Here is a 222,500-nt window from a genome sequence, read left to right on the forward strand (position 1 = left end):
AACACTGAACCTGTGGTCTTGGATGAGATCCCATTCGGGCTGGTAGAAAAATTTGCCTACACTCATGGCAGTGTCCTCCCATCAGCCCCAGCATACTCCTGCTGTGCACTGGGAATTATAATCCTTACGCTGGTGCTGGTTTTTTGGCTTATCCCCCCGCCCCACAATTACAGCCCCTCTCCCCGATATGCCATACTGACTACATTTTAAGTTGGACTTGACTATGTCTCCCGGCTGGCCTGGGAACGCCTTGGGATTCTCCCGGAAGAGCTGGAAGAAGTGGCCGGGAGAGGGAAGTCTGGGCCTCTCTGCTTAAGCTGCTGCCCCCGATCTCGACCTCGGATAAGCGGAAGAGGATGGATGGATGGATGGATGATGTCAACGCATGTGCAAAATCACGTGAAAATCAGTTCAGGCCGTTTTTGTGTGATTGGCAAACAAAAAGACCAACAAACAGCTTGCTGTTTTATTTATAAAAGTGTATAAAATAAATAAGAGTCAGAAAATAAAGGGTTGGGGGCATATGGCACCCTGTTTAATACAAATGGAATATTAGAACGAGGGAAATATCCAGTGTTGATCGCCATTCCAGATCTCCTCTCAGGCTAATCGATACGTCTTGTCGTGGCAGAGCGCCGTATTCTTCAATCTCAGGGTCGATGTGAGTGGCAGCTTCTGGAATCCCTGATCTTTCAATATCATGTGGGGTGGAAAAGGTGGGAGCGCTGGGGTCGAAGGAGACATGACGTTGGTACGTTGTATCGTCCAGGCTGCAGGTGAAAAAAGAAAGTCCGCCAACAATGGCGTATCCTGTGACACCGGTATCGGTGTCCTTCCCTCAAACTCAACTAAATAGAGAAACCTTTAACCTCAGGGTGGCACGGTGGCGCAGTGGGTAGCGTTGCTGCGGATCCGGGTTCACTTCCCGGGTCCTCCCTGCGTGAAGTTTGCATGTTCTCCCTGTGTCTGCGTGGTGAGGTTGGGTGCATTGGCGATTCTAAATTGTCCCTAGTGTGTGGGTGTGTGTGTGCGCCCCGTGGTGGGCTGGTGCGCTGCCCGGGGTTTGTTTCCTGCCTTGTGCCCTGTGTTGGCAGGGATTGGCTCCAGCAGACCCCTGTGACCCTGTGTTAGGATATAGCGGGTTGGATAATGGATGGATGGATGAATGGATGAACTCAGGAATGCTGTGGAGACACACTTGATTTGCTCATGTGTGACAACTGAGGTTATATACAGTATATGTATCTCAGACTCTTATGTAATCCATATAACATGAACAGGTTTATTGTCCGATTATTGCCAGTGAAATTCATACCTCTAATCCACATCACCCTCTCTGGCTCCATCATTAGCGAGTAGAACTGCCTTACCTCCATATGTCTGCCTTCCTTGCCTTACCATCAGTTCAAGACTGTGAACATTTGTATGTGTAATAGGGGTCCTTCTGTCCTTAGCCATTCCCACTGGACATGACACCTTTTATTGCTTCAATGCGATCTACATTTCACAGGGGATCCCGCTCACATCCGTCTACTTCGACACATTTGGAATTTCAGGAGGGACACCTCATACTGTTGCTTGGATGCAGTAGGGACTTCATGGGGAACTGCTTATTGCTTTGATAAAATCAGGACTTCACGGGGGACTCCCACCTCAGTAGAGGACATCTCTCCTGCTCACTGCTCCTGCATAGTGGGGACTTCAAACAGGCTTGATGGACTGAATGGTCTCCTTTCGTTTCTCCAATTTCTTATGTTCTGTGTACTGCTGTCAGTTCCTAAAAGTGGACTCTCACTCGCTCGCTTATTGCTTTGACAAAATCGGGACTTCATGGGGACTCACCCCCACCACCATTGCTTCGACATTATAGGGACTCCCCCCGATTGCTCCTGTGTCGTAGGGACATAGTCAATAGTGACCCATCCCCCAGTCACTTTGACATGTTTGGAACTTCACTTCACGAGGGTGGGACACTTTCCCCAACTGCTTCGAAGAGATAAGGACTTCACAGGGGACTCCCCCTTATTTGCTTCAGTGTGATAGGGGGACTTCATGGGGGACCCGCTTATTACTTTGAAAAGATCAAGACTTCACGGGGGGACCCCCACTATTACTTTGAAACAATAAGGAAGTCATAGGGGACATCTCCCCCAATTGCTCCTGTGTAGTAGGGACTTCATGGGGGACCCGCTTATTTTTTTTGACACAATAGTGATTTGACATGGGTCCCCCCTCCCAATTACTTTGATGTGCTCAGATCTTCACGGGGGGTACCATCCCCAATTCCTTTGATGCAACAGGGACTTCATGGGGCCCCTTTCCGCCATTACTTCTTTGAAGTGGTGCGATGGCACGGTGCACCAAGGAGGCTGGAATAAGCCGTGGTGGGGGTCTTAGAGTCCTCCATAATTTGCTCCAGAATTACTTAGGCATCGGTACTGAGGTCCAAAAGCTTGTTTGATTTTTTCAGGGTTAAACAAGCAGCAACCATTGCAGTTTACCAAAAGAGTCGTGGGAATCGAGAACAAACTGCCGAGCTATGTAGTGAAGCAGAGGCACTTATAACCTTTAAGAAGAACCTGGATGAGATGTTGGGAACACTTAGGGTGATTAGCTAATCAAACGGGCTTGATGGACTGGTTGGTCTCCTCTCGTTTGTCAAATGTCTTCTGGTCTGTGTACTGCTGTCAGTTCCTAAAAGTGTCTGCTCGCTCGTTTGCTCGTCTGACTTGCTGATCTCAAGAAGGTTGCCAGTGTTTCGACTCGTGTTAAAGGGTATCTTCTGCGCTCCACCTGTTCAGTCGATATTAACCCTCCTTGTTTGTGTCTGTTTTTTGCAGGCAAGTCCTGGAAGGCCCTGACTCCCACCCAAAAGCGTCCCTACGTGGAGGAAGCCGAGAGGCTCAGGGTCCAGCACATGCAGGATTACCCTAACTACAAGTACCGACCTCGCCGTAAGAAGCAGCTCAAGCGAATCTGCAAGCGCGTGGACCCCGGCTTCCTCCTCAGCAGTCTGTCTCCCGACCAGAACGTCATGCCAGATAACCGCAGCTGCAGCCGACCGGGACTAGAGAAGGACGATGACACTGGCTACTCTTCCAGCCCGGGGCTCCCGACGATAAGAAGTTTTCGGGAGACTCCGGCCTCCACGGGAAGCTTTGACATTTACCCCTATGGGCTACCCACCCCACCAGAGATGTCTCCCTTGGATGCCATTGATCACGACCAGTCCTATTACTCCACTTCTTGCCCAGAAGAAGCCCAGCCACTTGTCATTGGACGCCCCTACCATCCGGAGTATTCTCAAAGTCCTCTTCACTGTGGCAGCCATCTTGGCCCAATCTCAATGTCTCAGCCAGGTTCTACCATGATACCAACTTCCACCGGCTGTCCAATGCCACTTTCTTACTATGGCCCACCATTCCACTCCATGCCGCCCAACCTCCATGCCCACTTGGGCCAGTTGTCTCCTCCGCCAGAACACCAGAACCTGGAGACCTTGGATCACCTCAGCCAAGCCGAACTGTTAGGTGAGGTGGACCGCAATGAGTTTGATCAATACCTAAACTCCACAGGCCACCCTGATCAGAATGGACTGACCATCTCCGGACACATCCAGGTGACACCAGCAGCATGCAGCTCCTCGGAAAACAGCCTGATCTCGGTGCTGGCCGACGCGACAGCAGCTTATTATAACAACTATGGCATCTCTTAGACCAAACAAGGGGTACAAAACATTCTACATAATTGGCGCGGCTGTCTAAACAGTGGGCACAGTATTACTGCGGAAGGTGGTGCACGAGTTCAAGACGGTGCCAATAAAAACAGGAGCACAGACTTGGCCGACGGACAACTCAGGGCTTGTACAGACGAAAACACGGCAACGTTCGTAATTTATATGGCGTCCCAGTCGGTCACCAGACCATTCAAGGCCTCTGCTTTCCAGACGTGGCTGTTCAGTCTTGCTTGTACAGATGCTATAAAGCTTATTTAAATATGTCAGTGTTTTATTATCTTTGTCTCCATGGCGCACTTCCTCCCTGACTGTTTCCTCTTGGAGATTGGGCTTGTGTACCCGCACCCACCCCATCCCACCCCATCATGTGGATCGACGTCTCGAGATGTTCCACAGCTCCGTTGTACCGGTTTGCAGAACTTAGCATAACGGCACTCTATTGAATGTACACTAATGCTCATGAAGAAATCACTTTGTACAGTTTTGATAGCGTCCCCATTGTCATAGCATCCAAATAATGTATCTCTAAAAACAAAAGAAACAGGTTGTTGATTTAGGTTGTGAAATAAATGTAATTTAAATAAAATATCGACTTTTATACTCCTATGGTTCCGGAGTTCATTTTGTGAGTGAGTGAGTTAATGAGTGCCCCCTACTGTCCAAAGAAAGGCTTTTATGGGAAAGTGTGTGTGAGTGTAAGAGTGTCCAGTCCAGTCCAGGGTTGGCACCTGCCTTAATGCAACGCTGCCAGGATAGGCAATGGCGTCCTGTGACCCTGTAGGAAACGAGTGAGTGAAGAGACTGAAAGAGGGAATGAATGTGTGTGAGTGTGGAGGTGCCAACGATGAGAATATAAACTGCTGAAAAAAATGAAAGGACCACATTTGAATTTGAGTATGGCATCAAGTCAATGAAACCTGTGGGCTATTGATCTGCTCAGTTAAGTAGCAGAGGGGCTTGTTCATCCGTTTCAGCTGCTTTGGGCAACACTGAGATGACCCCCAAAACAAGAATGAATGGTTTCACAGGTGGAGGGAGGCCACTGACATTTTTCCCTCCTCATCTGTTTTATCCCTCATTTTGCATTTGGCCACAGTCAGTGTCACTACTGCCAGCATGAGGCCATACCTGGACCCTACAGAGCTGGTACAGGTAGTCCAACTTCTCCAGGATGGCACATCAATACGTGGCATTGCCAGAAGGTTTGCTGTGTCTCCCAGCACAGTCTCAAGGTCATGGAGGAGATTCCAGGAGACAGGCAGTTTACTCTAGGAGGGCTGGACAGGGCCCCTCATAGAAGGTCCTTAACCCATCAGCAGGACCCACCGGTATCTGCTCCTTTGGGCAAAGAGGAACAGGATGAGCACTGGCAGAGCCTACAAAATGACCTCCAGCAGGCAGGCAGGCCACTGGTGCGAATGACTCTGAGCAAACAATCAGAAACAGACTTCATGACGGTGGCCTGTGGGTCCGACCAGCTCAATTGGCGTTTGCCAAAGAATACCAGAATTGGCAGGTCCACCACTGGCAGGTGTCCTGTGCTTTTCACAGATGAGAGCAGGTTCACCCTGAGCACATGTGACAGACGTGAAAGGGTCTGGAGAAGCCGTAGAGAACGTTATGCTGCCTGTAACATCGTTCAGCATGACCGCTTTGGTGGTGGGTCAGTGATGGTCAGTCTGGGGAAGCATATCCATGGTGGGACGCACAGACCTCTACAGGCTAGACAACGGCACCTGGACTGCCATAGGTATCGGGATGAAATCCTTGGCTCCATTGTCAGACCCTGTGCTGGTGCAGTGGCTCCTGGGTTCCTCCTGGTGCACGACAATGTCCGGCCTCATGTGGCGAGAGGATGAAGGAATTGATACCATTGACCAGCCCCGCACCACGCTCACTCGCCTGACCTCAATCCAACAGAACACCTCTGGGTGGGACATTATGCTTCGGTCCATCCAACACCTCTGCTTGTCCAGGAAAGACAAAGTTGCTTAGCAGCTAACACACAAGTGAGGTGAGCATATCGGCAAAATGAAACCTCCAAGGAGAGAGAAACTCACTTAGCCGCTGATTGACAATGGGAGCGAGCACGTCCGCAAAACAAAACTGCCGACTTTGCATTTCAATTTCTTTTTCTGAGGATTTCAATAGTTTCTAGGACCCCAGACTTTTTACGGCGCGGGCTTACACAGCTAGTATATATATATATATATGTGTGTGTGTGTGTGTGTGTGTGTGTGTATGAAACAAAACCAAAAAGAAAAGGCAATTTGAAAATTATGTGATAACCACAACAAATCGATGCTGACTCAATACAACACCCTCATGATAGCTGATGGGTACTCTGAACACACACACAGTGCCACGCTCTGCTGTTTGTCTAGGTTAATTGAACATGGACGCTCCGCTGTGGGATTTCACCATTGTTGAACAAATGTACTGTAGTGACATTTCTTGAAGCAGAGGAAGTGAAACCTGCTGCGATGCCCTGTTTGTTCTGACACCATTTTCTAATGGCTCTGTTTCTCAGCAATTTGTGCTACAGTAGCTCTTCTGTGGGATTGGACCAGATGGGCTCACCTTTGCTCCCCATGCACATCTATGAGTCTCACTCAGATCCTTACACTGGCCCATTTGTCCTCCTTCCAGCACATCACCTTCAAGAACTGACTGCGAAGTTGCTGCCAAATATATGCCACCCCCTTAAAAGGTGCCACTGGAATAAGATAACCAATGGTATTCACTTGTGGCTGATCGGTGAATGACAACCACTAAAGTATGAGCCAAGTAAATGCAAATTGAAAGCAGTGACCTTCAGTGTGAGCAGACATCTTAATGACTGTGTCTTAGTTTACTGGGGTAGGGTGCCATTCCTGAAAAACTCTATGTAGTAAAATTTCATAACATAATTACAATTCATTTAAATGGAAAATATTTTAAGCATTCCATTGCACCCAGTTTTGCTGAAGTATAACCAAACTGCACAAAAGTTGACAGAACTAGTTAAATAATAACATTAGCAATCACTTCAAACCCTAGGAAGACATTATCTTCAGTAAATAGTCTTTAACAAATCGCTGTACCTAGACATCACAACTTACAATTTATTCAGTTAGCAGACACTTTTATCCAAAGCAGTTACATAACAGGTCAACATAATCAAGTAAACTTCTGTCTGGGGGACTGTTTGGGAACAAGTGTGACAAGACAAGGGGACAACATTGGTCATCACAAGTGAAGAGCTGAGAACAAAATACAAGCGAGTTACACTTCCTGTCTTACAAAACTAAATTACTAATATCAACTGGACAGAAATTCAACAAACAAGAGGGTTTTCAAACAATTCTTACACTCTGAGTGACTTAGAAGTTTGAAAGGAGGTTGGCAGCTTGTTCTACCAGCTAGGAGCGACACATGACAAGAGTCTGGACTGAGATTTGATGCCATGCAGAGGTGGCATCATCAGATGTTGTTCAATAGTAAGATCTGAGTGTGTGAGAAGTACATAAGTGCCTCCTGTGCGTGTAAGACTGACTATCTATCTATCTGTAATTATTTAGTGCTTTTCATATCTATCTATCAATTATATAGCACCTTTCACATCTATCTATCTGTCTATCTACTGTATCTATCTATCATATAGTGCCTTTCATATCTATCTATCTATTATATAGCACCTTCCACATCTATCTATCTATTATATAACGCCTTTCATATCTATCTATCCATCTACCTGTCTATCAAGCTATCTATCTATTATATAGCACCTTTCATATCTATCTATCTATTATATAGTGCCTTTCATATCTATCTATCTATCTATTATACAGCACCTATTTCATCTATCTATCTATCTATCTATATACTGTAGTGCTATCTATCTTCATCTATCTATCTATATAGTGCCTTTCATATCTATCTATCTAGCAATCTATCTATTATATAGCAACTTTCACATCTATCTATCCATCCATCCATCTATTATATAATGCCTTTCATATCTATCTATCTATTTATACAGCACATTTCATATCTATCTATCTATCTATCTATCTATCTATCTATCTATCTATTATATAGTGCCTTTCATATCTATCTTTTCCAACTGTTTCACTATTGGTAATGGACCTGTGATGCCCAGGTTAATGCACAAAGAAAGGAGCAACACACGCGCCAAGGTGAGTGAACCACAGCAAGTGCCCGCCCAAGCCCACCTCACTGCAGCCTGTGGAGTAGACCTACCCCATCTGGCAGACTGTTACGAAGTCATCATCTGGACATCACAGCATCAGTGAGGTGGATTGCGTCACCACCCTTCGGCCTTGCCCAGTTTATCAGGCTGTGGTGAAGTGCAGGTGAACAGGCATTGGCACAAACCCACTGGATTCTTCAACTGTCGTGAAGTGAGGGAAACCTGAATTTGAAATGGCTGACTGAGTAAAGCATTATGTGTATTTGTGTAGGCCTTTTGTTTTCTGGGTTAGAGATGGTGCACTGCAGACGTTAATGCCGAGGTCTACGTTGATTACTTAAATTTCAACCCGTCTTAGTCAGGTAGTGCAGCTAGTGTTGTATAATCCTAAAGTGCCCCAAAGAGATGGGGTACATTTTGGAAAGGTGCTATGAAGAATTAATTTTGTCTTTTTTAATACACGCATGACTCTGAATGATTCACATAACTTACCAGGAGTAGAAAATAAAGAAACTATTACAGTGGGCATGTTAAGCCCCCTTGGCATGGTGTCCATTATGCTAAGGCACTAGATAAACTCAAAGGTGGCACGTTACACACTGCGATTCGAGTAACAGCCATGTTTCTTATTTTCAGTTCTCTTAGGACAGCCCGATCCTCGATTCCCGCTGACTCAGACACGCAGTTGTATTCTTTATCCTCAGCTCTCCATTACTGCAGGAACCTGTTTTACCAAGGAGTAAAAAAAATAAATACATACAAGAACAGTTTATTTCTTAACAGCATTTGGCACTAGAGACTGATGTCATTTTAGGAGAGTTAAAACACATAAATCCCTGCTGTTAACTTCTTACTTACTTTATTTATTTATTTATTTTTTATAATCCTGGTGCCTGGCTGGTTTTCCTGCCCTTTTTTTTTTAATTTTTTTGGAATGGTTGAGTCGTGATTCTTGTAAGAGGATGTACCAGCAGGGCTGTTTCCTGCCTGATAAGACACACGTCTCAACCAGGATGTTTGGGTCTCCCTGTCCCATTTAGAAAAGTCGGCAACTGAGAAAAAGGAATTCTAGGCTAGCATTGCAGGAGGAAAAAGAGTGAAGCTGATTAACGCTGGATAAACCTCAGCATGGACGGCCTCATCTGGAAACCAGGGAGCCGATGACAGACGCCTTGATTTCTTTCCGTGTTTTCGTCAATTCGACCCCAGAAAGGTCCAGCGTTCTCATTAGGGTTCATTGTACAGCATGTGTGCCACACAAAATCTACGACACTGTCCCTGAACCGAGGAGCACAGTGACGTGGTGCCACCACCTCACAGACCCAGTGTCCAGGGTTCAAATTCTGTGCCCGGTCACTGTTTGTGTGAAGCTGGCATGTTCTCCATGAAGTGAGAGTTATTCTCAAGTTTTCCTCCTGTGTCCCTAATTCTAATTATAATAACACATTTTATTTATATAGCGCCGCCTCTTAACGTAATGTAATTGGTGACTCTAAAATGGCCACATGTGAGAGGTGTGCGTTGAAATTCTCCGTGATAGACTCTGGGTTTTGAGAATGGTAGGTTACCGAGAATGATGACTGATTCTGTTTAATATAGGAATATAATAATTATAATAATACATTTAATTTATAAGGCGTCTCCTTTTCATATAATGTAATTGGTGACTCTAAAATGGCCACATGTGAGAGGAGTGTGTTCATGTCCTCTGCTTTGTGACCATGGGGCTTGAGAACGGTACGTTACTGAGAATGAGGACTGATTTTATTTTATATAATAATTATAATAATACATTTTATTTATAAAGCATCTCCTTTTAATATAATGTATATGGTGACTCTAAAATGGCCACATATGAGAGGCGTGTGTTCAAATTCTCTGCAATAGACTCTGCTTTGCGGCCATGGGGTTTGAGAATGGTAGGTTACCGAGAATGAGGACTGATTTTGTTTTATATAGTAATATAATAATTATAATAATACATTTAATTTATAAGGCGTCTCCTTTTCATATAATGTAAATAGTGACTCTAAAATGGCCACTTGTGAGTGGTGTGTGCTCATGTCCTCTACGATACAAATCTGCTTTGTGATCATGGAGTTTGAGAACAGTACGTTACTGAGAATGATGACTGATTTTATTTTATATAGGAATATAATAATTATAATAATACATTTTATTTATAAAGTGTCTCCTTTTCATATAATGTAAATAGTGACTCTAAAATGGCCATTTGTGAGAGGTGTCTGTTCAAATTCTCTGTAGTAGGCTCTGCTTTGTGACAATGGGGTTTGAGAACGGTAGGTTACTGAGAATGATGACTGATTCTATTTTATATAATAATTTTAATAATATATTTTATTTATAAAGCATCTCCTTTTAATATAATGTACTTGGCGACTCTAAAATGGCCACATATGAGAGGCGTGTGTTCAAATTCTCTGCAATAGACTCTACTTTGTGGCCATGGGGTTTGAGAACGGTAGGTTACCGAGAATGATGACTGATTTTATTTTATATAATAATTTTAATAATACATTTCATTTAAGAAAGCGTCTCATTTTAATATAAAGTAATTGCTGACTCCAAAATGGCCACATGCGAGAGGTGTGTGTTGAAATTCTCTGTGATAGACTCTGGGTTTTGAGAACAGTACGTTACTGAGAATGATGACTGATTTTATTTTATATAGGAATATAAAAATTATAATAATACATTTTATTTATAAAGCATCTCCTTTTCATATAATATAATTGGTGACTCTAAAATGGCCACTTGTGAGTGGTGTGTGCTCATGTCCTCTGCAATACGAATCTGCTTTGTGACCATGGGGTTTGAGAATGGTAGGTTACCGAGAATGATGACTGATTTTATTTTATATAGTAATAATAATAATACATTTTATTTATAAAGTGTCTCCTTTTAATATAATGTACTTGGTGACTCTAACATGGCCACTTGTGAGAGGTGTCTGTTCAAATTCTCTCTGACCATTGAGTTTGAGAATAGTAGGTTACTGAGAATGAGGACTGATTCCATTTTATATCGTGTCTTTCATAACCAACATATCCAAGTGAGAAGGCGGTCTTGACAGAAAGCCAAATGTGTTATATTACGTACACCCTCGATGCCGTCTCATGACTCCTCCATCACGTGTCAGCTGTGTGTGGTATCAAACAGGCATTTCTAACATCGGTTTGTGCTCAATTATGTGTTGGAATGAGCAAAATGAAAAACCTTAGTGACTTTGAACAAAGGATGGTAGTTGACGTCAGGCGTGTCAGTTCAATCCATTTGTCCATCCATTTCACCATCCATCCTTCCATTCATCTGTCCATCCATTTTGCTGCTTATCCGGGTTCAGGTCATGTGGGCAGCAGTCTAAGCAAAGATGCCCATTAAAAGTTACAAGTGTTAGTTTCCTAACCCACTTCTCCAAGTCAGGTTCACAGGGAAGCTGAAGCTTATAGCGCCAAACACCGGGTGCAAGGCAAGAAGAACCCCTGGGTTAGACACTAGCCAGTCACATGGGGTACACACACACACACACAGTATAAACACACTAGGGCCAATCGAACATCACCAACCCACCTAACCCGTATGTCTTTCTGAAAGCGTCCACACTTAAGGTTGTTTCAGAATCAATGACAGTCTTCTATTTTCTCAGTTTACAAAATACTGTAATATCAAATGGCCAGAAAGTGATGTAAAATGAGTGCAGGGATCAAACGGAATGGCACTTCACCCAATGGGAAACGCACGGAGTTCAGGAATTGAGGGAGAGAGAAAGAAAATGCGGAGGAGACGGTTGTGGCAGGCTGGTCAAACCTGTTTAATGACCATGCAAATCCATCGGTCCATTTACTGCGTCTTATCCGGGTCAAAGATGCCCAGACATCCCTGTTCTCCACCATCTCCTTCAGCCGAGGTTACTGAGGTGTTCAAAGGTGAGCAGAGAAAGATAATCGCTCCAGCCTGTCCTGGGTTTTCCTGTGGTCTCCTCCAGGCTGGACCTGCTAGAAACATCTCCCTAGGGAATCCTAATCACACACCCAAACCAGCTCAAATGCTGCGGAGCATCTCTGAGCTCATCCCAAATGCCTGCCCTCCTTACCCTCCCTCTATGGTTTTCTCCAGAAGAAGTGGAGCTCACATGAGCATTAGGACAATCTGGACGAGAACAGGCCATTCATCCCAAAAAAGCTCGCCAGTCTCATCCACTTAAAGCTTCCAAAATAACAGCAAGTTGAGTTCTGAAGGTCCCTAGAGTCCTGCTGTCTATCACACTACTTGGTCACTTATTCCAAGTGTCTGTGGTTGTCTGTATAAAGAAAAACCTCTTAATGTTTGTGTGAAATTTACCCTTAACAAGTTTATAACTGTATCCACGTGTGCTTGATGAACTCATTTTGAAGTCAATGTCTCGATCCACTGGACTAATTCTCTTCACCATTTTAAACACTTCACTCAGGTCTCCTCTTAATCTTCTTTTACTTAAACTGTGAAGGCTCAACTCTTTTAATCTTTCCTCATAATTCAACCCCTGTAGCCCTGGAATCAGCCGAGTCACTCTTCTCTGGACACAGAATCGCATACGAACAATATGGAGCAACGCCACTGGGCACCAAGTAGTGAAATTCGCAACTAAGTTGAGATAGTGGGCTAGGTACAGATTCCAGTTAGTTTTGGGTACCCCCTCGTACACACATACTATGGGTTGAACACACAACAGAATGACTTAAAAGGAATAAAATTAAAAATAAAAGAAAACTTCTGACTTGATAGTCCCAGAGAGGAGCTTTACAGACGTATCGCTGTTTGTGTAAAGGAGCCCCAGTTGCGTTTCCGGACACTCTTTGTTGGCTGAAAGTCCTCAGTGTTGGTGTGTCATAGAAAGGATGTGCTGCATTGTTCATAATGACCCTCAGAGTTGCCTTCATTCTTTTTTAATATTTATATGCTACCTCGGGGTCACATCATCCGCAGGCATGGAGTTTCATTCCATTGTTATGCGGATGATACGCAGCTCTATGTGAGTCTGGATTCGACTACTTTTACACCTCCATCAACTCTTTCCTCCTGCTTGAATGAGATTAGAGCTTGGATGTCCAAGAACTTTCTTAAGCACCAAAACTGAAGCTCTTTCAATTGGTACCCCCCATCAACTTTGTTCCTCTGTAAGTTGTATTTCCTTTTCTGGCCATACCATTATATTCTCCCCTTCTGTTACTAATTTGGATGTCAAATTAGACTCCCATTTGTCATTTGATACACATGTCCATCACCCCTGCAAAATTACATTCCTTCATCTTTGCAACATAGCCAAACTCTGTCCCTGCCTTTCCCTTTGTGATGCTGAAAAGCTGGTTCATGCCTTTGTCTCCTCCAGGCTGGACTATTGTAATGCACTCCTTATCAGGATTCCCAGCAAGAGCCTTCAAAAGCTTCAACAAATCCAAAATAGTGCTGCAAGAATCCTAAATAGGGTGCAGAAATATGAACATATGTCACCAATCCTTCGGTCACTTCATTGGCTCACTATTCACCTCCGTATTGAATACAAACTTTCTTTGCTCACTCATCAGTGTATTCATGGAAATGCTCCACAACACCTTAAGGAACTTCTTATATTACAATCTACTACAAGAAACCTTCTCCCCCCTGTGACCAAACTTCGTACAATGTTGCTGCTTCATGGCTCTGGAATGCCCTACCAGAGAACCTGAGAGCACAGCAGATCGTGGGCTGTTTTACAAAACAGTTAAAAACTTTTCTATTTAGGAAAGCATATTAACAAAATTGCCTCTAATTATTGTTTTATCTTTGTTTTTATCTTGTGGTGTTTTTGTTTAAAATTGTTTACAGTCACATGAAAAAGTTTGGGAACCCCTTTTAATTCTTTGGATTTTTGTTTCGCATTGGCTGAGCTTTCCTTTTAATATCCGACATGCCTTATGGACACAGTAGTATTTCAGCTGTGACATTAAGTTTATTGGATTAACATAAAATATGCAATATGCATCATAACAAAATTAGACAGGTGCATAAATGTGGGCACCCAACAGAGATATGACATCAATACTTAGTTGAGCCTCCTTTTGCTCCTTTGAGCCTCTCGACCCTGTCCTCCTATAGCCTGTGATGAGTGTCTGGATTCTGGATGGAGGTATTTCTGACCATTCTTCATACAAAGTCTCTCCAGTTCAGTTCAATTTGATGGCTGCCAAGCATGGACAGCCTGCTTCAAATCAGAGGACTGTGATGGCCATTCCAGAATATTGTACTTCACCCTCTATATGAATGACTTTGTAGATTTCTAACTGTGTTTTGGGTCATTTCTTGTTGGAATATCCAGCCCCTATGTGACTTCAACTTTGTGACTGATGCTTGAACATTATCCTGAAGAATTTGTTGATATTGAGTTGAATTTATCCGACCCTCGACTTTTAACAAGGGCCCCAGTCCCTGAACTAGCCACACAGCCTCACAGCATGATGGGACCTCCACCACATTTGACAGTAGGTAGCAGGTGTTCTTCTTCTGCCATGCAAAGCACTTTTTGTTCTGACCAGATAACTCCATTTTTGTCTCATCAATCCAAAGCACTTTGTTCCAAAATGAATCTGGCTTGTCTAAATGAGCATTGGCATACAACAAGCAACTCTGTTTGTGACGCGAGTACAGAAAGGGCTTCTTTCTCATCACCCTGCCATACAGATGTTCTTTGTGCAAATTGAGCTGAATTGTAGAACGATGTACAGATGCACCATCTGCAGCGAGATGTTCTTGCAGGTCTTTGGAGGTGATCTGTGGTTGTCTGTCACCATTCTCACAATCCTGTCATATGCCACTTCTGTATTTTTCTTGGCCTGCCAGACCTGAGTTGGTTTAACAGCAACTGTGCCTGTGGCCTTCCATTTCCTGATTCCATTCCTTACAGTTGAAACTGACATTTAAACCTCTGAGATGGATTTTTGTAGCCTTCCCTTAAACCAGAAGACTCAACAATCTTTCTTCTCAGATCTTTTGAGAGTTGCTTTGAGGATCCCATGCTGTCTGTCACTCTTCAGAGGAGAGTCAAAGGGAAGGAAGCACAACTTGTAATTGACCACCTTAAATACCTTCTACCACTCGTGACTGGACACTCCTGTCTATGAAGTTCAAGGCTTGACGAGCTCATCCAACCAAGTAATCAGCATTGAGCAGTGACAGGCATTCAAATCAGCACAATGACAAGGGGACCCACATTTGTGCACAGCCAGTTTTTCACATTTGATTTTATTTCATAAAACTAAATACTGCGTCACTAAAAATCTTTGTTCGGAAAACACCGCAGTACTCAGATGTTCCTAGGAAATGAAAGACATACCACTGTTATCTTTTTGGTTGAAAGGAGAGTCAATTGTTATGCAGGCTGAGAGGGGTTCCCAAACTTTTTCATATGATTGTACGTAGGACTTTGAGGTTTACTACCAAAGTAAAGTGTCTTAGAAAGAAAATGAATTATTATTATTATTATTACCTCCAGGGGTCCAGAGTTCATTCCATAATTGAGCCTCCTCCAAATGTCCGACTGCCTTGTCTTTTACACTGCGTGATGCTGGTTGGTTTTGATTGTCCTTTGCACATTCATCTCTAAAATCTTCTCAAAATGCTTGAAATAACAATCAATATAGTGACATTGCGGTCACATTTCTAATACGATGGCAAGACTTTTTATAATGCAGTGGCGTTTGTTCATATTCAACCCAGTAACATTTTTAGTATAGAGGGATAGGGGAGCAGTGCCTGCTCCTAACCAACAGCGCCCTCCATAATGTTTGGGACAAAAGACACATTTGTCCTTGATTTACCCCTCAGCTCCATAGTTTAAAATTACAAATCAAACAATTCAGATATCGTGATTGAAGTGCACATGGCAGGCTTTCATTTAAGGGGGTTTGCTAACATTTCGGTCACATAACACATTTTCTACTGGGTCCCCAATTACAAGGCACCGGAAGCAATGCCAGGTCTGTTAAAGCCGTCATCATATTTAGGACTTTGTCACGTATTCCTCACATGCAATGATCACTTGAAGACTGCGATTCATAGACATCAGCGGGTGCTGAGGGTCCTCTCTGGCGATGCTCTGCCAAGCCTATAATGCAGCCATTGTCAGCTCCTGCTTGTTTCAGGAGGCTCGTCCTCTTATGTTTTCTCTTCAGCATATGAAAGGCCCGGTCAGTTGGATTGAAATTGGGTCACTGGCTTGGCCACTGAAGAATTTTCCATTTTTTACAGTTACCATGTGTTGCCCCAGCAGTCTGTTTGGCTCTTTATCTTGTTGGAGGATGAAGCGCCGTAAATGAGTTTGGAGGCCTTTACTAGAACTTGAGCAGATCAGATGTTTTTACACCCCTCATCAATTCCATGTGTGCCAGGACCTGTGGCAGCCATACACCCCCAGCACCGCCATGTTTAACTGATGAGGTGGTCTGCTTTGGCTCTCGGGCAGTTCCATGTGTTCTCCACACTTTGCTCTCACCATCACTTTGATGAGGTCCATCTTGGTCTTGTCTGTCCACAAGACCTTTTCCCAGAATTCTGCAGGCTCTTTGAAGTCCTTTTTCCCAAACTGTGATCTGGCCATCCAGTTTGTGTGGTTTGCATCTTGCAGTGTAGCTTTTGTGTTTCTGTTCATGAAGTCTTCTGCTGATAGTCGTCTCTGACACGCACACACCTCGGTCCACTGAAGACTCTTTCTGATCTGTCAGACAGGCGTCTGTTGCTTTTTCTTTGGCATAGTGAGGATTCTTCTGTCATTGGCAGTGGTGGTCTTCCTTGGCCTACCAGTCCCTTTGTGATTCCTGAGCCCACCTGTGTGTTCTTTTTTCTTCATGATCCCCCAGACAATTAATTTTGGTCATCCTAAGGTCTTGCCGATGTCTTCAATGGTTTTATTCTTGTTCTTCATCCTCATGATGGCTTCTTTGACTTTCAATGGCACAGCTCTTGTCCTCGTGTTGAACAATGACAACTACAGACTCCAAATGGTAGAAGCAAGCTGAGGTATCTTATGAAGCCATGAAACCCACCTGAGGAATCACAAACACCTGTGACGCCAAACATTACAGTGCCATGAAATGGGGGGCCATGCTGTGTGACCAAAATGTCTTCAAACCCCCTTAAATGAGAGTCTGCATTGTGCACTTTAATCACAATGTCCAAAGTGTCTGATTAGTAATTTGAAGCTGTGGAGCTGAAGGGGAATCAATGAAAAAATGTGTGTCTTTGTCCCAAACATTATGGAGGGCACTGTAAATAACAGGAAATGTGAGCATACATATTTAATTTATTAATTTACTTTATATTTAAATAAATAAATAAATGTGTTGTACCGTGTTAGCCATTATGAATGTAGTAAAAAGTCAAACAAAATGACACCTTTTATTGGCTAACTAAAAAGATTACAATATACAAAAAGAGGAGTACTTCTATGATTTTGTGTGTCATCCTAGCGCGGGGGCCATCTTTTTAGTTAGCCAATAAAAGGTGTCGTTGTGCTTGACTTTTCACTAACTAACTAAATAAATAAATTTAAAATAAATTTAGGTGTGAAAATGGATTCTACTGTACTTTAAAACTTGATAGCCATGGGAACGCAATGGTAAAATCTCGCTTTTTCCAGTTGAGGCGGCCTGCTTTGTCTAAACGCAACCTTGAAACAGTGATACGTGCCTTTTATAACCTCTCGTCTAGATTACTGCAATGCGCTTCTTTTTGGAATTAGCCAGGCCTCCATCGCTCGCCTACAGCTGGTGCAAAATGCTGCTGCTGCTGCTCGATTTATAACTGGCACAAGAAAGCAAGAGCACGTAACCCCGATTCCGGCTTCTCTTCACTTGCTTCCAGTTTTGTTTTCGAATCCAGTCCAAAGACATGCAGGTTAGGTGCATCGGCGATACAAAATTGTCCCTAGTGTATGTGTATGTGTGTGTGTGTGTCCTGCGGTGGGCTGGCGCCCTGCCCGGGATTTGTTCTTGACTTGCGCCCGGTGCTGGCTGGGATTGGCTCCAGCAGACCCCCATGACCCTGTGTTAGGATATAGCGGGTTGTAAAATTACTGACTGACTGTATTTGTTTTAAAATCCTTTAATGGTGGTGCCCCATTTAATTTGTCGGAACTGCTGCACCCTTATGTACCGTCTTGCTCTCTCAGGTCAGCTGACCAGATGCTTTTACGTGTTCCTAAGACACGATGCAAACTCCGAGGTGATCGGGCTTTTTCAGTTTGCAGCTCCAAAACTCTGGAACGATTTGCCATTGCACGTTACTCAGGCTCCTTCACTTGCTGTCTTTAAATATTATTTAAAAATGCACTTTTACTCCCTGGCCTTTAACCCAGCGTGATATGTTGATTATCTGTGTACTTTATATTATGAATTTCTTCAGCTCTTATGTGTTTCTGTGTTTCTGTTTCTTTTACCCTTTGGTTACTGTTTGTCTGATATGTTGGGTTTTTATTGTACAGCACTTTGGTCAGCCTTGTTGTTGTTTCGAAAGTGCTGTATAAATAGATACAGTGGTGTGAAAAACTATTTGCCCCCTTCCTGATTTCTTATTCTTTTGCATGTTTGTCACACAACATGTTTCTGATCATCAAACACATTTAACCATTAGTCAAATATAACACAAGTAAACACAAAATGCAGTTTTTAAATGATGGTTTTATTATTTAGGAGAAAAAAATCCAAACCTACATGGCCCTGTGTGAAAAAGTAATTGCCCCCTGAACCTAATAACTGGTTGGGCCACCATTAGCAGCAATAACTGCAATCAAGCGTTTGCGATAACTTGCAATGAGTCTTTTACAGCGCTCTGGAGGAATTTTGGCCCACTCATCTTTGCAGAATTGTTGTAATTCAGCTTTATTTGAGGGTTTTCTAGCATGAAGCGCCTTTTTAAGGTCATTCCATAGCATCTCAATTGGATTCAGGTCAGGACTTTGACTAGGCCACTCCAAAGTCTTCATTTTGTTTTTCTTCAGCCATTCAGAGGTGGATTTGCTGGTGTGTTTTGGGTCATTGTCCTGTTGCAGCACCCAAGATCGCTTCAGCTTGAGTTGACAAACAGATGGCCGGACATTCTCCTTCAGGATTTTTTGGTAGACAGTAGAATTCATGGTTCCATCTATCACAGCAAGCCTTCCAGGTCCTGAAGCAGCAAAACAACCCCAGACCATCACACTACCACCACCATATTTTACTGTTGGTATGATGTTTCTTTTTCTGAAATGCTGTGTTCCTTTTACGCCAGATGTAACGGGACATTTGCCTTCCAAAAAGTTCAACATTTGTCTCATCAGTCCACAAGGTATTTTCCCAAAAATCTTCGCAAACATTGAGATGTTTCTTAGCAAAATTGAGACAAGCCCTAATGTTCTTTTTGCTTAACAGTGGTTTGCATCTTGGAAATCTGCCATGCAGGCCGTTTTTGCCCAGTCTCTTTCTTATGGTGGAGTCGTGAACACTGACCTTAATTGAGGCAAGTGAGGCCTGCAGTTCTTTAGATGTTGTTCTGGGGTCTTTAATGACCTCTCAGATGAGTCGTCTCTGTGCTCTTGGGGTAATTTTGGTCGGCCGGCCACTCCTGGGAAGGTTCACCACTGTTCCATGTTTTTGCCATTTGTGGATAATGGCTCTCACTGTGGTTCGCTGGAGTCCCAAAGCTTTAGAAATGGCTTTATAACCTTTACCAGACTGATAGATCTCAATTACTTCTGTTCTCATTTGTTCCTGAATTTCTTTGGATCTTGGCATGATGTCTAGCTTTTGAGGTGCTTTTGGTCTACTTCTCTGTGTCAGGCAGCTCCTATTTAAGTGATTTCTTGATTGAAACTGGTGTGGCAGTAATCAGGAAATTGAACTCAGGTGTGATACACCACAGTTAGGTTATTTTTGAACAAGGGGGCAATTACTTTTTCACACAGGGCCATGTAGGTTTGGATTTTTTTTCTCCCTAAATAATAAAAACCATCATTTAAAAACTGCATTTTGTGTTTACTTGTGTTATATTTGACTAATGGTTAAATGTGTTTGATGATCAGAAACATTTTGTGTGACAAACATGCAAATGAATAAGAAATCAGGAAGGGGGCAAATAGTTTTTCACACCACTGTAAATGTATACATAAATAAATAGATAAAATATAATTATAATTACACATCTGGCGCCCTGCCTGGGGTTTGTTTCCTGCCTTGTGCCCTGTGTTGGCTGGGATTGGTTCCAGCAGACCTCCATGGCCCTCTAGTTAGTATATGGAGGGTTGGATAATGGATGGATAATTATATTTGTCACAAAATATATTTTTGTTCCTTATTTTGGTATGTAATTATTTAAATACTTGCTGATTCCATCTGCAGAAAGCATACAGTTTCGTTGTGCTCATCAAGTGAGAAGTAACGTAGAGGTGAAATGATAACTCCAGCAATTGTAATTCCAAAATGACTAAATACAGCGAACAGTATAATGAAAATGCCAGAGTTTGTGAGAAATTACGTTTACGACATAGTTGTTAATTACAGTGTACCTTCTGTGTGTTCGTATATATTTTTATATTTTTGAATGTTCTAGAACGGGGTGGGCAAAGTCGTTCCTGGAGGGCCGCAGTGGCTGCAGGTTTTTGCTCCAACCCAATTGCTTAATAAGAAGCACTTAATGCTCAAGTTACACTTTAGTGGTCTCGCTCGTTACGATTTTGAACCCTAATTGCTCATTTTAGACTTAAACAGCTGAATTCTCAGTTTTTAATTGCTCCGTATTAGCACTTAGAAAAAGGAAACCAGCATTTCTCCATTAGCGTGTTTCCATTTATACCCGTGTGTATTTATCGTGCACTATTTGTTTTAATTAAATACTTGGAAGGAAAGTGAAGGGAAAAAAGTGAAGGACTGAGAATTGCTCGTCCATTTTAGACTTCAAATCACTTGGATGATATCCTAAGAGGAAGAAAATCTTGGATATGAGAATGACCTGACATGGCAGAGTTAAAGCACTAACAGGCCGTGAAATTGAATTATCGGTAAGGATTGTTTTCTAATGAAGCAACCGGGTTGGAACAAAAAGCCCTCCAGGACCGACTTTGCCCACCCCTGTTCTAGAATGAAAGTTTTGCTGTTTAAGTAAGATTCCTGCCTGCTTTTCAACTTAATGAAAACTACATGGGTAACTTGCATACCCTAAAGGTGCCACATTTTTCAACGTAACAGGAGGTGTAAACTCTGAACAGCTCTGTTAACATCTATGATGGAATAGCACCCCCTGCAGGTGGGTTCTAGAAATGCATTAACTGTTGCCTGCCTGTAATCTCAGGATAAGGTTTGTCTATCTGTTTCTTAACCCACTAATCTAGTGAAGGACTTTAATGGCTCAAGACAGAATGAGATGCCAGTTCCTCACAAGCCACTCTAACGGATACACTCACACTTGGCCGATTTAGAGTTGACAACCAAGGCAACTTGCATGTCTTTAGATGAGGTAGGAAAACTGAAGTAAACCATAGAAAAAACCCACAAAGATATAGAGAAGGAGAACGTGGAAACTCCATAGAGTGACTGGGCTGGGATTTGAACCCTGGACTCACTCACTAATCACTGCCCCCTTTCTGAAGGCTAAAGAAATACGCTGGCAATGGAGTTTTCATCTCAATGTACTCATTTAAGGTTTACAGAAACTACAATTCAAGAATTCACTACCCACTCCTCAGATTATATTTGCTAAAGAGACACGTGCACATGAAGAATGCAAAAAAAAAAAGGAGGTGCGTCAAAGGTGAAGCAATTCATTTTTTTTATTCCTTAATAACAAGGCTTATGGTTGAATGTTTGGCTCACCTCAGGATTCTAATCATGGCTGCCGTTACTTCGGCCCCACAGCACAGACTCTTCTTCTGCTTCATTTTTTGGCTTTTTTACCAGAGCGCGGCTTCTCCTGTTTAGAAGGGGCAAGTTTACTGGGAAAAGGAGGCAGAGTGGGTGGCTGAGGCAATGCTTTCTGCTGCTGTTTCAGCTCCAGGATTTCCTGGGTCAGTTTCAGCTCCTCGACAAACAAATCGCGAACAATCTCCACCTGTGTCTTCAGTGTCTGCTGCACCAGTTTTTCCAGAACCTGTGGACAAAAGACAGAAAAGTTACACAAATGGAGCTGCACGTGTACTACTTTGAACTCTAAAGGCATTTGTTCTTCTTAGAGCATATACTAATAATAATGATAATAATAATTCTTCTTTGCATTTATATAGCACTTTTCTCACTACTCAAAGCGCTCAGCAATTGCAGGTTAAGGGCCTTGCTCAAGGGGCCAACAGAGCAGAGTCCCTATCAAAGCTGAACACGATCAGATATAGTGGAACCATTTGTTTTTGGGGCATACCTACTGATTACTGATACTGTACCTATTGATTTGTAAAGTTTGCCCTGTTTCACTACTATGTGGGACGAGCCATGGGGGACAGCTAGTATATCCATCCATCCATCCATTATCCAACCCACTATATCCTAGCTACAGGGTCATGGGGGTCTGCTGGAGCCAATCCCAGCTAATACAGGGCACAAGGCAGGAAAAAAAACCAAGGCAGGGCGCCAGCCCACCACAGGGCACGCACACACACACCAAGCACACACTAGGGACAATTCAGAACAGTTAGTATAAATATATTGTGAACGCTGGCCCCGGCACAGACAGACGGACAGCATATTTTTGCCCAACACACTGTTTATTTACACACTATTTACAAGTTAGAAAAGTCTCGTGCACTCACAACCCCAGCGCCCTTGGCACTGATTCCCCCAAAGTCCAGGGCCCACAGTCTCTGTGCCTTTGTCCTGGCCGCCTCCCGTCCTCGCTCTCCAGCTCCGTCTGCTTCCTCCCGACTTCCACCAATGACTGGAGGGAGGCGGCCCCTTAAATAAGGCTCCCGGATGAGCCCCAGGTGTTCCGTCTCTAGCCACGCCCAAGCGTGGCGGAAGTGTCGGCTGTCTTCCTGGCAGCTCTCCGGGTGCCACACAAAGTCTTCCCCCCGGCACTTCCTGGTGTGGCGGAAGTGCCGGGCTCCCGGGATAATTAGGCACCGGGGCGCCGCCTGGCGGTGGCCACGGGTCCCTACAGGGCTGGGCTTCAAAGCCCTGTACCCGAGGCCCCTGCCTAACCAGGACGGACGCCCCACTCTGTCTGGAGGAGGCACTCGCCCTCCTCCGGTCCTCAAGCGTCCGGCGGGCTCCCGCCCGACCGGCAACCGCACGGGATAAACCGGCATCGGGGCGCCGCCTGGCGGTGACCACGGGCCCCTACAGGGAAGGGCTTCCATGCCCTCGACCCGTGGCTCCCAAGAGAACCAGGACGGACGCCCCCTCGCGGTCTGGAGGAGGCACAAGCCCTCCTCACGTCCTCCTGGGCGTCCCGGCCGGGCTCCAGCCCGGCCGGGGCCCAGTGCCCACCGCTAGCGAGGACACGTGGGTCGAGCGGCACAACCCGAAAGGGCAGCACGTCCCCAGCGAGGGTCCTACTATGTCCCCAGGGTCCCACACGGCACCCTGGGACATCTGTCTTCGGCACCCTCGCCGGCGCAAACGTCCCCCTGTGGTCTGCGCCGCTCTCGCCCCCGCTGTTCCCCAGCGGGGTCACTGTAGGCCTCGGCGTGGAGCACTCCAGCGGGCGCCCGTTCAGGCGGGCAGGTCCCGTTGGCGTCGGCCTCAGCGCTCGTCGGGGCTTGGGCCTGTAAAATAAAGGAACAGAGGGCCAGAAGCACAGCCAGGACACTCACCCGGCGCCCGTCGGTCTCCGTATCGACCGTGCTCCTGCCCCCTCCGACAGCCCCCAACTTGCCTGCTGAAGTCCTCCGCCGCAGGTTCCATGCCCGTCCGCTCGTCGGCCTCGGCACCGCTCGCAGGCAGCTCGCCCAGCCGCCCAGGGGATCTCCTCTGTCCATCCAGAGGGCGGCCCTTCTCGGGACGCGCACTCCAGCGCCGCGTCCTCTCTCTATCGGAGGAACCGGCATTCACCCGCCGGTTCCTCCTTCTTTTCTTGGGACGCTGGCGGTCTGGGTCTGAGCACAGCAAAGCTCAAATCCAGCCCGTCTGCGTCCAGGCAAGCGACAGGAGACAGCTGCAGGCTTGAAGCGCAGGGCGCTAGGACCCAGGGCACTCAGCAGCCCTGATCCTACCAGCCCTTGCGTGTTCGAGCTCCTCGCCTCGCTAGCTGTCTGCACCGCCGCATCCGCTGTTGGGAGGTCGCCTACCCGGAGCGGTCGCCCCGTAATCGGTCACGGCCATGTTGGCGAACCCCCACTTGCTCTACGGGAGCGGCAACACTCACCACTCCCGCCGTGTTCTGCCTGCCTCCGGTTCCAGCGCCGCGCCCGATCCTCCGTCTCACTCGGTGTCTTTCTCGAGCGACCGCCATCTCCATCAGCTGCTCACACTGGCGGCGAGAACACGTAGCAGCTCCTCTAAGGGCGGCTTGGCGGGCGAAGGACTCCTCCGGCCACGCCGAGCCGCTGGTGGAGAGAGAGACAGGCGTCGGTGGGCTTACCTGTCCATCAGCTCCACGCGGCGCCTGCCTCCTCTGGGCCACTCCCTCTGGCCCAATCGGGTCTCGGTTTGGCACGAGACTGGCATTCCTTGGGCCGCCTCTATCCAATCATCGGCGGCACGCAAGACACACCGGCCAATCCGTGCCTGTCAGCGGGCGGGACATCCGGCCGCGGCCATCTTGCCTTCCCTGCTCGAGTGCGGAGGCGTGCCTCTTCGCGCGTTGTGGCTGCGGCGATTCCTTGAGCCGCAGCGGCTCCGTTTCCGCAGCCTTCTTTGCTGCCGCCGTCGCGCGCTGCCGACAGCCCGTGGCCGCGTGCTCCTGCCGCGGGCGGATCGGTTCGTCCCTCCCTGTAAGAATAGAGGTAAGACCGACCCGAAGGGCCGATGATTGCAGGGCAGGGCACTTACCTCCGGATCCCGTCATGCGAGGCCCCGCCTCGGTGTGGCCTTCTGTGCTGCCACGCCCGGCCTGGCTGTCCGTCACGACAGCGCGACTGGAGCCCGCTGCGCTCCGGCGATGTCGGGTTCTCCTCCGCACTCGGGGAAAGCCATTCCGCTGTCGGGCGGTTTCTGGCAGCGCTCAGCGGGTCGTGCGGCGCTCCCGCGGCCAGTGTGTGGGGTCCGCTGCTGCGCCGGGCCGTTCACAGAATATTTTTGTTGAACTCAGGTCCCCGCCTTGAACCAGGCGGAGTATCCTGCCGACTACGCCACTGTGAACGCTGGCCCCGGCACAGACAGACGGACAGCATATTTTTGCCCAACACACTGTTTATTTACACACTATTTACAAGTTAGAAAAGTCTCTGCACTCACAACCCCAGCGCCCTTGGCACTGATTCCCCAAAGTCCAGGGCCCACAGTCTCTGTGCCTTTGTCCTGGCCGCCTCCGTCCTCGCTCTCCAGCTCCGTCTGCTTCCTCCCGACTTCCACCAATGACTGGAGGGAGGCGGCCCCTTAAATAAGGCTCCCGGATGAGCCCCAGGTGTTCCGTCTCTAGCCACGCCCAAGCGTGGCGGAAGTGTCGGCTGTCTTCCTGGCAGCTCTCCGGGTGCCACACAAAGTCTTCCCCCCGGCACTTCCTGGTGTGGCGGAAGTGCCGGGCTCCGGGATAATTAGGCACCGGCGCCGCCTGGCGGTGGCCACGGGTCCCCTACAGGGCTGGGCTTCAAAGCCCTGTACCGAGGCCCCTGCCTAACCAGGACGGGCGCCCCACTCTGTCTGGAGGAGGCACTCGCCCTCCTCCGGTCCTCAAGCGTCCCGGCGGGCTCCCGCCCGACCGGCAACCGCCGGGATAAACCGGCATCGGCGCCGCCTGGCGGTGACCACGGGCCCCTACAGGGAAGGGCTTCCATGCCCTCGACCCGTGGCTCCCAAGAGAACCAGGACGGACGCCCCTCGCGGTCTGGAGGAGGCACAAGCCCTCCTCACGTCCTCCTGGGCGTCCCGGCCGGGGGCCACTATATATATATATATATATATATATATATATATATATATATATATATATATATATATGTGGAACCTCGGTTCATGAACGTCTCGGAACGCGTACAAATCGGTTTACAACCAAAAAGTTCGCCAAACTTTTGCATCTGTTCACGACCACACACTCGGTAGACGAACAAGCCTGTGTCCCTTTCGGTTTGTACACGCCGATGATTTCCGCACATGTTCAGTCTCTCCCTGTGCATTCCCTGTGCAGCGAGCAAGAGAGAGAGAGCGAGCGAGCGTGACACACACAGACACGCATGTGTCAGAGACAGACAAGAGAGAGAGAGACACACACACACAGGCGCATGCGTGAGAAAGAAATTGAGCGTGCATGCGAGAGCGAGGGCTGGACGCATAAGGGCGAGAAGGCAGTTAATGAATGCACCGGGCTTGTTTTTAAAGAGACTGCTTCGAGCATTGTTTTAACATTGTATTTAATAAAGACTTTTTTCTATTGGATTTTAACCTCCACTTCACTTCTGTTTACAGCGATCGATTCGTAGCATGCATTGTTGCAATGTTACCTTTCTTGGTGGTTTATTAAATTACAGATTTTTCAAATGTTAATTTTTTCCCTCTGCTTAAAACTAATTAAAAAAAGTATTTACAGCGAGTGGCTCATAAGACTATAGGGCGAACTCTTGCAGGGTTAGTTTTCTCAGTGTTATTCAATGTTTTTACATTTAGTTTACTATTACACTGTGCATTCTATGGTATAATTAACTATATTTGTGCTTAAAAATCTTAAAAAAAATTTACATACAGCTTGTATGGTCTGCACCGGATTAATTGTATTTACATACAATCCTATGGGGGAAATTACTTCGGTTTACAACCAAATCGGGTTACGACCAAAGTTTAGGAACGAATTATGGCAGTGAACCAAGGTTCCACTGTGTGTATATATATATATATATATATATATATATTGTGGCAGTAGGGGGCGCTAGTGCTCCCTTGAACCCTCAGGTACAACTCAGACACCAGGTAAAAGTCCAAGACTTTTTATTTTTAAGCACAGTGCACCAAGCACCTTCCACACTACTCATACAAAACACTGCTAACTATAATAAACACAACAAACTCTCTCCTCCTCTCCCAGACACTTTGCTCCTCTCCCTCCCAGCACAGCTCGTTGTCTGGAGTGAGGCACCGCCCTTTTATAGCCCCTGACCCGGAGGTGTTTCTGTCCCAACAGTCCACAGTTCCTTATTCCTTCTGGGTCAGGGCAATCAGTCTTTTACTTCAACCCGGGAGCACATCGTTCCTTCCCGTCACATGACCGTGACGAACTCCAGGGTCATAAGGCACAAAAGAGCCCATAAGCCTTCCCACAGCGACTCCTGGTGGCCCCCAAGGTATCCAGCAGGGCTGTGTAAAAACATTACATAGTCCATAAGGCCCTGCTGGAACTCGGGGCACGATCCTGCTGTCGGGAGAGCTCCTCCTGGCGGCCTGGGGGTGAGGGCCGGAGCACGAAGCCGGCAGTCCTCCACAATATATATATATATATATAGTCCCACAGAAGCTCATGACAGACAGCCAATGGGCTTGGCTGAGTGTGATATGCTGGAACAGGGGTTAAAGGGATGCATTAACGCCTTTTCTGTTTCCCCTCCACATCTTCCGAATAGAACTCTGCCTAACTCCACCTTCAATTCCAGAACCTTCCCTATCTGTGACCTCACTTGCAGTTCCAACTCCTTGGACACAATCCTTCATTTTCAGCAGCTATAAAGACAGCCACTTCCTCAATTACAGGTCCTGTTTTGGACAGAGTCTGAAGTGACTGCTGATCTCCATTGAAATTAACTATATTTTCCTTCACAGAAATTTGAATATTCAGAGTGGTTTTTGTCTATATACATACACACACACATTATATATATAGCATCAAGTTTTCTTTCTTTTTAATTTTCTTGCTTTATAGTTATTCTGGTGTGTGTATGTCTGTCTGTCTATCTATCTATTATATTGTGCCTTTCACATCTATCTATCTCTCTGTTGTCTTTGCCTTGTGTCCTATTGAAAGGTGACCCTTTGGCCCATCCTGAGGTCCAGGGTACTCAGGAGCAGATTTTTCACTAAGGATATCTCTGCACTTTGCTCCTTTCTACTTTCCCTCAGCCGTGCCCAGTCTCCTAATCAACTGTCGTACCAACCTACAGCAACCCCTCAGCGTGATGCTGCCACCACTTTGCTTCACTGCTTGAATGGCACTGCATATGTGAAGAGCTGCACCCGGTTTTATCTAGATATGACACTTAGAATTGAGGACAGACAGTTCAATCTTGGTCGCCTCAGACCAGAGAATCTTATTTCTCCAAATTCTGACAGTCCTTAAGGTGAGAGAAAGAAGGAACCTTCACTCTTAGTTTACAGTAGGGAATGTTTAGCCTTTTTTTTTATTACAATCAAGTAGTGATTCCCATCTAAGATGTTTTGAAATCTAAGTAATTATCGTAGACCTCAGTGTTAACGTTTGTAGTGTACCACACAATGTGTATCTCTTTGTTATATGCCATTTGGTATGGGATTTGTAAAAGCAGAGCTAATGTTTGGGATGCACCATCTGTTGGAATGAAAAACGCCTCCCATAAATGCCAGATGAGACTCTACTACTTTGGGGTCCTGAGCAAGGCCCTTAACCTACAATCGCTCCATCCCAGGTATGACGTTAATCTGCACCCAGCCCTGCGAGCAGGTCCTCCTACTTGCAGGGAAAAACCTGGGGATTGGCACTCCAGCCAGCCACCGTAAATAACCTTAGAATGTTCAGTGTGGTGCTGAGGTGTCATGCGGTGCATGGCTGCACTTGGATCTCAATCCGGGTGGTATGCCGTGTGGTGGGTGCGGTGATGCGCCATAATCAGTGCAGGCTCCCACTCTCCTCCTCTCTGTAATGTTATGTATATACAGTATGTCTCTGTTATATGCCATTTAGTAAAAGCATATACTTAAAGAAAGAGCTTCTGTAAAAAGCCAAATTTCCCCCTGGAGACAAATAAAAAAAGTTCTAGTTCATCAGGTAGTTTAGAGTGACTGGTTAACCTTGAAATGCTGGAAGACAATAAAGAAGAACCAAGCAGGCACACAGCAAGAACATGCAAACTTGGCACAGATAGCCACCAGTATGAACACCGAACCCTGGTCCCCTTGAGGTCTACAGCACAAAACATGTCAGATTTTTGCAAATATAAAACTTGACTCTTTGCTTTACTATTTCAGCATTTTTTTTTTTTTTTGCTTTACGCCAGTTTCAGATAAAGTTTCTCTAATCCCGCAGTCCTTTTCATGGATTTTTAAACCTGGAATCGGCAGAATGGAGCAGGGCATATCTGTCCGGTGCAGCTGCCTGCGTCGTCTGCATGTTTCCGCTCACTTTGTTGTTCAGGCCATGATGTTCCAGGCCATTATGACTACTGCGGAGAGTACGAGCCTGTGCCCCCTACATTGTCCCCACCACCCCAACTTCTAAATAATGGCAAAACAAAACAGCAGCACCTTATGAAAAGAGTCCATCGTGCATTCAGAATCATTGGAAGAATGGAGCAGACTCTGCCTCGGGACTCCTGCCACATGGCACCTGCCCACGGATCCAGGCAGGGCCCACGGCAAGAGAACAAAAAAATAATTAAAAACAGAGGGCATGCACCTTTTAGGCAAAATAAATTACAGTGCTGGCTACCTGTTTTTAGGAGATATAATTAATCTATGTAGAAAAAAAAAGAAAATCAGTGCCTCTGAAATGAAAGTTGCCAGCAAAATAAAAATAAAGCAGAAAATGCATAAACAGGCACATCTGGTTAAAAAAAAAAGGAAGGCATTCTGAAAAGGAACACCAAAGCAAAAAGATAACTGGGATTTAACTGTATAACCTGTAAACAGTACAGTAAATGAGGTTAACTTTACTGGGTAGGGAAACTACAATGTGGTCATAAATGTAATTCACACATTTACTTTCTTTAATTAAAAATATTATGTGTCCATTTTACAAACTCTCCTATTCCAAATGAGGATCAAACTATGACCGGGCACTGAGCAGCATGAAGGAAGAAACGCAGCCCCTCGCAAAGGGGGATTCGTACGCACAGCAGGCCCATTTAGAGTCGCTGGTGAGCCTAACCTGCTCAATGTCGGGATGGGGAAGAAAACCTGAGAATACAAATGGGGACAAATGTGTTGGTAACCCTTACAGCTCGTTGAACAACTGCTGCGGGCCCCCTGAAAAGTGACGACAAGAAATTGTCCCCTGTGTAACTGCACGCCTTTGACATGTCATCGAGCAAAGCAAGTGTGACACGAGATCAACTGTTGCTCATTCTACAACGGTCTTCTAAAATGGCCTGCACACATTTGTCGGGACCCATGGAAAAAGTTCACAAGTAACTGAATTTTTCAAATTCACACTTTTCTTCAATTCTTATCACTCATTCCTCCAATACGTCAATCAGTCATTCAGCCGATTTAAATGGAGACAAGTCATCACTCGGCTGTTTGATGTCATTGTGTGTCCTACACTGAACGTGAAGCAGAGAAAGCAAAGGAGAGAGTTGGCTGAGGAGATCAGAAAGAAAATGACAAGCAAGCATGTTAAAGGCAAAGTCTAGAAGACCACCATCTCCAACAGTTCGATGTTCCTGTGCAAATATTATGAAGAAGTTGAAGGCCCATGGGAATGTAGGCAACCTCTCTGGACGTGGCCACAAAAGGAAAATCGACCCCTGAATGGGCAAAAGGATAATGAGAATGGTAGACAACAAGCCAAAGAGATACGAGCTGAACTCCAAGGTCGAGGTCCATCAGTGTCTGATCACACCATCTGTCACCTTTTGAGTGACAGTGGGCTCAATGGAAGAAGACCCCGGAGGACTCAGGATGGGAATTTGCTAAAGTGCACATTGACAAGCCACACTGCTTCATGGAGAATGTCCATTGTAGAGATGAGGCCAAACTGGAGCTTGTTGGCAAGTCACATCAGCTCTGTGTCCACAGGCGAAAACATGAAGTTTTCAAAGAAAAGAACACCAGAACTACTGTGAAACATGGAGGAGGCTCAGTTATGTTTTGGGGGGCCGCTTTGCTGCGTCTGGCACAGGGGTGCCTTGAGTCTGTGCAGGGAACAATGAAATCTAAAGACGATCGAGACATTCATGAGTAAAACATCCCGCCCAGTGTCAGAAAGCTCAGTCTCAGTCACACTTATGGTTGTGGAGCAAAATATTAGGTGAAGGGTCCCGTCATTTTTGTCTATGCCATTTTCATTTGTGTTATTCTTTATGATATTCTGTTGAATCAAAACTTCTAAAGCAATGCCAGATTTTTGCTGAATATGGAATTAATGATGGTGGGTGCCAATTACTTTTTGTTAGTTTCAAGTTATATCAGAGACAATCGTGGGTATGAAGATAGATATGAAACACGCTATATAATAGATAGATAGATAGATATGAAAGGCACTATATAATAGATAGATAGATAGATAGATAGATACAGTGGTGTGAAAAACTATTTGCCCCCTTCCTGATTTCTTATTCTTTTGCATGTTTGTCACACAAAATGTTTCTGATCATCAAACACATTTAACCATTAGTCAAATATAACACAAGTAAACACAAAATGCAGTTTTTAAATGATGGTTTTTATTATTTAGGGAGAAAAAAAAATCCAAACCTACCTGGCCCTGTGTGAAAAAGTAATTGCCCCCTTGTTAAAAAATAACCTAACTGTGGTGTATCACACCTGAGTTCAATTTCCATAGCCACCCCCAGGCCTGTTGTGTTTACTTGTGTTATATTTGACTAATGGTTAAATGTGTTTGACGATCAGAAACATTTTGTGTGACAAACATGCAAAAGAATAAGAAATCAGGAAGGGGGCAAATAGTTTTTCACACCACTGTAGATAGATAGATAGATAGATAGATAGATAGATAGATAGATAGATAGATAGATAGATAATTTAATGAAAGGCACTATATGATAGATAGATAGATAGATAGATAGATAGATAGATAGATAGATAGATAGATAGATAGATAGATAGATAGATATTCCCAAGGGGAAATTTACTATAATAATGAGGTTTTTACCTTCTGTATTTGATAATTTTTGGCTTACGTTTCTGTATTTTTGACCTTTTGGCTCTGACCGCCACTTGTTGAAACGATTCCTATTTTTTTTTAGTCTTCATCTCTTGGCCTGTTCGCTCATTTTATTTCATTGTCAAATTAATCATTTCCATCTGTACTGACTCAATAGAGAAAGTAAAGAAACAATAGAAATGACCAGGAGATGTGTGCGTCAAGAACATGCCATGGTCTGATATCGACAGTCAAAAAGATCGTTCATCTGAAAAACAGAATGCGCTCAAAAATATTCAGTCAGAAAGCAGGCAGAAATTCATTAACCAGGTTATTTCAAATGGAGTGCCTTTTGCACATCAGATTCAAAGGTTATCCATCAAACTTGGATTAAGGTCTGGGAATTTTTCTGGCCATGGACCCAAAATTTCGATGTTTTGTTCCCTGAGCCACTTAGTTCTCACTTTTGCCTTATGGCCCGGTTCTCTATCATGTTGGTCATCAAAGTGTTGTTGGATGGTTGGGAGAAGTTGCTCTGTGTGGATGTTTTGGTCCCATTCATCATTCATGGCTCGGGATCGGAGGGCTACACCAGTGCAGAACTGGCTCTGGAATGGCAGCAGGCAGGTGTAAGCGAGGCGAAGACTTTTGGAGGATGGCCTGATGTCAAGAAGGGCAGCAAAGAGGCAAGGAAAACATCAGGGACAGATTGATATTCTGTAAAAGGTACAGGGATTGGACTGCTGAGGACTACTGGGGGAAAGCAATTTTCTCTGATGAATCCCCTTTACGATTGTTTGGGGCATCTGGAAAAAAGAAAAAGTGAGCGGCGCTGCCATCAGTCCTGTGTCAAGCCAGCAGTAAAGCATCCTGAGACCATTCATGTCACTTGGGGTTGCTTCTCAGCCGAGGCAGTAGGCTCATTCAGAATTTGGCCTAACAACTCAGCCATGAATAAAGAATGGGACCAAAACATCCTCTGAGAGCAACTTCTCCCAGCCATCAAAGAACAGTATGGTGACCAACAATGAACAATCCAGCATGATGGAACACCGGGTCATAAGGCAAAAGTAAGAACTAAGTGGCTCGGGGAACAAAACAGCAAAATTTGGGGTCCATGGCCAGGAGACTACCCATTGAGAACTTGTGCTCAATCCTCAAGAGGCGGGTGGACAAACAAAAACCTATCAGTTTTGACAAATTCCAAGAATAGGCAGCTGCCATAAGTCAGGATTTGGCCCAGAAGTTGACTGCCAGCCTGCCAGGGCGAATTGCAAAGGTCCTGAAAAAGAAAGAAGGGCCAACACTGCAAATACTGACTCTGCACATAAACTTCATGTCATTGTCAATAAAAGCCTTTGAAACTTCTGAACTGCTTGCAATTCTACTTCAGTGTACCACAGAAACATCTGACAGAAAGATCTCAAAACACTGAAGCAGCAAACTTTGTGAAAACCAACACTTGGGTCATTCTCAAAACTTTTGGCCACAACTATACTCAATGGTATTCACATCACGTCTAGAACTGACTGTTCTTTGGCAGCCTGATATATGCCACCTCTTCACAGGTGCCCTTGTCACAAGATATAGTTGATGGGACTCACATCACCTGGCAGTGCTTTTTGAATGTTGTGGCTGATCGGTGTAAGGTTAGCTAGAACTTAGTCTTGAAGTGAATAGTAAATTCATAAAAATCAGAGATCCCAGCACCATCCAGGTGGCAGTACTCCCAACTTTAACATTTTACATTTGATTGTAAAGCGTTGATGGTGTCCTTTTTTTGTCTCCCCACACAGTGACATCACCTGGGCCTCTAACTGTGAGCTGCGAGGTGTCTCTAACTGCTGAGCCATCACACCGTCACTATGCTATTTTGAACAGAGCAAAATCTGAAACCTTTCCAAAGAATCCACTTCTGCTTTTCATTCATAGATAAAGCGTTGACTTTGGGTCAGAACTCAATTCCTGTTATTACTAACTAAGCAGTTTGATTGAACTAATTAAATAATGAAATAATTGCACACGGCTGACCCGTATTTTTTCCTCATTAATCTCCCCAGGGGCTTGTAATTTTGCTCTGGCTGCTTTATTATGGAGGATGTCCCCATTGTGTTTTCTAATTGCAATATGCTATTTGAATTTCCTTGCTCGCCAACTGTTTTCCATCTCCTCATGACTGATTCCCCTTGTTTTTCATTTCAGCACTTGAGATGGAGACCCTCGGTCTCAGTGCTTTTGTACAGAGGGTGTGAGCCCTTGATGCCGATGCCCCTGCAAGTCACCTCAGTCAGAATCTCTACACACAGTAGGTGGAGGTGTGACACTTTTTGGGGTTCTCTGACAGACTGGCATGGCAGAACAGGGCTGTTTAGAGTGGCACAACGTTAGTAGGTAATAAAAAAATAAAAAAAAGAGTCTGAAAGAATGTGTTTATTTTTTTTCCTGCTGTCTTCTCTTGTTTTTCCAGTGGAACATGTGCCTGCCGTCTGCGATCGGGATGGTGGAAGTGCAAGGAACAACTTCCTGCATGCCTGCGCTCATTTCCTTCAAATCTCACATTCACTGCAAAGGCACCGGGAAATGAGTCAAAGTATCCTGAACATTTGACTTTACGTGGCTAAGAGGCGGAAGAAAGCAGTGGGTCCATTTGCAATAAATAAGGAAGAAAATAAGTCAATAAACGGAGGGCCATGACATCGAAGGGTGCTTTACACTGCTGCATCAAACTCCAGCGACCACAGGTCAGCCCTGAGCCTCGGCTGTGTGAGTTCTGCACATTCTATCTGAGGCCATTTCTCTCCGTCTTTATAACAAAAAATATTAACCGTTGACTCTAAATTATCCTGGGGAGCATCTGTGTCTGTGTGTGTGAGAGCCAAAGGATTGACTGCCAGCATAGATACAACATTGAATAAGGCAAAGAGAGAATAGAAAATATATGGATGAGTAAATTGTGAGGTATAGATAGATAGATAGATAGATAGATAGATAGATAGATAGATAGATAGATAGATAGATAGAAATGAAAGGCACTATATCATATATACGAAAGGCACTACATGATTGATAGATATATAGACAGAAAGAAATGAAAGCTATATGATAGATAGATACGAAAGGCACTGTATAATAGATAGATAGATAGATAGATAGATAGATAGATAGATAGATAGATAGATAGATAGATAGATAGATAGATAGATAGATAGATAGATATGAATGTCAATATATCATAGATACGAAAGACACTATATGATTTATAGACAGATAGATAGATAGATAGATAGAAATGAAAGGCACTATATTATAGATAGATAGATAGATAGATAGATAGATATGAAACACGCTATATAATAGATAGATAGATAGATAGATAGATAGATAGATAGATAGATAGATCTGTCTATCTAAGTGTCCATTTTGTACCGGCCATTAGGCCATATGCTGGTCACACAGTCTACAGGTCTTTGCAGCTGAGGGTCTGTGGGTCAGGAGTGTGCCACTGCTACGTTTATTTTTACTGCCAGCACGGAGCAGCATAAACCAATCTTCAGGTGTCGGTGCCATCACGTTGGCTCTGTGTAAGGTTGAGGGCTGCTGTCTTTTGTGGGCCAGTGGTTCACGGTGGGTTGTTTATGCCAGTGTTTCTCTACACTCAGTTCACTTCCCCAGCTGCTGCTAACAGGTCGCGGGTTGCCATTGTTGGATCACTGTGGATTGCCTGTGTTATGTTTCCCTGTTTCTAAATGAGTTTATTTTACAAAGGGCAACCCCCAAACATGCTCATTTTACCAAGGGGGTGGTTTGCGATTGGTGCTGGTGGGTCGCCAATAAACTCTGAAAGGCAGATCTGGATTGTGGGCCCATAAAGGTTAAGAAACACTGGTGTAAGTGAAGGTGGTGTAGGATGAATGAATTAGCGGTGAGGAGCTGAGTCTGATCATTACTCTGTTGTTTTCCCCCTTTGGCTGTAAGTATGAATGACCTTTTCTTGGTCGGTCGTATATCAGATAGATATGAATGGCACTATATAATAGACAGATAGCAAGACAGACAGACTGACAGTTGAATGTCACAATATGATAGATAGCTAAACAGAAAAGTCACTTTATATTATACGTGAAAGGCACTACATGAATAGATAAGTGAGTGTGAAATGCCGAATATAAAATAGGCAGATGGACAGATAGAAATGAATGGCTGCACATAATAAATGGACAGATATAAAAGGCACTATATAAAATAGATAAGGCAGTGTATGAAATATCCAGCATGAACTACTTTATGTAAAACAGACAGATGTAAAGGTAGGTAAGTAAATATAACAGAACTCTACATAATAGACAGATATGAAAGGCACTACATAGATCATATCGATCTTTAGCTGTGAATGGCACTGCTGCGGATGCCATTTGTTACATTTGCTCCATGGTGAAGGCGCTACTAACACTCCACTTTTTTTTTTACCAGGTCAGATATTAGGCACTAAAAACATTCCAGTTCAATCCACCAGTCACTGATTTTATTTTTTTTTAGCAATCCACATTGTAACGTAACGCAATTCCCAAATGACTGGAGGAAGTGACTAATCAGTCCGGAGCAGTTTTCCAGTGTGTAGTCAAAGCTGTGTCATAGTGTCACAGATGTGAGGATGACAGGCGCAAAAAGAGGATTCCGAGTGACTCAAGGTACACTTTGTCACCAAAATGGGATCAAAGTGGCTTTAAATAAAAAGCTATGCCTGGCAAGAGTCCACAGATATTTGAGAGGTCATACTTCAGCGCCAGAGGTTGACAATCCAAATACAAATGAATTTAACCGGCCATGGATTCTACTGGATGCTGAGTGCATTGTTCAGGACTGGCAAACCATTCAGAAACGGTTGCGTCGTGCAGTTGCTTCAAATTGGGCGGCCGCACAGCCCTTTCCGCCTTACCCCAAAGATACTCGAAAGGTTTGAGATCTGAGGACTGTGCAGCTGTCCAAAGGAATTAAAACTCACTGTCACATTGTGGGAAGCATTTGGGGACAACACGTGTCTTGTGAAATGGAGCTTCCTTATCATGATGGAAACGTCCATTTGGGTGAACATAAACTTGGTCATCGACGGCGTTCGGTTACGCGTTACCATTCAAATGTTCTTCAAGAGGAACTGAGGCACTAATGTGTGCCACACCAGCACACTGTCGTTACCGGTCAAACAAGATGGCTACCAGCAGTCAGACATTAGGGGTGTCGGACCACACAAGCGGTGGTCACAGGAGCACATCGCAAACTGCCCTTGAATAACTAAGATTATGCAAGTCTGTGACCAAAAATTGTTCAAAAAGTCATAGTGTGTGTGACAAAGGGCTTAAGTAATACCCAGCACAACTGTCATATCATTTCCAAATTATTTCTGTGTGTGCTCAGCCTTGGACAGAACACGTCTGTGCTCTTCATTTGGTGTTCCCTTACCTCATGCTCCCACGTGGTTACTCGGCATAACCGGAGATTTACAAATAGGTAAGGAGGGTCCTAGCCAAAAATACTGGATCCTCCCGTGGTAAACTAGAAAAGAATTACATTCAGCGAGAGGGGTGAAGGTGGTCTGAATCACAAGGCTGCTATGGGGATCACCTCTGTGTAGCTTACCTGTTCCCCTCCATGTTTCGCATGACATTTTCTTCATCTTAACTTACGGGACTTAAAGGATATGCTGCTAACGTGATGGTGCAAATACAACAGGACATCTAAAGAGGTCTTGTGGAGTCCAGGCCATGATGGGTCAGAGCTGTTTTGGTGGCATGAGGGGGACCTACACAATATTAGGCTGGTGGTTTTAATGTTTATTGAATCCTAGGGAGCTTTGCCTACTGCTCGCTTCGCTTGCCAACCCCTCTGTTCACAAACAACAAAACTTTTAATTCTTGCGGATACGCCTCTTCATTGAGAAGAAACACTACTTTTCCCTGATGGCAACACGAATTAGACGATCTACAAGTCTCCGGCTTAAAATTTAAAGCCAAACAATATCTACATACGTCTGTATTATCACCATATATATCCATATATTTGATCTCTTTTCGCTTTTACCTTTTCGTCAATATCGCATTGAATTTTGATTCCGTGTTTGGAATTACATTGTGACAACACAACGTATAACTGCCCGTGAGTGAATATCGTCTCTACATGAACTGTGTCTGACAATAGCATTCACACAAATGAGAAGTGATTGAAACGTGTGCATGGCTGTAAATGTTTCAGATGTGGGCAGGACTTTTCCAAATCTCTTTGCATAAAGTCTTTCTCTCACGGGATCTCACTTTCACCAAACAACAAATCTTTTATTTCTCGCAGATATGCCTCTTCATTGGGAAGAAACATAACTTTTCCCTGATGGCAACATGAATTAGACCATCTACAAGTTTCCGATTTAAAATTTCAATCGAACAGTATATTTGATCTCTTTTCCGATTCATTTCCGTTTGTTTGCACTAATGCCATCTTTACTATTATTTTTTGAGACTTTTAAATTTTCCTACTTCTATTGTCTCTAACCTGTTCTGCATGTGCACCGTGCCAACGTTTTTGAATTCTTTACAACGTTCTACTTTGTCATCTACTCTTTGCATTTTATTTCTGGCCCCGGGCCTGGTTAAATCTCTTGGCACAAAGTCTTGTCTCACGGGACCTGAAAGTGTCTCTCTGAAAAAGTCACGTCTCGTCGCGGGATAAAAATTCTTGTCTCCCAAGATTTTTGTTATTATAATAGAGGGATGGAATATCAACACTCATAAAATTTTGGTTGTATATTGCTTTGTTACAAAGTCCGACATTTATTTACAGTACGCCTTGCCACTACACTGCGGACATTAGGCTTTTGCATTAGCTGTAAAAAAGCAAATCCCAGAAGTCCCTGGTGAGCACTCATGTGTGATATCATCAGAGTGACATGTTAAAAGGCACCTCCGATAGTTCCGGGGAATCCAAGTTTGATGGTGTCACACATACACGCGTGCATGCGACGAGGGGGCAGCCAAAGGGCCCAAAAGAGCAAGACGGACAGGGAGGTTGGAAGGGAGTACTAACACCTCTTCTCTTGTTTCAACAGAACGAAAGAAGAATGACAGCGAGTCCTGTACACAAAAACACTTCCGGCTTCTCTGGGATGATCCCACCACAACCTCCTTCCACCAGAAGATGTCATTTCCGGCCCTCCTCCAATAACTTCACTTCCGTCGGCTGCTGTTGACATCAATTCCTGCCAACTCATTGCCTCTCCCTCGGTATTGAATCTCCTGTCCGTTCTCCAGAAATGTCTCGCTGTTACAATCCCGGTTGTTCAATCTGTACCTTATGCACATTTTGGACCATCGTATCAGTCTTTTGTGACTACCCTGCCATCACCGACAGTATACGAGGAATTCCCCCAAACCTTTATATGCTTTTGCTGTGCTTATTTCCTCACAAATGGATAACCTTTTAATCCTCCATTTGAAATAACCTGGTCAGCGAATTTCTGCCTGCTTTCTGACGTGGAATATTTTTGAGCACGTTCTGTTTCTCGGATGAAGGATCTTGCGGCACGCATCTTCTGGTCATTTTCGAATTTTCTTTACTTTCTCTATCGAGTCAGTACAGATGGAAATGATTAGTTTAACAGTGAAATAAGATGAGTGAACCAGTCAGGAGGTGCAGACTACACAAAAAGAGGAATCGTTTCAACAAGTGGCGGTCAGAGCTAAAAGGTTGAAAAAATTAAAACGTAAGCCAAAAACAATCAAATATAGAGGGTAAAAAACCTCGTCATTATGGTAAATTTCCCCTTTAAAATGAATGAATGAATGAATGAATGAAAGATTGATTCATTCATTCAATCTATCTATACATAAGTGTGTCACAACCTTTGTTTGATCCCACTATGATGGGCGGCCACGGCCATTACCTGCCCAGGACGCCAACTGTATGGAAGGACCAGGGGACAAGAGCATCGGCAAGGCAATACATTCCCCGGGATGCTAGAGGGCAGTTCTCTTGGGCAGCAGTGGCACCATGGATTGTCGCACGGTATGCTGGGAGTTGGGTTCCGTGGGGGCCGCCAAGGGGAGCTGCATAGCCACTTCACTGGGCTCTCACCACACCTGGGAATGATTCCAGGTCCGATTAAAGAGCCACCTGGAACACTCCCAGGGCCATCACGAAAGGAGCTGCCTCACTCCATTCGGGGAGACAGAGTCAGGAGGAGGTGGACGAAGCTTGCCGGGACAGAAGTGGAGGTGGAAGGTCAAAGAAAGGAAGAGGAATAAGAGAGCTATGCTTTATGTACGGTGCTGTGGGGAGCAGAGAAAAGCAACTCCCAGCTGTAAATAAAACACGCCTGTACTGGACTGGAACTTGTGTCTGCCTGTCTGTGTCGGGTTCGGGCGGCTGTAAGTGCCCCAGTGGTCTACACCACTGAGACTGAAACACTGGGCATGGAAATGAACAAATGGGTGAAATGTGAAGAAGCAGTTCTACAAACATTCTAAATAACAAGATTAAAAAAGAGATAGAAACACGTCAAAGAATGCACTCGGCATACCAATCATGAAATGAGTCACCTATGTAATCTTCTAATAAGCCTTTCCACAAAATTATTATAGTACGAATGTCATAAATTTACCCAAAGTGACACTCGGCAATGCACAGCATCCAGGCTGCAGCCACAAAAATTACGATCATTGACAGATTGTGATTGTGGTTACATTTAGGTGCATTTCCACTTCTTTACTGACCTGCCCTTCTCAGATTCAACTCACTGTCTTTTGATTATGAGAGCTCACGAATGGCAGTGTGTTATATGCCATTAGAATGTCGCCACCTATTGACTGTTTATTGCAGGCGTCTGCTGACAAAATTGCACAAACAATTCAATTCCCCAGTTTGCCAGTGTGTTTGTGGACTTCAGAAGAACAAAAGACAAAGAATATCACCCCCTTTTACATAGAGGGTGAAGAAGTAAAAAATAAGTGTGGAGAGTGTGAAGTTCCTGGCAGTCTACGTATCAAACAATCTCCCACGGTTTCTTAGTACTACTTATTTAATTGGGAAGGCCCAACAATGTCTTCATTTTCTCAGAAAAATGAGACAAACTTGATAGCTGTGGAAGAACTTTTATCACAGCATTGCTGAAAATATTCTGGCCTATGGTTTAAATGTGCGGTATGATGGCTCCACAGCTGAAGATCATAAAATCCTACCTCGTGTGGTAAAGGCTGCACAACAGATCATATAATTGGGATTATCCTCCAAAACCTGGGCAGTGTCTGCAATAGCTGATTGAGGAATAAGGTTAGAGCTAGCTAGGGACACAACTGCTGTCCTCCCAAATCTGGACAGTCTCTGCACTAGGAAATTGAGGAACGAGGCAAGAGCCATTGATAGGGATATAACAGATTTAGACCACCAACTGTTGTCCTCCCAAATCTGGACAGTGTCTACACTAGGAAATAGAGGAATAAGGCTAGAGCCAATGCTATGGACACAACACATCAGTGTCTGCAGCAGCCGACTGAGTAATAAGGCTAGAGCCATCGCTAGGTATATATCAGATCTAGACCACCAACTGTTGTCATCCCAAATCTGGACAGTGCCTATACTAGCTGACAGAGGAATAAGGCTAGAGCCATTAATGGGGACACACCATATTAAGGCCACCAATTGTTGTCCTCCAAAACCTGGTCAATGACTGCACTAGGACATTAAGGAATAAGGCTACAGCCATCGCTGGGGACACAAGACATCCAAGGCCACCAACTGTTTTCTTCCCAAACCTGTTAAGTGTCTACACTAGCTGACAGAGGAAAAAGGCAAGAGACATCGCTAAGGACACAACAGGCCAAAAGTTTTGAGAACGACACAAATGTTATTTTCATAAAGTTTGCTGCCTCAGTTTTTATGATGGCAATTTGCATCTATTCCAGAATGTTCTGAAGATCAGATGAATTGCAATTAATTGCAAAGTCCCTCTTTTGCCATTAAAACAAACTTCATTCACAAAAAAACACTGCATGTCAGCCCTGCCACAAAAGGACCTGCTGATATCATTTCAGCGATCCTCTCGTTAGCACAGGTGAGAGTGTCGATGAGGACAAGGCTGAAGGTCACTCTATCACGCTGATCGAGTTAGAATAGAGAGGTTCAGTTGTTGTGAAGAAGGCTTCAGGGCACCCAAAAAAGTCCAGCAAGCACCAGGACCATCTCCTAAAGTTGATTCATGGCTCGGGATTGGGGGGCACCACCAGTGCAAAGCTTGCTCAGGAATAGCAGCAGGCAGGTGTGAGTGAGGCAAACACTTTTGGAGGATGGCCTGGTGGGTGTCAAGAAAGGCAGCAAAGAAGCCAAGAAAAACATCAGGGACGGACTGATATTCTGCAAAAGGTACAGGGATTGGACTGCTGGGGTCAAGTAATGTTCTCTGATGATTTCCTTTTCTGATTGTTTGGGGCATCCGGAAAAAAGAAAAGGTGAGCGGCGCTGCCATCAGTCCTGTGTCAGGCCAACAGTAAAGCATCCTGAGACCATTCATGTGTGGGGTTGCTTCTCAGCCAAGGCAGTGGGCTCACTCACAATTTTGTCTCAGAACACATCCATGAATAAAGAATGGGACCAAAACATCCTCTGAGAGAAACCTCCCAATCATCCAAGAACAGTTTGGTGACCAACAATGCCTTTGCCAGTATGATGGAACACTGGGCCATAAGGCAAAAGTGAGAACTAAGTGGCTCAGGGAACAAAAGAGCAACATTTGGGGGTCCATGGCCAGGAGACTCCCCATTGAGAACTTGTGTTCAATCCTCAAGAGGCGGGTGGACAAACAAAAACCCATCAATTCTGACAAATTCCAAGAATGGGCAGCTGCCATCTGTGAGGATTTGGCCTAGAAGTTGATTGCCAGCCTGCCAGGGCGAAATGCAGAGTTGGTGACTAACAATGCCTTTGCCGGTATGATGGAACACCGGGCCATAAGGCAAAAGTGAGAACTCAGTGGCTCGGGGACCAAAACATCTCAATTTTGGGTCCATGGCCAGGAAATACCCAATTGAGAACTTGTGGTCAATCCTCAAGAGGCGGGTGGGCAAACAAAAACCCACCAATTCGGACAAATTCCAAGCATTGATTATGCAAGAATGGGCAGCTGCCATCAGTCAGGATTTGGCCCAGGTGATGGTTGACAGCATGCCAGGGTGAATTGTAGAGGTCTTGAAAAAACAAAAAAGGGTCAACACTGCAAATATGGACTCTTTGCATAAACTTCATGGAATTGTCAGAAAAAGCCTTTGAAACATCTGAAATGCTTGTAATTCTACTTCAGTACACCAGAGAAACATCTGACAAAAAGATCTAAAAACACTGAAGCAACGAACTTTGTGAAAAACAATATTTGTGCCAATCTCAAAACGTTTGGCCATGATTGTAGGCCATCAACTGTTGTCCTCTCAAACCTGGTCAGTGTCTACACTAGGAAATTGAGAAATAAGGCTAGAGCCATCGTTAGGGACACAACATGGGCGGTCAGAAAAATCGAGAGTACACCTTATGAGAAGGATTTAGGAGTCATAGTGGACTCCAAGCTATCAACTTCCCAACAGTGTTCAGAAGCCGTTAAGAAGGCTAACAGAATGTTAGGTTATATAGCACGATCTGTGGAGTACAAGTCCAAGGAGGTTATGCTCAACCTTTATAATGCACTGGTGAGGCCTCATCTGGAGTACTGTGTGCAGTTTTGGTCTCCAGGCTACAAAAAGGACATAGCAGCACTAGAAAAGGTCCAGAGAAGAGCGACTAGGCTGATTCCAGGGCTACAGGGGTTGAATTATGAGGAAAGACTAAAAGAGCTGAGCCTTCACAGTTTAAGGAAAAGAAGATTAAGAGGTGACATGACTGAAGTGTTTAAAATTATGAAGGGAATTAGTACAGTGGATCGAGACTTGTATTTTAAAATGAGTTCATCAAGAACACGGGGACACAGTTGGAAACTTGTTAAGGGTAAATTTCGCACAAACATTAGGAAGTTTTTTTTTACATAAAGAACGATAGACACTTGGAATAAGCTACCAAGTAGTGTGGTAGACAGTAAGACGTTAGGGACTTTCAAAACTCGACTTGATGTTTTCTTGGAGGAAACAAGTGGATAGGACCGGCGAGCTTTGTTGGGCTGAATGGCCTGTTCTCGTCTAGATTGTTCTAATGTTCTAACACATCCAGACCATCATCTATTTGACCCATTATCATCAGGAAAGCAGTATAGGGCAATAAACAGATTAAGGAACTTTTTTTCCCCAACAGCAGTGTTGCCCATCTCACCTTTCCTGCCTCAAAGACCGCCAGACACATCCTTCCGTTCCCCTATGGCCAGCTAACACACACACGTGCAAACATACACAACATATAGATATGCGTTCTCCCCATGAAACTTTCGTGGCCTGATACATTGTCATTGACAAAGATACTGCTATTTAAGTAAATACTATTTATTGATTATATTACTTCTGGGCATTACATCATAAACAGTGCAAACTGTCACACTTGCTTCATTTTAGTAAATACTGTATATGTGAACACCTTTATTATACATAACCAGTAACGGTGCACTGCTATAACGATAACGTGAAGTGAATACAATTGACTAGATCAATCCTAGTTCTCATCCTCTTTCTCTGTACGTTTACCATTCGTTTGCTCAGAGTTTGATGCGCTTGCTGCTTCCTGAGCAGCTCTACTTTTCTCCACCCTAGCAGCCCGCTTCTACTCTTCTTCCGTCGGCATCTTTTTGTGTTAAAACTGATTAAGTCAGTTTTTGTGTTGCAATTACTTAGTACGTTTTCTTTAATTTTTCACTTAAGCTGGCACTTAAGTCTTCAATCTGCCTCAAGAATGTTTTAAGATATGAAGAGGCAGGGGAAGTGATGGCGAAGCCGGTAGGGATTAGAACGGCGCCCGTATGCATGCGCTGCACTGGCGCCCACTGCCGAGAGTTGATTTAACAATAAAATAAAATAAAAATAAAAAGGGGAATAACCTTGGAGGTCAATCATCATCCCCAAAAGCGGATAGTAGACGTCATATAGTATATGTGTACCAAATTTCAGATCAACAGGTCAAATGGTTTGTGAGCTACAGGTGATTTAAAATCCTGGACAGACAAATGGACAGCCACGGTAGCGTATTATAAAAGAAGATCTTACCTAAGCATTGTCATGCATGCTTGTCTGATGTGGGTCAAATACCTCAAGCTAGAATCAGGTGTAAATGGTTAGTACCTTATTTTAAAGGATCTTGTCTGATGCCGTATTATTTAAAACTCAGATATTTAGTTTCAAATGTGTGTTATCACCATGTCAAGATCGAAAAAGCTCTCTGAGGCCTTCACAGAGAAGGTTTTAGGTGCCCATGTTTCTGGAAAGGGATTTAAAAAGATCTGCAAAAATTTGGAAATCAACCTGCCCAGAAAGTTATCAACAAAGTGAGATGACTGTCAAACAGTCAAAAAACTGCCAACTTGTCCAGGCCAGGCCACCCCAGCAAGTTCAGCCCGACAGTAGAATACAAGATGCTGAAAGAAGTCTCTGAGAAGCCTAGAATTTCATCATGGGACCACAGGTTGCTCTTACCAATGTTGATGAGTCTACCATTGGACATAAGATGCACAAATTAGATCTGCATGGGAGGAGAGCCAAGAGAAATCCTTTGCTGAAGGAACATTTGGTCAAACTAAAGAACACTTAGGCAAAGACAAGAACTTCTGGAACAATGTATCTCAATGGGTACTGCTGCTTCCCCAGTCTTACACATGGCTCCACAAACTCTCTTCATTGGCCTCACGCACTACAATACAATACATCCAACCATCCATCCATTATCCAACCCACTATATCTAAACTACAGGGTCACGGGGGTCGGCTGGAGCCAATCCCAGCTAACACAGGGCGCAAGGCAGGATACAAACCCCGGGCAGGGCGCCAGCACACCGCAGAAAATACAATACAATTCAAAACAATTTATTTTTTGTATAGCCCAAAATCACACAAGGAGTGCTGCAATGGGCTTTAAAGGGTCCTGTCTTTTGATAGACCCCCAGCCTTGACTCTCTAAGAAGATAAGAAAAAACTTCCCTTGTAGGGAAAAAAATGGAAGAAATTTCAGGAAAGGCAATTTGAAGACAGACCCCTATCCATGTAGGTTGAGAAGTGTCCATCTGCAGTCAGGACAGTTTTAGGCCTCGGATCCGAGCACTTCAGACACTATGAGGTCCATAAATTGCCGCCCCCTGTTTCACTAGTGAACTGACGCCCCTCATGACGATTTCAGTTCCCTTTAGTTCCTGCACTCAAATGCGTATTCAGCATTTATTAAACTTCTAAACTAAACTATTGAGGTCTCTCAGTTCTGCATTTGAAGTAGTTGTTTTGGCGTCATATATTAGAAAAAAATTGAACAAAAAATCTTAACATTTTGTATTCTATAGTATACGTTTTATACCTGCGTTTGACACGTGTCATTCATGAGACTGCACTCTTTAATGTGTCAGTTATATGCGGCACTCAACGAAGTAGTGGCTCTGTGGCTAAGGATATGATCTGGTAATCAGAAGGCTGACCCCATAGAAAAATGGGAAATGCTAAGGAAGAAGAAAAAATGGTATGCTGCGATTAACACTACATATTCTTTTAGACTCTCAATCAAATAAATCATATAATTTGTGTAAACCATCAAAATGTGCAATACTACGCGCTGGACGTTTAGGAGTTCCTTAGAGTACCATCTTTGTGATCCTCTCTGTGTTCTGTCATTAGTACTGTATTATTACTGGTGTACAAAATTTTAATATTTATATTAACAATGCATTAATCGTGGCAGTTTCTGCTCCAGAGGAATGACGCACTCGCCCTCAAAAGCACAAAGAGGTATAAGGTAGTCAATTGAGCCGCCTAGCTAAGACCTTCTCAGTTAGCCGAGCGGCTTTGCATACCCATTGCGGATGGCTCGCGACCTCGCAGCAAGAACGATCAGACGTTTATTACATTAGCACGACAATTTATCCTGGTGAAGCTTTTTTTATTTATAATAAATATTTTTTGCACACATGTTCAGTTTGCCACCATTACTATAACAGTACACTTAGCACAAAAGTGTACCGCTAGCACGGGGGTTGGGGCATGGAAAGTGGGTGGAGTCCAAAGAGATGCCGCTGACAGGGGCCTCAGAATGTCTCAAGTTGCTGAATCTGTCCGAGGCTTAAAACTGTCCAGACTGAAGCTGGACCCTGTTGAGTAGGATGGGTGTGCAGTGGGTGTCAAAAAAGGGGGTAAATACAACACAATACACAGAACAGAAGACAAGTAATCCTCAATACAATACGGCAGTAGATGATATCACATAAGAGGATTCCGAGTTGTTCAGAGTCCTGGAGATCTCGGCCATCACGCTGCCTCCCCCCCTACTGGCCATTCCACAGCTGAGTCAGTGCTGGTCCGGCCAATAAAATGAAAGGAGCCTTCTACCCGACGGTTCCAGTGCTACCTACCTGAACACTCACGTTGCCTATTCTAATGTCATCTGTGCTCACATTTCCCCAACTCCATAAACCAGGATCACTGCTGGCCACGTAACCAGACCAATGGATTTTAGCAGGGAAGAAGTGCCTCTACAGTTCATGCTGGTACTTGCTCTCTACAGTGGATATAAGAGGTCTACACACCCCTGCTAAATCTGCAGATGTTGTGTAATAAAAAATGAAACCAAGATAAATCCTGTCAGAACTTTTTCTACCTTTATTGCAAAATTGCAATCTATACTAAGAAGGTGAAAACAAATCAGAAGCTGTTTAGTGTAAAAATGAAAAAAATCCTATACAAACCTGGTGTGCACACCCTTCAATAATCAAGGATCAGGGACGTGCGGTCAGGGGAGGCTAATCATGAAAAGTAAAAAAAAAAACGTATAATGATAACATAAAATAAACATATCCACTGGTCTGTGCTATAAATTTGTTTACTGTATGATTTTTATAGTGAAAATCGCTGAATTTGCGTATTTCCTGTTCAGATACAGGGAGAAACGCAAGGTGAGGCAGCGAAGGGCCTCACCTCACCTCGGACTGCACTCTCCCTCCCACACAGGGCAGATATCTGCAATTGGCGTGAGCCTGTTACTGTCTCTCTGTATGTCGCCAATATAATGTCTGCAGACACATTTATTAAACACCCTGACTTTCCACAGTCTGGCTAATATCTTTAATGAATGTGTGTGACATATTTAGTCTTGCTGATCGGACATAAAACCGCAGTGAAAAGGCACAAGATGAGGCAGACAGTACCGTGCTGACCTGAAGGGGGTGCATGTGAGCCCAGCAGGCGCTCGTTGTTGCTGTTTAACGCAAAGGCGCCAATAAGTTAGCGACATCAGAAAGTCAAGAAAAATGCAGCAGTCTGTTTATTTTTTATTTGACAGACTTCCAAAATGAAAGATTAAGATTTTTAGAACTAAGGAAAATAAGGAGGACTTTTACAAGAAATTTGTAGAGCAGGATAGGCGCATGGACTTCATTTACAAATAAAGGTAAGACCATAAAAGTCTTTCAATTTTATAAAAAATGGGATCAGACTACGAAAAAAATATCCAATATTTAAAAACTAAATTTTGACCTTAAATAAAATATTCTTTTGTTTTTCTTGTTATCCTTTTGTTGAACAGTCTGTATTAAAATTGATGAAAGCATCAGAATTAAAAGCTTTTAAAAACTAAATATTTTAATTAAGGTCAAAATTGAAATAGTTTGTTTGTAAACACTCTATACTTTCATTTTTATTGTATGAGTGTGAATTGTGGAATTGCAATGACAAATTTAGAACACATGAAGGGTGAGGAGCAAATGCGCTCTCTCCACTCTCGCCGCTATCAATGTAACGTTCTTTCTTAGCCAAATATGCACCTTACCTGTGTGTGTGTAAAGAATGCTGATGAAATATGAAACATAACCAGCAGTCAATGTGCATGCTGGCTGCCAATTGAATAGTCAATAAGCTACTCTTTGGGGTTCATATATTTGTAAATTCGACTCTGCAGGAGTCCTTGCCTCACCAGCAATGAACCTCACCGCACATTACTGTCAAGGACGTGGCTGTGTTCAGAATCAGACAATCACAACAAGTCTCATCATTTCCAGTAGTAGTTTGTATATACCTGACATCAATTCAAGTGGCTGACTAAGCTCAGGTATAGTCTTGCTGATCCCGTCATATTATTCTGATCTCCTCTTGGTTGCCACAAACTCCAAAAGCCATGGTCCGCAAAGAGCTTTTAAAACATGAACGGGATCTCATCATTGAAAGGTATCAGACAGGACTGGGGTACAAAAAAGTACCCAAAGCATTAAATATCCAATGGAGCTTGGTGAAGACAGTATGGCTCAACAGTGACTCTACAAAGATCAGACTAGTGAGAAGACAAAGAGATAACTGGTCAGGGAGGCCATCAAGAGGCCTACAGCAACATTAATGGAGCTGCAGGATTTCCTGGCAAGTCCTGGTTGCTCCCTACATGTGACAACAGTCAGTCGTATTCTTCATATGTCTGGGTTGTGGTGCAGGGTAGCAGGATAAAAGCCTTTCCTCACAAAGAAAAACACCCAGGCCCGGGTAAACTGTGCAAAAAGGTCTACCCAGTCTCCCATATTCATGTGAAAAATGTACTCTGGTCTGATGAGACCAAGTTTGAAGTATATGGCCAGAATTCCAAAAGGTATGTTTGGTGCATCAAGCCTTTCCGTGAGAATCCTAAATCCAAAGAGGACTGTTTCATTTATGTTAGGTAGAATGCCCAGAGGGGACTGGGTGGTCTCATGGTCTGGAATCCCTACAGATTTTATTTTTTCTCCAGCCGTCTGGAGTTTTTGTTTTTCTGTCCCCCCTGGCCATTGAACCTTACTCTTATTCGATGTTAATGTTGATTTATTTTGTTTTATAATTGTGTCTTTCATTTTTCTATTCTTTAATATGTAAAGCACTTTGAGCTACTGTTTGTATGAAAATGTGCTATATAAATAAATGTTGTTGTAAAAATAACACGGCACATCATCAACAGAACACCATAACCACAGTGAAGCACGATGGGGGCGGCATCAGGCTTTGGGGTGGCTCTTCTTCAGATGGAACTGGGGCTTTAGTCAAGATGGATGGAATCAGGAATAGCCTCAGCTATCAGTCCGTGTTGGCACAAAACCTTCAAGCACCTGCTAGGAAGCTGAAGATGAAGAGGGACTTCACCTTTAAGTTTGACAACGACCCAAAGCATACTTCAAAATCAACAAAGCAATGGCTTCATCAAAGGAGGATCAATGTTCTGGAGTAGTCCAGCCGGAGCCCATCCAGACCTGTGGGGTGACCTGAACAGAGCTGGGCACAGGAGACACCCTCGGAATTTGACAGATCTGGAGGAGTGGGCAAAAGTTGCCAAGTCCAGATGTGCCTGGAAAGACTGAGTGCCATAATAAAACCAAAAGGGGCTTCAACTAAGTATTAGTTTCAGGAGGTCTGCACACTAATGCAACCAGGTTTTTGTCGGATCCTTCTCTTTCCTTTTATCAATAAACAGTTTCTGCTTTGTTTTCACCTTCTTTGTATTGTGGACTATGGCCGGCAGCTTATCCCGGCCAATACCCCCAAACAGTCAGGTGGAGCCCTCCCTGCAACGTGGAGATGCCCCGAATTCCAGCAGGGCATCATGGACCTTGGGGTTTTTCTTCACAGCCCTGCTGGATGCCGTGGGGGCTGCCAGAGGACGCTGCAGGGAGTCTCAAGGACTAAAAAAAAGAAAAAAAGAGGGGTTTTCCGGGTCTAGGACTATAAAAGGATTATGGGAAACCCCAGTGAGTGAGCCGAGTTGTCAGGAAGGGTGACTGAGCTGCCGGGTGGTGTGGAGGATTATTGATTGTGTGATTACTGTGACTGAATATTGTATTATTGAAGAATAGTGGAGGTGGAGGTTCTTCGTGCGCTGTATTATTTTAAAAATAATTATTTGGACTTTTATCTGGTGTCTGGTCTAAGGGTTCAAGGGGACGACAGCGCACCCTATCTGTCACAGTATGGATTGCAGTTTTGCAGTAAAAGTGGAATATGTTCTGACAGGACTTATCTTGGGTTCATTTTTTTATTATACAAAATCTGTGATTTTTTTTAGGGGAGTGCAGACTTTTTATATCTACTATATCTGTGTCCTCCTTTCCATTCTCTGCATCCATGCTTCTGCGTGGATTCTTCTGTGTCGTGTGAAAAAGTAAGTACACCCCATGTATGCCTTACTGCCACACTGTGTGTATTTCTCCAGCAGCTGATGAGATGGAATGACTAGACAATCATTGTGCTTACATGCCACACAAAACCAGGACAAGGTGAGCAACCCGGTTCTTAATAACCTACTTTTACACTCAATGTACACAAGTACATTTCTGGAGCTCTTCTTTGGCGAAATGCACCAATGTCATCAAACTACACAAAAAAGAGTCAAACATTATCATTGGCCACTGTGGATCTGAAAATAAGCACAACGCCTGTGATCATTAGTCCTATAGGTGCTGTGAAGTGAATAACATCCATCTCCTTTGTACATCTTTAACCTGAGCCACTGATTATTTGTGGTATGAACACTAACTAAACTCAAAACTCAAACTTTTATTAAAAAAAAACATTTTCATAAACTGAAATAAAATAATTAACAAAACTGAAATGAAAAACTAAAACTAAACTATTAAAGTATCTAGAAAAATTAACTGAAACAAAATAATACTTTACTAAAAATATTTTTAGTTTTCCTTTTTGAATGAATGTTCTTGCCTTTAGTCATTACTTATAACTCTAAAACAGAAATTTCTCCATGAGCCACCTGCATATATTTTATCCAGTGAACGGCGGCTGGTGATGGAGGGCAGGTGTTCACGCAGCATTAGCGATGACAGAGCTAACTGAACACGGGCACGTAAATTGTGTGAAATAGAAACCAATTTACAGTGTCACCTTTCTTTGCTGTTGTTGTATATCGAGATGTAATTCAAATGTCTGTAATTGGAATGCACTGGTCAACAAAACCTTTACCGTATGGACAGAAAAATCACGAGTGTGTAATGTTTCAGTTTATTTCTCAGGTGTCTGTTTAATGTTGACAATAATTCACCTGCCACTTCACACAGGTGAAATCCTTTTTAAAAGTAAAACTGTGCTGATCTGGAGACTGACTATGTCATCATACAAGGTCAGCATATTGTTACTGACTAATCACTTTTGCTTTAAAAAAGTCGTTTAACAACGAAGCGATATAAACTTTGCAAAATTCCTTAGTTAACAACGTCTCCATTGAACTACATGTAGGTAGACGAAGAGAGTCTGACAACTGGTGAAAAACTAAACATACTAAATTATTTTTGTATTCTATATTTATGAATTTATCTTTTTTGAGTTTATATTCAAAGTTCAAAATACCTGATATTGTAAAAATAATCCAGAGGCAGAATTATGTCTTAAAATATTTTTCCCCCTTTTATCAATTTCTCTCTCTCAAAATAGATAGTTGAGATATCATATTCATTTTGTTCTTAACATCAGCCATGTCATACATATTGCATACCAGGGATTTTTCCTGCCTTGTATCCAGCCCTGTTGGGGTAGGCTCCAGGTTTTCTGTGATTCTGCTCTGGATAAACAGGTTTAGATAATGTACATATTGTTCCTAATCTCAGATGCTGTCTCTGTTGCTTTGTGCCCATCTATACAACAATTAACTGCTCTTGCTCTGCTCATTAAGGGTTTACTGTTCTTATGGTGGGCTATTCAAGTCTCACTGCCCCTAACCTTCACACTACATGTTTTTTTCCTTTGTTTCCCTCAATACAGCTAGGTGGGGTTTGCACACTGATTCAAACCTAACAGTCCTGTTCTTTCTAAGCCCCTGTAATTTTCATGATCACACCTGTCAGAACACAGTAGAATCTGTTTTCTGATTTTTTTATATCTTTTCAAGCCTCCAGGTGGAAAAATGATGTCTGTAAATTGTAAGTGCCTCAGATGGAATAAGAGATCAATATCTGGTAGAAAATAACAAAGCCCTGTATGGGAGATATTTCAATGCAATATTGAAGGCATTCATTATAGGTACATTGTCTTGGAGCAGGATATGTTGTGTGCTGTAGACATTTAGAGTAAAAACCATCAAACCATAAAATTCACCTAAGTCTCATTACAAATTGGACCATTTCAGGCAATAAAAGGAAAAGATAAAAAGTGCCAACAGTTCATGCACATTTGTTCAGCACAAATGACATAGAAAATATTTATACAATTATAAAATTGTATAAATTTGTTCATATTCGGTATCTGGTTTTGATTATACTTGTTTTTATCACATAAAAACAAAACCAGATAGTAAACCATGTAGTGTAGTAAGTTTCCAGTAACATTAAACTCATATTATTATCCAAATCCTACAAAACTAAACTCCATAGTAGCTTTTTAAACATACCTTAATTACTAAAACTAAAACTGAAACTAATAGATATAAAAATAAAATAGAAATGTCTTTGTGAAATAAAAACTAAATTGAAACTACAAATACACAATGAAGGAAAACTAAAACAAAACTGAATTTCAAAGTAAGGTCAGAAAAAATATAGAAATAAAAAGGCAAAACTATAATAACCTTGCTGGCCATCGTGATACATCACACTGTTTCAGCTTATGAAAAATAACTGGAATAAAACAACTACAATTTATTTATATGTTTCTGTTACCGGATTACATTACCGCTTGGCTGTGTGACTGAACCTTGCAAAGGAGTGGCATACCGGGACATGTGCTTCTCGCCTTGCACCCAGTGCTGCTGGAATACTAAATATATTTTTACTTCAATGAAATAAGAATTGCATTAGTTTACAAGTAATTGGACTACATAAGACATTTTACTTTTAATACATGACCTCCAACACTGTGCTGCTCAGCTTAGCACCATACGTTAAGCTCATCATCATTAACTTATCAATTTCTAAAGTACTAAGGCACATTACTTCAACCAGGAGAAACAATAACGTGATCATTTCAGAGCATTTCTCACGTGCAATGAAAAAACCTAGTAAGCGCCATTTGTTTCAAAATTGAGTTTTTTTTAGTATTTGGACTTACTAGGTCTTTCCTGATGTTATAAGGTAGTGGTGATGGCCAAATATGTCTTCATTCCAGTCATAGCACGATGGAAGAAGCTTGTATGTACACATACTGCAAGACAAAAACCTAGCAACTCCACTGAACAATGAGGAAAGACTGTCTACCAATGAAAATGTCGTATTATGATCATGTGATTTAAATGCTGCTACTGCCCAATGTAAATGGCAGGTGTTGTTGATTTGTGAAATAAAAACAATAAATATTGTGTACATTGTACTTGTGATTCTCTGTCTTGCACCCCAAAAACACAAGGCTGAGTCTCAGTATTTTAGCCAAACCAGCTTTATTAAGCTTGAAACAACAGGGTTATTTATTGCAGTGGGATTTTCCCCTCTGTATACACTGACACAGCAATCAGGCAGGGTCGTGGCCAGGTTAGTGGCCAAGTAATCCTGTTCCCTGCATTTATAATGTTCCTTTTTTCACCCATCGACGTCAGGGGCTTATAGCGCGACCGCAATCAGCTCGGATTTCCTTTTGCCGGCAAGCCTCTGCAGCGCTGGGAGCCTGTGGTTGCCCCGACAGTGCATAAGCAGTCTTCCACAGAAGCGGCGTGTCGTCCCATTAGAGGGAGCCCCAAAAGAGTTTAGAAACCTTACAACATGAAGCCCAGGAAGAATTCAATCTAGAGATCGTTAATTATAGGGGTGACATCATTTTCTCAATTTGCAGAAAACTTGTGTGATTTGCTTCAAGAAATTTAGCGTTGTGGATGCTTCTACCTGTGTCTTTTGAATAATATGGAGCCCCGGAGTGGATGTGGATAGAAAAAAGTATAAGGAATCGTGGGAATGACTTACTATTCATGGGTGCATTTTAATTAAAACATTTCTTTGATATTATTTAATTTGTGTGCAAAATTTGAATTTGAAAGAATAGCTAAAATATACTCAGACGAACAGATTGCACTGAACACGCGCAGACTACAGAATCCCTAACTATAACCTAGTTAGGGGTTTACATGGCCCAATAACCAGTTTACATGCAGAGAAATCTACGTGTTAATGTGTGTTAAGCCAGTAACCCAGTTTCTCTAACTGGAATAAAGGTTTACATATCATTTCAGAAACAGGTTTCTGTGAATAACCGGGTTATTAAAGCACAAGTAAACATACTCACTCATTGGCTGGCAGAGCCACCCTCAAGTTGATCCAGTTTGGATTGCTGTGGAATTTCCTAGGAAATATAGCTTAGGTAGTTTATTAATTATTAATAAACTACTAATTTATTAATACCGCAGATCCCGGAATACAGGCCAACCCGGTATATTAGCCGAACCCCTTCTCTACCTACTAAAATTACATGTATTTGCCGATGACCGGTATTTAAGCCGACCCCCTTCTCCAAGCAAAATTTTCTAAATTTCCTTAAAAGTGTCTCTTCGGGTATATTTATAATGTTTATCGGCGAGAATTTGAGACTGCTGACATTTTTGATATATAATATAATGTGCATAATTTACCAACACACCAATCATTTTTCTAATGTACTAACCAAAAAGTTATAAAAAGTGCTTAGCCTACTTCGATTAAGCTAGGAGCATGGCGGTACGCATGGTGCAGCTGCTCAGGGCTCTCCTTTTCAGTGCACTTTTTTGTTGTTTTTGTACTTTTTTTTTCCTTGTTTGTGCATGATCGGTTTGGCGAACATCCACTACACCATTCAAAACCTTATAGACATCGGTGTCCAGAGCCAGACATCTGTTTCGAGTGTTTTTCATAACACGCACAACATCCCAGACAACATAGCGAGACCAGCGGGCTCTCCATGGATTGTTGTCGGGTCTAGGAGACAACACAGACGGTGGAGGGAAAGAAAGCAGAGGCGGGGCCGCAGATCCGGCGTTATGCTAAAGCTAAAAAACAACCATACAAGCCCTATACAGAACTTTTTTCTGCACTGAAGGAGCTGCTTTTAATCTCATTGTAGATGCGTATAGTGACAATAAAAGGCATTCTATTCTAGAAACAATTTCATACTGTACTCACCATTTAATTTGACATCTTTGGGCTGCAGTAAGGGAGGAGATATTTCCACACAATGCCCATCTTCGTTTCGATTGCGATCGCTTACTTTTACCTTCTCTTCCTTCTTTAGCAATTATGTGTCTTTCTTGCATGGTCTTAATGAATTATATATATATATATAGGTAAATCACTGCAATGACAGAAATTACGTCCACAAACACATGTATCTGGCAAAACCGGCATTGCGCTGGAAATCTTGAATCTGAAACGATACTCGTTGTATAAACTGACCCCCAAACTCCAAGCCAAAAATCTAGGACGAAATTCTCGGCTTATATAAACGGGATCTACGGTAATTATAAACTATTATTAAAGTTTTACTCTGCTGACCTAACTCTCCTTCCCATGGGTGGGGGTCGATTTGTTCTGAAACTAGTTTTGTTAAACTTGACTAACTTGTATGGAATGTTATTTGATTTTAATAAAATGAATCCATCCATCCATTATCCAGCCTGCTATATCCTAACTACAGGGTCATGGGGGTCTGCTGGAGCCACCTCCATGATCCTCTAGGCCTCTGTCTGATCAGGATGTGTTTACAGGTTACGCTCCTGGAGTGCTTCAAGTCCTTCTGGGTTAGAATTTAAGAGAAATCTGTGTGGCCCGGCCAGGAAGACTGGAGTCGAGAGAGTTGTGTTGATGAGAGCTCACCTGGCATGTGGAGAAGGTGGTAAAGGCCGAGGTGTCAAAGAAAGGCAATGAGCTGCATTGGATGGAATTGGCTAATAAAGGTAGAATTACTGAAAAAATTTTACTTTTGTGGTATTTGGTACACTTATTAATCCCCAAAGGGAAACTGTCTTTTTAAATGATCTTTGGCGATCAAAATGCAGGGATGGTCATCGTACATTGTATAGGTATATATATATTGCAAGACCACCCTGACGTAACAAAATAAGAACACCATAAAGATGGTGACCAGACTAGGAATTAAACCCAGAGCCAAAAACCCATGGGGATAACTTGTTCAAGATTTCATTTATGATAGCCCTTTCAGGGGTTTCGATTACAAAAATTCAGAATATTACCAGGGCTTTTTTTATGTTGGTATACTCCATTATGGTGTACCAATTTCGCGGCCACGGAATGGCATGGACTGCTTGTTACATGATTCTATAATCAACTGTGTGTTGTCCAAATTTGTATAGTTTTACCCGTCGATGTGCATTCTACGTTAACTGGTTCATGTACGTAACACATACATTCCTTGATATTGCTTAATGGACCTATTGGTCCTTTTCTAGTTTTATTAAAACACTATCCCTGCTTAATTATTCCATGATGATAAAACTGCACTGCCATTTTTGTTTGTGTTGCGGTGTATTCAACTGTTAAATTGGAATAGTAACATTACACAACAAGGGAGATCATGATATGCCATTTGTATTAAAACGTTAACAGTTTCCCGTTAGAATAGCTTCTACAAAGACAATTAATAAGTCACAGGGACAAACATTCGAAAAAGGTGTTTTATTTATTAGAGAGAAAGAAACTAAATTCAGTCAATGGCAGTTATACGTTGTCACAATGAAAGTCCAAGCACAGAATCAAAATTCAATGCAATATCGACAAAAAATGTAACTAAAAAAATTGCTTTTCCTGAAGTGTTACAGTAAAAGTGTAAGTTTAAAAAGTATTTGCGTGTTAATTTCAAAGCCAAACAGAATGAAATCATATTACGCAACGAATAACTCTAACGTAATATTTCACATAATTTACTTTCAAATTATTACGTTTTATTATTTTCTACTATGGACAATTACTCGCTGCAATGTAAAATATTTAGTTCTATTACGCTTATGTAACAATTTCCATGAAAATAGCAATCTGTTTAAATTGTACATCCGCATCCCCATACGTGAGCAGCAGAACCGCAAAGAGGCTAGCGTGTAGCGCAGGACCAGGGATTGGCGAGCAAAATGAGCAGGGGGCAGGGCTCCCTAGTCTATTATTTAAGTTTTACTCTGCTGACCTACAGTGGTGTGAAAAACTATTTGCCCCCTTCCTGATTTCTTATTCTTTTGCATGTTTGTCACACAAAATGTTTCTGATCATCAAACACATTTAACCATTAGTCAAATATAACACAAGTAAACACAAAATGCAGTTTTAAAATGATGGTTTTTATTATTTAGGGAGAAAAAATCCAAACCTACATGGCCCTGTGTGAAAAGTAATTGCCCCTGAACCTAATAACTGGTTGGGCCACCCTTAGCAGCAATAACTGCAATCAAGCGTTTGTGATAACTTGCAATGAGTCTTTTACAGCGCTCTGGAGGAATTTTGGCCCACTCATCTTTGCAGAATTGTTGTAATTCAGCTTTATTTGAGGGTTTTCTAGCATGAACCGCCTTTTTAAGGTCATGCCATAGCATCTCAATTGGATTCAGGTCAGGACTTTGACTAGGCCACTCCAAAGTCTTCATTTTGTTTTCTTCAGCCATTCAGAGGTGGATTTGCTGGTGTGTTTTGGGTCATTGTCCTGTTGCAGCACCCAAGATCGCTTCAGCTTGAGTTGACGAACAGATGGCCGGACATTCTCCTTCAGGATTTTTCCTTCATGGTTCCATCTATCACAGCAAGCCTTCCAGGTCCTGAAGCAGCAAAACAAGCCCAGACCATCACACTACCACCACCATATTTTACTGTTGGTATGATGTTCTTTTTCTGAAATGCTGTGTTCCTTTTACGCCAGATGTAACGGGACATTTGCCTTCCAAAAAGTTCAACTTTTGTCTCATCAGTCCACAAGGTATTTTCCCAAAAGTCTTAGCAAAATTGAGATGAACCCTAATGTTCTTTTTGCTTAACAGTGGTTTGCGTCTTGGAAATCTGCCATGCAGGCCGTTTTTGCCCAGTCTCTTTCTTATGGTGGAGTCGTGAACACTGACCTTAATTGAGGCAAGTGAGGCCTGCAGTTCTTTAGACGTTGTCCTGGGGTCTTTTGTGACCTCTCAGATGAGTCGTCTCTGTGCTCTTGGGGTAATTTTGGTTGGCTGGCCACTCCTGGGAAGGTTCACCACTGTTCCATGTTTTTGCCATTTGTGGATAATGGCTCTCACTGTGGTTCGCTGGAGTCCCAAAGCTTTAGAAATGGCTTTATAACCTTTACCAGACTGATAGATCTCAATTACTTCTGTTCTCATTTGTTTTCTGAATTTCTTTGGATCTTGGCATGATGTCTAGCTTTTGAGGTGCTTTTGGTCTACTTCTCTGTGTCAGGCAGCTCCTATTGAAGTGATTTCTTGATTGAAACAGGTGTGGCAGTAATCAGGCCTGGGGGTGGCTACGGAAATTGAACTCAGGTGTGACACACCACAGTTAGGTGATTTTTTAACAAGGGGGCAATTACTTTTTCACACAGGGCCATGTAGGTTTGGATTTTTTTTCTCCCTAAATAATAAAAACCATAATTTAAAAACAGCATTTTGTGTTTACTTGTGTTATATTTGATTAATGGTTAAATGTGTTTGATGATCAGAAACATTTTGTGTGACAAACATGCAAAAGAATAAGAAATCAGGAAGGGGGCAAATAGTTTTTCACACCACTGTAACTCTCTTTCTCATGGGTGGGGGTCGATTTGTTCTGAAACTAGTTTTGTTAAACTTGACTTCCTTGAATGGAATGGTATTTGATTTTAATAAAATTAATCCATCCATCCATTATCCAACCCGCTATATCCTAACTACAGGGTCATTGGGGTCTGCTGGAGCCAATCCCATCCAACACAGGGCGCAAGGCAGGAAACAAGCCCCAGGCAGGGTGCCAGCCCACCGCAGGGCACGCACACACACACACACACATCAAGCACACACTTGGGACAATTTAGAATCGCCAATGCACCTAACCTGCATGTCTTTAGGAGTGTGGGAGGAAACCGGTGCACCTGGAGGAAACCCATGAAGACACGGGGAGAACATGCAAACTCCACGTAAGGAGGACCTGGGAAGCAAACCCAGGTCCCCTAACTGCGAAGCAGCAGCACTGCCCACTGTGCCACCGTGCTGCCATAAAATTAATAAAATGTTAAAAAAAAATTTTCATACAACATCTTGTTTAACAGATTTAATTTTAACGAAATGTAAATTTCAGTGTAACAAACGTATTTTTCGACCACAAATGGCCACGAAAGGTAATAATCCGATATGAAAAAATACTTTTGCCGAATCACGGGAACCCTGCAACAGGTTGTCTCTTTCTTGTTAGACTAAAAGAAAGTGACAGTCTGTTGTGAAATTTCCAGTCTCAGCCAGTTTCAGTTTCAGGTGTCAGTGCTCATGTGAGTCATTTGTGGATACTGTACTGTTCAAGCTTCATAGCGATTCTCTAAGTTTTATTTGCGATGAACAAAAAGGGTCAGTTAACATTTAAAAAAAAGTTATATCTAGCGCCTTGTGTTCAATTTGAATTCATACCTGTATTTCTATTAAAAAAAAAGTTACATCAAATGTCTCATTTTTAAATAAAATATTTTTTGCAGTTTAAGAAGTGTTGTTTTTTTTATACAGGTATTCTCAAGCTTGGGTCACAGAGTTGCATGAGAGACAGAGAGGTGAGTCCAGGTTTCCAAGGAAAATACAGGGAATAATAAGTGTATAGAGAAGGCAGGTAACAGTCTCAAGACTTCATTCAAAATAGGAGCCGTTACTTCAGTACTCAAGACAGGAGCCACGACTCAGGGCAATCACCCTGCTTTAGCTCCCATCTTCAGATTAGAAGAACACCAGTGGCTCAGAATCACCACTGTGGCAGACCAGGAGAGTGCAAGGAAGAGCAACTTAAATGTTCTAAACATCGTGTGACAAGCACGTTATGTGGAAAGCCTGATCCTGCAGTGGACGGCCAATTACTTTGTACTTTACTGTTTACCAGACACAGCAGAGCAGCTACAGAGCTGTCCTTGTGCCGCTGCTGTTAAGAGATGGCAAATTGTTGGCAACCTCAGTCACAATAGTATATGTATTTTTACCTATATTCATTATAGTCAAATTTCCATTATAACGAAATATTTTTATGGTCCCATGCATTTTGTTACAATGGGATTCCACTTGTTTTATACACTATGGTTAATTTCAAATTTTAAACGTTACATTTCACCAAATAAACAAAACATCTAACGCTAGGACTCTAGGTTCCATATATCTTCACAGTACCTCAAACATAATCCCTAAGTAATGTATGCGTACAACCACCTTCATGTTCACAAAATATGTAATGAATATTACAATTGTTGTTGTTTGGACTTATCCTTAGCATGATTATAAATTTATTTGATCATTTCATTGCCTTATTTTTAATTTTTTTTCACCGCCATTCGTTTACAGGCTAGTAGTAACAACATGAATATATGCAGTACGTGAAATCATCAGGCCAACAGGATAAAAGGTCATTACTATGGTGTCACCTTTATCCGAGATTGCGGATGATAACCTTTTTCTTCTTTATGGTATTGTTAATGAACCTTAGGAACATCCATTTAACATCGATTTATGGTTCTCATTTAAAAGTTGGGGGCATAGTGCCTAGCACTAAGGAGACCAGGGTCCATGTGCTGGGTCATCCCTGTGTAAAGTTTGCATGTTCTCCCGATGTCTGCATAGGTTTCTTCTCACTGAGCAAAGACATGCAGGTTAGGTGAATTGATGACGCTAATTTGGCCTTTGTTAGTGTGTGTGTGCGTTTGCGCTGTGATGGACTGGTGCCTTGTACAGAATTTGTTTCTTCCTTGAGCCTCTACTAACTGGGATAGACTCCAACCCCCAGTGTGACCTTGGGCTGGATTGAATGGGTTGGAAAATGATATACCATTTTGAAACATGTATTACATTTTTTGGTTACAAGCATTGCTTATCTCTTGACTACATCGTATCTCAGGATTCTTATTTTTTTTTTGTTCCTATTTTTCTACTCTTAGCATGACGTAACCATTGCACTACATTGCTGCCTCTATGTTAATGCATTTATGTCTTATTTACTGTCTGTAAACATATGGGCACTACATACTGTACAGTGGGGCCAGAAAGTATTCAGACCCTTTCACTTTCTGCATGCTTTACTGAGTTGTAGATTCAATGTTAAATTTATCAATTTGCATTTTTGGCCCATTAATTTACATTCAATTAACCATAATGACAAAGTAAATATACTTTTATACTTAATATATCTTATATCGTAAGTTTGCAGATTTATTACAAATCAAAAATGTAAATCTCACCTTCACAGAATTATACAGACCTGTAATTCAGTACTCTGTAGAAGCCTCTATGGCAGAAATTACACCTTCTAGTCTTCTTGCCTCTACGAGTGTTGCACTCCTGAATTTGAACAGTTTATCCCATTCATCCTGGCATATCTTCTCAAGCTCCACTAGATTGTATGCGAAGCGTCTGTAAACTGCCATCCTCAGGTCTCTCCACACGTGGTCCATGGGGCTTACGTTTGGGCCTGGTTACCCACTTAGGCCGGACGGTCATCTCTAGGATGAGGCCTGGTAATTGCAAATGTCTTCTAATTCACAATTAATGAGCCTATTGTGCTCCTGGGAGTATTCAAAGCTTTATCCCCTTTCCCTGGTCTACACCTCATCACAGTTTTATTCTGGGAGTCTGCAAAGAATTCCTTGGACTACCACAAATGTTAGATTGATGGAGTGCTGCTAAGAAGTTTGTCTTTCCGGCTGGTTCTCCCATCTCATCACAAGACGTCTGAAGGTCTGAATTAGAAGTTACTATTGGGTTCCTGGTCACCTTTGACCAAGGTCCTCCTTGCCCCATTACTTAGTTTGGCTGGCAAGTCCTGGTGGTTCCAGACAGCCAACTCCAGGATGAGGCCTGGTAACTGCAAATGTTTTCTCTTTCACAATTATTGAGGCCATAGTGCTCCTGAAGACATTGAAAGCTTTATCCCCTTGTCCACAAAGAATTCCTTGGATCTCATGGCTTGTTTTTTGTTCTGACATGCCGTGTGAATTGTGGGGTCTTCTAAACAATGTCCAGTCAATTTAAATGTGCCACAGGTGAACACCAGTCAAGTTCTAGACACATCTCATGTAGAAGTCAAGAAAACAGGATGGACTTGAACATAATGTGGAGTTCCACAGCACAGGACCTAATTACTTATAAGGAGAGATTTCAATTTTTGATTTTAATTAAATTTGCAAACCTTTCTGAGAGCATGTCTTTACTTCATCATTATTGGTTATTGAATGTAGACTGATGGGGGACATCATTTATAATGGAAAATCTACAACACAATAGAGTGTGTAGAAAGTGAAGGAGGCGGAATACCTTCAATATAAAGTGGACTGAAGTAAATAAACGTTGACATATTCTACTAAATTTAGGATGACCTTTAAGAGGAACTGGTGGAAATTCTCCATGTCTTGTTGGTTGACTTGAATTGCTTCTCCATTCCTTTTTATTTTTTTTTTATTACAAAAATAGCCCTAAAAGCTGCCACAATCATACAGTGGAAACAAAAAAAATAAATAAATAAAAGAGGGAATCAACGGGAAAATAATAAGGCCTTCCTGAGGCAGACCCCTTAATTTGTCCCACAGTCTGCTTAGCTTGGGGAAGCACGTTTGTCAAGTCTGGAATACTAACTAGATAAGAATAAAACAGACACGGAAGCGCATCTCCAGGTCATAAGGAAATTTCAGGATACAGGAAGGCAGAGCAACAGCTTGAAAAGTAGATATCCTCCAGCGCGTGTGAGTGAAACAGCAGAGATGGTGAGTGCGTAAACAGGAACCATCCCGGACAGTCTGCTTCAAAGAATGCTGTCTACAGGAGCAGCCACTGGAGAAATTTAAACCCTCAAAAAACAAACTCGGAAATTTATAAAAAGGCTTTAGGGAGATGAAAAATGACTCTTCATGAAAACAGCTTCTTTGTATAGGAAGAATGGGGCTTCAAACTACTTCAAAGCACAGAGAAGTTTGTCGGTGTGGTGATCAGCAACACAAGGGAAACTCCCCAGAGACCGTCCTGTCTCTATCTCCTCTTCTTTCTCTATGCCACCCTTATAGAAGTTCTCAGGGGACTCCACCACTATAGGCTGCCATTGGCAATAAAGATGAGGTGGATAGAAGGGCAACAGGAGACTTTAGTCATATGGAGCAGAAACATCACTGGAGTTAGTGTCAGGGACAGCTAAGATAGCTTAGCAATATGGGAAAGAGTATGGAGCTGACGGGGTCCTAGAAATGCCTGGAGGTCTATCAGACTGGACTAGGTGGACGTCACAGACCTGCTGGACACAAAAGACCCAGATCAGACTAGACTGTTTGAGGAGGTCCAGGGTATTAATGTGTGTGACTGTTGGCCCATGGTGGCCAGTCTGCTGTTCCACGCTGTGGTCTGCTGAAGGGATAGCCGCAGATGTTTGAATAAACTAACCAGAAAGTCTGGCTAGATTACAGGTCTGGCTCTGGACTTGCTGGAGATAGTGGAAATAAAGAGGGAGACTGGAAAATTAGAGACCATCATAAATTGCTGTCCATTCATTCCACAGTGAATTGCGTTTACTCAACGGCTTACTGCACCATGATGTGCCAGGAGGTGCTAGTGGGGCTCTACGGTGGCCATCAGACCTTATAATGCATGCTGCTGGTGTGTCTGTCATTATCCTAGCCAGTTCTAATAGACACTTACTCTGCGACCCACCTAAGATGGGATGAAATCTAATCGAAGTAATGAACAATGACTTGAGCGTTAATGTTTGCAGCGCACCATTTATTGAAATTCATTTTATCATGCACTAGCCGTGTCTCTCTGCTCTGCCCGCGTATTAGTGAAAAAGGACAGTGAAGAGGGCCCTTCCCACCTCCCCACTCCTGACGTCACGCTTCCCCCTCCCCTCGGCCCACATCCTCTGATTCGGATTAGCGTGAATATATCACTCCTGCAAGTGAACTATGATTCTTAGCGCGAAGAGAAGTCGCAAAATCAACTGGAATGTTCAAGCAAATTACAGAAGAAACCCCGATCTAAATCTGTTAAGTAGTTCTCTCATGAAAAGTGGACAGACATATAGACAGACGTTGGATTTTATATATATATATATATATATATAGAGAGAGATGTAGCAATAAAATGCATGCATATGTTCGATGTCAATTGTCATGTGTGCATTCAGTGCTATTTTTTTGTTACCTGAACATCCCACAGTATACGGGGACGGACCCCCAACCCTTAATGTTTTCTCCTGTCTGCAGGAGCAGCCACTGGAGCAATTCAAACCTTCAAAAAACAAACTTGGAAATTTATAAAAAGGCTTTAGGGAGATGAAAAACGACTCTTCATAAAAAAAAAAAAAATGCTTCTTTTAATAGGAGGAATGGGGCTTCAAACTACAGGATGGCCCACGAAAAAGTAGCCCGCCTTCCTGCCAGAGTGGCGCGCCGATTGACTACCCTCATCACGAAAGCTGTGTAGACGTAGTGCAAACGTGTGAGTACGAGCTGAGCGACATGTATTAGATTCCACAAAGAATCGCAATAGTGGAGGCGTACAGGACGGCGCGACTTGTCACACGTGTCACTGTCACGAACTCGGGAGACATTTACAGAAGACAGGATTGTCACCAAAGGATTGTGGTCGCCGAGATCGCCGGATTTAAGCACTTGTGACTTTTATCTGTGGGGCAATTTGAAGGGAAAAGTGTACGCTAATAACCCGAGAACTTTACACCAGTTGAAAGACAATATTCGTAATGCAATTCGGAGCATTGGCCCCAGAGTTGCGTCGCGTATATGACAACATGTTAAGGCGCGCCCAAAAATGCATTGACGCACAAGGAGATCATTTTCAGCACTTTCTGTAAAGAGTGAGTAAAGATTTTTGCATTCCAAGTTCTTTCTTTCTTTATGGAAGGGCGACTTTTCTCGCCAGGGATGCGGGCTACTTTTTCGTGGGCCACCCTTTTTTCTATGTCACCCTTGCAGAAATTCTCAGAGGACTCCTCCAATGAAGGCCGCCATCAGCAATAAAGAGGAGGTGGATAGAAGGGCAATGGAAGACTTTAGTCATATGGAACAGAAACATCATTGGAGTTAGTGCCAGGGACAGCTAAGATCTCTTAAAAATACAGGAAAAAGTATGGAGCTGATGGGGTCCTAAAAATGCCTGGAGGTCTATTAGACTGAACTGGGTGGACATCACACAAGAACCCGGATCAGACCAGTCTGTTTGAGGAGGTCCAGGGTATTAATGTGTGTGACTAACTGTTGGCCCATGGTGGCCAGTGTGCTGTTCCACGCTGTGGTCTGCCGAAGGGTTAGCAGCAGATGTTTGAATAAACTAACCAGGAAGTTTGGCTAGATTACAAGAATGGCTCTGGACTTGCTGGTAATAGTGGGAAGAAAGAAGATGACTGCAAGATTTGAGACCATCATATTTGCTGTCCATTCACTCCACAGTGAATTGCCTTTACTCAACGGCTTACTGCACCATGGTGTGCCAGGAGATGGTAGTGGGGCTCTACGCTGGCCATCAGACCTTATAATGGAGGCTGCTGGTGTGTCTGTCATTATCCTAGCCAGTTCTAATAGACACTTACTATGCGATTCACCTAAGATAGGATGAAATCGAAGTAATCAACATTGACTTCAGCGTTAGTGTTTGCAGGGCACCATTTATTGAAATGTATTTTATAATGCATGTAGTCATAAAAAGTATGCATTTTTCATTCCAACAGATGGCAACTCACAAACATTAGCACTACTTTTACGAACCACATACCAAATGGCATATAATACAGACAGTGCCTTTATTTCTTCACAGCATATTCAACAAAAATCAGTAGTGACCTCTGAGGAACACCACTTCAATAACTCCAGTAAGTTTATCAGCTTAACCCTTTCCTTCCTGCGTTTAAACCAATTCTGTACTCATCTCCACAAACTGTCCTTGAATTTTCACTTTGTTTAGTTTGATCACAAGCCTCTCGTGTGGTCTCATATCAAACGATTCCTAAAAGTTCAGATAAATAACCTCATACGTAACTTGTGCTGTTGTTTTCTCATAGAATTCCAGTGAAACGTGATGTCCTCCACCTGAACCCTTGCTATTTGCTAATACACTCTTGACTTAGGATGCTCAATCTTTTCTTTATTAGTGAAACACAATCTCCTCCTGCCTTACCTTGAACTTCTTTTACCACCATGACAGTTTTGGCCTGTTTGTGGATTTAACCAAGAGAACAAGTTAGACAATGTTGGCGTGGAGTGACATTTAGTTGCATTTGGCAACTAACTGATACTGAAGTTGGATCATTTTACATTTTCATTTACTTCATCCAAGAGTCAGGTAATTAAATTGTTGTTTTTAAAATAGTTTTGTAACAATGAGTCACATTTAAAACTAAAAGTGATAACAGAATGCAATTCCATGTGTCAGTGGACTCCCTGAAATACGTGACTTTTAACAGCACTTTACAACGCAGTTAAAAACGCAGCACAATGAAGCTTAATGGTGGTTCAATGAACATTAGAACAATTGAGACGAGAACGAGACATTCAGCAAAAAAAAAATCTAGCAGGTCCTGTCCACTGAGTTATTCTAAAAAAACATTGAATCGAGTTTTGAAAGTCCCTAAAGTCTTACTGTCCACCACACTACTTGATCGCTTATTCCAGGTGTCTATCTTTCTCTGTGTAAAGAAAAACTTACTAATGTTAGTGCGAAACTTTCCCCTCACAAGTTTCTAACTGTGTCCGCGTGTTCTTGATGAACTCGTTTTATAGTCACTGTCTTGATCCACTGGACTAATTCCCTTTATCATTTTAAACACTTCACTCAGGTCTCCTCTTAATCTCCTTTGTCTTAAACTGTAAAGGCTCAGCTCTTTTAATCTTTCCTCATAACTCACCCCCTGTAGTCCTCTAATCAGCCTAGTTGCTCTTCTCTGGACTTTCACTAGTGCTATTTTGTCCTTTGGGTAGCTTGGAGACGAAAACTGCACCCAGGACTCCAGATGAGACCTCACCAGTGTGTTATAAAGACTGAGCAGAACCTCCTGTGACTTGTACTGCACACATCAAGGCGCTATATAACCTGACATTCTGTTAGCCTTCTTAATGGCTTCTGAACACTGACTGGAAGTCGATAGTCGCTTATTCCAGGTGTCTGTCATTCTTTGTGTAAAAAAACTTCCTAATATTTGTGTGAAATTTCCCCTTAGAAATTTCCTTTCTAACTGTGTACCCGTGTTTTTACTGGACTCATTTTAAAATAATTAATTAGTCTCGATCCACTGACTAATTCCCTTCATGATTTAAAACGGCTTTCATACACAGCAGACTGCAATACAAGTGAAGTAAAAATGGCATCAACTGATATGTGTGTTAGTGACGGAGGGTCTGTGACTAATTGTTGTTCAATTTTCTTAACGATTAACATTTTAGTATACCATCCATCCATCCATTATCCAACCCGCTCTACCCTAACTACAAGGTTAAGGGGGTCTGCTGGAGCCAATCCAAGCCAACACAGGGAGCAAGGCAGGAAACAAACTCCGGTCAGGGAGCGAGCCCACCACACCACACACTAGGGACAATTTAGGATCGCCAATGCACCTAACCTGCATGTCTTTGGACTGTGGGAGGAAACCCACGCAGACACGGGGAGAACATGCAAACTCCATGCAGGGAGGACAAGCGAACCCGGGTCTCCTAACTGCGTGGCAGCAGTGCTACCCACTGTGCCCAACAGAGCAATATCCAATAATTTGCAGTTAAAAAAATATCTATTAATACAAAATGACCAATACTAACATAAAATCTGTGTCAATATCACACCATGAAAGAAGGAAAGGAACTGAAACATTTTTGCCATCTAGCTATCAATATTAGTTAAAACACTGTAGTTGCCAAAATTCTACAAATAAGTAAGAACTTTAAAAGGAACTGATTTATTATAGAACTAGCTGTCCCCAGCGTCCTGTAAGCAAAGTATGATACTAAGCGTGATGACAGAAGTTGCAAAATCAACTGGAATGTTTAAGCAAATTATAGTAGAAAAAAACAATCTAAATCTGTTAAGTAGTGCTCACGTGAAAAGCAGACAGACAGACAGACAGACATTGGATTATATTTATATACTAGCAAAATACCCGCGTTTTGCAGCGGCAAAGTACTACCTTAAAATTTATATTAAGAAGAAAAGTAAATCTTTTTAAATTGAGGGAAAATATACCAATAATTATTTGTTTAGTATCTCTTTGTATGCCACATTGTGAGTTCGGCCCTCCGGTTGTAATATGACCAAGCTGTGCGCTGAGCTTACTCTTGAGCATGTAACGTACAGTCGGCTATGTGAACAGTAATCTTGTTTCAAATCTCACAGCTTGGATTGCTGCTGTCATAATCGGTTTGAGTTTCATGGTTTGTTTTAATTATGACAGTATTTGTAGGACTTGTGTTAAAGTGACATTCGGCATCTGTCAAGTGTTGTAAGTATACAACCAGTTTCATCGATAACTTCACATCCAGCTTTTGAGAGTTTAAACATTCATAAACATCAAAGTGTACACTACTGAAATTGTCACCTGTGAATCTAAGATGTTGAAGAGGCATTGGCGGTTGTCTAAAGGTGTAAAATATTTGGCCATTTCGGTACACTTGAAAGCGACAACCGAACAATTCAGTGGCAGCCATCAACTCACATGCAGATCCATAGGTGAAGGACTTAAGCATTTCACTCTTCTAGTGCTCCTGTGTAGACTAATTATCTCCTGTACCGTCATCAGTGCACACCTTGAACCTGTCTCAGTCATTCAATACATAAGACACAATGTTCCTCCGGATATCAAGAGTGAGCCTGATATGGCCGTGCAATATGTAACAAAGAGAATGGAAAAGGCAGGTGCCATCTCTGGGCATGGAAACCACTCGGTAAGTGACTGTTCTTTGATCGATCGTGATCACCTCGATAGACATGGTAATGGGGGTTGGAATGATAAAGGAAATGGGTACCTGAACAATGTAAAGTAAGTCTAAAATACCTACACAATAACTATAAGCGTAATAAATGAACAATAAAACAACAGAGAAGCTGTGGATTAAATAAAAAGGCTGTAGTTATCAGCAGGGAGACGTGAATCCTGTGGCGAAGCAAGGAAGGGAATGTAGAGACTGGAGCGACGGACGGCTTTATATAGGCAGGCAGCCAACAACGTGGAAGGCAATGGGATGGGGGACCCAACGCCGCCTCACACGGTGACCGAGCTGCAGGCTATGGGCGTATATATGTACGTAAGTAGGATTCAGTTAGCGTTGGGAACCCGAGTAACAAATTTCTTGAAGATGGGCCCATAAGTAACAAAGACCGTTGAAAAGTTCAATATGGCGGCCGGCAGTGGCATCATACCACCGAAATAAGTACCAAAATTTCAGCCTTCTACCTACACGGGAAGTTGGAGAATTAGTGACGTTGGAAAGTTCAATATGGCGGCTGACAGTGGCGTTATACCACCGAAATAAGTACGTACATCGGTTTTGGTTAGCGCAGGGAAGCCGCCTACCAAATTTCATGAAGATGGGGCCATGAATAAGAAAGTTCAACATGGCGGACGTTGTTGACCGTTACGAGTAGAATTTTGAAATGAAACCTGCTTAACTTTTGTAAGTAAGCTGTAAGGAATGAGCCTGCCAAATTTCAGCCTTCTACCTAGACAGGAAGTTGGAGAATTAGTGATGAGTGAGTGAGTCAGTCAGTGAGGGCTTTGCCTTTTATTAGTATAGATATAAAAAAATCCTGGGACAAGACGAGACTTTTTCAGAGAGATAATTTCAAGTTCCGCAAGACAAGACTTTTTGCCAAAAGATTTAATCACACCCACAGTCTCTCATTTGTGTGAATGCTATTGTTAGACACAGTTCCTGTGCTCTCTGCGCTTCTAAATTTTTACATTTTCCTCATTTTAATACAAGACATACAATCTATTTGTTTCCTTTGATGTAGACCTTTTCTGGACAATAATTTTATACGTTCTAGATGAAACATCAAAGACTAAGCGAAGAAGAAAGGGCAGTGCATTGGAAAGAGGCTCAAAAGCATTGGAGAGAAAAGAATTCAAAAAAGAACAATAATAATCAAGGTGCAAATTTGTTAAATAAGTAAAGTTATAATCAGCCCGGACCAAGTGGACCTAACAACCTCACAGGTCCAAGCGGGGGCAGAAATAAAAGACAAAGTAAAACGTTGTAAAGAGGTTCAGAAACGTTAGCGTGATACACATGCAGAGCAGGTTAGAGAGAACAGAAAAAAAAACTGATAGTAAAGATCACATTAGTGCTAACAATCATTGAAATAATGGAACAGCAAAAAGAGATTGAATATATGGACATAGGTCATATGACAGAAGTATACAGATACTGTTCAGCTTTAAAGTTTAAGTCAGAGACTTGTAGATCGTCTAATTCGTGTTGTCATCAGGGAAAAGTTGTGTTTCTTCCCAATGAAGAGGCCTATCCATGAGAAATAAAAGATTTGTTGTTTGGTGAAAGTGAAATCCACAAAAACTACAAGCAATATTTGACTCTACAATAATTTGTTTGCGTTCACATACTTCAATGCTCAAAATGTAAATTTACACGATTCAGGACCATACTCTATGAGAATCTGTGGTCCTGCAACAATTAAAGCTACTACAAGTTGTGAACCTGGCCCGGACACAGACATCTTGTTAAAACACCACCCCACGTTTATTAAATACAATATTTACAATATTGGTCACTCAGACCCAGTTCAATGGTCACTCAGACCCAGTTCAAAGTGCACAATACCCCAATAAACACACAGTCCTGGCCACAATGCCTTGTCTTCGGGCCGCCTCCACAGCTCCTCTTGCCTCGTCCTCCTTCCACCCGACTCTAGCCTCGAATGAATGGAGACGGCCCCTTTTATTCAGTACCCGGATGAGCACCAGGTGTTCCCGGTGTTCCTCCTCTGGCCATGCCCCAGCGTGGCAGAAGTGCCGGCTGTCCTCCCGGCTGCTCTCTGGGCGACGTCATAAATCTTCCCCCCAGCACTTCCTGGTGTGGTGGAAGTGCTGGGGTAACAGGTCCCCAAGGCATTGGGGCGCCTCCTGGTGGTGACCACGGGCCCCTACAGGGTAGGGCTTCCATGCCCTGTACCCGTGGCCCCCAAAGCAACCCGGAAGGCAACCCCCACGTGATCCAGGGTGGGTGCAGACCCACATCCGGTCCTTCCCGTCGTCCCGGCCAGGTCATGGCCCCTGGCATCCCTGACACTGCCCCACAGCCAGCGAAGACCACTCGGGGGAAAGAGCGGCCCGTCCCACGAGGGCAGCGCAGCCAACTCTAGGATAGCCGGGGTCCGGCCCCGCACTCCAAGCAGGGTCAGGGGTGGAGACACGGCCTGAGCACCACCACTTGGTGCTCCCCTGCGCCTCGCACAGGTTGTGCTCCCCCCTCTTACCGGCACCCCGGGGCCTCTCTGGTCGGCACCCCCTCCGAGGCCTCCGCGCCCCTTTGGTTGGAGTCACTCGCTCCCCTGCAGCCTCCTCCAGCCGTGGCGGCATTCGCGCACCAGCAGAGAGATCCTTCCGCAGACGGTCCGACATCAGAGGGCAGGTCCCCAACGAAGGGGGTCCTACAGCTCGCCCGGGGTCCGTCCCTACAAAAGAAAAGACAGGGGCAGAACCGCTGCCAAAGCACCTTTCCCGTGCCACAAACGGGCAGCGTTCCCCCCTCCAATCGGCACCCCGGCACTTGCCTGTTCGGCACCCTCTCCGCGGCTTCCGTGTCCCTCTCAATGATGGAAACGCCGGCACCGCCTGCGCTCTCTCCGCCGGCCTCAGGGATTCCCTCTGCGCCCGCAGAGGACGGCCAGCACCCGGACACATGCACCCAGCACCGCGTCCCAACATATTGGAGGAATCGGCACCCAGCCTCTTATTTCTCCGTTCATTCTGGGACGCCAAGACGGTTTGAGACTCCTTATGGAAAAGAAGGCGCCTCTTTCCCGTCTGCGTCCCTATAGTGCGGTGCGAGACTGCAGCCAACTCGGGACCGAGGACGCTAGGACCTGGGGCACTTAGCAGCCCATATTCATTCAGCGTCCTCTTGGACTCCCCCCTCGCCGCGCATACAGCCCGCGGCGCCGCACCTCCTGTCGGAGGGCTGCTTACTCGGAACTGATCGTTAACATCACAGCCATTTTCAACAGACCCTCCCGCATGCTGTACGGAGTCGGCTGTACTCATCGTCTCCGCCGTACCTCTCCGGCTGGAGATTCCAGCGTCGCACCGTCCCGTTGTCGATCGAAACGTTTTCAGCGCCGCGAGCGCCTTCCTCCAGTTCCAGCACCTCAGCCCAAAGGGCACGTAGCATCTGTAATATACACTGCTCCGCGGGCTGGAGGGACGCCTCCAGCTCCGCCAGAGCAGCCGGCAAAGACAGGAAGTTAACCCGGCGGAGCCTACCTGTCTGTCAGCCTCCGGCGCCGGCCACTTCCGGTGGGCCTTCTCCTCCGGCCCAATCGGGTCTCCCCCCTGCCCGTGATGGACATTCCTTGGTCCCGCCTCTCTGCAGTCATCAGCGGGCACACAAGACACACCGTCCAATCGCGTGCCTATCAGGCGGAGGAACTTCTGGTCCGCGGCCATCTTGCCTCCCCTTCTGCGGTGGCGACGTGCTCGCCGGCAGACCTGTTGTTGCCGGCGCCCCTCAAGCTGCAGCGTCTCCTTCTCCGCAGCCCTCGCGGCTGCCGCCGTGCTGCCGGAGCCCGCAGACCAGCATGCGCCTGCCACTGACGTGGATCCGGGAAGTCCGTGCCTGCAAAAGAGAAAACAAGCCCGGCCCATGCCGCTAGGCAGGGAACTCACCTCCCCGGACTCGTCAAACCGAGGACACCTCCTCGGCGTGGCCTTTCTTGACACTATGCCGTCCCGGGCGCCACCAGCAACAGCGCGCTGGTTGGAGACCGCTGCACTCCTAGTAGGCACGCCACCCGCCCGCATCAAGGGAATATGGCCTTCCTGCGGACCCCTGGCGGTCCGTGGGGTTCCTTTACCCCTTGGGGCTGTGTGCACGCAGCACCCGCGGTACGTGGGTGGGGTCCCCTGCTACGCCGGGCCGTCCACAACAAATTTGTTGATTACAGGTCCCCTCCGTGTAACAGGCGGAGCATCCTGCCAGCTACGCCAGATGTGAACCTGGTCCGGACACAGACAGGCGGACATCTTGTTAAAACACCACCCCAAGTTTATTAAATACAATATTGGTCACTCAGACCCAGTTCAATGGTCACTCAGACCCAGTTCAAAGTGCACAATACCCCAATAAACACACAGTCCTGGCCACAATGCCTTGTTGTCGGGCCGCCTCCACAGCTCCTCTTGCCTCGTCCTCCTTCCACCCAACTTTAGCCTCGAATGAATGGAGAAGGCCCTTTTTATTCAGTACCCGGATGAGCACCAGGTGTTCCCGGCATTCCTCCTCTGGCCACGCCCCAGCGTGGCGGAAGTGCCGGCTGTCCTCCCGGCTGCTCTCCAGGCGACGTCATAAATCTTCCCCCCAGCACTTCCTGGTGTGGCGGAAGTGCTAGGGTAACAGGTCCCCAAGGCATTGGGGCGCCTCCTGGCGGTGACCACGGGCCCCTACAGGGTAGGGCTTCCATGCCCTGTACCCGTGGCCCCAAAGCAACCCGAAGGCAACCCCACGTGATCCAGGGTGGGTGCAGACCCACATCCGGTCCTTCCCGTCGTCCCGGCCGGGTCATGGCCCCTGGCATCCCTGACAAAGTCTAATTTAAAAAACTAGACGTCTCTGCCCCCTACTCGCTTCGCTTGCCCACCCCTGGGTTTGGTTTACTGCATATACAATTTAAAGAGATTGTTAGTTTCATGGAAATTGTTACATATACATTATTTTCACTTTTATTTTAAAACTTTTGTAAAAGCAATACTTTATTTCTGGCCGTGGGTGTGGTTTCATCTCTTTCTCACAGGACGTATAATGCCACTCATGTTGTGAAGGGTGTGCGGCTGAACCCATGCTAAGGAGTTGCCGTCGGATCACCTGCTGTCTTTCTGCTGCTGGCGACTTGCCTGTTCTGCTTGTCTCGTTGAACCATCATTTCAAAGCCTGTACAGCAGCTGTCCTTTTGCCATTTCGCATCTCTGTTGCTCACGTTGCGAAGGGGGGGTACGAGGGTTAGTTTGGCTGAACGCACGCTAAGACATGCAGTCTGATCATCTGCACGCTTTTTGCTGCTGATGAGCTGCGTGTCTTGCTTGTCGCATGTCATTTTTAGAGCTGGGAGCACATAATGCGTGTCTGCCAACAGCAGTCCAACAACTGCTAGATTATATGTCTGTGGACTTGTTTTAAATGATGTCTCACTGCCTTGTCTCGTATGATGTTGTAAAAACAATATTCGTCCTTTATTTCCAGCCCCGGGCGTGGTTAAATCTCTTTCTCAGGATGTATAATGCTGCTCGCGCCAAGGTGGTGGGGGAGAACGCATGCTAAGGAGGTGCCGTTGGATCATCTGCTGTCTTTCTGCTGCTGTTGTGCTGCTATCTGTCTTCCATGCTGTACTCCGCACTCTCTCAATCGGACCTAACAGTCACTTAAAACAAAAAAGGCTTCAACCTGGCTGGGACGTTACAATACTTTCGAATTTTACTGCTTTCATATTCTGTACCTTTCTCTGCATGCGTATCGCGCCATTGTTTTATTTGAGACTTTCGAATTCCACTGCTTTCATAATCTCTTATCTGCCTTTTTTCTCTCCAACGCTTTTGGGTCTCTTTTCTCCACGCTGCTCTGTCTTCTTTGCTTTCTTTTCGAATGTATTGTCCTTATACGCTTTATATGTGCTGAGAGCACAGGATCTGTGTGTGCTACGTGCCTTTACACGACTGAGTGTTATTTGATATTGTTTGCGTCTTACGGGTCTTTCAAGTGTCTTCAGAGAACTTCTGAGAAGATCAAGTACCGTCACCCTGCTTTTCCTTTCCAGGATTTTTTTTATAATAGACAGAAACCACAATTCGGTCAGGTTTACATTTATGATCACAGAGAAGCAATGCAACATAGAATCGAAAGAGTTAAATGATTAGACATATTAGAAATTCTACAGCCAATAATGGGTGCAAATCCATACGTCAAAATTATCGCACTTTACACTACTGTAAATTTATCTGACAAACAAGGAAAAAAAGGTTTTCTTGGATTTCTATATGAATCCGAAAGATCATGCTCACATGTATAATAAATCAACATGTGAGGAATTGTCAGCTATAATAGTTTTGAAAGACGGAGATACGGTATCAAAGACAGAGTTGATATTTGTGTTTATGCAAAGGCATAGCACGATTCGTCACAAGTGGCAGATCCGAGAAATGACTAGCGTGTAGGGCTTGCATGGGGGTTGGCGAGCGAAGCGAGTAGATGGCAGAGCCCCCTAATATATATATATATATATATATATTCATATACTGTATATATATTTATATACTGTATGTATAGGTAAGAAGTCCAGGAGAGGGGGAGGTCCCCTCTGACGCTTATAATTTTCTATTTGTACATTATGCTCATATACACTCACCTAAAGGATTATTAGGACCACCATACTAATACGGTGTTTGACCCCCTTTCACCTTCAGAACTGCCTTAATTCTACGTGGCATCGATTCAACAGGGTGATGAAAGCATTTTTTAGAAATGTTGGCCCATATTGATAGGATAGCATCTTGCAGTTGATGGAGATTTGTGGGATGCACATCCAGGGCACAAAGCTCCCGTTCCACCACATCCCAAAGATGCTCTGTTGGGTTGAGATCTGCTGACTGTGGGGGCCATTTTAGTACAGTGAACTCATTGTCATGTTCAAGAAACCAATTTGAAATGGTTCGAGCTTTGTGACATGGTGCATTATCCTGCTGGAAGTAGCCATCAGAGGATGGGTACATGGTGGTCATGAAGAGATGGACATGGTCAGAAACAATGCTCAGGTAGCCCGTGGCATTTAAATGATGCCCAATTGGCACTAAGGAGCCTAAAGTGTGCCAAGAAAACATCCCCCACACCATTACACCACCACCACCAGCCTGCACAGTGGTAACAAGGCATGATGGATCCATGTTCTCATTCTGTTTACGCCAAATTCTGACTCTACCATTTGAAGGTCTCAACAGAAATCGAGACTCATCAGACCAGGCAACATTTTTCCAGTCTTCAACTGTCCAATTTTGGTGAGCTCGTGCAAATTGTAGCCTCTTTTTCCTATTTGTAGTGGAGATGAGTGGTACCCGGTGGGGTCTTGTGCTGTTGTAGCCCATCCGCCTCAAGGTTGGGCGTGTTGTGGCTTCACAAATGCTTTGCTGCATACCTCGGTTGTAACGAGTGGTTATTTCAGTCCAAGTTGCTCTTCTATCAGCTTCAATCAGTCGACCCATTCATTCTCCTCTGACCTCTAGCATCAACAAGGCATTTTCGCCCACAGGACTGCCGCATACTGGATGTTTTTCCCTTTTCACACCATTCTTTGTAAACCCTAGAAATGGTTGTGCGTGAAAATCCCAGTAACTGAGCAGATTGTAAAATACTCAGACTGGCCCGTCTGGCACCAACAACCATGCCACGCTCCAAATTGCTTAAATCACCTTTCTTTCCCATTCTGACATTCAGTTTGGAGTTAAGTAGATAGATAGATAGATAGATAGATAGATAGATAGATAGATAGATAGATAGATAGATAGATAGATAGATAGATAGATAGATAGATAGATAGATACTTTATTAATCCCAAGGGGAAATTCACAATGTGAATGTCTTGACCAGGACCACACCCCTAAATCCATTGAAGCAACTGCCATGTGATTGGTTGATTAGATAATTGCATTAATGAGAATTTGAACAGGTGTTCATAATAATCCTCTAGGTGAGTGTACAGACCCAGGAAATGAGGAATTGTCAGCAATAATAGTTTTGAAAGACGGAGATACGGTATCAAAGACAGAGCTGATATTTGTGTTTATGCAAAAGCATAGCACGATTCGTCACAAGTGGCAGATCCGAGAAATGACTAGCGTGTAGGGCGAGGAAAGCAAGCATAGGTAAAGCGCCCTAATATATATATATATATATATATATATATGTATAGGTCCAGGAGAGGGGGAGGTCCCTTCTGATGCTTATAATTTATTATTCGTACATTATGTTCATTTATATATATATATATATATATATATATATATATATATATATATATATATATATATATATATATATATATATATATATACTAGCTGTCCTCCATGGCAGAAGGGCCATGTGGTGTGATTCCCCGAGGGTGACCTGGCATGCAGGACCCTCATTGTTGAGAACCCGAGTGGCTGGACCAGGCCAAGGAGATGCCCACGTAACACCTGGCTGCGGCATATTGAGGATCATTTCTGGAGGGTGGGACTGGACCATGTGTCTACTTGGGGGGTTGCCGAGTAGTGTAACAGGACAGTGAGGAGGGTCCCGTCCGGCCCCCCACTCCTGATGTCACGCTTTCTCCTCCCCTCGTCCTGCAGCCTCTGTCTCAGATTAGAGCGAATATATCACTCCTGCAAGCAAACTCTGAATCTTAGCGCAATGAGAGAAGTCACAAAATCAACTGGAATGTTCAAGGAAATTATAGAAAAAAACAATAACATGGTTCTCTCGTGAAAAACGGACAGACAAACAGACAGACAGATGTTGGATTTTATATATACAGAGAGATAGGAATATGAATGGTACACAATGGGCAGGAAGATCAGGGCCTTACCATGATTGCTTCTGTATATCCGGAACTGAAAGATCAGGGGCTGGGCGCCAGAGATCAAAGGCTTAAATCACTGGAGCCCCCCACCTTCCAACACCACTGTCTCTTTCTAAACCTGTCCTGATTAGTTCAAACACAATTTAACTGCAGGCTGATAATGTCAGTTCTTTACAGTAATAATCTGCAAATAATATTGCTTAATCAATTAATTCTTATATATGCTTACATAATTGCTTTCCCTTTCGATTTATTTCCAGAGAAGTGACATTTTTTTGTACTCTATTAGTTAACTTACCAAAAGCACCAGGAGAGGGTGCTACTGTGAGAGCTGTTTGCATGTGGGAGTTCTGCTCGGCATTCATCTGACTTGCATTGGGCATTCAAGTGGCTGTCAGACGATTCAAAGAGGAAAATCTGCCAAATATACAAGTTCAAGCAACCACTCCCAAGGCAGAATTGAAACTGTAAACTAAATTCAAGTTGAAGTTTCTCTGTTTTTAAGATCAACAAGTCTGCAAATTTGCCAATGCTTTTCAATGGGAAATTCAAAAATTTTTAAACTTTGTAGAGCTTGAGGTTTTCAAGATATCTCAACAAAATGTGAAATGCCTTGACAAATTTCTTTGAAGAATAAGTGTGCCACCATCTCAACAAAATTAGTCCACGGGTTACGGGAACGAGTTTGTTTCATGCGAAAACACAGGCTGACAGACATGGACTTTTGCAATAGGAGCTTTGATGCAGACTCACCTAAAAACAAACCTTTGAAGGTAATTGGGAACTTGTTGGACTTTAGGCAACTCCAGAATTAATGCATATGAGATCTACAACCTCTTGTCTTTCCCAATAACGAGAATGGAATCGTGATGACACAAGAACAAAATAGTGTTGCGCAAATAACAAAATTAAAGACGAAATTAAAAGATGCAGATGGAACCACAAAATAGTGTAAAAAAATTGCTGACATAAGTAAAAACATATTGAAATAATAAAACAAATGTGACAATTGATTCCTGAGTCTCAAAAATCTTCAAAAGCTACTACTGTATAAACTGCTCAAAAAAATTAAAGGAACACTTTGAAAACACATCAGATCTCAATGGGAAAAAGAAATCCTCCTGGATATCTATACTGATATAGACTGGGTAATGTGTGAATGAAAGGATGCCACATCGTTTGATGGAAATGAAAATGATCAACCTACAGAGCCCTGAATTCAAAGACGCCCCAAAAATCAGAGTGAAAAAATAATGTGGCAGGCTAGTCCATTTTGTCAAAATTTAATTGCAGCAACTCCAAATTGTACGCAGCACTTTGTATGGCCCCTGTGTTCTTGTATACATGCCTGACAACATCGGTGCATGCTTCTAATGAGATGACAGATGGTGTTGTGGGGGATCTCCTCCCAGATCTGGACCAGGGCATCACTGAGCTCCTGGACAGTCTGAGGTGCAACCTGGTGGCATTGGATGGACCAAAACATAATGTCCCAGAGGTGTTCTATTGGATTTAGGTCAGGAAAGTGTGGTGGCCAGTCAATGGTATCAATTCCTTCATCCTCCAGGAACTGCCTGCATACTCTCACCACATGAGGCCAGGAATTGTCGTGCACCAGGAGCCACTGTACCAGCATAGGGTCTGACAATGGGTCCAAGGATTTCATCCTGATACCTAATGGCAGCCAAGGTGCCTTTGTCAAGCCTGTAGCGGTCTGTGTGACCCTCCATGGATATGCCTCCCCAGACAATCATTAACCCACCACCAAACTGCTCATGCTGAATGATGTTACAGGCAGCATAATGTTCTCCATGGCTTCTCCAAACCCTTTCACTTCTGTCACGTGCTCAGGGTGAACCTGCTCTCATCTGTAAAAAGCACAGGGCACCAGTGGTGCATCTGCCAATTCTGGTATTCTATGGCGAATGCCAATCGAGCTGCATGCTGCTGGGCAGTGAGCTCAGGGCCCATTAGAGGACATGGGGCCCTTGGGTCACCCTCATGAAGTCTTTCTGGTTGTTTGGTCAGAGACATTCACACCAGTGGCCTGCTGGAGGTCATTTTGTAGGGCTCTGGCAGTGCTCATCCTGTTCCTCCTTGCCCAAAGGAGCAGATACTGGTCCTGCTGATGGGTTATGGACCTTCTATGGCCCTCTCCAGCTCTCCTAGCGTAACTGCTTGTCTCCTAGAATCTCCTCCATGCCCTTGAGATTGTGCAGGGAGACACAGCAAACCTTCTGGCAATGACACGTATTGATGTGCCAACCTGGAGAAGTTGGACTACCTGTGCAACCTCTGTAGGGTCCAGGTATCGCCTCATGCTACCAGTAGTGACACTGACTGTAGCCAAATGCAAAACTAGTGAAGAAACAGTGAGAAAAGATGAGGAGGGAAAAATGTCAGTGGCCTCCACCTGTTAAACCATTCCTGTTTTGGGGGTCATCTCATTGTTGTCCCTCTAGTGCATCTGTTGTTAATTTCATTAACACCACAGCAGCTGAAACTGATTAACAACCCCCTCTGCTACTTAACTGACCAGATTAATATCCCATAAGTTTCATTGACTTTATGCTATACTCTGATTAAAAAGTGTTCCTTTGATTCTTTTGAGCAGTATATAATGAAACACTACTATCTGTGTGTGTGTGTGTCTGTCAGTGTCTGGTCCCTCTGACCAATCTGATTGGCCAGTTTTTGGACTAACACAACAATTTAACTTTGGGCAAGAGAGATTGATACTCATAATAAGAAATAAAGATGTAGGGGCACGCTGAGAGTTGCCTTCAAAGATGGGAAGTATTCGCAAGAACGTGAATGATGATCTCACAGTTGGTAATGGGGAACCGTATACCATTGGTGGTAGTCGAAAAATGGATAGGAGGCGAGCAAGAAGCCTCGAAATGGTAAGTGTCTGAGAAACCGTTTTTTACAAGAACATGCTAGAGAGTGTTGGGTAAGGTTGTGGGGTCCAGAGGCTGTGTGGCATCTGTTGGTAAAGAGAGATTCACTGATCTTGAGTTTGTTGATTATTTTTTCTATGGAGGCTCTGATCGGGGTGCTCGAGAAACTGAGTGAGTGTCTGGGCTTGCGAGTGTCCTGATAAAAACCAACATCAATGACCTCTTGGGCACGGCCATCAGCAGTGTGTCTGTCTGTGGAGAGAGTGTCTACCTCGTCGAGAGGTTTGCTTACCTCGGCAGTGACATTCATGTGACTCTGGTGACTCTTCCTATGAAGTCAGTAGATGGATTGGGAGAGCATGGGGGTTTATGAAGTCACTGGAAAGGGGTGTGTGGTGATCCTGATATCTCTGCTAAAGGACGAAGGTCCAAATCTTTGGAGTCCTGGTGCTTCCTATTTGCGAGACATGGACACTATCCAGTGATCTGAGATGAAGACTGGACTCCTTCGGTACTGTGTCTCTTCAGAGAATCCTCGGGTACCACTTGTTTGACTTTGCGTTGCTCACGGAGTCCCGAATGAGGCACGTGACCTGCACAGTGAGGGAGCAACAGTTATGGCACTACGGCTATGTGACGCGATTCCCAAAGGGTGTTCCGGCACTACGGCCATGTGAAACGATCCCCAAAGGGTTTTCTGGCTTGCAAGACCCTCACTGTTGAGGACCCGAGTGGCTGGACCAGGCCAAGGGGATGCCCACGTGACACCTGGCTACAGCAGACAGATGGTCATTTTCGGAACGGGGGCCTGGACTGTGTCTGCATTGGTGTTGCCAAACAGGATCCTGAGCTGTTTTCATTGTGTGGTGGGCGCGGCAATGTGCTGTACCAGTGCATGCTCCCCAACCTGACCTGACCTAACTTGATGCTAGCGAAAAGAGGGCACCGGGCAAGAGACACAGGAGGATACTAAGCAGAGGTATACGAGGAAGGCCGAAGGTGCACATAGGGAAACGGATGTAAAATATCACATTTTTTAATTTATTCCATTACCTGTGGTTAGTGAAATAGAAAATATTTTTAGTACCCAAGGAACTATTTCGAAAAAATGAAAAAGGAGAATCAAACCATGACAGTATAGATGAAACTGTTACGTTCAACCAAGATTTGCATGAAATGCTAGCGCTACCAGTATGGTTATTTTACCTGCTTCTCAATGACATCGGTGTCTGGGATTTCTATGCTGCCATACAGTGCTTCCATGCTCTTTTCCGCATGACTCTGTGCTGAATCCCTTAGGTCCTGCACACATCTCTGCTTGTGGGCTTCTTTTTCACAGAGAGATTCCATGGTCTTCTGGTACTCCCACAGCTTGATGTAGACACCCTCAGTGAGAGGCAGAGGATGTGGCGGGGCATGAACCTGTAGCATTAGACAGTTACCATGGACCTGCATCTCTGAACACAGCACATACTGGTAGAGTCGATAGTGCCTGAAGAAGGTCCTCATGAGGAAAGCCAGGAAAGCGGGCTGGAATTTCTCGTTCAGGACGGGAGAGTGTTGGGAGAGTTTGTTTTTAAGGAGCTGAACAGCTTTCACTATGCTCGTACCTGTAAGAGAAGACGTCTGCGTTAGCATCACATTAGGGAATCTCTGAATGTGTGCACATCACCGGAAATGCAGGAAATCCACCCTGATGTGGATGAATCAGGCCTAACTGCAAAAACACAGCGGGCAACATCAACAGAATTGTTAATAAAAAAGGGTAGAGGTTCAACGTGGGTTCAGATGATCCAGAAAGCAGAATAATCTCAATATATATATATATATAAAATTCAATGTCTATCTGTCTGTCCGCTTGAACATTTCAGTTGATTTTACGACTTTTCTCGTCGCACTATGTATCATAGTTTGCTAGTGGGCTGAGAGGAGGGGGTCAGGGCCCTCTTCACTCACGCGCCAGCCTCAGGGTGTGTACCTTGCCTCAGCTTAGCTAGCGAATGACAGAACAATTTAACGGATTTAGATCAGGTTTTCTTTCTATCATTTGCTTGAACATTCTGGTTGATTTTATGACTTCTCTCATCGCAATAAGAATCACACTTCGCTTGCAGAAGCGATATATTCGCGCTACTCTGAGACACAGGCTGCAGGCTGAGGGGAGGAGGAAGGCATGACTTCAGGAGTGGGGAGTCGGTCTACCTCTGTGTTTTAGAGCGTAACTTGCCTCCACTTAGCTAACGATACCTACTCACTCATGCTCCAGCTTTGGGGTGTAACCTTAACAGCGTTTAGTTAGCGAACGAGAGAACCACTCAACGGATTTAGATTAGGTTTGTAACGGCCGACCCCTTACCCAGCCGGCAGCTACATCTCCAAGACCTGTGGCCTGGATAGATTACTGAGGTGAATCTTATAAAATCAAGCCGTACCTCTAACAAATACAATTTTCCCCACAATCGACAGATTAAATATAGTCACACAAAGCAGATATGTAAATATTAAGTAATTAATTATATTAAATGAAATAATAACAAAAAATACAACTTTCACACGTTAAAAAAAAAAAAACCCACATATATATATATATATATACTGTATATCCCAACACCAAAGCAACAACGTGACACCACCATATATTTACACAACAAACCCTCCCTTGCCCCTGTAACATATAACAAACAACAACAAATAACAATAATGAATGAACTACGGAATGAATGATAGTGAACTTGAGTCCGAGTATAAAACTGTTCTGAATGCGGATGACCGGTCAACAGATATGTGATGCATTTGTATTTCCTGGAACAAATGGAACAACCTCAATGTGAATCCTCGGCTTGTGGTGGATGATGAAGTCCAACCCCGGGGACTCTAGTGATGATTGAATTAAAGCAAGTTCGGCAAAAGGAAAAACAAACTGGTATCAAAAGCGCGATATGGAAAACAGTAAGTACTGGTGGTTCGTGGTAATGAATTGTGATCTCCATCTTTCTCCTCTCCTCTCTCTCTCCCCTCCTGATTGCTTATATAGTGATGAGCTGGTTGTACTTGATTGTGATTGAACACAGGTGCTTTCCATCTTGGGGTTGTGGTCTCTTTCCATCATCCGTCCCCCCTGTATTTATGGGGACAACATTCACTGACGCACGCATAAACAGCAAATGGGACGATGGAAACAAAACACACTTAGTACTAACATTGACAACACTATTACTATGTAGCCCCGCTACAGGTTTATTTCTATCATTTACTTGAACATTCCGGTTGATTCTGTCATCGTGCTAAGACTCATAGTTCGCTTGCAGGAGCGATATATTCGTGCTAATCTGAGATAGAGGCTGCGGGCCAATTGGAAGGGGAAGCGTGACGTCAGGAGTGGGGAGCCGGGCAGGGCCCACCTCACTGTCCTGTTTCACTACTACGCTGGCGGAGCCGTGGGGGACAGCTAGTGATTAATAAAGGTAAGAGATACAATTAGGCTAAAAGTATGTGGACACCCCTCACAATTACTGAGTTCAGGTGTTTCATTGTTACCGGGTTGTGCCAGACTGAATGCCTGGACGGTCCACGAGAGGGACGATACCTCCCCTGGGCCACTGGAACGGAGCTAAGAAGCTCATCCCTATGGGAGGACGTGGCCACCCCCTTTATGGAACCCTGGATGGCAGCACTTCCGCCACACCAGGATGTGGTGCCGGAAGAAATCCCAGGGGCACCTGGAGTGCTTCCGGGTGCTCTCCTGACACTTCTGCCACACCACGAAGTGTCATAAGACGGAGCACCTGGAGCCCATCCGGGACGTTATAAAAGGGGCCGCCTCCCTCCAGTAGACGAGCCAGATTTGGGAGGAAGGAGACGGAGATTGTGAGGAGGGGAGTGGAGGTCAGAGGAAGAGAGAAAGAAAAAGAAAGAAAGAGGGACAGTTGGTGAGTAGGCATTGTGGTGCTGTGAAGAAAATAAAAGTGTGTGTTTTGGACATTCTGCTGTCTGTCGGTCTGTCTGTGTCCGGGGGTTGGCTTTCCACACAGGTACATAACATCAACCACATGCCCTGCTCTGGGTTAATTTGTTAGAACTGGACCATACAGGGTGCCCATATTTATGTATATGATGTTTCACAGGCTGCAGCATTTAAACTACTGCGCAAAAAGTATCGAAAATGGAATCACTGTGTAGCCTGAGTGTGCTGTGTTTGAATAAAGAACGGTGGTGAATTGATTGTCGCTAGAGCAGCACGTACGTTGTGTTTGTTTATACTCTGCAACAAACAACTATGCGGTGGTGAAACGGAGGATGGCAGTTGGGTTTAGAGGCAAAATCTCTTAGTGTGCTAACCATCGTAGGAATAAACACAAAATTCAACACCAGCGGTACGGTTTTGCAAGGGAAGGGAGCAGTTAGGCCCAGGAGTGTGTGTACCAATGCCAAGAGAGCTCTTGTGGCAAATGCCTTTGTCACACATGTGCGCATGGGAGGCAGCTGAAGGGCTCGAATAATGACAATTCCATCTCTGACCAGGGGGTGGAAAGGTGCACTGACTCTTTCTCTCAATCCTCTGTAGACCATTCATGGGAAATTCGACAGGGTTCCGGCATCCGTGATGGTGTCACCTCCGGCCTAGATGACGTCACTTTCCGGTTATGGTGCCCGTGATGAAGTCAATGCCGGTTCTGGTGCCCATGATGACGTCACTTCCTGCCCAGGATGATGTCACTTCCACTCCAGACCTTTAAAGCTGCCATCTTTGCCACATGTCATCTGTTCTGTTTTGGAAATTGAACCAGACACAACTCAACCAAAATTAACCCTTTTGCAGCAAGGGCATAATACACGGGTGGTTGTCCCAAATCTTTTTTATGTCTTCTGTTCTTTCTTGTGACACCTTTCAAAGTTGGGTTCTTCTTCAGGCGCGTATTGATCTGCATGGTGCATTGGTGGACCACGCCATGGAGAACATGGGATTAAATAAACATTTAAGGTTCTTAATGTTCATGTTCCATTATGTTACTTGATAATAATATTGGTAGTTTCCTGACAATAACGCCTTTTCAATCATGTACATCAATATGGACCAACCTGTATATACAGTGAAAACAGGATTTTAGAAATTTTTGCAAATTTAAAAAAAATAATGAAATATCCCATCGACACAAGTATTCAAGAACTATGACACTTGAAATTTGGCTCAGGTTCATCCCATTCACTGAGATGTTTCTCTACCTTGTTTGGAATCCACCTAAGGCCAATTCAATTGACAGGACTGAGAAGGAAAGGCACACACCTGTCTAGAGAAGGTCCTACTGCTGAGCAACAATCAGGCCATGAGGCCGAACAGCTTTGAGAGAGGATTGTGTGGAGGCACAGATCTGGGAAAGGCAACAAAAATTATTGCAGCATTGAAGGTTCATGAGAGGATAGTGGCCCTGATCATTCTTAAATGGAAGACGTTTGGTAGAGCTGTGGCTGTTTCTGGAGCTGACTGCCAGGTTAAAATGATCAACCATAGGAGAAAGGCCTTGGTAAGAGAGGTCACCAAGTACTCAGCGCTTACTCTGGCTGAGCTCCAGAGAACCTGCTTGGAGAAGGACAATTACCATTTGCAACACTTCTTCAATCTGGGCTTTTTGACAGCATGGCCTGACAGAAGTCTCTCCTTAATAAAAGACATGTGAGAACCTGAATGAAGTTTGCTAACAGGCACCTAAATGACTCTCAGGTTGTGAGAACAAAGATCCTCTGGTCTGATGAAAGCAAGATTAGTGTCATGTCTGGAGGAAACCACTGAATATTAATCCCCAAAGTGAAGCATGGTGGTGGCAGCATAACTTGGGAGTTGTGTTTCAGCAGCAGGTACTGGTAGATCAGAAGGCTTTAGAGAAAAGCCTGTAAACTGTAGTTAATAAAAACCTGCTCCAGAGCACTCTAGGTCACAGACTGACCTGAAGGACAATGATCCAAAGCACAAATCAAAGACAACACAGGGGTGGCTTAGGAACAATTCTGTCATTGTCCTGGAGTTGTCCAGCATGAGCTTGGACTTCACTCCAACTGAATATCTCCAGAGAGACCTAAAAATAGCTTCAAAGAAGAATGGAAGAAAATGGAAGCCAAGAGCGTGAAGCTTGTCACATACTGACCTCCATACTGGAAATGCTGTCAAAGGGGTGTGACGGATGGCCAGAAGCATTACACAGCTGGGTGGAAGGACATAGAGACCGTATTTAGGACATTATCTACCCCAAGACACTAGAGGCCAGCCACCCTGGGTTGCTACAGCACCACGGATCAGGACCATCTTAACGCATGAGTTACACTGGGCAGCTGCCCAGGACCCCATGCTAATCTATGTGCACTGTGACTTGGTGAGTGGTTGTATAGGTAAGGGCCACAGTGCACTGCTTTGCCCGGGGGCCTATAATGCTTTTAAGACAACCCTGCCAAAGATCATCATAGAGCATGATGGGACTTGAAGTTTGGAACAGCTCTGTTGGGTTCTGTCGGTGCCAACAGAGGGTGCTGCAGATGCTGCCGAGTTGTTGGAGGAACCTTTTCCTCCATACCCGAATTGCAACCTGAAGTAGCTCAAGAAGCACCTGGAGCACTTCCAGATGAGCTATAAAAGGAGCCGCCTCACCACCAATCAGGGTGCAAGAGTTGGGTGGTGGAGGACAAAGCTTGCGAGGAGGAGTGGAGGCAAGGATGAAAGAGAGAGAAAAAAGAAGAGGAAGAAGAAAGGACTGTATCTCTCTCTCTCTCTCTCTCTCTCTTTTCCTGAGAAAACTACTTAACGGATTTTTTTTTTTATAATTTGCTTGAACATTCTGGTTGATTTTGAAACTTCTCTCATTGCACTAAGTATCATAGCAGGAGTGATATATTCATGCTAATCCCAGACAGAGGATGCAGGCTGAGGGAGGGGGAAGCGTTATGTCAGGAAAGGGGAGCCGGGCTGGGTCCCCCTCAATGTCCTGTTTCACTTTTACACGGGAGAAGCCACAGGGGACAGCATAGTTTATTTATATATTGGGGCTTTGTACTGTGCTGTGTAGTGGGGAGCAAAGAATAAAGGTGTGTGCTGTGTTGAACGTGTCTTCGCCCGCCTGTGTCGGGGTTGAGTGGGGCTGTATGCCCCCTGGTGGATTGAGTAAAAGGTGCTAAATACATGTATCTATGTGATATTTCCATTTTTTTGTTTTTAATAAATTTCCAAAATATTTCTAGAATCCTGTGCTCCCTTTGTCATTCTAGGGTATTGGGTGTCGCGTGATGAGGGGTAAAAACAAATTTAAATGATTTTATCACAAGTCAGGTAAATAGCAAAATGTGCACAAAATAAAGGGGTCTGAACACCTTGTGAAGGTATTGTATGACTCTAAAATTATAGCTTCACTGGTTTTATGTATGCCAGCTGCCATGCCACATGCATTTCAGAACAGCACATTCAGCCCCGGCTAGTACTTGGATTGGAGACCATCTAGGATAGGGGTGGGCAAAGTTGGTCCTGGAGGGTCACAGTGGCTGCAGGTTTTTGTTCCACATCCAGTTTATTAAAGAGAAGTCAAGCATTGCTGATGAAGCACTTACTGCTCAAGTGACAGCTTGATGCTTCATTTATAGTGGTCTCACTTGTTAGGGTTCCCCACCCTTAATTGCTTATTTCAGTCTTAAACAGCTGCATTCACTGTTTTAACGGCTCCTTTTTAGCAATAAGATGCAAATAACAAAGCAGCCAGCAGTTCTCCATCTAACATGTCCCCACTTACACCTGTGTGGATTTATTAGGCACTATTTGGCTTAATAAAACTTAATAGAAAAATGTGACAGATTGGAAATTACCATTTTAGGCTTCATATCATTTGGATGATATCCTTGGAAAGGAAAAAAAATCTACGATATATGAATATAACATTGCTGAATAACAAGCCATAAAATTAAATAAGGTCTGAGATCGGCAAGGATTCGTTTCTGATTAAACAACTGGGTTTGGAATGAAAACCTGTAGCCACTATGGCCCTCCAGGACCGACATTGCCCACCCCGATCTAGGAAATGCTTCAGTTACTGCTAGAAGAGGTGTTGGTGAGGCCAGCAGAGGGCGCTTACCCTGTGGTCTGAATGTGGATCCCAATGCCCCCAGTGAAGTGACGGGGACACAGTGCTGTATATATGGTGCCATCCTTCAGATGAGGTCCTGACTCTCTGGGGTCATAAAAGATCCCTGGGTATCCTTTGTAAAGAGTAGGGTGTATCCCAATGTCCTGGCTAAATCGTCTGCCATGGCCTGATCATTCTGGCCCACTAATCATCCTCTGCCTGAAACTCTGTCTCTCTTACCACTTCACCAGCTAACAGCTAATGTGTGGTGAGCGTACTGGCATGAAAATGGCTGCCATTATGAAAATGGTTGCCATTATGAAAATGGCTGCCATCACATCATCCAGGTGGATGCTACACGTTAGTGGTGGTTGAAATGGCTCCCCACTCACTGAAGTGCTTTGAATAAAGAGAAAAGCGCTATATAAATATACAATATTAAATAATAATAATAATAATGATTATTATTATTATTATTATTATGACACTCAAATTGTTTAATGTAATGTTTTTAGCCCTTCTGGGGATATATTTGCATTTTATGTACATTTATCTGATTATGCTGACTTACCTATGTAAAAACAGGAAATAAAATCAAATCCTTGATCGTCAGAGACTTCACAAACCATGTTCTCGTGCACATAACACCCACTACTTGCCACTGCCATGGACATGTGAGGCTTTTGTGGCTTTTTGCTATAAACAGGAAGCCTCACCCCAGGAATTTAACCTAAGAGATCTACAGAGACAAACACATTTGGATTATTTTTGATTTACCTTTCGTGTCTGTAAGAAGTTCTTCTGAAAGCTTGGCAACAACGCCAACAGCCTTCCAAGGGAATCCCTTGTTCACGGCAAACAGGATATTCTCATACACAAAGTCGAGACAGATGCCTGCTCTTAAATCACACTCCTCATCAAACTCGTGCCACTGCAGAATCTGCCTTAAGTGCTGGCGTCCATCTTCTTTCTGAATTTAAAAAACAAGGAAAGGAAAGGAAACATTAGGGAAAATCCAATCAGGAAGGGATACTGCTATAGTTTCGCAAGACTACTGAAAGTTTATAGTGTCCTTATATAATGAAATTCTTACTTGCACGTGGTAATAATCATGCAACATGTCGCTGCTCATCAGCGTCATGAATATCGAATACAACTACCTTATTTCAAAAACTTCTGTCTTCCTTACCTGAGAAATTCTGATTATCAGAAATAGTATAAAAGAAACAATCTGTTGAGTTTTATTGCTTAACTATCCATGATAGAAATAACACAGGTCTAAACAGACCACAACTGCAACATTATTGTAATTCAGCTGGTACTTAAAGTTAACTTAAGGACATATCACATTTGATGACTTTTCCAGCGATTTATAGTCCTAGCCTTCATTTACATAACCGTAGTAAGTTGGTGGCACACTTCCATGACTGCCAGGGATCTGTTGTGACATACCCAGAACCTCTCACCAACTAGTCGACGACTCACCTGTAATGTCAGGGTTGCCTGCAAATGGCATAATCCCCGCTTCATTAATATTTGACTTCTGACTTTAGATTTGCGCTTTGGATTAGATGTTTGTTAGATTGTCTTTCTGTTAGCATATGAAAATAATCTTGAGGAAAACAGGCCAGGGTGCCAGTGCAAACAGGGTGTGTATGAAGTGTGATGTTATTGTTGTGACAGTATAAAGTTCAGCGTTATGCACTTGTTGGTTGTCCAAGATTGTGGAATACTTTCTATGTAATTCTTGTGTGCTATTGCGATTGGTTTTCTGCCAGTCGATCCGTACAACTTTTGAAATGTTGACAATATATTATATTGCTGTTCCATCTTGGTTGATTAGAGTCGATTAGATTTGACTAGATTAAACTTTATTAATCCCAACTAATTTGGATGAATACAGCAAATGAAACATAAAAAAACAAAGATACAGACTCACAGGACAAATAATATGATAGATAGATAGATAGATAGATAGATAGATAGATAGATAGATAGATAGATAGATAGATAGATAGATAGATAGATAGATAGATAGATAGATAGATAGATAGATAGATAGATAGATAGATAGATTGTTGAAAAGCACTATATAGATAGATAGATAGATAGATAGATAGATAGATAGATAGATAGATTGTTGAAAAGCACTATATAGATAGATAGATAGATAGATTGTTGAAAAGCACTAAATAGATAGAATTAGAATTAGAACAATCTAGACGAGAACAGGCCATTCAGCCCAACAAAGCTCGCCAGTCCTATCCACTTGTTTCCTCCAAGAAAACATCAAGTCGAGTTTTGAAAGTCCCTAACGTCTTACTGTCTACCACACTACTTGGTAACTTATTCCAAGTGTCTATCGTTCTTTGTGTAAAGAAAAACTTCCTAATGTTTGTGCGAAATTTACCCTTAACAAGTTTCCAACTGTGTCCCCGTGTTCTTGATGAGCTCATTTTAAAATACAAGTCTCGATCCACTGTACTAATTCCCTTCATAATTTTAAACACTTCAATCATGTCACCTCTTAATCTTCTTTTGCTTAAACTGTAAAGGCTCAGCTCTTTTAATCTTTCCTCATAATTCAACCCCTGTAGACCTGGAATCAGCCTAGTCGCTCTTCTCTGGACCTTTTCTAGTGCTGCTATGTCCTTTTTGTAGCCTGGAGACCAAAACTGCACACAGTACTCAAGATGAGGCCTCACCAGTGCATTATAAAGGTTGAGCATAACCTCCTTGGACTTGTACTCCACAGATCGTGCTATATAACCTAACATTCTGTTAGCCTTCTTAATGGCTTCTGAACACTGTCTGGAAGTTGATAGCTTGGAGTCCACTATGACTCCTAAATCCTTCTCATAAGGTGTACTCTCGATTTTCGACCGCCCATTGTGTATTCAAACCTAATATTTTTACTTCCTATGTGTAATACTTTACATTTACTGACATTAAATTTCATCTGCCACAAATCTGCCCAAGCCTGTATGCTATCCAAGTCCTTCTGTAATGATATAACGGATTCCAAATTATCTGCTAATCCACCTATCTTGGTATCATCTGCAAACTTAACCAGCTTGTTACTTATATTCCTATCTAAATCATTTATATATATTAAAAATAGCAGCGCCCTAGCACTGACCCCTGTGGAACACCACTCTTAACATCGCCAGTTCTGATGAGGTTCCTCGCACCATCACCCTCTGCTTCCTGTGTCTGAGCCAATTCTGCACCCATCTAAAAACATCACCCTGAATTCCCACTTCTTTTAACTTGATGCCCAACCTCTCATGTGGCACCTTATCAAATGCTTTCTGAAAGTCCAGATAAATAATATCATAAGCTCCACTTTGATCGTATCCTTTTGTTGCCTCCTCATAGAATTCCAACATGTTAGTAAAACACGACCTCCCTCTTCTGAACCCATGCTGACTGTTCAGAATAACTCCTGTCCTTGTCATGTGTTGCTCAATCTTATCCTTAATAATTCCTTCCATTAATTTTCCTGTGATGCTTGTTAAGCTTACTGGCCTATAGTTGCTTGGATCTGCCCTGTCACCCTTTTTATATAATGGGATGATATTTGCCATTTTCCAGTCCTTTGGAATCTCTCCAGTGCACAGTGACTTCCTAAAAATGTGTGTCAAGGGTTTATATATGTACTCACTAGCCTCCTTAAGAACACGAGGATAAATATTATCTGGGCCTGGTGATTTGTTTGATTTCATCTTATTTAATCTGAACAGCACTTCTCCCTCTACAATTTCCAAATCCCTCAGTACCTCCTTAGTAGTTGTTACCTCTGGCAGGTTATCCACTTGCTCACTTGTAAACACCTCAGAAAAATGTAAGTTTAGGGCATCTGCTATTTCATTGTCTGTATCTTTTAATTCTCCTTTACTATTCCTGATGAACTTGACCTCCTCCTTAACTGTTCTTTTACTACTAAAATACTGAAAGAATCTCTTGGGGTCTTCTTTGCCTTATCTGCTATATTCCTCTCCAACTGTCTTTTAGCCTCCCTGATATCCTTCTTAATGGTTGCCCTCATTTTCTCATACGCGCTACGGTTCTCTTTGCAGTCATTAGTCTTATATGCCTTATACAGCAGTTTTTTCCTTTGCAACTTCTTTTTTAAATCTTTATTAATCCATCGTGGAGATTTTTTTAGTTTCCTATTACTTCCAAATTTAGGTATGTATCTGTCCTGCATTACATGTAAAACATTTTTAAACCTGTTCCACTGCTCCTCGACTGTCTCCACATTTAAAAGCTTATCCCAGTCTATCCTACTTAGACTTTGTCGCATCTGCTCAAAATTAGCCCTACTAAAGTTCAACTTAACAATTTTAGTCTTTGCATCTGTACTCTTACAAAATACTGAGAATTGTATTACATTATGGTCACTTGACCCTAGTGGTTCAATCACCTCTACACCCTCAATTCTATCCTGATTATTACAGAATACTAAATCCAGACAGGCTTCACCCCTTGTTGGTGCTTTAACATGCTGTGTTAAAAAACAGTAGATAGATAGATAGATAGATAGATAGATAGATAGATAGATAGATAGATAGATAGATAGATAGATAGATAGATAGATAGTTGAAAAGCACTATATAGATAGATAGATAGATAGATAGATAGATAGATAGATAGATAGATAGATTGTTGAAAAGCAATATATAGATAGATAGATAGATAGATAAATAGATAGATAGATAGATAGATAGAAAGATAGATAGATTGTTGAAAAGCAATATATAGATAGATAGATAGATAGATAGATAGATAGATAGATAGATAGATAGATAGATAGATAGATAGATTGTTGAAAAGCAATATATAGATAGATAGATAGATAGATAGATAGATAGATAGATAGATAGATTGTTGAAAAGCACTATATAGATAGATAGATAGATAGATAGATAGATAGATAGATAGATTGTTGAAAAGCACTATATGATAGATAGATAGATAGATAGATAGATAGATAGATAGATAGATAGATAGATAGATAGATAGATAGATAGATAGATTGTTGAAAAGCACTATATAGATAGATAGATAGATAGATAGATAGATAGATAGATAGATAGATAGATAGATAGATAGATAGATTGTTGAAAAGCACTAAATAGATAGATAGATAGATAGATAGATAGATAGATAGATAGATAGATAGATAAAATTCTAAATGACCCTCTATCTGCCGCAGCCTGGTGTTACGTGGGCAACCCCTTGGCCTGGTCTAGCCATTCGGGTCCCCAAAAATGAGAATCACCCTCGGGGAAACACATCACACGGCCGTAGTGCCATAACTGACGCTCCCTCACAATACAGGTCACGTGCCTCATTCGGGACTCCATGAGCCACAAAAAGTGAACCCAAAGGTACCCAAGTATTTTCCAGAGAGACACAGTACCAAAGGTGTCCAGTCTTTGTCTCAGGTCACTGGATAGCGTCCGTGTCTCACAACCATATAGCGAGACATGAAAAGCACCAGTGCAATGTAGTCCATCCATCCATTCATTTTCTAACCCGCTGAATCCGAATACAGGGTCAGGGTGGTCTGCTGGAGCCAACCCCAGCCAACACAGGGCACAAGGCAGGAACCAATCCTGGGCAGGGTGGCCAACCCACTGCAGGCAATGTAGTCCTCTACATGAAAAGCAATACTGTCTCACTTTCACTCTGTAATGCTGGCACTTCTGATTTGAGTGTTTCCCTGGCAAGGCAATGTGGCGTAAGAACTGGAAAACGTATGAAAAATTTACTTCTTTAAAGGCTGTCACAGTAATTTGTGAAAAAATGTGTCATTTGTATTTTACCTGTAAACAGGGCTGCCAACTCTCTCTGTCTGGAAATGGGGACATTTGGGTAGAAAATTGAGGACTTTTGAGGACGCCTTTTCCTATAATACACCTCTATAGCCTACTCTCTTATGGTTTTTTAAAAATAATAGAAACCTTTAGTAGCAGTTTATCACTATAACTATGATATGATGGCCACAATCACAGTCACTGGCAAACTAATAAGCCGTTAAATATTTTGAATACGTCAAGTCTGCGAACTTGCACTTTCTTTTCGGTATAATGGGTATTCCTGAATTGATGTAAATGAAAGAATTATAAAAATATTAAATTACTTGTAGAAGTGACTTATTATTTGACCAGTAACAGCACACTGCACATTACACTTGACTTGAGGATTCCTAGTTTTCATCCTCTTTCTCTGTATGTTTACCATTCATTTGCTCAGAGGTTGATGCCCTTGCTGTTTCCCAAGCAGCTCTTCTTTTCTCCGCCGTAGCAGCCCGCTTCCTCTCTTCTTTTGTCGGCATCTTTTCAGGTTAAAACTGAATAAGTCAGTGTTTGTGTTGCAATTACTTTGTATGTTTTCTTTCATTTTTCACTTAAGCGCCAGCCTCAAGAATGATTTAAGATATGAAGCGGTAGGGGAAGTGATAGCAAAGGTGGTAGGGAATGAGAACGGCGCCCATACGCATGCGCTGCACAGCCTCCTTGCAGCCTGCTGCCGAGAGTTGATTTAACAATAAAATAAAATAAGAGGAATAACCTTGGAGGTCAATCATCACCCCAAAAGCGAATAGTAGACGTCATGTAGTATATGTGTACCAAATTTCAGGTTAACAGGTCAAACAGTTTGCAAGCTACAGGTGATTTAAAATCCTGGACAGACAAACGGACAGCCGTTGTAGCGTATTATATATAAAGATCAACTGATGACTAAAAAGATATTGCATTTATATGACAGAATAAATGTGTATTTTTTTTAAATAACTGAAACTTTAATAGTTGACTCATCTCTATATATACTGTATAAAATCCAAAGTCTGTCTGTCTGTCCCCTTTTCACAAGAGAACTACTTAACGGATTTAGAACGTGTTTTTTTTAGACTTTGTTGATTTTGCGGCTTCTCTCATCGTGCTAAGTATCATAGTTTTCTTGCCGTACCGTTTATCTGCACAAATCTGAGAGAGAGAGAGACGCAGTGGGCCGAGGACCCTCCTCACTCATGCGCCAGCCTCTGTTTAGCAAGTGAACGACGAGAACTACTTAACAAAATTTAGATCGGGCTTTTTTCTAGAATTTGCTTGAACATTCCGGTTGATTTTGCAACTTCTCTCATCATCCTAAGAATCATAGTTCGCTTGCTGAAGCGATATATTTGCGCTAATCCGAGACAGAGGCTGTAGACCGAGGGGAGGGAGAGGCATGATGTCAGGAGTGGGGAGCTGGGTGGGGTTCTCCTAACTGTCCTGTTTCACTACTACGCAGACGGAGCCATGGGGGATGGCTAGTTCATTTACAATTATAAATCCATTTTGGAACAACGGGTGGTAATAACAATATTTTCCACTAAAATATCACAAAGCAGTAGATACTCGCATTTAAATATGACAGACTGTACCTGGACGAATGAAACTTCTTCTTTCACCGAGCTGCTGAAAAAAGAATCGAAAATAAGATCTCACATAGAAAAAGTGAAATTGTAATTTCGATTTTGAATAAATTCACTTAGTCACGGTGAATTAGAATTACAAATAATTAAGGAAAGGAACAACATTTATAGTGAACCATCTACTCGCCAAGAAGATAAAGCTGAATTCAAAAGATGAAGTGAAAAAGCCAAGCTGGATAGACGTCGACTATCCTCGTCAATATCTGCGCTGCTACCGGAATGGAAGTGAAGATTCTGGAGGGAAAAAGGTGTGCGCACTACTTCCGCAAAAGCAGATTAGTGTGTGGCTTTCAAACTTTAGCAATGATAACGATTTGGAGATTTTCAAATTTTAGGAGCAAAAATTCCAGACATTTTCAAAATTTTATAAATTCTTCCTAGACAGTCCATGGCGCGTTAAAAAATGAGGAGATGTCCGAGAAAATAAGGATGGTTGGCATCCCTACCTGTAAACATGTTATGGCTGTACTCAGTGAACTGAATCGACATGTGCTGTAGAGCAGGGGTGCCCAACTCTGGTCCTGGAGGGCCGCAGTGTCAGCAGGTTTTCATTCTAAACCTTTTCTTAATTAGTGATCTGTTTTTGTTGCTAATTAACTTCTTTTGAATTCAATTTATTTCAAATATAATCAAAATTCATTTATAAAGCACAATTTTAAAACACCATAAGTGTAAACCAATGTGCTGTACAATAAAATAAAAAAATACCAACAATAAATCAATAAACAAACAAAATACAAAAATTACATAACTACTAAAACAAATAAGTTAAAAGAACCGATTAGAAGATAAACAAGTTACAGAAAAACAATGGATATGAAAAAAATGAATAAATTATTAATAAAATTGATACCAGAGTTACTCATATACAGTTAAAAGCAATCTTAGACAAGTGTGTTTTAAGTCTAGATTTAAACATTTGAGTTGAAGAAGCTAACCTAATTTCAATTGGCAGAGCATTCCATAACTTTGGTGCTAGAACTACAAAGGCACAATCACCCCTTGTCTTCATCTTAGACTTTGGCACAATCAACAATTGCTGTTGAGAGGAACGTAAAGAGCGTACTGGTGTGTACGGGACCAGCAACTCGGCCAGATAGGATGGGGTAACGCCAATTGTGTTTTTTATTTTTTTTTGTTATTTATTTCGCTTTATACAATTTCTTGTATTAGGAATTTGTTAGTTTTGTCATACCCCTTGGGGTCAGAGCACAGGGTCAGCCATTGTACTGCACCCCTTGAGCAATTGCAGGTTAAGGGCCTTGCTCAAGGGCCCAGCAGAGTAGGATCTCTTTTGGCAGTGTCAGGGATTTGAACCGGCAACCTTCGGGATACCAGCGCAGATCCTTAGCCTCAGAGCCACCACTCCCACCATTTAGCAAGTTATAAACCAAAAGTAAAAATTTAAAATGAATCCTAAATTCAACTGGGAGCCAATGAAGCGAGGCCATTTGACTTGCTCTTGAAGACTCAGACCCCTCAATTGTTTCTTTTTCCTAAATTAGCAGCCAAACAATAATGAGATACAAAATGAGCCAAAACAGAACCAGCAGACTGTGACCATCATACAAAATCTGAAAATAAAGAAAGGTGAAGGTCTCAGGAACGTTGATCTGCTCTTAGAAAAGAGAAAATCGACAATTTCTGAAATGTCTGCTATTGCACAATGGAGCAGCAACAAGCCATGGAATTAAAGAACGGGTTGAATTAACGACGAGACTCAGCGCCTTATTAAGCAACTGGTTGGAGTGAAATTGGTTGGAGTTTGAGGCCCTAACTAAGGTGGTCTTCTGTTGGCTCACTCGCTTCACATTTCACTTCTGTTTGGGTGCTATTTAAGGAAAGAAATGAAGCAATTCAGAGGAACGATGAAGAAATTCAGGGAAACATTTCTTAAAAACCAAGTAAATTCAAATGAATGGAATGGAAAAGGAGTTAATTAGCAGCAAAAACAGATCACTAATTAAGAAAAAGGTTAGAATGAAAACCTTTAGCCACTGTGGCCCTTCAGGACTGGAGTTGGGCACCCCTGCTGTAGATAATGAGCTGCCAGGGTTCCAGTTTTTTGTAGTGACACCTAGTGGATACGACTGCAATTACCGTAAATGACAAAGCAAAATTACAAAAAAAAAAATGTACATTCCGAGTCTGAAATCTCCATCTCCAAAGTCAGCACGCCTAGTCAAGGAGCTGTAAGAGGCTCTCTGAACTTTTACCTGGAGTTTCACAATCTTCTGCAGATCAGAGCTGGTCATGTAGGCCATGACTGCAGTGCAAGGTATGGTGGAACCACAATTCTTAAGGAGCACAGCCTGCTGCCCTCCAGCTAAATGTCACTTCTGCTCACTGTCCAGAAACATCCAGATGATGCTTTTGCCTGGTAGGACAAAAGAAGAAACAGAAAGGTGAGTGACTCCTATCAAACCTTATGAGGTCAAATGAACAGGCTGTGGATATTAAAAAAAGAGTTAAAAAAAAAAAAAATCACACACCAGGTAAGATTTGACGTGCCCAAGAACATATTTGCCAAAAATGATCGCCCACCTTTCTTTTAAACATGTTATTTTCACTGTTAGAGATGAGCAAAGTAGGCAAGATTCAATTCACATTTCACAAAAAGGTTTGTGTAGACAATTTTGCAATTGCAAAACATCCATCCCGCTATATCCTAACTACAGGGTCACGGGGTTCTGCTAGAGCCAATCCCAGCCAACACAGGGTGCAAGGCAGGAAACAAACTCCGGGCAGGGCACCAGCCCACCGCAGGGCACACACACACACCAAGCACACACATTAGGGACAATTTAGAATCGCCAATACACCTAACCTGCATGCCTTTGGACTGAGGGAGGAAACCCACGCAGACACGGGGAGAACATGCAAACTCCATGCAGGGAGGACCTGGGAACCCGGGTCTCCTAACTGCAAGGCAGCAGCACTACCCACTGTGCCACTGCGCCGCCCAATTGCAAAACATAAAACTCACTAATTTTTTAGGGGTATGTAAAGGTTTTGTTGAAGTTCAAATAAGGTACATTGCCTTCTAAAGTCTCCCTCATACTTTCATGTTTGCCTGTGTTTTTTTTTTTACTGCAGCTGCATAATCCTTAACCACACAAGCAAAATCAATTCTTTTTATGATTCTCGTTCAAGTCATCCTGAAGGAGAGTAGTACGTTACCTTTTAAATGTGACGTGCTACATATTGTCCATAGTACTAGGATGTTGTACCCTGTTAGCCATTATGAATGTAGTGAGAAGTCAAGCAAAATGACACCTTTCATTATTAGCTAGCCAATAACAGGTGTCAATTTGCTTGACTTCTCACTATATTGTCCATATGAAGTCCAACTAAAACGAACCATCATGCACATTACAATGTCTCTCTATTATATAAAAAAAAAAAAACTTGGGATGAGACGAGATGTTTGGGCGACGAGATGTGATCTCTTGAATAGAGACACTTTCATGCCCTCCGACACATGCAGCACGGTCAAGTTATGTCATACTGACATCCACGTCAGACAGATTTGAACAGAGACAGAGAGACACTTCAGAGAGACACTTTCACGTCCCACAACGTGAATAAGCATAGAACAAAGAGCAGCTTTAAAAAAAAAAAATGGTTAAATAGGACACGTCCACAACTAAGCGAAGCAGAAAGAGAGGAGGGACGAAAAGAAACACAAAAGCGATGGAGAGAAAAGAAATTAAAATCAGAAAAAAAGGAATGTAAGACTTAGCGAAGAAGAAAGATCTGCGCGTCGAAAAGGCACCAAAAAGAGATGGAGAGAAATGCACAAAAAAAGGCAATAAAGAAAAATAATAAAATTCGGAAAAAAAGTAATAATCAGTCTGCACCAAGTAAATCTGAAAAACGAGTAGGTCCAAACAGGGTCACAAATAAAAGACAATTATTAAAAGAAAGAGTTAAAAAAAAATTGTAAAAATTACAAGTTGACCAGAATGCAGGAGACAGAGCTGGAGGTGGCAGAGTTAAAGATGCAAGGTTTGCATTGGGTGTGACGAGGATGGACAGGATTAGAAATGAGGACATTAGAGGGTCAGCTCAGGTGGGATGGTTAGGAGATAAAGTCAGAGAGGCGAGATTACATTGGTTTGGACATGTGCAGAGGAGAGATGAGGGGTATATTGGGAAAAGGGTGCTAAGGATAGAGCTGACAGGGAAGAGGAAAAGAGGAAGGCCTAAGAGAAGGTTTATGGATGTGGTGAGAGAGGACATGCAGGTGATGGGGGTGACAGAGCAAGATGACGAGGACAGAAAGATATGGAAGAAGATGATCTGCTGTGGCAACCCCTAACAGGAGCAGCCGAAAGAAGAAGAAGATTAAAAGAGAAAGTTGAACTTCAAAAAGGACTAAGCGAAGAAGAAAGAGGAGCCCGGGTCAGAAATAAACCACAAAGAGAAAAAGACAAAGTAGAACTACAAAAATGGATAAGTCAAGAAGAGAGAGCAAACGGGGTCAGAAACAAAAAACAAAGAGTAAGAGACACAAAAGTGTTTGGACAGAAAAGAAGGCAAAAAAGAACAATAATAATCTATGTGCAAATTCAGAAAATAAGGAAAGTAATAATCAGCCCGGAACAAGTGGAATAGAGAAACTCGACAAGAAAGGTAATGTAGTACATCTTCCGCAAATAACATTAGACACCAAAGGAGATCTTGATATGCCATTCATATAAAAACCTTTACAGTTTCACGTTAGAATAGTTTTTGCTATGACAATTAACAAATCACAGGGACAAACATTCGAAAAATTCGGCTTATTTATAACAGAGAACGAAACGGAATTCACTCACGGCCAGCTATACATTGCATTATCACGATGTAAGACCAAACAAGGAATCAAAATTCAATGCGATCTTGAAGAAAAGTTAATTCCAAATATTGTTTTTACTGAAGTTTTAAAGTAAAAGTGAAAATAATGCATATGTAACAATTACCAAGAAAAAAACGAATCTCTTTAAAATGTATTTCGGGTTAACCAGAACCGGGGATTGGCGAGCGAAGCGAGCAGGGGGCGGAGCCCTCTAGTTTTTTATAATTAATTCATGACGATTCCAGACCACAGCTGAACGCCTTTCTTTTTGCGTGAATTGCACACATTTTGCTGGAAGCGAAGCACAATCTATTTCATAAATGTATTTTGTGATCCTCCCACGCTCAAAAAATGGTGTACTTCAGGGGTCCTCAATCACAGTCCTGGAGGGCCACAGTGGCTGCAGGGTTTTGTTCTAACTTGGTTGCTTAATTAGGAAGCAATTCATGGCTTGTTAGTGCTTTAACTCTGCCATGTCAGGTAATTCTCATATCCAAGATTTTTTTCCCCTTTCTAAGGATATCATCCAGATGATTTGAAGGCTAAAATGGAGGAGCAATTCTCAGTCCTTCACTTTTTTCTCTTTACTTTCCTTCCAAGTATTTAATTAAACCCAATAGTGCATGATAAATACACACTGGTGTACATGGAAACAAGCTAAATGGAGAAATGCTGGTCTCTTTTGTTATTTGTATGTTATTGCTAATTAGGAGCAATTAAAAAACAAGAACACAGCTGTTTAAGACTAAAATAAGCAATAATGGTTCAAAATATTAACGAGTGAGACAATGAAGGTGAAGCGGAAGAGTTAACTGAGCAATAAGTGCTTCCAATTAAGCAATTGGGTTGGAGTAAAAACCTGCAACCACTGCGGCCCTCCAGGACCCCTGGTGTACTTTATAGATTTTAGGTGTGCCGAATCAATTACTAAACTGGAACTTTTCAACCACAAAACCATTTCAATGAGGGAACATTATACTCAAACTATATAATGCACCAGTGAGAATGCATCTGGACTATGGTGCTCAGTTCTGGTCACCACGGTACAAGAAAGACATAGCAGCACTTGAAGCTGTGCAGAGGAGAGCAACAGAGGGCATCGTGGGACTTCAGGACATGTCCTACTGTGACAGACTCTGAGAATTAAACATGTTTTGACTCTAGAAGAGGAGTCTGAATGGGGACCAGATCCCAGGATTTAAAAACGTCAAAGGCATTGATAAAGAAAATCCAGCAACATCCTTTCAACTTAAGGGCGAATTAGGTACTGGAGGACTTCAGTGGAAGTTAAGAGGAAGGGCATTTAGGAGTGAAGCCAGGAAGCACTTCTTTACCTGCGTAACATGAATCGTATTCACGATTCCTTCACTCCCCATACAACTGCTGTCCTCGTTCATAGACTTATCACTTCTCGTCTTGATTATTGCAATTCCCTCTTCTTTGGTCTTTCTTGCAAATCCCTTTATAAGCTTCAACTGGTCCAGAACTCAGCGGCCTGCATCATTACTAGAACCCTCTCCGCTCACCATATCACTCCCGCCTTGTAGCAGCTTCACTTGCTTCCCTTTTCAGACTTCAAAATTCTCCTGTTAACATTTAAGGCCATCCACAACCTCGCCCCTCCATATCTTTTCCGACCTCCTCCATGTTGCCATTCCCTTCTGCACCCTAAGATCCTCTTCCTCCTTCCACTTGACTGTCCTCATCGCCCGTCTTACCACCATGCGGGGCACAGCATTCAGTTGCTCTGCTCCCCAGCTCCGGAACTCATTACCCTCTGAGCTTAAAATTATTGAATCATTCCTACTTTTCAAATCTAAACTTAAAACTCATCAATTTAAGACTGCTATTTTTTTTTAATTACAGTCGCTCCGTCTGATTTTAATTTTTGTATTTTTAGTTTTGTTTAATAATGCGTGTTTCATCTATTGTTCAGTGTCCTTGAGTGGTTAGAAAAGCGACTACGCATGAATAAAATTTATTATTACTATTATTATTTTACACAAAGAGGACTTGGACTCTGGAACAAATTAGTGAGACATGGAGCTGAAGCGGAAACCTTAACAACCTTTAAAAAGAATCTGGAGGAGACATTGAAGCAGCTGAGCAGTCAGCTACACAAACAAGATAGATGGACTGAATGGTCTCCTCTCGTTTGTCAAATTTCTTATGTCCTTATCTTCTTAAGAGTTATTGGACTCAGTGAAAAATTGTGTGTTTTATGGCATAAGTATTTCTCATGCTCAGAACATTTTGTGAAGTATATTTTGAGCCGTAAAATAGCAATTTTCCTCGTCCCTAGCATCAGTGGAGATGGAAACATTAGTACATTCTAGATGAGAACAGGCCATTCAGCCCAACAACAATAGCCAGTCCTGTCCACTTATTTCTTCCAAAAAAAAATCAAGTCGAGTTTTGAAAGTCAACAAAGTCTTACTGACTACCACACTACTTGGTAGCTTATTCCAGGTATCAATCGTCCTTTGTGTAAAGAAAAACTTTGTAATGTTTGTGTGAAATTTACCCTTCACAAGTGTCCAACTGTGTCCACGTTTTCCTGATAAACTCATTTTAAAGTCACCATCTCGATCCACTGGACTAAATCACGTCATAATTTTAAACATTTCAGTCAGATCTCCACTTAATCTCCTGTAAAGGCTCAGCTCTTTTCATCTTTCCTCATAACTCATCCCCTGTAGTCTTCTAATCAGCCCAGTTGCTCTTCTCTGGACCTTCTCTAGTGCTGTTATGTCCTTTTTGTATCCTGGAGACCAAACTTGCACACAGGACTCCAGATGAGGCCTCACCAGTGTGTTATAAAGACTAAGCAGAACCTCCTGTGACTTGTACTCCACACGTCAAGGCGCTATATAACCTGACATTCTGTTAGCCTACTTAATGGCTTCTGAACACTGTCTGGCAGTCGATAGCATAGAGTCCACTACGACTCCTAAGTCTTTCTCATAAGGTGGGCTTTCAAGTTTCAGACCTCCCATTGTGTATTCAGACCTCACATTTTTACTTCCAACATGTAATACTTTACATTTACAGACATTATATTTCATCTGCCACAAATCTGCACACGTCTGTATTCTGTCCAAGTTCAATGGATTTGAGATTATCTGCCAGTCCACCTATCATGGAATCATTAGAACAAACTGGACGAGAACAGGCCATTCAGCCCAACAATGCTCGCCAGTCCTGTCCACTTATTTCTTCCAAAAAAAACATTGAGTTTTGAAAGTCCCTAAAGTCTTACTATCTACCACACAGCTTGGTCGCTTATTCCAAGTGTCTATCATCCTGTGTGTAAAGAAAAACTTTCTAATGTTTGTGTGAAACTTACCCTTAGCAAGTGTCCAACTGTGTCCACGTTTTCCAGATAAACTCATTTTAAGGTCACCGTCTTGATCCACTGGACTAATTCACATCATAATTTTAAACACTTTAGTCAGGTCTCCTCTTAATCTTCTTGTACTTAAACCGCAAAGGCTCAGCTCTTTTAATCTTTCCTGATAACTCACCCCGTGAAGTCTTCTAATCAGCCCAGTTGCTCTTCTCTGGACCTTCTCTTGTGCTGCTATGTCCTTTTTGTAGCCTGGGGACCCAAACTGCACCCAGTACTCCAGATAAGGCCTCACCAGTGTGTTATAAAGCTTGAGCAGAACCTCCTGTGACTTGTACTGCACACATCAAGGCGCTATATAACCTGACAGTCTGTTAGCCTACTTAATGGCTTCTGAACACTGTCTGGAAGCCGATAGCGTAAAGTCCACTACGACTCCTAAATTCTTCTCATATGGTCGACTCTCGATTTTCAGATCTCCCATTGTATATTCAAACCTCACATTTTTACTTCCCATGTGTAATTCTTTTCATTTACTGACATTAAATGTCATCTGACACAAATCCTGTAACAAACCAAACTCAAATGTTCACTGCACATTTTCTGTTCTCAATAACAATTTCTTTTATCTCTCTGCATACTCTTTCAAATAGTCAGGAATTTATATTTAAAAGGTTAGAAAGATGCCTTTCTTATTATCTAGATGAGAGAAATGTGTTGTTTAAATGGATTTTTTTTTTTTACAGAAATATACAAAGTTGGCTGGATCCACCCATGGTCCTGACCAGAAAACAGGTTAGCAGACAGTAAAAGAATACAAAGCTTTCCTTTACTGAGCAAAAAAACATCAGGAGTGATCTCCTCTCGACTTTCTCATATACTCAGATAAGGGGATGGATATTCGAGGAGTAAACCGCAAGACAATGATTCTATTTTTATATTGTGTACATTAAAGAACAATCAACAACAAAACAAATCAAATTAATAATCATTGATTCCCCTCTTTGCTCCAGAGTTTAAAATTAAAAATCAAACAATTCAGAGATCTTGATTAAAATTCACATTGCAGACTTTCATTTAAGGAGATCTGCAGTCATTTTGGTCACACAACACTTTTTCTACATAATCCACACATTTCAGGGCACCATAATGTTTGGCGTCCCATGTGTTTGTGATTCCTCAAGTAAGCTTCATGGCTTCACTAGATACCTCTGCTTGCTTCTACCCTTTGGGGTCTGTAGTTGCCGTTGTTCAACATGAGGACAAGGGCTGTGCCAAAGAAAAGTCAAAGAAGCCGTTATGAGGCTGAAGAACAAGAATGAAACCATTGGAGACATCAATAAAATCTTAGGATAACTGAAATCAACTGTCTGGAATATCATGAAGAAGAAAGAACACACTGGTGGGCTCAGTAATCACAAAGGCACTGGTAGGCCAAGGAAGACCCCCAATGCTGAGGACAGAAGAATCCTCACTATGGCAAAGGAAAAGCAACAAACACCTGTCTGTCAGATCAGAAACAGGGGTTCCAATGTGTGTGTCAGAGACGACTATCAGCAGAAGACTTCATGAACAGAAACACAGAGGACACACAAATCACACAAACAGGATGGCCAGATTACAGTTTGGGAAAAAAGGACTTCAAAGAGCCTGCAGAATTCTGGGAAAAGGTCTTGTGGACAGACGAGACAAAAATAAACCTCAGAGTGATGGCCAAGGCAAAGTGAGGAGATGACAAGGAACTGCCCGAGATCCAAAGCAGACCACTTCGTCTGTTAAACATGGTGACACTGGGGGTTATGGCTTGGGCATGTATGGCTGCCACACGTCCTGGCACATTTATCTTCATTGAGGATGGAACTGGTGATGGCACAATGAATTCTGAGGTGTAGAGAAACATCTAATCTGCTCAAGTTCCAGTACAGGCCTCCAAACTCACTGGACGGCCCTTCATCCTGCATACATGAGTTTATCAAAGCTACAAAATAGAAAATCCTTGAATGGCCAAGCCAGTCACCCAACTCAGCAGGAAAAGACAACATAAGGGGATAAGCCCCCCTGAAACAAACAAGCAGGAGCTAAAGATGGCTGCATTAGACGCTTGGCGGAGCATCACCAGAACAAACACTCAGGACCTGGGGCCTCATGCATAACGCCGTGCGTAGAACTCACACTATAACATGACGTAAGCACAAAGGCCGAAATGTGCTTACGCACAGAAAAATCCAGATGCATAAATCTGTGCGTTCGCCAACTTCCGCGTTCTTCCTCTACATAAATCCCGGTCAGCGTGAAAAGTAACGCTCGTGCACGCGTCTGCTGTCCCGCCCCAACTCCTCCCAGATTTACGCCTCTTTGAATATACAAATCAATATAAATAGCCCTTAAGCTCAACGTTCTGTGAAAAGACAATGGCAAAAGCAAGAGGAGAAAATGGAAGAATTTCAGCGAATACCAAGTAGAGGCAAAGGAAAAACATACGATTTGTTGGTTTAAACAGTGATATGAACAACAAAAGGAAGCTGATCGACTGACATAGCGTGTCGAAGAAATTTGAAAGCTCAAGTTCACAAATTTGCAAAAAGCCCGAAATAAAAAAGAACTTGTCAGATATCAAAGTCGTCATGAAAAGGCCAGTCTTTGCCCATTGTCTGAGTGTTATATGAAACCTTATTAGGGTACAGACAAAAAAAATAGGGACACAGTGTGGAAAAAAGCACGAAATGTCAACTAACAATCTCGACATTTCCACTTTAATCACGTTGTTTATTTTGTCATTAAAGTAGAACATCATAAACTTCATCTTAAAATCGTTTAATTAACCAGTTTCTCAAATCACATCGTAATTAAAGCAGCACGTTAAATGTTTTGTTTTGTATTTGATCTTCTATGTGCTCTGTGTGTGTGAATCACTAAGTGCTTCTTAAACGGGCTTTCTCTTCCTCCGACAGGACACCTTTACATTTGTGATATTACAGCTCTCTGAATGACTAAAATACTGAGATGTATACGTGATATCATTTTTGTGATGATAGGAGTTAAAGCACGTGATTAAACATGGGAACACGGTGGCGCAGTGATTGTGCGCAACCTTCAATGAAATTATTTATTGCAGCAGTATTCAGGGGCAGCTCTAGGCTCGTGGCGGCCCTGGTCAGAGAAAGAATTGGTGGCCCCTTCGCCCGCCAATGTCAGTATGGTATCTTATGCACGGCGGATGGCCAAGTCCGTTGCGGACACTGCATAGCCACCTCGTGCTCATGACACAAGTGTTTAACTTTTGTCAAAATTTGCCGCTGTATTTTTAGCTGTGTCGCTATTTTCTCTTTCTGTTTTACATTCAATATATATTGGCTTGGTGGCCCCGTGCAGGTACACAGTTTGCACATGCCTAAAGCCGCCCCACAGTACTGTCTCTTTCAAATGTACTAACCTCCAATTCCTGTCCTTCCTTTTTATTTTCTCCAAGTAACGGATTGCCACACAATCAGCTCTGTAATAGACGTTAAGCCATCTGTAAGCTTAGAGCGCCGATTCTTCAAAACTTTTAAGGAACATTGAAATATTTTCATAGTACATGTTTAATTATTCTATCCTTCACGCCAGTCCCAGTGAAGCATACAGTGCGAAGCAGGAACAATTCATGAGCGGAGCGCCAGATCCTTGCTAGCTTGGCGACACCATGTCCTTTTATTATTAACAATACAGATTATTTAAATGAAGTTAAAGTTTTATCTGTATAATATAATAAACAGATTTTGAAGCATTTCATCTTAAAAATTATATCATCATCAAATATAAATACGTGCTTTATAAAGTGGCTCAGGTTGTGTAATATTATAACTGTAGTGCAAGTTTACAGTGAGGTGATTGTACTTATAAGTACTAACAGTTCTACCGGGAGCAACTGATGGACTGATTGAGTGCGTTTAGAGTTCTTGGGATGAAACTGTTTGTGAACCGTGAGGTCCGTACAGGAGAGGCTCTGAAGCGTTTGCAGTATGAGAGCAGTTCAAATAGACTGTGTGCATGGCTGAGGCAGGGCGTGCTTGATGCTGTATACCGATAATTCTCTTTCCGATCAGCTGCTCCGAGTACTGCAGTGAGAGTAATATGGAAAAAGATGATCCGTTGTGGCAACCCCTAACGGGAGCAGCTGAAAGAAGAAGAAGAAGGTGCAGTGAGAATAACAACGTTAAAGCAGTTATGGTATTTGGAATAGTTTGACCATTCTGTGGACCATTATATTGTTACAGGTTAATTACAATCAGATGCCTTAAACTAATAAACAATATGCGGTTAATTTCAGTGTATTTATAAAGCCGCGTCAGGAAAGTGGATCTGAAAAAGAAAGATAAACCACACAGGAACAGTAGCACTGCTTTGACGCTGGGTGCCACCAGCCTACAAAACCGAGCGGAGAACTTGTGTACGACAGGGTATGAGGTACTGTGGAAATGTGCGTAGCTTTACGCCAAGTTTAGGTTTTATACATCGCGATTTGAAAGTGGAAACGTTCTTATGCAACATTTCTGTGCGTACGCACCATTTACACATGAGGCCCCGGTGATGTCTATGAATCGCAGACTTCAGGCAGTCACTGCATGTGAGGGATATGCGACAAAGTCCTAAACAGACCTGCCATTACTGTGTCACAAACATTATGGTACCCTGAAATAGGGCTGTTCGATATAACGATATATATCGGATGACAATATGAAAACGTCTATCGCTGCACATTACGCTATCGTTTGTTTCGTGGTGTCGCAAAATAAACTGTTTACGGCAATATTTTTTTCATTGTTTTGATGGCCACCACGTGGATGCAGACACACTAGCATAGCTGATGAAGACGAGGCAAGACCAGGTAGCTCCACACAGAAGGACCTTGTTCCTAAACGAGGGGCTACCTCTGTAGTATGGAGATGGTTTGGATTTGAAGAGTCTGACACGGACCAGAAAACGGTACTGTGCAAATTATGCTGCAAACCGATCGCTACCACAGACTCCAACACGACAAACCTCTTCTACCACCTCTGCAAAAAGCACGTGAGCGAGCATGCAGAGAGTTTACAACTGAGAGGCAGGCCACGTAGGATATTACAGTTGTAAAGGTACTATTTAAACAAGCATGTTAAAAGCTTGGAAGATTAATTGCTACCAAAACAATTTGCTTAAGGCATAATTTTCCCTGCAGCGTTTGCTGTCAGCGTTAATCTTGTTAAAATTACTGTAGCGTCTTCCAGACGTAATGACGATCCGAGACGGTCACTTGGTTAGTTCCCCCTTTATTAAACACAAACAAAAAAAAATGGATGCTGTTGGCCACAACCACGCCGAACAGACAGCAATCCAAAAACAAACTCTCTTAGCTAGGGGCGACAAGATCGTCGTCCACTCCTCCTTTTTCACAGCGCTCCTTGGAACCTCCTTTACCTTCCACTCTATTATAGTCCATCAGAAATAACAGGGACAACAGAATAAATAACTGAGAGGGTTGTAAATCACAGAACACACACTGCAGAACAGAACGCTACATTACGTTTACGCCACAACTGCATTAACACGGCAAATCTCCGTTAACGAGTTACCGCGGATCGCCCTGTGCTTGGGGCTGGACGGCATCAACACGTTAGCGCCGTCCAGTCCCACGCACGGGCGATCGCTGTAACTCATTAACGAGATTTGCCACACTACGATGTGCAAATTAACATTTTACTAGAATGTAGCCTAAAAATATTATATTTAATATTATATATTTAATATATTTTTGTCGTAAGCCTTATTGCTGCTACAGTTTGAAGTACAATGTTTACATTTGGTTTTGACAGTTAATGTTAGACTTGTATTTATTTTGTTTAAAGGGTTTATTGGCCTTATATAGTTTAGTTGTTAGTACTTTGATCCTTTTATATTTAATATATGTTGTGAGAGTTATTGCTGCTACAGTTCACATTTTGTTTATGTCAGGCATTTTAAATAGCAGTATTTTATATTGGGCCTTTAGTAATTTGTTTTTGAAAAGTGTTTTATATTTGATACATTAACATTTTATGTTTACATTCTAAGTCAAACATTTGCTCAAATGTTCTAAATAAAAGAACAGAAATAATTACAAGTTGAGTACTTCTCATTTTTGATTGTTTTAATTTAAATGAAAAAAAAAGGAGTGGTGATTATATAAACTATTCACTGAATACAAAGAAAATGTACTATATCGTGATATCGGGATATAAAATGAAATATCGGGATATAAGATTTTGGTCATATCGCACAGCCCTACCCTGAAATGGGGGGACTGTGTAGAAAAAGTGTTGTGTGACTGAAATGTCTGCAAATCCCTTCAATGAAAGCCTGCAATGTGCACTTTAATCACAATTTCTGAATTGTTTGATTTGTAATTTTAAAAACTGTGCAGCAGAGGGGCAAATCAAGGAGAAATATGTCCTTGTCCCAAACATTATGGAGGGCACTGTGCGTACTGATCAGAGGCAGGACTGCATCTGAATGATTCATTACTCTTAAGTGTGTTTCTATAGTAAAAACATTGTGTCAGTGTTGTTTAATAATAATAAATATAATAATAAATGTATTGAGCTCTCTAGACCGGGAGTGGGCAAAGTCAGTCCTGGAGAGCCGCAGTGGCTGCAGGTTTTTGGTCCAACCAGGGCTGTGGTGTCGAGGAGTCAGAGACAATTTTGGGTACCTGGAGTCGGCAAAAATGTACCGACTCCGAAAAAATTTAAATTGCAATGTAAAAAATATACATCAAGTTCAAATGTCCCATTTTACAAACAATAGTCCCAATGATGTACTTCTCTGATGTAAGAATAAAGCCCAGTGCATAGTTGTGTTACTACTAGTGTGACGTTCAGCTGAGCGATTATACAACCGGACATTCAAATCTTGTAATCTAGATTACGGTACATTAGAAAAAGTGTTTTCATTTTATTTCAGATATAATGTGTTTAACAAGTTCATTTGAGTGTAAACAGAAAGAACGAGATCGCGAATACAAGTGGCTGAAATGAGTTTCCTCCGCAGGGTGTCTGGGCTTTCCCTTAAAGATAGGGTGAGAAGCTCAGTCATCCAGGAGGAGCTCAGAGTAGAACCGCTCATCCTCCGCATTGAGAGGAGTCAGATGAGGTGGCTCGGGCATCTGATCAGGATGCCTCCTGTACACCCCCCTGGTGAGGCTAACCGGGAGGAGGCCCCGGGGAAGACCCAGGACACGTTGGACGGAACTATGTCTCCCGGCTGGCCTGGGAATGCCTCGGGATTCCCCCGGAAGAGCTAGAAGTAGTGGTCAGGGAGAGGGAAGTCTGGGCATCTCTGCTCAAGCTGCTGCCCCCGCGACCCGATCTCGGAAAAGCGGATGGATGGATGGAAGTGTAATGACAGAGGTGGAGGTGTGTGCTATGGTCTGATGTGTGTTCAGAAGTTCTTGTCTTGGGATTAATAAAGTATCTATCTATTTAAACTGGCCAATGCGGTAGAGAGTCAGATTCCTAGCCAGTAGTTCTGCGGTTAAGTGATTTGTATGTCGCCTTCCTTCAATCAACATGGAAAATACATTAGCATATTAAATACAGAGGAGTTGGGGAGTCAGAGTCACAAGTACCAGAAACTAAAGAGTCGGACTTGAAGGATTTATCTACCAACTCCACTGCCCTGGTTCCAGCCCAGTTTCTTAATGAGAAGCCAATTATTGCTGATGAAGCACTTATTGCTTAAGTGACATTAGTGCCTTTTCCTGTCTGTTATATAGCGCCTTCTCTATCTGTCCCCGTCTATCTCTTTCAGAGCGTAAAACAAGACGGGGCAATTGTTCATGTTAATTACAGTCTCATTTTTTAATTATATGAAAAAACAAAATCCAGTCATGTAGTTTATTAAAACAGTTAAAAGTGAAAACTGACCTTTACCAAGTAGAAAATGCCACGTTTCTGATTGAATGGCAGATATGTAATTGTTATGGCTTTTTATCTAATTTAACATGCTTTTATCATTAGAAAAAGAAAAAACATATATTGATATGTTTCTGAACCCACTTTCTAAATGAGAAGTCAATTATTGCTGATGAGGCACTTATTGCTTAAGTGACATTTTGATGCTTCATTTTAGTGGTTTCACATGTTAAGGTTCCATCCATTTTCCAAACCACTGAATCCGAACACAGGGTCATGGGGGTCTGCTGGAGCCAATCCCAGCTAACACAGGGCACAAGGCAGGGTGCCAACCCACTGCAGGACACGCACAAACACACCAAGCACACACTAGGGCCAATTTAGGCTCGCCAATCCACCTAACCTGCAAGTCTTTGGAATGTGAGAGGAAACCCACGCAGACATGGGGAGAACATGCAAACTCCATGCAGGGAGGACCCGGGAAGCGAACCTGGGTCTCCTAACTGCGTGTTATGGATGTTAAGGTTCCAAACCCTTAATTGCTTATTTTACTCTTAAACCGCTGCATTCGCTGTTTTAATGGCACCTTATTAGCAATAAAATGTAAATGACAAAGCAGCCAGCAGTACTCCATCTAGCTCGTTTCCATTTCATATGTTAGTGAGACTGAAGTATTCTTCTTGTTAACAACTGTCCTTGTTGGGATACAACAATGGGAACAAACTGCTCCAAAAAACAAATTAATAGAAAAATCACAGGAGAGGTAAGCATTTAAAGGTATAGCAGAAATACAAGTTTTGAAATGCCTTATAAGTGTAAAAAAAAAATCAATGACAATGCTGTGTTTATCTTATTGTTGAGTCAGGAAAGAGAAAAAAGACCAGTTAACTAAATTAAATCTATTAAAGGTAAAAGGGTTGTGAAATTTGGTTAGAACAAAAATCTTCAGCCAAAGGGCATTCCCAGGACTAATTCTGTGAACAAACCGATCTAGTCTGAAACTAACCAGTCCCATAACTCACTATGCAGCTGTGTGCTAGCTTGTAAAGTTCAATGATGGTCCATTACGTACAAAGCTTATTAACATGAATGCTTCCAATTATTGTTGTTTTAACTCTGATTTTATCTTGCTTTGCCTTTGTTTAAACTTTTTTTATGTAATACTTTGAGATTTACTACTAATGTAAAGTGCCCTATAAATAAAATGCATTACTATTATTATTATAAATCAACGGCCACTGTGTATTTATAAAGGGCGTACCAATCGTGCACCCCAACGAAATAAGACTCCGTTCCATTGTGATACGTTACTAACAGATTCACAAGAGCAAACGCTTAACGCATAGTATACTAAAATGTTACCGTTTAGTCTAGCTCGTCGTAAAGCAAACTCGCTAAAAACAGTGAAAGCAGTGCACTCCTCAGTTGACGTACGGCACACCGAGTCCTCCGGCTTCACGAATAACCACCACTCCTCGGCCTCGTGTGAGGCATCTCACTTCTAATTGGATGTTGGCATGACAATCACTTTGCATGCTGAAGAGTCATTGGGCAATAAAATAAGTGCGCGTGGAAGATGTTCATTTTAACGAATAGCTGAAAAGGGGGCGGTCCTAAAATGTGTGTTGTTAAGCAACGCTTCTGATAACAAACGTAGACGCAAGAGCGGGGTGCATTCTGGGACGGGAACAACAGTCGCCGTTGCGGAGAGACCGTTCTGTTGATGTGTTAACTGTAATCTGTGTTCGTGGCGATTCATACTTCTTTTTTAGTTTTAGGCGTATTAGAAAATAACAAACACTTTTAACATGACACTCTAAATGCAATTTAAGGTCGCTTGTTTTGACATTCTTTCTCGAACACCCTCGTCTCCTTAGCACTGGTGTCCCGATATCTTCGAAACATCACAAGATCCGTTCGTTCGCTCACGAACCCACGATTGTAAATTCACAATCGACCCTCGTCTTTAGAATGTGGCACAATGCAACTGTTGTTCTGTAGGTTTAAATTCCTGGACATTCCGAAGCAGGGTGTAACAGTACCATCCAACAGTTTCAGCCAGTGTTGTATTCGCACGGTCTCCCCATTGAGACATGCGGGTCAGTTTAGTTGGCGATTCCAGGCTGGCATGTGAGTGGTGTCTGCGGTGGACGGTACCCTCCAAGTTTATTTCCTTCCTTGCACCCAGGGCTGACAGTTAGGTTTCGAATCAAAAGAACTAAACTAAGCATCCCTGAAAGCAATATATTTTCGAAAGGCATTATTATATTTAGTTCGTTATCAATTAATTTACAGTCAATTCATGTTATACTTTGTGTCGTCCTTATACTGATCGATTATAAATGCTACGTGAGTAACTCGTATCGTGTTTTGCCACATAAACAAGCGAACAAGAAAGCACTACAACATAGCATTAAGCATTACGAAGTAGTATTACGACATAGCTGGTAAAGATAGGGGAAAATTCCACTTATAAAATATATTTATATAATTCATTAGCTTGCCATAGTATAATACACTGCTTATAAGATGATAAACAAACCTTTTTAATCACAAGTCAGGATGGCCGAGCGGTCTAAGGCGCTGCGTTCAGGTCGCAGTCTCCCCTGGAGGCGTGGGTTCGAATCCCACTTCTGACAACACACTTTTGCTGTCATTTCAGCACTACAATTTATTTCAAGTAATCCAACGAATGGAAAAAGTACGTATCTAAATAAATTAAGACAATTAAGAATACGTATGTTACGTAATTAAGCAAATAAATGAAACATTTTAATTTCGGTTTTAGATAATCTTAATCTTCTGTGCTTTATGTCTCGGTACTCTACGCACTGTTTAAAGTGATTGAGAAAGAAACGAGAAGACTTTAAAGCGAGGGACAGTTACTGTCATAACTGTTTCTCGTTCATTCTCTGTGGACAGTTACTGTCATAACTGTTTCTCGTTCATTCTCTGTGGTAGTGTTAGTCTATCTATCTAGTGCCTTTCCTGTCTGTTATATAGCGTCTTCTCTATCTATCCCCGTCTATCTGCTTCATAACGTAAACAGTTATGGGGCAATTGTTCATGTTAATTACAGTCACATTTTTTTAATTATAAGAAAAAAACAAAATCCAGTCATAAGTCCTTAAAACAGTTCAAAGTGAAAACTGGCTTTTTCCTAATAGAAAACGCCACGATTCGGATTGAATGACAGATATGCAATTGTAATGGCTTTATATATATATATATATATATATATATATATATATATATATATATATATATATATATATATATATATATATATATATATATATATATACTTTTTTTGTACGTATGTGTGTTAATAAAATGTAACATTTTTTTGTGTGTTTATAAAATTTAACGTCCCTTTAAGGTTTAAAAAAAAATCTTTCTCCACACCGGGGTATCAAATTCCGGTCTATGCGGGGCTGCAGGCTTGCTGCGTTCTGATTGGCAGAGCAGTCTGCATTTATGTTTCACGATTCACCAGAAGCCCGCAGACCACGCGAGAACATGTTTTAATAAATGTAACACTGAGCACATCCGAAAGCGAGCGAGAGGGATGGGCTTCCAGGTTTATCTAGTTGGTGGGGAAAAAAGTAAAAAATAAACCACAAAGTCATTAAAAAACTCGCAGCTCCGGAGAGACACTGAAGTACCTTTAACGCAACGATTTTCGCTCCCCTGTCACATGTTGTTGTTGTATTTAAGCGTTAGAAAGGTGCAGCAAAATGTGTCACATAGCTTGACGGATGACGCTTCCTGTCAAGTCCTTCCACGAGAACCCTAAATACAAAGAGGACTGTTTTTATTTATGTTAGGTAGAATGCCCAGAAGGGGGGGCTGGGTGGTCTCATAGCCTGGAACCCCTGCAGATTTAATTTTTTTCTCTCCAGCCGTTTGGAGTTTTTTTTTTTTTCGGACCTTACTCGTATTCTATGTTAATTAGTGTTAATTACACTTACTTTGTCTTTTCTTCATCATGTAAAGCACTTTGAGCTACATTATTTGTATGAAAATGTGCTATATAAATAAATGTTGATGTATCAGAGTTCTCTACCTCACACACAATAATAGAAAAAAAGTATAAGGTCAAAATGATAAATAAATAATCAATCTGAGTTTTTCTCAGTAGCTTTGGACAATTTCACGAATGAAAATTAACAGTCTTAAAACTATAAACAATTCGGTCAGAAGAGAGAAGCAGAAGGGCATTTCTCATTGGTTTTCAACGATTTTAAATGCTTTACTCCAGTTTAGTGTTGCTCGGCGGAATTCGCCAAAGAGTTTTTCGCACTTGATATGTCGTGCTGGTTCGCCATTTATTTGCTTGAAAATTCGCCATCAAGTGCCCCATGACGCTTTGCGAGGCCAACGTTACTTCACAGAGCTGTAGTGGGCATGCACAGAACTTTCCCGCACGCATACTGTAAGATCGTTACCGACTTGGTCATGAACGAGGATAAAAAAAAATAAAAAAAAACACGCTGTTTAGCTACTGAGATGCGCTGAGATCACCCAGTCCACCGGACAGTGTTTCACGATATTTTCCCGTCTCTAATCACACTCGTTTCTTCCTCTCTTTCACTCGCGTAAGTTTTTCGAGAGGTGCAGTGGTTAATTCTTTGGACTTCAGTGCCCGATGTTGTGGGTTCAGCTCTCGCCACTGACACTGTGTGACCCTGAGCAAGTCACTTGACCTGCCTGAGCTCCAACTGAAAAAACACAACAAATGTTACCAATAATATCATAAATGTCTACTTGGATAAGACCGTCAGCCTTAATACATAACTGGAAATATGTCGGTTTGGGGAAGCAACAAATGTTGAGAAACAAAATCCATTCCACAAGCATTTTAAAAAAAAATAAGCCAAAAATGTGCAGCATTACAATAGATAGGTTATAGTTACAGCTAACAGATATACAGGTGCCGGTCATAAAATTAGAATATCATGACAAAGTTGATTTATTTCAGTAATTCCATTCAAAAAGTGAAACTTGTATATTAGATTAATTCATTACACACAGACTGATGTATTTCAAATGTTTATTTCTTTTAATTTTGATGATTATAACTGACAACTAATGAAAGTCCCAAATTCAGTATCTCAGAAAATTAGAATATCAATTAAGACCAATGCAAAAAAAGGATTTTTAGAAATGTTAGCCAACTGAAAAGTATGAACATGAAAAGTATGAGCATGTACAGCACTTAATATTTAGTTGGGGCTCCTTTGGCCAGGATTACTGAAGCAATGCCGCGTGGCATGGAGTCGATCAGTCTGTGGCACTGCTCAGGTGTTATGAGAGCCTATGTTGCTCTGATAGTGGCCTTCAGCTCTTCTGAATTGTTGGGTCTTGTTGCATCTTCCTCTTCACAACACCCCATAGATTTTCTATGGGGTTAAGGTCAGGCGAGTTTGCTGGCCAATCAAGAACAGGGATACCACGGTCCTTAAACCAGGTACTGGTAGCTTTGGCACTGTGTGCAGGTGCCAGGTCCTGTTGGAAAATAAAATCTGCATCTCCATAAAGTTTGTCAGCGGCAGGAAGCATGAAGTGCTCTAAAACTTCCTGGTAGACGGCTGTGTTGACCTTGGACCTCAGAAAACACAATGGACCATCACCAGCAGATGACATGGCACCCCAAACCATAACTGACTGTGGAAACTTTACACTGGACCTCAAGCAACATGGATTCTGTGCCTCTCCTCTCTTCCTCCAGACTCTGGGACCTTGGTTTCCAAAGGAAATGCAAAATTTACTTTCATCAGAGAACATAACTTTGGACCATTCAGCAGCAGTCCAGTCGAGACGCTTCTGATGCTGTCTCTTGTTTAAGAGTGGCTTGACACAAGGAGTGTGACAGCTGAAGCCCATGTCTTGCATACGTCTGTGTGTGGTGGTCCTTGAAGCACTGACTCCAGCTGCAGTCCACTCTTTGTGAATCTCCCCCACAGTTTTGTTTCACAATCCTCTCCAGGGTACAAGTAGTTATCCTTATTGCTTGTCCACTTTTTTCTACCACATCTTGTCCTTCCCTTCGCCTCTCTATTAATGTGCTTGGACACCGAGCTCTGTGAACAGCCAGCCTCTTCAGCGATGACCTTTTGTGTCTTGCCCTCCTTGTGCGAGGTGTCAATGGTCGTCTTCTGGACAACTGTCAAGTCAGCAGTCTTCCCTGTGATTGTGTAGCCTGCAGAACTCGACTGAGAGACCATTTAAAGGCTTTGAGTTAATTAGCTGATTAGAGTGAGTGTGGCACCAGGTGTCTTCAATATTGAACCTTTTCACAATATTCTAATTTTCCGAGATACTGAATTTGGGACTTTCATTAGTTGTCAGTTATAATCATCAAAATTAAAAGAAATAAACATTTGAAATACATCAGTCTGTGTGTAATGAATGAATCTAATATACAAGTTTCACTTTTTGAATGGAATTACTGAAATAAATCAACTTTGTCATGATATTCTAATTTTATGTCCGGCACCTGTATAACACTGAACGTGTGAGCTGCCTATACAACTTGGCTAATTATGCATATAAATAAGCTCAGCAACTATCTTTAATTAACAGATCCATAAAGAATTCCACGACTTCCAAAAAAAAAAAAAAATACAAGACACGCTATGAAATAATAATGATAATAAAAATATTTATTACTATTCACAAGGTGATTCTTCTTTCTTGAAGGAAGAAGAAAGTGGAAGCATCAGCATAGATAGCAGGAAACAACAAAAAAGATATTCCCACTGTACCTGGAGTCTCAACTTCAAACAATGGAGCCAGTTTTACACTGCCTCTTCACAAATATTTATGGTAATAAAATGCATTGCATTTCTAATTCCAACAGATGGGGCATTACATCCATTAACACTGTTTTTGCAAATCATATGCCAAAAGGAAAATACCAGAGGCATACTGTATATATTGCATTTGTCATTCCAGCAGGTGGCACATCACAAAGAGTTGAAGTAATGCATTTTATTACTACAAACAAATGTCTGTGTACCTGTGTGTCCACCCATTTGCTATGTCTCTGTCATGCCAACAGATGGCGCATCAGAAACATTTAAAGTAATAACGTGCATTGCATTTTTTATTTCAACAGATGGTGCATCACAAGCATTAGCACTGCTTGAACATATCCCATAACGAATTACATATACAGTACTGTATCAGTGACATATGCATTGCTCTGTCATTTCAACAGATGGTGCCCCACAATTGAACTCTAATAGTATGTATTTTATTACTACAAACAAGTGTCTGTGTGTCCACTTACTTGCTATGTCTCTGTCATGCCAACAGATGGTGCATCAGAAACATTTATAGTAATAACATGCATTGCATTTTTTATTCCAACAGATGGTGCATCACAAGCATTAACACTGCTTGTACATATCCCATAACAAATGACATATATTAGAGAAGGGCAGCATGGTAGCGCTGCTGCCTCGCAGTTAGGAGACCCGGGTTCGCTTCCTGGGTCCTCCCTGAGTGGAGTTTGCATGTTCTCCCTGTGTCTGTGTGGGTATCCTCCGGGTACTCTGGTTTCCTCCCACAGTCCAAAGACATGCAGGTCGATTCTAAATTGTCCCCAGTGTGTGCTTGGTGTGTGGGTGTGTGTGCCCAGCGGTGGGTTGGCACCCTGCCCAAAGTTAATTTCCTGCCTTGTGCCCTGTGTTGGCTGGGATTGGCTCCAGCAGACCCCCGTGACCCTGTAGTTAGGATATAGCGGGTTGGATAATGGATGGATGGATATGTCAGAGACATATGCATTGTTTTTGTCATTCCAACAGATGGTGCCCCACAATTGGACTCTAATAGTATGTATTTTATTACTAAAAATAAGCGACTATGTGTACGTCTGTTTGCTATGTCTCTGTCATTCCAACAAATGGTGCATCAGGAACATTAGTAGTAATACATTTTGTTGGTACATGCTAATATTTATGATGCACCATCTGTTGGAATGATAAATGCAATACATATTATTACTATGTGCATTGCAAAAAACACTCCAAGAGATTGTGCACTACAAATGTTAATGCTAAGGTCTATGTTGATAAATTAGATTTCAATCCTGTCTTAGATGGGTAACACTACTAGTAAATAAATACATTGATAGATAAATAAATACACACGCAGCACGGTCTGAACACACACCAGAAAATAATAATAATGACAATTAACAATGAACAAAGTGAACATGGTGGCAAACAACATTGAAACTTGAAAAGCTTGACACCAGAAATGTCAGCATCAGGTTTGCTCAGTTTTATTGGAATATAGTAAGCAATCCTGTATAATTCATGGAAATATTTAAGTTTTTGTTTAATATAAATTTTTATAATTTGAATCATTATCATTTTCATATTGCTTTTCCCGGTTTTGTGGTTATTCAAGCCATTATTTCCTAATGATTAAGATGACAGGGGAGACGCCAAAGTAGCTGCAATCATGTAGCGTAATGAGTGTATTTCTGACAAAATTAATGAAATAAATAATTAATATGCAAATGAATGCATGTATAGTAAAATCTGACAAAAAATAAATAGAAATATAATGATATGTGCACATATCATATGTGCACCTGATGACCTCGATTCTATTGATTCACTAACACAATGTCTGACTTGTATCTCAGAATGGATGAATAGTAACTTTCTCAAGTTAAATAAAGAGAAAACTGAAATCTTAGTGATTAGCAATAATGGATACAATGAGGCTATTAGAAATAAACTGAATACATTAGGATTAAAAGTCAAGATGGAGGTAAAAAGCTTAGGGGTAACAGGTGACTGTAATCTGAATTTTAAATCACATATTCATCAGACCACTAGGACAGCATTTTTTCACTTAAGAAACATAAGTAAAGTTAGACTTCTTATATCACTGAAAGATGCTGGGAAATTAATTCACGCTTTTGTTTTCAGTCGACTAGATTACTGTAACGCACTCCTCTCAGGACTACCAAAAAAAGACATAAATCACTTGCAACGAGTGCAGAATGCAGCTGCTAGAATCCTAACTGGGAAAAGAAAATCCGAGCACATCTCTCTAGTTTTGATGTCACTACACTGGTTACCTGTGTCATTCAGGATTGACTTTAAAATACTGCTTATGGTTTATAAAGCCTTAAATAATCTGCTCCATCTTATATATCGGAATGTCTGACATCTTATACACCAAATCGTAACCTCAGATCCTCAAATGAGTGTCTGCTTAGAATTCCAAGAACAAAACTTAAAAGAAGTGGTGAGGCGGGCAGGCGGCCTTCTGCTGTTATGCACCTAAAATCTGGAATAGCCTGCCAATAGGAATTCGCCAGGCTGATACAGTAGAGCACTTTAAAACACATTACTTTAACATGGCCTTTTTATAACTTCAATTTAACTTAATCCTGATACTCTATATGTTCAATTTCCTCATAATAACTATTCATGGTGGCTCTAAAATCCGTACTGACCCCTACTCTCTTTTCTGTTTCTTTTTCTGGTTTCTTTGTGGTGGTGGCCTGCGCCACCTCCACCTACTCAAAGCTTCATGATGCTCCAACAATGATGGACGGATTAAGAGGCAGAAGTCTACGTGACCATCATCATCATCAAGCCCTTCCGTGAGAACCCTAAATCCAAAGAGGACTGTTTCATTTATGTGAGGTAGAATACACAGAGGGGACTGGGCGGTCTCATGGTCTGGAATCCCTACAGATTTTATTTTTTTTCTCCAGCCGTCTGGAGTTTTTTTTGTTTTTTCTGTCCCCCCTGGCCATTGGACCTTACTCTTATTCGATGTTAATTAATGTTGATTTATTTTATTTTTCTTACTGTGTCTTTTATTTTTCTATTCTTCATTTTGTAAAGCACTTTGAGCTACTGTTTGTATGAAAATGTGCTATAGAAATAAATGTTGTTGTTGTAAATAATGAAATGTGTCATTCAATATATTTTTTGTTGCTTCATTTTTTGTCACACACATGTACATGGGAGGCAGTCATGGGGCTTAACTAAGGGTAAAAAGAGGGTGACAAAGTGTACTAACTAATCTTCTCCCTGTGGTGTTGTGGGTCCACAGCTCATGTAAAAAGGGCCACTTTTAAATAAATAATCACAGCGCTCGCGGCATGGTGAGGGGACATGGTAGTGTGGCTGAAGCGGGTCCCGGGTTGATTCGTGATGTGGGTGTTTCCTTGCCTAAGTGCACAGGTGAGAAATCGTCCACATCCGTGATTGTGCTCGGGGCTGCTGATTTGCCACAGCTACCTCGCCCTCTTGATAAATAGAAGGGAGAGGAAAAAAAAAAAAGAAAGAAACAGAAACGGAGGTTGCAGGAGAAAGAAGGAAGCAGCATGGAGAGAGAGCCGGTGTGAGCAGGCTCGAGTGAGAGAAAGCAGGTAGCTGAGCTGGGAGGTGAGCCCACGACGGGAGTGTTTGGCCGACACTCGGTGGGGCTGAAGGAAGCGGTCGCTCCAGCTGAGTGATTACAGTTTTTCTTAGTCGCTTTAGTGAATTTCTTACAACAGACTTAACATTTGCATAACAGCGAGTGCATTTCTCAAAACACTTAGTGCAAATGGCAAAACATCATGGATGACCAGCAAAAGCAGGTAACCTCTTCAAAATCCTTAATCCATGCCTCAAAATCAAGTATTTACATCGCTGAATATGTCAGTGCCATCAAAATGTCAAGTCCATGAATCATCGTCCACGGACATGACAGCCAAAATGTAAAGTCATGTTATCAATATAAGACTGGCACAATCTAAACATTTTCTGATGCACAAAACATCTGAATGACAAGGGCAAGAAACATAAAAATACAAGACACCGATTGCAGGAGATTGATTCAAGAAGAATATTTTATTGATTGTACAGGTATATGGTGACATACCATGCACTGCACTTGGAGTCTAGCAAAAAAATGCATTTCGAAACGTTATGCATAACATATGAAATGAAGGAAAAAACATTACAACATCGAAAACTATATACATACCGAAACTCTAAATGCTCTCTACAATTGCTGCTCATCCTGTATATTGGGCCACATGTTCTCATCCACATCACAACGGATATCTTCCTTTGCAATGCAGTGTGGAAAGAACCTCCTAGAATGTCTTATCCAGTCTTTGCAGGCGTCTGCTGTTATATCCCCACACACAGCTTCCATGGCATCATGCAGTGTCATTTGTGTATGTGGGTTATGCTCATATACAGTGGTGTGAAAAACTATTTGCCCCCTTCCTGATTTCTTATTCTTTTGCATGTTTGTCACACAAAATGTTTCTGATCATCAAACACATTTAACCATTAGTCAAATATAACACAAGTAAACACAAAATGCAGTTTTTAAATGATGGTTTTTATTATTTAGGGAGAAAAAAAAATCCAAACCTACGTGGCCCTGTGTGAAAAAGTAATTGCCCCCTGAACCTAATAACTGGTTGGGCCACCCTTAGCAGCAATAACTGCAATCAAGCGTTTGCGATAACTTGCAATGAGTCTTTTACAGCGCTCTGGAAGAATTTTGGCCCACTCATCTTTGCAGAATTGTTGTAATTCAGCTTTATTTGAGGGTTTTCTAGCATGAAGCGCCTTTTTAAGGTCATGCCATAGCATCTCAATTAGATTCAGGTCAGGACTTTGACTAGGCCACTCCAAAGTCTTCATTTTGTTTTTCTTCAGCCATTCAGAGGTGGATTTGCTGGTGTGTTTTGGGTCATTGTCCTGTTGCAGCACCCAAGATCGCTTCAGCTTGAGTTGACGAACAGATGGCCGGACATTCTCCTTCAGGATTTTTTGGTAGACAGTAGAATTCATGGTTCCATCTATCACAGCAAGCCTTCCAGGTCCTGAAGCAGCAAAACAACCCCAGACCATCACACTACCACCACCATATTTTACTGTTGGTATGATGTTCTTTTCTGAAATGCTGTGTTCCTTTTACGCCAGATGTAACGGGACATTTGCCTTCCAAAAGTTCAACTTTTGTCTCATCAGTCCACAAGGTATTTTCCCAAAAGTCTTGGCAATCATTGAGATGTTTCTTAGCAAAACTGAGACGAGCCCTAATGTTCTTTTTGCTTAACAGTGGTTTGCGTCTTGGAAATCTGCCATGCAGGCCATTTTGCCCAGTCTCTTTCTTATGGTGGAGTCGTGAACACTGACCTTAATTGAGGCAAGTGAGGCCTGCAGTTCTTTAGACGTTGTCCTGGGGTCTTTTGTGACCTCTCGGATGAGTCGTCTCTGCGCTCTTGGGGTAATTTTGGTCGTCCGGCCACTCCTGGGAAGGTTCACCACTGTTCCATGTTTTTGCCATTTGTGGATAATGGCTCTCACTGTGGTTCGCTGGAGTCCCAAAGCTTTAGAAATGGCTTTATAACCTTTACCAGACTGATAGATCTCAATGACTTCTGTTCTCATTTGTTCCTAAATTTCTTTGGATCTTGGCATGATGTCTAGCTTTTGAGGTGCTTTTGGTCTACTTCTCTGTGTCAGGCAGCTCCTATTGAAGTGATTTCTTGATTGAAACAGGTGTGGCAGTAATCAGGCCTGGGGGTGGCTACGGAAATTGAATTCAGGTGTGATACACCACAGTTAGGTTATTTTTGAACAAGGGGGCAATTACTTTTTCACACAGGGCCATGTAGGTTTGGATTTTTTTTCTCCCTAAATAATAAAAACCATCATTTAAAAACTGCATTTTGTGTTTACTTGTGTTATATTTGACTAATGGTTAAATGTGTTTGATGATCAGAAACATTTTGTGTGACAAACATGCAAAAGAATAAGAAATCAGGAAGGGGGCAAATAGTTTTTCACACCACTGTACCTTCCACCTCCAAGCTGAGAAGAACTCCTCAATTGGGTTGAGGAATGGGGAATATGGAGGTAGGAATTCCATCAGCAAATGATCACATACTGTGGTACATTTTCTTGAATGAGATCCCTGTAGAGGGTGTTCAAGAAGGTCAGCAGATGTTGGGTGTTGTATGGCCCCACAAGAGGAATATGAGTGTGGACCCCATTGTCCGAAATAGCCGCACACATAGTGATGTTCCCACCCCGCTGGCCTGGCACGTCAACAGTAGCTCTCTGTCCAATCAAATTACGCCCACGTCTTCTTCCTTTGGCCAAGCTGAAGCCAGCCTCATCCATGTATATGAAAATATGTGGCGGTTCACTTGATTCCAGGTCCATTATACGCTGTATCAAACAAGATACTACAGTAAGTTTGATGTAAAATGCGTTTTCATTTTGGAGACATTTTGGAAACTTTTGACTGCAATGACTTACACAATGAAAAAAATGACAAGTTTGTCTGGAGTGTAAGACTATGCAAAAGAGGGCTACACAATGCATTTTGATCATCATGACATAAGCAACCGCTGATGCATGATACAGCTGAGAATTGCACATAAGCATCTGCCTGAGTGAACTAAAGCAATTGCAAAATGACGAAAACACCCAGAAATTGCTGTTATGATGTGCACAACTGACTAAAGGTTGTGGGAATTGAACGAGCAGTTTTGAGAACTGCAACTCTATTGTGAGAAATGCACCAAAGCAACTGAGAAAAACTGTAAGGAACTGGCGTGACGAGTAGTGGAGATGACTGACTGTCGAAAGGAGCGGGAGTCGAGGAGGCTTTTGGCGTTGAGTCCCAGCGTGAGCACCTTGGCCGCTGGGTAATTAACCCAAGTCTCAGTCCAGTTTGGAGCCCGACGTAGCCAGGGATCGGAGGGCTACTGGACCAGAGTGAAAGGCAGCTGTTCCTGCAGGTAAGCGACTCTCCTGTTGCAAAGCCCTATGGGAGAAGCAGGGCAGTCGCCAAGTAGAAAAGGATGTATGAAGACCCCGCGCTTTGGATATTTTAAGAAACTGCTTCATTGCATGGTTTTAACCTCGTCGTTTTAAAGGATTTATTAGAGTTTTTTTAACCTCCACGTTTCACAACTGTTTTTATGGATCATTTATTTTGAATGCACTGCACTTTATTTTGAACACCTTGTTTTGATTGTTGTTTTTTCTTAATAAAAGCACTTGGCACTTTTGTACACCATCCCCTTGCTATGTTGTTGCCTCACTGCTAAGCTCATCGGTAACATTATTGAGGGTGTCGGGTTCAAGGTCTCCCAGACAGAAGATGGGAGCATGCAACCAACCCGCATCGTCATGCTCCCGACTCTGGTCTGATCCTCGTGGATGGTAAGCTGTGTTTCGATCCTGGCTTCGGGTTCCTCCACTTGCACTTTAAGCTGCTAGAGTTTGGATACAATGTTTGGTCAAAATGGTGTTCAGGCTCTGCTCCTCTGACATGCTGAAGCAGTGATCCTGCCTACTACGCCACTGTGGAAAAACCACAAAAGACACACAAAAAAGGTAGAGTCCAAGATGGGACTGACTGTGAGAGGCAAGTGGTTGGCTTTACATGTAGGGGTCTACGAAGAGGAGGGTCCAACTGGACTAGACAGAAGTGAGGTCAGTTGAAGGGTTTGGTCCGGGGGGCAGAAGTGGAACACGTTTGAGTTTTAAGTGTTCTTTCTTTCCTGTTTCTGCACAGGCGGGAAAAGAGATATTAGTACACTTTGTCACCCTCTGAATCAATTTTGTACCCTTAGTTAAGCCCCTTGACTGCCTCCCATGCCTAAGTGTGTGATAATATTTATTAAGTGATGTCTTCATTTACTTATTTCAGTGACTCGATACACAACATAAAATATGCATTGAAATGAAGACTGCCATGTTCACCCATCAAAGTTTAGAGGGCGGGCTCTAGCGATTACAGCGTTTTGCTTGGTGAATCATTGGTAGATATTTGTCAATCTGAGCCTATTCTTATTTAAGTTTGGTTTGAACATGCTGAGATTCAAAGAGCTCTCTGAGGTCTTCAGAAAGAAGGTTACAGATGCCAACAAGTCAGAGAAGAGATTGTAAAGATCTCTTTGGGATTAGAAACCAACCATTCCACTGTCTAGAAGATCATCTACAAGTGGGGAAGATTTCAAACAACTGCCAACTTGTCCAGGCAATCCCAGGTGGTTCAGCCAGCGAGCAGAACACAAGATGCTGAAAGAAGTCTACATTTCATGACTGGACCCCCAGGTAGCTCATGTCACTGCTGGTGACAAAGTGTGTGAGTCTTCCATTATGCAAAGGCTACACAAATTAGAGCAACATGAAAGTTGTGACAAGAGGAAACCTTTGATATCCAGATAGAACATTAGGATAAGACTAAAAGTTTCCCAGGAACAGTTATGCAAAGACCAGAACATGGCAGTCTGAACAGACGAGGCAAACAATGCAGTTATTTTGCCACAGTACCAGAATACATGCTCATAAAAAACCAATGACAAATTCTGACCAGAAGAAACCAAAAAAAACACCAGCATGGCTGTGGAACTGTTCTGGTTTAGGGCTGCTTTGCTGTATCAGGGCCTGTGCAGCCCACCATCATGGAATCCACTAAGGAATTCTTCATTGTGTCAGAAGTGGTGCTTGAGAATAATGTGAGACCAGCTGTCAGAAGATTGAAGCTCAACCGAAAGTGGACCTTGCAACATGACAATGACCTTAATACAATTAAATCCACCAAGGAATGGCTGATTAGAAAAAAATGAAGGGATCTTCTTCTTCTTCTTCTTCTTCTTTTGACTGCACCCATTATGGGTTGCCACAGCTGACCATCTTTCTCCATATCTTTCTGTTCTCTGCATCTTGTTCTGTTACACCCATCACCTGCATGTCCTCTCTCACCACATCCATAATCCTTCTCTTAGGCCTTCCTCATTTCCTTTTACCCATCAGCTCTATCCTTAGCACCCTTTTCCCAATATACCCAGCATCTCTCCTCTGCACATGTCCAAACCAATGCAATCTCGCCTCTCTGACTTTGTCTCCCAACTGCCCAACCTGAGCTGACCCTCTAATGTCCTCATTTCTAATCCTTTCCATCCTCGTCACACCCAAAGCAAATCTTAGCATCTTTAGCTTTGCCACCTCCAGCTCTGTCTCCTGCTTTCTGGTCAGTGCCACCGCCTCCAACACATATAACATAGCTGGTTTCACTACCGTACTGTAGTCCTTCCCTTGCTGATACCCATCTGTCACAAATCACTCCTGTCACTCTTCTCCATCCACTCCACCCTGCCTGCACTCTCTTCTTCACTTCTCTTCCACACTTCCCATTACTCTGTACTGTTGATCCCAAGTATTTAAACTCATCCACCTTCGCTAACTCTACTCCCCTCATCCTCACCATTCCACTGACCTTCCTCTCATTCACACACATATATTATGTCTTGGTGGTCCTACTGACCTTCATTCCTCTCCTCTCTAGAGTAGATCTCCAACTCTCCAGGGTCTCCTCAGCTTGCTCCCTACTATCACTACAGATCACAATGTCATCAGCAAACATCACAGTCCACGGGGACTCCTGTCTAATCTCATCTGTCAACCTGTCCATCACCATTGCAAATAAGAAAGGGGCTCAGAGCCGATCCCTGATGTAATCCCACCTCCGTCGCTCCTACTGCAGACCTCACCACGGTCACACTTCCCTCGTACATATCCTGTACAACTCTTACATACTTCTCTGCCACTCCCGAGCTCCTCTCAGTCACCCTGTCATGTGCTTTCTCCAGGTCCACAAAGACGCAATGCAAATCCTTCTGGCCTTCTCTCTACTTTTCCATCAACACCCTCAGAGCAAACATCACATCTGTGGTGCTCTTTCCTGACATGTAACCATACAGCTGCTCACTAATCATCACCTCCCTTCTTAACCTAACTTCCATTACTCTTTCCCTTAACTTTAGGCTGTGGCTCATCAATTTTATCCCCCTGTAGTTACTACAGCTCTACACATCCCCCTTATTCTTAAATATCGGCACCAGTACACTTCTAATCCACTCCTCAGGCATCCTCTCACTTTCCAAGATTCCATTAAACAATCTCCCAATTAAAAACTCCACTACCATCTCTCCTAAACACCTCCATGCCTCCATGACAGGTATGTCATCTGAACCAACGGCCTTTCCATTTTTCAGCCTCTTTATAGTTGTCCTTACTTCCTTCTTCGTAATCCAATGCACTTCCTGATTCACTATCACCACAACATCCAACCAGCCTTTCAAAGTCCTCCTTTCATCTTGCTTGTGAGCTTGTAAGGGCACTGAAATGGCCAAATCTGAATCCCATTAAGATACCATTTGAGGGGATTTGTACATGCAAGGCACCCTCAAACATCACACAGCTGAAACAATTCTGCATGGAGCAGGAGTGGGAAAAACTTTCCCCAGATAATGTCAGAGACTGGTAGACAGTAAGAGGAAATGCCAACCTGAGGGGGCAATGCCAGTTGTTAGAGTCACTTTTTCCACTGATGGAAGTGTCATATATGTTCACTATTTCTTTTATTGCATTTGTTTTTTTCTAAATGACATCACCTTATTCTAAAGGTAATTTTAATATGATATGTCCACATCTTAAAAAGAAGCAAAAGCATTTCATGGGGTGTACTTACTTTTTCACAGTCCCTGTAAGTTCCTTTTTGATTTGTCTCCACCATTGAAGCGGCACGTTTGGGCCTTCTTTTTATTTTGTTTTCGTGCTGGCCGTAGCGTGACAGTGATGAAGTAGTCTTGAGAAGTTCTCTTTGTTACCTACTGGGACGTCCATATCTAGGCAGCGTGGCGCGACTTGTATATTTATTTTCTACTCCTGTACAATAGACTCCAGTGACCTCCGAGGGATGTTCAAAGCCCTCGAATTGGTTTTATCCCATTTCCTTCCCTAGGTTTAAATTTCTCTATAATCAGATACGGGACTTTCTTAAAATGCCCCTTTGTCTTAATTTTGAGTTTTTTTTAAAAGTCTTTATGCTATTTCAGGACCTGACAGAGGAGCAGAAGCAGGAGGAGGAGGAGGAGGAGGAAGATAGGTATGCACATCCAAAGATAATTTAAGTGAACATGAATGCCAAATTACTATGGAATTTGTTTTAGTGAAGCTTACAGTATACACTTACTGAGGAAATTATTAAGACCACTATAGTAATACTGGGTAGGACCTCCTTTTGCTCTCAAAACAGTCTTTAACTCTTTCAGGGCTGATGTCGACTTTTAAGGAAATTGAGGGGTAGAGGACTGTAATCGGCTGTGCGCTCAGTCCATTTTTGTTCACACTGCTGACTCATGACTGTGCAGTAGCGCTTATCTCTAATCACATTATAAAATTCGCCGATGACACGACTGTGGTGGGTCTCATCAGCAACAACAATGACTCAGCATGCAGAGAGGAGGTGCAGCGGTTAACGGACTGGTGTAAAGCCAATAACCTGTCTCTGAATGTAGACAAAGAAAGGCGATGATTGTTGACTTTAGGAAGACTAAGAGTGACCATCTGCCACTGAACATTGGTGGCTTAACAGTGGAGGTCATCAATAGCACCAACTTCCTGGGTGTCCACCTGGCAGAGAACCTCACCTGGTCCTACAACACCAGCTCTTTAGCCAAGAAAGCCCAGAAGTGGATCTAATTCCTGTGTAGGCTGAGAAAAGCCCATCTTCCACCAGCTACTCTAACACTATTCTACAGAGGAACCATAGAGAGCACCCTGAGCAACTGCATCACTGTCTGGTTTTGAAATTGCACGTTCAGGGATCATAAAACCCTACAACAGATAGTGAAGACAGCTGAGAAGATCATCGTTGTCTCTCTTCCTTCCATCATAGACATAGGAGACTTTGTGCCAGCAAAGCAGCGGGTCCAGATGGAGTATCACCATGACTGCTGTGAATTGGAGCTGGGGAGTCCTCTACAGCACATCTTCAACCTGAGCTTGGAACAGGGGAGAGTCCCGAGGCTTTGGAAAACATCTTGCATCACCCCAGTCCAAAAGGTATCATGTCCTAGTGAGCTGAATGACTTCTGGCCTGTCGTCCTGACGTCACATGTGATGAAGACCATGGAGCTGCTGCTGCTTCACCACCCGAGGCCACAGGTCCACCCTTGACCCTCTGCAGTTCGCATACCAGGAGAATACCAGGAGAAGGTGGGAGCGGAGGATGCCATCTTCTACATGCTACACCGATCCCTCTCCCACTTGGACAGAGGCAGTGGTGCTGTAAGAATTATGTTCCTGGACTTCTCTAGCACCTTCAACACCATCTAAACTCTGCTCCTTAGGGACAAGCTGACAGAGCTGGGAGTAGATTCATACCTGGTGGCATGGATCGTGGACTATCTTACAGGCAGACCTCAGTATGTGCATCTCGGAAACTGCAGGTCTGACATTGTTGTCAGCAACACAGGAGCATCGTAGGGGACTGTATTTTCTCCGGTCCTGTTCAGCCAACATACATTGGACTTCCAATACAACTCGTCCTACCATGTGCAAATGTTCACTGATGACACTGCTATCGTGGGCTGCATCAGGAATGGGCAGGAGGAGGAGTATAGGAACCTAATCAAGGACTTTGTTAAATGGTGCGACTCAAACCACTTACAACTGAACACCAGTAAGACCAAGGAGCTGGTGGTGGATTCTAGGAGGACCAGGCCCCTCATGGACCCCGTGATCATCAGAAGTGACTGTGTGCAGAAGGTACAAACCTATAAATACCTGGGAGTGCAGCTGGATGATAAATTGGACTGGACCGCCAATACTGATGCTCTGTGTAAGAGAGGACAGAGCCGACTATACTTCCTTAGAAGGCTGGCGTCCTTCAACATTTGCAATAAGATGCTCCAGATGTTCTATCAGACGGTTGTGGTGAGCGCCCTCTTCTACACGGTGGTGTGCTGGGGAGGCACCATAAATAAGAGGGACGCCCCATGCCTGGACAAACTGGTGAGGAAGGCAGGCTCTGTTGTAGGCATGGAGCTGGACGGCAGAGCGACAGGCACTGAGCAGGCTCCTGTCAATCATGGAGAATCCACTGCATCCACTGAACAGGATCATCTCCAGACAAAGGAGCAGCTTCAGCGACAGACTGGTGTCACCGTCCTGCTCCACTGACAGACTGAGAAGACCATTCTTCCCCCACACTATGCAGCTCTTCATTGCCACCCAGGGGGGTAAACGTTAACATTATACAATGGTATTGTCTGTTATACCTGCATTGTTATCACTCTTTAATTTAATATATTTTTTTTCATCATCAGTATACTGCTGCTGGACTATGTGAATTTCCCTTTATATAGTGCCTTTCACATCTATCTATCTATCTATCTATCTATCTATCTATCTATCTATCTATCTACACTACACGCTGCATCGGCAAAGCCACCAGCATTTTGAATGACCCAGCACACCCTTCACACTCACTGTTTACACTCCTGCCATTGGGAAAAAAGGTACCAAAGCATTCGGGCCCTCACCACCAGAATGTGTAGCAGTTTCTTCCCCAAGCAGTCAGACTCCTGAACACTCATGGACTGATCTGATATCTGATATATGTCTTCTATTCTGCAGTGTTGCACATGGTTGCACATGTTTGCACATTTGACTCACATGCACCTTGTTATATATTATGTGTCTTTATGTTATGTGTCGTGGATTCTTTGTTGTCCTATGTTCGATGTAGTACCAGGGTCCTAGAGGAATGTTGTTTCATTTCACTGTATGCTGTATTACTGTATATCGATGAAATGACAATAAATACTCTTGAATCTTGAATCTTAAATCTTCAATCTGCAACAAAACTTGCCCTTACATTTTAGTTCAACTCTCTTTGCTAGAAGGAAAGTTAAGCTGATTTAAGTTTGATTCCCGAAGAGCAAACAACCTCTAAAATGACATCGACATCTTGAGAGAGACCAAAGCGAATGTGTAAATTAAAATACTCCATGGACGTTTTACATATAATCACTGAACCGGACTTGGAATTTGATGCAAGTGATCTGGAGATGGTGGTCAAAAGGGAAAGTGAGAGACCAGCATCAGCTGATCAGTCCCCAGCTGATCGTGGTGCTTAACACGTTTGTGTAGCTGGTCCTGCGAGGACCACCGCTTATGATGACAAGAGTAACAAACCATATTGCATTGCACTGCGACTGCCGTCGCCACCCACCTACTGCATAAAGACTTCCAGGCAGCCGGCTCATCATGCATGCCTGCTGGCCATCGAGGCACCCCCGCGTAGCCACTGCCGCCAGAGATGCCGAACATGTGCCAACAGCAGCCACGGCACGTCGCAACAGACGTTTTATGTTGATTTATATGTGAAACCATTGCTTTGTGTGCTTTTCAGAAAACTGAAAAAATATTCTGCTCTCAAACAGTTAAGATGTTTTGGCCACTAGAGTTAGTGTTAGGGTTAGGGTTAGGAAGGAAGGACCTCCTTTAACTTTCAAAACAGCATTCATTCTTCATGGCATAGATTCCACAAGATGCTGTGACCACTAGGGGGTGTACCAAAACCCCAAATCCTAAGCACAATAATACAAAATGATTTACTGCAGACCCCCGTGACCCTGTGTTAGGATATAGTGGGTTGGATAATGGATGGATGGATAAGTGGATGGATGATTTATTGCACAAATACATTTCCATTCCAGGCTTCTTTCTCCAACACCATACAGTAACTCCTTTTCGTCTCTCTTTCTTTCCTTCTCTCCCTTCACTCCTCCTCAGTGAGCTTCCTCATCTTAAACTATATCTCTGACTCTCGGTGTCTCCCTTTGCTTTGTATTATTTGGCAGGTACTCTGTAGCATGTCTGTGATCTGCTTCTTGCAACTGAGAGGACATGGCAGATTTTGCCGACCTATACATGCAATACTCTGATCTTCACCCTGTCAAGTAAGCGAACCAACTTCCGTGGTGCAAATTCTGAGGCTGTCCCTAGGGTGCTGACATCCAAGGTTCAATCCCCGCAAAGGGAACCAAAGGCACATACACCTGATGAGCCCCAGTAAGGGCGAAACACATGTTGTGTACTTTTGGTATTATTTGGCTTTGCCTCAGGTGCTGACATTCAAGGTTTGATCCTCAATAAGGGTGAACCTTGTGGCGTGTTCCCTTTTATATTATTTGGCAGGTACTGTACGTCACATATCTATGATCTGCTTCTCACAACTGAGAGGACGTGGCAGATGTTTGCCAACTGGCCGACCAACCACAAGCCTTACCTGGTAGGTGAGCGCCCAAATTATTAGATTGAGACACAGACCTATAAATGTAATATTCCAGTCTTCACCTTGTCAAGGAAGCAAACCAGCCGCAGTGGCACAGAGTCTGAGGCTCGATCCTAGTAAAAAGTGCATACACCCAATTAGGGCAAAACACATGTCGTGTACCCTTAGTATTATTTGGCTGTAAACTTTACAGTGTATCCACAAATCTATGAACTGGTTCTCCCAACTGAGAGGACGTGACCGATTTCTGCCGACTGGCTGACCTCCCACTAGTGTTACCCAGTAGGTGACCACCCAGATTATCAGATTGCGATTCAGACCTATGCATGCAATACTCCGATCTTCACTCTGTCAAGTAAGTAAGCCAGCTACCGTGGCGTAATGTCAACAGCTTTGCCTCAGACACTGACTTTCGAAGTTCGATCCCCGCAAGAGGAAACAAAGGTGCGCACAACTGATGAGCCAGCAAACCACATGTTGGGTACTCTTTGTCTTATTTGACAGGTACTGTCTTCTTATACGAGGGGGGACCCAAAAATAACCGGAAATATTTTTAAAACGTGTTTCATTTAATTTTCTGTACAAACTACAATTAGTCTCCTTCAAAGTACTCTCCATTGGCGGAAATACACTTATCTAACTTTTTGTTCCATTGTTCGGAACATTTTTTTAATTCGTCTGAAGTAATGCCTATTAATGTTCTGGTCGTTTCTTGTTTTACCTCTTCGATGACAGCAAAACGCCTTCATTTCAAGTCTTTTTTCATCCGAGGAAACAAAAAGAAATCACAGGGAGCTAAATCCAGTGAGTACGGTGGGTGGTTCAGGGTTGTCATACCGTTTCAATAACAATAGTTTCTGTAACACTTTTTTGAAGAAGAAAACAAAATTTCACTGCTGCCTCCAGTTACAACTCAGTGCCTCCTCATAGGCGATTGCATTAAAGTCACGTCAAGTTACAACTCAGTGTCTCCTCATAGGCAATTGCATTAAAGTTACTTCCAGTTACAAAATCAGTCTCCTCATAGGCGATTGCATTAAAGTCACCTCAAGTTACAACTTAGTGTCTCCTCATAGGCGATTGGATTGAAATCACTTCCAGTCACAACTCAGTGTCTCCTCATAGGCGATTGGATTAAAGTCACCTCAGTTTACAATTCAGAGTCTCCTCATTGGCGATTAGCTTAAAGTCACTTCCAGTTACAATTCAGTGTCTCCTCATTGGCGATTAGATTAAAGTCACCTCCAGTTACAAAATCAGTGAATCCTCATAGGCGGGCTCTTCTGTCCATCAGAGTTCATTGATTTATAGTTCTTTGTTCTTTGAACTTTGACTTGAGTCCATTTCTTCCTTTCTAGCTCAAGAAGAATTAAAAGGGGGCTGTTTTGATTTGGTAGAGTCATAAATAATTCTACTTTCCCCTTTCATACCTTTTATTGTGTAGATTTTATCAAAAGGCCTCAATTTCCTTAGACTTACCACTGTTTATCAGGGACTGAATTTTATAACTTCTCCCTACCTTCCCTTCTACATCTATAACCTGTGAAAATTACACAGAGTAAAAGACAAGCAGGAGTTAAGTTACACATGTTTAAAAAAGGATTTTTGATAATAGTCATAAACTAATAATAATGAAGCAAAGTACATGTGAATGTTGACAAGTGGATAAATGGTACAGGTGTAATTTCAGGCAGCACACAGTTACTGAATGTCTCTGGTCAAGTCATCATTTCTAGTCAGCTTTCTTCAGAAAAGGCCACATGCCTGTTTCAAAATGGCTGCCATGTTGTGCTCCTCATTGTGTGCTCTTCATGGCCATGGTGAGAAAGAGAGAGAGAAGGAGGGAGGGGTAAAGTGAGCAACTTTATACAGTACTGTAAAATCTTTGGGCCAACAAGGCATCGTGGTACAGAATGGCCTCTGGTTCAAAACCAATCCCAAACAGCCAACTTTAGACCAATACAATTGTAACAAGACCACATAGAATTCAAATCGGGTTTGCTTTTTTGACTGCTGTCATTACATTACAGGGACTTGGTAATGCTGAAGGAATATCCATTCAGGCTGTGCGTCTTTTTGTAACTTCGTCAAACTGTCCAATTCTCCGTCCCGCTGAACCTTTGTCCTGCTTGCCCCTTGACTCCTTTTTCAGCTAATGACTAATCTTTTGGGTCTTTTTATGTTCTAGTCAAGAAAAACTCTCGGGGCCATACTGTACACAGAACAGCCTTTGGGGCTGATGGGCCTGTCGTCCTAGCACACCCATTAATCGGCTCAAGGGTCTATACAGTTCAAGACCCTAGTTCCTAATTAAAAATATAGATAACAGTAACATTCCCATCATAATGGATAGCAAGTAGTCAGTTACTTCACACTCAATGAAGGAGCTCACAGGTTCATCCTACCTCTGAGCAGAAAAGTGTCAGAAATATCAATCATTGTTTCTGCATCATGGCTGAGAACAAAGCGAAAAGGAAAATCAGCAGGAAGAAAGCTAATTGGCTCATTCTGCTACTAACGCAATGGCGTGCAAACCTGTGGAGCTTACCGATCTGAGAGTTAAATCCATCAGCTACAGATGGCTGAGGACAGCTAAAGCTCTTTTGCATCAATCCAATTGCTCCTTCTCCGCATGTGAACTTGTGGAGCAGGGAATTATTGTAATTGAATGATTAGCGCGACTGTGTTGCGCAGGCAAAAAAAAAAAAAAATGACAGCAGGCAGTGGGGATTCCTGCAATCGACTCAGCAGCTCCCAGCCGAAAGGCGAAGACGGGAAGAGGAAGATGGAAATAGAGGAGTAGCAAGGCGCTGGAACGAGTAGGGGGTTACTGCTTGGCTCGGCTCGTCTTTCATGTACGCTTATTCTGCCGCTTTCTTTTGTGGATAACCTGGGGGGACCAGGAGGGAATCAGGAGGGGGCCAAAGAACACCTGGACCAAAGCTCGACCTGGATTTAAATGGTCTGGCGGGCGATGCCAAGAAGGAGGATGTCAGAAACGGAGTGAATAAGAGGTAGGCTGGCATAGACGGGGTTACTGGTAGTGGGCTGTTCTGTTCTTAATTATCAAGTAAGATAAAATAATATACAACTCAATTACAAGGGGGCTTTGGTGGGGATAAAGGCACAGATGAGTTTCACTCACTAAAGGCCTCCACTTTACCAGCCTCACATTCAGTTGCATGGCCTGCTTCTCGAACAAAACTGATTTCATCAAACTTTGTATTTAGTATGCAGGTTAGATGGACAGGCAATGCTAAACTGGCCCTGGCGTGTCAGGTGTGTGTGTGTGTGTGTGTGTGTGTGTGTGTGTGTGTGTGTGTGTGCGTGTGTGTGTGTGTGTGTGTGTGTGTGTGTGTGTGTGTGTGTGTGTGTGTGCGTGTGTGTGCGTGTGTGTGTGTGCGTGTGTGTGTGCGTGTGTGTGTGCGTGTGTGTGTGTGTGTGTGTTCACCCTCTGATGGACAGGCTCCCTGTCCTGGGCTTGTTCCTCCCTTGTGCCCTGTGCTTGCTGGGATAGACTCCAGCACCCCTGGCACCCTGTTTAGGACTAAGTGAGCTGTAAAATGACTGACCATCTTCAAACTAAAAAGGGCAAGGTGGTGGAAGTGTCCTTTTGGAATTTTAACCTGTGGTTGTTTTATCATTAATGTTCAAACACTATTTGCGGTCCGTCAACATCAAAATGATCCCACGTTTTCATTTTGACTTCCTTATATGAGGGGTTCAGCTTCAATGGGCGTTAGAGTCACACGTCTGACAAGCTTTCTTTTTAATAAATGCCAGTGGGCTTGGAGGTGCTGTTTAGGGTTGATATCCCATGGGGCAGATTCCAGAGTGGCAAATCACTAATCCTGGGACACTGAGGCCCCATCATACATTTGTGCTCAACCAAACAACTTATTTTTAAAGTGTTTTATTGTGCTTTTATTCCTGGTTGGCCCACTTAGTTACATTTAAAAATTCATTGCTTTATTATCTGTATGGATTGTAGCAATATCTATCTATCTATCTATCTATCTATCTATCTATCTATCTATCTATCTATCTATCTATCTATCTATCTATCTATCTATCTATCTATCTATCTATCTATCATCTATCTATCTATCTATCTATCTATCATATAGTGCCTTTCATTTATCTATCTATCTATCTATCTATCTATCTATCTATCTATCTATCTATCTATCTATCTATCTATCTATCTATCTATCATATAGTGCCTTTCATTTAATTATCTATCTATCTATCTATCTATCTATCTATCTATCTATCTATCTATCTATCTATCTATTATATAGTGCCTTTCATTTAATTATCTATCTATCTATCTATCTATCTATCTATCTATCTATCTATCTATCTATCTATCTATCTATCTATCTATCTATCTATCTATCTATCGATTGATAAAATTCAAAATGAAGTGAACAGTAAACATTTTCAGGCTGTCTCACTTGATCTAAGTATTCTGGATTTGTGGTCTTCAGTCTGTAACATTTTCTCCCTCTAATAAACACCCCCACCCCCCTACTCCCCCCCCATTTAACTATAATACCAGGAATATTCCAGCAAATGCTTAGTTGTTTCAAGCCAAGACAAAAGCTTCTTCAGAGCCTCTCTCTGCCTTGACTTCAGCATCACATTTATCTGTTAAGGAGCCATGGAGAGCATATGCTGCTGTTGCCATGGCAATCAACACAAGTACAAAACTGGGGGAGACAAATCAGACCTGACTTGGCACAGAAAATATGATGACTGGCAAGATATCGAAAATAGTGACTATCTATCTATCTATCTATCTATCTATCTATCTATCTATCTATCTATCTATCTATCTATCTATCTATCTATCTATCTATCTATCTATCTATCTATCTATCTATCTATCTACTATATAGTGACTTTTCTATCTATACCTTAAACACCAGAATGCAGTGGCTATCTACCCTCTTCATCACTTATCATTTAAATGCAAGTTAACAGACTGATGATGGGCATATGCCATGCCACCCCCAGAACCTTTAAAGATTTTGCCTTTCACAATCCCTTTGCCTGGTTTTCAAGGGTTTGTCTCTGATGTTGTGATGATCCCATTTATGAAGAGCTTGTTTCATGTCACAGTAGGACCCTCTTCAGAGGCACACAAGAGACAAAGCATTGGCCAATGGCTGGTTTTGCACTTCTCTCCAGTTACCTGATTACATATTAAAAGTCACTCAGTGTATGTCCTGCTGTTGCCATGGCAATCAATAAAAAGACAACAAAAATGTGGGGGTAGGTTACAGGGATCTGTCAGGCATTGTTTCCCTCTCTTCCCAGGGAGCTGTGGTGTGTTATAAACATGACGTCCTGACCACATTGGGCCTGCACTGTAAACTGCACCTCTCAGCGACAGAGGATACTGGGAGGCAGAAAGCAAACATGCAACAAATGCTTCCTGCAAGGAGCTCCTGAAAAGTGAGTGGCCAGAAGCGGCAAGAGATTAGAAAGGAGTGTCCACTACGCAGGTTACTTCCAAACTTCCCATGTTGACACTGGGGAAATCAGAACCTTTAATGAGTACTAATCAGTCATTTTGGCAGACACACTCCTTTTGTTTCACTGCACATATGAGTTTGCAAGGTAGCCTGCTGTTCTGCATTTATCCACCAGTTGGCAGTAGCATCATAACGCTAAGGTTTGAGGTGTGGACTGATAATGGAGTCACTCGAGGACTTGGCACAGAGTCGGGTTACTTGAAGAGCTCATCATCTGGGATAAGTGACAGGATCCCTGATCTTCACTTTCTAATCTGTGTTATGTATTGAAGCCTTTGAAATGCTTGATTAGGTGGACACCAACAGGGGTTTCAAAATAGCTCTTGGTGTAGCTGTTTTTGGAAGGACTATTTTTAATACACATCATTAACATACATGAAATTCAAATAGATAGATAGATAGATGGGAATGGCTCTGCTCTACATCATAGATAGATAAGTGTGAAGGGCAGTGATAGATAGATAGATAGATAGATAGATAGATAGATAGATAGATAGATAGATAGATAGATAGATAGATAGATAGATAGGAAAGGCACTATATAATAGATAGATAGATAGATGAAAGGCAATATATAATAGATAGATAGATAGATAGATATGAAAGGCACTATATAATAGATAGATAGATAGATAGATAGATACCAAAGTAGCAGATTTGAGTTCTATATAGTGCCTTTTCAGAGTAAGCACCTTTGTCAAATGTTTTGCACTTACATGGGAATTTTTACCAGATGTGTTGAACAGCAGGTGAGATTCCTCCAGTAATACACCAGAAGGGACCTAAAAGTCAAACTGTGACATCCTATATAGCACCTTTCAATTGCCTTGCAAGTTCTTCTTTGTTTTGTAGGTGGCCTGGCAGCTGAAGTGATTGCTCGTAGTTCCTCTAGAGTACGGTTTCACAAGGTTTGGCCAGATGCTCAGCTGCTTTTGATGTTACTAGTCAGATTCACTGCATATCTGTTGCTGGAAGGGGGCACTGTGCTCTAAGAAATGCATTTACAAATCTTAAGAAGGCCCTACTGCACTGTATTGGTGCCCTGCCTAGGTTTTGTTCCTGCCTTGTGACATGTGCTTGCAAGGATAGGCTCCTGCTGCCTTGGATAAGTGCGTTTGGATGGATGGATGGATGGATGGAAACAAGAAAATTCCAGAAAAGCAGAATATTGGTGGGTGAAGGCGTAATGCTGTGGGTACATATCACCTCTGAAGTCTCGAGAACACTCACAGTGCCCGTTGCCCCACCTGGCGTGACCTTCTCTTTATTTATCAAAACCCTCTTTCTGGGCCTGTTCAGATGTTTGGCTTTAAAAGGGAAAAGTGCAGCCTTTGAAGCTTTAAAGAAGGTCACCAGTGGCCGCAGGCAGGAGATTTTCATAACTGTTCTGGCCTCTCAGATTTTAAACGTGTCCTCTACAAGGACTTTACGCAACTCGGAGGAGCCCAGGCCCTGCCCCTAATTCCTCTTGCAGGCTTCAGCTCTCCTCCTTCAAGGTGATTAGGTGAGCTTTGAGATCTATCCTTAGCTTCTAAAGGCGCCGATTAGCCTCTTGGCCTTTTCTTTGGTGGGGGGGAGCGGGCTGCGGCTCACAGCTTCACACTGGCATTCTGCACAGACCACCGCCTGGCGCGCACCGACAACTTCATTAGTGTCTAATTACTTGAACTGGACTCCCCCGTGGGCTTTCTCTTTGGATAACCTCGGGGATATCAAGACACCTGTCAGAGTAAGTAGAATGTTCGGTTTCTCTTCATTTATTTTGTTATTGTGTCGAGGCAGATGGTGTTGTTGTCGACGGGCACAGAAGACGTCCATGACGGATTTACTGTTGAGTGGAGCTGCTCAGTCTGCTCAGGCTGGGGAGACTGTAATAATTTAACTGAATTCTACCTTTCCATTGCTTTAAGTGGGGCTCACCATGAAACATGCTATATAGAACAAAGGCAGATTAATTGCAAAATAGATGAAAAGTAACAGGAAGACTTTAAAGTTCAAGTGTGAAACACTTTTTTAAATGAGCAAGCTAGCTGCAGAAAGAGCGATGGAGTGAGCAGTTAAATAAATCTTTGATATATATAGTGCCTTACGTCACCAAAGAGCTTTACAAATGTCTTACAGTTTAGTCTCTAAAAATGGCTGGAGGGCTTTACACTCTAAGTGTGGGCCACCATGTTAAAATATTAAGCTAACTGCAGAAAGGGCGATGGACTGAGGAGTTAAATCAATCTTTATTTTAGATATGTATGCATATATAGCACCTTACATTGTCAAAGTGCTTTACAAGTGTCTTCAACTTTAGTCTCTAAAACTGGCGGGAGAGCTTTACACTTCAAATGTACTCCTTCAATTTACAAGAGTAAGCCAGCTGCAGGAAAAAGTGAAGGACTGAGCAGTTAAATCAATTTTTGATATATATAGCGCCTTACATCGCTAAAGAGCTTTACAAATGTCTTAGTTTAGTCTCTAAAACTGGCTGGAGGGCTTCACACTCCAAGTGTGCACCGTCATTTTAAAGGAGCAAACATGGTGCAGAAAGAGTGATGGACTGGGGAAGTTAAATCAGTCCTTTATTTATATAGTGCCTTACACTGCCAAGGAGCTTTATAAAAGTCTTAGAGTGTAGCCTCTAAACCTGGCTGGAGAGCTTTACACTTCAAATGTACACCTCCAATTTACAGGAATAAACCAGATGCAATGTAAGCGTGAAGGACTCAGAAGTTAAATCAATATTTCTTTTAGATATATACAGTATACATATCTGTGTATATATAGCGCCTTATATCGTCAAAATGCTTTACAAATGTCTTAGAGTTTAGTCTCTAAAACTGGCTGGAGGGCTTTACAAGCTAAGTACCGACCACCATGTTAAAGGAGTAAGCCAGCTGCTATATATACTGTATACATATGTACAGTATATAAATACACACACGCGCTCAATAATATATATTTATAAATATATATATATATATATATATATATATATATATATAGCCTTACATCACTGTAATGTTTTATAGATGTCTTAAAGTTTCTCCTAAAACTAACTGGAGGGCTTTACATGCTAAGTATCGACCACCATGTTAAAGGAGTAAGCCAGCTGCTATATATACTGTATGCATATATATATATATATACATATATATATATATATATATATATATATATATATATATATATATATAGTATATAAATACACATCTGCGGTGGGTTGGCACCCTGCCTGGGATTGATTCCTGCCTTGTGCCCTGTGACCCCATGACCCTGTGTTCGGATTCAGAGGGTTGGAAAATGGATGGATACACATACACACTCATTTATATATATATATATATATATATATATATATATATATATATATATATATATATATATATATATATATATATATATATATATTGTGAACTTGGACCCGGACACAGACAGACAGACATCGTTGGCACTGTTTATTAACAATAATTATTTACAAATCAACGTGCACTCCCGAGTGCCTCTTGCACCGATTCCCCAATTGTCCAGGCCACACAGTCCTTTGTGCCTCTCTCTTGACCGCTTCCCGTTCTCTCTCCAGCTCTGTCCACTTCCACCCGACATCCACTGCTGACTGGAGGGAGACAGCCCCTTAAATGGGAACCTGGATGGGCTCCAGCTGCTCCCCGGCAATCAGTCCTGGCCACACCGCAGTGTGGCGGAAGTGCCGGCTGCGCACCTGGAAGCCCTCCGGGTGTCCCCAGTCTTTTTCCCCCAAGCACTTCCTGGTTTGGCTTAAGTGCTGAGGTCCAGGGTCCTTCAGGCACCAGGGTGTCACCTGGTGGTGGCCACGGGCCCCTACAGGGTTGTGCTTCAAGCCCTCTACCCGTGGCCCCCAACACAACCAGGTCGATCGCCCCCTCGTGGTCTGGAGGTTCTCTGGGCGTCCCGGCTGAGCTCCACCCCCAGCCGCATGCCACAGCACCATCTCCGTGGATTCTTTCCTCGGATTATTCAGATCCTAAATAAACTTACATAGCGTTACTCCTGACTGTTTTCACAACGTATAACATGTAACTGTGCTGTTTGTCTATTTGTGAATACTTCATACTTGCTTAACTTGTACTATTTGATATTTATATTATTTTGTAAAGTTTTTCTATTTATTTGATGGGACTATTGAAGTTTGTAAAGGTTTTTGTTCAAGAAATTGTTATATTTGTATAGTGGTTTGCACAGTATCCGGTAAATGGGGGGCTGAAATTGCGTTCCTCCTAAAAGTCTTGTATTCCATGTTTATGCACTTCACCAAAGTCAACTCTGGTGTGTCTCACATGTTAGCAATAAAGGGATTCTGATTCTGATGATGTTGTCACTACTGTCACATATATAAAGACTGCATTGAAGTACATTGTAGCATGTGGACGCTTGTTTCCATATTTTTACAATAGTGTCGGGGGGACGGGGGGATGGGGCACTTAACAATCCAACTGTGACATTCTATATAGCACCTTCCAAAAATGAAGATTATAAGGTGTCATACAGGATGATGTTGTCACTATTGTCACATATACAGACTACATTGAAGTACTTAGTGGCTATGGATGCTTCTTTCCATATCTTTATAATAGTGATCTGTGGAGGGGACTTAACAGTCCAGCTGTGACATTCTATGCAGCACCAGAAATGAACAACATTATGAGGTGTCATACAAGATGATGTTGTCACTATTGTCACATACTGTATAGATTACAGTGAAGCTCTTAGTGGCCATCTGGATGCTTGTTTCCATATTTTTACTATAGTGATAAGGCGGTGGGATTCTAACAGCCAAACTGACCTTCTGTGCAGCACCTTTCAGTAATGAACACCATTATGAGGTGGCGTGCAGGTTTCTAGCCTCATTATTGTAACAGTGAAGTTCTTGCTAGCTTGTGGATGAGTGTTTCTTTATTTTTATGTTTGTTGCCTTGATAGGTAATGTGACTTGTGGAAGGTCACACTATAGGGAACTAATGGGGACAGAATGGACAGCTCAAGGCTGTGCTGGGAACTTAATAGTCAGTTATGAGATTCTCTGTGTTCCTTGTCTTTGTATTTTTAAAGTTGTTGGCCAGGCAGATTAAATGAATGAATGCTGAAGGACACTAAATAGGACAGTAATGGGGACAGAATGGACAGCTGTGAGTTTCTATATACAGTCAGGTTAGTGGTCTCAAACTCCAGTCCTGGAGGGGCACACTGTCTGCAGGTTTTAATTTGAAGCATTTTCTATCTATCTATCTATCTATCTATCTATCTATCTATCTATCTATCTATCTATCTATCTATCTATCTATCTATCTATCTATCTATCTATCTATCTATCTATCTATCTATCTATCTTTTATATAGTGCCTTTCCTATCTATCTATCTATCTATCTATCTATCTATCTATCTATCTATCTATCTATCTATTTTGACAGATGGGGTGCGCTGTCGTCCCCTTGAACCCTTTGACCAGACACCAGATTAAAGTCCAATAATTTTCTTTATTTTAATAACAAAGTGCACAAAGCACCCTACACTCCACTATACTCATAAACTATAACAATAACCAAATACACAAACCTCCACTCCCAGACGTGTTGTCACCCTGCCACCCGACTCAGCTCAACCCTGGGATCTCCCACAATCCTTTTTATAGTCCTTGACCCGGAAGTGTTTCTGATCCCTCAGTCCATGTGATTCTTAACACTTCCGAGTCAGGTGAAAACTCCTTTTCCTCATCCTGGAAGTAAGTCATTTCCTCTGTCGCTGTGACTAAGACGTACTTCCGGGTTATAGGGCAAATAGCAGTCCCAGTGCCTCCCTGTAGCGACCCCTGGCAGACCTCTTTGTATCCAGCAGGGCTGTGCATTAAAACTCCAATGTCCATGAGGCCTTGCTGGAATTCTATCTATCTATCTATCTATCTATCTATCTATCTATCTATCTATCTATCTATCTATCTATCTATCTATCTATCTATATAGTGCTTTTCAACAATCTATCTATCTATCTATCTATCTATCTATCTATCTATCTATCTATCTATCTATCTATCTAAAGAACTTCTGTAGAAAGCCATATTTCCCCGTGGGGTCAAAAATAGTTCAATCTGCACTCTGGGGTAAAGACCACTTTGCAGTCAATGAGTATTCTATAAATCCAAGTTGTGATCTACTGTACAATTTAAATTTCCGTAACTGAACTCCAGCTCTTGGACGTGGTTGCTAACTGCCTTTGGCTCTGCTTGTGTTTTCCACGGATGATAAATTCCTCTATAAAGTCTTTAAAAAAAAAAAAACCAAAACAATAAAGAGGAAAATATTTAACTCACACATCAGAGATGGGATGTGCAGACATCATTGGTGTGCTAATTTGGGATTTGTGTGCTCAGCACAGAAACAGGAAACAGAAAAGTTAATGAAGCGAGGAGCTCCCACTGCCATATTTGGGCCTAGCGCTGCTTTTCGTTCCTTCCCGTCTCGTATTCTCTGACCAGTTCCAGCCCTGAGTGAGGTAACTGGGCGCTGTGACTCAGTGTGCCATCTCTCCCACAGCTCTCGCTCGGACAAGGAGCTGTAGAATTAAAGCTGTTAACAGACAGGACTAATTGTATGAGCTGAGACCTAAAGAGATGAGGTGAAATGAGACATAACGATGGGACATGGACCCTCTTAGTCCATTAGACATTTACAGTAAGTTAATGTATACTTGGGAATCCATCCCATCCTTTTTGGAAAACAAACCTGGGTGGGCAGCAGGGCACCCTTAAAATCGGTTGCACTCAGTAATGTAAAAGCTGCTGATGATCGTAGTTTGTTTCTATTTGGAGGAAAACTAAAGTCTCTTGAGAAGATGCCACATAGTCATTTGGAGAACATGCAGGGTCCACACAGACAGCAACCAGACTGTGATTTGAACCCACAGAGCTGCTAACCTCTACTGTCTGTGAAAAGTTTTCAGGTTTAAGGGCCTACCTATCTAGTACTGGGTTGAGCAACCCCAAACCCCAACCCAGCGTTGCCCCTCGAAAACACACCAAAGTCTTCAAGGCATTGATTGAACCATCAGTTTGAAACAGTCCTTTGGGACTGAGGCCAGTAGGGGGCGTAGCAGTACCCCAAACTCCAGACATGATTTCCGGTGCAAGTAAAGGCTTTTATTGACACCATTAATGTTAACTTTCTCCATGACATGTTACAATAAAGTTTCACTTCAAACTCTTCCTCCTGGTAAACTTTGCACTTTCTTCGTAACCGACACCAGCTCCCTCTAGGTGAAGTGGAGCATTCTCCTTTATACTGGACCAGGAAGTACTTCCAGTGCCACCATACTGCATCCACAAATCATTTCCGAGATAGCCAGTGGGGATAGCTTTTCCCACCTGCTCCCCCTGGTGGCTCCCATGCAACCCAGTAAGGAATGCCCATTGAAAGTACAGCTCCCATTTAGCCCTGCAGGTGTGGGTGTGCACTTGGAAGTCCCTTAGATAGTTGTGCTGGGGCCACTGGGATGGAAAACTCATTTCACCCTTCCAGAGTGGTTACCTATGCCAGCCAATAGGATGTATGGATTGTAACCTGCAGTCCCTCCATTGATGGATTGAAGGCCCGACATCCACATGACCATCATCATCATCAAATTCTTCCACGTGAAGCCTGAAAGCCAAGAGGACTGATTGATATCATTGATGTTAGATAGAATGCCCAGTAAGGGGGCTGGGTGGTCTCGTGGCCTTGGAACCCCCGCAGATTGTGTTTTGTTTTTTTTTTCTCCTGTCCCCTCTGGGACCCTTTTTTTGATTTTTTTTTTTTCTGCCCTTACTTTACTCTTTCTGCAGTGAGCTGGCGCCCTGCCCGGGGTTTGTTTCCTTCCTTGCGCCCTGTGCTGGCTGGGATTGGCTCCAGCAGACTCCCGTGACCCTGTAGTTAGGATATAGCGAGTTGGATATTGAATGGATGGATGGACTTTATTCTTCGTTACTTAGTATTGTTCATAACTTTTATGGACAGAATTTCTAGGTGCAGCCAGGGTGTTGAAGGGGTCCGGTTTGGTGGACTCAGGATTGGGTCACTGCTTTTTGCAGATGATGTTGTCCTGTTTGCTTCATCAGGCCGTGATCTTCAGCTCTCTCTCGATCGGTTCGCAGCTGAGTGTGAAGCGGCTGGGATGGGAATCAGCACCTCCAAATCCGAGAGCATGGTCCTCAGTCGGAAACGGGTGGAGTGCCCTCTCAGGGTTGGGGGTGAGATCCTGCCCCAAGTGGAGGAGTTCAAGTATCTCAGGGTCTTGTTCACGAGTGAGGGAAGAATGGAGCGTGAGATTGACAGGCGGATCGGTGCGGCGTCCTCAGTGATGCAGGCTCTGCATCGGTCTGTCGTGGTGAAAAAGGAGCTGAGCCGTAAGGCAAAGCTCTCAATTTACCAGTCGATCTACGCTCCTACCCTCACCTATGGTCATGAACTATGGGTAGTGACCGAAAGAACGAGATCGCGAATACAAGCGGCTGAAATGAGTTTCCTCCGCAGGGTGTCTGGGCTTTCCCTCAAAGATAGGGTGAGAAGCTCAGTCATCCTGGAGGGGATCAGAGTAGAGCATCGAGACGAGTCAGATGAGGTGGCTCGGGCATCTGATCAGGATGCCTCCTGGACGCCTCCCTGGTGAGGTGTTCTGGGCACGTCCAACCGGGAGGAGGCCCCGGGGAAGACCCAGGACACGCTGGAGGGACTATGTCTCCCAGCTGGCCTGGGAACGCCTTGGGATTCTCCCAGATGAGCTAGAAGAAGTGGCCGGGGAGAGGGAAGTCTGGGCCTCTCTGCTTAAGCTGCGACCCGACCCCGGATAAGCGGAAGAGGATGGATGGATACTTAGTATTTGGTTTCATTTAAACTTTTCTTTCTTCATCTTTTAAAGAAAGCATTTTGAGCTCCACCATTTGCATGAAAAAGTGCTAGAGGAATAAATGTTGTTGTTGTTGTACCCACAAGAGGGCTCCACTGAGCGAGTGCACGTGCTGTGCACGGTGGTCTGTGAGGCGTGAATCAATTGTTCAGATTTTAAGGAAACCCCACCATGCGTGTCTAACCGAGGCCTGCAGGCTGCGTCACTCTCTGCCGTGAGAGACGCTAACAGACTGAGTCAGACCAGTGTGACTAACTGCTGAGCAGAAAGTGGGCAGCCGTGAAGGAAAACTGAGAAGGAAAGCCAGTAGGGTGTGAATGAAACTGAGGAGACGACTTGAAGATAATTAGGAGTCTGAGACATCGGGGAGCCGCCATGAAAGCCGTATGGAGTCTAAACAGGGAGGTCTGTGGAAGGACCAGAAGAAGGCAGCAGCCGGGTGCTTCACACAGGCCTGGGCAGTCATTCATGACCCAGCATGCTCAGTGGGTGGCTGCCCGTCTGTATGATACTGGATAGAGTGGCTTGGACCACACAAACTCAGTGTCTTGAGGTCCTGAGGTGACAGAGAAGGCAGCTCAGCCTGATGACTTCACATGAGAAACTGTGACTAAGCTGTGCAGTTCAAATAGAGAGGCATCATCAGGCCAGACTCCTGGATCCTTGTGATGTTTGTGTGTCAGTGCAGGGTCTAAGAGAGAAGTTAGACGTGAGTAAGTAACGAGGACCCCCTAGGAGAGGGACACCATAAACACTCCTGGACCTCTACAGTAAGTACTGGGGGGGCGCCTGGGAAATGGTCAGGTGAAAGTTGGGAAATGCATCATGGGGACGTCTGCGGAGATGAAATCAAAAAATAATGAGATAAAAACCAATATGTGACATCAACAGAGGAGTAACTGCCTGATTGAACACATAGAGGAGCAAAAACAGAGAGATATGAGAATTTAGAGTCTGAGCAGGACGCAGCACACCCTCACTTCACGTCATGTTTTACTGTCAGTGTACAGTAGCAGGCAGCGCTGGGCCCTGAGCCCTCGGCCTTTGGTTTCATTCATACAGGCGGTCACAGTTACACTGACTGTGGGTTTGGCATCCGCCCTAATGGGTGGTCTCAACATGATGATTCACTTTATTCTAATTTAATGAATTTATACTCGTTTAAACCATAGACCTAATGTGATGTGGCTTTACGGTAATTGTAAGCTGGGTGTAATTTAATATTCATTTAAGTGAGGTGTAGCTACATATTAATCAAAAATAGACTGTGAATTTATTGCTATTTTAAGTACCGTACTGTAGAGTGGACTTTCATTTTTAGCAGCCTAGAATAGAATGGGCAAGTTGGCTGTGGGTTTTTGTATAATTCTAAACTGGGAGTGGCTTTATTCATAAATTTAGATTGGGTGTGACTTTACCAATATTTGAATAGGGTGTGGCTTTAGTATCATCCTTCTATATAAAAGCGGTCGGGATTGTCCTTCCGTCCCGTTAGTGCTACGCAGGCGCGGAGTTTCACACACTCCCTGTCCATTTTGCAATGCACGATGGGATTTGTAGTTTCGTTTTTCCAGGTAAAAGATGATTTTCTACTCCAGACTGTGCGATATCTCCTTCTTCTTCTTTCTTACTATATAAAAGCGGTCGGGGTTGTCCTTCCGTCCCGTGAGTGGAAAGCGTAGTGGTATTCCGCTTATCATAGACTTACTACTTGCAGCTTACGGTACGAAACGACATGATGTGAGCAGAGTTCTGGTGCTCCCATCGTTCCCTTGCTTTTGTGCGCAATGCACTGGAAAAATAGACAAAATTATGTCTCTGGAAATAATTAATGTTGATGGAGTACCGTGTAGTAAATATTAGGGGGGTTCAAAAGGGCGACCTCAATATAGAAAAAAAGTTTACATTTCATTACAAAAATAACACAATCTACGAGTATTAAAGTAATACCGCTCAAATGCAATATAACCAAATTAATGAGTTTGTATAAAATATCAAATTGATCTACATATTGGATTGCCTTAAGAAGTGGTCAACTTCAAAGTCGGTCGCCTTAAAAGGCGGGTCAGCCGAGTTTTGAATAAGCTGTGCCTGTACTCTAATTTTATGTTGGGTGTGGCTTTAGTATAATTTTTAATGGGGTGTGGCTTTAGGATAATTTTGAATAAGCTATGCCTTTACTTTAATTTTAAACTCTTTACTATAAATTTTAATATTTTAGTATAATTTTAAAATGAGTGTTGCATTTATAAAGATTTAAACAGGGTGCAGCTTTGCTTGAATTAAATCAGACGAGGGTTTAGACTAGTTGAGAACAGGGCACAAATTTGCTCTAAATTTAAATGAGGTGTAACTTTATAATCAAGCAATGCATGGTTGTAGACTTTCCAAGATTAGGGTGTCACTTAATTCTGATTTTAATAGGCGTGGCTTTAATATTGAGCAGTACATTTTAAATAGGGTGTGGCTTAAGCATAATTTAAAATAGGGTGTGGCTTTACTGGAATTTTAAAATGGGTTTGGCTTTAGGGTAATTTTAGATTGGGTGTGGCTTAACTCAAATTTCAAACTGGGTGTGGGTTTAGTATGATTTTTAAGTAGGGCGTGGCTTTACTCTAATTTTAAAAGGGGCGTAGCTTTAATAAAATTTTAAATTTGGTGTAGCTATGCTCAGATTTTAAATTGGGTGTGGCTTAACTCTAATTTTAAATTGGACATGGCTTTATTAAAATTTTAATTTGGTGTGGCTATACTCATATTCTAAATTGGGTGTGGCTCTGCTCAAGTTTTAGATTGGGTGTGACTTAACTCTAATTTTAAATTGGGTGTGGCTTTAATAAAATTTTAAATTGAGTGTTGCATTTATAAAGATTTAAACAAGGTGCAGCTTTGCTTGAATTCAATCAGACGAGGGTTTAGACTAGTTGAGAACGGGGCACAAATTTGCTCTAATTTTAAATGAGGTGTAACTTTATAATCAAGCAATGCTTGGTTGTAGACTTTCCAAGATTAGGGTGTCACTTAATTCTGATTTTTAATAGGCGTGGCTTTAATATTGAGCAGGGCGTGGTTTGAGCATTTTTTAAATGAAGGTGTGGCTTTGTACTCATTTTAAATAATGCATGCCTTCAAACTAATTGAGAGGGTGGTGTGGCTTTCCACTAAATTTAAATAGGGGGGGGGGCTTTATGTTCAAATTATCCAGTGCATGACTTAATGCTAATGTAGCGTTTTTTGTTTTTGCTTTTACTTTTTTATTCAATGGCATACTTTAATTCAACAGGGAGATACAAACCCTAAAGCTGCCTTTACTCCAATCCAATAAATAAAATAAATCAGGCTTCGTAGTTGTGTGTGCTTGTGTGGCTCTGGGATGTGTTGAGGCAGGTGGTCAGGATAGAGCCCCTGATGAAGGAGCAATCGGCCTACACTCGGAGGGGGCTGAAGAGAGTCACAGCAGTCGAGTGACTCATGGTAGTAGCAGTGCCTCCACTGCATTGTTTTCCTCATGGATGCTGGGAGATATGAGTGTGACTCGGAGTGGTAACCAGGGGCCTCATACATAACGCAGTGCATTCACACTAAAACATGGCGTACAGACAAAAGCGGAAATCCAGATGCATAAATCTGTGCGAACACCAACTTCCACGTTCTTCCACTCCATAAATCCCGGTCAGCGTGAAAAGTAACACACGTGCATGCGCCTGCTGTCCTGCCCAAACTCCTCCCAGAATTACACCTCTTTGAAAGTGCAAATCTGTATAAATAGCCCTTAAGCTCAGCGTTCTGTGAAAAGATAATGGCAAAAGCACGAGGGAAAAAGAAGAATTTTGCCGAATACCAAGTGGAGGCAAAGAAAAAACGTACTATTTGTTGGTTTAAACAGTGGTATGAGCAACAAAAGGAAGTCGATCGAGTGACATAGCGTGTCGGAGAAACTCGAAAGCTCAAGTTCACAAAGTACACAGTGCTAATATAAAAAAGAAGTCGCAGCCCACCGTCTGAATGTCAAATGAAAGCTTATTAGGGTACAGAAGAAAAATAAAAGGGACATAGTGGGCAAAAAGCACAAAATGTCAACTTTAATCACGAAATTTCCACTTTAATCATGTAGTTTATTTTGTCATTAAAGTAGAACATCATAAACTTCATCTTAAAATTGTTTAATTTGCTAGTTTCGCAAATCCCATCGTAACTAAAGTAGCACGTTAAACGCTTTGTTTTGTATTTGATCTTCTATGTGCTCTGTGTGAGTGAATCACTACTTGCTTCTTAAACCGGCTCTTTTCCTCCGACAGGACACAGAGTCCATTACATTCGTGATATTACAGCTCTCTGAATAACTGAAATACTGAGATGTATACGTGATATCATTTTCATGATGTTAGGAGTTAAAGCACGTTATTAAACATGGGAACACGGTGGTGCAGTGATTGTTCATGCCTAACACAAGATGCTTGCTGTGCCGTACGCGACCTTCGATGGAATAATTTATTACAGCAGTCCTGTCTCTTTAAAACGTACTAACCTCCGATTCCTGTCCTTGCTTTTCTTTCTCCAAATACCCAATCGCCACACAATCAGCTCTGTAATTGAGGTTAAGCCATCTGTAAGCTTAGAACTCCGATTCTTCAAAACTTTTAAGGAACATTGAAATATCTTTGTAGTACTTGTTTAATTATTCTATCCGTCTATCCTTCCAGTGTCGTGCCAGCCCCAGCAAGAATACAGTGTGAGGCAGGAACAATCTCTAAACAGGACACCAAGTCATCGCTACTGCTGCCCACCATGTCCTCACATGTTTAATTATTTAAATGAAGTTAACATTTTTTTGCTGCATTTCATCTTAAAAATGATATCAAGAGCTCCAAGAAGGAAGCGCTTGGAAATCTAAATCAACTTAGAAGCCAGTTGTCATCATATGTAAATACACGCTTTATAAAGTGGCGCAGGTTGTGAACTATTATAACTGTAGTGCAAGTTTACAGTGAGGTGACTCTACTGATAAGTACACACAGTTCTACAAGGAGCACTTGATGGACTGATTGAGTGCGTTTAGATCTCTTGGGATGAAACTGTTTGTGAACCGCGAGGTCCGTACAGGAAAGGCTCTGAAGTGTTTGTCGTATGAGAGCAGTTCAAATAGACTGTGTGCATGGCTGAGGCAGCGTGTGCTTGATGCTGTATACCGATAATTCTCTTTCTGATCAGCTGCTGTACTCCTGTGATTCACACTCAGACACAGTGATATAAATACTCTGAGTGATGCAGTGAGAGTAACAACGCTAAAGCAGTTATGGTATTTGGAATAGTTTGGCCATTCTGTGGACCATTATATTGTTACAGGCTAATTACAATCAGATGCCTTAAACTCATAAACAATATGCAGTTAATCTCAGTGTATATGATAAAGCCGCGTCAGGGATGTGAATCTAAATAAGAAAAGGAAACCAGCCAGGAACAGTAGCACTGCTTTGATGCTGGGTGCCATCAGTTTTTAAAACCGAGCAGAGAACTTGCGTACGACAGGTACGAGCTACCGTGGAAATGTGTGTGGCGCTTTATGCCAAGTTTAGTTTTTATACATCGCAATGTGAGCGCGGAATGAGGCCCCTGGTGATGGGGACCTGAGCCTGTTTATTGGCCTGTCAGTGGACTTCGGAGAAGGCATATCCATGGAGGGACGCACAGACATCTTCAGGCTAGACAACGGCACCTTGACTGCCATTAGGTATCACGATGAAATCCTTGGACCCATTGTCAGACCCTGTGCTGGTGCAGTGGCTCCTGGGTTCCTCCTGGTGCACGACAATGGCCGGCCTCATGTGGCGAGAAGATGAAGGAATTTATACCATCGACTGGCTCCTCCGCTCACTCGCCTGACCTCAATCCAATAGAACACCTCTGGGTGGGACATTATGTTTCGGTCCATCCAATGCCTCAGACTGTCCAGGAGCTCAATGATGCCCTTTTGTTTTTAGGGGAGCCACTGTGTCCAGAGCATCTCTCAAGGTCACATTATAATGTGATATTAGCTGATCTAAATTGTTTTCCACGTTTACATTTGATGTTAACTGATCTAAATGGTTTTCCACAATTACACTCGACTTACTCAAGGTATCTATAAATTTTGAAGCAGAATTACAATCTAGATGTCGCACTGTCTTTGTTTTAATCTGCGAGTGCGCTGGCATGGGCAGAACTAAATCAAATGTAATTAAGAAGTGATCGAAATTAACAACATTTAATGGAGTAATATTCAAATTTTGAATTTCAACTTTGTAAGTTATAATTAAATCTAATGTGTGGTTATGATTATGAGTTGAACCTTTGACAATCTGACAAAATCCTACTGAATTTAACAAATAAGTAAAACATTTGCTAAAAGTGTCAGTTTCCACATCAATGTGTACATTAAAATCCCCCATCAGAACTACGTGATCATAATTTATAGCCAAATCAGACAGAAGGTTGCTAAATTCAGTCATGAACAATGAATATGGCCCTGGTGGTCTGTAGACTAGCACTATAATTGTGTTGGAACCTGTTTTAATATTTAAAATGAATGCCTCAAAGGATGTAAAGTTGCCTAAATTTTTAGAAGTGATTTGCATTTTGTTACAATGAATTATTCCAAGGCCTCCTCCTCGACCAGAATCTCTAGACTTATGAAGGAACGAGTATCCATCTGGTGACGCCTCAGCTAGGGGACAGTGTCATATTTACTAAGCCAGGTTTCAGTAAGAAGACACAGATCAGATTTTGTACTTAATATAATATCATTTACCAAAACAGCTTTAGTGCCAAGAGAGCGAATGTTCAATAAACAGCATTTAAAACTGCATGGTTCATTCTGAACTGCTGATATATTTTTTGTTTTAATTTGAATTAAATTTCTATTACAGATGCCCCTGGTGGAGTGTCTGGTTTTATCCCTTGGTCTAATTATACACCTTGTTTTTTGGTTATCAATTAATTTATGGTTTGTATCAAGACTAAATTTACTGGATGCCCCACAACAGGGAGTACGCTTTGGATTTGCTGCAATGAAATTTCAGCCAAACGGACTCGCCTGCCTGAATCATTTTGTTCCCTTTGATTTTTGGGGTGTCTTTGAGTTCAGCCCCCTCTCTGTCGGCTGATCATTTTCATTTCCATCCTTTTGTTCCTCACACATCACCATATCAGTTCATAGCAGTAGAGAGAGCCAGCAGGGTTTTTTCCTATTCAGATCTGATGTGTTCCTTTACTTTTTCAGCAGTATACTGTATACAGTGGAACCTCTGTTTACGAGTAACTTGGTTTACGAGTGTTTTGCAAGACGAGCTAAATTTTTTAATAAATTTTGACTTGATAAACGAGCGACGTCTTGCAATACGAGTAGTTCGTATACGCTTTTTCTGCCGAGCGTCACATGATCACAGCTGAGCTGATGGTTCTTCTCTTTCGCACGTCTTTCTCTCTTCTCTTCTCTTGAGGGCAATCATCTCCTATTCTCCGTCTGCATATCCACGATCTTTTTGGATATGTTTATACGGCGAACTGTTACAGCGCTGGGAGACTGCGATTGCTTTGGGACGTTCTGCATGTCATCCCGTTGGGTGGAATCCCATAAGAATTTAGAAACTCACTCACACCAGCCATGATTCTTTTCAAAGGTAAAGTGCAGTTTAATTTGTTATATGTATTTTTACTTTATATTTTGTATTAATCTTTTTTATATTAATAGTTTTAGGTTGTGGAACGAATCATCAGTTCCCATTATTTCTTATGGGGAAATTCACTTTGATATACGAATGCTTTGGACTGCGAACACGTTTCCGGAATGAATTATGCTCGCAAACCGAGGTTCCACTGTATATATATATATATATATATATATATATATATAGTGATAAATCTACTTATGCAATAAGAGGCTTCCACAAGTAAAAAGGTTTGGTGCCCGTCCCCGTATAATGTCCATAGGACAAAGAAAATACTTCTTTTGCAATTAAAGACATATATCATGTTTGATATCCTTTACACGAAAATATGCCATTTATATGCAGACAAACAAAATGGAGATGGGAAGTGAGTTGGCAGGAGATGACATCGAAGCTGTGGGATGGATGTGATGTCATCAAAGGTGGATCGGAAGTGATGTGGTAACGGTAACGATGTCATCGGGAGGAGCCGGAAGTAATGTCATATGAAAGGGTTGGAAGTGACATCATCTGGGTTTGATGGACGTGACATTTTCGGCGGCCATCTTTGGAATTCGTCAGCTCGTTGTTATTTTTCTTCCTTTTGTCTGATGGAAAGAAAGAGAGAGAGGCACCGTTGCCGCATATCATCCCCTCGTCTCATGATGTTTCACTCACCTTTGGGCTTGTTGACTGCCTCCTAAGCGCACGTGTGTGACAATCTATACAGGGTGGTCCAGATCGAATTATGCAGATCCAGATCATCTGGATGACTTTAATTTACGTGGGGAAGATTCCAGTTCGGCACAAAGAGGATTCTTCATGTCGTCAGTTCGCACACTTCCTGATGGTCCGGGATTTTCTATGTAATAAACTTATAGCGTAATGAAAATTGCATAATTAGATCTGGATCACCCTGTATATACTGTATATAAAGCCAATGACAAAAGACACATCCATTCTGTGGTTTTGTTTTGGATGAAGAACTGAGAGACCCTGATAGTTTAGAAGTTTAAGAAATGCCGAATACACAGGCCTCTAAACTACCAAATCCACAGGTTTGAGAGGAGGAGCTGAAAGGGATTGAAATTGACATGAGGGGTGTGGCTCCTGGGAAGTGGGCGGAGTCAAAGAGATGCCCCGGGCAGGCCTGACAGGGGCGTCATCTCATGGGCCTCAGAATGCCTCAGGTGGCTGACTCTGTCTCGCCTGCAGTTGATTTTGCAACAGTTGAGTGTAATGAAACAGGAAAGGGGGAGAGCAGTCACACTGCAGGGATGGTAGACGTTTTACTTTACTTGTTTGTAGATTTTGTGTTTTGTTGTTGTTTAAAAGTTGAGAAGTAATCCCCTGGGATTTGTGAAATGTAGTTAAGTTAATTTATGTGTAGGAATAAAATGAGAATATGGGTCAGGACCCCCCCTCTTCCTTCAGAATGGTATGCGCCCCTTGCTTGTTTAGGTCAGTGTGTAGGAACTGCTTTAACAAGCCCCCTGTGCCTTTGGTTCATCAGTCAGTGGGGGGGACTTAGTTGTCACTATTGTGCGAATTACAGAGCCCCCCTTTTGAAACTCTTGGCTGTATTAATGGCATTTTTCAACTTTGTTAAGCCAGGGTGCCTCATAGATTTTGGGAGAGCTTCAGCACTGGGGTGACAGAGCCATTATCTGACCTTTATCTTTCTACCATTATCTTTTTTGGCAGCTTTGAACTATGGGCCTGTTATGAGCTCTTGCCTTTAACTACCAAGCATGAATGTTTTTAGTAATTTACTAGAGGGCTGCACCCCCTGCTCACTTGGCTCGCCAACCCCGTTCCCCCTGCCAGCAGCCGCCTCTCCGAAACCCCACTTAAACGGTGATACAATGTGAAACAAATACATTTTTGCTCGAGTGGCTACTGGCGCGCTGCTGCTGCTGCTCTCACACGTGATCTTCAATTGGCTTGCCTACCCAACCCAAACCCCTACCACCCCATGCCAGCGTTATGAAGAGGGGGACTGAGCGGATCCCATGGAGATGCGGCCGCTCCTCCGAAACCCCTCTTAAACGATGATGCGTTGGGAAACAGGTAACAGGTGTTTTGTTCACCTCCTCTTTGCTCAAGAAGCTGTCAGCTTGCTGCTGCCGTTGTGTCGCGTGATCTGCATTTCGTGCGGAGCTGTGAATGTTTTAAAGCCTGTACAGCGCCTGAATATCCGATCTCTTTACCCCCGAGTAATATTTTCAGATTGCTTGCGATCTTTACTCTCATTTTTGGAGACTTTTGAAATTTTCCTACTTTTATTATCTCCAACCTGCTCTGCCTGCATATCACGGGACTTGCGTCTGAAGGTTGTAAGTATGACGTGACTTGTCCGTCTCGCGGGAAGTGAAAGTGTCTCTCTGTCTCTCTTTAAAAGATCACGTCTCGTCCCGCGGAAAAAAGTTTCGTCACAAGTTTTTTTTTTTTATAATAAAGAGATTAAATTTGTCCTTTTTTTATTTGATACAAGAATTTTGTTTAGTTTGATTACTGCATATTGTTTTTATGAATTGTTTACCTCTTCAGGACGCCTTTTTTTTTTTTATTTGAGGATTTGTGTTATTTATCCCACCAACAAATACTGGATTATGATTCTTCCTGCAGTAAACATTGGTGAGTTTGGTTTCAAAATACTTTGTGCTTTATCTGTGTTTTGGGGCATCTTGAGCGGGCACTGACTTTAGGCAGTGTGAAGCCTGACCGACTCACCAGACACAGAGGCACAAGTCCCAGCACTACACAGGCTTTATTTACAGTTTCCAGCTCTCAGAGTAAAACACCACACAGCACGCAGTTCCTTTCTCTCCTTGTCTCTTCTGCCTCCACTCCTCCCTCGAGCTTCGTCCTCCACCTTCCAACTTTGGCTTTCCGAGTTTTGCCAGCTGTCCCCTTTTATAGAGCACCCGGAAGTGCTCCAGCTGATCCATGATCTCCTTCCGGCTGCCCTGCAGAGGAGGGCTCAGCCATTCTCCGTATGCCCCCTGGTGGTGGTCATGGGTTCCAGCAGGGTTGAACCTCCTTGCTCCATGGCACTGTAGGAAGCCTTGCCCTCTGTTGTGCCAGGGGAAGGATTACCCTCTGCTAGCCCCTTCCCCAGGTCCTTCTGTTACAGAGGTGTTCCAGCTGGGTAAGAATCCTGGCTGCCCATTACAGAAGTTTATTCTGACACAGCCTGAAGCTAAGCATGCTTGGGACCAGCCGGTGCTTGGATAGGAGACCATTTAGGAAAAGCTTGAATTGCTACCAGAAGAGATGTTGGTGAGGCCAGCAGGGGGCGCTTACCCTGTGGTCTGAACACTCTGGACGAGAACAGGCCATTCGGCCCAACAAAGCTCGCCAGTCCTATCCACCTACAGTATTTCTACCAAAAAAATATCAAGTCGAGTTTTGAAAATCCCTAACGTCTTACTGTCTACCACACTACTTGGTCACTTATTCCAAGTGACTATCATTCTTTGTGTAAAAAAATACGTCCTAAGGTTTGTGCAAAATTTTATCTTAACAAGTTTCCAACTGTGTCCCCGTGTTCTTGATGAACTCATTTTAAAGTCACCATCTTGATCTACTGGACTAATTCCCTTCATCATTTTAAACACTTCAATCATGTCTCCTCTTAATCTTCTTTTTCTTAAACTGAAAAGGCTCAGCTCTTTTCATCTTTCCTCCTAACTCATCCCTTGTAGTCCTCTAAACAGCCCAGTCGCTCTTCTCTGGACCTTCTCTAGTGCTGTTATGTCCTTTTTGTAGCCTGGAGATCAAAACTGCACACAGTACTCCAGATGAGGCCTCACCAGTGAGTTATAAAGACTTGAGCAGAACCTCCAGTGACTTGTACTCCACACATCAAGGCGCTATATAACCTAAAATTCTGTGAGCCTTCTTAATGGCTTCTGAACACTGTCTGGAAGTCGATAGCTTAGAGTTTATGACTCCTAAATCCTTCTCATAAGGTGGGCTCTCGATTTTCTGACTGTCCATTGTGTATTCTCACATTTTGACTTCCTATGTGTAATTCTTTACATTTACTGACATTAAATTTCATTTGCCACAAATCTGCCCAAGCCTGTCTGCTATCCAAGTCCTTCTGTGATGATATAACGGATTGCAAATTATCTGCTAATCCACCCTTCTTGGTATCATCTGCAGTCTTAACCAGCTTGTTACTTATATTCCTATCTAAATCATTTATATTTATTAAAAATAGCACTGCCCCCTGCTGGTCAACACTCTTAACGTCACCCAATTCTGATTTGGTTCCTCACACCATCACCCTCTGCTTCCTGTGTCTGAGCCAATTCTTCACCCATCTAAAAACATGACCCTGAACTCCCACTTCTTTTAGTTTGATGCCCACCCTCTCATGTGGCACCTTATCAAATGCTTTCTGAAAGTCCTGATAAATAATCTCATCTGCTCCACTCTGCTTGTATCCTTTTGTTGCCTCCTCACAGAATTCCAGCCTGTTAGTAAAACACGACCTCCCTCTTCTGACCTCATGATGACTGTTCCTAATAACTTCTGTCCTTGCCAGGTGTGCTCAATCTTATCCTTAATAATTCCTTCCATTAATTTTCCTGCATGTGGAATGTGGATCCCAATGCCCCACTGGAATGATGGGGACACTTGCTTGTGAAAGATCCGCCCAGCAACAGACAGACATGGAATCCAGATGTCCCAAAAACACACACTCTTTATTAGAACAGTTGCACACACACACTATGCCACCACAAATTCACAAAGCTCAGTTCTGCCCTCCACTCCTCTCTCGCAAGCTTCATCTTCTCCCTCCTGACTCCGGCTCCTCGAATGGAGTGAGGCGGCCCCTTTTATCCTGCCCCGGATGTGCTCCTGGTGCTTCCTGATCTTCTTCTGACAGCACTTCCTGGTGTGGCAGAAGTGCTGCTTTTGCACCCAGAAGCGCTCTGGGCGTACCTGGACTCTTCTTCCGCCACACCAGGAAGTGCTGCCATCCAGGGCTCCATAATTGTCCAGGTCCCCCTGGGTGGCCATGGGCCCCAACAGGGATGAGCTTCCAAGCTCTGTTCCCGCGGCCCCCATGCAGACCAGGGTGGTTGCCCTTTCGTGGCCCAGGGGAGGTATTGTTCCTCTCCTTGTCCTTCCAGGCATCCTGGCTGGGCAGGACCCCCAGCTGTCCACCACATGCTATAAATATGATGTAGTCTGTTGGATGAGACATAAAACTGAGGTCCTGACTCTCTGTGGTCATTAAAATCCCTGGGTTCCTTCGCAAAGAGTAGGGTGTTTCCTGATGCCCAGGCTAAATCATCCACCATTGTAGCAGTTACATAACACTAACATTCACTCCATCCTATTTACTTATTTTATTTCAGGGACCCCAGGAACACACTGAGCTATGACCCGGCTCACCCACACTCGCATACAAAGACACATAAAACAACGGCACAAGTGAATTGTTAATAAAGAGAATTTTAAACAAATAAAAAAGGCAATAAAAAACAATTATTTAGCAAACAAAGCACATGCAAAAGCCCATCCATACCCCCCCGTTTAATAAACACAAAGACAAATGACACCCGATGAAGCACTGAGCACAGAAGGGCAAACGATGAACACTCATGGTAACAAAAAACAAACTGATATGCCATCTGAAGAGCTTCCTGAATGTTATGAAGAGGATTGTCCTACCGTGTTCCAGTTGTTACATGCAGATTTGTAATAATTGGGAGCACCCCCATGACGAAGACGTATTCCAATCAACAAGAAATCACACGAGCAAGAACACGGACAAGAACATAAATCCAGAAAAACTGAAATCCAAGGTGGTTTTGTTGGTGAGGGTGATGAGGGTGAAGTGTAAAAACAAATAGGCACAGACAATCCAAATTCGTCTTTTGTCTTCTCTTAGCACCTAACCATCTTTTTTTCCCAGCAACCCCTGTGCAAATCCAAAGCCGCCCAATGGCAGAGCACTAGAGGGGCTGCTGGGATTTGTAGTCCATTTACAGTAAGTAGGACTGCGGCAATGGCCTGGTCATCCATGCCACCAAAGGCTGTGGAACTGGTACACAATCTTGTGACCCCAATACCTCAATTAGTGGCGCCGCCAACTCCTCTTTGTAGTTCTTGTGTATTTACTTTATTTATTGAAAGCACACACCATACAAGATACGAAGCATTTCACCACTGCCAACGTGAATCATCAGGTGATTTTTTAGCACCCTAACCTGTTAAAGTTTGTGTTTAAAGAATGTACTGATGCCATTATTTTATATTATTTATTAAAGAAGTTACAAACACTGAGTAACATTAAATAACAGTTACCAATTTTATAAAGGCGCTCTATTTTTAACAATATTAAAAAAAAATAGTTTAATTAAATTAGTATGTGTGAAATTGTGAATTTTAACACATTATATTACAATTTACATTAAAAATGTACCGACTCTGACCCCAACTCAATGACCCAATAATTACCCCGGACTCCGATTTCAGGATTCTGACTCCGACTCCACAAGTTCAATTCTGACAGCCTAACGTTGACTCCACGACTCTGATTCTGACTCCATTACTCTGACTCTGACTCCTAAACTCCAACTCTGAATCCAGGACTCCACAACTCCATGACTCCTCCTCTGACTCCCACTTTAGCTCTGACTCTGACTCCATGAAACTCCACGACTCTGACTCTGACCTTTGACTTTGACTCCACAACTCCAACTCCATGACTCAGACTCCTACTCCACAACTCCATGACTCAGACCCCAAGTCCACAACTCCACAACTCCAACTCCATGACTATGACTCTGACTCCTCAAATCTGACTTTGAATCCAGGATTTTGACTCCAAGACTCTCAATCCAATGCTCCACGACTGCATGACTCCTACTCTGACACTGACCTTTGACTCTGACTGCACAACTCTGATTCCTACTCCACAACTCTATGACTCCGCCTCTAATTCTGTTTTTAGCTCCAACTCCGACACTGACTCTGATTCCATGACTCTGACTCCAAAGCTCCACAACTCCACGACTCCTATTGTGACTCTGACTTTGACCTTTAACTCTGACTGCACAACTCCGACTCCTTCTCCATGACCCTGACTCTGACTCCTCAACTCCGACTCTGAATCCAGGACTCTAACTCCAAGACTCCGAATCCAATGCTCCATGACTGGACGACTCCTATTCTGACTCTGATCCGCAACTCTGACTCTGAATCTACAACTCCATGACTCCACGTCTAATTCTGATTTTAGCTCCGACTCTGACTTGGCAACTCCGACTCTGACTTCAGGTCTCTGCCTCTAAAGCTCCACAACTCCACAACTCCTATTGTGACTCTGACTTTAGCTCTGACTCCATAAAATTCCACGACTCTGACTCTGACCTTTGATTCCGACTCCACAACTCTGACTCCACCTCTAACTCTGATTTTAGCTCCGAATCCGACTCTGACTCTGACGTTACAACACCTACTCTGCCTCCAGGACTCAGCCTCCAAAGCTCCACAAATCTACAACTTCTATTTTGACTCTGACTTTGACCTTTGACTCTGACTCCACAACTCCGACTCTGAATCCAAGACTCCGAATCCAACGTTACGTGACTGAACGACTCCTATTCTGACTCTGACCTTTGACTCTGACTCCAACTCCACATCTCCATGACTCCGCCTCTAACTCTGAATTTAGCTCTGACTTTACAACTCAGACTCTGCATCCAGGACTTGGCCTCCAAAGTTCCACAAGTCAACAACTTCTATTGTGACTCTGACTTTGACTTTTGACTCTGAATCCACAACTCCACGACTCTGAGTCTGACTCTGACTCCATGACTTAGACCCCAAGTCCACAATTTCATGACTCCAACTCCAAGTCCGACTCTGACTCCACAGCACTGTTAATCATCCCCTGTTCCTAACTGGCCAACTATCTCTCTCACTCCTTCACCACCAAATAGCTAGTGTGCAGTGAGCATATTGGTGCAAGAACAAAATGGCTGCCGTGGCGTCATCCAGGTGGATGCTGCACATTGATGGTGATTGAAGAGGCTCCCCACTCTCTATGTAAAGAGCATTGAGTAGTGAGTATAGCGCTATATACTGTAAATATAGAAAAACATAAATTTGAACCTCAGCCAAGGAAGAAACCCCAGCTGAGACATGTAAAGATTGCACAGATTATTTTTGCCTTTATTGTCTGTTGTGATTTGTATACCTGCCTTCATTTTGTAGGCTCATCATGTATTTTAACGCCCTTCGTTTCTTTTTGTCATTTATAATGTTACATGTTGTGCTTTCTGGTATGCTCCATAGATAAATAGATTTTTATATTAATAGATTGGTTTGTTGGTGTGTGTGCCCTGTGGTGGTCTGGTGCCCTGCCCGGGTTTGTTCCTGCCTTACACTCTGTTCTGGCTGGGATTGGCTCCAGCAGACCCCTGTGACCCTGTGTTAGGATATAGCGTGTTGAATAATGGATGGATGGATGGATGGATAGATAGATTGGTTTGTCTCTCGATGTGGCTCACACACATCCCTTGCATGTATTTGCTAATTTGCATATACTCGGTTGCTTTATTGCTCATTCTCGGTGATGGTATGCTCTGAAAGGCGCTATATGAAAAAGAGACCGTATGGCTGCTTCTACAAACTTAAAAAGCATTAGGTTATTTAGGGGTCTCTTGACACGTCATAAATTATTTGTTCAGTTGTAATTCTGAGAATTGGCGTCAGTTTAAAAGCCAGCAGTTTGAACATCCGCAGGGAACTGAAGCCAATGAACCGGATAAGTGGGGTAAAAATGATCGGGTGTTCAATTTCAAAACCTTCACAGCTAAATTTGGCTAAAGGCTGTTAGCTCATTTCTAGTACTTTCTGCGATCCAGCTGAGGTCTTGGGTTTCCCCCACATGACCCAGCTTGCCTAACGGTGTAATTAAAGCACTTCTGCTTGCAAACATGGCCAAGCATTTGCTGAATGTCATTAAAGGAGGCAGCGCTGAAGGTGCACCATTGACTGTGACTTCCTGTCTAATCCTCAATCAAAATTAGCACCTAAGCTGTAAATCACTTTAGCTCTTGCAAAGGAGGGCAGGTCAGCAAGGGCTTGGAGATCTCCCCGAGTTCTCATTTACATAAAGTTAAGCTTGACTATCTGCTCACCTCCATGTCACGAGGTGGCAGAGCCATGAGGAAAAAAGGAAAACGTGCTTTGCCCACCTCTCTGGCATCGAGGGTCAAAAAATGAGAGCACTTTCAGAAAAAGCCGCACTGACGCAGGGAGTGAGCCCGGAACTCTGGTGGTGTGAGGCAGCAGCTTTCAACACTGTGCCATCATGCCTTACTTATCACACCATTTGTCCACCCCTCTTAACTTACTTATTCAGTTCAGGGCTCTGGGGAGCTGGATCCTGTTCTATCAACACGCTGGAAGAGGCAGGAGAACAAACCTGGATGGAATGCCAGTCTATCACAGGGCATACAGTATGTACTCCCAGAGTGGGACATTTTAGTGTCACCATTTCACCACACACCTCACATAATTCCTCCTTTAAACTTCATAAGTTCATTAAGTTCTGTCCTCATCCTGCTAGATTGATCCTTTTCCTTTGACAGAGTCAATCATTAGATTCCCCTTAGTCACCCTCTCTGACCTTGGCATCACTGGGACTGCCCTCAGGAGGCCTGATTAAAACCTCTTGGGCAGATCCTAGGCTGCATTAGATGAACATGAGGGTGCCCCAAGGATCAGTGCTGGGCCCTCTCTTCCCTATGATCCTCAAGTAGGCTCTAATAACTGCTGCTCTCGAGATACCCGCACTTGACCCAATTTAGGTTGGTAGTTACAGCCCACTCTCTCTCTCTGTCCTCTCTTTTCCGTCTGAAATACTTGCCTCTGCCATCTCTAACCAAGTCTCTTCTCTAGCTTCGACAGAACACACTACTTGATCCTAACCAGTCAGGCTTCAAGAGGGGCGATTTCAGTCTGAGATGGTTCTGCTCACTATTGTTGACACCTTACAGCTAGCTAGAGCTACCAACTTGTCATCTGTCCTCATCCTTGTAGTTCTTTCTTCTTCTTTTGATGCAGTAAACTATCAGATCCTCCATGCCATCATCTCAAGTGATCTGAGGCCTACCCCTAGGGCAGATCATACTGTGTGTCCTGACATGGAGATATGTCAAGGGTGCATTAGGTAAGCATGGGGGTGCCCCAAGGGTCAGTACTGGGCCCTCAGTTCTCTGTGATCCTCAGATAGGCTCTAATAACTCTTATTCTTGAGATGCCCACAGTTCCCTTCTGTTTAAAACACTTGACTATGCCAACAAGACACTTTTTAGCTTCATCCTAACAGGTCAGGCTGCAAGTGGAGATGTTCTACTCACTATTGTTGACACATTCCAGCTGTCTAGAGCTACCAACATGTCATGTGTCCTCACCATTATAAATATTTCCTCTCGTTTTGACACAGTCAGTCATCAGATCCTCCATGCCACTATATCTGACCTCGGCATCACTGAGACTGCCCTCAGGTGGTTTGAGTCCTACCTCTTGGGCATATCCTGCAGTGTGTACTGAAATGGAGAGATGTCAAGGTTGCATTAAGCAAGCATGGGGGTACCCCAAGGATCAGTGCTGGGCCCTCTCTTCCCTGTGGTCCTCAAATAGGCTCGAATAAGTCCTATTCTCAAGATGCCCACACTTGATCCAATTGAAATAGATAGTTACAGCTCACTCTCTCTCTCCTGTCCATTCTGTCTCAAACATGTGACTTTGCCATCTCTAACCAAGTCTCTTCTTAACTTCAACAGAACGCACTACTTGATCCAAACCACCTGGGCTGCTAGTGGAGCCATTTCAATCTGAGATGGTTCTGCTCACTATTGTTGACACAATACCAACCAGGATGGTGGCCCCCATGTGATCCATGGCGGGCGTAGACCCTTTTCCGGTCCCTCAAGGCATCCCGGTTGGGTCGTTGCCCCTGGCATCCCTGACACTATGAAATGTAATCCCCCGGGATCTGGTTCAGAGCGTACAGTAGTTTGTACAATCCCAAGCAGCACATTATTCATTACTTCACTCCACAGCAGTGCCACTTGTAGTGTGGCGGAGATGTTGGCATATGATGGTGCTGGTCATGCGGCGTTTAGTAATTCCATGTATATGGTCGGCCTTCTCATACATGGACACTTCCGCCATCTCTTAGCAATTTAAAGAAACATGGGTAAAGCGCAATGCACAGAGACCAAAGCTACCACTAGATGGCACCACGGTGAACTTCTGTTACAATGTGCGGCCATCTTAAGCTCGATGACATGCGCCGAATGTTGTGTTGGTGAAAAGTTGCCCTGCGGTTCACCACGAACATTTTTCTGAAACAAACATACTCACGACCTTCTCCTGCTCACAAAGGATATCCATGCCCAGTTTGGTGGCGATCGGACACCCGGTGCAGATTTGTATGGTTTGGCAAACAAACATACATACACACATACATCGACTCTGCTTTATACACTCACCTAATGGATTATTAGGACCACCATACTAATACGGTGTTTGACCCCCTTTCGCCTTCAGAACTGCCTTAATTCTACGTGGCATTGATTCAACAAGGTGCTGAAAGCATTCTTTAGAAATGTTGGCCCATATTGATAGGATAGCATCTTGCAGTTGATGGAGATTTGTGGGATGCACATCCAGGGCACGAAGCTCCCGTTCCACCACATCCCAAAGATGCTCTATTGGGTTGAGATCTGGTGACTGTGGGGGCCATTTTAGTACAGTGAACTCATTGTCATGTTCAAGAAACCAATTTGAAATGATTCGAGCTTTGTGACATGGTGCATTATCCTGCTGGAAGTAGCCATCAGAGGATGGGTACATGGTGGTCATGAAGGGATGGACATGGTCAGAAACAATGCTCAGGTAGCCCGTGGCATTTAAACGATGCCCAATTGGCACTAAGGGGCCTAAAGTGTGCCAAGAAAACATCCCCACACCATTACACCACCACCACCAGCCTGCACAGTGGTAACAAGGCATGATGGATCCATGTTCTCATTCTGTTTACGCCAAATTCTGACTCTACCATTTGAATGTCTCAACAGAAATCGAGACTCATCAGACCAGGCAACATTTTTCCAGTCTTCAACTGTCCAATTTTGGTGAGCTCGTGCAAATTGTAGCCTCTTTTTCCTATTTGTAGTGGAGATGAGTGGTACCCGGTGGGGTCTTCTGCTGTTGTAGCCCATCCGCCTCAAGGTTGTGCGTGTTGTGGCTTCACAAATGCTTTGCTGCATACCTCGGTTGTAGCAGTGGTTATTTCAGTCAAAGTTGCTCTTCTATCAGCTTGAATCAGTCGGCCCATTCATTCTCCTCTGACCTCTAGCATCAACAAGGCATTTTCGCCCACAGGACTGCCGCATACTGGATGTTTTCCCTTTTCACACCATTCTTTGTAAACCCTAGAAATGGTTGTGCGTGAAAATCCCAGTAACTGAGCAGATTGTGAAATACTCAGACCGGCCCGTCTGGCACCAACAACCATGCCACGCTCAAAATTGCTTAAATCACCTTTCTTTCCCATTCTGACATTCAGTTTGGAGTTCAGGAGATTGTCTTGACCAGGACCACACCCCTAAATGCATTGAAGCAACTGCCATGTGATTGGTTGATTAGATAATTGCATTCATGAGAAATTGAACAGGTGTTCCTAATAATCCTTTAGGTGAGTGTATATATTAGATATCACTTTCATGATGTAATGCATTAAAGTGTGTATGTTACATTGTACAGATAAATCATTAATTTCATTTATATATTGAATACTGTTAATAATTACACACATGGGGAGTGACATGGTGGCAGAGCGGTAGCACTGCTGTCTTGCAGGGAGTCACATCGCTGGTATCCCCTGCTTGGATTCCACACTGTGCTCCAGTTTCCTTCCAAAGATATGCAGTTTTGGGGATTTGGTGCCGCTAAAATGACTCCAGTGTATGCGAGTGCGATGAGCGGAGGCCTCGTCCAGGGATTGTTTCTCACTCGTGCCCAATGCTTGCTGGAATGGACACATCCCTGGACTGATGGGTTTAATCAATAAACTTCATTTTCAGAGATATTGCGGTAAGGTGTCATCGGAATTTAATGGGTGTTCTAGGTGGGAAAGATAAAAACATTATTAACTGTAATGATTATAAGTAGTTACCTTACAAATACCGAGGACTATATTTTGTATTAATCATGCTGCAGAGTGCTATATGATTTTTACTTCTATATGATTTGTTCTTCGTTTAGGTAGAAAAGAATTACGCTTGTGCACAGAATTATTAGATAACTTGCATTCTTTTATGAGAAAATGCTGACTATAAGAAACTGCTTTAAACTGGTCTTATGTGTGTATGTGCGTGTGTGCTGATAACAGCGTACTTCTTAGGGACGTGAGCGCCCTAATAGCTCTTTATTTGGATAAGAAATTCTGTGCACTCTTGCATGTAATAATCAGGATGTAAACGTAACTTAAAGCAATCTATGTATGACCTCAAAATGAACTGTCATGATATTTTCTTTTTGGCTAATGAATAAGCTAGGTAATATAAGAGAGGAATTTTCTCTTATATTGGCAGACGTTCTGTTCTGACCATCCAGTGGCACTGAGCCGGAGGTTGGCGGCGGCGCCAGTCTCTCCAACTCACCAAGAATAAAGAAATTGCTATTTTATTTTATATTGGATTTTCCGTTTCTTTGTCGTTCCCGACTTTCAGCGACTACATAGGCAGTTCACAACACAGAGAAGCCGAACCTGTTCTCACCGTGAAGAAATCTCGCACTGCCACCTGGTGGGTTCCTCCAGATTTACGTAAAGTATGCGCGCAAGTATGAACACTACAATGCTTGTGTAGCAGGAGCGTCCGTTGGAGCATGCGTCGCGTCGCGTGAAGTAGAAACCCGGCCTTAGTAGTCCCTGTTGCTCCTCTGAGGTTATCCACTTGCTCACTTGTGAACACCTCAGAAAAATGTTTAGGGCATCCGCTATTTCACCGTCTGTGTCTTTCAACTCCCCTTTACTATTCCTGATGCACTTCATCTCCTCCTTGTCTGTTCGTTTAATACTAAAATGCTGAAAGAATCTCTTTGGGTCGTCTTTCGCCTTATCTGCTCTATTCCTCTCCACCCTGATATCCTTCTTAATGGTTGCCCTCGTGTTCTCATACATCCTGTGATTCACTTTGCAGTCATTAGTCTTATTTGCCTTATAAAGCAGTTCATCAAGGACACGGGGACACAATTGGAAACTTTTTAAAGGCACAAACATTAGGGAGTTTTTCCTCATGCAGAGAACCACAGATACATGGAGTAAGCGACCAAATAGTGTGGTGGACTTTAGGGGGCTTTCATAATTCAACTTGATGTTGTTTTGGAGGAATTAGGTGGCAAGGAACCCCAGCCACAGGAGATGCACAAACCAGTGTGTTTCTTCGTGCCGATCCCAAGCCCAGATAAATGGGGAGGGTTACGTCAGGAAGGGCATCGGGGTCAAATTTTGTCAGATCAACATGCAGACACTACGGTGGGCTGGCGCCCTGCCCGGGGATTTGTTCCTGCCTTGCGCCCTGTGTTGGCTGGGATTGACTCCAGCAGACCCCCGTGACCCTGTGTTGGGATATAGCGGGTTGGGTAATGACTGACTAACTGACTGACTGAACATGTGGACAACAATACAGATTTCCATTCCAGATCGGTCGAGTCCCGGATTAACAACGGCCGCCACCGGTACTGGTAGCCAACAGGGTGCTGGCAGAAATGGGGCAACTGTTGGCTGAAGAAGGAGAAGAAGATGAGGGGAAAGTAAAGAGAATGGAACTGAGGGTAGGAACTTTGAATGTTGGCAGTATGACTGGTAAGGGGAGAGAGTTAGCCGACATGATGGAGAGAAGGAAGGTTGATATACATTAGAGGGTAAGCTCAGGCTGGATGGTTTGGAGACAAAGTCAGAGAGGCGAGATTGGTTTGGACGTGTGCAGAGGAGATGCTGGGTAAACTGGGAGAAGGGTGCTAAGGATAGAGCTGCCAGGCAAGAGGAGAAGAGGAAGGCCTAAGAGAAGGTTTATGGATGTGCTGAGAGAGGACATGCAGGTGATCGGGGTGACAAAGCAAGATGAGGAGGACATGAAGAGATGGAAGAAGATGATCTGCAGTGGCAACCCCTAACAGGAGCAGCTGAAAGAAGTAGAAGAAGGTGGCAAGGACTGGTGGGCTTTGTTGGGCAAAATGCACTCCCTCACTAACTCTGGATGAATCTTTTCACCTACCATTGTGCATTAACTGAAACCGTGAGAACATTGGAACTCATCTGTAAGACACGTTCGGCATAGTGTTCAGTGATTAGAAAGTTAGAAAGTGAATGGATTGTGTGAACGCTAGGGGTCGCCGTCGCCCCCTTAAACCCAATAGACAGATACGCAGACAAAGGGTAAAGGCACAAAAAAGATCTTTTAATTCTTCTTCCTTCTTCAAAGTGCATTTTAAGCACTACAGCCAACATAAACAAATAAATAAACAATAAATCACCACAACACTCTTTCCTCCACTCTTCCTGACTTCCGGCTCGCTTGCTGGATCTCCAACAGTTCTTTATATAGTCCTTGACCCAGAAGTGCTTCTACCCATCCGTCCACGTGACTTGCTAGCACTTCCGGGCCAGGTGGAGAACTGGCTTTTCCTGAGCTATGAATGAGTCATGGCTCCTTTGGTCCTGTTACATCTCCCCCTGGTGGGACCCACGGTACCCAACAGGGCTGAGCAATTGCACTCCAAGTCCCAGGATGCCCCTTCAGGAATCCGGGGCACCATTACATTCCAAGTGAGCTGCCATCTAGCGTTTTGGGGATGCAGTCTCCAAAAGCTGCTGTCCTCTCCCCATCCTTCCATCCTCAGGGCATCCCAGCCGGGTTGAGCTGCCTGCCATCTGTCACAATCGACACCATAGTTTATATTGGGGATCCTGTCTTAGGGTTTTACTTCAAACTTCTGGACTTCCTATCCATAATCTGTTTTGCACAGGCTGCTGGGTTGAGTGCATTCAGCTGTTCCTGCAAATCAAATTCCTAAAAATTCATCTGTTCCTATAAATACTCTCATGAGATCCCGTGACTAACATGTCCGAGGTCCATACCAGTCATTTTTTAGGTCAATTGGATGATATTCTCTAATTTATTTATTTTTGTCTCTCTTTTGCTCTTGTCTTCCAGCATGATCTAATCCACCAACGATGCAGAAAGCCTCTTCGGGCTACCCAGCTGGCCTCACCCCCCACGACTTGGACCCTCCTCTGCCCCCCATGAGCAAATTTCCTACCAACGTGACCGAGTCCACACCAGCCAAAAAAATCACATTCCTCAAAAGTGGTGACCCACAGTTTCGCGGCGTCAGAATGGCCATTCACAAGCGTAGCTTCAAGTGTTTTGATGCCCTCCTCGATGACCTCTCCAACAAAGTGCCCCTGCCCTTTGGGGTGCGGACCATCACCACCCCCCGGGGAACACACAACATCAGCAGGCTGGATCAACTCGAAGACGGGGGCTGCTACCTCTGCTCTGACCGCCGGCAGGTCAAGGCCCCCAATGTGGAGGCAACCAGCAGACGTCAGAATGGTTCAGGCCGCTGGTATCCATCAAAGCCAGAGGAGCCTCCCCACGTGAATTTGTCTGCACAAAAGCACCACAGGAGAATCGTCCTGTTGAAAAACGCAGACCCGGCAGTCAGAAAAACCATCATCATCAACAGGAGGACAACCCGCAGCCTCAAGTTCTTCCTGGAGGAAATTTCAGAGCTTCTTCAGTGTCCCATCAGAAAGCTCTACACATTGGATGGGAGGAAGGTGAGGAACAGAATGAGTAGCCGCTACCCTTAACATGCAGTACACTGTTCATTTTATGTTTAATCCTCCTCAATAAGAGGACAAGTGTCTGTGTGCATGTTTGGTTGATATGCCGTTGTCATTTCAACAGATGGTGCGTCACAAACATAGTAATAATAAAATGCATTTATCATTCCAACAGATGGTGCATCACAAAAACTTATAGTAATAAAATACATCTACCATTCCAACATATGGAGCGTCACAAACAATTATTATAATAAAATTCATTTATCATTCCAACAGATGGTGCGTCACAAACACTTATAGTAATAAACTGCATTTCCCATTCCAACAGATGGTGCCTCACAAACACTTATAGTAATAAACTACATTCACCATTCCAACAGATGATGCGTCACAAATACTTATAGTAATAAAATACATTCACCATTCTAACAGATGGTGCGTCACAAAAACTTATAGTAATAAAATGCATTTACCATTCCAACAGATGGTGCATCACAAACACTTATAATAATAAAATGTATTTTCTATGTCAACAGATAACACTGCTTTGATGGATATAACAGGGACATATGCATTGAACATGGCATTCCATTTAAGGGGTGCATCACACATATTTGTAGAATGTATTTTATTATTCCAAATGTTGTAATACGCCATCTGTGAAAATGAAAAATGCAATGCATTTTATTACTACATGCATTACAAAATGTATTCCAACAGACAGAGTACTGCAAACGTGAACACTGAGGTCAATGTTGATTACATCTTAGATGGGTAACACATCTAATATGCTGATATTTCAGTAATATTTTAATATATTAACTAAGCATCTAAGACAGGTTGAAATCTAAATAATAATGGTAGACCTCAGCGTTAACGTTTGCTGTGCACCATGTAATGCATATGTCTCTGTTACAGCACCCTCCGGAATGTTTGGGACAACAACCCATTTCTTCTTTGATTTCCCCCTCTGCTTCATACTGTAGTTTACAATTACAAGTCAAACAATTCACACATCGTGATTAAAGTGCACATGGCAGACTTCTGTTTAAGGGGAATTACATTTACTTACTCTTAGGCCTTCCTCTTCTCCTCTTCCCTGGCAGCTCTATCCTTAGCACCCTTCTCTCATTATACCCATCATCTCTCCTCTGCACATGTCCAAACCATCGCAATTTCACCTCTCTGACTTTGTCTCCCAACTTGAGCTGACCCTCTAAATGTCCTCATTTCTAATCCTCATCACACCCAATGGAAATCTTAGCATCTTTAACTCTGCCACCTTCAGCTCTGTCTCCTGATTTCTGGGCAGTGCCACCGTCTCCAGCCCATATAACACAGCTGGTCTCACTACCGTCCTGTAGACCTTCCCTTTCACTCCCTTTGCTGATACCCGTCTGTCACAAATCACTCCTGACACTCTTCTCCACTCTGCTTCCACTCTCTTCTTCTCCTCTCTTCCACACTCCCCGTTAGTTTCTACTGTTGATCCCAAGTATTTAAACTCATCCACCTTTGCCAGATCTACTTGTTGCATTCTCACCATTCCTCTGTCCTTCCTCTCATTCACACACGCATCAGTTGTTCCTCTACCTGGCATAAAACCAAACTGCTCGTCCTCTAGGGTGGTCTCTTCCCTAAGCCTTCTCTCTGTAACCCTTTCTTATGTTTTCATTGGGTATGACATCAGCTTTATCCTTCTACCAGCTGTCCCCCGTGGCTCCGCCCACGTAGTAGTGAGACAAGACAAACTTTGAAAATCAATTAAAAAAAAATGTAAGGTTAGTACGCTCCGATGTCAAACGTTGGCACTGTATCTGATCGTGTTCAGCTCTGACGGAGAGCATCCCCCGCGTGGGGAGAAAATCATGTGGCTGCGATATCTCTGACAATCAGCAGGTACCTTCTAAAACACACGTACTTCTGATCTCTCTCTCTCTCTCTCTCTCAAAAACGTCAAACGTAACTCTTTGAAAATCTGTAGATGATAATGTCTGCTGAACAAACAGATATTGCTAGCTAAGCAGAGGGGAGGTGCACTCCAACACGTGGCGAGAGGTAGAGCGACTCAAACGGAGGGTGGTGCGTGTGTGAGGAGGGCCCCACTCCCCTCCCCTCAGCCTGTCAGATTTGAGCGAACAAATCGGTACCTCAAGCAAAATATGATACTTAGCGTGATGAGAGAAGTCACAAAATCAACCGTATTGTTCAAGCAAATTCCAGAAAAAAACCCAATCTAAATCCGTTAAGCAGTTCTCTCATTCGCTAGCTAAGTGAAGGTAAGGTACACGCAGAGGTGGGTAGAGAAGCCAAAAATTGTACTCAAGTAAAAGTAACGTTACTTCAAAATAATATTACTCAAGTAGAAGTAAAAAGTAGTCATCCAAAAAATGACTCAAGTAAGAGTAAAAAAGTATTTGGTGAAAAGACTACTCAAGTACTGAGTAACTGTTTGATCGTAATAAATTATAGCCCTCCGGGTGCCCCCAGTCTTCATCTCCCCAGCACTTCCTGGTGTGGCGGAAGTGGCAAAGTCTAGGGTTCTTCAGGCACCGGGGCGCCCCCTGGAGGTCGCCACAGGCCCCTACAGGGTTGGGCTTCCAAGCCCTGTACCTGTGGCCCCCAACACACCCAGGGTGGTCGTCCCCTCGTGGTCTGGAGGAGGCACAAGCCCTCCGCCAGTCCTCCTGGTTGTTCTGGCTGGGTACCATCCCCAGCTGCCCGCCACAAAATATATATATATATATATATGTGTGTGTGGTAGATAGGGGGCGCTCTTGCTCCCTTGAACCCCTGTCTATGACTCCAGACACCAGGTAAAAGTCCTCAAGTTGACTTTATTAAATTGCCACAGTGTACAAAACACCTTCTCCTCCACTATACTCAGATAAACTCACAATCAATAACAATAAATCAATCCTCCAGCTCCCAGATGCGTTGCCACCCTTCCACCCAGCTCAGTTCGCCGTCTGGGAGCTCCCACAGTCCTTTTATATCTCCTGACCCAGAAGTGTTCCTAATCCCCAGTCCATGTGACTCTCAATCACTTTCGGGTCAGGTACAAGTTCTTTTCTTCATATAACAAATTACTCCTCCCTACAGCGTCCCCTAGTGGCCCCCATGGCATCCAGCAGGGCTGTGCATAAAATTTCCATTGTCCATGATGCCCTGCTGGTCTTCTGGGGACCACCATGCTGCAGGGAGGGCTCCACCTGGTGGCTTGGGGGTATTGGCCGGGAAAAACGGCCGGCTATCCTCCACAGTATATATATATATATATATATATATATATATACACACATTGTGGAAAGCGTACCCCCAGACACAGACAGACCTACACCAGAATGTCCAAAACACACTTCTTTATTTAGATTTTCCGCACCACAATGCCTTCAATCACCAACTCTCTCCACTGTCGTCGTCCTTCTTCTTCTTCTTCTTCTTTCTCCTTCTCTTTCTCTCTTTTGACCTCCTCTCTCCTCCTCACAAGCTTCGTCTCCTTCCTCCCAACTCTGGCTCGTCTACTGGAGGGAGGCTTCCCCTTTTATCATGACCCGGATGAGCCCCAGGTGCTCCCCTTGAAGTCACTTCCTGGTGTGGCGGAAGTGTCAGGAAAGCACCTTGTAAGCCCTTCGGGTGACTTTGGAATTACTTCCGGCAGCACTTCCTGGTGTGGCGGAAGTGCTGCCATCCAGGCATCTCTAATTGTCCAGGCGCCCCCTTGCGGTGGCCACGTCCTCTCATGCAGAGCGTCCCTGTGGCCCCTAAATAGTCCCGGGCAGCTGCCCTCTCATGGCTGAGTAAAAGTATTGTCCAACACGGCGACTGTCCAGGCGTCCCGGCCGGGCAGTGTCCCGGTCATCTGTGACAATAGATATATAGCATTTTTAAGATCATATCGACCTAGTCATTTTAAAAGTAGCTCGCAAGCCAAAAAGTGCGAGCACCCCTGCTGTACCTGCTGTGCTTGTACAGGAAAGACATAGCAGCACTTGAAGTTTTGCAGAGGAGATCAACCAGGTGCATCATGGGACTTAAGGACATGTCCTACTGTGACAGACTCAAAGAATTCAAACTGTTGAGTATCGAGCTGAGGAGACTGTGTGGGGACCTCGTCCAGGTATTCAAAATCCTCAAAGGCATCGATAAAGTTGATCCATCAGAATTCTTTCAGCTTAAGGGTGAATTCACACAGTGGAAGGCGTCAATGGAAATTAAAGGGAAGCGCATTTACGACTGAAGCCAGGAAGCACTTCTTTATGCAGAGAGTTGTGGGAGTTGAGAACAAACTAGTAATAATAATAATAATAATTCTTTACATTTCCATAGCACTTTCCTTACTACTCAAAGCACTTCAGTGAATGGGGAGCCTCTTCACCAACCACTAATGTGTAAAATCCACCTGGATGATGCAACGGAAGCCATTTTTGTAGCCAGCCACACATTAGCTATTAGGTGGTGATAAGTAGTTAGCCATTTAGAGACAGGGGGATGATTAGAAGACCAGAATGACTAGGCTGTGGTGGGCAACTTAGCCAGGAACCTACTCTTTACCAAGGATATCCAGGGATCTTTTATGACCACAGAGAGTGAGGACCTCCATTTTACGTCTCATCTGATGTAAGGCACCATTTTTGCACCACGGTGCCCCTATCACTGCACATTCAGACCACTTTTCCAAGCTGGTCTCCCACCCAAGTACTGGCCGGGCCTGAACATGCTCAGCTTCAGGTGGAGGACCTGCTCTGAAGGGCATGTGCTATGGCTGAGAACAAACTACTGAGAGAGACATGGAGATGAAGCAGAAACCCTGAGAACCTTTAAGTAGTATCTGGATGAGATATTGGGACACCTTAGATCGGGGAGTCCTGGAGCGCCACAGTGGCTGCAGGCAGCGTTAGGGGTGTGCGGGGCCCAGGGCTGACCAACCCCACGCGGGGCCGGTTACGTCAAACTCTGTTCCCGGTATGTATGGACGGTATAAACTTCAAAATAATGTACAGTATTCAGCTAAATTTTTGCAAGATAACACGTGGACTTTATCCAAATATAACCGGTGAATATCCATCCATCCATTATCCAATCCGCTATATCCTAACTACAGGGTCATGGGGGTCTGCTGGAGCCAATCCCAGCCAACACAGGGCGTAAGGCAGGGAACAAATCTTGGGCAGGGGGCCAGCCCACCACAGGACACACACACAAACACACTGGGGACAATTTAGAATCGCCAATGTATAACTTGACAAATCTGCTCGAACGGGACACTTGGACCACAAAAGGGGGCCCCCTTAAGGGCGGGGCCTGGGGCGGTCACCCCACTTGCCACCCCCAAACACAGCTTTTGGCTGCAGGTTTTCATTCTAACCCTTTTCTTAATCAGTGACCTGTTTTTTTTTTTTGCTGCTAATTAACTCCTTTTCCTTTCATTTTAATTGACTTGTTTGTTTTTTTAAAGATTTGTTCCCCAGAATTTCTCCATCGTGCCTCTAAATTGCTTCATTTCTTTCCTTCAATGGCACCAAAACAGAAATGAAATGTGAAGTGAGGGAGCCAACAGAAGACCAACGAAGTCAGGGCCTCAAACTCCAACCAATTTCATTCCCACCAGTTGATTAATTAGGCCAGCGGGCGCCATTGACTTTTGTCAGTTATTTCAGAGACAACTGGGGGGTCTTTTATTCAAAAAACACATTTTTTTTATTTTTATTGAATTCGCTCGCAGGTTTATACAGTCCACACATACTGGTGGTAACAGCGTTTGACGTAACTGGCCCTCGAGTTGGTCAGCCCTCGGCCTCGCACTCCCCTAAGGCCGACTCTGTCCAAAATTGTCGACTGTCTCTTTTCTAAGAGCACCGTTAAAATGTTTTGTGGACCTGAGCAGATCAACGATCCCGAGACCTTCATCTTTCTTCATTTTCAGATATTGAATGATGGACACCAGTTGCTTTGGCTCATTTTGTATCTCATTATTGTTTGGCTGCTAATTAAGGAAAAAGAAACAATTAAGGGGTCTGAGTCTTCAAGAGCAAATCAATTAAAATGAATTCAAAAGGAGTTAATTAGCAGCAAAAACAGGTCACTCATTAAGAAAAAGGGTTAGAATGAGAACCTGCAGCCAGTGCGGCCCTCCAGGACCAGAGTTGGTGACCCCTGTTTTAAGTAGTATCTGGATTAGATATTGGGACAGCTTCGATTTTAGCTAAGCTTGATGGACTGAATGGTCTCCTCTTGCTTGTCAAATTTCTTACGTCCTTATATCCTCCTAGACATTAAGTTTAAATGTCTCCCCATATCTGTGTGGAATGTTCTGGGGCTTTCTTCCCAAATCCCCAAAGCTGTACCTATGAGGTTGACTGGTAATTTTATATTGTGTGTGTGTGTCTGAGATGGACAGGTGCTTTTTCCTGATAGACTGAAGCATTTCAGACGTGTTAATAATTCATATATCAATTCTGTATAGCCACTCCCGGCCCTGTAAAGCATTGACCAGCTTTCCTTTCTAACATAAATTTTGCTCTGTTCCAGATTGACAGCACCCAGGCCCTCATTCAGTGCCCCAGCGTGCTGGTGTGTGTTGGCCGGGAGCCCTTCAGACTTCTTCTATCGGAAGGCCTGAGGAAAAATTCAGAGGAGAAATTCCCAGGGCTGGGACGATCCCGAACGAGCATTTGCAGTGACTCCCACGAGAGCGTGAAGACAGGTAGGTGCCCCCCAGATGTACTATGATCTCCAGTATTTTTTCCCCCCTGAGAGCTGTACTTTTACAAAATGAAAATGGCTGAGAGCTCCCCCTGTTTTCTAACGTTTACTCTCATAGCTTATTTCAACCCAAACTAACTGAATACGCCTGTTTTGCCCGGTTGGTTTGTTGTGTGGTGGGTGCGGCAATGCACTGTACCAGAGTGCTCCTAACCTCATCCTCATCCTCAATACATCTAAAACCATTTTGAATGGATTTAGCATAACCAGGAGGAGAGGACTATTTCCAGCAGGGGTCGCTAGCTTCCTGGTTGGAATAAGTTCCTTTGCAATTGCGCCGTCTTAAGTAACCCGAAACTATATAGTGTCATACAAACGAGTCCAAGACATTATAAAGGTTATATTCATTATAAAGCCATCCGTATATTGTTTTTCCCAGGTGCAAAAGGGTTTTCTGAATCAAATACTTGATGTACATATCACAGAGTCCAAAACAGAACTGGCTATAGTAGCCCAAGATGGAGGCTTTAAAGGTCTGGAGAGGAACAGCAAAGGGGCCGGAACCAGAAGTGACGTCATCAAAGGGGCCGGCTTCGGAAGTGACGTCATCAAAGGGCCCGGCTTCGGAAGTGACGTCATCAAAGGGGCCGGGTTCGGAAGTGACATCATCAAGGGGGCCGGCTTCAGGAGTGACGTCATTGCAGAATTCTCTCCTTGCTTTGTTTGGAATGAAATGATTTACCTAAGTAAGGGCCTGCAATGTTTTATTAAGAGTTCTTATGCTTAAAATGAACGGTTGAGAAACAGGGTTACTTACCAGAAATCCTCCGTTATAAAGTCTGCTGCAGGAAATGACCAGACCTGTGTAGCCACGTCCACTCCACTCGGGAAAGTCTTCTTCTTTTTTGGCAGTTGGAAAGCCAGCACGCTGGAAAGTTCAACCGGAAGAAAATACAAACGGCCCTCAGACACGGCACGCGAACAACCTAAAATATTAGGTTAACTGAAATAGGATTTTTACGTTTATTTCCTCCACCATAACTTACTTTGCTCCAAACACATTTGTTTACTTTGATTGAGATCTGAATTCAAATATTTCAAGCTACAACACTAAATGACTAATCTTAAGTTGCTTGAAAGAGAAAAGTTACGTTGAATGAACAACATCGATGTTATACTTTATTCAGTGTATGTTGTTTGTTTTTTTTATTTTTATTTATTAATTTTATTACAATCAATACAAAGCAATCAAGTTTTTACAAAAAAAAGAATTATGTTAAGAACAGATCGATCCCCACCCTTGAGAGAGAGAGCAAGCCAAACGGCGTAAAATGTAAGGCTTGTAAACATACCTAAATTAATAAATTCTCTGTGCTTTATAAACTTATTTTAAAATATTACTGATTAGATCCTGCCATGTTTTGAAAAAAGTCTGTACGTATCCTCTAACTGAGTATTTGATTTTTTCCAATTTCAAATAATATAACACATCAGTTTCCCACTGACTTAAAAGAGGAGAGTTTGGGTTCTTCCAGTTTATCAGAATAAGTCTGCGTGCCAACAGTGTAGTGAATGCAATCACAATTTGTTTGTCTTTCTCCACTTTAAGCCCCTCTGGAAGACCCCCAAACACAGCTGTTAATGGGTTAGGAGGGATTGTGAGTCCAAGGCTGTCTGAGAGGTAATTAAAAATTTTTGTCCAGAATAATGTTAATTTGGTGCAGGCCCAGAACATGTGACCCAGTGAGGCTGGGGCTTGGTTGCAACGTTCGCAGGTTGGATCTCGCCCTGGAAACATTTTGGAGAGTTTTAGTCGAGACAGATGTGCTCGATATATAATTTTGAGTTGTATAATTGTATGCTTTGCGCATATGGAGCTCGCGTGAATTCTCTGCATGTATGTTGTTTGTTGATGAGCACATGGAAGGAAGAAGTTCACTGTACACAAGGCCTTTGACTCTGATTCCGACTCCTCTATTTATGGTACCAACAAATTGGACTCTAACTCCAGCTCCTCTCAGAATCAGAATATCTTTATTGTCATTGTAACAAATACAACAAAATTAGGTGCAGTCCCTGCGGTGTCAAAATATAAATATGTTTACAAAAGGATAGGAAAGGATCAGAAGAAATAAGGTAGAACACAAACATTCAATATAAAACCTTATTGCTCATGAAACACCATTGCACAAGATGTCATCTATTGCACTGCCACATTGGAGGTGATTAGGTGGCATTCAGTGCCCTAATAGCACCAGGGTAGAAACTGTTATTCAGTCTGTTAGTCTTCGCTTTGATGCTCCTAGATATTTTGCCTGATGGCAACAGTTGGAAAATGTCATGAGCGGAGCGTGAGGAGTCTTTTAAGATGTTTTCTGCTTTCCTGAGGCAGCGAGAGCGGTGCAGTTCATCCAGAGAGGGTAAAGAGCAGCCGATGTTGTGCTGGGCAGTCTTCACGGTCCACTGAAGTGTTTTCCTCTGTGCTGTTGTGCAGCTGGAAACCCACACACAGAGGCAGTTAACACAGGATATTCTCAACAGAGCAGCGATAGAAGGACACCAGCAGTTCTTGGGGGACTCTAAGGAAATAAAGTCTCTGCAGAGCCTTCCTCGTCAGCTCAGCTGTGTTCAAACCCCAGGACAGGTCTTCCATGATGATGGACTCCCAGGAAGTCTGACACCCTCTCCATACAGTCCCCTCTGATGTAGAGTGGTTCGATGTCCGTTTTCTTTTTCCTGAAGTCCACAATGAGCTCCTTGGTCTTACTTGTGTTCAGGAGCAGGTTGTTGTCAGTGCGCCACGCTGTCAGCCACTCCACTTTGTCCCTGTAGTCGGATTCATTCATCCTCCCCAGAGATGAGCCCCACCACAGTGGTGTCATCCACAGATTTGACGATGCTGTTGCTGTGGTGGGTGGGGGCGCAGTCGTGTGTGTACAGCGTGAAGAGCAGAGGGCTCAGCACACAGCCCTGAGGAGAGCCGGTGCTGATGCTGATGGCCGAGGAGGTGTGAGGGCCCACCCTGACCCTTTGTGTCTGGTCTGTCAGGAAGTCCTTAATCCATAGACAAGTTGAAAACGGGAGTCCCAGGGCAGTCTGTGAGGGAGGATGGTGTTAAAAGCAGAGCTGAAATCAATAAAGAGGAGACGTGCGAAGCTCCCCCGGTGCTTCAGATGGGACAGGGTAGCATGGAGAGCAGCAGCAACAGCATCCTGAGTAGACCTGTTAGCCCCATAAGCAAACTGGTGTGCATCAAAGGTGGGAGGGATGAAGGACATGATATGACTCTGGACCGGTCTCTCAAAGCACTTCATCAACACCGGGGTGAGCGCTACTGGCTGATAGTCATTCAGGCAGGTTATGGGGAGTAAGATGGAGGATTTCAGACAGGGAGGAACTAAGGCTTGGGACAGTGACAGGTTAAAGATCTTTGTAAAGACCCCAGCCAGCTGTTCTGCACAGCTCCTCAACACATGTCCAGGAACACCATCTGGACCCGCTGCCTTCCTAGGATTGACAGCCCGGAGCGAGGGTCTCACCTCGAGTTCCTCCACCCTAATGTAGGGGGTGATGTTGCTGTGAGTTGCTGCTGCGTGTGTAACTAACTCTCTTTGTAATTAGACTCATGCATTTACTATGTTGACTAAAGGAACATGACGTTCAAGATACAAGGCATCTCATCACTACCCAATGTGAAATTTTGACATATTATATTACAATTTACATTTACTGGGACTCAGTACATTTTTAGCAACTCTGACTTTGACTCCAGTAATTCAATAATTGCTTCCAAATCCAACTCTGTCCACAACTCGAACTCTAAATCCCTGCTCCCTACACAAGACAAAATTTCTACACATACTGTATGTTCTGAGATTTTTCAGGTGAGGATGAGAGAGATGCCTTGCAGTTGGGAGACCCATCTGGGTTCGCTTCCCGGGTCCTCTCTGTGTGGAGTTTGCAGGTTCTCCCCGTGTCTGTGTGGGTTTCCTCCCACAGTCCAAAGACATGCAGGTTTGGTGCATCGGCAATCCTAAATTGTCCCTAGTGTGTGCTTGGTGTGTGTGTGTGCCCTGTGGTGGGCTGGCACCCTGCCCGGGGTTTGTTTCCTGCCTTGTGCCCTGTGTTGACTGGGATTGGCTCCAGTGGATCCCCCTAACCCTGTAGTTAGGATATAGCAGGTTGTATAATGGATGGATGGATGGATGAGAGAGATTTTAAGAGAAGGTAATGCGACAACGTGTTGCATGTTGATTATCCCATGCAAGGAAGAATTTCACGATACTCTGAACCTGGGCTGTAGGAGTTGGTACGCAAAACCTTGACCTGGACTCCTCGATTTATGGTACCACCAACTCTGACTCTGATATCAACTCCTCTATTTGTAATTAGACTCATGCATTTACTACTGTACGTTGACTTAAAGAACACAATGTTCAAGATGCAAGGCATTTCATCACCGTTGATGCGTAATTTGGATACATTATATCACAATATACATTTAGTTGGAGTTGGTAGATTTTTATCAACTCTGACATTGACTCCAATATCTCAATAATTGCTTCCAACTCCGACTCCGACTCCATATCCCTGCTCCCTACACAAGACAAAACTTCTACACATATGTTCTGAGATTTTTCAGGTGAGGATGACAGTCATACTCACTAATCATGGTGTTGGAGTGTGGTGATGTGTTGCATGTCGATTAGCTCATGCAGGGAAGGATTTCACTGTGCTCTGTACCCTGGACAATAACAGCCCTATTCTTATGTTATTTTGCTTGTGTCCGTCCGTGCTCAAAATAAACAAGAGTTGCCACAACTGCTGTATCCCTCCACAACAATAGCTAGGAGTCCGTGTTCCTAGCAGAGTTTTGGTCTTAGGCTTATCTTCAAGTCTTCAGTTCTTCAACGTGACCAGTTATCAACTGTGGTATTTGACTATTGGTTCGGTGCATACTTTGTTACTTAGCGAACCTGCATTATAACACTACCATTTTCCATCACCTTTTACTTTCACGTCAACGTAAGCCTCTCGATAAAATGAAAAGGCACATACAGACAGCGTAGCTGCGACCAACAGAAACGGTCTCACCGGCCTACATACTCACACCAACGCATAGAAGCAGAAACATCTACGTCACGCCAGACCAACCGACACAGGCGAGATGCCTTAGAACAACAAATACGACGTATGACAAGCCACGGAGCGACATAATCCGAAGATCAGCAGCAGCAAGTCTCGCACCCAGACAGTGAACGAAAAATTAATTACAACAGCAACATTTAGGCCTTGTTCACACGGGCGTTAAGTTTTTGGATAAACGAACTTGCTCTGAACGTCCTAGACGTTTATGTTGCATTTTGTGGTGGCGATCGATTGACTTCTACACCGGCGTTCGTTTGTCTCTGTCTAACGCCAGCCTGCAGCCCAAATTGTAGTTTGTGTGCTGTGGAGGCAGTGTCGGGAACTGGATATGAAAGCCCTTGTTTTATTTGAGGTGCGTCCTTTCATTTTGCTATGTTAGATATTAATCTTCTTGTTTTAAAAATACTCGTAATACGGCGACGTAGGGAGAGAAAAAATCGCCGCTGCTACTGGGTTCATCCTCTGACTGCACAACGTCAGGTTAAAGGAAGTTTTTTTGTGCTTTATGAAGAAATGCGAAAATTTCCGCGCAAGTTTTTTAATTACTGTCGGATGTCGGTTTCCACTTTTGATTGTCAGCTGCAGCTGGTGCATTGCCACATTGCACGCCGATCAACCAATATGCGACTTGGTGTTAGCCCCGAAGAGAGACTACTTGTCACTTTGAGGTAAGGAAACAGTAGTCGAGTGTGCGCTTACACCGGTGTTATGCACTGAAATGCCCCCCCCCATATAATCGTTATCAAATATTATATTAGAACATAAATTAATAGGTTCATGGTTTACAAATTACATGAGACAATAAAATAAAATAAGCAATATGAAAATATATATGTTGTATATGAAAACATAAAAATATCCGGTCCTCCGAAGCGTAAAATAAACGCGCAGAAAACGAACTAGAAGCGGTTTCCTTGCGTTCGTTGGGTTTTGAACGCCAAGAAAAGCTGCATGCAACGTTTTTTTGATGCCGTATAAACGCGCTGCCGGACAAACGCACTTCACCAAAGCCCGTGTGAACACTCTCATTGACTCCTTCGTGTAGAAAACTCGCTACGAACGCAAAACAAAACGCTCGATTTTAACGCCCTTGTGAACAAGGCCTTATTTATATAGCACATTTTCATATAAACAGTAGCTCAAAGTGCTTTACATAGTAAAGAATAGAAAAATATAAAGACACAATAAGAAAACAAAATAAATCAACATTAATTAACATCGAATAAGAGTAAGGTTCAATGGACAGGGGGGACAGAAATAACAAAAAAACTCCAGACGGCTGGAGAAAAAATAAAATCTGTAGGGGTTCCAGACCATGAGACCACCCAGTCCCCTCTGGGCATTCTACCTAACATAAATGCACACAACCTTTCTGAAGAGCAGCGACAAACTGCCAGACAACAAGAAACATTACGACGGAAAAACTACAAGGGATGCCATACCGCTGACAACTCAAAACAAGATATTCCCTTTATATTACGGCGTAGGCAATTCCTTCGTACGTTTAGCTCAGTGTTTCTCAAACTTGGTCCAGGGGACCCCCTGTGGCTGCAGGTTTTTGTTCCAACCAGATTCCTAATCAGTGACAACACCTGATAGCGCTGATCTCATTTAATTAGCTGGTATTTGTTTTTCTTTTATTCGACATTCAAAAAAGCACAGCAGCATGATTTTTACATTTATAAGACATTCTTAAATATTTCTGCTTTTGCTCTAGATTTAAATACGTAACTCTCTTTTGTTGTTTTCATTTTACTTTGCCCTTTCTCTGTGCAGTTTTTCCCCCTTCATTGTATCTTAATAATGACAACTTCAAACGAGCAGAGCAGACACGCAGGCAAACAACACGGAATAATCAAAGGCTGCAACTACTTTTGAGTCAGACCCGCTAATTAGTAAATAATGGATTAATTCAACAAATAGAACACCTAGAAAAGTAGAATGAGAATCAAGATGAAAATACTGTTCAAAAGAAAAACAATACATTATTCCTATATAACTGCTTGGTACATTTTAATACACACATATATATATATATATATATATATATATATATATATATATATATATATATATATATATATATATATATATATATATATATATTTAGCAAACTTAGTTTTCTAATTAATATATTGTTCCTTAAACATAGAACTTGGGGAATATCAGTTCACTTAATTAGCCGAGAAGCTCAATTAAAAACAGAAGTTGGTTGGAACAAAAACCTTCAGCGACAGGGGCAGGGCCGATCCTGGCTACGGGCAAAAACGTGCCCCGCACGTGGGCGGCCAAACTCAAAGGCGGCCGTTGAGGAGACGTGCAGCAGCCGGCGGCGACGCTGCGACCGTCGGCTGTCCGCCTTTGAATTATAAGTCTGAGGGCGGCCGACGACTATAGCAGCGGCGGCGTTTGCAGTGAGCAAAGTTTCACAAAGTTGCGTGTAGCGTGTATTGTAGTCGATGCGTTGATGCCTATTAGAGACTCCACATACATCGCGATTTGCTCGCGCGAGCGGGCGCAAAAGCCTTTGATGGTCGCCGGCTCATCGCACGCTCTGTCTGAACGGTTCCATTGCTTACCGTGTGTTTACGAAAACCAAAACTCTAAATGTGTGTAGTCCCTTAGTCAACGTTCAACTTGCATGTTTCATAGTTGCGTCGCGATGGCGATAGATTTCATGTGAGACGCGTATGTTCCTCAACGGGATTGCGAGTCAAGAGTAGCGGCAAAAGACAGCGGGGCTGCGGCGATCTCTGAATTGACTGTTTGTCACTGTGTGCAGAGCTGCCTGTCGCTTAGAACGATTAAATAAGCCGGCTTTCTAATCTAGGCTGGTTTGGTTTGGTTTGATTCTATTTGTTTGGACTACACAAAGGCTCAGGACTCGTGATTCTACACAAACGTACGTTATGATTATGATATGCTGTTTCATTGAGAAAGTATGTACAGATTTTTTTAACACTTTGAGCCCCACGTTTTCACCGGCAATGTATTTTTACATTTAAAATGACCATCAGTGGGGCTCAAAGTCCATCCATCCATTTTCTAACCCGCTGAATCCGAATACAGGGTCACGGGGGTCTGCTGGAGCCAATCCCAGCCAACACAGGACCCAATCCTGGGCAGGACACACACAAACACACCCACACAGTAGGGCCAATTTAGAATCGCCAATCCACCTAACCTGCATGTCTTTGGATTGTGGGAGGAAACCCACGCAGACACGGGGAGAATATGCAAACTCCACGCAGGGAGGACCACTACCACTGCGCCACCCACTACCACTGCGCCACCGTGCCGCCTGGGGCTCAACGTGTTAATGAAATATTTCAGAAAAATTACAAACTTTTACATGTTTACTTATTGCCCAATGCACACTGACATGACATTAGTGTGTATTGTGTATATGTCACTTGTGTGAATTAGGCCCACAATTATTATTATATTTGAATTAGCCCTTTATTCTACCTATTTTGTAGAATGTCCGAGAGAAAGACAAAACGTGAAAGCGGGTGGTACTACAAGCAAAATAGAGAAAAGAAGCTAGAAGAGAGGAAAAGCCTACAGGGAGCTCTAGACAAATATATTTTTCATCCAAAAACTTCTGAACTTCCTAGTACGAGCTTATCACACTTCGGACGACCTGCAGCTCATTATGATGTACAGCACTTAACACCGTCTTAATCCTGTTTGAAGTAGTACATGTAATAGTAATATCCGTCAAATCATAATAGAAAATAGGTATGTAGGGCGGCAAAACCACATTCGCACAAAGGATACCCCAGGACCGCCATCGAGAACCCCTGGTTTAGCATATTGTATGACTACCAGCAAGTCACAAAGACAATTGTTTAATAACATTAGAGTTTATTACTTGACTCTGAGCTACACATTAGGTCTCTTTCCAAAATTTCATTCTATCATCTTCGTAACATTGCCCACCTCTGTCCATTTCTGTCCTTTAATGATATGATGCTCAAACTCTGGTTCATTGTTTCATGATGTCTCATATTGATTAGTGTAGCTCTCTCATCATCGGGCTCCCTGCAAAATCTATACAGAAGCATTCAGAACTTCTCACCCACACAAAGCGTTTTACTCACATCTCCCCCGTTCTCTCCCAGCTTCACTGGTTACCAGTTCCATCGCGGATTAAATTCAAGATTCTGCTTCTTACCTTCCATGCCCCCCTCTACCTCACTCGGCTCCTTACACTCCTTGTCGCTCTCTCAGGTTATCGAGCAGTCATCTCCTGACTGTCCCACGCACCAGACTCTCCACCCTGTTAGGGCAGGTCCTTCAATGCTATGGAACTCTCTTCCTCAGTCTCTCCGAGATCGCTCCTCTTTCTGCACTTTTAAATCCATCCATCCATCCATCCATCCTGTTCCGCTTATCCGAGATCGGGTCGCGGGGGCAGCAGCTTGAGCAGAGATACCCAGACTTCCCTCTCACTGGTCACTTCTTCTAGCTCTTCCTGGGGAATTCCGAGGCGTTTCCAGGCCAGCTGAGAGACATAGTCCCTCCAGTTTGTCCTGAGTCTTATTCTCGGTTAGACATGCCTGGAGCACCTCACCAGGGAGGCGTCCAGGAGGCATCCTGATCAGATGCCCGAGCCACCTCATCTGTCTCCTCTTGATGCGGAGGAGCAGCGACTCTACTCTGAGCCCCTCCCAGATGACTGAGCTTCTCACCCTGTCTTTAAGGGAAAGCCCAGACACCCTGCGGAGGAAACTCATTTCAGCCGCTTATATTCGCGATCTCGTTCTTTCGGTCACTACCCATTGCTCATGACCTTAGGTGAGGGTAGGAGCGTAGATCGACTGGTAAATTGAGAGCTTTGCCTTACGGCTCAGCTCCTTCTTCACCACGACAGACCGATGCAGAGCCCGCATCACTGTGGACGCCGCACCGATCCGCCTGTCGATCTCCCACTCCATTCTTCCCTCACTCGTGAACAAGACACCGAGATACTTGAACTCCTCCACTTGGGGCAGGATCTCACCCCCAACCCTGAGAGGACACTCCACCCTTTTCCGGCTGAGGACCATGCTCTCAGATTTGGAGGTGCTGATTCTCATCCCAGCCGCTTTACACTCAGCTGCGAACCGATCGAGAGAGTGCTGAAGATCACGGCCTGATGAAGCCAACAGGGCAAAAAGTAAAAAAGCAGTGACCTAATCCTGAGTCCACCAAACCGGACCCCTTCAACATTCTTGCTGCGCCTAGAAATTCTGTCCATAAAAGTTGTGAACAGAATCGGTGACAAAGGGCATCCCTGGCAGAATCCAACTCTACACTTTTAAATCTCAACTCAAAACTTTCCTCTTCTACAAACTTTTGTCATCTGTGTAATTTTCATTTTTTTAACTCTGTATGTAAAGCGACCTTGGGTTTGTGAAAGGCACTCAGTAAATGTAACTTATTATTATTATTTATTATTATTATTACTTGTGGGTTACACGCCGGGGAATATTTTCGCTGGCAATAACATTTATGCAACAAATTGCATTTTCCGACAGTTCTTACAGACGTCGCTATACTACATAACCTGATGGCCGCACTTCACACGTACTGACTTACATGTGCCCTGCATTTCCTTTCCTATCCAATACGCTCCGTTAACTTGTTCATGTTACACTTTGTATTGTACATTTTCATGCTGTTGTACAGTATCCGAGGGCTTGAAGTGGAGAGGGTGAGCGGCATTAAATACCTGGGTGTCTACATCAGTGAGGACCTCACTTGGACACTTAACACCTCACAGCTGGTCAAGAGGGCTGTGCTTTCTGAGGAGGCTGAGGAAGTTTGGTATCTCGACTAAGATCCTCAGCAACTTTTACAGCTGCATTGTTGAGAGCATCTTGACCAGCTGCATCACCGTGTGGTACGGTAAGACTACTACTATGGACCGCAGACGCCTGCAGAGAGTGGTAAAGACAGCTGAGAAGATCACCAGGACCCCACTGCCCTCTCTGCAGAGCATCTCCGACTGCAGAGTCCGCAGAAGAACTGTCTCGACTCACCCCAACACCAACTGTTCACACTTCCACCCTTAGGCAGGAGGTACAGACGTATGAAATGCAGGACTTCCAGGCTAAAGAACTCTTTCTTTCCCAAGGCCAGTAGACTCCTGAATAACTGACTGGAGTTTGTAACCACGGACCACCTCATTCTATCGACCTCACACAACTGTATTGGACTTGTCCATCACACACCTACCTGCACAATTACACTTTATACTTCTTTATACTTTGTATTCGTAGCTATGGACTGGGCTATCATTTTTATGCAGGTGATACTCAACTCTACTTCAGTGTTAAAAGTGGACTTTCATCAGAGCTTTCTCAGCTCACAACCTGCCTTAGTGAATTGAAAACCTGGATGGAGCAGAACTCTTTAAAATTAAACTGCAACAAAACTGAACTCCTGCAAATTGGGACTAAAATGCAACCTAATAAAATGAGCCTCCTTTTCAGTCCATCTTGGCGGTGATCTCATCAGACCTGCCTCTGCTGTAAAGAATCTCGGTGTCATTTTTGATTCCTCCCTCTCTTATTCCACCCACATAAATCACATTAAGAAACTTTATTACTTTCACCTCAGTAACGTATCCCGTGTTTCGCTCCTTCCTCTCCTTTTCTAATGCAGAGACACTTGTCCCTGCTTTTATCACATCCCTCATCAATTATTGTAACTCACTGCTGGCAGGTGTCCCTTCTAATCTTCTATCACAGCTCCAGCTTATTCAAAACTCGGTTGCAAGAGTCCTTACTTGAACCAGCAGCAGCGAGCACATCACACCCATCCTGCTCCGTCTTCACTGGCTCCCTGTGTCTTACAGAATCGAATATAAAATCCTGCTAATAACCTACAAAGCCTTAAATAACCTCGCGCCAAACCACATCAGTGACCTTCTCTATCACGATGTGCCTGCCCGCCCACTAAGGTCCTCTGATTCTGCCAATCTTGTTGTGCCCCACACTAATCTACACTCCATGGGTGACAGCAGTGCCTTCAGCTGTATAGCGAGTGCCCAGACTCTGGAATGACCAACCGAAATTAATCAGGTCAGCCGACTCCATGAATTCTTTTAAAAAAACAACTCAAAACTCATCAGTTCAGGAAGGCTTTTAGCTCTACTTGACGTAATTCCCCTTCTCTCAGTTTACCTCCATGTCGAGATGTTCATGTAACCTGTAAGTGTGTGCGTGTGTGTGTGCGAGACCATCAATTATGTTGTCTGTTAGGCTTTCTCTGAATTTACTGTCTTAATCTTCTTTATTTATTTATTTGGTTTGTACAATGCTATATACTGTATACCCTGCCGTTCTTTCTTATATTATGTAAGTGACTTGAGCATGGGAAAGGCGCTATATACAGTTAGGTCCATAAATATTTGGACAGAGACAACTTTTTTTCTCATTTTGGTTCTGTACATCACCACAATGAATTTTAAATGAAACAATATTTCATGGCAGGTGTGTTCAAGTCCGTCGTGATGTCTTATCAGTTAAGCAGATAAAAGGTCTGGAGTTGATCTGAGGTGTGCTGCTTGCATGTGGAAGATTTTGCTGTGAACAGACGACATGCGGTCAAAGGAGCTCTCCATGCGGTGAAAGAAGCCGTCCTTAAGCTTAAAACAGAAAAAATCCATCTTAGAAATTACTACAATATTACGAGTGGCAACATCTACAGTCTGGTACATCGTGAGAAAGAAAGCAAGCACTGGTGAACTCAGCAACGCAAAAAGACCTGGAAGTCCATAGAGACAACAGTGGTGGATGATCACAGAATCATTTCCATGGTGAAGAGAAACCCCTTCACAACAGCCCACCAAGTGAACAACACTCTCCAGGGCTTGGTCGGCGTATCAATATCCAAGTCTACCATAAAGAGAAGACTGCATGAAAGTAAATACAGAGGGTGCACTGCAAGGTGCCAGCCACTCATAAGCCTCAAGAATAGAAAGGCTAGATTGGACTTTGCTAAAGAACATCTAAAAAAGTCAGCACAGTTCTGGAAAAACATTCTTTGGACAGATGACACCAAGATCAACCTCTACCAGAATGATAAAGGCAAGAAAAAAGTATGGAGAAGTTGTGGAACAGCTCATTATCTAAAGCATAGCACATCATCTGTAAAACACGGCGGAGTCAGGCAGTGTGATGGCTTGGGCGTGCATGGCTGCCAGTGGCACTGGGACACTCGTGTTTATTGATGAGGTGACACAGGACAGAAGCAGCCGAATGAATTCTGAGGTGTTCAGAGACGTACTGTCTGCTCAAATCCAGCTAAATGACGTCACATTGATTGGGCGGGCGTTTCATGATACAGATGGACAATGACCCAAAACATACAGCCAAAGCAACCAGGAGTTTATTAAAGCAAAGAAGTGGAAAATTCTTGAATGGCCAAGTCAGTCACCTGATCTTCACCCAACTGAGCAGGCATTTCACTTGTTGAAGACTAAACTTCAGACAGAAAGGCCGACAAACAAACAGCAACTGAAAGTAAAGGCCTGGCAGAGCATTAAAAAGGAGGAAACCCAGCATCTGGTGATGTCCAGGAGTTCAAGACTTCAGGCTGGCATTGCCAGCAAAGGGTTTTCAACCAAGTATTAGAAATGAACATTTTATTTCCAGTTATTTAATTTGTCCAATTACTTTTGAGCCCCTGAAATGAAGGGATTGTGTTAAAAAACTTTAGTTGCCTCACATTTTTATGCAATTGTTTTGTTCAACCCACTGAATTAAAGCTGAAAGTCTGCACTTCAACTGCATCGGAGTTGTTTCATTTCAAATTCATTGTGGTGATGTACAGAACCAAAATGAGAAAAAAGTTGTCTCTGTCCAGATATTTATGGACCTAACTGTAAATAAGATGTATTATTATTATTCTGTTTTTATACTTTATGCAGCCTCTGTTACTTATTATCTATCTGCTACTTATTACGTATGTTTATCTTTATACGTTGGTTTTCTCATTTGGTGTGGACAGCAAAGAAAGAATTTCATTGTACAGGAAACGGGTTTCCTTACTGTGCACATGACAATAAACTTTGAACTTTAATAACATCCCATACTAATCATGTGACAATTCTAATATCGAGTTCCCTCACAAGTCTCTTCTTATTAAAATAATCTACGTTTCTTACTGTAACGTGTGATGTTCTTCTCTCCCTCATCATCATTTCATTAACACTTTTATTCTTGTTAAACGTTCACAAGCACGACTTGCTACTTAGTTACTATTTCTGCTGCAGTGGAGTTCCAGATTTTGCAAAGCAATCTTAATGTGTTGTGTTGGCTTTGTTAATCGTGCTCTATGACAAATATCGCATTATGGTAAATGACTTTCTTCTCTTATCTGTGTGTTTTCTTTTTCTGTTTTCTTTCATGCGTCCCATAATCCAGCCAATTTCGGACTTGAGACCAAGAAAAGCATCATCCACCCAAGATCGGATTCTTGCAACAGGTCGATGAGGTTTTCTTTGTCGTCGGAAAAGTCTATTCCGAATGGACTCAACATGTCATCAGGGTACCCTTTACATACTGAGACTTGTCCACATGCTAAGGAGCCTTTGATAAATGATGACATAGAGAAAAGGGTGCTGGTAAACAAAGACGGGAGCCTATCGGTGGAAATGAAGGTCCGTTTTCGGCTCCAGAATGACGAAACTCTCCAGTGGTCGACACAAATCAGAAAGTCTTCTTTGAGGAATCCAGATCCCTATATCCCAAAAGAGGAAGGCATAGAGCTTGACCACACTGAACGACAGGGAACTCAAGGGACTTGTTCTGAAACGGAATCTTTCCACCCTTGTGATGACGACTGCGCTTATTCGGCAAATATCCATCAAAACTGCTGTAATCATTGTCGGGAGTATGACATCTGGAAGAATCCGGCCCACTCGGCATCAGTTCATCGGGATGATACAAGCGTGGTAAGGCAGATTCGATCATCCAGTTCGAGCGCCTCATCACGCAGGAGAATTTTACGCACAAAGTCGTCCACTGACACAGTGTCGAGTGAAGTGTACGCTGAGCAGGTAGTACAGCACACTACCTCTTACACAGAGACTGTCCAAAATGGAGACTCCAGGGCAGAATATTGTACAATGAGCCGGTGTAGTGGTCACAGTGGCTCCTGCTCAATGACATCGCAGAAGTTAGGAAAGTCCGAAGGTCGAGTATCATTAACACACAGCCACAGCATGTCATGTTCCAGTGTTGGGGAAAATGGGAACAGCGCTCTTGGGTCAGACGATGATGAAAAACATCCAAACGATGTTTCTTCACTAACTTCAAAGGACAAAGTTAGCCTCGAAGCTGATCGAGTGAGGGAACCAAGTGGGAGCCCTTCCTCTACGCCATGTCAGGAAGAAGACCATGATGAAAATGACGTGGAGTCAAACTGTTCTAATCAGAAACCATTGTCTCCAATGCAGCATTTGTCTCCACGACCAGACAGTAAATCTTCGATCTGCTCCTCTCATTCGAGCAAGGCGAGGCACAGAAAGCGAGTTGAGGACCATTCTGAAGATGCTTTATCTGTTGTCTCAAGCCTTTCCCATCATTCATGTCACGAAGATACGGAATGTCAATCAGCACAGGCCCCCATCTCAGCTTCTACAAAGAAATCGAAGATGTTGCGAGTGAATGATTCCGACGGAGTAGCCACACCAGAATCGTCAGTTTCAGAGTTGCCTGATGGTCAGAATCAAGCAGGGGTGGTGGAGGAAGACAGCGATGAAAGGCCTTCTAGTATAATGTCTAAAAGTACCAAAGGTTCCAAAAAATCCAACAGGATTGAATGTAATGGATCCGAACGAGTAAGTACACCTGGCTCGTCCACATCCAATCTACCTGATGGTAAATGTACGAGAGAAGTTCTGGATGAAGACACAGATGAAAGACCAGCAAGTAATATGTCTAAAAGTACCAAAGCTTCTAGCCAATCCAAAATTTCCAAGAGGCACAGTGGGTCTGAAAAACCAACCACACCAGGATCTTCTACATCGGAAGCTCCCAATGTTGTGGATACAGGAGAAGCTGAAGAGGACAGTGATGAGAGAGCAGTAAGTTCAACATCTAAAAGCACACGAAGTTCACACAAATCAAAAAAATCCAGCAGGAAAAATGGCACAGCCCAAGAGGGTCAGGATGGATCAGAGGTGGAGACGGCCAAAGAGGTGACAGAAGAAACAGAGGAAAACCACAAGCAAACACCAAGTGACGTGTCAGGGAGCTCAGAGCGCAAATCAAAAAGCAACAGTGAAGATGGAGGCAAAGTCTCAACATGTTCATCTGCTTCAGAAGGGAAGATCGCATCCTGCCAGGAGGACGACGCTGAAGAAAAGCTCGACAGCAACCAAGTTAGAAGGAAAACTCCAAAAAGTTCCTCACACAGGGATGAAGTGGAGTCCACCATGTCAAGTGTATGCAGCAAGTCAGTCTGCAAAATGGACGGCAAGGGTCACGAGGCATCCCGTTCAGGAAGCAGAGTATCCCATATTTCATTGAGTTCTTGTGAAGTCAAAGATGACACCGCAGCCAAGGCATCAGATACGACACACACAGAGCCGTGTTCTTTGAGCGAAGGCAAAGAGGAATTACCGGCAGACCCTGAAGAAGACAGTGAGGGGAACTCCCAAAACGGATCAAAAAGCCATTCAGAGATTGGCCAGCAGCAAAACCTGCAAATGGCCAATGGCAGAGAGTCAAGTTCCAGCTCTCGACCAATATCAAGTTTATCAAGCAAGTCAAAAGCAAATGCCAATGATCAGAATACAGCAGAAGACGACTGTCGATCACACAGCAGGATTTCAAGTGAATCTTCATATCTCCCGCCCAAACCAGCGACGTGAAGCCACCTGACCTGAAATGTGATGACGAAAGTCCAAGTTCCGTTATGTCAAAATCGACCCAATCGAATAAAAAAAAGTCAAAATGCCATCTGCAGCTTGCCAAGAAAGGTTCGAGTGCAGCATCATCCACTATGTCCCTGTCTTCGAAAAGTGTGCATTCGCCATGTCCGCCAAAAGGAAAACCGCATGGCAAAAACGTGAGGCCTGTTATAATGCTCGTTTCATCGAAAGGCAGCATTTGCACAGAACCTTCATTGCCCGCGGAACTAGAGAACAAGAATGACGGTGACTCCGCCAACTCCAAAGCCCATGCCTCAGAGAAATGCATCAAGGTGGAAAGTGGAAGTAAAAGCTGCCAAGAACGGAAGTCGAGAAGGAAAAAACACAGCCCATCGAGAAAGAAGGGAGAAGGAAGAGAAGAAGAAGTGTTCAAGTCAAGCGCAGAAATGGCAGATGTCACAGAGTTGGTTCCCTCTGCTCTACCTAATGCCACCCCAACTGAAGTTGTTCATGAATGGCTAAGCAAGATCCCAGCAGACACCTCTTTGTGTGACCTGGGTGATGATTTTCATGAAGACTGCAAGGCAATGAATGTCCAGAACTATGACGATGAAGCTACCCCCAAAGAGGTCCTACTCCTTTCAAATCTGACTTCTACCACTGGTAATCCCAATGAAGAACAGGCAGAGAATGAAGCAGTGGATAAACCTGGGGATGAACCTGACATTGATGTGAAGAAGGACAAGGATGATGAAACCGGTATTATCGAAAACCATTTAGAAGAATGCGCAGAAGTGCAACCAGAAACGGGTTATGACTTTCATTCCAGACAATGCCCATCCCCAAAAAATAATTTGGAATATCGTCACCACTTATCTGTTCAGGTAATGAAGATCTTACTGAACCCCAACCGAGGAACTAAACTGGACAGATGCAGTAGCTTACCTGAGGTTTCACCAAGTTATGGAAGAAAGCTCAGTCACTCAGCTGGACAGTTACTCGAATGTCTAGCAAGTCTTCAGATCTTAGACGGCGAAGCTGCAGACAACAACGAAAATGGTACGAAATATGCCGAAATCATGAGCATTTTACAGTCCCTGTGGCTCAACGATTCCGTAGAATACAATCAGCAGCCCGCTCAGGAAAAAACGTTTAAAGACCATCACTCCACAGATGATGAATTCAACCCCAGGTCTTCCTCCGGAGTGGATGTTGGCAGTGGTTCTGGTGGGTCAGGAAAAAGTAGTGTCACGGGTGGTGTTGATGGGAGTCATTCCGATAAAAGAGTTTTACCACACATGGTTGCAGAAGACAAGGAGTGTTTATCCGAGCCAAATGCAAAACATGACTCACTGCATCAATTATTAGAGGAAAACGAGCAGAATGAAGACGAGCAACAATCTCAGTTGTCTACGTCGAGATCCTACTTCAACGGAAAACTGTCTAATTCTGCTACTCCGGATATAGCAAGTCGAGTTCGGTGGAGTCACGAAAGTGAAGGCATTGGTTCAGAAGAGGATAATGAAGGAAAACAGAATGAAGGAGTGAGTGTACTGGAGACGAGTGCTCAAGAAAATACTCCCCAAGAAGATGCTGAAGACTGCAGCAATATTAGAGAAGAAGGTGAGGTCACAGCAGAATCTGCACAGAAAAATGTAGCAGAAGTTCTGGAGGAGGATTCTGTAAGGAACACGTTGACTCCAGTGAGTGCCACGAGTGAAAAGGAAGCCACGGAAAAAAACGACAAAAAATCTTTAGATCCCGATCCAGTTTGGGTGCTGAATTTGCTGAAGAAACTAGAGAAACAGTTCATGACCCATTACGTAAGTGCGATGGCAGAATTTAAACTGAGGTGGAACTTGGACAACAGTCCACAGCTGGATGAAATGATAAAGGAGCTGAAAGAAGATGTTCACAAACGGATCCAGGCAAGCATTGAAAGGGAACTGAAAAAGATACGAGGTCGTGCGGGCAGAACACCTCGACCTCCGGGAAATTCTGTCAATAGACAATCAACCGCACAAACGGAGCGAAGGCGCCGACGTCTGAAGATCATGAGCAAGCGGACCGTGGATGAATCTGAAATTTACACGCTGAGCGGGACTGAATTTAGTGAACAACGCAGTGATGAAGAATACTGCCCTTGTGACACGTGCATGAAGAAGAAAATGGTAGCCATGCCTGTAAAGGTCACGGCCGTGGAAAAAGTTCCGATACGGAGGGAATTTGATTTAAGAGAAATTCTACAGAAGAACAAATGTGAAGAAGTGGTGCTGCCGACAGAAGTGTCAGAGGATGCAAAAGAGACTTGTTCCTCTAGTGCTATGGACAACGAAAATAAAGATGATGATATTCACCCAGAAAATGAAGAGCTTGTGCATGAAGAAGGGAACACTGAAGGTGCTGCTGAGAACGAAGCAAAAATGGCAAATGACGAAGACGAAGTTCAGGGTGAGACAGCTCATCCTCAGAACAATGAGGAAAATGAAGAAGCAACTCCAGATGAAGTGTGTAGTGAAGATGATAATGAAACAAACACTGGAGCTGAAGAAGAAGAACCTGAAGAAAAGAAAGATGACGTTGAGAATCAAGAAGAAGAGAAATGCACTGAGTCTGAGGCAGGAGATGAACCGCAAGAAGAAAGCGCTCAAAAAGACCAAGAGGCTGAAGTAAACGAAGGAGAAGAAGAAATGAAAGACAGAAATGATAAAGAAACTACAAACCAGAATGATGAGGATCAACAACTGGAGGAGAATGAGTCTGAGGACAAACAGGAGGATTGTGAGACTGAAGAAGAGCATGAAAAGAAGCGAACTGAAGTTGAAAATGAAGTAGAAACAGAAGAGAAAGACAATGAAGAAGAGGCCGATGGTGAAGTGGGTGCTGAAGAAGGAGCTGAAATTCACGACCAAAGTAAAATGGACAGTGATGAGGAAAACCAGGCTGATGAGACTGAACAAGGAGAAGTTGAAAATGAAGATGGGGAATCTAAGGATGAAGGCATCAAATGTGAAAGTAAAGGGGATCAGGCCTCTGATGATGGAAATGATGGAAAAGAGGGTGATATGGATGAAGCAGATAACCATCACTCTTCCGGAGAGCAACAGTCAAAACAGGAAAGTGATGACGATGCAAAGAAAGATGAGATGGATGAAAATGAAGATGAGGTGCTCGATGAAGAGGAAGCAGATAAAGATGACAAAGAACCAAGTGAGGAGGAAACCTGCAAAAGCATAGAAGAGCAGGTGAGTCCAGGTAGTCAGGAAGCAGAAGGTGTCAAAGAAGAGGAGGACGAGAAAGAAGAAGCTGTTGAAGAATTAGAGCAAAATGAGGAAAATGAAGATACATCTGACACTGCTGCGGTGAATGATACCATTGAAGAAGAACAAGAAAAACAAGAGGCCCTTCCAGAAGATGAACTGGTGGCATCGGAAGAAAATAATCCTAAGATTGATGACCAACAACAGAATGAAGAATTATCTGAGAATGCTAACAGAGATAGCAGCACACCTCAAAATGACGAACAGGCAGTGACTAGCAGTGGGGAAGATGACACAGTGGCAGAAATTGAAGACAATGCTGAAAAACTCAAGAAAATCCAGCAGTTCACTCTTGTACGGAAAGGCCAAGCAAAGCAGATAAGCAGATCCTCCATTGAATCACTCCAGGGATCTGTAGAACAGTCCATCGATGTAGGGATGGAGGAGCAGAAGAACAATGTGAGCTCTGCAGCGACTCGTCCCATGCAAATGTACCCTCAGACGTCTTCTGAGGAAGAAGGACTGGGGTCTGGATCTGCCAGCCCTGACGGTCATCATGAACACACAACAGTGAGAAGTGATGTAGAAGCGGAGTCAGAAACCCAACTAATGGGTGAATCAACCAGCCAGTCCAAGAAGCCAAAGGAAAGTCACATTGACCAAGATGATTTAGATTTTTAATAAAGAAAAGAACTAACTTTTAGCTATTCAATTATGTTATTCTGGTAAGCACTTTATTTTAAAACGTGTATCATAAAATGTAACAGATTTTTTTTTGGTGCTGGGGAAGTTAAAAGACAATTAAGATGTTCAACATGGACCAGGCTAGATAATTAAAGGAATATCTTGGAATGAAGGACGCGTCAATAAAAGGGACTGCTTAACGTTCTGAAACCACTCCTGTTGTAACAGTTAACTGCTTATGGGGTCAATGGATTTTAAAGCCACCACGTTCACCCTCACGCGTGACAATAAACTTCATCATGCACCTAAACCCATACGCTTGTTACATAGGCTTTTTATGATGACTGTGATCCCTAGGATGATGATGGCCATATTTATGGAGGATTGGCAATGCCAAAATGAAATGCAGTCCAGCCTGTAAAATAATGCAATGTATTCTCCTGTCATGCATTTAATGTGGGCACAATTTTCTGGCATCGTTATCTCCTCTCATTTACTTAAACTGATTTTTCTGGTGAGGGTTGGAGTTGTACAAGTCAAGCAGGGTAGCCCAGCTCCTTCTGGGGAATTCCCAGAGCTTTCCCAAGACAACCGAGGGATATTAATCCTCCAGCATGTCCTGGGTTTGCTGCAGTGCTTCAACCCAGTGGGATATGCCAGAAGAAGCTCCACGGGTAGCTTATTCCCTTATGACCTAAGGAGCAATGACTCTACTCTGAGGCACTCACCTGAACTGATGAGCTTCTCACCCCGTCATGGAGCGTCAGCCTAGCCACCCTTCCAAGAAATCTCAATTCTGCCATTTGCACTTGTGATCCCATATTCTTTTGGTCTTTACCCGCAGCTCATGACCATAGGTGAGGACAGGGATGGAGATCGACCTGTAAACCAGCAGTTTTGGTGTCATTATTTAAAAAAATGAATGAAGTAAGTTTCTTTAAGCACATTGCGGGCAGCATGGTGGTGCAGTGGTAGTGCAGTAAGGAGGCCTGGGTTCGCTTCATGGGTCCTCCCTGCGTGGAGTTTGCATGTTCTCCCGTGTCTGCGTGGGTTTCCTCCGGGTGCCCCGGTTTCCTCCCACGGTCCAAAGACATGCAGGTTAGGTGAACTGGCGTTCCTAAATTGTCCCTAGTGTGTGCTTGGTGTGTGGGTGTGGATTTGCTCCTGCCTTGCGCCCTGTGTTGGCTGGGATTGGCTCCAGCAGACGCCCGTGACCCTGTGTTAGAATATAGCGGGTTGGGAAATGACTGACTGACTGACTAAGCACATTACTTTTCTTTCTACAAAATATGATACCTGTGCCAAAATTGAATGAAATCAAAAGACCAATCAGCATCAAGGAGTGGGGCAAAGGGCATCAACAGTAGTGGTATGAGGTATTTCAGTCGGTGCCAAGAGATTCACTCATACTTTAGTTTTCTCCATGTAGGCAGGTCCTTGTCATGAATGCCAGCCATGCTTTCTATTCTTGCATCTTCCTTATCACACTCTGGCATGTTCCATTAATAATAATAATAATAATAATAATAACAATGATGATGATGATGATGATAATGATACAGGTGCTGGTCATAAAATTAGAATATCATGACAAAGTTGATTTATTTCAGTAATTCCATTCAAAAAGTGAAACTTGTATATTCGATTCATTCATTACACACAGACTGATGTATTTCAAATGTTTATTTCTTTGAATTTTGATGATTATAACTGACAACTAATGAAAGTCCCAAATTCAGTATCTCGGAAAATTAGAATATTGTGAACAGGTTCAATATTGAAGACACCTGGTGCCACACTCACTCTAATCAGCTAATTAACTCAAAAGCCTTTAAATGGTCTCTCAGTCGAGTTCTGTAGGCTACACAATCACGGGGAAGACTGCTGACTTGACAGTTGTCCAAAAGACGACCATTGACACCTCGCACAAGGAGGGCAAGACACAAAAGGTCATCGCTAAAGAGGCTGGCTGTTCACAGAGCTCTGTGTCCAAGCACATTAATAGAGAGGCAAGGGAAGGACAAGATGTGGTAGAAAAAGTGGACAAGCAATAAGGATAACCGCTTGTACCCTGGAGAGGATTGTGAAACAAAACTGTGGGGGAGATTCACAAAGAGTGGACTGCAGCTGGAGTCAGTGCTTCAAGGACCACCACACACAGACGTATGCAAGACATGGGCTTCAGCTGTCACACTCCTTGTGTCAAGCCACTGTTGAACAAGAGACAGCGTCAGAAGCGTCTCGCCTGGACTGCTGCTGAATGGTCCAAAGTTATGTTCTCTGATGAAAGTAAATTTTGCATTTCCTTTTGAAATCAAGGTCCCAGAGTCTGGAGGAAGAGAGGAGAGGCACAGAATCCACGTTGATTGAGGTCCAGCATAAAGTTTCCACAGTCAGTGATGGTTTGGGGTGCCATGTCATCTGCTGGTGATGGTCCATTGTGTTTTCTGAGGTCCAAGGTCAACACAGCCGTCTACCAGGAAGTTTTAGAGCACTTCATGCTTCCTGTTGCTGAAGAACTTTATGGAGATGCAGATTTCATTTTCCAACAGGACTTGGCACCTACACACAGTGCCAAAGCTACCAGTACCTGGTTTAAGGGCCATGGTATCCCTGTTCTTGATTGGCCAGCAAACTCGCCTGACCTTAACCCCATAGAAAATCAATGGGGTATTGTGAAGAGGAAGATGCAACACGCCAGACCCAACAATTCAGAAGAGCTGAAGTCCACTATCAGAGCAACATGGGCTCTCCTAACACCTGAGCAGTGCCACAGACTGATCGACTCCATGCCACGCGGCATTGCTGCAGTAATCCATGCCAAAGGAGCCCCAACTAAACATTGAGTGCTGTACATGCCCATACTTTTCATGTTCATACCTTTCAGTTGGCCAACATTTCTAAAAATCCTTTTTTTGCATTGGTCTTAATTGATATTCTACTTTTCCAAGATCTGCGGTGGGTAGACACCCTGCCCAGGATTGGTTCCTGCCTTGTGCCCTGTGTTGGCTGGGATTGGCTCCAGCAGACCCCCGTGACCCTGTATTTGGGTTCAGCGGGTTAGAAGATGGATGGATGGATGGATTTTCCAAGATACTGAATTTGGGACTTTCATTAGTTGTTAGTTTTAATCATCAAAATTAAAAGAAATAAACATTTGAAATACATCAGTCTGTGTGTAATGAATGAATCGAATATACAAGTTTCACTTTCTGAATGGAATTACTGAAATAAATCAACTTTGTCATGATATTCTAATTTTATGACCAGCACCTGTACATTTTTATATGTTCTCCTTAACATTCACATTACATTATCATTTATTTGCTTACCAGACGTATTTATCCAAAATGACTTACAAAAGGGTCCAACTTAATCCTGGTAACACCAGTCTGGGGGAAAGGAAAAGGTGACAAAGTTGATCATCACCAGTAAGGAGCTCAGAACAAGATGCAAGTAAGTTACATTTTCATGGTTACAAAATCTGTTAGGCAGAAAATCACAGAGCAAGAGGGTCTTCTCAAACAAATTAGGGTCTTACCCACCACAGAATTTTTTTTTTTTAGGAACCGGGGACTTTATAGAAACTCCAGAACTTTTGCAGCATTGCCAACCACCTTTAATGACCTTTTGGGCACGGCCATCAGCAGTGAGTCTGTCTGCGGAGAGACTGTCGACCTCGTCATTGAGAGGTTTACTTACCTCGGCAGTGACATTCATGTCTCTGGTGACTCTTCCTATGAAGTCACTAGACGGATTGGGAGAGTGTGGGGGGTCATGAGGTCGCTGGAACAGGGTGTGTGGACTCCCGATATCTGCTAAAGGACGATGGTCCAAGTCTTTAGAGTCCAGGTGCTTCCTTTCTTGCTATATGGTTGCGAGACATGGACGCTATCCAGTGACCTGAGACGAAGACTGCACTTTTTTGGTACTGTGTCTCTCCGGAAAATCCTTGGGCACCGTTGGTTTGACTTTGTGTTGCTCATGAAGTCCCAAATGAGGCACATGACCTGCATTGTGAGGGAGCGTCAGTTACGGCACTACGGCCATGTGGCAGGTTTCCCCGAGGGTGATTGGGCTCACATGATCCTCATTGTTGGGGACCCGAGTGGCTGGACCAGGCCAAGGGGTCACCCATGTAACACCTGGCTGCGGCAGATAGAGGGTCATTTCCAGAGGGTGGAACTGGACCACGTGCATGCCTGGGGGGTTGCCAACTGGATCCCGAGTTGTTTCGTCGTGTAGCGGGTGCGATAATGCACTGAACCAGTGCACGCTCCCCAACTTGTCTTGACTTGACTGTTCCGGGGTATGTCCTGTTTCTTTAACCAGAAACTACAGTGGGTGGGGCTCAGGTGATGAGTTGTGCTGATTGGCTGACCACAAGCACTTGCACCATTTTACAAGCCTGTCAGTCATTTGGATTTTGGAGAATTATCAGTGATTTCCTCTGTATCATTCTTCATAGTGTGAATGCTGGCCCCGGCACAGACAGACGGACAACATGTTTTCACCCATCACACCGTTTATTTACACTATATACAATATTTACAATGTCCAAAGTCACGTGCACTCACACCCCAGTGCCTCTGCACCGATTTCCCCAAAGTCCAGGGCCCACAGTCTTTGTGCCTTCCTGGCCGCCTCCCGTCCTCTCTCTCCAGTTCAATCCTGCTACCTCCCGACATCCACCAATGACTGGAGGGAGGCGGCCCCTTTTATGGGAACCCGGATAGGCTCCAGCTGCTTCCCGGCACTTAACGTTGGCCACACCCCTGTGTGGCGGAAGTTCCGGCTGCGCACCCGGAAGCCGTCCGTGTCTCCCCGGTCGTCTTCCCCCCGGCACTTCCGCCACACCAGGGATAAATATGCACTGGGCTGGGCATCAAAGCCCCCTACCCGAGGCCTCCTGCATAACCAGGATGGACGCCCCTTCTCGGTCTGGAAGAGGCACACGCCAACTCCTTTGGTCCTCCAAGGCGTCCCGACCGGGCTCCAGCCTCGGCCGAGGACCACACAGGATGAACCGGCATCGGGGCACTGCCTGGCGGTGGCCACGGGTCCCTACAGGGCTGGGCTTCCAAGCCCCTTACCCAATGCCCCCAATATAACCAGGACGGACGCCCCCTCGCGGTCTGGAGGAGGCACAAGCCCTCCTCTCCTCCTCCTGGGCATCGGGGACCACAATAGCCACCTCCCTGGTGAGCCACGCAATGCTCCACATTGAAGCGTTAATCTCCCCCTTGAAACTGGGAGCACTTTGAAGCAATAAGGTGAGGGTCCCTATGTGAACACCTTTTCACACCTCACTTTGCACTGCATTACTCTTCATAGCCACTTCCCTGGAGTGCTGCACAATGCACCGCATTAAAGCAATAATCTTCCCTATGAAGATGGGATTACTTTGAGACAATAAGGTGAGGGTCCTATCTGTGAACGCCTCATCGCACCTCACTTTGCACCGCATCACTCTCCTTTGTATCGTACAGGAACTCTTTGGTTCCTGAAAACCTAGTTCCTACTGTGGGAGTCAGAATTTCAAATGAAGGTGGCCAGCATGTTCCAGCAACTAGGGGGTACACAAAAAAGAGTCTGGATTGAGATTTGATGGCCAAGAAGAAGTGACATTTCCAGTCTCTGAGGAACATAAGACCTCACAAGTGTATCCATTTCCATTGGTGCTGACCCCCTGACTACTCTGTGGACAAGCATCAAGAATTTACACTTTACAGCATGCTGCTATTCTGAGCTCATGTAGTGATCCGAAAAGAGCAGAGACACGTGCCGGCCTTCGCTGGTTGAACATCAGACGTGCATCATCGTGAATCAGACATGCAGCTTGGTGACACCTGCTGGTTCTCCTACCAGCAGAGAGTTACAGTAGTTCAGAGGTGACAAAGGACAAAGCCTGGACCAGGACTTGAGCGGCATACTCCATCAGATGCAGTCTGATCTTGAAGATCTTGTATAGAGTGATCCAACAAGACTGAGAGACCATTGCAGCATGGCCAGTAAAGGACAGCCGGTCATCGATCACCAGCACAAGGTTGTGTGCAGACGTGATGAGCTGAACAGAGATGGAGTGCAGAATAGATGGGTGATGACAATACTGTTTGCCTGGGTATTACATTTCAAATTGGCACAGATACTGCATGCCATATTCAAAAGCAATCATTTCATTGATTTCTTTTTAATTATAGCAAGAAAGCATTGTGCCAAAATGAAATGCATGGATGTTCATTGTGCTTTGAGGGATTTTATACGTTTGATTGCATTTCACAATCAATGATCCTCCAGGCTCAACTGCTTGCTCTGATGGATTGGAAGAGCTGAGGTAAGAACACACAGTTGAAGTTAGAAGTTTCCATACACTTAGGTTGAATTCTTTAAACTCACTTAATAACCCCTCTACAGATTTTATACTAACAAAGTACACATTTGGGCTATTGTTTAAGACAGGGGTCCCCAACTCAGTCCTGGAAGACCACAGTGGCTGCAAGTTTTCATTCTAACCCCTTTCTTAATTGGTGACTTGTTTTTGTTGCTAATTACTGTAACTACTTTTGAATTCATTTTAATTGACTTCCTCTTGAAGACTCAGACCCCTTAGTTGTTTCTTTTTCCTTAATTAGCTGCCAAACTCTAATGAGATAGAAAATGAGCCAAAACAACTGGCGACCATCATGCAATATCTGAAAATGAAGAAAGATGAAGGTCTCAAGAACACTGGTCAGCTCAGGTGCCCTAAACATTTTAACAGAGCTCTTAGAAAAGAGAAAATCAGCAATTTCGGAAAAGTCTGCCATTGTACAATGAGTGCAGCAACAGGATACGGAATTAAAGAACGGGTTAAATTAACGACAAGAATCGGCACCTAATTAAGGCACTGGTTGGAGTGAAATTGGTTGGAGTTTGAGGCACTGACTTAGTTGCTCTTCTGTTGGCTCACTCACTTCACATTTCATTTCTGTTGATGGAAAGAAATGAAGCAATTCAGAGGAAGGATGAAGAAATACAGGGGGACAAATCTTAAAAAAAAAACAACTGAATTAAATGAAAGGTAAAGGAGTTACGGCAATTAGCAGCAAAAACCGGTCACCAATTAAGAAAAGGGTTAGAATGAAAACCTGTTGAGGACCCCTGCTGTAGGCCTTCCCTTTCACTCTTGCTGATACTCGTCTGTCACAAATCACCCCTAACACTCTTCTCCACCCATTCCACCCAGCCTGTGGTCTCTTCTTCACTTCTCTTCCACAATTCCCATTACTCTGTACTGTTGATCCCAAGTATTTAAACTCATCCACCTTCGCCAACTCTACTCCCTTCATCTTCACCATTCCACTGACCTCCTTCTCATTCACACACATGTATTCTGTCTTGATGGTCCTACTGACCTCCATTCCTCTCCTCTCTAGTGTATAGGGTGGTCCAGATCTACTTATGCAATTTTCATTACGCGATAACTTATTAAGTTTATTACACAGAAAATCACCCGAAAAATCCCGGACCATCGAGAAGTGTGGGAAATGACAACATGAAGAATCAATACTGGAATCATCCCCACATAAATCAAAGTCATCCAGACGATCTGGAGCTGCATAATTAGATCAGGACCACCCTGTATATCTCCACCTCTCCAGGGTCTCTTCAACCTGCTACCCAAGAGCGGTGTTTGGGGGTGGCAAGTGGGGCGACCGCTCCAGGCCCCGCACCTAAGGAGGCCCCCGCTTTTGAGGCCCGTGTGTCCCATTCGAGAGGATTTGTCAAGTTATATTCTCCGGTTATATTTTGATAAAGTCCGTGTGTTATCTTGCAAAAATGTAATGAGAAAATCTGGTGTATGTTAACATTATTTTTAATAAATTCGCACGCAAGTTCATATAGTCCACACATACCGGTAACAGCATTTGACGTAACCAGCCCTGCACACCCCTAAGGCCACCTCTGCTGCTCCCTACTATCGCCATAGATCACAATGTCATCAGAAAACATCATAGTCCATCGGGACTTCTGTCTAATCCAGGGGTGGGCAAAGTCAGTCTTGGAGGGCCGCAGTAGCTGCAGATTTTTGTTCCAACCCAGTTGCTTAATTAGAAAATTATCCTTGCCAATAATTTAATTTAATTACTTTTGTTAGTGCTTTAACTCTGCCATGTCATGATTTGTGGCCTTAAATGGATGAGTAATTCTCAGTCCTTCACTTTTTTCTCTTCACTTACCTTCCAAGTATTTAGTTAAACCAATTAGTGCACGATAAATACACACGGGTGTAACTAGAAACCAGCTGAATGGGGAACTGCTGGTTTCTTTTGTCATTTGTATCTTATTGCTAATAAGGAGCAATATAAAAATAAAGAACACAGCTGTTTAAGACTAAAATAAGCAATAAGGGTTCAAAATCTTAACAAATACGAAAGGGCTCAGAGCCGATCCCTGATGTAATCCAACCTCCACCTTGAATGCATCCGTCACTCCTACCGCAGACTCACCATGGTCACACTTCCCTCATACATATCCTGTACTACTGTTGCATACTTCCCTGCCACTCCCGACTTCCTCATACAATACCACAAAGATGGTGAGTGTATCCATTTAAAATGAAATTTACAACACCATACATTGTGCAGAAAGTGAATGGGGTCAATGAACGATTGTTAAATGTCAAGCTCACACAGGAAAACAGGACCTTGTCAGCAAAGGAAATGAATTGGCAGATTACTTTGCTAAAGAGGCTGCATACAGTAACACACCAATCTCTTTATTCCAACAGAGAAATGACAAGGACCCCGATAATCAAATTATTTCTTTACAGAGTGCAGCCACGGACATTGAAAAGAAAAAGTGGTCCAAAGAAGGATCCCTCTCTGATGGAGTCTGGACTCATCAGCAAACTAACAAACCTTTTCTCCCAAAAGCTTCTTTTCCAGGTATGGCAAAAATAGCCCATGGCCTTGACCATGCTGGGAAAGATGCCATGGTTCAAGATGTTGAAAAACATTGGGAAGCTGTAGGCTTCTCTACATATGCAGAGCAATTCTGTAGACGCTGTGCATTATGTCAAAGGTTTAATGTAGGAAAAGGCACTCAGGTAAGTCCGCCGTTACTCCTAACCCAATGGGTCCGTTTGAACACCTCCAAATGGATTTTATTGAACTAACACCGTCTAAAGGTTACCGATATTGCCTTGTGATTGTCGATGTGTTCTCCCGATGGGTAGAAGCTTTCCCTTCAAAACGCAATGATGCCACAGTTGCTAAAGCACTAATTAAAGAAATTATTCCAAGATGGGGCATCCCGCAAAAGCTACAGACAGATAATGGTACTCACTTTGTGAATTCCATAATAAATGAATTGACTACCTGGCTACAGATCAATGTACATCATTACTGCAAATACCATCCACAAAGTGGGGTATTGTGGAACGATGCAATGGCACCCTAAAAGCTAAGCTTGCAAAAATTTGTGAACAAACCAATTTATCCTGGCCAGATGCTTTACCCCTGGCTTTAATGGGATTGAGGGGACGGACACACGGCAATTGGGGCTATCGCCGTTTGAAATCCTGACCGGACGACCCATGCCCGTTGGCATGGTTATAGGAAATGTGAACCTGCATACTGTGGACAATGATCTTCTCTCTAGTCTTACAGGCCTCCAGCGTCCCTGAAGGAAGTCCACGAGCAGGTTAATCAGGCTTGGAGAACCAGCCCTCCATCTAAGGACTCCGATTCCCTTGGGCACCTGGATCCTGGTTCGAGACACCCGGAGGAAACATTGGCATCAGCCTAGGTGGAGAGGACCGTTCCAAGTTCTTTTGTCCACACCACACGCTGTAAAGGTTGAAGGATTGCCCTGGATTCACGCCACTGCAAAAGATGGCACCCATAATATACATACTCTTGTTGTTTTTTCTTCCATTATCCACTTCACGGGTGACACTGACTTTCCAGGTTGAGGAAACTGCCTCATACCAGGTTGACTTTTGTGCAATTGTTCTGGAGTGATGTGTTTGCAAACACAGGACCAAATGACTGGGGTTATGAACCCTGGCAGGCTACTCAGTATGGCCTAAAGACTCGATTCTCTATTTTAAAGGGACATGCCTCTCATGAGTGTGCTAAGAATCAGTGTAACCCATTAATCATTACTCTAAAGAATCCTTCTTTGCATGATTCAGGAACTTATGTCTTAGCTGCATATGCAAGTGGTCATGATCCCGAGGACTCTTTCAAATTAAGGTCAAGACACCTGCTCCCTCTCCTCTGTCCCCTTTCCTACTTAGTTTTTGACTACTGCATCCATAGCGAGGAAAAACCCTAGTCCAGGCTTTGAATCTAACCACCTTAACAAGCACGTTCTCAGTAGAAACTGGTTATGGAGACCAGAATAGATGGTTACTTATATTATAACCAGCAGCGTTTCCTTAATTTTACTAGAAATGCTATAGAAGGTATTCATGAACAATTAGATCGTACCTCCCTAATGACTTGGCAAAATCGTTTACTTGCTGAGAAAGGTGGAGTATGTGCTATGTTTGGTGATGCTTGTTGTACATATATCCCTAATAATACTGCACCTGATGGGTCCATTACTCGAGCACTAGCCAGCCTAACATCTCTTTCCAATGAACTTGCCACTAACTCAGGCATTTCTGACCCTTGGGATCGATGGTTCATGTCCACCTTTGGGTCATGGGGCCAAAGGCTAAAATCAGTATTTATTTCTTTGGCAGTAGTATTCATTGTCCTTTTACTTATCGGATGTTGCATTGTTCCTCTTATTCGCTATATAATATCCAAATATTTCACTGCTTCTATAGCCAAGGCCTATATGCTACACGAGGAACATATGCTCCAAATTGCCTCTTCAGTTTCCTCATCCCTTTCCCTCTCCTCCTCCTTCCCCATCCCTTACCTCCACCTTCTGAATTTTCTTCACTCTTTGTCATACTTTCTGAATCATCTGCAGGTTGGGAAGTCTAACAGTGTCATTACACAACAATAAGTCACACCTTCTCCTTATGGTGACCTCACAGGGCAGATCTTGGTGCAAGTGGCCACTTTGAACTTTCTGGGTGGGTCCTCTTTTGGCAAACAACAGGTCCTCACCTGTGAAGATCAGAGAACACACATTGGAGTATCTCGAAGTCTTTTCCCTAACTCTGGGATCTTCTGTGATCACCTGTGCTGGACATGACAGAGAGGCAGAGCACCACTGTAATATTAAATGGATACACTGTAAGGCACGAGTGTCCAGCTTCGACCCTGAAGGGCTGCGGTGGCTGCCACTTTCTTAATCAGTAACCAATTCCTACTGTTAATTGACTTCTTTTCCCTTCATTTTTATTGCCCTTGCTATCTGACAATCCTCTCAATTTTCTTAAATGGCAGCAAAATAAAAATAAGACGTGAAGTGAAGCCGTTCTTTCTTATATGCTGTAAGTGCCTTGAGCATGGGAAAGGCGCTATATAAATAAAATTAATTATTATTATTATTATTACTACTAACATCAGACCTGCTAAACTGTGGGCTTCAAGGTCCAACAAGTTCCACTGCAACCATTTTCATAATTCAAAGGTGATCCTTGTTGTTCATTTAACTCATGATATACAAATCTATTATATAGTGCCTTTCATATCTATCTATCTATCTATCTATCTATCTATCTATCTATCTATCTATCTATCTATCTATCTATCTATTATATAGTGCCTTTCATATCTATCTATCTATCTATCTATCTATCTATCTATCTATCTATCTATCTATCTATCTATTATATAGTGCCTTTCATATCTATCTATCTATCTATCTATCTATCTATCTATCTATCTATCTATCTATCTATTATATAGTGCCTTCTATCTATCTATCTATCTATCTATCTATCTATCTATCTATCTATCTATCTATCTATCTATTATATAGTGCCTTTCATATCTATCTATCTATCTATCTATCTATCTATCTATCTATCTATCTATCTATCTATTATATAGTGCCTTCTATCTATCTATCTATCTATCTATCTATCTATCTATCTATCTATCTATCTATCTATCTATTATATAGTGCCTTCTATCTATCTATCTATCTATCTATCTATCTATCTATCTATCTATCTATCTATCTATCTATTATATAGTGCCTTCATATCTATCTATCTATCTATCTATCTATCTATCTATCTATCTATCTATCTATCTATCTATCTATTATATAGTGCCTTTCATATCTATCTATCTATCTATCTATCTATCTATCTATCTATCTATCTATCTATTATATAGTGCCTTCTATCTATCTATCTATCTATCTATCTATCTATCTATCTATCTATCTATCTATCTATCTATCTATTATATAGTGCCTTTCATATCTATCTATCTATCTATCTATCTATCTATCTATCTATCTATCTATCTATCTATCTATCTATCTATCTATATAGTGCCTTTCATATCTATCTATCTATCTATCTATCTATCTATCTATCTATCTATCTATCTATCTATCTATCTATCTATTATATAGTGCCTTTCATATCTATCTGTCTATCTATCTATCTATCTATCTATCTATCTATCTATCTATCTATCTATCTAATTTCAGGTCCCGCGAGACGAGACATTTTGCCAAGAGATTTTGACAAGTCCCACCCTCCTCTCAAGCATTTATGACCACGTCCACGGTCCAATAACTTCTCATTCGTGTGAATGCTATTGTCAGATAGTTCCTGCGCTCTCAGAAATAAAAGACAAAGAGTAGAAGACAAAGTAGAATGTCGTAAATAGGTTCAAAAACGGTGCGATACACGTGCAGATCAGGTTATAGTTAATGAAAGTACTAAAATTCGAAAGTCACCTCCATAGCCAAGGCAATTCTTGCCCAGTTAATTAGTTCAGCCGGATGGCCAACTCTAGGAAGAGTCCTGTTGGTTCCAAACTTCTTCCATTTCACAATTATTGAGACCACAGTTCTCCAGTTAGCACTCAAAGCTTTACAAATGGTTTGGTCCCCTAGCCCTGATCTGGTCTACAAAGAGTTCATTAGAACTTCATGGCTTGGTTTTTGTCCTGACACACAGTGTCATCAGCAGACATCATTGTCCACGGGGACTCCTGTGAGTTGTGGGATCCTCTATGTACAGGTACACGTGTGACTATCTAAAATGATGTCTAACCGATTAACTTTGCCACAGTTGGAATGCAATCAAGTTCTGGACACATCTTGAGGAGGATTTAAGCAAACAGGATGCACCCGAGCACAATTTGGAGTGCCACAGCAAAAGGTCTGAATGCTTACAGGAGTGAAAGGTTTCAGTTTTTGATTTTTGAGCCCTCGTCACTCTCTGATCTCCTGATTCCAAGCTCAAAGTCTCTTCATCCCAGCTTTATTGTTTCCATTTGGAGGTACTTTAGGGTCAGGAATGCCTTCCAGAAGGTCTTCTGTCCTTCTTTATAAAGCCCAAGGTCTTCTTCAAAGGCCAGACGTTGATTTCTTAGGAGGGATTACAAGACAGTGTTCACTGAAAAAAGTATAACCTCCAGTCAGCTTAAAATAATTAAGGTAATGATTCACACTAAATATTTTCAACATGAACCAATATAATTCCATCCATCCATCTATTATCCAACCCGCTATATCCTAACTATAGGATCACAAGGGTCTGCTGGAGCCAATCCCAGTCAACACAGGGTGCAAGGCAGGAAACAAACCCTGGGCAGGGCGCCAGTCCACCGCAGACCGATATAATTCTTTTTATCTTATTGAACCCACAATTTGTAAGTTGAGGGATGGGGTGTAATGCACTTATTTTATACTGAAGTTAATCTATTTTTTTTAAGTTATTAACATTTAAAATGGTTTATTGGTCATAACCTGTTTTTATGCTATTAGAAGTATTATGAACATAACACCTTCCAATTCTGTACTTTGTACATTTATTTAAAAATCTAGCAAGCATTTTACAGTGTAAATCTTAAATATACAACAAAAAAATTATTAAACGTTTCTACGGCTTTCTTGAAAGTTTGTTATTACGAGTTCTTATACTTAAAATGAACAGTTGAGAAACAGGGTTACATATCAGAAATCCTCCGTTATAAAAGTCTGCTGCTGAAAATGACCAGACCTGTGTAGCCACGTCCACTCCACTCGGGAAAGTCTTCTTCTCTTTTGGCAGTTGGAAAGCCAGCACGCTGGAAAGTTCGACCGGAAGAAAATACAAACGGCCCTCAGACACAGCACACGAACAACCTAAAATATTAGGTTAACTGAAATAGGAATTTTACGTTTATTCCCACCACCATAACTTACTCTGGTACAAACAAATTAGTTTACTTTGATTGAGATCTGAATTCAAATATTTCAAGCTGCAACACTAAATCACTAATCTTAAGTTGCTTGAAAGAGAAAATGAATGAACAACATCGATGTTATACTTTTTTTGGCGTTGCCTCCTTCCTATTTACCACATACTACAATTCCCAGAAGCCTCTGCAGCAGCCTTAACCATCACAACAGACTGCTGGTACTGCCCACTAGTGTTCTCTGGGATTATTGCTTTTGTAGTGTTTATCCCCAAGTTGATTACCTCTTGGCATTGCATTTCTAATAAGTTACTGGTATGTATTGCCCACCAGTTTACTTTGCCATCTCACTCTTTGGTATGACAACCTTATAGCAGACATTAGATGGATATAAGGAAAGGCAGCGCTGTGAGAAAAGAGTTTAATCACTTTAGCAGATGACACTCAACTCATTATTGGTGCATGTAAAGGATGGAACCTCAGTGTACTCAAGCCAGATGGACACAGAAAGGAGAAAGCACAAAAATAAAGTGAGATGTACCCCATACCTGAGACCTCCCAGTACCCTGCACTGCAAGGGTACGGTCCGGTTTGCGAGATAAAAATCCAAATGAACTCAGACAAACAGCACATCCATGGAGTGGCTCTCATGGCAGCAGAGCTCCTCCACTAAGCCGATCTTCTTTACATTCAGATTAGGAGCGAGGAGAGCCAATGTGAGGATCTTCAGTCGAGTGTTTTAGCCGATCTCAGCAAATTAGAGGCTCACGAGGTGACAGGACATTCCAGCTGTGGCAATAAAGAGGCTAATATGATTAATACAATCTGGGGCAGTGGGGAAAACAGCAGTGGGGGGATTGAGGGGACTCAGCTGTGCATTTTTTTAGTTTTAAGAAAAAAAAAGTTGCATCTGGTATGATGGGATTTTAGCCAGAAGGTTGGTGGTGAAATTCAAATGGATGTGAGTTTAAGGTGCTGTGATGAAACCTTTGGATTGTAGTAGTGTATCCAGCAGAGGGCGTTCTTTCTCACCTGGGCTGTGTTTCTTGATACGGAATTGACTGGAAACAATACCATCTCTTTGGTACTCAATAATTACAAGAGAGAAAAATGATACAAAAAGTGATATATGTATTTAACTTGCTTTAAAAGATAACATTCATTCGAAAATATAATGCTTAATCCTGTATACATAGATATTCAAGGTGGACAGAAGCAAAGAGACATACCAGCCAAGTGGGAGAACGCTGACAAATCAGATGTCCCATCCAGCAGCGAGGAATGTCGACGGCATAGTGAGACACTTCTGACATTGTGGTGGACCCTCATCACTAGAAACTCTAACATAATTACATATTCCTAGAATTCATGTCAGATATGGGCGACTACCAGGAGAATTGCCTGGTTATTATGTAACACCTTCACTATATTTTTGAACCATATTGGTCAAGAAGACATCAGCACCTTTTAAAATAACCTGCTTGTGTCCGTCACATGTTGTCTGCCTATCGCCATAACCTGACTTACAGATGTCATTGTCAGTCCAGTGGCAGCCTCTGTCTGTCAGCTGAATTGCATTGGCACAAATAACCTTCTTGCTACAAGTAGATCTAGATAGATAGATAGATAGATAGAAAGGCAATATATAATAGATAGATAGATAGATAGATAGATATGAAAGGCACTATATGATAGATAGATAGATATGAAAGGCACTATATATTAGATAGATAGATAGATAGATATGAAAGGCACTATATATTAGATAGATAGATAGATAGATAGATAGATAGATAGATAGATAGATAGATAGATAGATATGAAAGGCACTATATATTAGATAGATAGATAGATAGTGTCAGGGATGCCAGGGGCAATGACCCTGCCAGGACGCCGTGAGGGACCGGATGTGGGTCTAAGCCCACCCTGGATCATGTGGGGGCCACCTTCCTGGTTGCTCTGGGGGCCACGGGTACAGGGCATGGAAGCTCCACCCTGTAGGGGCCCGTGGTCACCGCCAGGAGGCGCCCAATGCCTTGGGACCTGTTACCCCAGCACTTCCGCCACACCAGGAAGTGCTGGGGGGAAGAATTAGGACGGCACCCGGAGAGCTGCCGGGAGGACAGCCGGCACTTCCGCCAAGCTGGGGCATGGCCAGAGGAGGAATGCCGGGAATACCTGGGGCTCATCCGGGGACTGTTTAAAAGGGGCCGTCTCCATTCATTCAGCGCTAGAGTCGGGTGGAAGGAGGACAAGGCAGAAGAGAGTGGAGGCGGCCCGAGAAGGAGGCTTTGTGGCCAGGACTGTGTGTTGGGGTTGGTTTGTGCACGGACTGAGTCTTAGTGACGTAATAATTGTAAATAGTATTGTAAATAAAACGTGTGGTGTGTCTGGGCCGCGTCCACAATAGATAGATAGATAGATAGATAGATACTTTATTAATCCCAAGGGGAAATGCACATAATAATGCAGCAGCAGTATACTGATACAAAAAAAAATATTAAATTAAAGAGTAATAAAAATGCATGTAAAAGAAGACAATAACTTTGTATAATGTTAGCATTTACTCCCCCGGGTGGAATTGAAGAGTCGCATAGTGTGGGGTCTCCTCAGTCTGTCAGTGGAGCAGGACGGTGACAGCAGTCTGTTGCTGAAGCTGCTCCTCTGTCTGGAGATGATCCTGTTCAGTGGATGCAGTGGATTCTCCATGATTGACAGGAGTCTGCTCAGCGCCCGTCGCTCTGGCATGGATGTCAAACTGTCCAGCTCTGTGCCTACAATACAGCCTGCCTTCCTCACCAGTTTGTCCAGCTGTGAGGTGTCCTTCTTCTTTATGCTGCCTCCCCAGCACACCACCACGTAGAAGAAGGCGCTCGCCACAACCGTCTGACAGAACATCTGCAGCATCTTATGTTGAATGTTGAAGGATGCCAGCCTTCTAAGAAGTATAGTCGGCTCTGTCCTCTCTTGCACAGAGCATCAGTATTGGCAGTCCAGTCCAGTTTATCATCCAGCGGTACTCCCAGGTATTTATAGGTCTGTACCCTCTGCACAGTCACGTCTGATGATCACGGGGTTCATGAGGGGCCTGGTCCTCCTAAAATCCACCACCAGCTCCTTGGTTTTGCTGGTGTTCAGGTGTAAGTGGTTTGAGTCGCACCATTTAACAAAGTCCTCAATTAGGTTCCTATACTCCTCCTCCTGCCCACTCCTGATGCAGCAGGACTCCGAGTTGTATTAGAAGTCTGATGTATGTTCGTTGAACAGGACCGGAGAAAGTCCAGTCCCCTGCGGCGCTCCTGTGCTGCTGACCACAATGTCAGACCTGCGGTTTCCAAGACGCACATACTGAGGTCTGCTACCAAATATGAACAAAATGACCCACTGGAATTATGATATGGTCAACAAAAAGTGAAATACTCAGAGGTCTGTGAATGTCGTGGGGAAAAAATTACTTTTGTCTTCCACATAGTAGACGTCTTGAACGCTATGTCGAATTCAACGTGAGGGGTCCGCTTGCACCGTCACACAGCAGGAGTTCTCCCCTCGCTCGAGTGCTGCTCTCTGAGTCCTTGTCCTCAGGTCTGTGGCCAGCCTCTCTGTGTGACGATGTTAGATGAAGGGCAGCGATGGCCCATCACTTACAGTTGACTGCTATTTTTCTTCAAAGCTTTCATCCTTTGGGACCTTTAAGGGTCTTTTTTTCATTTGCAGGATTTGCTGGTTTTGCTGTTACAAACCTCCCAAAAAAGGTAAGAAGAAAACAGAAAGTGCTTAATTTTTTTAAGTGGTGTTTAATTAAAATGTTTTCCGTCTCAAACAAACAATTTACCAGAGGATTAGTGTATGGAAATTCTTTTCTGTCCAATGCCGTTCCTCATTATACTCTTTAAATACGTGCCATCAGTGTCTTTGCTGAACTTTGCCTTTTTGTATAAAAAGTTAATTAAATCCTTTGGAGGTAAATGAGCACAGCTAACAGCAAAGATTATTGTTCCTTTCATAGATCATACCTACACTGCACTGACATAATAAATAATACGCCCCGAAACCTTAAAGGTAAAAATCAGCAAACCATTAATAACAGCCGGGGATTCATACATCACCTTGAAGCCTTCTAGTTAGGAGCCAATTCCCAGTTATGCTGGCACCTCATCCTACTTCTTATTAGATTGCCCTGCTTGCTGGTATTTGGTTGGGGTGGGGGTAAAGTACAAGAAAGAATAAAAAAGAAAACTAAAAATATGTGTATTTTGTATTATATTTTAATTTGAAGGCACAAAAAATACTAAAGAATTATAAAAAAACATCAAATAACAACCCCACGTCTGGCGCTCACTCAACATATCAAAAAAAAAAATCTAATAACTGATCAAATTAAGAACCTTAATAAAAGGGCAAGTGCCTGTGTGTCCGTGTATTTGTGTGTCCATCCAGTGTCTTTTCAACATTAACACTGCTTTTACAAGTCCCATACCAAATGGCATATAACAGAGACATATTCATTGCATTTGTCATTCCAACAGATGGTGCATCACACATATTAACTCTGCTTTTACAAGTCCCATATCAAATGTAATATAAGAAAGACACATGCATTGCATTTGTCATTCCAACAGATGGTGCGTCACAAGCATTAACTCTGCTTTTACAAATCCCATATCAAATGGCATATACCAGAGAGACATGCATTGCATTTGTCATTCCAACTGATGGTGCATTACAGATAATAACACTGCTTTACAAATCCCATACCAAATGGCATAAAACAAAGACATGCACAATGTATTCACTATTCTAATCGAAGGTACATTATAAACATTAACACTACTTTTACAAATCCCATATCAAATGGAATATAAGAAAGACATTCACCATTCCAACAAATGGTGCATCACAAACATTAACTCTGCTTTAACAAATCCCATATCAAATGGCATATAACAGAGACACATGCATTACATTTGTCATTCCAACAGATGGTGCGTCACAAGCATTAACACTGCTTTTACAAATCCCATACCAAACAGCATATAACAGAGACAACTAATCAATAACCAATAGCACCAAACTTACCAATCAGATTGCTTGTAGGGACACTGCACACACACACACACATACACACACTCAGACCTTAGTGTGTGTGTCTTTATTATGTAGTAGATTTGTCTTTATGTTATGTTAATTCTCTATTAATTAAAAATTTGCTTAAGAGTCTAATATTGTCGATGTATTTAAAGTTGTTTGCCTGACAGATTTATTCACCTCTAGAAACTAATAAAAGAGTCAATCTTAGAATGTAATGTTAAAGTTACATTTATTTCAGTGTTTGCTTAATTTCAGTAATAGAATATCAGTTGCTTATAACTAACTACAGTAGAATATGGTATAGCTCTTTACACCCTGTCAGTTAACATGAAATAGAACTTCCTTTGCTTTTTCTGTAAAGCAGAGTGTTAATTATGCCAGTTAGGACATTGTCTTATTGCTGGTATGGACTGTTAGACAAGTTAATTAGAATAGGAGATGGCATTCAGTTTTCTGACTGTCTGACCAAACCGAGAGAAGTGAACCGAGATAAACAAGCCTTAGACAGAACTTCCTTTCAACCAGAATTTGACTTTTCTTTATTATCATTTGTTTCTCTGTTTTT

The 222,500-nt window shown here is 43.0% G+C and overlaps 3 protein-coding genes and 1 non-coding gene across 4 annotated transcripts in view; 3 read left to right on the forward strand and 1 right to left on the reverse strand.

Annotated features, from left to right (window-relative positions):
- sox7 (SRY-box transcription factor 7) overlaps positions 1-4,334 on the forward strand; it is a 22,230-nt gene extending 17,896 nt beyond the window's left edge. Inside the window, exon 2 of the mRNA XM_039749469.1 lies at positions 2,841-4,334. Coding sequence (XP_039605403.1) covers positions 2,841-3,715 — 875 coding nt within the window. The 3' untranslated portion in view covers positions 3,716-4,334. The remainder of the gene's footprint in view (positions 1-2,840) is intronic.
- Positions 4,335-21,790: 17,456 nt separating this feature from the next.
- c3h8orf74 (chromosome 3 C8orf74 homolog) lies at positions 21,791-115,154 on the reverse strand. The gene is made up of 5 exons (XM_039750029.1): positions 115,056-115,154; positions 99,817-99,977; positions 90,892-91,084; positions 83,225-83,628; positions 21,791-22,076 (listed from the first exon to the last, which is right to left on the reverse strand). The coding sequence occupies exons 2-5, from the start codon at positions 99,862-99,864 to the stop codon at positions 21,864-21,866; spliced, it is 858 nt and encodes a 285-aa protein (XP_039605963.1). The 5' UTR covers positions 99,865-99,977; positions 115,056-115,154; the 3' UTR covers positions 21,791-21,863.
- Positions 115,155-116,249: 1,095 nt separating this feature from the next.
- Positions 116,250-116,332, forward strand: trnal-cag. Its single transcript has one exon. It is a non-coding gene; the product is annotated as a tRNA-Leu (tRNA).
- Positions 116,333-138,370: 22,038 nt separating this feature from the next.
- On the forward strand, positions 138,371-202,749 carry LOC120526326 (retinitis pigmentosa 1-like 1 protein). The gene is given in 5 exon segments (XM_039749470.1): positions 138,371-138,859; positions 174,232-174,860; positions 181,401-181,575; positions 196,139-198,584; positions 198,587-202,749. Coding segments are annotated over 4 exon segments (7,176 nt in total). The 5' UTR covers positions 138,371-138,859; positions 174,232-174,251; the 3' UTR covers positions 202,533-202,749.
- Positions 202,750-222,500: the final 19,751 nt, after the last annotated feature.

The sequence above is a fragment of the Polypterus senegalus genome, chromosome 3 (genome assembly GCF_016835505.1).
Source record: "Polypterus senegalus isolate Bchr_013 chromosome 3, ASM1683550v1, whole genome shotgun sequence".
Taxonomy (NCBI): domain Eukaryota; kingdom Metazoa; phylum Chordata; class Cladistia; order Polypteriformes; family Polypteridae; genus Polypterus; species Polypterus senegalus.

Coding starts and splice junctions, on each gene's coding strand:
- c3h8orf74 (XM_039750029.1), bottom strand. CDS start 99,864: ATGGCCTACATGACCAGCTCTGATCTGCAGAAGATTGTGAAACTCCAG. Junction 91,085..99,816: donor AGAAGATTGTGAAACTCCAG/GTAAAAGTTCAG, acceptor TTTTAAATTCAG/AAAGAAGATGGACGCCAGCA. Junction 83,629..90,891: donor ACTTCTTACAGACACGAAAG/GTAAATCAAAAA, acceptor CTTCTCTTACAG/GTACGAGCATAGTGAAAGCT.